Here is a 275290-nt window from a genome sequence, read left to right on the forward strand (position 1 = left end):
ATTTTTCCGGCTCGCAAACTGGGGTCCATGGTCCCCAGGTAGTCGTAGCTTCCTCGGGCTCTGCAAAATAATTTCTCGTTAAATATTATGCCGCATCGCTTTCAAAAAGCGCATGCTGATTTAAGCGGTGAAAATACATCTTTGTCAAGATTATGTCTTGAGAAATTCTGACATGACGACATATTATAATTGTATATTTTCTTACAAAAAAGCTGCATTCTTCTCATAAGATGAAATATTTTATTTTCATTTTGACCAAATACACATTCATCATTGAAAGGACAACTTTTATCTTGAAAAAAAATAAGACTGTAAACTCAGAATTTAGCGATGTTTTTTTTTTATATTTAAAAAAAACTGACATTTTTTATAATCGGGTGATTTTTATGTTGTTTAGGGTTACACACGTTTGTTATGTTCAAACGGCATCACGTCGATGTGTGGGTCCCCATGAGGGAGGGAGTTTGCCAAAAAAAAAAAAAATGCTCTCGATCCAGATCTGGCGAGTTGTTTGGAGGATTTTCTTTTCATCAAGGGGGAGGGGGGGGCTTGTTCTTGTGAAAAGAAGCAGTTGTGCCTGGAGCGCAAACATGCGCACCTGCAGTGAGGACACGAGCGTACGCGTATACGGCGACTCTCGGTTTGAACATCAAAAAGTCCTCAACAACCCCGCCCCTCTGCCAAGGTCGCACAGCAGACACAACACCACAGACAAAATAAATAAAAATAAATACTTCCTCTTCCTTGCCACCTGTTCCAATGCCCCCTCTCATGCCAACAGAAAAAAACCCAAACAAATATATGCTTCAGACCCTAAACCTGACTTAAAACCAAGATCAAGCTCCAAATGCTACACAGGATACTTTCACGTCAGGAACACTCCGCCGTTCTGCACAATCTTTTCTTCCATTCTAACATTTTAAAGTTCAAGAGAAGCTAAAAATCGAAATCCAGACCTGCAGCATGGCGCAAATTAATCTCATAGAAGCAAGAAAGACCGAGAGAGAGACGAGGACGTAAAAGAAGAAGAAACCGAGGAAAGTTTTTTCCCCGACGGCGGCGAGTGCAGCTCTTCCTGTGGGCGTTTAGCCGAGCATAACTCTGCACAATTAGGCGAGCGAGCGGCGGTCTTGCGATCAGAGCGTTGTTATGGACGTTAGTTACGGCGAGGACTTTATGGCGTTATTCCAAGCTGGCAAGCGCGGCCAGTACGCTTTGTCCATAAGGAAGCCGCAAGGAAGGCAATTAATGGACTCGCCGACAACACGGGAGCATGTAGAAATGTACTGCGGTATATCCAACTTTTACTTGAAACCCTAACCCTGCCTTGAAAGCGTTATGTTAGCTTGAAAGGCTTACCTGAAACGTCAAAATTGTCTCGATACCCTCCATTGAAAACCTAATTTCTTTCTTAAAAGCTTAATTTCTAATCAGAAACCTGACTAGGGAACCCTGAACTCTGCTCGAAGCCCCAATCCACCCGTTTGACACCTGAACCCGCTCCTGAAACCATCGTACGGTCTTCAAGCATTAATTGAAATTCTTTACATGGCTTGAAACCTTCATCTTTGCTTGAAACCCCTTAAATGGAAACCCTAATTCAGACTTGAAACCCCAATTTGAAACCTTAATCCTGACTTGAAACACTCATATTTGCTGGAAACCTCAATTGGGAACCCTACCTTGAATTTTTTTTTGTCAGACTAAATTGAACAGTAAACCCCCAAAACCTTAGATTATTTAAAAAAAGCTACCTTTTATTATAATAACATTGAAGTTGGGCCACGGTGGACTTTTATGATGTCAAGGCGCCTTTGTGTTAGCATACGCTTGCAAAAAACCGCAGCATTACTTTGCCGCTAACGTCATTCTGGCCCCGCTAACATTTTATACCTTTTAGCTCAGCAAAAAAAAAAAAAAAAAAAATATCTGGAACGCCAAAGCTGTGCAGATGGAAGCTGTGCAACTGCGTGGGCAAAAACATTTGATCGCGCGTGGCTCTCAGCCAAACGTTTTGTGTGTTTATTTTGTCGCCGACGAGGATGCAGACAACTTTCACGAGGCTTCGGGTGCTGACGTTATAAAGCAGCTGTTGTGTGTGTGGGGGGGGGAGAAAAAAAAAAAGTTTTACGGTCATCTGTCAAGGTTAGCGCGAATGTCTGGTTTAGCTATAAAGCCGCTTTAGTTAAGATCAAGGTTTAAGAAGTGGAGGTCTGACAGGCGCAGTAAATTCGCCATTATTGTCCGACGCTGTTTGGCAAGTTAGTAAGGAAAGTCGAGTAAAAGTTTGCATTTGTTGAAGCCCTACCCAATATTGCAAATAAGTACTCTGTGATATGTACCCGAGAATGGCACACAAAAAAATGTCAATTTGAAAAAAGTTAGGAAGAGGGCACATTCAGGAGGAAAAATAACAATGGCTTAATAATAGCGTAATAACAACGTAAAATATTTGATACAAACAGGAGAAACCAGATATATATTCCAAACTGATTCAATTTCCGAGGCAGTAAGATGAGCCATCTTGACTTTGCGGCTGACCGGCACATGTCTTGGCCCGCCTGGAAAGAGGCGGCGCCAATTGGACAGATTCGTGTCCAAAAGGTGGCACGTTGATGTCAAGGTTAGCCGTTTTCAATATCTATGAGAGTCCCGGTCCATTTAAGGGATATTGGGTTTTGAGCGGCGAGGCCCATTTGCGTTGCTCATTTGGTGTGATTTAGTGGCAGGCCATGTGTGCTCTGGCATCTATTCATCTGTGTTTAACATCTCCAGGGCCACGGGTTCACCCGCTTGCCCGCGTTTCCCCACCGGAGCTTATTAACCGCCAGCGCAACCGGTAGCACTTCTTGTTAATTACATAAATGGATATGAACGCGGCGAAATAGAGCACATCCCCAGTTTTATCCCATGAATCAACCCGTGCATATCCGGCGTGCGAAGGGGGTGGGGGTGGATTTGGCTGGCAGCTATGATCGCATCGTTCTTGCCACGTTCTTCAATCTTCACATTTTTCCGAAGAGTGGACTTTTGTGAGCCGGCCACCGTTAATACTCAAAGGCGAACGTCTGGCCGGGCTATAAACGGATACATCAAATAGATAATCTCATTAGGCAAGTAAATAAAGTGTGAAATGAAATGTGGCTTTGTACTTTCACCCCCAGCGGAGGTTAAAAAGTCCTTATCGCTAATTAGCTCCTTTTAACGCACTTGTTTACTTACCGCCTTATCGAGCGGCACAATCACTTTTTATTTTTTAATTATTTTATTAATAAAATACATGAAAGGGGGCTTAGATGGAGAGAGGGAGCTCGCGTCGTGCCATTTTAACACACCAAAGGGTTTATATTGCCATTTACACAGCGTGCTAACATTAGCGAGCTATGTGTGCTAATGCTATCGCAAATACTTTTTACGTACTACATTTCTGAGAGGGCACGGGGGGGGGATCGTCACAATCAGACCAGCGAGCAAGCTCAGCATGGGAGCGCTACCGCCAATCAAGTTGGAAAGCGAGGGGCTGGAGCGATTCTGAATCCGACAAAGACGTTGTGATCGCAGGGCATGTATTTTTGTCCTTTGTTTACGTCTGCGTGTCGAGCGCTTGGTGGCTGAACAAAGCAGAAAAGCATCCGCCTCCGCCGAGAGCCAAGGCAGAGAAATATTCACAATAATTTGTTTGTTCAATATCAAATCAATGTAACTTCTACGCAGCCAGGCAACACGAAATGATTCAGCATCGAGCTAGCCATGTGTGCTTTTGTCCCTTAATCCAAAGAGTTGAATTCATCCATTCATCATAACCCCATTATCTGATCCGCTTATCTTCACAAGAATCGTGGTCGAAGTTCAATTCACAGAAGAAAATATACATTCATGAAAATGTCTCAGTGTTTAATATTTTTCATGCCACTAAAAGGCCACAATCATTTTTTAATTACTTAATCCAATAAAATGAATAAAAAGCCCACACCAAAATGGTAGCTTCGCATCCACAAGGATTCAAATTTGCATCCAAAATTGCCATCATCGTCAAATTAAAACAAGTCATTTCAATGTTCGCAATGCAACTCTACACCGCTCACTAGCTGACTAGCAAGCCATCGTCACAAGATCGCTATTAGCTTATTTGCTATCTCCGAATGTCGTACGGCACATTTCCTCTGAAATCCAGCGGCCCAGATGTGAAATTTTTCGCCGTAAAAGTGCAGAGAAGGTACTTAATGCATCCCTTAATTTTAATAATGCCATAAACTGCTTTGCGTGTGGCTCGCGAGGGACTTAGCGGAGCGCTAAGTGATCAATAGTGAGCAGGTTATTAATATTTTCTTTTATGTCGGAGACTTGAGACGTTCCCCCACCCCGCACCGCCACCAAAACAACAGGATTATGAAAAGGACGCAAAAAAAAAAAGGGCTTTGATGCTTAATAATATATGTTGCTGAGACATAAAAATAGAAGTCGCAGGAGATGCCGACCGGCAAAAGTCATACTTGCTTTTGAGGTAGCACACTAAAAATACCTCTTTTCATACCAACAATAACAAGCAAGACGTGTGTTTATGCGCGAGCGTCACAAGAGGAGGCAACTTGGGTAAAGAATGATTAGGGGATATTTTCTTCGGTATTTCCACTTTTGTCGGGGAAATGCTCAACTAAATAAATAAAGAAATGCTTCCCACTTCTTCCAAATCAACAGCGTTAATTGGCCCACTGCTGGGCCCTGTGTAGCTTTCCCTGCGGCTCTCCCCCCACCCCCCCTCACCCCTCCCTCGCTAACTTTGAAGGGAAAAATCAATTATTTCCTTTCAGCCCCGAGGTGCTCCGACAACTCCCTCGCCGCAATCAGAAGCCACATCACAAAACATAATCAAAATACACGCATGGATATATCTATATATACGTACACACACACACACTATATATATATACAGTGAATTCCTTCTTGTGTTAATGAAGAAATGACTCCAATCCATCATTATTTTCTTCGTCGGATGTCTGTCAAAGCCTGGGGTCATTCCCACTGCCCAATTTCTCTCTCACATGAACTAATTAGCAATGCATTGGAAAACCTTAGCTTCATTTAGCTACTTTGTCTCAGTCGCCAGCTGAAAGACGAGCGAATCAATCGGCGACAGTCCCGACGGTCATCTCTTGCACTCTTCGAATACCCAATCTTGAATCATTCACCGGGCCACTTAAATAAAACAAAACGAGAAAATCGGCGCAAAAGTCCACCCTCACAGATGTCAAACTAAAAATTATCTTCCAAAACGAAGACATTTGAAAATATCAAGAGTAACAAAAACATGCCTTAACTGTGCATCGAAAGAAAAATAATAACAAAAAAAGTGAGAAAATGTACCAATTCACATTTATCACAAATACCTGAAGGTCATATCAGTCCATCAGAGAAAACGAAAAAGAAAAAATGAAAAAAATGTTTCAACTACAGTAAAACAACCAAAAGGACTTTTCCCATTCCTCCCAACATCACCAAATTAAACAAAAATCCATAAAGCAATGAAGTCTTAAAAAAAAAAATGTGCCAGGTACAGCAACAAGTCAAAGCAAGCGGGCAAGGACACAACCACGCACTGAACACAAACACCTCAGCGCCTTGAGGGAGGTGATAATCGAAGAAGTCAAGGTTCTGAGAAGCGAGGCCTGACATTAAGAAACGTGACAATTGCGTCCAAGGCTGCGAGCCACAAATTTCAATTTGGAAGGAATTAACTGGCCAGTGATGGTGGAGTCGACTACAAGGCAAAACCGACGCTTTGGAATATTTGAATGTTAATGGCACACGGTTAGTCCTCGCAGGAATCCACAATTCCGCCATCTCGGAATTTGCTGCGGATTTCAAAGATCTCTGTGGAATTGAAAGCAGTCCGCAGAAATAAAGGCGAGGGCATAAGATATTACATTTACATGTGCCGGTAATCTTCATCCCGACACTGAGCTATTGCGGTCAGACAGGCTAAGTTCACACTCCAAGGCGTGTTGCCCAATTCGGATTATGAATATTTTTTTTAATCCGCTCCTTTTTCTGTTCTCATTCACGTTGCAAAAACAAATGCGTCCTCTAATGTGAACTGAATGCGTATCCGTGACGTGACACGCATGCGTACCAATCACAATGTCGAGTGACACGAGCAAAAGACGACGATGATGCCCGGCGGAGGGGTTTATGGAAATCCATACGATCCGACGGCAAGGGGTTCATTTTTTCCTCATCTGATGGACAGAAGAATGATGCGGGAGGTGATGGAATTATTTGGAGAAAATGAGGAGACGTCCAATCAAGAGGACGTCACGTAAGAGCCGAAATTGTAGCGCCACCTGTTGCTTTTGCGTGCCTTTGGCAACCTGCCTGTTGGTTTTCCACACATCTTTAAAAAAAAGAGGGATTGTATGATATCGTAGAGCCACCCTGGGGGGGGGGCGGGGGGGGGGGGCCTCATTATGAAGTGTCGATCCCTCATGTCAGTCTGAGCGAGTCAAATCAAATGAAAACATCTCCCGTATTGTCTCGAACGCAGAGCGGATCGATGGCTTTCATATGAAGGTGACTTCTCGCCGACTCCCGCTCCCAAACGGCAGCCGGAAAGGAAGCGCCTCAAATCCTTATCTGATGGAGGCTTTGCGGGCCCAATAGACAGAGGAAATGTGGGCGCTGTCGTCAGCGACTACTTTGAAAATTCAGCCGAGTGACCGACACTTTTTTGGGAGGGAGATTCGTTATTTTGCCGTTGAGCACCTGAAGGAAGCTAATTAGCATTACCCCGGCGTGTTTAATCACATCGCGCCGGTTCACCGTGGCCGCCTCTACTTCATTTATTAAAACTATTATGACTTTAAATGAAGCCATCATTCACTGTCATGGCTCAGGCATTTTGTGGAGGACTAATCTTTTTACGGGCCTCGTGTGTGTGCGCGTGAGTGTGTGTGTGTGTGTCCAACTGTTTTAAATTAGCCGTGGTGAAATATGCAAGTCCAAACTGGCCATACGACATTGCACGCATTTTAAATTTCTCATTGAGGCAGGAAGTACATTTCCCTATGTGACACATTTTCAGGGGGTCTCATCTTTAAAAGTGATTTTTTTTAAGATCCCTTTTTGTAATGTTTGTTAAAAATGTCAGTATGAGCTGAAAGTCTTACATAATTAAAATTAAAATTAAAATTAAAACTAAAACTAAAACTAAAACTAAAACTAAAATTAAAAATCGCATTACGCCAATGAAAAAATATGTTTGAGCACAAATGCGATTGGGTGCACTCCTTTTGGTGAGCTCACGCGTACGCCGCCGCTTCGTCGCTCCTTTCCTCCCCTTATTTCAAGCGCAACACTTTCACTTGTGCAGCTTGTGCGAAAAACTCATTTGCAGCCATCGCAGGTTCACCGGCGCGTGACTCCTACATACGAGCCGTATAACGGCGGTCCTTTGCGATCGCGAGCAGATTGCAGTCGATATATATGTTCCACGCTGCGCCTGTTAATTACATCCGGCAGAATGCCGCTGTGATTACGTTTGATTAGTCAAAGAGGCCGCTGATTTATTCCCCCACTGCGCCAGCGGCCAGATGTTGAACAATAACACCTGACGTCCAAACTGCAAGCAGCATGCGCAACGCCGACGCGGCTAACGTTTGCGCTGCGTAAACTGGCTCTTTTAAATCCTGCGAAAAAGGGGAACATCGACGTGCACAAAATCACAACCCCACCTGAATGAGAAAGCGCATTTGCATCTTAAGAGGAAACGGACGAGCATATGGTCGTTTATGTATGGATGGCGACGCAGGAGCGGCGTGCTGATGAAACATTGATCAACAATAGAATACGCTAACATACGCTTATTATCATTTCGACGCACGGACGTGCTCACGAAAGCCGAGTGAAGTCTGTGCGGCAGTTTCTCAACAAAGACACAAAGTATTCAACAGAAATGCCCGATGCTTTAGTGACATGTGGCCAGACGGGCCTTGGCGGGCGTGACGGATGTTTCGTCCCAGTGAGCCCTTTTGTTAAAATTAAAATTACAGGACCGGGAAGAACAGCGGATTTCAGCTGTCCAAGATGGAAACCACCCTGCGAGACCTATCAGGACCGAGTCCAAGACAAAGCACCATTTCTAAAGTATGGCTTTCAACTTTGTAAAATGGAACTTTGGAATAAGGCGCACTGGAGGATATGATCCCCAATTAGGACTTTTTTATTAAATCATTTGCGTTATTTTTTTTTTTAAATCCATAAAAATCTCAACTACTTCTAATGCGAAGTGACATACAAAACACGACTTGAGCTCCCATTGCTCGGTTCGCATTTTGTACTGTTTTTTTTTATTTTACTGTACTGTTGTGTTTACTGTTTTTTTTTTCAATGTTCTTGGATAAGCACTCTTAATTTCATTGTGACCTTTTTACAAAAAACTCATTCAGATTCTCTTTCTTAAGTTTCACATTACACCAGCATTTTAGCGAAACGGTTGTCTCTTAAGTGCCACAAAATATCACAACCACAAAAAAATTGCATCATCAGCTAAAAAAAACAAAAAACAGCGCAGTAGCAGATGGTACATATCATCTTGCTAGAAGACCAAAGGCACTGGAGGCAAAATAACATATTAGAGCAACATTTGCGAGAATAATTGGCCTGTCAAAACCTTGGACCCACAAAATAAATTGGACCAAAAAAAATTGTTTTGCAAGCTAAAACACACCCAAAAAAAATGGTACAACACGAGGTTCAAAATGTTCCTAAAAAGGCATCTTGCTGGACATCTGACAGCACCTTAGTCCTAAAATGTAAATTTTTGGGGGGATTAAATTTTTTGACTCTCCTGTCCCACAAAACCTCCAAGAATCAAGCAAGCCTCATCAAGCGCATCATTCCTGCGAGACAACGGCGTTCCGCCAAAGTGACACTTGTACGGCGGGCGCACAAAAAGCTTTCCAAAGTGCACTTTTGAGGGATGCCGCAATGGCTTCAGTTCAACTCCATATGATTTTTTTTTTAAGAGAGTGAGCAATTTCTTCTTCTTCTTGCTTTAATCAGGCGGAAATTGATGGTGATTAGCGGCGTCGGCGGGAGGCCCTTGGCGGCGCGCTGCCTATTCTTTGATGTTGCTGTTGTGGATGTTGCGCCGCCCCGTCATTTGAATATCACAGAGCGGGAGCGCCGAGTCGGCCACTGGCGGCGCCTTTGTTTGCCGTGATTAAAGCAGGTGTCGCGCAGGGTTGTGTGCCTTAATGACACTTTGAATTTAAATAGCTGTCACTTGCCTGTCAAAGGGGAGGGGCACCGGCGGGGGCGGAAATGTTTGTTTTCCGGGTGCCTCCGACGTACTTGAAATGCATCTCGTTTACATAAGCTTAACCTAGCTTTGCAAATGAGCCAGTTTAAAAGTTTGCAAACCTGGAAAGACGCGCAACAAACTTTCGAGCTAACCCAGTTGGGAGAGTGGACGGAAAAAGTCACAGAAAAAAAAAAGGCGCAGCAATTAATCGATGTGATAAGTCACAACTAATCGATTATTGAAATAATCGACAGGTACTTTGGTAAGAGAGCCACTGTTTAAATTAAAATGTCCTACATCCTCTGATTACAGCCTCTCGACTAAACAAAAGCAGACTAATTATTGGGCTTTTTTTCTGCAAAAGAGATGTGTTAACACCGCTTTTACTTTAGAAAACAACCATGGGCATTTTTGACGATTTTCTGACAGCTGTTGAAGAGGCCCAAGCCAGTCACTGAATTATCAGCAATATTTGAAAGGGAAAAAAAATTGTTTGTTTGATCTATAAGGAAAATTACACAAGAAAACAAGTAGCTTTTCATTTCAAACAGGTCGCTAGATCAGTCATACACAGAGGGAAAAAAAGATTTTGCAATAAACAATAGAAGCAATAAGAAAAATATTTTAAGTATATACGGCTAATAAATTGGAAAAAATCGATTCTAAAACTATCAGATAGTTCAGCTTCAATGAATGTGTCTACTTGTGGATTTTGGGGGTCGGGGGGGGCGATAATACTTTATTGACTGTTTTGGACTCAGGACAAAGCCATGTCTAATATGGAAATATTGCTTTGGCACCACCTGGTGGCAACTCGGCGCCAAGGAACCCCCCCCCCCCCCCCCATCTACAATCACGCTGGCGCCTCTGTTTGTTTCCAAACCAGCCAAAGAGTTTTCTGATCCCTTCATTATAGGCAGCAACACACTTGCTCCATTTTCTGTCATTTATCACCTTGTGCGCCTTTCATTTTGAACCAGTCAGAAAAGCACATTATTAGCAAGCATGAGTTGGGTTGGTGGCACCGGGGTGTACAAGGTATGTCTGCTGAAGAAAAATAACAACAACAAAAAAAAGCCAGCCAGGCCAAGACAGACGGCAAGCCGCCAGCTGGAAAAAAAATAAAATAAAAAGTTCTCCGGAGACAGAATGTTTGGAGCTTGTTCATGAATTATGTTTTACAAGACAAGACTGCCGTGCACATGCAGTCATGCCAAGAAATCAAAAGACAAAAATAAAAAAAAATCATTCTATTTCAGCTTCTCCCCCACGTAACTCCAGAACTAAACATAATAACGGCGCCTTTTAAAATATGTATCCAGTCCGAATCTCATTCGCCTCATTCAGGTTGCTCATTACGCTCACCTATCGATCGCCTCATCCTGCGAAAAGGGAGATTAGCGTCACGCCGATCAATAGTCATCTCCCTAATTGGCTACCGGCGGCCAAAAAAAGCCGACTGGCTTGTCACGCAAACAAAGAACAGGCAAAAATATTACATGGCAGACGACTAATACTACACTCCAATATGAGTGCTTGCTAAAAAGCAATAACAAAATGAGTACAAATTCAAACGTCGCAGTCAATAAGCAATCCAACTTGCACGATCATTGTCTGTTAGCCTTCAATGAGCGCAAGTGAATTCTGGGAGGCAACAAGTCACTCGTCGCCAGTCTGGAGTGCGAAGCAAAGCGACAGATGAGCGTTTTCGCGCCTCCTCCACTTTCTGTCAACTCCGATGAGAATATTTCACTCTTAAAACTGCACGTTCAAGTGCACGTCGTGCTCGGAGATCCAGCCGCCCCCCACAAACAAAAAAGGGAGACCGTGAGCTTGATGCTTGCTGCAAGTTAAAAGTTTCAAGTGGTGCCCCCAAAACGCTAGAGAGCAAAATAATCATGCAGGCAAGTGAAGAGTTCCGGCGTCAGCCGAGCAAGCATGTCGAACGAGAAACAGGAAGAAGAAGCGGAAGCGCTCACTTGAGAATAATTGTGAAAGTACACAAAGGCAAGTTGGAACTCAAGCCAAAGAGGTTCCTCGTGTGACATCATCAGCGGAAGGATCACATGCTTCACTGTTTGTTTGCAACAGCTAAAAAAATGTTTTCTTTTTTTTTTTGTATTTTTTACTTAATTTGTTCTAAATTTTGTTTGGAGTTGTGTATATCACAAATGTACTGGTTAGGACTGAAACTGAAATTTCAGTCACATACGATTTGACTTGCTGGCCGTTTGCCACACGAGGTTAACACTTGAGACTGTCTTATAACTTGCATATCAACCATCATTTTTTTTTTTTGGTGTCCAAAGCCCGGGAAGCTAGCTCCTACTTCCTCCACGTCACAGCGGGGTTGCCTGTAAATACAGCGCATGGGGGGGGGGGGGGGGGGGGGGGGCCCCGAGGCCAATTAGCCCTGAGAGCTGAGCTTCAATCCCACGGGCGCCATTGCGGCTTTCAGAAAGTATGAAAGAAGGCGCCTTGTTTGGGAAGAATGGCCAAAGTGTACTCCACGCTGATGCTCAAATAACGAGCAGGCGAGTCAGAGCCGTATCGCTTTGCCAGCGCCAAAAAAAAAACGGCGCCACGTGTGAGACGACCGCCGGCTGAGCTTCCATCAACAATGCTCGTCGCATTCTTTGTTGAAGTTCGGACAACACTTGAGAACGCCTCATCGGCCTTAATGAAAATGAAGGTTAACGGAGGAAACCGCCGGCCTTAATTAAATCGGCAGAGTATCCAAGCAACAGTCGGGAAGGGTTGGGGGGGGCATCCATTGGCTGCAGGTGACCTCGCCACCTCAGACAAAAGCCTTCTACCCATCATGCTTTGTGGGCCGGATAACAACGTGAGCATTGTAGCGCGTGGGCAGCAACGTACAAGATGATTTAGTTCCATTTAGTTAATTGACTCACCAGAACTGGAAAGGGATGAAAAGTGCAGGTCGACGGAAGACCTCCACCAAGGACAAAACGTCCTTAATTGGAGCACCTCGGTCGTCAATACACGCCTACGACTTCAGCGAACCGTCTTAATTGAGGGAAATAAAAGAGCGTTGGTACCTTTTACGTACAAGAAAAATAAAAAGTAGCTATCGCTTAACACACTTACGTGTTTTTATGACTTCGCACACAGTCAGGCCACCGACATTTTTTTTAAATATTCTTGAAGTATTCAATGAAAAACGTGAACAAATATATTCAGCCACTTTATCATAAAAATACTTTCTGGCATATAAATAACAGAAAACGTCCTTTAAGGGGAGGCCCCAAACAACACGAAACTATTAAGATTCATGAAAAGAAAAAAAATGACAATGAGTGATCTGACATCATGATGACCCACCTAAACCACAAGAGGATGACGAAATGTTTTCACCCAAAAATCGACGTAAAAGAAAAACATAGCTACTGTTTAATGTACGGGTCTGTTTCGAAACTAGAAGATTCATGAATTCGTCATGGGGAAACAGGCAAATATACATTGTATGCCGACATAAAGACTGAGCCAGCGCTCTTGGTTACACACTTACCGGTTTGCACGGGCCTAACTTCTTGGTCCCTGTCGGAGTGTCAGACGACGGCCAGAATTTGTAAATTCATCTCTGAAAAACATGAGAAAAATGTCATTAGGTCAGAAACATTTATCCTACTACATAAACAAACTCCCGAACCGTCTGTATATTTCCGGGCCGGTCCGCTGTTTTAGCTACTAGCTAACTGGCACATGTTCGATTCGCCTTCCTCTAATCGGGATTTAGAGCGTTGTCAGGTGCCATATTGACGTCTGCGAGGTCATTCGGCAGCTTGCTTTTCACTTTTTAAGCGTGCGGCTGCCGTCAAGATTCATGAGCAAGTCAAACAGGCTTAATATCCATCCTGTGTCATGCAAGCAGCAACGTCGGGAGAGGGGGAATGGTTATCTAAGATGGAAGGGTTGTTGGAGTGAATCACGGCGCCCCAGTGGCTTGGAAATACCCGCATATGCTAATGTTTGTTGTGGTGCGCTACATTATTCAAATGCGTGGTGCCTTTGGGGTTAGCCTCCGCCGCTAGCTATCGCGCTCACGCGCAGGGATGTGGTCAGTCTGCGTGCCTAATCGTGCCCTCGTGTGCGCCCGATTTATGAATTTCTTTCATTACGAGAGCAGGCTTCTAACTCAAAACAGTTGCATTACAAATTCCTTTCGCCGTTGAAAGGAAAGGAAATGCCAGTAATCTGTTGCATCCAAGTGAAACACCAACAACAACAACAACAAAAAATCATCTCACTTGTTTTGAGTAGGACAAATATCACTCTTCAGAGTATTGTAGTTTATTAAAAAAAACTAAATCAAATTGCAATAATAATAAAACAAACAATAATAATAATAATAATAATAGTTTATTCAATACAGTGCATCCCCTGACCACCAGAGGGCAGTATAATATAGCCAGTATAGCCAGGTACATTCACAAACATATTCACAATTGTTTATCAAGCTGCAGTAATATTCATGGTTTCATGCAGAAATGTGCATCCTAGAATATCGAGCAGCCTTGCAGCCTTTTTGCTTCAAAGCAAAGTTGTGACAAATCGAAAATAAGGGCGACAGTTTTGCAGTTTTCAAGATTGAAATGTAAACATCCACTTTTTGCATTTTTTTTTTTTTTGTCAAGGACAAAAAGAAAGAGAAGGGAAACATGTATCTGGCTTGTTATTCCTCCACCGACGCCTGAGTTGAAGATGAGCGGCTTTCAGTTGCTTGGTCAAGCTGACAGACAGTTTGATGTCTTGACCGCTAGTTAAAGCCCCGAACGGCTAATTGCTAACTCATTGTATTGATCGCATCTCAAACACGCAGACGGACGGCCGAGGAGGCATGGCCGTCGTGTCACAAAAGTACAGCGTGGTCAGGTGTAATTAAGGCTGAAGTGCGTGTTTAATGGATCAATAATGACAGACAGATGGGTCGGCCATGAATGTGGTGCTCAGGAAAGAACTGGGGGAAAAAAATAAGAGCACTTAGGCCGGCAATTAATATGTCGAAGGAAGCGAGAGGAAAAACGGATAACATAAATGTAAGATCGGCTCGGAGGACTGTTCCTATGGATTATCGTCATCGATTGGCTCCTGATGCCAGCGAATGACTTTTATGGGAATAACGCGATTGATTCCCCCACCGTGACGGCCTAAACAACAGCGGGGAGGGGAATGTTCGGGGTCAATATGGCTGTCAGCCAGGACGAGTTGGTTGCCCTGACAGCTTTTACAGGTCACTTACATAACACATGTGAAGCTGGAAAAAAACGATGCACTGGAACCGTCCCAGACCTTCACCCACGATCAACATTTGACAAAAGTGCTTCAAAAATTATATATTTTTTTTGTTCTGTTGGCAAGCTGACCACTTCCTGGTACTCAGAGGATCGTAGCATTTTTGAGTCTAGTATAGGTTGGAGGCCTCCATCAAAATGTCAAAAAGTGAAAACATCGTGAGGCATTTGTCCTCAGTTTGTCAGCAGGTTTCTTCTTGGCCTAAGGAGGATGACGTTAAATCACAGGATTCTCACATTTTGGGGAACTCTGAGACTCAGTAAATGGTTTGAATTTCAGTACATTTCTCCAAGTGACGAAAGCCATTATTGTCCAACCCTGTATCAGCCGACTTCCTGGTCCAACCAAGGATAATGTCAACAAAACCCATGGTTACTTCCCAGTTTGTGAGGACATAAAAAGACAGAGTAAATAGTTCCATTGGGCTACAAACATAAGCTATGAAAAAGAGAAAAATAAATGGTGTGTTTGTTCATCAGACTTCAGTTCGTTAGCTGGCTATTTCCTGGTTCATTAACGATGACTTAAGATCATGAGACTGTAAGATATTTGACTTTCAGCCAGGGTGAAAGGTTCCATTGGTCCTCAAAAGAAAAACAAAAAGGAATCAAATCTCTCAAACACAAGTGAACAAAAGGGCCTTTGTCCATATATTATAGTTCAATGATAAATTGAACAAAATGGAAAAATCCCAGACTAAGTTTCCACTTTGGGGGGGTGGGGGGGTGTAAGATAACAAGACCGCAAGATTTGTTTCTTCTTGGACAGGATGAATGGGTCAGTCAGACCTCAAACACCCCAAAATGGAAAACTAATTTATTTTTACAAAAGCACAACAATCAAGAGTCCTCATTCATTTGTAAGTCAAATTTTCATGCTTTACTGAGGTTGGCATGAAAACGAAAAACTGTTTTAAAAGCTGTTTCCAGAAGTGAAATTATTGGACCGTACCATTTATGGTACAGGGTGGAAAGTAACATTGGACCTCAAATGTCAAAAAGTGAAGAATTTGTGGGGCATTTGTTGGTCTGTCCTCAGTTACTGCAGTTAGCAAACTACTTCCTGGTTTGCAGGGGGTGGGGGCTTCAGACAAGCAACTATACTGTTTTCCAGCCTGGGTGGTAAAAAAAGTTCCATTGGGCCCCAAACACCAAAAATTAATCGACAGGGTTGTACCATTTTTCACCTAGGAGCTGGTGGAACAGTACCATTGGGCCTCAGCTATGATGCTAACATGCTAACAACATGGCTGCCTTGTAAAAGCACATTTGAAATATATTTTCTCCCCTGGGCCAAAGGTTAGCAAACATTTTGACAGCCAACCTCGGCAGATTTTCTTTCTCACGCTGTCGTGAGCCTCGTTTATTCAAAGCATATCAAGGTGTTACACAAATACTGGAGAAAAAGGCCAACTCATAGCACTCAGGTGGCGTTGACAGGCCGCGTCAATATTTTCTTCTCATCGCTGATTCAAAATGCATATTCATGCATATGACAAGTTTGACTGGAAAAAAAAAACTGGAAGGTGAAATTCAACAGATAGAGAGGAAGTAAATGGCTGCAGATGGGGGAGGTCAACAATCTGCTGCCCTCATCGCTTCCAATTAATTCTTCATCGCTGTTTTGTATGCACACTGACCACGTTCCCTTTCACAATCGGTGGCCTCACGCAGACGGCAAGCGCAACACGGGCAAAACGCTTATTAGAATTATGCTCCAGTCCGAAATGCTGAAGTCGTGCGTGCGTGCGTGCCGCTCTGACCTTTTGGTGGGCCTTTACCACACAAGCACCTTCCTCCTCCTGCAGGCAAAGTCAAAGCACATTTGAAATCTTTGCTTCTTGTGTGCCGAGGTCTACAGCCATGGGCTCACTACTCAGACATGAAAATGCAAATGGCGTTTGCACAGGCAGCAGACATGCGCCTCTGTCATTTGTTACAATTGGAACGTTTTTAGCCAATCGGGAGGCAGGTTAACTGAAGAGAGGCGCTCTTTACCCTGATTTTCTAAATGTCTCCTTCTCAGTGCCAAAAGGCAGCAACTGTACGAAAAAAACCCCTCAAAACATTGAAGAAAAGCTCGCAGGAATGAGCAAGCATATTCCTTGGATGCGGAGGTAACAAGCACAATGGTGATGGTCCCTGAATCATTAATTGCGACTTCTGATGAGCCTGAAATGACCGCGAGTCCTCATTGGTGGTTCATTACTGACCTCTGGTGGTTAACTACAACCTCGCCCCGTAATTTAGACATTGTTTTTCCTCAAAATATTCCAATTTTGGTAAGATTATGATTTTTCTGCTCAAACTGTAATGTACACTTAAATTGATTGTCATCGCTCTTTTTTTGCCGTGCTATTTTGATTTGTTTGGTTCTGATTTTTTCTTGCCTGTACTATGAGTTGATTCGTCTACATGTAAAAAAAAAAAAGGGTTGATGTTGCTCAAGGCGTGCAAAAAATTCCTTTTTTTTGTGTGAAAGAACAAAAAGCCACTAGTGGGTGCAGTTGCATAGTCGTTTTATTGTGGAAAATACAGAAGACAAGGCAGATGGTCTTGTGTTTGTGTGCGCATGTAGAAAAACAAGGTGCTCGAGGATCCTCTCACTTCTTGCTGACGTTGGTGTCGTCCCTCTCCACGGGGAATATTTCAATTTCACGAATGATCCGTTCAGCGATAACACTGTTGTTTGCCGACACCATCCTCCGAGACATCAAGTCGAACGGCCCCCCTAAATTTTGCCCAGCACAAAGCATCTCTATTTATTTAGTTCACTTTTTTTTTTTTTTTTTTAAAGAACACCTTTGTTGATCAGCAAAAACCCCGCCACCCCGCCGTCAGTGTACGCACCGTCCACATCCAGCAGTATTCCGCCAGCTTCAGTCACGATCACCGCCCCCGCCGCGATGTCCCAGCAGTGGATCCCGATCTCGAAGAAAGCCTCCACCGCCCCGCACGCCACCAGGCACATGTTGGTGGCGGCTGTGCCCGAGCCGCGCAGTCTGCGGGGTAAAGGGTCGACATTAGCGCCAAATGGACAATGTGTTAACTTTCAATGTTGAGTCACTTTCAATTGCACAACTTGGTTTTGTTTTGAAAGCAGAGTATCGACGGGACGTGTAGCGAGCGCGTACTCACCCGTGCACGGGGATGCGCAGGATCTTTTGCATGGTGGAGAAGATCTTGGTGACCTTTTCGGGGTTCCTGTCGGTACCGTGCTCCGAGATGATGATGGATTTGTGGATGTCTGGTGAGACAGCGGGCGGGACGGCTTAAAGCGGGCGGGACGGAGCGGGGAGGGGAGGGGAGGGGAACCCCCCTCGCATCCTCACGTTACCTTTCACGTCCGACACTTGAATGAGCTCGTCGTTGCAGAAAGCTCCTTTGCCTCTCCTGGCTTTATACATCTTGTCCTCCAAGCAGCTGTACACCACGCCAAACTCCAACTGCAACATTGTCGGGACGATAAATAAATGCAGGAAATACTTGACGGCGTCCAATGCGTGGGGGATAATTTTAGATGCTGACTCACCTCCTTTTTGACTGCAAAGGCAATCGACACGGCCACGAATGGGAACCTGCGAACATTGCCCGCAAATGTTGCCAACTTGCACTGACACGGTTGACCGAGATCATCAAGCATCATCGTGTCATAATAATCTCAAAATAAAAAGTCATCTCCGGTGCGTTCATTTGTTCAAAGCACCATGTCAGCAACTTGAAAACTTGTTTGCAGAGTTTGGTCACATGACGTTCACCACGCAGGCGCCAGAGTAGGTAACGTTAATTTTGCTCAACAGCAGGGGGCGATGTTACACAACACGGGGAGGGGCCTCAGATGGATGAAAATTGAATCATTGCATCCGTTTTTTATTCCACCAGATCAGATTTTTTTTTTAAATCGTGTTTATTCTGCTTTAATGACTTACTAAAATCAATAAATAAAAATTAAACAATGTAAAAAAAAAAGTACAGTTAAAAAATACATTGACACAAACATTTGCCATGTTTTTATTTCATGAGACAACTACTGAATTAATTATTACTTTGAAGATCAGGAATATCCGACGCCTCTTTTTGGACAGTAATGCCTGTATTGGTAGTCACTCTTGAGGATTCACCAATACCTACGCCACTCGTACTTTGGAGACATTCAATTTCCACCCCCACAAAGACGTTTTTGTGTCTTTCCGATGCAGGTTGATTTGCCCATGTGTCAAATCGCCAAATTGCCGTGCCGATTCCTGGCGAGGAGGAATACTGCCTTCAAAAGAGCCCGATACCTTCCGGCATTTTAATCTCGAAATTTGGAAACCTGATTTGAGGAAGTTTGAGGAATACCACGCTCAGCCGAAAAGCTCAGTTTTCCAGGTTTTGGGCTTGGGTGGGAAAAAAAAAAAAAATTGTGTCGTAACCCTTCAATAACAGTAACTATGATCCTCCAAAGGCCAGACCAGTTAGTAAAATCCGGCATCCAGTGCAAAAGTATCAGCACCAGACTTTGAAGGCTGAAAGCAGAGAGACATGGTCTTACCCATGGACAAAGTTGGTGGTTCCGTCCACCGGGTCGATGATCCACGTGGGTTTGTCAGTCAAGATGCACGGTTTGCCGTTTGCCACCGACTCCTCGCCGATGAAGCTGCGGCGCAAACACACAAGACACGCCCTCAGTCAGTCGCCGTGCAGACAGAGCAACTTGTAGCCGAGTCGGAACGCAGTAGAAGGGTCGCCAGAGTTCAGCGCCGGCAGAGATGCAGCACTTGGAGCATACTTGGAATCGTTTTGCTACTACCTGAATCCAGTCATAGTGTCTTTTTGATTTCAGATTTTGATATATCATATTTCATTGAGCACAATGACAAAAAAAAATGTCAACAAAGACTTTTCTTTCCGATGCAGCACTTTGCATGCGGCTGTGGTTGGGGGGAGGTGTGGCGTGTCAAACTACTGCACTGTTGCGCCAACAACTGCCGAGGAGCAATTAAAAAAAAAAATTTTGCATTCAGTATCGGCGGCAGATTTCATATGCGATACCGTCAAATAAGGCCGATATCGGCCCAATACTGACACCTCTTATTGACACTCGTCCCTCCCTATTTGTAGAGTAGCCGTAAAGAAGTTGTAGCAGGAGTGACAGCTGTCGCGTACAATACAATACATGCTGATTGATATAGCGCTTAAATGATGTGAAGGAAAATTGTAAATAGTACTGCGATTTATCCATTTTGTGTTCATATTGCATTTAATTGAAAGATGTTTGTTGTTTTTTTCCTCTTTCTTCTTTCTACATACATTCTTGCTGCTGGAGGCTGTAAATTTCCCCAGTGTGGGACGAATAAAGGATATCTTATCTTATCTTATCTTTCAAAACAGCGGCAGTAGGCCAGGTGGAGCACAATTATCGGCCAATCGGAGCTGAGAAGACGGGTCACCTGTAGGTGTTGTCTCCAAACTCTTGTTTGAGTGAATTGATGATGATTTTCTCCACCCTCTCATCTGTCTTGGTGACCAGGTCCACTGTGGAGCTCTTTGTCGACACCTTGATTTCGCTCTCGCCGGCTTTCCGAATTTCCTGCGTGCACACGCAGAAGAACATTGGCTTGGGCAACTGCGCCCGATGACATCACACCAGCTACCATGTCAACTCCTCCTGCCGCAATACCCCACCCACCCCCACCCTGCCCCTCCCACGCCCCAGAGTTCTTTTTCACAGGTGCAAGCATACCTCACCAGCTTTCCTCGCCACTTTGACGGCAAAATCGTACGCCCTCTGCCACGGATCCTCCATCGCCTTGTGCGTTGGCTTTACCTGCACATACACACACGCACATGCACAAAGCAACTTTTTTTTTTTTTTTTTTTTTTGGGGGGGGTGTGCAAAAGCAACCGCGAGGCACGGAAGCAAAAGCAGCAGCACGAGATTCGGGGAAGGCCCAGCGGGCGGGGGTTTTCGCTGTCTTTGGGCCAGCCCGAGCTGAGTGTCACAAAAGAATGACTTATGTAACTAACATCCTGAAGCAAACCGCCTTCCTTTTGGAGCGGCCGAGCAAATAAACGACAGGATAAGAGTCTGCACTAGGTATGTACTATTGACTCTGATGCCAGGCGATAGATAAAACAAGCAGCACCTTACCTTGATGAGATGGGATGAGAGAGCGGGGGCGAGACGTTGCCGACTTGTGGTGCGGCGTCTTATGCAAAAGCAATGTTAAAATGCCTAATAGGAGGGTGGGTTGTTCTGTAGCGCTGTCAAAGTAGGAAAAGTACTAGCACCGCCTCACTCGCTCGCAAAAGGAGAAAAAAAAAACCCCACGCTCTTCAGGACAACATGCTAGAACACGATGCCATATTTAAATGGAACCCAGTGGAAAATTTCCACTGAATCGTTGGGCCAAGTGCGCACATTTTGGCAGGTTTGGGACACAATCTGCACGTGGCTATTCAAATGAAATGAAAAGCAGATGAATTGGGAGGAAAATAAACCTGGTGGAGCCTTTCAATGTTTTCTTTATATTGCAACTAGAGTCTATCGGCATGATTCAAGAGTGTTTTCCTTCTTCACAGAGCCAGTTCAAAATGTGAAAATCTCGCACACCACGCCTTCAAATAACTCGAGTCTTTTTGCCAGGTGACCCGGCAGGCGCAAATGTTGCGGGCCGTCTAGTCAGGGGGGGCCGGGAGACTCAATTTACAGGAAAATGCCGCTGAGGTACAAAGTCGCATCAGATCGGAAGTGTGCAGGTTTCTGCTCATGTGGCCGCAAGTCAAAATGTGAAGATTTGATCACGCCAATGAATATGCCGGCTTGGAGCGCATCACGTTACACCCGACAAAAGAATGTTGCGGTTATCAAGTGTGATTCAACCCGGCAAAACAAGCACGATGAACACATACCACATATGTATACATATCAAGAGAGACAGAGGCAAAGACAGACAGACTGACGTAGAGAGAAGTGTGTGTGTGTGTGTGTATGCGCATATTTTCAATAAATACATGAAATTCTTGTCTGGATGAGCCCTACACTTTTAAAAGGGAGAGTATATTGATTTGACTTGAAAAGAAAAAAAAACCCAAAAACTTAATAATACACCTCACAATATTTACGTATACGTATCATTTGTTTGTATGTTTGTCGCTGAACAAACAAACTACTGCCAACCGTTGCAGATGTTCAGTGAACTTGTTAATCTATCTTTGACAAATACCGTACGTAGCATTTAGCTAGGTTAGCATGTCCAATTCTTATTTTGAAAGCTCAGCAAACTATGTTAAAAGTTAGCCGAGTTTAGTCAGCATTTATTGTTAGAATAGTTTGGCCAAAGATTGCCAATCGTCCGGTTCCACATGGTCCAGTCTCGGAAACATCCATCTTTCATGATTGCACGAATGAGCAATCGGGTGAAGGATTTCAGGAAAGTTCCACCGAGGTAATAGGAGGGACAAAACAAATGCATCGGTCTTGCTGTCCCGCCATGAATAATTGATCGGAAATGACAATCCCCCCCACACCCCCAGGGATTCACAGCTGTAATTGAGGTCTCGATGTCGGTTAAGGTCGGCTGTTGAGAGATGAGCGGGCCTCGGACCGTTTTTCTCCTGCGTCGGGTGACAAATTTGATGTATTACTTAACAGCAGGAGGCGGTTTGATGTGATGGCATCCACGCGGGGTTGAGCTAACATGCTCCTTCCACGTTCTAGAATGCACATCTGTGGAGTATTAGCAATGTTTAGCATGTGAAATTGTGAACATTAGCTTAGTCTGTGAAGCAAATTGAGTGTGTTTTGTTGATAATGGTAGCTTTACATAACTATGTCAAGTAGCATCCAAATCATTTTTGGGTGCGAAAACTATCTCGATTGTGTCGCGCAATCGGCTATTACGTATGTTTCGAGAACCTTTTTTTTTTTTAAATCTATCAAAGCAAATCAGGTTAACTGTTGGGCTCGCTCTTTTGTGATGACATTTAGGCCAACCGGCAACTTTTACACACATTTAGTCAAGATTTTTTTGTTGCGCCATCTTTGAAAACGATTTCTTACTGTTAGCCATGTTTAGTGAACAATTTAGCAAACGACAGCAAAGCCAACTCTCAACTACTGTTGATGATTCATGAGAACTTTGTTTTGATTATTTTGAATTTGAAAGCTGAACCAACTATATTAGCTCGTAGGCGAATTTAGTATTGAACACATCTTGCTACGATAGCTTGGCAAAATAGTGCTATGAATGTTTGTTCAACATTTTTTTGTCGTGACAGCTTTGCGCTAAAACATTTTTTGGAAGATCTCTTTGCAAACCATATAAACTACTGGCACAAGGGTTGGCTACTTTAGTGGAAAAAAATGTCATGGCTGATTAGCCAACACTGTTAATAGCTCTGGATGTTGAGAGACCTTTTTTTTTTTTAGTTACGATAGTTTCGCAATCTATGTTGACTGCAAGGATAGCTCCGCATGCGTGTCAAATCCTAATTACAATAACTTCATACATGCTAAGAGGCTAGTCTTGCACAATGATGTTAAAACCTAGCGCAGTTTAGCTAACTGCTGTCACTGATCCTGAATAAATGGGTGGGTGGTGTCAGCAAGGACGTCCGGTGTGCATACTGTGGCCAACAAACCCCGAGAGAAACTCGTTCTGGTAAACCCCCTGATAGGAGGAGCCCAAAGTCACAAACAAACAGCCCATTGTTTACCCAATTTAATTCACAATCAGCATAGCGTGGTTAAACGTCATTGTATAAGAAAAAAAAAAAAAACTAGAATGTGGAGAGAGAGGTGGCAAAAAAGGCATTCCATTGGGCTCTGGAACATAACCAGCGGTTTTACAAGGCAGTGGGGAACACTGACGAGAAGCTACAATTTGAAACAATAGAACAAGGTTGGCTCACTCATCACCGACGAGTCACGCCCGGGTTGCTCATACTTAAAGAACATGATTGATCTTACAAGAGCCATTTTGCGTGAAGCTTGACAATGGCCCCTGCAGTGCGGTCCCTGCAGGAAGCAGCAAACTTTTGCTTTCGCAGAATATTTCTTCGTGTACATCGCCATTCACTTGAAAAGGGCGTGTGGTGACATTAAAGGGGGGGGGGGGGGGGGGTGTCAAGGCTTTCTTGTCAGTGAAATTTCCCACGGGAGATGTAAAATTCCAAAAGGGTCAAGCACTGACGGGCGGAAGGAAGCATTCGATCGATTTGGCAAAGACGGCCTACTGCTTCGTCACGGAGGTTTTTGGGGACAAAAGAAAAAAAAGAAGTCAGGCAATTTGCAGTTTCGCCAACCAAAGGTCCAGTCGTAGCCCCCTTTCAAACTGCCGTCTTTTTCCTGTGTCACTATTTGAGCACGCGGGAGTCCTGCATTTCATTACACATTAAAACCCCTCAAGGGAAATTCAACCGACCAGTCTGCAGAACATTTCAGTTGTTGCACACCACACGGATATACCCGATCACGCACAGCTTAGCATGGAGAGCCAAATGTGTGTTCGACGTCAGGATAGCGGAGCAACTGCAATTCAAAATGGGTTTTGTTTGATTGTCGTTTGATTATCTGATCCACGCTTAGCAAACAGCTGCTAACTTTGAGGCTTTTTTTTTTTTTTTTACCTCAGCAAATTTTGCCACAATATGTGCGAAAACTATTTGAAACATTTGCCTCGTCACCACAGCTCGGCTGGCTATAATCAAGCTGAAATGTCAACAGGCAACTTTAGGGTGCCAAGCAGTCAATAGAGTCCTTGCTATTTCACCACGTGCGGGGAACGTTCGAGAATCTGGCGTTGTAAGCTGGAAGCGCAACAATGGCGCGCGCTTCCTGACAGGCACCACAGGAACAGGCAATAAAAAGTTGCTTTTAAATCGGCAGCACTCCATGGCCGCCTTTCAAAATCGCACATGCTAGACAATAACAGTTCCGCAAGTGGCTGTGGCAAACCGTGACGAGCATTAAGAGAGTGCTGATGGTGCTTTGTTTGATGGCGAAGATACTTTCATCTTTTATCTAATTAACTGTGAGGCTAGTTTAGAAACTTTTTTAAGGGATATTTTAGCCAGATATCCAAACGATTAATCAATGACCCAAATAGTTGCCGATTAATCCATTAATTGTCGATTAAACAAATAATTGTTGCACGTCTGCTGACACGAGTGGTAAAGTGCCAGAGACTCGGGACAAGTTCCCCCCCCCCCCCCCCCCCCCCCCCCAAGCAAAACATTTGAAGGCTTGCATATTTGGAGCCGCTCTCGAGAGAAGCTACGAGAATGAGCGAGACACACCCTGCTCATCACACGCACGTGCTAGTTTCATGTTCCCACTGTTATGTAAGGCAATATATTGTTTCGCGAGCATTCACGCTTTGCGTGAGAGGATCCTGTTAACGACAGACCATCGTGTGGGATTCGATGGCATGACCGGTTGCTTTGTCACCGGGTAAGCCTTGACAAAAAAAAATAAAATGATATTAGTATAAGTATATTTATACAGCCAGAAAATTAAGCAATATTAGCAGTAAAGAAATATGCGTCTGTCATTTTTGGATTCAGCCGCCCAAAATGAGCCAGGAAGCATTCAATCTCTTCGGCACTCAAAAAACAAACAAATCATTTGTGTTAGCCGGCGTTATCGGCGACGGCAAATGTGATAAGGCTTTAAAATACCACCTTGCATGAATGACCGAAAGAAAGGATGGAAATGACGGACGGGCGCGGCGCGTCCGTCACACGCGTCACGAGGAGCCTGCCAACAGTGTGACGTTTGCGTCATCTGCCGCTCTTCATAACAGGCAGCTGACTAACTCGTGACTAACTGAATTGCACCATATGGACAAAAAGTATTCACTCACGCCGCCTCGATCGGCGCAAAGGGACGCTCGATGGAAAAAGGACTTTTGTCGGCTCTCGGGAGCGCCCGCCCGGCCCATCAATTGTGCATTTGAAGAACAAAGAGAATCTTTGATCTATTTCTGAAAAGGAATCTATGACAGATATGAGGAATTATGCTCTATTGTGACGTCACGATTCCACAGCTTGGTAATGAAATGATTCCTCCCTCCCTGGTTGAAAATCTTCACAGTTGCTCACTTTAGGGGCACAGGAGGAGATGGTTCATGCGAACCACCCCGGTTGTCCAACCGTCATTTGCATTTGCAGTTTACCAGAACTACACACAAAAGCGGAGCAATTTCCACCAAAGGGAATTTCAAGTGTTCTGCAATTTGATTTCCTTTGTGTGTTTTGACAGAAGACTGTTGAAGACCTTCGATTAGGACATCTGGGAACTGTTTGAAATTGTGACCAAAAAAAAAAAAAAAAATTGCTTAATACACTGCCTTTAAGCAATACGGATGTGGCCCAGACATCATAAAAGTCACTTCTTCCTCTTTGGGATCAACTCATACTGAAAGTGAAGAATATTTTTGTCCATGGAGAAAAATGTCAGAATGTATTCATGGTAAAAGCAAGTCATCATCCGAAATTTGGGATGCAAAGGGCGGCCTGCCCTGCAAGGACGCCGAAGGCCTGCTACACGCAGATGAAGTTTTGAAATCTTCAAAGACTCTTATCAAATCAACTAATCAAGCATTGAAGAGATTTGGTTCTATTGTGTGCTCCGATGACCTCAACATGGAAAAACACAGACGAAAAGATTTCGCTCCACCATCCAACCAGAAACAGCAACAAACGGAAAAACTGAGGCATCAAACAAGAGGAGGAAATGAGCGTGTTAAGGCCCCCCCCCAAACCGAAAAAAAAAGAAGAAAAAACATGTCACATTATCAAGTGAAGATAATGGGCAATGTCATAAGGGACGTTTGCTTTTATTTTCCGTCGCTCCCTTGTTCCTCAGTCAGGTGGAAGTCTAGATTGGCTACATTCCGTCTCAGAGTCACCGAGAATGCGGCTTTCCTCACACACAGGAAGCGCTCTGGTTCAATTATTTGGTGGAATTATCGGATTGGATAATCAATTCCAACGGCCGTCATTTCCTTCACTTTTCCATCATCCCCATTACTTCGGGATAGATCAATTATTGGCCTGGGACGATAACGGGGATTTTCTCACATAATGACATCAGACTTTTTTTTTTTTCCAAATCAGATGGCCCATAAGAAATCCATTTCAATCTATTTTATTTCAATGCAGCCACGTGCCTGCTGTCATGATTCACTCTCCAGCATTGTCCCGCCCACAGCACCATCTCATCTGATTGGTTACACACAGTGCCACGGCAGGGCTAACAGCCAATCAGCAGTGAAAGCTCAGCACCCAAAGTGGCCTCGCATACACACAGAGCAGAGGTAGGAAAAAAACAAGTTTGTCCAGGTGCAGAAGTGAGAATTTTAAACCAACAATAAAACATTGCAACACATGTTGCAAATCTGAAAACCTGTTCAACATATTTTTGAATTTGCATTTAAATTTAAAGTTCTGATTCAAAATTCAGATGCAAATATTACGACTCGTCAGGAGGGGGCGCCGCGTTTCACCTCTCAAGACAAACTTGCAGCTTGTTTAGGTGCCACTAAGCTCGCTCTCTCATTTATTGTTTTTTTAGTTTTTTTCTGAGCCCAACGCGTCGTCCCTACCGACGTGGAAATCTACGATGTGGCTGGCAAGGCGCTCAGCCACCGCTGCACTGCTGGCCGCGATCAGCCGGCGGGACATCAGATCAAAGGGACCCCCTGGGCGACACAAGACGAGAGGAAGCACAGTGTCAGCCGTTTGTTTCGACGCTTTATCTCCTCCCATGTTTGGCCTCGGTGTGGTCGAGTGGCACGCGCAGACGCCTCTTTGAAGTTCACTAACAATGCCTGACGTCAAATTTGAACAAGACTGGCTCGATGGGTTGCAAGGCATGTCGGTGACGGTGCCCTTGAAGCAAGCTATGTTCATTGAGGGCATACTGAAGGTTGGGAAGAAAAAAAAAAGAGATAGCATTGTCGTCTTCCTAATGGTAGCCACAGCTCATTAGATCCTGCGGGTGTGCCTAATTTTGTGGTTGGGATTAGTCAAGACACTTGGAAAAATAACTTTTGACCATAGTTCCCATGAAAGACAAATAATATGATTCGTGTGGAAAAAAACAAAACATTACATTTGGAAAACTACTTGGAATAAGGGTCATACTGACAAGGGGGGAAAACAAGTGTATATATATTTTTAAGCATGTCACACAAAACATTTTTTCCAGACAAATGTTCACTTTTTTTTTTAATTTAAGAAAAGGGGGAAAAGTATTAAGTCACGTTTTTTGGGAGAAAATAAAACGTGTGTGTTTCCCCAGTGGACAGAGTTATTTTTGGCAGGAATGTTATTTTTCTGAGAAATGCCCCCCCCCTAAAAAAAAATAAATCCTGTTTTATTGTACTTAAAAATAGTTTTTCCTTCAAAAGTAGGTATTTTTTTTCCTGAGCATTTTAAAGTCATATTTTCTATTTGTTGATTTTCATTTTTTAAATATTTTAGAATCATTGCAATAAGACTAATCTGAGTGGGGTGGGGGGGTTCTCAACAAAATGGCATTTTCATGTATATAAAATGCTTTCTAAATGTATTCTGTATTTTCTTCAACCAAAAATATATCTAATAAATAAACTGCCTTTCTAAAGGTGCAAGAGATTGCAGCGGTAGCTAAAACATCATGAGCCAACATTTCATGTTGGCAGTGTAAAATTTGAAATATGACTACACCGTGTTTAACCAACATCGACATTAGTAGTGCAAAAAGGTGCATATTTCTGCCGAGTTGTGCCGCCGACTTTGTTGAAGAATGTTGCGCAACAGCGCAGGATGCAAATGTTACCAACTCCTGAAGGCCGGATGGCTCAAACCTTTCACCACCTTCCAACTTCCTTGTTTCGAGAAATTCACTTTGCCAGCTCTTGCCCTAACTTGCACCTTGAATCAAGTGACGACACGCTCGACTCTGGATGCGGCGCGGGTGCGGTTGCTCGGCTCGGCGGCTCACCTGAAACATCCACGATGACGCCGCCAGCCTCGGTGAGCACGGCGGTGCCCCCGGCCATGTCCCAGCAGTGGATGCCCAGGTGGTAGTAAGCGTCCGCCGCGCCGCTGGCCACAAGACACATGTTGATGGCGGCGCTGCCCGGTGAGCGGATGCTGAGGGCGCAAACACAGTCAAGTCACGAGGTCTGAAATGCAACTTTGCAGATCTCCGCGAAGGACAAACAAAGAATCTAATGGGGATCCGCACTTGATTGCACATCTTCAACTTCTCTCACAGAGTTGCAGGTCTTCAGTTTGTGCCTGCGTGCAACGCACGATACATGTTTTATATTCAAATCATCCTTTGGTTTTTTTTTTTTTTAAATTTACTTCCTTGAGGCATTGCAAAGATTGCCAAATTCTCTGAGAGTACAAATGTTCCAACCTGCTGAGGGACTTCAGACACAAGCTAGCCAATGACTAAACTTTGGCTAGTTCCATGTAAATGTTCATTAATATACACTGTCCCCTTTCAATTCAACAAATAATTGTATGGAACAATTTTGAAATTGACAATACAGACACAAGTGATTTGAAAAGACTTATTGCTCCCTCTTGTGGCTGGTTCTTATTGTTTGTTTGTTTTTTTCGCTGATTGGTCCCCAAAAATCCTGATCGTGAAAACTCTAAAAGGGATGTTCGCTTCAAGTGAGTGAAGGAAGGCAAGCAAATGTGGATCTGATTGAAAACGTCACACATTCTTCCCTTGCCTCAGGCCTCCCCAAAGTTAAAAGTATGAACCGCTTCAATGTTTGTTTGTTTTTTCTGATTGCACAATGCCTATTACGAACACACAAGCGGCCATGAAATAAAACCTCCCTGGCAGAGGTAATTACCCGTGAACAGGAATGGTGAGGACGCTCCTGAGGTTGGCCATCATGGTGTCCAATTGCTGCTGATCCTTTTTGAAGGCCACCTCGGTCAGCACCAGGCAACGGCTGAGATCTGTCCAAAAGTGCACAAGAGAGCAGGGTGAGGCTGGCTGCTGAGATGGGGGCTCCACCTGCTGGCTACAAGCGGAAACGCTGGCCCTCCCTCACCTTCCTGTCCAGAAACCTTGATGGGAAGGCCGTTGCAAAAGGCCCCTTTGCCCTTGCGCGCCGTGTACATTTTGTCCTCAATGCAACTGTACACCACGCCGAACTCAATCTGACGACAACCAAATCACAAAGGAAAGCAACTGTTAGTGACATGAGCCAAGCAAAGCACATGGGGGGGTTATTCGAGGGAGTCACTGACAGAACACACACAAACTCTGCGGCCTACCTCTTTCTTGACTGTGAAGCCGATTGACACAGACACAAAAGGGAACCTAAAAAACAGAAAATCACCGGCCATAAGGGCCCCGTCCAATTAGCCTGAAGGTAAAACTAGAGCAAGCAAAACCAGAGGGATGTGCGGCGCACCCGTGCACAAAGTTGGTGGTGCCGTCGATTGGATCAATGATCCAAGTGGGGTCATCGGTGAGGATGCTGGGGGCGCCTGCTGCCACTGACTCCTCGGCAATGAAGCTTAAAACGGGAAGACAAACACGAACGACACCAAACAGTGACGTTTTGTGAGCCATTCCTCAGCAAGGGATTTTTTTTGGGGGGGGGGGGGATCTGGAATTTTGGTTGAGTGTCCCTGGTGACAAAATATTTTGTCCCTGGTGACAAAATATCGAAGTCGAGTACCTGTGTGTGGGAAACTTTGCCCTGATGGAAGATATGATGAGGCGCTCCACTCTCTGGTCCGTCTCGGTTACGAGATCCACTTGCGAGCTCTTGTGCATGACGGCGATGTCGTCCTGGAGGGCCTCGCGGATCACCTGGTGAGGGACCACCACAGCAGCACACAAAGTATCACAGAGATGTGCAGAAACCATCCCATCATACAATATAATACCTCTTTATTTATGTCGCGCTTTCACAAGCTGCGGTGGTAACAAAATGATTTACTGAATATTTAACATAAATCAATAATACGATCCACAAAGTTTTGCCAGTTTGGCTGCAATTTTCAATGCAAAACAAGGTGATTTCCATGCCATTTGTATGAAGCAAATTCCCGCAATGAATAAATTCACCTTGCCAGCCTGTTTGGCAATCTCCACACAGTGGTCCATGCACTCCTGCCAAGGGTCAGTCATTGCTGGCACAGTAAATGAATGACACAAATCCAGTGACAAATCTTCCTGAAAGACAAAAATGCCAACTGTGTAAACGTCGGTGTGATGAGAACAATGTAGCACAAGCAGGGCGGATAAGAAAGCATCCGATATCAGATATGAGCTGGCAAACCTGTTAGGTTACAATTTTACAAGATGCCTGCGGGGATGCGTACAATCAATTGTTGATCATGTCAAATGTGAGCAGGGAGGGAACGTCGGCGAAATGCATGTTGGAGTGTTGAGAAGGCCGTCTTTCATGAACTTCACGACACTTCATCTCGACCCCGGTTTCTCTAGTAAAAGACGTCGTTCAAAGTTCGGATGTGAACGTTTAATGTGAGATTTTTAAAAAAAAGTCGTTTGGCTAGGACACCTTGACAACTGTTTAGCTCCAAATGGCCAGCTTGCATCAAATGTTCATACAACACTTGCATTGGCTAGAAAACTGTCAACTGGACGGTTCGTAACGTGGTCATGAATCATTACGACAGCTAGCAGACAGATAAATTGTTAAATGGGGTCGAAACAGACACTTGAATACTTTAAACCCAGCGGAATAATTACAGTTGATGAATTAATGTCCACACGAAGCGTTTCTACAAGTCAGTCAGCGAAGCTAGGCTTGTTCGGTGTTTATCACGTGGTTGCCTTTCTGCGAATTCATTGGCTAGAGGCACACTGAGGACAAGGATGAATGTTTTATCATTCGTTACTTTTTCTGGCCGCAAGGTGGCAGCAAAGCTGGCTGTGACCATGTTAAATTATATTTGTGCAACATAATTGAGAAGAGGATCAAGCGGCTCGGAAGATGAATGAATGAATGAATGAATGAATTGAGAAGAGAAAACGCTGTACTGTATTTGAAAAATATCTCCATTTGGATTTATACAATTTATATAAAGCATTGCTAATGCACCTTACATGGATTGCACATAATAACTTTATTTTCTCTCTTTTGAATGTTCTGCATTATACAGTAGGAAAGCTCACCTTGCATAGTGACAGCAATTAAATATTAATTCTCTTGCTTGTCCTGTTGACATATCTCCTCTCAAACAAACAGCGCAGTTGTTGTGTTTGGAAATTGGTCATGCCACCATAATCGGAGTCACGCGGACGCCCAACCAGCGGCGCCTTGGAAGAATAATGTGTCCTGTTTACCAACGCGCGTCTCCTTGCCGTTCTTGGAAGTGTCTGCAATGGACGACCCTCTTTGGGACTGTGCACGCCTTTGAGCATCACCAAGAAACGGCATGATAATGGGGAGCATGTGCTTTTCGTCAGCAAACTCGCCTGCACCGAAAGTCTCAGGCAGTCTCGGCTGTTCTCGTGTCTTGACTTGTTGTGTGCTAGCTTCTTTCGGGAACGGATCATCGTTGATGGTTGGTGGTTAGAAAACGCCGTCTGAAGCGATCCCTCGACGGGCAAAGCGGAGGGTTACCATGGCGACCAACTTTAGAACCAGCGTGGCACCGTGTAAGTTTTTCTGATGTGTTTTTTTTAAATATAATTTCGACATCCGAACAAGTGTAGCGTACCGGCCAATTCTGGACCAAGTCTGAGAAGACGCGTCTTTGGGATTGAATGAGTTTTTCTGCGGAATATTATGCTAAATGACACATTTTCACCATGAATGAGCTTTGAAAAAAAAACATGACATCCCTTGAATCATAGCCTGAAATGATAAAAATTAAAAACGTATTTATGAACAAGTTACAACGTTAAGACAAGATAATGGCCTATAACCCCACCGCTCCGAAAAATCGTCGGATTTTGGCAGATTTATCTCTTTATTGGTAAACACATAGTGAAGGACGAAGTATAAAACAGTCAAATGTCGTGCCTGTCGTTCACGTCATTATTGTTGTAGCGTTAAGGGAGCAAAAGAGCAGTCATTTTAGCCCCGATAAATGTTTTGTGTGAATGTTACAATCCGTTTCCGAATTGTCAAGTTATTGATGTCAGCAGGTGTGCTGGTACTTTGCATGTGCGCCGTCCCACTGCGAGCCCGTTCGGGCACGACGCCCAACATCAAGCACATTGTGATGGGCAGGTGCTTCAATTACATCACACTCGTCAACCCCGACATCAGGTAACCGGCACTGAAACCTCCACCACCTGTTACAGTACATTTGCCAATCGTGTAGTCATTTTTCTCTAGACTCCCATTTGGTGGTTTTTATTTGTTATTATGTGTGTGGCAGTTTGCATTTGTGCGATTGTTTGCTTGTCCATCCCAAGGCGCTAATTTGTTTGCTCACGCAGGTCGGACTGCGAGGAGATCTGGCGAGCGTTCGAGGCGGCGGTGTTGCGGCAGGCCTCGTGCAACGTGGCCGCCGAGCACTACCGCCATATGTTCCGAGCCATGCCGCAAACGGGCGCCTGCAACCGGGTAACCCACAAAAAATCGTCATTCGCACAACCGGCACTGGCAACTCACAGAGTACAAACACTTTGGTACTATACTTTTTTTTTTCCAAGATGGCGCCCGAGTAGGCAGCCTTCGGCAAGTGCTCTTCAAGAGCCTTGCTTTTTTGTTCTTTTTTGCTGTTTTTGTCTTTTGTTTTGTCACATGTTGTTTGTTGTTTGATCGTGTGGACCTGATATGGACTGTTTTCAGCGCTTTTTGGCCACGACATTCGTCAAAGGAGCAGTATCTGTGCTTGGTGGTTGCGCCTTCTCGGCAGCACGCCTGTACCAGCACAGATTTTGATTGGGACGAATGTCGGCGCCATTGACTGTCGGTGCTGGACAGACCTGGGGCGCTTGTGTTTTTTGCGCCAGTAATGGGCAGCATTTTTCACAACCCCGATTTGTTCAGTGGCTATGTCAGCGCTGTTGGACAGTTGGCGTCGGTGCGGCTGGATGGATGGCCGCTGAAGTTGAGGATGAGGAGAGAGGAGCGTTGGCGAAGAGCACCGATGCGTATTTGGAACCGTGAGTCGCCGCTTGGAATTGAAGTGGATTTCCATGGGACAGGAGAAGTGAACCAATCTCTTTTTTCGTCAATGGATGCTACAGCTTCTTGTTGACTTTGAAACTTAGCTTGTAGCCGACGTGTGCTCATTTTGAGCATGACGTCTCTGATCCACTGGTTAAAGGACACTTTGATTGTCTCCTCTTTCATCTCAAACCGCTTCAAACAACAAAGCGTGTGACGGAAAAGTGGTTAGGACTGCACGACTGTTTGTGTTTTATGTTATGTGTTGTGTTTATTATTTTACTTTATGTTAACTGTTTTGTAAAGCGCTTTGTTACAGCTGCCGCTGTTGTGAAAGCGCTATATAAATCAGAATGTATTGTATTGTATTGTATTGTATACTCGAGTACATTTGTCAGGCATGTGTGCTTGATTTGAAAATTCATTTTCCAGATGTTTTCTTTACTTTTGACAAAATAGGCTTGGTTATTTCCCCCCCCCCCTTCCATGTTGCTGAAGAGGAACTATATTGAAGTCTGTTTGAGGAGTTTCACTGAGACAAAAGTAGTACTTTACCACCTTGTGGCCTCTTGGCATCAAGGAACTATGTGGAAGTGAATTGAGCACTTACATTTTGACAAAAGTAGTGCTTTGCTGCCATTTTGTGTCCTCTTGCTGCCAAGAAACTACAGTATGTGAAAGTGAGTTGAGGAGTTTCCTAGAGATATTTTGCCCCCTGTGAATATGATAAATATATTTGAATAATTTCAATTGTTTTGTGTGTGTGTGTGTGTGTGTGTTTTTTAAGTTCCTGTTGTGGAGCAAGACGAGGACGCTGGTTCAGGACTACGCTGCAGTGGCGCATCACTTGTGGACGCTGGAGGACACATTGGTGGGCTACATGTTTAATGACCTCATCTGGTGCGGGCAACAAGAACACTCCGGTACGCCACTTCCTGTCATGCTGTTGCGACGCCGCCAATCGCAGCGCCATGTCGACTCACTGCCAATCTTTTCAGATTTCAATTTCGGATCATGTCCCGAGTGGTCGGCGTGTGTACATCATCCAGTCCACTCCTTTTGGAGGCAAGCTTCCAAAAATGTGAGTTTTGCATCAGCAAGCATTCACAATTTTCAGAGCACGAATTTATTTTTTGTTTTACTTTCCCAAAAGTTCTATTTTTGTGAAAAGAACATTTTGTTTTTTCAAGGATTGGTAATTAAACGAGAACGAAGTCAGAATTTTACTACAAAAAGGTCTTATTTTTTGGTGAATTTCTTTTGTTGGAGGAAACATTAGGTAATTTCACAAAAACAACGTCATAAAAATGTCTGCGTCTCATGCAAATAGGTCATGTTTTTTTCAATAATTTTCCTTCCTTGAAAGGATTTGTAGGGCAAAATGCTGTGCATGTCAGAACATTGCAGGAAGCAGTCCCTGATTTTTCTCAGAGAATATTTTTAAATCAAGCCTTGTATTGTTTTTTTTTCTGAGAATCTTTGTTGATCTTTTCTTTTGGCGTTTGTTTGTCAGTTTGCGGAAATGGCGTGCGGCAATGTGACTGTGCTGCTCAACGGCTCCATTGAGAAGGCCTTCAACAGGAACAGGTGGCTCTTTGTTTTCGATTCTCTTCAAAGTTGAACGGGACTCACTCCTGATTTCCAAGTTGGATTTGTTGTTGTTTTTCTTTTGCCTGTCTTACAGCATGTTCGGAAGTGTGGAGCTGGACAGTTTGAATCCGCAGCGGGTCCACTACGTCAACATCAAAGTGGTGGCCAATCTGGATGGCCCCTTCATGTGAGCAAATTCAAATAATATTGATGATTTCATAAGTTCTGTTTTTCTGACTAGCAATGACAGGTGTACACTTCAAAACACAACTTGTGTATGAACCGGAATAGCGGAGCCTTGAGAAGATAGATGACAATACTCACAGGCATATATTATCTACGCTCTGCAAAGAATGGCTAATATTACTGCCGTACCAAGAAGCCAAGAGAGGAGCTGATTAATGACTCTCCTTGGGGCTTTCCATGCACAGAGAATCCTGTAACGGGGGCTCCATCGCAGACCTGATCCACATCCTGCAGACTAGAGGATTCCGCTGGACCTGCTCTGACCACGACCGGTAAGCCAGCAGCACGCTCGCCCGACTCCAATCTTCCCAGCCTAACTCAGGGAAATTCGTCCGCAGGATCCTGACCATGCTGCAGTGTGTCCACAAGCCGGAACACACGGCGTGCCATACCTGCACCGACAGCCATTCGGTGAACTGGCAAATTATGGACAAATTTTGGTGCGCCAAGACAAATCTCAGGTCAGCCAAATGACTGGTCCTATGCAAATGTGACAGTAAAGTTGCATTTTTTTAGCTTTGTGACAAATAATTGTGTTTTGACAATAATATAGTTGGATATTCTAGATGTTATTTAAAATATTTTCCAATAAAGCTGAATTTTTGCAAGAAATAAAACCTTGTGATTTTTTGGGGAAAGTTTGGGGTTTTTTTCTAGAGAGATCATAAGTTTGTGCTTTTTAGACATTATTTTTTGACAATAAACTTCAAGTCAGCAATGGACGAAAATCCACAAGGAAGCTAACAATTTTTAAAATACAAATTCATTTTTTAAAACATAAAGCATCATGCATATAATCCTCACATTCCCTCCAACAGTCTGTTCCTGTGTGAAAATGATCGCTGCCAAAACCAGTTGAAAGTACGGGCCATAAAAGTTTGATGCACCGAACCTGCAAAAAAATTCTGACTTTAAATAGCAGATTTCGTTTCTCACCTTTTAATCGCGTCAAAAATCATTTTTCAACAATGAATGAAAACGTATTTTTCTCATACTGAAGGAATTGCTTGTTTGGTACACAGTTGCATAGTGAAATATACATTCAGAAATATTCAGTTGCACATTAAAATGTAGATCAAACACTGGGTAGAATTGTAAATAATATGCAAGATTAAAAAAAAAAAAAAAGAAATAAAGATTGTCCTTCCTTTGGCTGCTCCTGCTGTATTGCACTCAAGCCGCTCGTATCCCAAACGCGTGTGTCCCTTTGTGTGTGGACCAGACCCTGCGCGATGTCCGGTCTAGCTGCCGCCCTAACTTGTCCCACCTTTGCTGCTACGAGATCCCTGCTGAAACACGGAGAGTCTATTTAATAACAAGAATCATTTTAATTTATTCAAAAACATTTTTCAAGAAGAATCGGTGCCCGTACGCGTGTTCGTCTGTGGCTTCAGGCAAATGTAGTTTATGAGATCTTCACAGAAGAAATCGTTCCAGAGGCCATCGTGGATGAGGCCGGCGCAGTTCTCGCCGCTCTCGTGGCCGTGACCCCAGTTGTCGGGCTGGCCGGGCTTCCACTTCCTGCCAGGGAGGGGAGGGGCATGTAGCACCCATAAATTAAAACATAAAACATTGGCGTTGTCACTTGGTTGCTAACCAAAACAGGAGCACATTGTGAGGCAGCATAAAGAGTCCCTTGGTGTCTTGTAAATGTGTTCCACATGTGGTATTAAAGATGCTATCTTAAGTCATGTGTGGGCAATAAAATAGGCAAATGACTTCCCTTGCGGTATTCAAGATGATTTTGCATCAAACGTCCTCCTGTATTGGAACGCTTGGTTGCTAAAACTAACTCAAAACAAAACTCAAGATTTTATTGCACAATGATGTGGGTGTCCGGGTTTATGTACTGTGGAGCAGACCGTGGACTGATTTTAAGCTCCACGTTCATGTGGACTGCTGACATTGTTTCTTCTTCTCCCAGCAAACAGAGGCCAGCCCTGTGAGTGGTTGAGCCAGTGTGAATTCAGCGAGTACTGACGTGAAAGCCGGTTGGCTGCCGTCCAGCCAGCGCCATACGTTCTCCTCTGCCTGGTCGGTCAGACCCATCCAGAAGTAGCCCTTGCCGCTCGTCTGCTTCTGCAGCCATTCCTTAACACAAAACAACAAAAATAACAACAATCAAGCATAAACTTTGACCAGAACAATGTTCTTTTTTTTTTTCCGTGAGTGAGTGGGACTCACCTGTTGGTCCATGTCGTGGATGATCAACAACGAAGACGAGTTTCGTTCACAAGCGGTCTTTGCTTCATCAAAGCTGCGCGAGTCTTTGGAGAACCAGTAGCACTTGTTCCTGTAATGAAGCCATTCGGGTGGACAACCTGCAGAACAACCAATCATATCGTTGCATCAATCCAATATGGTGAAATTCAGCTTGTCATTCACGCCTGTGCTACGGTGCAGATTTTTGAGGAATCATTTTGTTAGGATTTGTTACAGTACACAGGCGAGGCCGAATTGAGTTGCGCGCCTCCAGTGTAGTACCACGACTAGCCTGTGGTACGATAAATGATGGTTGTCTTGTGGCAGGTCGTACCTGGAGCCCCCAGTGTCAGAGGGACTGCCTTATCTTGGAGTGACACTGGGCTCAAGGGGATGGGCACCCCCGATGGTCCAGGTGGTCCTGCAGGCCCCGGAGCCCCCACTGGTCCCTGCAGTCCCCTCGGCCCCTGCTCTCCAGCCGGCCCTATTGGACCCCGGATGCCTGGGGGCCCCTGCGCCCCCTGAGGACCAGGCTGGCCATCTCTACCTGGCAGACCGGCAGTGCCCGGCTCGCCTTTACTTCCAGGAGGTCCAGCCCTTCCACCGGAACCCCTGGGACCCTTGGACCCTGGGTTGCCTGGGACACCTGGAAGGCCCCTTAAGCCTGGAAGACCCGGCGGACCCGGAATGCCCTGCTCTCCTCTTGGCCCTCTTATCCCTGAGGTACCTTTGTCTCCTTTCTCTCCCTTCTCACCTGTTTGACCAATTGGTCCTGGAGGTCCTTTGTCCCCTCGTGGCCCTCTGGGACCAGGAGGACCTGAAAAATAAATGCAGTCTTCGTAAAGCAGTACACGGGTACACACTCGACTGGTCACTAGACAATCTCAGGGCACATTTAGACAGATGAGTATTCGCGCCCGCATTCACATCTATGGACTTACAGTCTATAAATGAACGGAACGATCATGTTTGGCAATGTGTGAAGAAACTGGGAAAAACAAAACAAAGTACGTGGGGAACGTAATACAGTAAGCACAGAAAGACCATAACTGAAATTGTAACCAAACCCCCACAATTGTGCGATGGACGCCCCTGCTATGGAGCCCAAGATGCTGCTTGAGAGTAATCCAATGAACAAAACAAACAGGAACATCACGTCTTACCCTGTAGAATAGTGAAATTTTTGATCAGCTGGGAGTGCTTGGTGTCCACAAGCTTCATCTCCTCCATGATGATAGAGAGGCTGGTGACCTCTTCATCCAAGCGTGCCGCCAAGTACTCCTGCTGGGAACGCAGTCCGGACGCATCCGCCCTCACGTCGGCCACGCTGCCGTTGAGGCTCATAAGCAAGTCGGAGTGGCGACCGACCGTGTCGGAGCAACCGCGCAGGGCGTTGAGGTTGCGGTTGATGGAGCCCAGGAGCTGCGTGCTGAAGCTGACGTTGCCCGTCACGCGGTCCAGGCCCTGCTCCGATTCGTCAAGCCGCACCTCCAGGCGCTCAAATTTAGACAATGTGAGATTGCTGAAGTAACTCTGCTGGTCCAGGATCTCCTTTAGCGACTGGTCATGGGTGTCGGCCAAGTTGCTGGTGTTCTGCAATTGGCTGGAGACAAAGGCCAGCTGGGATCCGATCTCCTCCAGGCTGTCGTTGTTGGCTTTGGAGAGCACAGACGCATTAGTTGCTAGAACCTGCAGGTTGTACACTTTACTCCGAAGCCACTCCGTATCAGTGAGTGTCTGTCTGGTGGACTGCTCCAGACTTTGAAAGTCATTGCGAACTTTCTGGATGTTCTGACTGGTGTCATCCACCGAGCGGTGCAGAGCCTCGATAAGGTTGCGCTGCTGTGCCTGAGTGAGGTTCAGGCCGCCGATGCTCAGTAAGACCTGATTCTGGAGCTTCACTTGCTGCTGAAGCTCTCTCTGCAGCCGGGTCGTGTCGTCCTGCAGACCCCCGAGGACACCGCCGTAGGAGTGCAAGGTGCCGTTGACAAAACGCAAGGCGGCCGTGTTGCTGTCCAGAAGACCCCGAATGGAGGCCTGACCGCTCTGGATTTCCGATCCGAGGTTTTGCAGTTGGCTCAGCTTGGCTTGATCACCGTGGAGGTGCTCCTCCATGGCGGACAGCTGCCTCTGGAGGGCCAACACCTTACTCTTGAAGGCATGGATGGCTGTGGTGGCGTTCTCGGATTTATCCCCACTCTGGTCATCTGATGAGAGACGTTCCACTGATCATGCAGACTGTGGCAGTTTTGTATGGGAAACGATTTGGTGAAGTTTCAGGATAAACTAAATAAACCTAAAATGCACTGTGAGCTTTTCTTGTGAACTTAAATGGACCTTTTTAAAACTTATCCAACTGTTTTGGTGATTTGGTAACTTTTGTACAACTCTCTATTCTTTAGTGAGGAGCCGAATGGCAAAATTCACGACTAATACAGCAGAACCTCAAAAGTCCAATACCCCTGAGGTTTAACCAAATGTGACCAATTTTGGGTGAGCGAAAATGTGAGACAAAAAGGAGTTCAATCAGGCAAGACCCCAATACGCCACACTCAGCTTAGCAAGATTTCAAGGATATTTGGCATTGATTTATTGTATGACTCAAAACTAGATTTTAAAGAAGGGCTGCGCGGCCACACAGCAGGAAAAATGACAGAGAGCAGGCTGGAACATGTCAGATAAAGGCAAATACAATTTTTTTTTTTTAAAGCACTGTCAAACTACATCATTGCTTTGCAGTAATCACTAATCAGTTCCACACAGATTATTACACCGGGAATTTTCTTGAGACACTTACCGAGCTTTTTCAAGTCAGTCTCCACGGCGATAATCTTCCCCCCATAATTGGCAATGCCTTCAGAAACGCTGTCAACTCTTTGCACCACTGCACAAAAGACACAAGATGAAGGTTGGGTATGGCCGTTGCCTCGGTGCGCTTTACTCTGGAGCCAGAATGGCCTCCAACCACAGACATCGTTTATGAAAAAAGGATCAGCAGAGACCATTCAAACTTTTGGAACAAATCTCTGCACATTTCTCATAGCTATGCAATAACGGTGGAAAGTGATTAGGGTAACTCCCTGGATTGAGTCAAGCAACGTAAATAACACCGGCTTTAATTAGTTTTACTTTCAGAAAGAGATACAAAGGATCCTGCAAAGACGGCCTGGGGGGTCAGTGACAAAGACTCAGGATGGAGGACCTTCCCCTGGGACAGGAGGTGACCTGGCAGGAGGGGTCTTTTAGTAAACAGTGGATGGAGGATCAAAGACGACCCAGGGGAGGCAGCCGCATGTTGCAGGGGAGGCTCTTCACGCCCCCACAGGCGACACTGGCGTTCATTTCCTCTGGAATGTGTCTGGGATTTCAAGGAGTGGGCCTACCACCAGCACTGGTCCTGCCAGGAGAAGGCACCCGTCAAAGTGGGGACCACTTTGGGTTTCTCTGCTGGAAAACTGGTGTCATTTGGGGAGATTGACAAACAGGACGAGATGAGAGATTACTCACAATTTAGCCTGGGAAATGTGGCTAGTTAGCTTAGCTTCACGTTAGCTGATCATCCTGACCTTAGATTGACGGCATAAGAAAATTGGTGGGGATGATTTGTTACAAACCACAGGAAAAAAAACAACAAGCAATGCTGAGTTCTACCACCTTGTGAAGCTATTCGCTACCTCCACCCTTGTAGAGCCTCCTTTTCTTGTTTTTTTTTTTTTTTTGGTCCTTTTGGATCAACATGTGACCAAATCAGCTATAAACAGTCTCAACAATAGAAAACATTAACTTAGTCAACAAAGATTTTCTAGCAATGGTGAAAAACAGTATGCTGTTCTTTCCCAAGTTGTAATTATTGTTTGTGGGTTTTACAGTCCTTGCGGGACGCCTGGTAAAATAACATAAAACAAGAGGGGGAACAAAAGCCTGTGATGAAATGCAGCGTTTCACAACATAACCCCCAAAATGTTGAACTCTTTCCTGCACTTACATGTACAGTACTGCGAAAAGAGTGAGGGTTACATTTTTGGTTCTACCACAGCAGGTTTCCAACCAATGAGACATAATTACATTGTCAGTATCTCGCTGCTAAAACAATACCTCCAGTGGTGGCCTCAAAGCCCCCCCCCCCAAAAAAAAAGAACAGTTAACCAAATCCAAAAGTGAAACAAGGTGAAAACGTGACCCCCCTTTCGACACTTTCATTTCCATTTCTGACTGTTTTTAGGGAAAACCAATGGCGCTCCGAGACAGGTTGACCTCATTTAGCCTTTTGCTTGTGTCAATCCGGTCAGAGAAAGGTCACGTTGAGAAGATGGCGCAGAGACGGAGTACCGAGAGTAGTAACAAGAAGTGTCATCGATCACTCCAGGTCTGGCTACGCGACCATCTGGGCCTGCGTCAATGTACATCAAGGCGAGGATCCCTTGACAGAGTTTTGCGCCGGTGCCAGTAAAAACCCAATTTGGCTGGAGTTGCGCTATGTTCGCTCACGGCCCATCTGGGATCGATTAAGTCTGCATGAAAGCGTGTAGCAGAGAGTGCACAGGGGACATGGAGACGCAAAGATAACCCCCTGAACATATTAATGTAACTTCAACGTTTGAAAAAAAAAAAACACACAAGGGGAGGGGCGGAGGGTGCATATGGCAATGTTTATGACAATCACGGTCGGAGCAATGAGAGTCCAGTTCCCGGAAAGACCAAACCCTACCTAGAAAACATGAAACTAGAAAGTTGCGTTCTATAAAGCGCTTGAATTTTCGGACACAAGCCTCAAGACGTTTGGACAGATGTAACTTGAAGGGTCACTTCACCCAGATGTGCTTGACTGAAAAAAAAAGTCTGTCACATGTGGACAAAAGCCAGAAATGAAATGAATGCAAAATGTCCCCCGTGATCCTCATCTTACCTTTATATCCAAGTACAGCAACGGCGACGGTTAGGAGCGTACACAGTACATAGAGCAAGGCTATGGAGGTCTTCAGCGCCCATTCCTTCTTACACTTCGTGCACTGGGTGCCCTCCTGGATGGCTGTGGAGGGAGAGGGGGTGGGGGTGGGGTCCATATATATTATTGTTTTATTTATGGAGAGGTTAAGACAAAAAAAGTGTGCATTGCGGGTAAAGCTTTGTGTCATGACCAAGAGGGGTCAACATGAAAAAGCTCCCTTTGGGGCCCTGGGTGGTGAAGGGGCACCAAAACAACCTCCTCCCCTCCCGCTCGTTGCTTATTTTCGTCCATGTGCACCGCGAGAGGAAAAAAAAAACAACAACATTTCAACAAACCTGATGGAGTGAATGAAACAGAACGCTAAAAACAACCAAGTAGCCGAACAACATCATTCTTCTGCTAGAATTAGGAGTGGGATCAACATAAAGGTTTGGGACTTGCGGAACGCGCTTACGGGAACACAGCTGTGGTTCATTTAAGATTCAGGAAGTATGTGTGCGAAGGGGGTCCAGTTTTCATTCACCTGTAACGAAAACTCATTCCACACGCAAAACCTCACCCTACCTCTTGGCTAACCCTACCTCGCTTCAGATGGTTTGCTGAAGCGACGGCGGACTATCAACCTCCAGGGGGTGAAAAACATGTCCATCCTTGATTTGCCAACAACTGGAGAGTCTAGCAAGACCAGACTTTAGACTTCAACACTGCAAGCTCCGCCTTTAAAGTGAACCTAATCCTCACTCCGCATGCCAACCCTAACCTAAGATTCATCTCCTAACCCTTATCTAATCCTGCCTCCTAAACCCTGACCCTAGTGGAGTTAGCAGGACACGATTAGTGACTGCCAAAGCTTTATGCACCGATACAGTTTAACTCCTATCAAAACAATGATTTGATTAGCCAACACTGGCCCGTGTCTGCGTTTATAGACGTTGGAAGGAAGTCCATCTCACCGCATTGCCTACCTGCCAGCCCGGGGAGATTTACTGTAGAGACGGGAAAAAAAAACAGAGCGAGCGAGCGAAAAAGGAGGGGAGGGAGGTGAAATGTAATACGCTCATGGTTTTGATTCCTACCCAACTCAAATAACGCCCCCAATGCTATGCAGCCCAAGGTCGTGATTTTGTTGTCCCCTGCTCTTAATTTCTGCAAGCCATCAAATTGTGAGACTGATGGGAGATCAAAACGGCATGCCAGTTTTCATTCAAAACAGACGACGGTGAAATACCGAGCGGGCACGATTGCAGTCAACGGGGAGTACACAGCTGTCAATCTGGCGTGGCGGCGTGTTATCAGCAGCATCAATCGTCCGTGTGGCGAGTGAAAAAGTGTCAAAAACCAACTCAAATGCTTCATCCACGCTCGAGGATTACAGACCACACAATTTACACTGAACTCAGCTCTCAAAGCTCCAAAATGCTGGCTGGTATTCAATCCCACCATCACCTCTTTTAATTGTACGAACACATATTTATACGTGTGGCGCAGTGCGATGTTGGTGCACCACGATGGGGAAACCAGCGGCAATTTATTCATTTCGGTCAACAAAGAAACCCCAAGATTAAACTCTAAGATTGAACCGTGACGTTTATTTACTGTAAATAGCGGTCAGGGTTTCCGCGGCGACAAATGGGAACGCAAAGTGCTGAGGTCACACGTTCACGGCTTCCCCTTTCACGCCCTCGACAGACTTCCAGGAACCATAGATTGACTGGAAAAGGACACGTCAATGAATTAAGGCCGCCATCACAATGAAAAGTAATTGAATTAGCTCGTCAACGTCCAGTCCGTCTTTATGCAACCTCATTGCCCCAACTTGGAGGTGGGGAGACAATGGGCAATATTCAAGCTTCAATCTGCTGCCAAGTTTGTGAGGCGGTGGGGTGCCACAGAGGCTCCCGTGACTCATACACATCCCAGTTTTCTTGCCCACACGGCGGAGCTGCCCTGTGCCGCCTCACGATGGCATGTCCGCATTTGCTTGTGCGCTCATCGACTCGAATCGGTGACTTTCAGTGACCCTGAAGCGCAGCCACTCTTGGAAAAACCAACTCCAAATAAAGAGGATTTCCATGTGGACCTTGTAAGTGTTTAAAAAAAAAATAACCGGACGGCCTTCCAGGACGATGTGTTCAATCTAGATTTTAATCAGGAATTGTTTTAGTGTCTCTGCCTCGTGGTTTCTGAGGCTCTGGGTCTGAATCTCTGGTTAGAGCTTCTTTTGTGCGGTTGACGTCAATGAAGCAGAATCAACCGATTGTGATGCTATTGTGGGTTAATGATGATGATTTATAGGGCAGCGCGGTACATTAGTGGTTAGCGTGTCTGCCACACACTCAGGTTCGCCGTTTGAATCGCTTCCTGTCGTGATTTGTGTTTTGGTGGCCTCTGAATGGATTTGATTAAAAAAAAAAAAAACGGTTACCATGATATTGCAAAAACACAAGGTTCTCTACCCGGGATCCTCAGCTTCTCCCCTCCCGTTGTTGGCATGTGCAATTAACAAATTTCTTTCTACCTGCCAATGACACGAGAGGAAGTGCGGAATTAGGGCCAAAATTCCTCAAGCGTTCATGGGCCTTGGTGCGAAAAAAAAAAACAAAAACACACACACACAACTTCATGTGTGGGTTTTTTTTTATTAAGCGTGATGGAAACCAAACACCTCCATCATGCGGTCTTGCGGTTGCGAGTGAGCGTCACCCCAAAAGCCGCCTCCGCCAAAAAAAAAAAAAAAGAAGCCCTCCTTAAATCCCCCGCTGGATTTAAGGAGGGCTTCTTTTTTGTTGTTGTTGTTGTTTGTTTAATCGCTGGAAGATGAGAAATAAGAGCGCTGTGATGGATGAGCTGTTGAGGCCTGTTATATTTAGCCAAATGAGTCCATCCAAGATTGACATCATCCAGTTGAGAAATGAGAAAGACAAGAACGAGGCCTTTTTGACACGCCATGTCAAACATGAGGCTGAAAAACCTCAATGCAGTTACACATACAGAGTAGCAGAATGCCAAAGATGCTGAGACAAAAAAAAAAGCCAAAAATGAGACATCAATTGGGTGTATGCTCCTCGACGACCAACTAACTCCACTAATGTAAAGGAAATATCTACGAGGGTACACCGGAGGGGAACGTTTCTTCTCAATCGGCTCGTTCTACAGCCAGTATGACAAACTCGTCGATCGTCTAGGCTTCCCTCGGGCCAGGGGGCCTCGTTGGGCTCTGCAAAGATTCCGAAAGACAAACAGGCCGACTTTCCAAAGAACTACATCAACAGTGCAGTTGGGATAGGGAATGGACTTACTCAGCGGAGGGGATTTGGAGGTGAAGGGGGGGCTGCCAAGTGACTTGGGGTTCGGTTACAAAGCAAAACATGAGAGTTGAAACACTCCAAACGTTGCAGCTCTGTGTGTGTGTGTGCGTGTAGCCTGCTGGCTAATAACCGCCTCATTAGCATCTGGAAAAATGATAGTAACGGATGTCATGCGACACCGATGAAAAGAGGTCAGCATAAAAGCAGGAATCGGGAAGATTTAATCCTCTAAAAACAACACAATTCAAACGCCGCTGTTCTTCCGACAGCTTACACTCAAACTTTGATGAAAAAGAAGAAGTGTTTAACTTTCAGCTGCGGGCGCCTGGAAAAAAAAAAGAAAAAGTTGTTCCTCCAAAAGGCAACTAACACCATCTCAAAGGCAGCGTTCCCCGATCCAAAATGTGAAAAATCTCCCAACGCGGTCCAAGCCGAGGCAAGTGCTTCAAAGTAAAATAAACATCTCCGTGTCACTCGATGGAGTAATGCTGAAATAAAATAAATAACATCTTCCCTCTGATGAGCAGCTGGGATAATAAAACCCGACCTCCTCCCCACCAAAAAACGGAATTCACGGCATGTGTTTCTCTGCCTGGCTTGGCTGTCGGAAACATTTGGGCACGGACGAGAACATTTATTCTTCTGATGGTGTTCACATTCTAGAAGCATCTTGACTCTCAGACTGAACTGGACAGGATTTTACGTTGATCTAAAAAGGGAGCGTCGTACCCCCGCTTGGCACATAACAGTTTTTGGGCCCTGGAAAAACGACGAGCAAGTTCCCTCAGCGTCCAATAATTAGTCCTCGGGGGAGAAGAACAGAAACAGGCTCCTACTCTAATCTTATTTCTGACAGCATGGTATTTGGTATTTAAGATCTGGCGTTAAAATAGCCGCAGCTCATCTTCGTGCTTCATGTTCTATCACCGAAATGTAAACATGCCAAGTTACAGTTCCTTTCCTGCTGGCGAAAATCCAGGAAGTCATAATAAGGTCACGCAGAGTCAAATTGAATCGTATATAACGAACTGTAGACAACTGAGACACGGTTGTTGGAGTTCCGGACATATCAATAAGTTATTCCATGGCAGATAAGGCAAAAGCCCCCTCCCCCCAAAACGGTTTCTCCAAGGTGGAAGCCGAAACGCAGTATCAAGATGAAGTATGAAGTTCTATGGTTCGCGACGCTCTACACACCAATCACTGATTGACTTGATTAAAACTTTCAAATCTGTCAACTCATACTAAAGGGAAGGAACCGTGGGCCGGAGGATTTGTGAATGGAAACGCGATGATCACTGGTGTGGATGCCTCACGACAATAACTCAGACCGAAGAGTGACAGCAAACCGCATTCAGAACATCCAATTACACGGTGAAACTTCCAAAAACAAGCCAGGCGTCGACACGCAGACGAGCAGGAGCCCGATGACCAGCCAACGCTCTCCCGGGTGGGCAACAATGGAAAAGTTAAGCGGCGTCGTGGGTATTGAAGTTCCTTCTGGGTGGCCTGGCACGTCTGCAGTTAGAGAGTGAGCGAGGGGGGGCGTGTTCTTCACAATCAAAACGTCGGCAAGCCAGTGCGGCGCTACATCCGGATAATTTAGAGTGTTCCATTAACCTGCACACGCATGTTTTTGAAATGTGGGAGGAAACTAGAATACCCGGAGAAAACCCACGCAGGCACAGGGAGAACATGCAAACCCGACACAGGAAGGCCTGATTCAAATCCACGACCTCTGCGTTGTGAGACAGGCGTGCTAACCTGTCGACTACCAACGCGCCTCCCAAGATCCAAACGCATCTCAGTCAGATGTGGAAGGTTCTTACAGTTTATACTGAAATGGGGAAGGGGCGGGAGGGTAGCACGAATCCCCAAATACATTGTTAAAGTGTGTCTGGGTGTTCTGCTGCTGGGAAGTGTTTGGGATTTTATAGCTTTACGGACGCCGGAGACTTGCAAATGTCAACCCATTAGGTCGGGTGAGACACCGTTTTCGAAAGCGCTCTCACGCGCGAGCACAGAAGACACGCCAACAATGAGCAATTTTAGCGCGTTTTCATAGGAGACGCTAAAAGAACACAGGTGCCTCGGATTGCTTCCTGCTGTATGTCGAATTACCAAATCAATGAGTCAGACACTCATATCAGAGCCCATTAAAAAAAACGTGTTTTAAAAGAGGATTGGCAAACTCTAGCAACGGCCCCCCCCCCCCTGACATCTGCACGTGGGTCATGTCAAGGACACGGCGGGGTTATTAGGGTGTGAGTCGCAGAGATGGAGCGGTGGACGGTTTGGACAAGAGTGTCGGAAGTTCGGGTAGAGCGCTGCTTTTCATCACGCTGGAAAAAGGTGCGTCAGAAAAGCCTGTGATAGGTCCATACACACACATTGGGTCACGTTGGGTCTTGAATCCATCAAGGTAGTAGGAGCCTGTCCACAGTCCACTAATTAGCACTATGGAGAGAGGGATCAGAAATGGACTCTTACTCCCATTTTCTGACAGCGTGCACGTATTTGGGATTCAAGCTATGGCGACAGATCGGGTGTTGTCATTTTCGTTGCCTTTAGAAAGAAGTATTACTTTTCCACCCTCTGCTTCAGTTCAGTGGTCCGGTTCTGGTACAGTTCATACTTTTGCATCCTTCACGATTATTTGCAGTTGAACCTCAACCAATTAGCGTGCCATAACGCTTTCAGCGATTTGCATTTTTCTGTCAACGTAATCCATCTAAAATCTCTGGGACAGATTGAGTTTTGGTTCTACCTAAGGCAGGCGTGTCCAAAGTCTGGCCCGGGGGCCAAATCCGGCCCGCGGTCGAATTTCATCCGGCCCTCGGCGCCTGTCATAAAATCAGTGCCGTCTGGCCCGCAGGTTGGGCGCAATGGAACACGTGTTGCATTGACTCTGGTCTCGTAGACTGGTGAGTGATGTTTCATAGAGTACTGCTTCCCTCTAGTGGCTAAATGAGTAATAGCATTCACTAAATGAGTAATAGCATTTAGACACTAGAGGGCATCACTCACGAGTTAACAAGACATCACTCCGTGTTTATATTGACTGATATGTCATATTTCAAATGATCCTTGCAGTTGTGGATATGTGTATTGCTTGTTCATTTCCCTGTTGTTCGAGTCAAAGGTTTTGTGACTATTGAAAAGTCATGGTGATACATTTTATGTTTCAAATCAATCAATTTGCACTCAGGAGACTTCTGTTTAAGAAAAAGTCAAGTGAATAAGCAGTTGCATGTGATATACCTGTTTCAAATGAACCAAAAGAAATTCTTAAGATTGTTGAAATTAAAATAAAAATGGAAATGTGAAACAGACTGGCTCACTAAAATTTGTTGAACAATATTGTTGTTCAATGTAAATAATGTCAGCCAAGGTCGGCCCCGCGACATTTTACCACATAAAATCTGGCCCCCTTGGCAAAAAGTTTGGACACCCCTGACCTAAGGTGTTCTTTCTGTTTAAGAGTTTTTCCTTTCAAAGTGTTTGCACACATGAAGGCTCTCTTGGTATTTACCAATGCTTCTCGTTCACTCCAGCTGACTCTTTTAACGTCAAATGTCTTATCTCCTCACCCAGGAGCCCGTCAGCCATCTTCCTGTTCTTCCCTCCAGCGCCGGCTGCATCTCTTCCACCTTCTCCCACTTTCCCCCCTCACTCCCTTGCCGTCCGTCTCCCTAGGGTGAAATATCCCCTTGTCGGATTCCTATCTGGCCTCCCAACTGTCTGGCGGTACATCATCTCATTTTTTTTGTTTACACACTCCCCGTTACATTCGCACTGAACATTACATACAAGACGCATGGCTAACATCCAATTCAATTTGTTTCTGTTATGTCATTCTTCGTTATTTGCTTTACACTGAAAACAGGAGCGGGAAGGTCTGATGGTGATGTCGCGAACCTTTCTCTGAAAAATGTATAAACAGCTACGAGGCAGACCTAAAGAAGAGCAAAAAAAAACAAAACAGTGTATGTCATAAGAGAGGCCGCCAAACCGCTGCAAAGAGACTCCAAAATTCCTGGCACTCCATCAAACGCAGAGCACGGCATCACATGACCGTATGTGTTAAACTCATCATGCTGTTGAGTAATGGGAACAAGACGACAGTACGTTTGACTTTGTTACCCGGGATGGATGAGTTGTTGGTTCTCAGACAATGGCAAGAATGAATGGAGTTGCAAGCATGAGGCACCCCGCCACCCAATTGTGGTTTCGGGAGTGCGCTGAGCCCGAAGTGGTGAAACCATCACCGGTACAGAATATGGATGAGCACACTTTGAGTTTATTGATGTCCCCTTGCTTTTCTATCTAGGTGTTGATCTACCTACTTTTGGTCACATTACACCATCAATGCAACAATCCCAAAAAACACTCCCATCTCTTCTGCTCTTTCCAACATTTGTTTCATCATATCACAGTTTGTCGTTTCAAACTGACGACCGAGCGCACGAGCTGTAAGGGGCGTGTGACTTCGAGAAAAAGGCTCAGTCAGGTGGATTGCTTTTTAACTCCGTTGGCCATTTTATCCCGGCGCCCCCAACAGAGAATAACAAACGTGTTTCGACCGTGGCAGGCATCCAGGCCCGCCATATGAATTCACTCAGCGCACCGACAGTACATGTGCTTTTCATCTGGCATGCAAGTCATATAAATGTCTTTTTGTGCATTTGTGTAAATGTACGTCATACGGGCATGCCTACCGGATGATGTTTGCGTAAGATCGAGAATGAGAAACTAATGTGCTCACGTATGTTCTATCCAAGAAAGCTAAGTCATTAGTTTTTGGGAGAAAAAAAATAAAATACCAAGGCACTGCAAGAGTCGACTAAGTGTGGAGTTGGCGTCAGTCTTTGGTGAGAGTCATGCACGCTGGCATGCACCTCAGCGCGCTGATGTCATGAAGCTAATCGTAGATTAGGGAGGCTAAAGAGTGCGGAGGGGGAGGAACAGCAAAGCAATCTTGACTTTCTTCTCCTCAAACAAAGTCAAGAGTTCATCGAAATAAAAGACTTCCCCGCACTCCTCGGCGTTTTCTAATCTAAACCATGGGTCGGATTCTGGCTGGCAAAAACAAACAGGATGCTCCTCCTTGTGTGACTCGGATGACAGGGAATACGTTTGAACACAGTTTGAGGGCCCCTCTGCTTTGCCGACACGGGGCCGAACATCTCCCCCAAAATACGGAACGCCACTGAACCGTGAACCCAAATGTGTAAATGACAAGAATATTTTACGGTGTGCAAAATAATGCAATGAAGCTTTGCAGCGAGGGAGATTTTGGATCAGAAAATACACACTGCGTGCAGAATAACCTTACCGATAAAGAAAATACGGGCCAGAGGAGTTCTATTCATCCAAATTATACTGGGCATGGTCGATAAAAATAGATTATTTGCGTTGCAGATCATCTGGATAAAGATTAGTTAGCCATATAAATCCTCACATTCTCACTCGGTCATCATTCTGCAGTAAATCATTCAACTTGTCCCACCTCAATCAGCGCTAGCAAACGTGGCATCTGCAAATCTGACGGTTGGGTTTGCAAAAACTTGCAAAAGCTGTCAAATCTTTGCTTTACAGATTGTGAAAAAATAAAATAAAATACCGCATGATGTTAAATATTGTGAAGATGTGGACCAGAGGTTCAATAGTATTATATGGGTTATGGTTGGCCTGTTTTACTGCCGCTTCTCCTTTCTACCCGCCATCTCTCCCGTTTGACAAGGTGTTGATGGACTCTGCGGCAGTTGCTGTAACTGATGCTAACCTTATCTAAATACATTTGACTTGACCTGACCTGACCTACCGCTTCTCACCAGTAGCTTGTGCTCAAACCTTACGCTTGAAGTGGCCAAAGCATGTACAATTTTATCATCAAGTCAACACTTGACCTGCGAATGCAACAGTACCCATCTCTCCACTAGCGAAATAGTTCAATAAAGCCAAACCGACAGTCGAAGCCGCTTCATAACAGCAGGATTGCCTCGCGCATTTCATGTTGCGTAATGCTGCATAGTTGCGGTCTTGGCCATGTTTGCGTGTTTTTGGGTGGGGGTGAATTTATTTGGATAAAAGCAAGAAATTATTCTTGAAAGGTTTTAGCATGAACCCACATTTCGTTGCCAGGATTTAAACATGTTGATGATCTTAGCATGGCGAGGTAGGATGATTGGTTCTGACTTACTTAGCGTTTAAAAAAAAAACGTTTTGAAAAAAATGCATAAAAGGTGTTATTCATCACTCACCAAAGCGCTTGTATCCAAAAGACTGTACTTCCTCCTCGTCTGCAAAGTCGTCTGCGTGACAAAATCAGAAACATATGACATAAATAGCTTGCACACCCCACCCCCCAAAAAAGCCAAAAGTGACTTCTAATGTGTCATACTGTACCTATCAACAATGAACCCATTCATTGTGCATGTGCTAGAAGGTCGTGGCGCAGAGTGCGCAAAATAAAATCGCGCTACAATGAATGTCACATGACCAAACCTGGAAAACAGGTTAACGATCTGGCTGTGTATTGCGCAATAACTATATGATGACATATAGTATGATATTGAGGCAACGTATCAGGTCGTGCTTGTTCTTCTTGGATTTTGGTTTTCTGTCAAAAAAATGATCATGCACGATTCCCCGCGCTGAGAATTTTATCGGTTGCGGAACACAATCTTTATGTGGCTGCTGTTCTGTGGTGACATTATTGCAACACACCACACACAATACGGTCAAAAGTGTTAAATGCCTGATAATTATATATATTTTTTAATTATAATGTCTGGGCTGTGTAACAATCATTAAGATTGTAAAAATCCTTATGTGTCGTGCGCCTTGGGTTCCCCAAGACCAGGAGCATAACGTGCCACTACACTAAAGAACATCATGGTTTAATGGTAAACAGATGGTGCTAACTGGGGGAGGGGGGGTGGCCTCATGGGGAAGAGACTGATGAGATGTTTTGGTGAGGGAGGGGTCACTTTGCTATTAAACTAGTGGTGATGTCAACCATGCATAGCCTTGTAGCACTATTGCAGGAAGATACTATCAATACTAATCACCATCCAATTTTTTTCAATCAAGACAGAGTGAGTGGTTCTCAAACTTTTTAGTGCCAAGTACCACCTCTTAAAAGAACTCGCCAAGTACCACCATAGTCTTCAACATTTAAAAATAGTAATGTAGGCGGCTAGTTCACTGGAAACGGTGCAGACTTATTTTGTCACAGTAACATGACGCACGTTTTGAAGATTGACGCCCAGAAATATAGGGAAGTTCACTTAAGTGTACTGAAGTGACTGATTTCAAAATTATAACTTTTAGGTGAAGCGCAATTGTACCTAAGTAAACGTATAAAAACAATTCTTGTATTATTAAATGTATTGTAATGGTTTTAAAAGTTAAATACCATCCATAAAATGTAAAAAAAGAAAAAAAAGAAAAAAAAAGGATTGCACTGAATTTCTTTCAATACATACATGCTCGATTCTACTATGTTCTATTGTATTGCGTGTTTAAAATATGGTAGATTGTTTATTCTATATAATCGATTCCCCCTCCCCGATTAGCAACCGTCATTTTTACACCTACGGACAATGAAGCTGACGTGCAAGTTTTGGGAAGGAGAGAGCAAGCCCCAGAATCAAACCCAGAACATCTCAACTGTGAGGCAAATCTTCAAATCACGAGTACACCGCGCTTCAAATTTATATTTACATCCTGCACATCCTTTCATCCATCTTCTATAACTCAGGAGATTAGAACATGAAACCTCAGAACCCGTGAAGCAGACGTGCTTTCAAGTGTACGCTGCGCAGCCCTGCTACTTATCATGAAACTGCAAAAGCATGACAGTCGCTTAAAATGACTGATTAAGTATGATAACAATGAATAATACCTTTCATTGCGCTTTGATTGGTCGCTGGGGACAGAAGAAGACACAAGGATCGCTGTCTGTCACTTTGTGCGCATCTCAGCATCCGGCACAAAGTGGCTCAATAGTAAATGTTCCCCGAGTTTACGAACGACTATTGCTTGGGGGGAAAATACACATATAATAACATCAAAGCAAAAAGGAAATATCAAACTACACTTGTTGGAATCCCATCGCTCTGGTAGTTCCTCTTAGCGGGACTGATGTGCTGTTTCTGTTTCTGTCTCCTCTTCACGCCGTTTCTTCGACTGCGAGGAGAAGTCAAGCTGCATGTTGTGACGTCCGGATCTTACCTTCAAAAGTAAAGGAATAAAAGATCATCCACTCACAATCGGCATTTCGTTCAATTGTATCACTCCTCTGTTGTGACTTTATCGATTCGAATGTGCTAAACTAATTTTTATTGAATTGATATGAATATATTAGATAACTTTTATTGTGAAGTCCAAACTGAATCCGATGGCGAACACCGTTAACGATCGCTAACTTTACACGGCCATGACAGAAGCATTTGTTAATCTACAGATTAGAACAGGGGTGGCCAAATTTTTTGGATCGAATATCTACTTTTTGATCAACTAACCTCACGGGATCTACCCTTACCGGCGCGTGCACGCACACACACGCACAAATGTAAGATTTACCTGCTTTATTTTATTTTTTAAATATTTTTTCTAGTGAAAATGATACTGATTAGTGTGCACTGTATATTAACACAAAATATATATTACTAACATGTACAAAGACACACAAATGGGTTTTTTTTTTCTTCTCGACACTCCTCGGATCTACTTGGGACCTGTTTTAGATCTACCTGTAGATCAGGATCTACCTAATGGGCACCCCTGGATTAGAAAATTAAAAATCTCATTTCTGCAAAAGTGATGAATTAAAATTATTCGTTTTCATTTGTCAGTCACTCATCTCATTAACTACTTTCTCATAAACCCCCTCTTGAAAAGCTGCTGCCCATTACTGATAATTTCTTAAAAGGCCGCACTGAACACTGATCAAGTGACATTTTCTTGCTCACTTCCTGTGTTTTTACACATTTCATTTTCCCTTGGCTTTCTTTGACACGAGTGTTTGATGAGTTCCAAACTAAAAAAAAAATTTCATCTTACAAAAAAAGTGTGCAGTTAAATATTCTACAAAGCGCTTTGTTACTGCTGCACCTGTTGTGAAAGTGTAACTTTGAGCAATTGCACAATTGCATCAATATCAGACGTCAAATACCACAGCTTCACGTGCAAACATCTGTTGTTCCCTTTTGTCCCAATGGCCCCTCATCTATCAAGACGACACTGCAAAGAATGTCTGAATCTCTGAAGAACATCATTGTGACAACCACTTAACGTCACAGTGCTGCGGACGTGTGTCGGCGATCAAAGCGCAACAAGGAACTGGGCCTGGTGATGATTATAGCTCTTTAATACAAGAAAGTCTTATAAGATAAGAACAAAGATAAAGATGAGCATGCCAGCTGTTAAAGGCATAGAAATGCAGTACATACAATACAATACAATACATGCTGATTTATATAGCGCTTTCACAACAGCGGCAGCTGTAACAAAGCGCTAGAACCACAAAGTTCTCCTCTACACTACCACTGCACCAAATATGGATGACTTCCATGCAAAATCTATATCATAATGGTCTGAGGCTTTGCCTCATTTGTAAAAAAAAAAAGATGTTGGAAGTTGCAGAAAAGATGCGACGTGTTGAAAGTGAAAAAGAAAAAAAAATATATATATATATATATATACATATATATATATATATATATATATTGATTACTGCAACACGATTGATGGTCCTTAAGTAGTGAAACCCTCACCAATTTTTAAGGTGCCCCGGGGTTAAATTGAAGATTCGGGGTGTCAAATTCATTTTATGACTGTGAAATCGTATGAATGTATAATCACCTCCTCCTATTATTACATATGCAGGACACAATTAATGGATAGCTAGTTTTGAAATCAAAAGTCAAGGATAGTAATTTGTTCAACTGTTCAAGTTACTGTAGTAATGTAACAATAAAATGTTTGCAGTATATCAACATTATTATTTGTTACATATGACAATTTGACATTTTGATACAGATTTTAGCAAGCATGATGGAAGTTGACCTGCTTGATTTGCCACATAAAATGATCTGGTGGACCAGATCTGGACCCCGGGCCTTGAGTTTGAAACTATTGGAGATAAATATGAAAACCAGCGTCTTCACTCATGCAAAACTGTGGACAACATTGCTATCTACAGGCAAAAATGCACAATTGCAGTATTTTAAATTGGAACGCAAAACTAAATTAACGAGAGGCAAATTCAGCGTCGTCAGATAGGTTTCGTTTTGTATTGGCTTTGAATGAATGTAGTTTGCGGAAGGGTGACATATGGTATTAGCTTGGGTGAAAACGATGACGACGAACACGATTTACTTACCTAACATTTCAATCTAATGGCCATTGATTCCTGAAAGTGAAAATGCTGTCTTTGTATTGACCACATGGTGTCAGTAGAAGACGGCGGAACTTAGAGTGTCATGCAAGTTTTTGAAAAACTATTTTATGTGACACACGTAAAACGTTGCTTTTAAGAACCCAAAATCAGTGTTATTATCAAATAAAATAAGATTGTAATTATGTTTAACAAGTAAAGTCGTCACTTACCACTTGTTTTAACCTTCCATTGTCGCTGCTGGATTTGTATAAAGTTCTTTAAAAAAAAAAAAAAGCCCAGCCCCAATGTTAGTTCTCGCGATACTTCCCCAATAACAAGGAAGTGCTTCTCGTTCTATTATTGGCTGGTATTTGAGATTTGCATTCACGTCTGAAATTTTGGCGCACGAACACAAGTGACATTCGTGAAAATTTTTTTAAATTTCTAATATTCGTATACAATGGAACAGCAGACCGAGGAACACGGCCCTAAGACGCCGGAGGAGATAAAAAAGACCTCGCTGGGTTTGTTTTGCGATGAGCGCGGCTATCTGAACCAGGTGGCGTTCATCCTGGAGCACGGCCGCAGGAAGGGAGACCGCACCGGGACCGGCGTCATCTCTGTGTTCGGCACCCAGGCCCGATACAGCCTTCGCGGTAAGCCTCGCAAGAAGGCAAGCCATTCATTCAACTCTTGATTCGGCCTGGCGAAAAAATGCTACCACTTAGTGCTACTTTTTTGGAGTTAAGACACTCATTTTCCATTTCAAATATCTCATGGCGCACCACAAAGTAATTATGAGTAATGATGAAATATTTATGTCCTCGTCTGAGTGTGGGGCCGTCTAGCTTCGTTGTATGGCCACAGTGCCAAGGCCCCAACCACTGGTCCGCGGGCAACTCGCCCCCCGGCTGCACAGAGAGACAGACGAAAACCCCTCAATAATTTTAAGGGCAGAGCACATACATTCGTCCTCCACCTCCGCGTCGATTACCTTCCAAAGGGCAATATAAATTCAAAGCAATATGGAGTAAATGAAGCCCTTGTACAAGGTAGCTCGCGTGCATGTAACTAAGTCGTGTCCCTCTTTTGCTTTGTAGATCAATTTCCTCTGCTGACAACCAAGAAAGTATTTTGGAAAGGAATCCTTGAAGAATTGCTTTGGTTTATCAAGGTTCGTCAATTGAGGGCATGTACGGTATTTATTGTTTAAGGCTGGGTGGCCATGACAAGTCTAAAATGCTCAGAGTTGTATTTTTTTCCATGGAATGGTAACCTTGGGTGAGTAATTGCTGCCCCACGGCCAAAATGTTGAGAAATGTTGTCTATATTAATTGTTGAAATTCTACATTTACCACAAATTATGACCTCAAAACACTTCAATATCATTTCAAATTGATCTTACAAGTTTAGCCATTTCAAGATAAATTATTTCCACGTGATTTGTATTTTGGAACAAACTAAATGCAATGGCACAAGGACCATAGTGTGAATGTCGCCACGATACAACCTGTAAAAACACAAATTACCTGTGCTCTGTCCGAGGATGTTTTTGACTCCATGATACTTTGATGCAGTAGTTTAAATGCATATTTGGCAAAAGGCTCTTTGGGGACTTTGTGTACTGTACTGTTAATGACCTTTACTGCCAATCCGGACCTTTCTCTCCATCATCAAGCTTGCCACCCAGCAACTTTTTTGCTGTCTATCATGGCGCCTTACAAGGAGGCAAAAGAAGAAGAACCAAAATTAAATAATCAGATAAGTGCACATAGATGTTATTTTCATCCACTTATTTTAAGTGCGTTTTACAGAAAAAAAAATGTCAGTCCACAGAGCAGTGAGAGTTACACAAATCGTGTTTTCATCTGATTTCATAGTTCAATATCAACCGCGGGATAGTTGGTGTTTTGTGTCACCAGGGGTCGACGAATTCCAAGGAGCTGTCGGAGAAAGGCGTGAAGATTTGGGATGCTAACGGCTCGCGCAGCTTCCTGGACAAGTGCGGCTTCACCGAGCGTGAGGAAGGCGACCTGGGTCCCGTGTATGGCTTCCAGTGGCGCCACTTTGGCGCAGAGTACACCGACATGCACACCGGTACCACTGTCATAATTTCTTTGTAGGTTCCTACCCATTTTATGCATGAGTTGTTTGCACTTCTGCCTCGCAGTTCTCAGGTCTGGGGTTTGACTCTGGGCTCTTCCTGCATGGAGTTGGCATTTTCTCTGGTCATCCAGACGCTATTTAAATGACACCTGAAACGAAATAGAAAAATGAAATTTATTGTGACTTTTGAGATATCTTCTGCGACAATCATTTTGGATTATTTCGTCCCTCAGATTACACAGGGCAAGGCGTTGACCAGCTACAGCAAGTCATCAACACCATTAAGAGCAATCCAGATGACAGGCGCATCATCATGTGCGCGTGGAACCCTAAAGGTGCAGACAAATGCAACAAGTACACACAAGGGCAGGGGCGGGCAAACTTTTTGGCTCGGGGGGCCGCATTGACTTTTAAAATTTGACAGAAGGGCCAGGTCAGCACGAGCTATGGTACATAAAAAAAAAAAACACTGCATTTGTTGACAGTCCATATCAAACATCAACAGAATAAAAGCATCAAAGAATTGTATTAATATACGTTTTAAAATGACAACAGTGTTGTTGATGACCTATTTTAGCTTGTGCATTGCTACAGATGGGTTATGATCAGACCAGTAGAAGTAGAGCGATACAGAGGTCCTAGGTGGTCAAAAAGACCCCCCCCTCCTCCTCCCTGTTCTGCAACTTCAAGTCAATGCACCACCTAGCGGTGAAATTGCACGTCAGTACAAGTCCAATTGAAATGAATGCAATCATTCACATCGAACCTTAATTGTGGACCAACCTTCGGCGGGCCGGATTAAAAAGACCAACGGTCCGGATTCGGCCCGCGGGCCGTAGTTTACCCACCTCTGCACAAGGGCATCAATTTTTTCATGTTATAGGAGTTAACATTTATTATTAATTATTTTTAATTTGTAAAAACAAAAAAAAACCCGGGATGCTGTCTGTTCACATTCAACATGTGCGACTTTTAGTAGCTGGCTCTCATTTAATGCCTTTTCATTTTGTCATTTGCCAGACCTGCCTCTGATGGCATTGCCTCCCTGCCATGCCCTGTGCCAGTTCTACGTGTGCGACGGCGAGCTGTCCTGCCAGCTGTACCAGCGCTCTGGCGATATGGGCCTGGGCGTGCCTTTCAACATCGCCAGCTACGCTCTCCTCACGTACATGATCGCGCACATCACGGGACTCCAGCCGGGCGACTTTGTCCACACGTTGGGCGACGCGCACATCTACCTCAACCACGTGGAACCGTTGAAAGTGCAGGTTAGCAGACCTCAGCCAAGGCCAAACAATCTCACGTGTGCCTGAATTCTCCTAATTAATATTTGGGGACTATTTTGCTCTCGCTTGTTTGGCAGCTGCAGCGGGAGATCCGCCCCTTCCCCAAAATGAAGATCCTGCGAAAAGTGGAGCGCATTGACGATTTCCGCGCAGACGACTTCGAGATTTTGGACTACAACCCGCACCCAGCCATCAAGATGGAGATGGCCGTGTGAGGCCTGTTGCTATATATATTTTTTTGTTGTACTCATAAAATATCAAAAAGTGTTACAAAAAAATCTCAAACTACAAAGAGACGGACGGTATGTTCATGCTGACACAAACGAGGAAGACTTCTACTACAACTCAGTAAGTTGTTGTTGTGTTTTTATGCCCTGCAGTATTATGTGGGGAGGAAATTGGTGAGGTTGTTGTTATTCTGAAAATTATATTAAACACAGTTTGGGACTCGGGCCGCAAACAAAAAAACCCAAAACATTTAATTAGTGGATTAATTCCGAAGGGTCTCCAGAGACCCAATTGTCTGTGCACAAGCTATTAAAACGCCAATTTCCATAAAATGTCTTCTTGAAAGACACGTTTGGGGGCAGGGGGAAGCATTTAACGTTCCTTTGTACTCATGTTTAAAAATAGATTGCATCTTGAAAATGTTATTTTATTTAAATAAAGAATGTGCGGTGGACTTTAATTTTCATATGCGTCTTCTTCTTAACGCCTTTGAAAGCAAGTAGCGTCTATATATAGAAACCAGCCAATGGGACTCACCATACATGTAAGTCCATTTCCTTGTTTATGCGCTGAATTTTGACTTGAGAAATACCGGTACATTCCTGTTTGATGTTTTTCGGTTTTTCAAAGTATTTGAAACCGCTTTTGCCACCTTAATAGTAAACATTTTAAATCGTACTGCAGTCATCCATTTTTTTGTTCCATTACTTCTAGGTGGCAGTATTAAGCAGACCAGAACCAGGTCGTTGTCAAGTCATCCTTTTATTGTACAAATCCCCTAGGTGAGTTTTCCCCATTCATCACTATCAGTTAGTTTATATGTATAAAAAAAAAAGTGTCCCCGTCATATACAAAGCGTAATAATGTTATTCCTATGAGGGCAATGGGTACATAAACGCGTTATTGTATATTGCTGTGCTGCTTTGACGTACATACTGTAGATAGCTCAGTGCTTCAGTCACATTTCTACACAGGTTTAGTTCGCACTCCTGCCAGAATATACAGGATATATATGTAAGTCACACAAATCAATGCAAAAGATGCAATCGTGAGCATGTCTTGACATAAACGCATGGATTTGAAAGGCCTTCGAATGTAGGGCTGTTTTTTTTTTTTTTCTTTTCTTTGAAAGCAACCAACCTGATATGGATAACGCATTCGGACAGAAGGCCGTCGATCCGCGGCGGGACTCTCCGTTGCAGCTTTATTCATAATTAATGCTTTCAATGCATAATTTACACACCTCCCTTGTAAAACACGCCGGGGAATTGAGCGATAGCGTCTCTTTAGGCTGACATAACTTCCAACACCACACGGACACTTAAGTAGGTACACCCGCACAATGTCATCATTTTTGAATTGATTCGTCTTTAATTCAATGGTGAAAGTTAGAGAGAGGGTTTCCATGCCGCAACTATTATATACAGGCGCATCTCAATAAATAAAAATAGTGTGGCAAAGTATTTCATTAGTTTGATTCAAAGAGTGAAATCTTTTATTTTGATGAAAAGGGCAGCACGCTAGGCGACTGGTTAGCACGGCCGCCTCACAGTGCAGAGGTGCCGGGTTCAATTCCGGCTCTGGAATATTTCTACGTTGTTGTGTTTGTGAAAGGCAACATTTTGGTTATAACTCTTGTATTGAATCGTTTAAGATTGCCCGGGTGTACCTATTGATGTGACCAGAAGAGACGATTGCTGAGTGTATTATGCAACTTGACGCCCAGGTTAACAGCTGCCCCCGCCCCACCCCCCGCACACACGTGGTGAGCTATAGGTTCTCCCCAGGCTGGTACTGGGGCTCCGTGGCAGTGAAATAGTCCTCCAGAAAAGACTGGATATACTCGAAGGTGGGCCGCTCGTCGGCCTCCTTCTTCCAGCACAGCTTCATCATATCGTGCAGCGACTCGGGGCAGCCCTGCGGGCACGGCATGCGGTAGCCGCGCTCCACCTGCTCCAGAACTTCGCGGTTCACCATGCCTGCAAGAAAACGAGCCAGCCAGTCACTCGAGTGGTGAGTTGAGCAAAACATTATTCGTTTTGCTTCTCATTTAAATAATGACAATTAATTTGAAATTAAATTAAATAATTGGCCTTTGTGGTGCTCGTTCAGGTTGTGCCTGTCTGGACTATGTAAGGCAGACACTGATTATTGAACTGTCTCAGCTCCTCTCAGCTCATCGGTGCGGCACTAATATGAGTCGTTCTTCGCAGAAGACAAAGAAGATGTGACTGTGAGTACTGTTATATTGTCTTTCTTCATGTGTTGCTGGACTGTTTGTTCCATCTGTTGCTTAAAGAGTTATAGCATCGCAATACAGATGCTATTTAGCGTTAGCATTAATCGAGCAGACTGAAAACCTAAGCTATGTGGTTGTTTTTAATACATAGGATATCATATACATGAAGTATCTAAGGCTATATATGTAGTACATGCAAATACCTTTTGAATATCTGCGTCATAAAATGATTCATGGATGCTTCGGACACAAACACTGCAGTCTCGACACAACATACACACCCTTGGGGTAATATGAGTGTGACAGATGGTTAGAAGCAAGAGCAATGGTCAATCGTCCACCAGATGGGCTCATCTGTGTGCATGTGCATCCATCTTTGCGAGTGTGTAAAAGTGTATGTGTCCTTGTGCGTTTTGACAGAAAAAATTAGGCACCGCTGTATGTATGTCGTTGTTTTGGGGCGGGGGCGGTTCTCACCCGGGTAGGGTACTCGGCCTTTGGTGACAAGCTCGGTGATCAAGATGCCAAAGGACCACACGTCCGACTTGATGGTAAAGCGTCCATAAAGCGCCGCCTCCGGTGCCGTCCACTTGATGGGGAATTTGGCTCCTGGACGCAACATAACAGACATTAGCTCCACTGGAGAGCGGCCAAGCGTCCTCTTCTAGAGCCTCCTTTCTGTTCTGCCCTTTCACTTTCCTCTAAAGAGTAAACTGGAAGTTCATTCATATTAAAAGTAGCAAAAAAAGTGGGAAATGCCATCACAAAATGTTTATTATTCGTGGTACATTTCAGAGAGCAAATGCATCTATCTCCCCCTACCTTGCCTCGCAGTGTACTCGTTGTCCTCTATCAACCTGGCCAGACCGAAGTCTGCGATCTTGCACACCAGGTTGTCGCCCACCAGGATGTTGGCGGCGCGCAGGTCCCGGTGGATGTAGTTCATCCTCTCGATGAACGCCATGCCGTCGGCGATCTTAGAAAAACGAAATCAACAATGACTCTTGAAAAGAGAATTCTGGAAGGGGTCATGTCACGAGAGTAGCCCTCGCTTGCCTCAGTTGTCACGGCAACGGAAGCCTTCAGAGAACTGCCCCGAAAAGCCCAATTGTGACAACATGACTCCTTTCAATTAGAATCTTCATTTGAGTAATTATTTTAGCTCACCTGTGCAGCCATGTCCACCAGCAGGGGAAGCTTCAGGAACTTTCCGTCGCCTTCTTTGAGGAAGTCCAGCAAGCTGCCTGTTCAAGAAAAATAAAATACTAAAACGGCATGCATACAAATCTATTGGCATGTAATAAATGGTCAATGAAGCTCACTTAATTGTCACAACCTATGAGCAAAATTATTAATCAGAGCGGAATATCACCATGTCGTAAACCGCACATGAAACCATGCAAGCCCCGCCCCCAACCCTAAACAAAACCACAGCAGCTCTGTTTGCCTTTTCTGAGCAAATTGAATTAAAGCCTCCATGAATATGTTTTATGTCCTTGGCATTGCTGATATGCTTATAAAAAAAGAGAGAGAGAGAGAGAGAGAAATGAAAAGCAGAGTGGGTGGCTTGACTTCTTGGACATGGCAGGCCCGGCTTGCGTTTATAAATAGAGCAGGAGGGAAAATGCAATCATGTCCTCTCCACTCTCGCGGGATATCACTTGAGCTCCCCAGTCTCAACGGATGCAGAGCCCCCTCCCCAACAGGCGACATGAGATTACAAATTCGCACGCGTTTGCGTTACCTTTGGCCATGTACTCGGTGACGATGTAGATGGGCTCCTCGGAGACGACGGCGTAGAGCGGCACCAGTTTGTCGTGTCGCAGCTTCTTCATGATCTGAGCCTCCTGCAGGAAGGCCTCAGGCGACATGGTGCCCGGCTTCAGCGTCTTGATAGCCACTTTGGTGGTGCCGTTCCACGTGCCTGGTGAGGGGAAGACAACGGCGTTCAGTGTTGGCGCTCCTCGCAGTGACATTGTGCCTTCTTTGCAGAAACGTTCCTAGTAAAGTCCAAAAAAAAGGATGGTGTCCTGAGTAGGGCTGTACGATAAATCGACTTGTAATCGCAATTCCAATTTTGGGAGCCGTGATTTAATGAACCTGACAGACGGCCGTTTCTACATTTCAATTGCGCAACCAGTCGTCAGCCAACTGCCAGAGGGTGACGCATAATCAAGTCTTCATTAAGATAGGCGTGTGATGTTACAAAAAAAAAAAATAATAATTAAGAGTCGATTTATTTATTTATTCAGGCCTCGGTCAATTTTTCATTCGCAAGTATTCTTACTTGAGGATCCATAAATTTCGTGTCGCGTTAAACTCTTCTCCTACGTTGTTTAAAATTAGATGTTTTCACTAACTGGATGACTAACTGTGGTCAGAGTATTAAAGCAAAATAATAATAATGACGATGAACATTTTGGCCGTGCCCCTGAGTTGATTTCATCTCCAGAGATGAAAAGGCAACAAACAGAGGAAGCCACTGCAGGAAATGGACAGAAATAGATACAAGCATCTACTCCATTTAGCCACTAAAACATCGATATTTCCTCACACATTTTTTTTTTTACCTCTGTCAAGGACCTTTTTCATTGTATTGGACACTAGTATAGTGTACCGTTTCACGTAGGTGACACGGGTGTAGCGGACTCCAGTATTCACATCCGGTCCAAAATAATTCGACAAATACTCGTGTCGGTGTTCCCAATATTCTGGGATAATTGAATCAGCGATGTTCAAACACCACTCCGACGTTCGTGGAACTCCGGTGTAGTGGTTCTGATGGCCGACTCCCGTGGACGAGGGAACTTACTGATGGAGTAGAAACAATGCGCGCCGCTTCACTAGTTTGAACAACACTGGTGTAGTGGTTGACGCTGCTCATGTTGGTTTGGAGTTTCTGGTGGTCCATGTTCAAACGTACCCATCCAGACCTCTCCGAAGCAGCCCTGGCCCAGTTTGAGCTCCAGTCTGAGGGACTCTCGGGGGATCTCCCATGCGTCCTTGGCGAGACCTTGCGTCTGAGGTTTGACCGTGGGGCAAACGGTGGTGAGCTTGTGGCAGAGGCCGTCGGCATGCTCTGAAATATCGGATGAGGGAACCTCCGTCATTATTACGCACGCGTGCATTTAATACAGTCCACTGGGATTACCTCTGAGCTAAGGGGCTACGTGTCTCATTACATTTCTGACTTTCATGACTTACCCATGTAGTGTTTGACAAGTTTCTGCAAGGTGTCAAACTGCGCTCGCGTGGTGATGTAGTACCCTCCGCTGTCCAGCTTGCGGATCTTGTAGTGCTTCACGTTGTCGCCCCTGCTTTCGTCCCAGTCACGGATAGAGAGAGAGAAAGCACCTGGACAGCGAGACCAGCGGGTTACAATTCACTTGGAAAACATGTCGGCGGGTAGCAGAAAGTGGACCGTGAAGTCGTCGTCACCTTTGGTGGTTTCGCTTTCTCGCGCCAGGAAGGTCCCTCGATGATTCCCTGGATTCAGAAGTAACCTCTCTGCGTCCTTCCGGCCCATTTTACCAAAGTACCACCTGGGAAGACCGACAAGAAGTAACCAAATAATTTCAGCCAGGTGATTAAGGTGGAGAAATGAGCTTTTGAACTGAAACATTTTGCGGCCAACTGGTAGTTTCGGAGAAATGCTGGCGTAGTGATTTACATTGCCTATTCCGGAGTGGAGGCCCGTTGATGCAACATGAACCCATTGCACCAGCGTTTCTCAAACTTTTTTCCAGACTGGTCTTGTGATTTACACGGCTTAAATCTGGCATTGGGCTTACCCACAAACTTATTGACTCCATAGCGAATCGATGGATGGTGTCGTGTGTCACTCACGTGGCGTCTTACTTACTCTTCAGCCTGTATGGAGTCCGCAGGGGCGACGTAATTGCTGGGGATGTAACCTTTCTTCCCGCTGGTGATGGAACGAGCTTCCCACCAGTCTCCTTCCCTGCGGAGGGAATCGGCTGTCAATCAAGCGTTACACTTTCGCTCAGGTGGCCGCACGTCTGTTTGTAGTTGTTATGGGAGGGCGGGGGGGGGGGGGGGGGCACAAGCGTACGTATTGTTAATGATCTGGAAGCGATCGCCTTTCTTGAACGACAGGTCGTCTGACGTTCTGGCTTCGTAGTCGTACAGCGCCACGAAGAAGGTCACGCCACCTGGAACGCACGAACGGCAGATAGATGACAAAAGTATTGAGACGCGCGGCCTCAATCATTTCGTAACGATAGCGCCCCGTCGAAGAGCTCGCTGACAACGTTCGTCCGTCATCCTGTTATCTCCCGGAGACGAGCAAACATGTCCTTTGGGGATCATATCATCCGACGCGGAGGAGGATTACCGACTAAATTCCACCAAAACAAGAGGCTTGCGCGCTCTGATAGCCGAGTCGCACGTCATTCTCACAATAATTACGGCTTGACGATGGGAGCGTGAGCGCCACCGATGCTAGTGAATTTGTGGGAGCACAAAGTAATGTGTTAGCGCTGTGAGTGAGAACAAATGAAGCATCGGCTCCCTTTGAATACATTTCTACATTTTGGAGGGTTTCTACTCGAATAAAACTACATCTGGTTGTGTCAGTTGATGCGCTCACTTCACGGCAATGACACATCTAGGAAAATTCGTCTCACCCGTATCTCAAACCGCCAGTGTGCTTGATTTTTATTTATTTTTTAACCTACTTGGGACAGAACCAGAGAAGGAGTTGGACACGGGGCCTGTGAAGGACGACGCCCCTCCGAAAGGGGTCATCCCGGTTGAAGATCCGCCGAAGGGCGTGAAGGCAGAGTTGAAATTGCCGGCGCAGGAGGAGGCGGAGGGTGCTAGACTGGGCTGGAGCTGGGTGGGATCGGGCCCGTAGTGGCCCACGTGGGGTGGTGCCGCGGCAGCGTTGGGCTCGGACAGCGAAGGGTTCTCCGGGCCGTACTTGATGGCGGGGCCTTTGTCCTCTTTACTCTCGACGCAGCCCATCGCGGTGCCCTGCTGTGACAGACACAACAGCTCGTAACGGCAAAGGATTAAAGCACAGCCTTCGTGACACGCAGGGCCCCGAAGCTGTCGCAATATGTCCATAAAATCAAATGTCATGCGTGTCCTAACATTATCTCCCAAATCACTCTTGTTGTCGCTAAGACGATAAGCCGTGTAGCAACTGGGACATATGGGTAATAAATCCCTTTTGAACCAGTTCCGCCACCGACTGCTGAGAAAGGATGCATACTTCAAAAATGCTACAATGCTCTCAATCTTTCTCCCCAAGTCATTAGCAATTTACTAGACAATTTCAATCATTATTTGATAATCGAATTTTGGAGTGTCAACTGCATAGAAAAGCATGTCACCATGCCATGATTCTCTTTTTACTTTTTACACTTACTTTCTATATTGCACAGAGACTAGAAACGCTGCTTGACCATGAATAAAATAGTATTCCTAAAAGATGACATCACTTCAGACAATTTCAGCCGACGTTGCATAGTGGTCACTTGTTGCCAGGTAGAACTCATCAGCTAATGAAGAAGGTGGCATATCACACTGACAGCTGTTTCATGTCCTGAAAGGGACATAGCTCAATGAGAGGGAGGCCCTTTTGAAAATATCAAACTGCAGCAAGCGTTAAACATTGCAGTCTGTTTCTTGCTGTGGTCGCCTCCAAGAACCAGTGCCCGACCGCACTGTGAGCTTGAAAACATCAGACTGGCTTTCATTTCGCCTTCTGGCATTAGTGGCGTAAAGAAAGTCTAGAAGGGTAAGGGGAATGAGGCGGGGGGGCTGGGGTTTGCTCGGATTGATTCGCCGAGCATGGCCGCCGAGGGTTAATTGGCAGGCGGCACGCTGTTGATTCCGAGATCAATGTGACGTGCGAAGGGGGATATTTGCCAAGTGGTGGTTTCGGGGAGAGGCGCGAGGGGGAGTTCACGGGGTTCTCGCAGCTGTACTGCAAAGGAAACCATAAGAATCAAGATCCCCCCCCCCCCCCCCACAAAAAAAACCCCCAGTTGATTCTGCAGGTCGGGCCGATTATCGTTAAAATGTGCCAACATCACCAGATGGAACGAGAAGGAAGATCACCAGAATGGAGGATTTGCTTTAAGAGGATCATCATTTTAAAAAAAATGAAAAAAATAAAAAGAAGCTGAGCTCCTATTCTTCATGACACAATGAGTTTCAATCCGATGACCCATTTTTTGGGGGGGCAACCCAACAGTCAGACTACATAACTATCAAATTGAGAATTTCAAGTCCCAAAAGAAGACATTGAATAATCATGAATCCAAATTACATCGTGTGGCCATATGCAAGGAGGCGCGAGTGCATAAAGTGATGTTCGCAAAATTACCGCATAAGTCGTTTCACTCTGACGCTTCTACCTTTTGAGTTCCTTTGCGCTGAGCTTCAGGTTCAGTCATTCGGCAAATTTGTGATAATGACAAAAGCCATCTTTAAAAATCCAGCGGATTGCATCAAAGTGCATTAATAAGCCGGGGAACCACAAGGAAAACCCACCTCGCTCTAATTATTATTGGAACGCATTCCCATTACCGACAACATCACTTTAGCCCGAGGGAAGGCGACCTACTACCCTGCTTTGCATGCAAACGCCCAACAAAAGACACAATAGTAGCTGAGGAAGGTGAGGAGTTGATGAAAAAGGAAGTCTTTGTGTAATCAAACGCAATAAAATGGTACTGTACATGTTAGCTCCTTCCTTTATTTGGATGTTGTATTGTATTAGCGGTAATACGGATACGTGTCAGTTCAAAATGAGGTCACCTCCAATCTGTAGCATGAATGTCGCTTCTCTCAGAATGTTGAGAGGGCTACGCTACACCCTCTATACCCCGCTGAAATGCAGAAGCTAACTTTCCCAAAAGTAAATAGTAGCACCACTCAAGTAAAAGTACATCATTGGCCAAAAGCTAATTGACGCTGCTAATTTTGCCAGCCTGGGGAGCCGTTCCCTTCCAAGCAGTTTCGGTTGTGGCTGTTTGATTGCTCCCTTTTGTGTTTTAGTCCTCAAGATGAAACTTTGTTGAAGAGAAAGCGGGAAGACATCTGCAAAAAACAAAACAAAACAAAACAAAACAATGTCCCACCTGCCATGCTAGCATGCTACATTCATGCTCATACATGTGAATGATTGATGGCAAAGTACCAGCATTGAAGGCCGCTAACTTAGCGGTTGGTATTTGTTCCAGTAAGTGTTGCTCTCATAAGTTAGCAGTTTTTTCGTGTCTTTTTATCAGCTGACGCTCTCAGGGTAGCCTTTTGCTGGCCAACAGATAATGTGTCGTCGCAGCCCCTTACGCCGCATTATTTGTTGCATTTTTTTATTTTACACAAATGGTTGTGTGTGAAATAGTGACTTCCTGTCATGTTCCTTATTCGGCAGCAGGTGGCACGCGTACACTTCTGCCGCCTGCACACCTGCTGCCTTATTTGCCAGTGATTGCACCTACTAAATGTAGGCGCTCCGGCGGTCGACCCATTGCCGGAGTATTACGTGCCGTGCCACTGCTGTTGCCCGTATTACACAAATTATTGTTCGATACCATTCGCGGTTAGCTACATTTTCGTCGTCCCAAGGGAATCTTTATATTATCGTGCGTGAACTAGTATTTGTGTTAACATACGTTCCTTGCCATTTTTTGCAAGTGTTTTCTGTTGTTTATTAGGCGGGATTTTTGTTTGTGATAAATATTATTGTTTTTACAAAGTCCTTGTGGTGTCTGCTATTTCAGTGATCCGCTTGTTTTCGTTTTCTCCGTTACGTACGAAGCAGTCCCCTTTTCCAGGTCGAATCCGTGCACAACTTTCATTGTTCACCAAAGCATTGCTTGTAAAAATTCAGATTTGTTTTGTTTTGAATGACACGACCCCAGAGTGACCCTATATCAACAAATTCCGTTATATATATTTAGGGAGACAAGGTTGCGCCTTAGGTTTCTGCGTAATAAAGTATGAGACCAGTGTTACTCGTGTACAACTGATGTAAATGCTTACTTGCTGATGATTTAGGCCGATGACATGATTTAATCAGCAGGCCAATTAATCGATTGGGCCCTACTATGTCCGTCTGTCTGTCTGTCTGGATAAACGCTGCAGTTAGACTGGCATTTGTTTCGGGTCTATGCAAGAAACAGGGAAGCCCTGTCAGGATATTGGCTTCAAGTGTTTCTTGACTTGTACACTAAAGCACTCAGAAATTGGCAACCCCCCTCATAAATATATATTTTTGGGCCCCGAGCCACGTTTTGGGAATCCCATATTGAGTGTAGCATTGCATTGGATTGTCCCAAATGCTTTTAGATGAATGATGAATTCAAGATGTGTACATGTCCTAATACTTAAGTCACGTGCTGCATACTGATGACTTCTTTGTTGATGCCAGGCCCACCCTCACGTGACAAAGACCACTTTGCGTTTGTCCTTACCTTCCTTTTCGTGGCTCTTTGCGCCGCTTTTCTTCTTGTCCGTTAGTCACCCAAATGGAAAAAGGAGGGGGAAAAAAGAGCTATTCCAAGCGGAAGCGATCCGCCTTCATCGTGCGTGCGTGCACCACTGCTGTTAAGTAGAAAGCAATGTGCTGATGAGGTGCAAGCATGCTTCGGCAGCTCAAGTCAGCTCGTGCTGGCGTCCGCTTTGGACGCTGACGCCCTGACGCGGCTCGGCAGCAGCATGTCCCAACTTACGCAGGCCTCTTTAGGCGAGCAGAGGCGCCGACGTGATGGCTGAGATTTATAGCCGGGCCCGCTCTGCTGCTGCTGCTGCTGCTGCTGGAGGGAGGACAACATGCACAATGAAGGAGGAGGAGCACACGCACACTTGCGCGCGCACACACACACAAAAAAGACGCGGACAGAGGGAGGGAGGACACAAGACGCCCGTTGACATAAATGGGGCGTTGGCGACCTCCGATGGAGGTTCGCTGACAGCACAACTACGAGAAATGAGCCTCGTGCCAGTTTGAATGAGTAGGAAAAAATAGTTGATGAAGTGAAAAATGTGATTCCTCACTTTTCCTAAACAGCCACGGCGGAACTCGGACGCAGCTCTCTTTTGGAGCGATGATCAAACCGGCTGCTTTATTCCTGTGCAGAGTTGCACGAATATAATGTGCTTTATTGATGCCAGCAAGCAACAAGCGCAAAGAACGTCTTTTTGCGCATTGTATACGTTTGATCACCCCCTCCCTCCTACCGGTATTTCCAACCTGAGCCCGTTTTCAGAGACAATCTCAAATGGCATAACTGGCCTAATCATGAGCCGATTTGAACATTCCGAGGCACGAGGCTTCAATGAAGACTCCAAAGAGCGGCAGCTTTGGCGACTTCTATAAAAAGCGTCGCTGCTAAAATTAGAATTCTGAAATCATTACTTCCATACGACAGATTTATTTTCGCTCCCGTGAACCAAGTAAATAATCGTCATTTTACTGGACGACATTGCTCATTGATTGTGATTTGACTTGTGATTTCGTTAATAAAAGCGATCATGCTCGCTTTTGATTGACATTTTCATGTGAAAATATGTTTATTAATGCACACTGAGCGCTCTCAGTTCGTACAGTATCTTGGGAGACGATATGTGGATGTGAATAGACCTGCAGGTGTGCCTCAAGTTTTGGGCCGTGCAGTGCACCGTCCTCTTCAAGCCACTTGGGGGCAGTGCTTCTCCAGAATTAATTTTTCCACTTCACTGCGGTATTGCAAAAAGTCGCGGTTCGTTTATCGCGGCTTTGGTGCATCGCGGATTTTTTTCAAACATATTCATAATTTTTTTTGGGGGGGGGGTCCGCAAACGGCCCGCGAGAAGCAGTGAAAGTCAGCAAAACAACAGCGAGTCACATAGAGCAACATATACAGTACATGTACTGTATATGTTCTTTTTAAATTATGTATGTTAATTGGTCGCTACTTCACGGATTTTCGTTTATCGTGGGTGTTTTTGGTCCCCATTAATGGCGATAAACGTTTTAAATTACTGTATTCATTTAAATCTGGAATTTTACGTTTATTGTTTGCATCTAGTCATGTTCCAAAACGCCAACACTTGTGTGGGGGAGGTATTTATATATACCATTTTTTTTAATGATTAAGTGCCAATATAATTCTCACTTAGCTCCCACAGAGTAACTTATATATTGGTAGCATTATGTAACTTATGATCTAAGCCTTTGTAGTAAACTCCTCCCAACGAATGACGTAACCACTTTTGCGCAGATAAAATCATTTTAATAATTCATTCACGTATGAAGTGTGTTTGCTGGTGTAAGAAATGAAGCTTGCGTTTTGACATCTTAGGAAATCATTCTACCAATATTATTAATTTATTAACGTGTGGAACTCATGCGGTTGCTATGAAGCCTTTTGTCCTGAGCGTGACGCAAGAAGTGGGCCGACACCATTTGCCAAAGTCACTGGCTTCGAGCAATAAATTTGAACTCGTTATTATTGTCGATGATTTTCCTCATTCAAGTTCAGGGCATTGTGAAGGGGCTCAGAAGTAACTTGCATTGAATTGCCAGGAAATTGATGAATTTATCTTTAGATGGCCTCTAATTTTAAATTGGTCATTGTTGAGAAAGGGAAGGTGCTTTGCAGCATTATATTACATAAAATAAGGCGTCATGGAAAAAAAACAAAATCTCAAAATTAGAGAAAAGAAAAAACAACCCCAGAACATCCTTCTCAACTATTACATAAAAACACATCTCTCCAGCAAGGCCACACAAACTCTACAGCGTGTGAATGATTAATAACCATATTATTATTATCCTTCAAAGATTTGATGACTCACATCCTAACCTGGAAGTGTTTTGCATTTCAGCACTCTTCTTATTAGCCCCCATCCAAACAAATGGGGGGGCGCTGTACCGAAACGGGCCGGCTGGACGGAAGGATGGACGAACACCAGTGGGACCTGATGACGTGGGCACCTCCCTCCCATCCCGCCCTTCCACCTTCGCGACTAGTGAAGGCTGCATAAAAAAGCAGGCAGAAGCAAGAGCAGAGGAAGACACACGCACACTCCCAAAAAGTTCCCTGGAACGCAAATGTTGGGAGGAGGACACGGCGACGCTACGGAGGACACGAGACACCCACAACCAGAAGAAGAAAAGGAGGAGGACGAGGAAAGAGGAAGAGGCGCTTGCATCCCACTCCCTCGTGCACAGGGGCTCTTCCAACGGTAAGCAGAAAAAGAGACGCACTTTTTTTTTTTCTTTTTCTTCTTTTTTCCAAGCTGGGACAGCTGAGAAAAAGTCTGCTTGATCGTGTGTCACTGCTTTGCTCTTTGCAGCAAAATGTCCAGCAAAGCCACGCTTGCCTTGCTCATCTACGGCATCTTCATGCAGCACAGTGCCGGCAGCGGATCGCAACTGGGGCTCGCCTTTCCGCATGTCACGTACGTGGAAAACACTTTGACTCGTTGTTACTATTTATGATTCATCCTTACATGTATTTTGATTTTGTGTATGTGTTGATAAATAGGTGTTTTCATTTTCGTCTGTATGTTATTACTTTAATGTGTTCATGTATTTTTTTTTCCATTTTATTTTGACCAATGTTACTTCCAGCAGGCAATTACCGTAAACAATCCCCCAAGTTTCATTTATCTTCACTTTTAGATGTGCCCCTTTTTTGCCTTTCGAAATAGTTATTTTTAAATCCTATGTTTTTTTTGTTTGCTTGTTTCCACGAGTCATTTATATTTAAAATCCCCCCCCCTCAAAAAAAAACCCACCCAATTCCACCTGTTTTTGACATTTTAAATTATATTATTTTACTTTGTTGCTTGTCACACGTATCTTGTAATTTTCACTCTATTTCTAATTTAATTTTTGCAGCTTCCTTCGTTTTTTTTTTTTCATTCATCTTGAATTGAATGTCTTTTTCTATGCGTGATGTCATTGGGCAGCAAATCCATACTAAATGGCCACCAAACATCCACCAGGGACAGGCAGCGACAGTAATGGGATTTATATTCGCATGCATGCCCGACCACTGAATGGCTAGCCCACCGATCGGAAGGGCGGGGGAAACAAACATCCTTTTTCATACATAATCCCATTTTCATATTTGCATAGGCAGGTGTCCCTAATAGAGTGGGCACTCGTGTAACCAAGCGAAAAGATGGATTTGAGTTTTAATTGTGAATGTTTTTTTTTCTGTCCTGCTGCTGTTTGCAGGCTTGAGGGTGAATTGTACGACGAAGACGGGAACTCGCTGCCGCCATTGGATTACGATGGCCAGGAGGTGCGAAGTCCATCCATGGGGACGCAAGACCATGACGTCTACTCCCCGTTCTACCCGCCGCCTGACAAGAGGTATGCACCATTAGCACTTGCCAACAGATGCGTTGTTTGAGTCTGTAGCCGGGTGATTTATTTATCGTATAATTTTTTTGTTTGTTTTTCGGGATCGTAGTTTTATTTCATTATTCAGTTTTAAATTTGTATTCGACATTATGTTAAAGGACATTATCCCATTTTAGTTTTTCCATTTTTCTTTTATTTTTTTATTACAAATGGAGAAATATTACGAAATTCGATTGACAAGATATCAAATTTTGGCAATAAAAATATATGCATCATTTTTGAAGGTCAGGGGGTGTATTTCCAATCATAAGGGAAATATGAAAAAGAAAGTTACGTTCAAGGCCTGCCGTAATTGTCATTTTTCTTGTATTGTGTGTGCGTGGCATCCAGGACGGAACGGCACGCAGATGGCATGTTCAACAAAGCGTACAGGAAAGCGTTGGGTCAGTTGTCGGCCAGGAAATATCTCCATTCGCTCATGGCCAAGCGGATCGGGTACGACAGCCGCGTGCGTTTGTGTTACTTTGCACTTGTACTCTCCACTTGTAGCATGTGTGTGTGTGTGTGTGTGTGTGTGTGTGTGTCGTGTCACAATGTGCCATCATGCTGCTCAATCTGTCCTCTCATTAATATCCTCTCTCAACAGTGTCGTCTGTCTGTCAGATGTTTCTTAATTAATTCTTTTCTCTCTCTCTCTCTCTCTCTCTCTCTCTCCGCATGTGTTCCGACGTAGCGGCGGCAGGGTGATGGAGGACAACGGCGAGCCGCTGTCCAAGCGCCACTCGGACGGCATCTTCACGGACAGCTACAGCCGCTACCGCAAGCAGATGGCGGTCAAGAAGTACCTGGCCGCCGTGTTGGGCAAAAGGTACAGACAGAGAGTTCGGAACAACAAAGGACACCGGCTGGTTTACTTGTAGCATCGCCCCAGGCCCCCTTTCGCCCCACTCGCGACAACATAAACATGTCAAGCGCTTTTTGTGTTTCTTTTTGTCTGAAGGAAGCCATGAAAAGGAATATTTTGATAACAATAATGTTTTATTGATTACTTGAAAAGCACTTGGGCACGAGTGTGTGACTTACTTCCAGTGGTTTTGTTTTGGTTTGTCTGTTAAATGTTTGCAAGCGGGGGAATGAATGCTTTAAAAGACAATCACCGTAACCGCTGTCTATGACATTAAGCTGCTGTAGTTGTGTCGTCCACACAGACTTGAAGACATAGATTTGAGCGGCGTCGACTTTGACGCCCTCCTGGACGGGGAGGACTTTGAGGCTTTTTGGGGGGACTGGCTCAAACTGCTCCCCCCGAAATACCTGGTGAGTCATTTTTTTGGAGGGGAAGGTGGGGCTTTTGCTCTTGTGCCCCCCTCCCTTGTCACCTCGTACTCTGTCCTTTCCTGAAATGTCTTCATCCATCCTAAATCTAAGGATCTTTTGAGTACCTTTGTGGGTCTTTGGGTCCTTCTCTCCTTCCGCAAGTGAGCTTAAGCCTTCCACTGTTGTTAAGAGCCAATCTTGTTTGTCTGTGGAAACAAAACAAAACAAAAAAAAGTTCTTGTGGGTTTCAACATGTCTCTCTCTCTGACCATATAAGAAGTATCTGTCTGCTGATACTGACAGTTTTTAATTTGATTCTTTTTCAACTGTAACTGTAGTCGCACTCCTGTCTCATCTCTGACGTCACTATTTCAAAACTACTGATGTAGTTCCACTCCAGTTCTGTAGGAGGCTGTAAGGTAAATCACTAAGCATTTAACATTACTCCAAACAGAAAACTTGATTTACAGATGCATCTCCTGCATTTGGTGGGGCCCTCACTGCCCCGATGCAAGCAGACCTAAACGTGCAAAAGTGAAAATCTGCACCTTGAAGCAGATTTGCTTCAAATTCCATTTTTTTTTCTTTGCACCCCGTACCAGTTGTTCTTTAAAGCGTCTCAATGATCTTTTTCGTTCGACTGAACTAATTATTGACTTAGCCAAAACCAAAAGACGATACTTGTTACATGGTTGTTCCTCGAGAGAGACACATGACCTTCTGGTTCCGCTTCTGTGCTTCCTTTTCTCATCTTTTGTTCCCAACAACTGTGTTTAATAAAAGGAAAAAAGTCAAGAAATTGAAATGCATGATTAAAATGAGTTTAAAAAAATGCACTGACTCACTGCAACCAACAAATGCATACACACACACACACACACACACACACACACACACATCTGGCATGTCCTGTCTGCGTCGTCACATGAATGTTGAACGGCCGACTGAGAGGCTTTTAATGTCCAGCTTGACATTTTGACTTGACTTTTATGATCGTGTACAAAGACAAACTGTGAAGGAAAAGCAGCGAGATAAAGTGGAAATGTTCTGCTGGGATATTCTTTTTTTTCTGTTTTTGTTGACTGCTGTGCACTCTCCTCCAGGCTTTGTGACGCAGGAAGCAGTTTTAGCGGCTGCACGCTACCTTGCATCAATTTTTTTTAATTTTTATTAAATGGCCCTGAATGACAGATGGCCATTTAAGAGGCCCTACAATGCTGCACATCATCAGTTCACATTTCAAGCCCACACTCCATCCAGCCTCGTCAACCCATTTATTTTTTTTGCCTGATTGCCCTTCAGACATCATTTTTCTCCCTCTCTCCTTTTTTTTTTGGTGTTTGTTTTCAAGTGGAGGCAAGGAAAATGTCCCACGTGTACGATACGAGCCAATAGCCTTACGAAGATGACACTCAAAAGATATATTGACACTTACTTGCAAAACGTGATTATTCTGATCGTTATTATTCGACGAGCTGGTTAAGTGTTGTACAATTTTGTTGGAATAAATTTTTGTAAAGAACAAAACAATGCGCTGATCTTTGATCCTTTTATTTGATTGTGCAACGCTGTTGCGCTCAAGTGAAGGGGGTTAAGTCCTAATGTCTGTTTTCCACTGTTCTGTGAGTGACGTCCCCCTCAAATCTGCACACGCTTCCAGTTGGGGACCCCACAATTTAAACCTCCCATCAACAACGTTGGCACCACCCAAAAATGATTGCGAAAAAATTTTACACTTATGCAAGAAAACCATCACGGTCGCACACAATCTCGGTTCAACGGAGAGGCTGCAGTTGAAGGTTGATAATGTCATCACGGCATACGCAGACGACTCCAGTTCAAAATCTTCACATGAAAATGAACGTGGCCATGTCCCTTATATAAATTTCCAAATAATTTTGACAAACAAACCAACGGCATTTAAAATAGAACTTCTCGCCCTTGCTTTTGTTCCACAATTACTCAAATTTTGTGATCCACCGACGAGCCACACGCTGCGTCACCGTGAGCCTCGATTGCAAGCGGCAGCTCGTTCCGGTAGGTGATCAAATCAACAATGAGCTGATCGAAGATGTCATCTTAGTGGTGATGTGGGAGGTCCGAGGGGGGGGTCCCCGCACACCCGTGGAGACCCCGAGACACGACCCCTCCACCTGGGTGAGCCTTGCAATGCCATTTAAACAAACGACCGCCCACCTACGAGTGACATCTTGTTCCCCCTGAAGTGTCCGCCCCAATTACATATCCTGACAGTTTAAAAAAACAAAAAAAAAAACAAAAGCCCTGGCGACTCAGACAAGCTTTGATTGGGTGGGCTGTGCCCGACTCGATCCCACGCCCTCTCCTCCCTCGTAACCCAATCAGCCAACATTGCCTAGCAACCATTCTCCAGTATGATGCGACGACCAAAGATTACGTTGGATAGATTTCGGTCGGGTGGCTTCCTGTCTAGGCGGCCTTCAGTGAGATGTCGTCTTACGCACTATAAGGTGATTAAAGCAATTTGTTTTGTTTTGCCGCAGCTGCCTTCAATCTCCTCACAGATGAAAATCACCATAACCAGCATTGAAACACAAAGACTAAGTGGGCATTCACACGTTTGTGTTTGGGCCGCATGAACCAGACCAGGGTTCGTTTCCCACTCTGGTCCCGACCTTTTTAGTAAAGTAGGTGTGAAAACCCACAAATGAATCCTCAGCCCTTCTCCTGGATGAAAAATAGTCTCCTTGGATATATTCATTCATTCATCTTCCGAGCCGCTTGATCCTCACTAGGGTCGCGGGGGGTGCTGGAGCCTATCCCAGCTGTCTTCGGGCAGTAGGCGGGGGACACCCTGAATCGGTTGCCAGCCAATCGCAGGGCACACATAGACGAACAACCATCCACGCTCACACTCACACCTAGGGACAATTTAGAGTGTTCAATCAGCCTACCATGCATGGTTTTGGAATGTGGGAGGAAACCGGAGCACCCGGAGAAAACCCACGCAGACCCGGGGAGAACATGCATACTCCACACAGGGAGGCCGGAGCTGGAATCGAACCCGGTACCTCTGCACTGTGAAGCCGACGTGCTAACCACTGGACTACCGGGCCGCTCCTTGGATATAGCCACATGAAATAGTCCCTCACTCCAATTTTGTTGGTCGTTCCGAATGATTCCTTCAAATGCGGCGCGTTTTTTTTTTCAGTTTCATGCACGACTTCGCAGCGGAAATGAGCGATGGCATCGTCGCTAATGTATCTTTCATCCTTGCTCCGAAATAGAGTTGCTATGTTTAGCCACTCGCACTTCATCTTTGTCGACTGATCACGAAATAAAGACTCACCCCCCCCCATACCCAGCCCTCCCTGCAGATTTAACCTCATAGCTGTTGAGGAATGGGTACACAGCTGCCAAATCACACCGACATGACATACAGCAAAGTCAATATTTCATTCTGCAGCAGTGTCTGTCTCAACAGGGAGTCTCCAAACCGTACAGCAGGTTATTCACAGTCAAGCGTTTCCGATGCCTGCTTGTTCTAATCCCGCCATACTTGGCTAACCGATGATTCTCCGCTTTTCTTTTGTAGCTTCCGCACTCTGGCCAAGCTCAGCCCAGCTCCAGCGATATCTATTTCAGTCAATCAATTTCTCCACAAATCCATCAGCTCGGCGTGCTTTCTTTCCACTGCTCCCTACCAAATCTATCAGGTGAGTACGTCGACATGAGATGTTGTATTCCTGTGAAATATTCAATGGGAATATACTCCAGACTGTTCAGAATTTAAAAGCGGTTTTGTCATTTATACAATCACAAAGTATGAAGCAAATCCCAGCTAGAGTTGCCCAATTATGTGTACAGAAAACCTCACTCCTCTGAGCTATCATATGGCACCGGCCGTTTACTAGCTTATAGCGCTAACAGCGAAGTTGGTGGCACGGGTTTGAAGCCCGAGTTGGTGGATGGTGCATGAACACCATCGGCTGCCCCTCCAAAGGTCACCGGACGCCCCTGATGTGCAAGGTTGCCACACTTGGCGCTCACCGTGTTGTTTTCCTGGTGTCTGCTCGTGTCGTGTTGTTTTCAAACAACCTAGATTGTGATGGGAGATGTCAAGGTTGTGCTGGCACCCAAAAGGCTTCGTTTGTTGACTTTAATGTGGGGAAGAAACCCTGAGAAATGATCCAAATGTTGATGGACAACATGCCTTTTTTTTTGTTTTGTGTGAAATTTTGACAGGATGAAAACGTCAAAGACAACCCACAATGTCAACAAAAAAAGCAACGTTTGCAGGAATCAGCGTTGATGTTTTTGCTGACTTTTTTTTTTTTTTTGGTCTGAGGGACGGTGCTGCTTGCTCTGCTGGAGTGCGAGGGATGGATACGATTGAATGGGGTGGGTGGGGGGGGGGCACAGAGGTCTGAGCGGTACGCTTGTAATTGGATGATGTTCATTAATCAGCTTCATTAAAGTTGGAGTGGCGGGCGACACATGCTCGGCGCCTGATTCATTCCGTCGTTCCACCGCTTCCGTCCAGGCCATCGCCAACCCTTCATTTGCATTTGGAAATGTCGGTACATTTTTAAAAACATACATCCAAAAATACAAATGTCATGAAGTGACTAAATGTTGAATAAATAAATGGAAATAAAAACAGTCAATGATAAAGATAGTAAAGTATTACCTTACTGTAAATTTCCCCATTGTGGGACGAATAAAGGATATCTTAACTTATCTTAACTTAACTTATGTATAAAATTTGCAATAAAAAGCGTCCTTGCCTAAAAATGTTACATGCAGTACATATAATTAAATGAAAAGATATTACCGGTACATAAATCTATGAAGTAACCGTGCGGCACTGGCGCTTCGAAGAAAAGCCATTTTGTTGGCCTCTGATTGGAACGAAAGCGCAGCGGTTAGGTGAGCGTTTCAAGCAGCGATAGCCCACGGGAGGCTAATTGTGCTTTGGCATCGCACACGTTGACAACAGTGAGGCTTGCCAGCTCGCTGGCTTTCTCCCGCGGCTTCACCTGCAAGCGGCCTATCGTGTTTCCAAACAAAATGGCACGGACAAAGGTTGTTCTTCAAAATGTAATTTATTTGAATACATTTTTAAAAAATATACTGTGATATGTGATATGTGATGTGGGTGCGCGTGTGTGTCCGTAGCCGTAGCCTTGATGGGAATTCAACAGGAGAGAATCCAGTGAGGGAAACGCAATTGAAGGAGACGTGTCGCACACTCGCTCACCGTGGGACGGGACCGCGAGGGCGCGCTGACACACTTCCCGCACGGCGCTATCGCACAATGGCTGCCTTTGATCTGGCGCCGGTTGCCAGCATCCTGTCAGCTTCAAAGACCCACTCGGGCCTTGTCCCACCTTGTCCTTCCCAGTGGACCACATCCACACCTTTTGTTGTCTACTCGTACAGTATACCGCACTGCTCCCTCCAATTACGAGTCACCCCAACGTACGAGTTGCTCAGCAGATTTTCAAAACCAGCCCATAAGGAGGTACAATCCAGCCTATGGCCATAGTACACAATGTATTGTGCCAATGCCAATGTTCAATCAAAGTCAGTGTTGTTGCCAATTTTGTCCACTTGAGGCGCACTGTTAACCACTTAAATAATTCTCAGGATTGGACAAGATAAGCCTTTGTTGACCCGAGGTGATGTCCAAGCGCCCTCGGGCTCGCGTTGGGATTTCCGTTTCGGTCGTCAGCACAGAGAGGATGGAGCACTCACGGGAGCAATGACCAAAAATTGCAGTAGAAACTGCAATTTAAAAAAAATCATGTCAAAATGGTAAAACTTCTTCCCGAAAAGAGATGTCACCGCTTTTCTTCGATTTTACTCACCCTTCAATCCTCTAGTCATTTTTTTTCCTTTCAATTTAAATCGGGAAAAACAAAGAAAAAGTCCCTGAAAATGGAAAGAAAAAGTTCGGTGTCAACACTCAACTCGATGAGAAAGAAGTAACACAATGTCGCTTCCTTCCTCGCCTCTCTCAGAGTGTTAAGGGCCTCGTTTGCGTCCATTCTGGTATCGTCATGGCAACGGCGGCGGAGCTGACACGCATGCGAGGCTTTGTGCCACGCGCAAATTTTGGCCAGACTGGACAAGGACACCTTTGGAAAAAATAAAATAAAAAACACTAAATGTGTTTATAGTTGGGTTCTTAACGACATTGAATATGAAAGAAAACTTCAGACTGAGATTCTCGGTCTGGGCATGTTTCCATGGCAGCACCATTCTGCCATTCAGGTGAAAGTATTTCAATGCGCACACAACTATGAAGTAATAACAAAGGCTCGAGGCCGTAAAAGTGCGCGTGTGAATGCTGGAGTTATGCATGATGACTTACCTGGCGACTCAGCCGCCAAAATAAACTCTGAGCAATGTGCGCCCGCCATTCAAGCTACACATAAACATAAACTATACCCCGATGCATAGTTTCGAAATCACCACTTTATTGACGACGTCCTCCAAAAACCGTCAATTAACAGTCAAAACGGGGCCAACCCCGCTTGGGTAGATAACACAGCAAACAAAAAGTCATGTCATACCAAACAGCCCATTTTTTTGTTTTTGTTTTTGTTGTGGGTGACTAAAGACTAAATATATCTATCATACCTTTAACCCTTTCAGGGACAGCGGTTACTACAGCGGAGAGCTTATCATGTCATCAGGTTACAGGTTATCATTATGATATTTATTCTACGGGACCCGTGATTTTTTTGTTAGCGTCCTACATGGCTACACTTTTATGCGCTCAACTCTTAAACGTCTGCCGAATGAACTCGCTCATCTTGACGCACGCTTTCTTACGGCAACCGCGGTTTTGGCCACCCACGCTTCTGCTAATTGGCCTCAGAATAATTCCGATCTATTTCCTAGCAGACACGAGCAGGAGCGTGGAAATGACTTTTCACTGCGATCGTAATGAAGCCCAAAAAGGTTAAGGATTGGTGCGCCGGCCGCCGCTGATGACATCCAGCGCGTCCATCTGTGGCTTTTAGCAGCAGTCTCACATGACATAGGAAAATGTTAGCCATCCGTCTCCAGATAAATTAGCTTTTCTCCGCATACAAGACGGCTTTAGTGGACACGTTTTCCGAACTCTTGGTTTGTAAAATGAAGGCCAGCCCGAACTGCGCTAAAATAGGACGCACTTGCCTATGCAGAAATTCTGTCAAAAGAATATTCACATATACGCTCCGGATGTTGTTCAGATTATGTTAAAATTAAAATGAAATGTTTTGATTTGACTGGCCGGCCTAGCGACTTTAAATTCCCACGATGAGAGAAGACCAAGCCACAGCAAGACGGAAACTTGAAGGTTTTGTTTTCTTGCGTAAACTAACAAGACGTCTGCGTAGCCGCGGGTCGGCGAAAACTCTTTAATTAAACGTTTGCTCGCCGTGCCGCCGGGGTCGCTGCAGGCATTTTGGATGAGATGAAAGAAATGTCTTTTTTCATCTCTGACCACCGAGTAGCAGCAGGCAGCCAACACTCAAAGGGGAAACCGTGCCACCAAATTAGCAAGTTGATTTCCATATCAAAAGAGCCCATCGTTCCAAGGGGGGTCCGGAACGCCAGCGGCTAATATCATGGTTGTTACATAAGTGTCACCTCTCATTCAGCTGAAAAGCGCGGTTAGTTGCCGGTTGCTGTTGTCATCGGGAGTCATCGTCGTCGAGGAGAAATTGTATGAAAAGGACACACGGAATGAAGCGTTTTTGTTGTTTTTTTGGTGGGGGGTGGGATCACTAGCACAGCAGCAGCGCTAAACGTCGAAACAGCCTCGCCATCACAAATAGTTTGCTCGCAACACGATGTTTCCAATCAACCTATGAGCCACATGCTGCTTCACCAAAATGTCACATGACCTGATTTATGTTTACAATATCAAATTTTTTTAATGTTATGAATATTTCTATAGAATATTCCCCAATACATGTTAACTCCGTTTTTTTGGATTTCGTGCATGAGTGCCTAATGAAGTGTCCTGCGAGTGTGCGAGCGTCATTTCTTCCCAGCAGATAAAGAGACACGTAATCAATATTGACTCAATGTAGACTCAATACTGCCGATAAAGGATGTCAGTCGTTGGGAGCATAAATGATGTCGGTCGGCGGGAGGGAGGAACAGCGGCACATAAAGTGAGCTGACTGTGCGGTTCATTAAAGCCTTTTGAATAGTTAATACGTGCATCTTATCGAGACGCTTATTTACCGCATGTCGTAAAAGATCGCCGTCTCTTTAATTGTCTTGTTGCCGTGAGCACTGCAAAGAGAGATTTTTACTGTCTTTATATGCATGCGCACTCCGGTCAACATCATAACCAAATTATACACACAAGTGAGGCCGAAAGGACATCAAGGCTTTTTTTTTTTTTTTTTTTTTTTTAAATCAACAGATTAGATTTTTTTACAGCTATGTAAATAATGCTTAGCAACAGAACCAAGATGGAAAAAAAACTAAACATTTCATATTCATGACACATTGACCGACCATTTGTGAGATGCCATCTTCACTGTTTGGCAAAAGAAAACACAAAATTGGTTAATTGCACATTGAAATTGATGACGCTCACTTTTAATTTCCTTCTTGGAGGTGGCAGTGCCACGTCGAGAAAGCCGTCCCGTCACTCAGCTCTCTGGTGTAAAGGCGACATTATTTCATCCGTTTCCTCAGGTTCTGCCATCCAACGGTTTGCGTGACACGACCGAGTCGGCGCACCCCCGAGCGAGCGGCGAGGCCCATCAGCGTTTCTTTCTCCGAAATGTAAGAGAAGCTTTTCTTTTTCTTTTTTTTTCCCTACGGGGGAAAGGTGAACTATTTCCCAAAAGCAGCCTGTGTACCGTCACCTCTCAGAAAAGCTTTTTATTCTCCCCGTGATATGAGATCTTTTTTCCAATTCTGCAGCCTCTCCGATGATGGTTGATAACACTTTCCTACTTTTAGGCTCTGACGAGCGAAGATGGCAATCCCGCACGATTTATTCTCCTATCCAGCCACTTTTAAAAGTGTTGTCATGCAAACTTTTTTTTTTGCTGAAAAAGACTGGAAAAATGTCTCGAAAGAAGCAGGGGTGTGGTTCCACGAAAGGACTCATTAATTGTGACATTTGAGGTGGAAGACGGGGGAAATGGGGGCGCCTCACCAAAAGGAGCGGCGGGAGAAATGAAGGTCCAGCTTATTAAAATCCATACGCCGATTATTTGCCGGGCTAGGGCGAAGCTTCCCCCGGCAAGGAACGAGCCGTCGACGGTGAGCCGTAAAACAATTAACTAAAGGTCATACATCAGAAAGAAGCACATTGGGGAGGAGCAGAGGACAAAGTCGCCTGGAATAACAGCTTGAAAGCTAAAGACATAAAAGATGAAGGAAATGACCTCCCCCACCTCCCCAACAAAAAAGGGAAGGGTGACGTGAAATCGGGGAAAAAAGTTCAATTGGCAGCACACAATGCTATGAATTACACAAATCAATCTGTCAAGCGGGAAGGTGTAAGAAAATTGACACTTGGGATTGGTGTGCCACAGGGCTTCTGTCGGAGTCCACTACATTATGTATGCTAACAATGCAAAGTGACACAAACCAGGCACAGATTTTGTTGAATTCCCCCCCCCCCCCATCTCTTTAGGGTTAGTTGTACAACACAACTACATTATGGGTTTTTTTTTGGGGGGGGGGGGGGGGTTGTCTCTCCACATTGGCGCCATCTGAATCCAATCCAAATCCATCCAAAATGAATAAGTCAGCACATTTGATAGTTGCGATCATTTGAGGTTTTGCTGTTTTGACAATTGTGTCATGCACATTGAATTAAAACCCACACGTTTTGTGTGTGTGTGTGTTACACTGAAAACATGCCAAATCCACACTGTGATGTGGCTAATGCTAATTAGTGTCACATTTCCACCATGGTTTAATTGAGTCTTGAATTTATGGTGGCGCTAATGAGGAATGTCTCGGGGCTACAGGTGGTGAGGGAAGAGGAAGTACAGGTGGCGTCTCCTCTAATGATGTCCCCAGCGGATGACTACATTACCCAGCAACGCCTGGGCCAGTGATAGGTGGGTGCTTTGACAGCAGTGCCTTAATTACACACACACACACACACACACACACCCTCTTTTGTGATGATACCTGACTTGGCGTATTTGTTTTCACATCTGCCTCGCAGTTCTGAGGTTCTGGGTTTAAATCTGTGCTCAGGCCTGACTGTGTTTTCCCCGAGCTTGTGCGGGGTGTACTCCCGCTTCCCCCAAAATTCTAACGACACGCATGTTGTGGTCACTGAAGACTAAATTCTCCGTTGGTGTGAATGTCTGTGCCACCTGTTGTCGTCCCGTCTTGTTTCTCCAAGTACTCTGTCTTCCACCCTTCCGTTGTGACTCTAATGATGACAAGCTCTCTACAAATAGATGGATGGAAGTGGTCGGTCAAAAAGCATGGTTGGTGATGAGCCACATACTGCTTCACTATGCCTACAGGCATTATTATCCACTCGTAGACAGGAGCTTGTTCCGGTACATTTCCAAATGGAGATGGGAGGCTAAATTTGCTAATTCTTGTTGTCATTTTTGGATAATGATCTCTCCATCTCATCAATGCAGTGTAAACACTTGTTGTCATTTCGAAAGGCTCCAGTGAGCAAAATCAACTGTTTCCCTTTTTTGGCAGTGATTTGTGAGGAGGTAGTCAGCTCCCATCTGTTCCCGGACCACTGGGGGCTGTGAGCTCACCAGACAGCCTCCACCGCCAATACGAGACCTATCAAGTCCCGTTTCCGACAGATTGCTTCTTTGGGACTTGCTGTTATTTTCTAAAGTAGTTCATCCATCCACAATTGTGAAACAGTGCTCAACTTCTTTCGACGATTTCCAAATAAATGTTTTGTGTAGCATTACATCTCAAATGCTAAGCACTTTGAAGTGATGGAAAAATATAGTGTTACGCTCAGCAAGTTGGCCATATTTGTGGTGTGTTTGATGGTATGTTGTTTTGAAGACATTTGGAAAATAGCCCATTCAAACAATAACTCAAAAACTGGGATATTTTGGGGAACGTTTGGAAAAGCATTCTGTCATTTTAACCTCTGCAAGTTGGCTGTGTTTGTGGAGTGCTTAGTGGCAGGTTGTTTAGATGATGTTTGGGTAAGGGGACTTTGGGAGGAGCCTTGGGGCACACCACTCACAAGTTAAACGTTTTATTTATGTCACTTTGAGCCTGTTAAAAACAGGAACTTTGGTAGTGGACATCGTGCATTGTAGTTTCTGGCAGAGATGTGCTCCATTTGGTGAGGGAGTTGTTCATAGGAATGATGTTAAACCCACAAGGTAGTATTTTATCTGCACCGTATGAATCTTCTGGCCACAAATTAGCCTTTTGTTGCCATGTCCCATCGTAACCTATTACGGCCACAATTTGAGAAAACTATTTCTTGTGTAATGTCTGGGCCTCAGTCTGTACTTGACTGTACTCCCACCAACGTCTAGCTGCAATAGCAGTGCCACGTGAATATCCAGTTCATAATGCCGCTGCCACCACTGCTGCGTAGAAAATTGCAGTCATTCAAAAGTGTCCTCATCCTTCACATTCCCGGCGGTGTTCCTGCCACCTGCCTAATGTTCCACCTCTGCCGTACGGCCGTAACGACCTTTAGTTCTTGCTGGCGCTGTTTAAAGGAGTGACACAAAATGTCTTCCCGCCCAATAAATGGTGCTCTGGGAGAGAAAGTGTCAGGGAGTGAACTCTGCATTGTCTAAAGTTCCAATAAACCAACATGTACAAGCAGAATTTGTTTTGTATGCTAATAATAAAATGTAATCTAATGAATCAGTGTCTCCCGAATGCTCGCGTCGCTCCGTAATCAGCATTCCCGGCGGCTCCACGCGGAACGCCAACGTGAAAACAGCACATAATGTCCGAAGGGTGCGTTGACTTGTTTGCTTGAAGAATCATTTGGTCAAGATGCGTGTTGTTATAAAACGCAAACGTGCAGTGGAGTTGTTGCTGTTGTGCAAGCAACATAGCGTCAAGAAAAACATATTGTAATGTGCATGCCAGTCCACTAGTTGGCGATGGCACTTTTTAAAGAAAAGTCCATGGAAGCAGCATATTCAAAGAAATTAGATTTTCAAGTTAGGGTTAACATTTTCAGAGGAGGGATTCGAAATGGGGTTTACAGTTCGATCCAGGGTCATGGGTTGAAACAAGGCTTATCATTTAATGCCAGCTTTAGGGTTTCAAAGTAGGGTTTGAAGTGGACTGTGAGTGTGCCGTGACATGCTTGGTGTAGTGGGATGGATATGGGGGCTGGGGCCGTGTTTGTGGGTCTCGCTGAGTCACTCATAAAAAGAGCAGGATGACACGTCACCCCAATGCTCTTGTGACAGTGTCAAGGCCAGAAAACACCAGACTGCAAATGTGGCTGCACCCGGAAATACCCGAGTAATCGGTGAAACTTTTACCGCATAAAATACTTCTTATACCCATCCCTTAATTCTTTTTTTCAAGTTTCTCGGAAGGTTAGGATTTCTTTCCTCTACTACAACTAAATGTAATGTTAAAGTTGATGGAGAAAATAAGTGTGCTAATGAGTCTTAATAAAGACATCCCAGTTCATCCTTTCACATGAGTTTTTAGACCAAACTGCCCAAAAATTCAGATTATATCCTCATGAAATCCTCCATTTTCATCTCGGAAAAATTAAAATGTTTTTTTTTTTTTCTCATGTGATGGTCGGAGGCCAAATGACGCTCGAGCAGTCGCCGACGTCACAGGCGACCTTTGACCCAACTTTGCCTGGCCGCAGCCGCTCCAAGCACCAGCGGCATCTTGTTTTATTCAGCGGACGTCAAAACAAAACAAGAGCCTCACGCCTCAAGTAATTTGATGATAATCTGACAGGAAATGCCATTTGCACAAATCAGATAATGTGGCATTCAATGAGCAAACACGCCACGCTGCATTTGGAAGCAAAATCACAATTTACTACTCTCGTATTTTATTTTATTTTTTTACATTTTATTCTCATCAGGTTGTTGATTTTTTTTAATACAAATGACAAATGACAATGATAAACATTTTTATTCTGCCCCATATCAAAACGTTTTTTTTGCAGATAAATTTAAAAAAAAAGACCCCCACCACTCCCCAAAAAATACAAAGAAAAATGAAAATGCCAATTTCCCACTCATTACTTTTCTCACAATAGTTTACGAACTCGTCAAAGGCGGCATTTATATATTTACTTAAGCTAACATCATTATCTTATTTGGCACACTGGTTTTTAATCCACATTATTTTTTAATTGGATGAAAGCACAAAAAGAACAACAAGCGTTTTGCCTTATGTGTTTAATTTCATCATGAGCTCCGTGGCTTCTTGTTATCTCATGAAGACAAAGTCCCAAATCCAGACGATGATGTCATTGGGAATATTTATGAGGAGGCCACCAGAGGAACTTCAAAGTCAGCTCACACTCACTTCCTGTCAGTTTGAAAAGTGTGCATCAAATTGGCTTTAAAAAAAAAAAAGTAATTTAAGCCCGCTACTAAACATATCGCATGTGACCTTTTACTCCAGGGGGCGCCATATGCTTTGATGGATGAGAAATGTGTCATCACAGCGTTGTTGGGATATCACTGTCCTTTTCCTCTGGTGACCACTTCAAGTGTGTTTTTTTTTTGTTCTTTTTTATGATTATTATATTGCTCGCGACCCCGGCGGGAATGCCATGAGAACTCTCAACAGTGAGGACGGAAAAATAAAAATAAATCGAGGCGGGTTTATAGTGTCAATTAGCGCTGAGGCTTATCAAAGCCCTTCAACTTTATTAAAATGCGCCGCGCGTGGCGGGCCAATAACCTCTGACAGATTCATTGAATTTTGACAGACAGCTCCGAGCCGCGAAACAAACCTCGGCGGAGAAGAGCCACACACGCACGCGAGTCGGGAAAACTCATAGCTTTAGCCGGCCTGCCCACGCTTAGTGCGTCGTTCATTCAGTCGTCGAGCATTTCAAAATTTCTACTCGGTGCGGGTTGTCCTCTTTCAAGGAGGTATGACAAATTAAAAAAAAAATTATCCAGTTACAAGCTCTTGCTTGGTCAATGTTAAAGAGTGTTAGCTAACTGTGCTAATTGCGCTTCCATTGTAAATCGTGCACTCGTGAGTTGTTCGGCTTTTACAAAGTACACTTTGTCAAAAAGTTTAGTCCAAGTATTAAACAATGAAATATAACAATATGAATGAAAATGAACTCTTGTACTACATAACTTAATTGTCTTTGGCTGCAATTTCCTGAGAGGGCCCTACAAAGCTTTCCGTGTGTAATTGGGGCTGCTGACAAATGTTTAGTTTCCTTATGACCAACAACGCAGTATAATATACAATCCCAAATAAATGATATCTCATTAAATGTGTTACCACGTGCTGTGCTGTTGCATCCAAAAGCTGCGAGTCATAAACTTGTCTTTATATGGTGTTTGTTTAAAAACGTTCGTGCATATGTTTATGAGCAACTTTCTCATTAGCTGGCGTCCACATCTCGGAGGATTTATGACTTTGTAGCCGCATGTTCCAGGGAATAGTTCCTGTTTTTCCCACTCACTCGTTTGCGATTCAAATTGCTTCTTTCATCAGTGACCATTTGATTTTTTTTGTTTTTTTCTCCCTCCTACTCCTTCACGTTTTCCCATTTCGGCGTCTGACTTCCTTTTAGTACAAGTGCTTGAAAATGAGCATTCTCAAAGCAAGTGCAACACTTGAGTTATTAACTTTGATTATCGGGAACATGTTGCTTCGTATCCGAAGGGACAAAAGAAAGAAATTGTTTCCGTGCTTCAGCGAGAACCCTTTTTAACTTGTTGAATCAAATTTGCCCCGAAAGGACGCATAAGAATGTACTCGCGACAATATCCTGTTACGCGTTGCATTTTTCGTCATACACTTGCCGTTTTAGTGGGAAAACAGCACTTTGTATTACTTTCCTTGAAAGAATGAAACGATTCGTGCTCCTCTTCTATTGTGTTCACCTTGGCCATTGCTGTAACCTTTTCCAGCACAACGGTCAGTGGACAGCGATTCTCCTTCATGAACGAGCCCCTCAAAAAATCCGGATGTAGCTTTTGTTTGTTCATGACTGAAATTGCTGCTTACTGGTACCAATAAGAGTTTTTCCAACTTTTAATATACCTTTTCGACAATGCCTTGGCGCTCCGTACAAAAAGAGCCGCGCAGAAATGTACAGCGGCTTCGATTCGGTGGACTAAAATTTCTCACCGAGGAGATAAATAATGACGTCAAGGCATGAATTGCGGCAAGCAGATGGCGACCGCGCCTTCCTCGCAGCTCTCTTGACCTCCGCCAAGTGCACGGGCAGGTGAACGGTTCAGAGGTGAGACCGCTGCGCCTCGCACCTGTTCGGATTCACCCGAGTAATTCCATTTGGATGCATGTTGGGGCGATGCGAAGAAGAAGGATTAAAAAAAAAAAAGGTTGCAGGTGAATGCCTGGTAAAGAAAGCATCACCAAAAATGTGTGGAATAGTTAATGACGGCAACGTAAGGCATCAGTCGGCAAGCTAGCGAACTATTCAAAGCCACCGTTGAGTGCTCGTTAACGCAAAGCATGTCTGTTGAATCGTCCCCAGAAAAACACACAGCGTTGACCTTTGCGAGCCAACGGGAGGGTGGCGACCCCACGGTATTCCCCCTCCGACGGCAGATCAGAACGACGGGGCGCGGTGTTCCCGGCGCTGCTGTCAGTGCGTCAAACAGCTGGAGTGCGCCCACTCCTCAAACCGGCGACACGATGAAGCCACATCTGCCGCTGTTGAAACATGGAGGCGTCATAAAAAGTCAGGCGAGATCTCTTGCGCATAGAGAGGCCATAAAAGACGCCTTTACATCTTATCGGTGTCTGCTAAAAATGGACCATGACGAAAATTCAGCGGAGAAGCCTTGTCAGAAATATATTTACATATCTACGGTATATATTTAATAAAGTCCGAAAAGCTCAATTTCCTGCCTGCTTCCCGTCCACCTGTCAGCCTTGTCTGTAAAATGTCCCGCTTTTGTCTCCTTGTTGGGATTCTCGCCCGCTTGCTTCAACCGACTTCTTTTCAAGCTTCTCGCGGACTCGCCGATGACTGACAGGTGGGGGAGCCTCTCCTACATAAGCCGACAATGAGGTGGATGAATATGGATGCGGCCGTTCCGTCCCGGCTGTCTGCTAAAGTTCGGCTCGGCTGCCTGCGCATGCTGGTAAGAACCCGTCAAGTATAATTAACAAGTACACGAGACAAGTTGGGGTGTATTTATTTTGGGTGTAATGTCACTGTTGGACACTAGATGGGGATGTCATTTTGTTTACCGCTGTGTAAATTGGACTGTAGAAGTAGAAGTGTCAAAGTATTTCAAGCCGAGCTTACTTTTGGTGAAGCTCGAGTGTCATTGTGAGATGATCTGTTAAGTTTTGGCAGGGGGGGGGGGGGTCACTTTGTTGACCGAAGACTGTACAATATGTTGGTTGGTCAAAAAGCTACAGTCGCATAAATGCCTGATAAATAAAGCCAGTTTAACCCTTTCAGGGAAAGCGGTTACTACAGCGGACAGCTTGTCATGTTAGCAGGGTACAGGTTATCATTCTTGGTACGTGAAAGGGTGAAAGCATTTTCCAGAAATCTTTCTCAGAAAGACACAATTCCATTGGCTGGTGCTACATCGTTAACGTTAGCTTGCCTGCGTTTTCCTTCATGATGCGGTTGAGTTTTTCGCCTCCGATTCAGTGATTTGTAAGACTCGACTCGACTACCCTTGAAGATGCCAAACCACAATGTAGTGCACCGTACCACCTAAAACGCTGACACTCCGGATGAGTATCCCTCACACCAAAATGCAACTTTTTAGCGATTTTCATCCGTGACAAGTACTCATCATTCCGTCTCGTAGGGTCGTCACGTGTTCCTCAAACGACACCGTCGGATGCATCCAAGCCCCACTCCCAAAAAGCGTTCTTCAAAGTGTTGGCCGCTGTGTTGAATCAGATTACGTGAAGATGCTCGCTTAAAAAATACATTTAAAAAAAAAGAATTTGCTTTGATTGGGAAATGAATGAATCCTTAGAGACAGAGAGTGTGTGTGTGTGCGTGTGTTTGTGTGTGTGTGTATTTCTTTGAAGCCCTTGACGCAGAAACGAGCACGCCAAGCGGTCCGATGACGTCACTTGGCCGAGAATTGATCATTTTAATGTTTCATACCACTTTGGCCTCCCTCAAGGAGGAAGAAAAAAAAAAGGAATAAAAATGAAAACACGTTTATGGCGGTTGCAGACGCACCTGCACTAGGTGAAAAATCTGTGAGACACGATAAAACACGCCTTTATAGTTTCACCCCTCCCGTTTGGTCTACATGACTGTATTATACTGCCTCCCACTGGCCAAGACACGAACATCGGAAGGAGTAGCACGATGAATAAAATTTCAGCATTCAATTAGGCCGCACAAATTCTTTACATTGTTTATTTGGGTGATGACTGTTATTATTACAAAGTTCAATATTCTAGATTTTCCCTACGGTATTTTTCCATACGTTCCCTCGCAAAGTCACTGTACAGTCAACTATATGCAGGCAGAACAATCTTTCGAGAAGTTTCCTCTATGGACCCAGTTGCTAATTACCTGTGGTGTGCGTGTGTGTTTGGCAATTACATATTTAATGAGACAGTTGATTGAACACCGAGTCAATTAATGGCCCCGGGATGTGGGCTCAACTGTTGCTCTTTGCGCTTCCCATTCACATACTGCGGTAGGGCGGCCATTATATGGACTTAACTCGCTTGTGTCACAGATGCGTCTTCATGAAAAGTCTGCAGCAAAAATCAAACCTCATCTAAAAGGCGAGCTGGAGGGGAAGCGGTTGGGGGCTCGGTGCTTCATCTTCCTCTTGGCGCCGTGGAAATGACCACGGTGACATCATCCTGAAATGTAAAAAGGCTTTTAAGATGTGGAGAAGAAAAAAAAAAAGGAAGCAGGAGCAGAAAAAAAGAAATGTCAACTGTCTCAGAAATTGCGTGTGATTGCCCAGAGATGATGTCATTGAGACCAAAATGGCAAAGCAAAACATTGAATGGACTGCTTGAAGGCATTCGAGTACAGTCTGTCCCCTAGTGGCTTTTAAAAGGATAAGGCATGACGTTTGCTCATCTGATTGGATGCTGAGGAGGGGAAATAAAGCGAATCACGTAGTAGCGTAAATAGAATGAATCACATCAATGAGTTGACAATGAAAAAAAAAACCCGCTAACCCATAACCAATCCAATCAGACGATGGACCGATCTATGCAATCAATTTAAACAACCTTATTGAAATGCATTGGATAAAAATTTAAACCTTAAAAGTTCTCCTCAAAATACTGTTAAGCATTCAATACCATCCAAAGGCACAAATAGTTTTATTCCTTATATTTAATTATTCGTTTCAAGTTTCATCAATTGATATTCATCGTGATGCTTCATAATTCCACTTTTGACAGAAGCCAAGTTACGTAAATCAACACCTCCAACCCCAAAGCGCACTACTGGTGCCCCCCCCCCCCCCCCACAATCAAGTCCCCAAACTTTTTTAATCCCAAAGGGCCACCATAGTTCTCGCTCGTTTGCGTGCGCAAAAGCGAGCATAACAAGTCGTGAGTTAAATTAGGTTAGCTTTCCAAATGACTCAACCCGGCTGAAACATAAATAAATGAATAAAAATCCTGAATGTCCCTCCAGAATTGGAAATCAAAAGGAACAAGCGCAAAAATCATTTGGGAATGTTTATTAAAAAGTTTTCACATTAAAAGTTGGGTGGCAGGAAGCTGACGGAGGCGAGCGGGGCTGGCCGGCAGGCGTTAGCGTGAAGTAGCTGCTGTGCTGAAAGCGCAGCACCTCGTTGCCCCAGCTGGTCCAACCCGCTTGCAGGCTTCGGGCAAACAGCTCCAGGCACTTGCCGTCCACTTTCATGTACGGCTTCAACACCTCTGCGAGCAAACGTGCATTGTTAGGGGGATCCGAAAATGGCTTCAACCAATTCATTATTTGCGTCCTAATCCCTTTTTTTTTTTAAATACTTGACAAAGTCGCAGTCGTGGTTATTGCGTGGGATACATTCCACACCTAATAGATGAAAATCAGCGATGTATAGAGACTATGTTAGGGGGATGGAAAAATACAATTCAGATGCTAACTGTTAGCATTGATATTTGCGGGGGGTTTTAAAGTCTTTAACCCATGCATATTTGAATACAAATGGTGAAGCAACAATGTAGAAAGATAATAAAACCCGACAACACATATTCCTTATCCTCTGACAAATTACCGAGTAGTAGAACCCTATACTTCTTGGTTTGATCCTGCATGACTGTTCTGCATAGCACTGCCTCCCAGTGGCCAAATTGGGCACACCAGAAGGAACGACTCAAATCACTTAGACTGCAGCACTAACTCACTGAATAAAAAAAAAAAAAATCTTTCCACAGCCCGATTAAGCAGCAAGCTATTGCATTTAGGCCTTGTTCCTACCGCGTAGATGATATAATTATTCTTTTTTTGTTTAATCATCCCAATCTGTGGGGGAAGACTCGTGCTGGAAACTTCACACCTTTGGCGTGTAAATAAATGACGCCATGCCACAGTTGCCACCCTCCCCTCATATATCATTCACAGCACAGTGCCTGGCGCTGACCTTGAGCCACACCACCTGACATTCGCACCTCCTCCGCCAGCACCCGGTGAGCGAATAGGCACAAAAAGCCAGAGGATTGCAAGTTCTACTGGCTGTATGCTTTCATAGTAGTCTAGGGGTCTTCTTGGTTTCTGTGCAAGTGTTGACTATCTGGCACGAAGCTGCATCGTGCTTGTAACGGGGAGAGTTCCCAACCTCTATGTCCCCCGTGGCCAGCAAAGACGTCACTAACAGGAACCCCCATGCTAGAGGGGAGCACGTGGGGGCAGAGCTCGCTTCGGGCTAGCGGTCTCCTGACTGAAAAAGCGTGACACTCCTCCCCAGCCTGAGCATTGCTCTGGGTATGTTGTCACAAAGCAATATGGTCAGACTACGCCCCCTTGCGGCCAAGAGCGGTGCAGGGGGTGACGTCGAGACGACCGTGAAGGGATCCATCGATCGGTCTGCCGGCCGTGCTGTGACATCACGTATCATCATCGCTTTACCGACCCTTTTCCTTGGCCTTTGATCATAACTCACTGAGAGTTTACAAATCGATTCACGTTAGCTCATCCGGCCCGTTAAGGAAAGGCCGCGCTATCAAGTCGGCTGACAATTAAACACCAAATAAGAATGATAAAGTCTAAGGAAAATACAAAAATGAAATCAAACTAAATATTAAACGAACACAATCTGCATTTCAGTGCACATTCTTGTAAATACAAGCAAAGTCTCCCATTTTCTTTACCACCACAAATGTTTTTCTTTTCTTTTGCTTTAGCTGGACACGTCGCACAATGAATGGCGTTCCCTCGAGAGGGAGGGAAATGACGTCAAAGCGTCTCGTCGACGAGTGTCGCCGGCGAGGTCTTCGACATATTCTGCCGGCATTTGCGTCAGAAGGTGCACAGAGGTGGGCAGGTAGGACACAAATCCATGTGGGAATCTGTCCATTTGTCACCCAACTACAAAAAAAGTATATGAAGTCTTTGTTTCTGAGGAACAACTACACTATTCCTGGGTCAATCTGAACCAGTGTCCAAAAGTCAAACTAAATATATTTCTGACAACAACAATATTTGGGGCATTACCTTGCATAGATCATGCTGTCCTTTAAAATGCATCATGTCAAAAAAAATAAACTTGACAACAACTTGTTTCAACATACGTGAAATGAACCATTGTCATTGTATGTTGGCAAGTACAAATAACAAAAAATGGGTCAGTTTTATCCAAAACATAAAAGGAGGATTGCACAAATGTCAGAGTGGAGCATCACTCAAGAGAAAAAAAAACCCTGACGTTTTTCATGGGTATTTTGCAGCAAACAGCAGAGAAGAATGGAGAGCTCATTGATGCTGCTGCAGTGCCCTCTTGTGGCCGCCTTTTCAAACAACAAGCAGGCCTCCTGTTGTGCTGCGGATTCGACTGACCCTTATTAGGATCAACATTCCCTTGCTGGACTTATTTTCTATGTACTATGTGTTTGAGTTGTTATTTTGTTTAACTCAAAAGCTCAATTTTCAAATCAAAAGACCAAACTATAGATGAGTGTTTCATCTCCCTTCTATTACCTGCAAGGGACGGTTTGTGGGAGTGGAGAGCCGAGGGGATGCTGACAATCAGCCGTTGATCTTGCACGGTGGGAGTGCCAGCACCAGCGCACCGCTCTGAGGGGCTGAATTGAAATTATCAACTTGATGTTTTAGTTTCGTTCTCATTTCAGGGCTGCGAAAGAAAAAAAGGCACCTTATCAGGGAATGGCCGCGATATCGTCCTAGGATCAGCACCTCGTACGGCTTCTTGTGCGGCGAATCCAGCGGGAACACAAACTCGCCATCTGCGGTCACCTGCATGAGGGAAAAAAATAATCCTGAGGCTCCTGAAACGCAACGTCAGGCATCAAAATTATGAGCAAACAGCCAATTTCAGAATGTCATTCAAGTGGACGTTAGTGCGCCCTCCAGTGGACGCATTTTGCAACTGTTACTTTTCTTGAAGTTTACCAGTCAACACCACTTCAAGCACACTGACGTGACATTGTGCATGTTTCCCCGCCTACTTTAACCCAGAGCCACTGGGCCACGGGCTCCACCCCCCAGTGCGGGTACAGCTCATGACGGACGAAGCGCAGGTGGCTGGGCCGGTTGGTCACCCAGGTGACCACCAGACTGTCCGGGGATGCCAAGCGGGGAATGGGGAGTCTTTTCAGCTGAGAGGAAGGTAGACAAGTGTATCTTCCAGGACACAAAAGGGAAGAAACGGCCAATCAAGATCCAAGGCAAGTATTGGCTGTCTGTACAGACATGAATACAGTGGTATCTCGATTTATGAGCCACCCCAACTTTCCTTTTTTTTTCTCCACATCTAAAAATTACCTGCGACTCCTCTTTACCGATTTGTTTTCCCACGGCGGATCCACAACAATGACGTCAAACTTGTGTCCATCTGTGTGGTGGAAAACAACCACGATTGAACAACTTCATGTTTTGAGTTGTTTTTCTATTTTTGGTGAGGGGGACTCTCACATTGGAGGAGTGGCTCCATCCTGGAAAAATCAGAGAGCAAGAACGCCGTGCATGGAGGGATGACGTACTCCTCTCCCATCAGCATTGTCACGATCGCGTGTTCTGCCGGGTTCTCGGTCACGCGGGAGAACAAGTCCAGATGGGATGTGCCATCACTGGCGTTAAGCGACTGCACACATCTCTCCTGGTCCTCATCGTCCACCAGAGGAAGCTCTTTGGCCATGTCGCACAAGCTGGCCAGGTTGCACTGGTTGCAGCTTTGGGGGTCCTTCACACCAACACTTCCTCCATGCAGGTAGCCCAAAAGTGTAGCTGACTCCACTAAGGACTTGGTTCCCTCTAGAATGACACATCGGATCTGTGTGGACAAAAAGCCGTTTTAAAGGACTTTCTTCTTCTCACAATGAAGCCTCATTTTATACAGGATGAAAAACAGCTCTTCCAGGTGAGCTTAATTTGACCTGTAAACTTACAAATTCAAATGTGCAAGTGTTCAATGTTTTACTGCTAGTTTTTGCCGTTCATGGATCAGCAACTAACAGGCAAAATTCACAACAAGCGTTTGATCCACAAATCATCCAATACATTTCCCAAGACCCCCGTGTGTGCCTTTCTGTGATGCCTCCAGTATCTTTGCCTTGACTTACCTTCTCATGAAAGGCCTTGAAATCAATCTCTCCCTGGTTGAGCTCACTGCGCTTTCGCTTCTGAAACAAACGCTGAAACTCAATGAACATTGATCGCTGTTCTCTTTGTAATACTGTAGTAACGTCTCCACTTTTTTAAGCCAATGTTTTGATCAGGGAGTCATTTCTGCCACTTTACCTTTGCTAATGTGAATTTTGCGATGTTTAAACGTGCCCCTATATGTCAACATGAGCTAAACAGGTTTATTTAGTTACCTTTGGAGGTCTCTCTTGGCGCTGCAAGACGTCCTGCTTTACTGCATGCACATTGTGATTACTAATTTTATTATCCCCACCGCCATAACTCTTTAGAATCCGGAAGTACTGCCTTTTAAAGCGTGCCACGAATTCTGACTTGAGCTCGTCGTGCAGTCGAAAACAGCGCACATAATCTTGGTCAATGAGCAAGCAGGCGTCCAACAGCCACCCGTGTGTGTTCTCCACTACAACCGACATTATTCGCCTACTCCACTTTAATTGGGGGAAAAAGGCAAACGTGGTTTTACGATTGCGGATTCTTTACTGTGGTTAGCGTCGGATCATGCCGAATGCCGCCATTACCCCTAAACACAACATTGGGATGGTGCATTCTAGGACAACCGGAAATATGAATTTCACCGTGATTCGGAAACGTAAATGGTAATGGTAGTTGCCATCCTAAAATATATCTGCTTTTAGGGGTTCTATACTTCAATTGCTAAACAGCCTCCGTATAGTGATCGTGGATATTTTTTTTAATTACGCTCCACTAATGAAAAGTCATGACTTAAGGGTTTTCCAATTTTATAATGCAGCGTTGGCTTTTTCTTTCGTTCTGTGAAACCGGAAGTGCAGTACGCGGCGATGCATTCGAGTTTGATTTTCTACCAGAAGTTCAAAGCAGATTCAAGCAGTAGATCGCATTCCAAGGTTGCAGGAAAAAGTTCACGTTAAAATATCTCACACTACTTAATAAACTGTACAGGAATAGAAAATTGGACGTTTACGAGTTTCAAATGTTTTTTCTTAAATAAGAGGTCCTGCGAGCTATTTTTTTCATTGGAGCCTGTATCGAGCCGCTATCTACAGTATATAAGGATTTTTGCTCACTATTTGGTGAGTTTAAGTACAAGAAGTCACGGTAAAAGTTTGCTGACATTGGCGAGTAAGAACGACTTGGAGTTGGGCAATTCATTGACAAGACATATTAGGGATTTAATTCTTCTTCGTCTTTTTTTCCATACAGGTCCGGTTCAAGTCTACTTAATGATCTTATACACTGGACGACTGGAGAGTGACGTCATGAAAAAGGCGCACGGGGGGTGTCAGTCATTCATTGCTGATGTTGAAAGGAGTGGCGGTGTACACCCTAAACGTCACAATATTGAAGGAGTTTGGAGTGGAGTTGGGTCAGACCCTCTCTACATCGCCTTCGCAGCTCACCGGAGCGTCGGACACTTGCTCCAAATCGATTTGGTTTCCAAGCCACCATGAAGAAGTCTTCCATCCGCCTCCTGCCGCTCGCCGTCCTGTTAACAAGCGCCCAAGTCTCACAAGGAACCCCCTTCCTGCATGGAGGCGGGCACTCGGCCGCTGAAATGCGCCAAAGAAACAAGTAAGTATCCTTTTTCCTGCTTTTGCCATATGCTGCGTAAAAGGCGAGCGTCCATCGTGACTAATGGAGCGTTTGCCGCTGCAGAAACTGGTGCGCGCACGTCGTGCACAAGAACGTCAGCTGCGCCGTCCTGGCGGGCTCGGAAAGCTTTGCGCAACCGGAGCTTCTGGCTTGTCCCCCGGAGATGATCAACTGTGCACCGCAAGTCATGTGAGTGTGAAACGTGATGATTTATGTTCGATGGTGGTCACGTTGATGAGGGCCTGCATCAGGGCCCTAATGCAGGACGTGATGGACGTGGTGGGTGATGATAATACTCACGTTTTGTCCACAGGTGGAGTGGAGCCGTGTTTCCCAACTTTTACTGATTTATGGCACATATTTTGAGCATTTAATTGTTCTGCATGCTGAAATATGTGGCTCGCTTGCACAGATGGTTGACCCAAGACCAATTGAGCAATTTTTGGGTAGCACACCTGATCATCTCTGAAGTGACTAGGATATTTTTTAAAACTCGGAATGTCAATCAAAACTGGGTAATAATATTAATTTGAACAGAAGCATTGGGAAAAAAAGCTTCACAAGTTAGCTTTGCCTATGTATTAAGTACACATTCTTCCCCAGATACCGCACGCACTTCAGGCCCACATACAAGCTGGACTACAAGACGGTGACGGAGCTGCAGTGGAGGTGCTGCCCGGGCTACCAGGGCCACGACTGCATGGAGGTGAAAAGCGTCACCAAGCTACCAGAGCGAAACCGAGACAATCTGGCGCCGTTTGCTTCTGGACACGTTTTAGCCGAGCCTACGGACCACCAGGGGGGCCGCCGGGGCAAGCATCCGTGGCAAGGTCCTGCCGGTGCTCCCGGCCTGGAGGACGAAGTGCAACGACTTTCCCAGTTGGTGCTGGACATGCAGGCCAGGATAACTGACATGTCATCCAACCTGAGGTTGGACTTCCAGGAGGATGCGAGCAAGATGCTGTCCGTGCTGCTGGACCAGATGGGGGAGCCGGGCCGAGCTGCCAGTGCCAGAGGTGGCGAGAGCAGGACTATTGACTTGTTCTCTGTGGACAACCTCGTGAATAAGATCAGCTTCCTGGAGAGCAGGAGTGACACTTGGAAGCATCTGGAGGAACGTGTCAACCGACACGATGAGCAAATTCAACATCTAACGGAGGAACCCCTTGCACCCGCCTCCGTCGCCGACCTGCAGGCCTACGTGGACGAGAACATCCGCACTTTGAGGAAAGAGCTGATGGAGGGCATGGAGATCAAACTGGCCGATCTGAAGAACTCATGCGATTACAAGATCATGTCCATGCACCACGAGTGCGAGGACCAGGAGGAGCATTACCTCGCCCTGAGCGAGCGCATGGACTCCAAAGAAAATCAACTCCGCCAACAAATCCAGAAGCTGAAGAACGAGCTGGAGGAGTCACAAACCAGACCGGTTCCAGATTGGCTTCTTGACAAAATCGAAGGACTGCTGAACTCTTCTGTGGCGGATCGGAATGTGAAGAGAGAGCATGGAGAAGCTATCGCAGACCTGAAGGAGAAGCTCATTTCAATGGAGGAACGTCTCTCCAACATCAACCGCCAAAGTCCGGATGTTCCTCGAAATGAAGCGGATACTCTCCTCAGCGGCTCTTTCCAAACGTTGGAGGATAGCGCGAATGTCTTGGACCTTGAATTTTGCAAGGCAAACCTGATAGTCTTAGAGAAGAGTCGAAAGACAACTTGGGAAAAGCTTCAAGGCATGGAGGGCCGTCTTCAAAACCTGGAGAGCCTATGCGGCGAACTGACTGCCGTCAAAGATCGCGTGGGGGTCCTGGAGGGCCACGACTGCACCAAGGTCCTGCCCAGAGCCCGGGTGGTGACCGATATGACGCCGCTGGAAGTCAAGGTCTCCCGCAAGGTCCAGATGGATGTGGCGCGTATGGCAAAGGATCTCCAGATCCAGACAGGTACCCTTAAAATGCATTCGGTGAAATTCGTGATATGAAAATACCGTATGTAAATACTCCCTAGGCACTTAATTTTCAGAAAAGCAGCATGGCAAACGTGGAACACAATCCAAAACGTTGACTTTTTGTATTTAGCTCCCCTTCAAACTCAAATCAAATAGAGCGGCTACCATTTCCACTGCCTGATGTTTTGTACTAAATCGTACTTCAAGCCCCCAAAATTGCGCCTCCTTCAAGCCACTTCTGGCGTATTAGCGACGGTCATGTGCCGTGACCACATCTGCCGTCATGTGGCGGCCAGATGCACCCGCCCTTGAGTGTATCAACTCTACAACATAACATCAGACCCCCCCCCCCCCCTCCAGCTGCCTGCAGGGTGGGCATGCAGAAAAGGACAGCAGCAGCACATTAAAGGCATACCAGCATACCAAGGCCGGCACACGTGTTCCATCGGCGTACAACTTGTCCCCTCGCGACTCCCACCACTGACCCCCGGGGATGGGGGTGAGGGGTCCGGGGGGGGGGGGGTCACAGAAGTCAACGGAACACGTGCAACAGTTTTACGTGTCGGCCATTAGGAAGGGCATCCGCCGTGAAAACCGCGCTAAAGAAATAACGCGAAAAACTCGCCACGGCGACAGGATGAAAGGTCACGATGAAAGGTCACGACAACTTTAGTGAAAGTCCAAGTCAAGACTTTTCCTGTTGGTTTGGACCAATAAATCTGCGTTAAAAAAAAAAAAAAAAACGAGGGTTGTTCTGCTGGCGAAATCACCTTCTTGTGGAGATGGATAGTCGTGGGAGGTGCAAATGCACGTCACAGGTCTCATTTCAGGCCTTCGGGCGAGCTGCAGGCTGTCGTGTTGTCGTTCAGTCTTGTCAAGCGCTTCTCCGGGTTATCACGCTTGACCGCCTTATCTCCAGCGCGCGCACCGGTTTAGCCACCGAGGGAGCAAATGGCCGTCCTTCTTATCAAGTGGTCGCGACAAGCGAGCGCCCTGATGCTTTGGCCATGTAAGATTTCGTAACAAAACGGCAAGATATGAAAATTAAATGAAGAGTGACTTTCCCACTCAATGTCAGGACAATCCATTTGTTGCGCTTGTTTTGTCGCGATCTTTTCATTAAAGCGCTACAAACTCACCCGGAAATTTGGCTTTGCCTCATTTAGGTTTTTCTTTCCACCCCATTATGGGGGGGGGCTCCCCTCATTTCAGGGATAGCGACACAGCAAACACACGAAACCCCCTCTTGGGACCTTCTTGCCTCTTATGTGTCCAGAAGAGATTCGCTCAGCCGCGGAAGGTCAAATGCGTGACGGGGGGGGGGGGGGGGGGGGGGGTCGGGGCCAAACATGCCAAGATAAGCTGCGGTAAAGATTTAGAGCGGCCACTTTCCAGCGTCAGTCTGTCTGCGAGTGGAAATCTTGACAGGTCGCCAGCCCGGTGCAAATGTCCCGCAAGCCAACAGGGCGCAGGGGTCAGACTCGTTTGAAGTGCATTCCATATTTTTTTTTTTTTGCATGCTTGAAGCAAACAAACAAGTCTTGCGAAATACTTGTAGGGTTTTTTTTTTTTGTTTTTGTTTTTGAAAAAAATCGCACTTTCACTCCAATGCGTCGTCACTCGCAGTAAGCGACGCTGATTGAATACACATGCTTGCGCTTTTTTAACGGCGCCCACTCGGGTTGAGCAATGCCTTTTGGCTTCCACGCACACATCACGCCTCGCTGCGTAAACGGGCCTGTTGCTGTTTGTACATACAAAGTATCGTAGTGAGTCATCCACCTCTCGGCACCATCCCGAAGACCATCATCCTTATCCTTTGCGTTATTTCGTAGAATTGTTTTTACAAAAATAATTCATTCATTCATCTTCCTAACCGCTTGATCCTCACTAGGGTCACGGGGGGTGCTGGAGCCTATCCCAGCCGTCTCCGGGCAGTAGGCGGGGGACACCCTGAATCGGTTGCCAGCCAATCGCAGGGCACACATAGACGAACAACCATCCACGCTCACACTCACACCTAGGGACAATTTGGAGTGTTCAATCAGCCTGCCATGCATATTTTTGGAATGTGGGAGGAAACCGGAGCACCCGGAGAAAACCCACGCAAGCACCGGGGAGAACATGCAAACTCCACACAGGGAGGCCGGAGCTGGAATCGAACCCGGTACCTCTGCACTGTGAAGCCCACGTGCTAACCAGTGGACTACCGGGCCGCCTACAAAAATAATGATTGTAATAATTAGATGTCGCAAGGAAACAAACTGGATAAATCTATGGCTGAGTATCTAGTGTATGTACTCTCAATAGGCTTGACAGTGGATGCGGGACCTCCTCTGGTGGTTCCCCCCAGACCTGAGAACACGCCCCAGAAGACGGCATCGGCGGAACCCCCGGGTAAGATGACTCTGTCGTCAAAGCTTCCCAAAGGGACGCATGGTAGCTTTGCGCCTGTGCTCGGCTTCGCCGGAGCGCCGGGTGAGTTTACAAATCAAATGTCTTTGTGTTTTGCAACGTGATGAAGCAGCATGTGGCTGAGCATCTTGTTTTCATCTTTCTAAGCTGCACCAGTAAAACTCGCTGGGCCGCTACGATCCACTCTTCCTTCCATTGCTGGTAAGTCATGTCATTTTTTTCCCCCTCCTACACTTTTATTAACCTGCTCTGGAATTAGCCGCATTTTCCTGTTTGTGAAGCGGACGCGGTGGCACGGCACATCAGCCACAAGATCTCCTTCTCTGCTGGCCTCACCCTGCCGCCCGTTCACGGCGAGGCGGGCGTCATCCGATTCGACGCGGTGTTGGTCAACGATGGAGGCCACTATGACCCCAGGACAGGTGAGTACATAAAGTAGTATCACTAGTACGGTAAATTTGCATAAATGTTTTAGCAGAGGATAAAGAAAATATGTATATGTTGTGATATTCTATTTCGACATGTGTTGTTGAAGCATTTGTGTTTCAACATCTGTCGCGTAAAGGTTTGTATCGATGCTAATGTAAACAATTCAATGGCATTTTCCATTCATGATAGCACTAAGCAAGCGAGATGTTCTAATTTCATTCATTAGCTATCTCACGCTATGCTAGCTACATTGCTTAAAAAGTTGACTGAAGTCGTGTTCTGCAAATCCAATAACAAGAATCTCTGTGTTGCTAGGCGTCTTCACGGCACCCGTGGACGGCCGCTACCTACTGAGCGCCGTGCTCGGTGCCCAGCCCGGCACCAAGATCGAGGTGGTCCTGTCGGTGGACCAGCGCGTCGTCCACAGGTTGGACTCCACATCAGGGGCAGCCCCTAAGCCATGCCCTGGCCTCTGTGCCTCCGCCTCGCTCACCCTGGTGGTGCCCATGAGGCGTGGCGAGCAGGCGACCCTCACGCTGATTGCGGGGAAGCTCGCCAACACTGCCACAGACTCCACCCACTTCCTGTCATCCTTCAGCGGTGTGCTGCTCTACCCGTCTAGTCGGTAGCCATCGCCGCTTCGCATGTCAGAGTTGGAGAATGCAAAAAGGTAAAAGATTGACATACTATATTCTTTATGAAGGGGAACAAAATAAGTAACTCATGTCACGATTTGGCACCCTTCCTCCTTACCTCATGGCAATTGCGAGACTAATAAAGGTTTTCTTATCTTATCTTATCTTAAATGACTCTGGAGACCACGTGTGTCTAGTTTTATTGGACTTAACTGCAGCATTTGATACAGTGGATCGCAGTATTTTGCTGACTCGTTTGCAGCACTCGGTGGGCATTGGCGCCAATTTAACATGCACAATGTTAAATTGTATGAAAATACTCAACAAAATCATCAACCCTGATTGAAGGGAAGCAAAATGAGTGCTCCATACCACTTTTGGCACCATCCAACCACCTTCCAACCTTAGGAGGGGGTACCAAAATAAATGCTTCATACTATTTAGCAACTTTGGAATCTGGGAAGGTGTCAAAATTAGTGATTAATGACAATTCCTTGTATTTTATTTTTATTGTTGTATTTTTTTAATTAGGCTTTATGAAAATAAAAACTTCTGCCTAACGTTGACGGCTGCAATCATTGGTGTGATTTTATGGTATATATTTTGAAATGTGATTTTTTTTTTAATTTAATCAACCACTTTTTCAGGAACATACCGGCAGTTCATTCTCAGTCGAAGCCAAATGAAAGCTTCATTTAGTTTCTGCAGTGACAACAGCGCTTCCTACCGCTCACAAAAGGCATTACAAGAGACTTTCCCTCGGTCCGGACATGATCAGTTAATATTACGCTATGTACACTCCGATTCGTTCTTAATAATAATGATATTAAAATAAAATATAATTTTTTTAATGAACATTTAAAAATAGCCACGTGATTTCCTCACACAAAGAAAGACTGTCCCTTTCACAGAAAGTAGTAGTCACATCCAATGTGTACGTCTCCTTGTAACCTGATCAATTCAGCAACCCAAATGAGTAATGCTAACAGGTGCTAATGCTAACAAAGTGATTGACGCATCCGTCGTCAAAGCAGCTCCTCCAAGCAGGCGTGCGTGACGGGCTGCCTCCAGTATGAGAAAGCGCTGAATTCGGGGCAGCAGAAGGCGGCGGCGTCCTGGCGGCTGCGCAATGGGAACACATGCTCTACCAGCTCGCCAAGGCGCGTGTACCTTACCGCCAACAGAGGAGACGAACACAACACGGAGTGATTCTCAAAAGTATGCTTCGTGAAGAATCGATAAAATGTTTCAACTGTGCGTCATGTTACAGTGACTCAAACTTTTTGTCTTTGAATCCAGTTTAATTTATTTGCCGAGTACAGTTCTGTTGTATTTCACTTGAAAGTACTTTTAGTGATGTTTAGATCATTTTATTTGACCTTTATGTCTCCATTGCTATGCTCGTATATTTTAATGTTGGTCATCATGGTAGTAATTGGAGAGCTAGGGATTTTTTTGGGGGGCGTGAGAAGTTTGAGAAGCACTTTTTGAAATGTGTACTCACGAAGTTTTGTTGCCTTTGGCTTGCTCCAGGATCAGCTCCCCCCTGGGGTTCACCGTGAAGATGCGGCAAGCCGAAACGCCCACATGCCGGTAAGCCAACGCGTCCTGGAAGGCCGTAGCAACTTGAAAGAACGCGGCGGGGATTTCACAAATTTAAAAAAAGCATAGCGGATACTCACGCTCTCTCTGTTGCCAAACGCGGCATAAAAGGGATGCGCGCCGGCGGAGAAAAGCTTCCTGATGTCCGACAGGCATTCCACCTTGAACTTCTCGGGTTTCTTCTCGATCATCTCTCTTAACAAATCCGGTAACTCATCAGGTCGGCATCTGACATCATCAAGTTGCAAAAGATGCGACGCCTAGCGGGAGATGTGCCATCTGTGTACCTGTGGAAGGCGGAGAACAGGCTGCTAGGCGCTAGCATGAGCGGCCCCCTGGGCAGCAGCGTGCCCCCGTCGTTGACTCTCTGCAGGTACCCCCGCGTCATGTCCGCCATGCCGATGGCTCGCGCCGAACAGTACAGGAACTTGTAACCGTTCCTGACACAAAACGGGAGCGAGTAAATGATTCCGGAGCACTTTTTGGGGCACAGGGGAAAGGGGGAGTGAACGTACTGGTGCACGGAGTGGTATAGCTTGGCGATTCCTTCGTGTGTCCAGTCTTTGCCGAGCTGAGGCAGGATATGACCGAACACGTCCGACCTGGCAAAAAAAAACCAAAACGCTTAGAAAAAAAAAGAGCAATAAAATAAATTGAAGGGGTACGAAGTAGAGGAGGACTGCGGTACTTGGTGATGGTGCCGTCGATGTCGGAGATGACCACCTGGTCGTTCCAGTCCCACAAGTAGATGGTACCCTGGCAGCGACACGTTCCCTGGTACTGAGTGGTGATGCTGAACGTCACGTCGTTGGGACCTTCCTTCAGCTTCAGACCCTCCTGCGTTCCACGCGGAGAAATTTAGAGGCTTTTTCATTTCAAGCTTGACGCGATCGGGTCTTACGATCTGCTCCGACGAGAGTCGCAGGGACTTTTTGTAGGCGGGGCCGCAGGCTTCCGTCCGCGAGCGCTCGCTTGGCGCCCGGCCGCCGATCACGCCGATGAGCTCTTTGGTTTCGTCGTCAGTTGACCATTCGGATGTTTTCTGTCTGAAGGGGGAGGGCCAAGCATCACTTGAAGGTTATTTTTCTGAAATGTTATCGAATGGGTGGCGACTTTGCAACCGTTGAGGACTACTCAACTTTTTGTTTCGAGCGACTCACTTTGCTTTAGCGCCCGTCTTGAGAGCCGAATTCTCATTGGTTAGACTCTCCTGTCGCTCCAGCTTGCTCTCTGTGGACGACTGAACGCAAAGCAGGTGTGCTGCACTCGTTCATTTGCATGATTATATAATCGTCATATATTTGCAATGCATAAAACAAATTCTGAAGACGTGTGATGACCTGCTTGACGCTGCTCTTACGCCAGAACCACCATCGCCCGGATTTCTTAGGCATTCTGTCCTTCACCCAGGCTTCTTCTGTGGCCTGCACGTGTGGAAAATCATTCACGTTATGGACACTCCACGGTCATGATACTTGGAAGCCTTCCGAAAATCTCGTTCGATCTGACAAATCGCTTCTGCAAAATGGCGTCAGGCATAAACAAATCTTGTTGGACTTTGGCAAAGGTCTTGACACTCGGGACAATCTCATGAGACTCGCATAACTCAAAATGGGCCGATCGCACACCGCTCTGGTGAATCTTGGGAGATTTGGTTAAACCCGAGGGACGCGGAGCAAATTACCTTCGGGAGGTTCTTCTGGAATGCCTGCATACTGAGGATGAGCGGCGCCGCCAGAGTCCAGTTGTAATATCTGTGTGAGAGATATAAGGAAATGATTATGACAGAGAAAGTGGACATCTCCATTTCAAGGAAGATGTCGCCTTACCTGTGTCCAATCCGAACCACCAAATTAGGATTATCGATCATCGCAGGGTTTTCCGCAAACTCATGATAGCTGATAATGCACTCCAGGAATTTCTCTGCATGAAATTGAACATTAAAAAATAAAATAAAATGGTTGTATTCTGTTATCATCCCACAGATGGCGCCAGTGCTGCCACTTACCACTGTTAATCTCCGAGTCATCGCCGCCGGCGCCGCCGCCACAGAGCGACAGCGTGACATCGGGCAGGTCGGCGGCCGAGTCGGAAAGACACTCGGCCCCGCTGTCGCCGAGACTCCCGCCGCCGCCGCCGCTACTGCTACTGCTGCTGCTGCTGCCCACCGACTGCGGCGACTGCGAACCTGAGTGACCCCCTCCGTTCACGGTCGTCTCCGTCCAGGGCCTCGCAACCTGGCTTGACTCGCTGGGGACACAGGTGGGCAGTTTTTTTTTCCCCTCAGACAAACAGACGTGAATCATCCTGGCTTGACTCGTTGCTCTTTCCTCTTAACTCATTCAGTACCAGCCAATTCTGGACCAAGTCTGAAAAGACGTTTAAATACGTCTTTGGGAGTGAATGAGTTAAATGAGATGAAACATGTTAGCCTGTAAGAAGGTACTTTTACCTCTTGGGGAAATAGAGAGCGATGACATCGGGTTCAAGTGCATTCAGGTCATCCAGGTAGATGTCTTCTGGTCCCTGATGTTGACTCCTCTTTCTCACGCCTCAGTAAAGGGGAAGCGGCGGTGTTGTGAGAAAAGAATGACTTGGGACTTTTTCATTTCCTATTCTTATTCTCGTGTACGCCACATCCTTCCTGTGCTTGGTTTGTCTTTCTTACATCAATTTGTTATGAGAGATGTAAAGCAGATGGGTGTGTGTGAGAGTTGTGGTGATAAAAAAAAATCTTGTTCGACTTTGGCAAATGTCGTGAGACCTTATGATGAATCTTGCGAGAATCTCATGAAACTACAGATTCTGCGGATCTCATGAGATTTCTCGGAGAGATTACGATTTTTTTTTTCTGGTCAAATTTTCTTGTGAAAAATTTCAGATTCATTTTAAGAGTCTCTGGGAAATCTCACGAGAGTTCCACAAATCTACTGACATTCCGGAAAATCTGGTGAGATTTCGACAAATCTCACGAGCCTTTGGCGCAACTCACGGAACGCTGGCTAATTTTGTGCGACTGGAGTAAATCACGGGAAAGTTCATCTTAGCTCATGAGACACTTTGGCTGCTCCTGAGAGACGACGGCGAATCTCATGCGAACCTGGTAAATCCTGTGAGATTTCGGCAACGCTTAGGAGACGTCTGCTTACCTTGTCTCTTCACAGCAATCTCTGCTAATTTGCTATCGGACTCTCTGCGCTTGGGTGGTGAAGATGTCCACCTGGTCGTGTGAGCACCTTTCCCACCGAGCTCAGTTATTTTTGGGTCGGCGTTCTGGGCTTGAGGTTTAACAACGCTGCAGAGAGGATCTTCGTCTGGCTCCTCCAGGCCGGAGATGACCCGGAAATGTGTACTTTCTGAGGGGGTGATGTTCAGCATCTTTGGTCTGGATCGCTCCCTTTTTTTGGTCACCTGTTTGAAAAAAAAATTCTGTGGGATTCTGACAAATCTCTCTTGCTAGACTTTGGCAAATTTCAAAATAATCCCCCCTCTTCAGTAATCGGCATTGTTTGTGTTAGCAACAAACGTTTATTGGTCCCTACTCTGGTGGATTCCGGGAACTCGCCCCAGCTCCACTGCATGTGGGCGTCGGCCCGGAGTGCGCTCTCTGCCGTCTTCACCATGAGCTCTGAGTCGCTGTTAGGCGATGCCGGATCAACCTCAGACATCGTGCTACTGCAATGGCAGGAGAGCAAAGAGTGACCCAACCGGTTTCTCTTTGTGTCCGCCATCTTGGAAAGAACTCCGGAGGACTCACTTCATGGAGGGGGACCAGTCGCCATCAGAGAAAGGGTAGCTGTCCCACTCAAGGCTGGAGGCGGGGGAAGATCGGAAATGTCCCTCCGCATTGTCCCTTGTGGATACTCTGAAAAAGAATGCTATCGTAATTGTTGTCATTTGTGTTGCTGGTTTGGAGATGTGACTCACTCGATGCGATGCGAGGATATCTCCTCATCTGAGCTAAGCCCAGGCAGCTCTAGCTCGCCCACTACTGGTTGACTGTGCGCCTCCTTGCGGGGCTCGACCTTGTGCTTCCGTCTCCGTTTTTTCTTCTTCTTCCCCGCCGCGTTGGGTCCCTCTTCAGAGCCTTTGAGGGGACGACATTTCCCACCTTCGGGTTCTTGGTTCTTGATAAGGGCATCATCCATGGGGATGGGTGAGGTCACCAGGTGGGCTGGGACCATCTCCTGCTAGCAAGGAAATTTAGTCATTGTTGTTTTTTTGGGGGGGGGGGGCTGATGCGGCGGGTCTTAAATGTGTCACTTACATCGTATTGTTCTGTCTCCTGGACAAAAAAAGCCTCACCATTGTCTCCAAGCTTCATGTGCAATTCCACCGCTTCTCCATTTATTTCTATGTCTATCTGCAGGATCATAAATACAAATTAGTTGGACTCTCTGGAGACTTCTGCAAATCTATGTCGGCGAACCTCCTTGGGCTTCTGAAACTTTTTCAAGTTTTGTGAGATTCAAGGGAATCTTGTGAGACTTTTGAAAATCTTATGAGACTTTGGGCGTCTCTCGCTCGACTCTGACAAATCTCATCAGACTTCACCATCTCCCGGGCAACCGTTTAAAATCTCGTTCAACTTCATCAAAGCTACTGTAGCATATCTTGTGAGACTTTCCGAAAAATTTTATGAGAGACTTGCACTCACCACTTTCTCTCTGGAGCGCAGCACTCCCAATTTTCCAAAGCGTACGTGGAAGGGGGAACACTGAAAGGATCCGTCGGGCTGGCGCACCACCACCACGTCGATGCAGCCTGACAGCGTGGCCTGATTGATGCCTTTGTATAGCTCCTTGACTGTCACCAGAACCTGGCCCGCCAACTGGCCCATGTAGTTCATGTTGATGGCTGACTGCCACATACATACCAACACACGTCTGTCAGCTTTATGAACTCTGCCGTTGAGTTCCATTTGGACCAAACATGAGAACCGGATTTGGGGGGTTACTGTAGGTGCCCTCTGTCAGAGGTTTCAATAAACAACAACAAAAAACCTTGGTCAACAACACAAACCTGAACATGACACCCGGTGGGGCGAGCGAGACGCTAAGTAGTGTTAATCCTGTTTAGCAGATTATTTGGCAAATCTAGCTTTCCCTAGCCCACGTGCCGTCCATCCAAGCAGCCGCACACGTGGACCTCTGAGAGAAATTTCCCCAAATTGAAATGAAAAATGATGTATCATGCATCAGACAAAATACACACACACACGCGCACACACAGTGCAATACTAAACTCACACTAACTAAAAGGGAACATTATTTAATATACATACTGTAGACAGCTCTGGAAAAGCAAAATAATAAAGTGCCTGGTAAGTGTAAAATATGTGTACTGAATGGTTATTAAAATATATATATTAATAACAGGTTAAATAACATTGAAATGTGTCACAGTGTGAAAAAAAACAAAAAAAAAACATCTACTGGAGTGGTGAGGGCTCAAACTATGAGGCGTTCAGGGGCACAATTTTTCTCTCGGATTTGACATAACATTGTTCCGTTTTTCTTTCTTTTTCATTTTGATATCTTTTTGGGCGACATACTGAAAGAATACGGTCGGATGTTCATACTGACATTAAGCCAACACGAATGTCGCCCAACAGAACGTTTGCATAGGTAGAAAATTGTCAAACTTGACTCTCAGGAGCCACACAAAGCTTCCAAAATTACGTCAGGCATTTCGAGTCGCGTTGATGACTACGCGGACGAACATGTGCAATGTTTTTGTTTTTTGTTTTTGTATTTTTTAATGCGATATTCCATTTTCCCACCTGTGTCTGAGGACCACCTGCCGCCGCCTTCTCGTCCCCCTCGGGCTCTTTTCAAATTCTTCTCAATCCCCGACAGCATCGAACTCAGCACGTGACACAAGGGCTGTGGTGACGTCAACTCAGACCTGCAAACGATCTATTAAGCCTCAATCGATCTCTTACAGGTTTTCGGGTCTCGCTGTGGATTATGGGTAAAGGACTCACTCTAGCTAGAAACTTTCCCCTCAGAACTGTTCTGAAGCAGAGTAAAAAATGTTTTTTTGTTTTAAAATATATGCCCTTTCATAGTCCTTTTCACACACTGCCCTCTGCTGGGACACAACATTTAATATTTTGTATTTTTTTTACTGCCAGTTTCGAGGAAAAGTAAACAACAAATATCTCCCATGGACTTTGTTAAGTTCCCATTTCCCACTTCTTGGTTGAATCGCTCTATCTATTTATCTAATTTAAGTTGTAGGATTGGAATTTTATTCAAAATGCCGCATTGAAGGAAATACTATTGACCAATGCACAGTATTTTCTATTCTTTTTGATTTATTGTGTCTGTTAGGGCATCAGTGTAATGCTTTTGTTTGACGTATGTTAAATTGCCTGTTCAAAGACGTTATTGAAAAAGTTATTCAACGCTTAACAAGTTAAAGAAGATTTAACTTGCGATGTGAGGATTCGACACTTTAAATTGAATGCAATGCAAGGAGAAAGTTAGTCAAATGCAACTACTGGATGTGTATGGAGCACCTGGAATGAATTCTTTTTTTATTTTATTAGAGTGGTGAACAAACAATCCATCCAAACCATATACGAAAGTGAAATTGTATATTTGATATATAATATATCTTCAGATGAAGCACTTGATTTAGCGGTGCTTTGTGATATGAGTGCAATTTGCACCGTGGTCACACTTCTTACTCAAAACACTTTTGTGCTATTTTATCCTGAAATTCAGGCTGAATTTCTTTGTTCATCAACATCTCTTGAACAGTGACTTCTTCTTCTTCTGGCTTCTTTGTCAAGTTGTCCATCTTTTCTGCTGCCGCTGCGGATTCTGTAAAAGGGAGGAAGATGTTTTGATGGAAAATGTCATATGGCTCCCATGGTCACCTTCCTACCTTTCGTCATCCCCGTGATGGCCGTCTTCATTTTTTCCTCGAGAGTGTTGGCACCAAACACCACGTTACCCTCAACGTCGGTCAAGTACGAGGTCACGCCCAGATCGGGCGTTCCCTCAGTCACTTCCAGCTAAAGACAACATTACGTAGCACCAGCGGCCAAAACTCAATCAGTGGAAAGAAATCATCAGCCCGACACCAATTTTGTTCATCAACACCGTCGAAAGTGGACAGTCTCAAGGACCCTAAAGGCGTGATCAAACAGAAAGTTGTCCATTGTGGGTTGGAGCTGAAATCTCAGGAAAATTAAATGGAAAAGTGGCCTGAAAATTTAAAAAAAAATTGCCATCATAACTGGAATGCGTGAACAAGTTACAAGTCAGAAATTGAACAGGAAGTTGGCTGAGCTAGTATTTGGAGGAGGTTTTTTGTGTCCATGCGGGTGGTGGGTGCTGTTCTACAGGAATCGAGAGTGGGAGTGAAGGGCGTGGATGGTGAAAAGGTGGAGGCGAGTTCACGAAAGAGGCAGACAACACACACATGAGTTTGAAGAGGAAGTACATGCTTGTTTTTTTTTTTGTTTTTATTGTAAGTAGTGTTGTTGCGAAACAGTGACGGGGAAGGTGACAACCGTCGCCGTGGTAACCGGTGATCTTCACATTGGTACAGGCACAGTGGATGTTGACGATCACATTTAGAGTCGAGCACAACACAACAATCTGGTGGATGTGTGATCAATCCATATCTGTCTAGATATCAATGTAACATTTTTGTTGCCGTTTTTTTTTTTTTTTTTTTCCCTCTCGCCAGGTACCCACATACAGCAGGAGATTTACTTGGTTCATTTTTTGCAGGTGGCCACGTCTTCGGGGATAAAGACACTTACGGTGAATTCAGCTCTCTCGGTGCCGTACTTGTTCTTGACCAGGATGCTGTACTTGCCCGTGTCGACCGTACTGACCGCCGTGATGGTGAAGCTGGCGAACTTTCCCGACTCGAAGCGCAGGATGCAGTGCTCGTTCGAGGTCAGCTCCTTGTCGTTCTTCAACCACGTCACCTGCGGCAGCGGCTCGCCCGAGATGTTGCAGGTCAGATTGAGTGCCTGCCACGGAGGGTTGAAGGGGAGGAGGTGAATTTCGGGGGTGGGAGGTCGGGTCATTGGATTCGCACCATGTGAGGAATTGGTGATGCGCTTGACTCACTTTGCCCTCCTGGATGGTGACCACGTCCGGAAGGCCTCCTGCCACTCGGGCGCGATCTGAACAGTCAAACACGCAACTCTATGCAATGAAACTTGATGGATGCATGAGAGAATGAATGGATCATGGATGGATGAGTGACAGTTGAATGATTCCGCGACAGGTTGATAAATGATAGAATATATAAATGGTGGAGGAATGGACGAATGGCCTTATAAATGATGCGTGAGTACAAATTTGGATGAACAAGGCACGGGTGAATGAATAGATGAAATACAGGTGATCACATTCGCCACTTACTTTTTTCTGCAATAGCATCCGCTCTGAAGAAAAAAAATGAAACAAGTCAATCAAATGTTTTCCTCCTCTTAAGCAGTGTCCAAGTGGGGGGGATCACAACAATGATGACACCCTACTCACTTGAGTCTCTTGAATTCGGCCAAAGCGTCCTCATACGCTGCAAAAGAGGAAGCGGACACCGGTGAGAGGAGGAACAAGCTGAGTCAAAAAAAAAAATCAGGAAGCCAAAGCAACCTTGACCCGACAGCTCCACGGTTCTCCTCAGGCCGCCTTTGCCGTCGTTGATGTTGAACTCGATGGCGTACTTGCCCATATCCTTCTCGGTGGGCTCGCTGATTTGCAGCCACAACTGATCGCCCACCACGCCACTCTTCAGGCGCTCCGAGAAGGCGATGGCTGAGTCTCTGGTGGGGTTGCCAATATCAAGGGTTTGCATCCAGATTTGTCATCGTGAGCAAGAGAGCGAAATATGACAAAGCGAGCCATCGTGACACCCGCACGCTATTGTCGGCACACTTGGCTTTGAAGTGTTCTTGGGCCAACCCACTTGTAATGCCACGTGACCGGCAGCAGGTCATTGTAGTAGTTGACAAAAGTGTAGAGACGTATGCCTTGATCCGTGCTGGTGATCTTCAGCGGCGTGGACGAGTTAGCTGCAAAAAGCCAAATAACAATCGGAGCGGTTCATTTGAGTCACTGCAAATGGCCGGAATGGGGGGCGGGGGGGTGTTTCCATCTCACCGATATAGTTGAAGACTTCGTTCATCAGGTCTTTGAAAGCTGGGAGGGGAAAAAAAGTTGAATGATGAGTATCGAAATTAGATTACTAGTACGGGGAAAGAACAATATCATAATGAAAGTATTTCAGTAGTATAATGTAGTAGTATTAGCTTCTTATGGGTTATTAGTTTCCGCAAGATAATGTTTTTTTCTGTCTTCAGTAAGCTAATCGACTTACAAAGTTTAGCGGTTATAAACATATTCTATGTCAATTAGCTTACGGCTAACAAGTATTGACTTTTTGATAACAGAAAGCTAGCATGGAGTAGCTTATTAGCGTCAGTCGGGTAACATGTATTAGCTTCTTGCTAACTTGAGACAATAATGTTGTGTAGTAACTTATCAGTTAACTTGTTGCTTCAGCCAGGTCACATCTATTAGCTTATTAGCTAAGGGCTAACTTTAACCGTTGGGCGTGGTAATAATGCGTTGTTAGATTTTGGGAAAAGTATTTAAAATAACTATCTCTAATTGTTCTGATCTCCTGTTTCCATGCGAGCATTGAATTCCAGATTGATGATTGTGTAAGAAATGCTACTAAATTGTTACAACAACAAAAACGACTTCCATACATTGGTCGGTCAGGTTTAACTTGGACGTGTCTTTGCCTCGGTCATCCCTCAGGACTGTCTCATACACGCCGGCGTCCTTCTTTGAAATCTGGCAAGAAAATGCATCATGGGTATAACGCCGCAGAAAATCTGCAATATCATCACAAAGTCTTTTTTTTTTTTAAACAGTAGAAAACATTGCAATGAGTGTTGCGTGCAAAAAAATGAGTGTTATTTGCAGTAAACTAAAAAAAAAGTCAAAATAAGCAAGCAAACATGTTTCAACTGAAAAGAATGATGAACAAAAGCATAATAATTAGCAAGCAAGCGTGCAAAAAAACAAAACAAAACAAAAAAAAAACAGCAAGTGACCCCAACTTTAAGCATTCTCCCGATATGCTCGTCTGCAGATTCGGCGGGTAGGTCGGGCTGCAGTGGGAAAATAATGTGACAGCAGCTTTATTGGCACGGGCATTATTGTGGCGTGCGATGGGGCGAGCGAACATGAGGCATCAAATGGGAAAGGAGAGAGACAGAGAACACAGATCATGGCAATGATATTGACATTCAAAAAAGGACTTGCGACATGAACACACTCAAATGATGACGTAGTTTATGCATAAGCAATGGATGGTAATGATTCAGTTTATTAAATATTACATGAATAACTCAGATTTTTGACATGGCATTTAAAAAACATAAAATAAAATCTATATTTTTGGGCATATATAAGTGGTTGAGTGACTAAACTATATATTGTATCTACTCCTTATAGGCACTTTCGTCACGACTAAAAATCAATGTATGAGCTTTTTATTACAGCAATTGTAATGCTGCCGTTAGGCCGAAAGTTCCACTGTCAAAATTTGGTAATTTTTTTTTTATTATTATTGATTGTTGAGAATGGCTGCCGTTCTTTGACAATGCAAAGTTTATGGATAAACAAACGTGTCGTTTTTGGTGGTCTCCTGAAAAGTGAGGACTTTGGCGGGACTGGGATTCAGCCCACTGCCAGCGATAAAACAAAGTTCGTGAACAAAACATTTCTCAACATATTCGTGTTTGAGCCAGACGTCATTTCGAAATGGAATCAGGGAACGGTAACAATATTTATCAATTTTATATGAAGCCGATTTCATCGCCGTCTTACCTGAGCTATCTCCAGTTTGAGGACTCCCTCGGTGAAGCCCAGTTTTTCATCCGCCTTGATCTCCCGTCCGTCCTTGTACCACAGAGCCGACGTCTCTTTCTTAATGTTTCCCACCTTGAATGCAACACAACAGTGTCATATAAAAATACAGAGCTAATTATTCAAAGAAATCCAGCTAGATAAGCGTCACCTTGCACTTGAGTACCACACAGCATTCTGGAGTGACCTCGTAGCCCAAATACTCAATAAAGTGAGGACCTGGAACATATAAAATGGTGGAAATGAAAAAGCTGACAATTGAAACCAAAGATAGAATTTTATGTCGGCAAACCTTGCTTCCTGGACCATTCTTTCCTCTGGAACTCGGATTCCTTCTGCAGATCCTTGAACACTGAAAAAGCAAAAGCACAGGTTGCGTCTGCGCGCTTTTCTGCCCTCTAGTGGTTACGACGTAAAGTGGAAGGATCGCTTTCGATTTGATTTCACGCTGAGGGCCACCTACCGTCTCCGATGAGTACCAGGCTGGACTGATTGGTGGCTTTTCCGTCCTTCATCTGGAAGGTGAAGGTGCCTTCATCCTCGGGCATCAGCGATTCCATGGTCATCTCAACCACGCCCGTGTTCTTGTCAATATTCATCTTGTATTTCTGACAAGAAAGGTGTTACAGAGGCCTTTAAAAGAGACGTTACGGAGCAGGAGGAGGATTTGTCTACCGTCCAGCCCGCCGACCTCGCCCTGGGTCACAACGTTGTCGTTGAACACGTAGTCCACGTTGACGTTGGGCGAAATCTGCTCGGCCTGCAGCCAGAAGCGAACTTTGCCCTTCTCCAGCATCTCCACAGCCAAACCCGACTTGAGGGGAATCGCTAACGAGGACAGAAGACCAAGGCGGGGAAAGTAATTCACTTGAATGACTTCTACTCAGACATTGTGCTGCGGGGGGCTACTCACTGGGGAACTTGTGATCACGGCTCATCTCCAGCAGCCTCTTCATCTCTGTCATACACAAAAGAAAAGTCATGTTAGGAGAATTGTACATTACAAGGAAAACGAGAATGAAATGTCATGACAGGAAGAGTGAGTGCACTATAAGAGATTTTTTTTTTTTCGTAGAACACCACCTTCCTACCTTCGGGTGAGATGGTGTAGCTGGATGAATCTCCGTCTGTGTGCGTGACCAGGCACGAATAAATACCCGTGTCTTCCTCTCCGGGTGAGTTGAACGTGGCTTTGGACCTGAAAGAAAAAAAAAATCCTACTCATCATCCGCGCAAGGGGCCGTTCTTTGCTGAGTCCATTCGTGAAAGCCTGACTTGTTCCCTTTGGTCTCCACGGTCAAGCGTGACGCCGATTCGTCCATGTCCTCGTAATTCTTGGACCAGACAAATTTGGAGTCGGAGGTCATGTTGGCGCATTCAAAGTTGAGAGAGATGACGCCGTCGTCGTCCACGTCCACCGAGATCTCCTTGGTGCCTGCGACGCCACGCCAGATGATCCTGAACGTCACGCCGTCACCACTCGTCACGTCGGTTCCCTACCTGGTTTGGTCACTGCTTGGACCGGTTCGGAGATGTCCGAGCTCTTCCCCACGCCGGCCTGATTCTGAGCGTGAACGCGGAATATGTACGACTCTTGCTCCTTCAGATTCTTCACCTGCCGAACCGAGAAGAGCAATGTTTTTTTGTTTTTTTTTGTCTCCGGCAATGAGGAAGAGACGATTTGAAGTTTCACAAAGCTTCATGACTATCATCTCTCCAAACACCTTGATGAAGGTGTTCCCCGTGGCCTTGGTGTTGACTCCTCTCCAGGCTTCCTCCGGGGCTTCCGCCTCTTTCATGTCCACGTAGAAGCCGTTGACAGGATCGCGCCCTTGATACACCGGAGCTTTCCACAGCAACACCATGGAGTCGCCTCGCACCTCTCGCAGCTCGAGATCGTGAGGAGGCCCTAGGATCCAATGAAGGTAAAAAGAAAAAGAAACTAGCATTTTTTGGGTTGGAATGTTAACGTGAAAAAAGTTAGCGGAATGAAGAATTACGATCACAGCGTTATGCTTTTTCTTGCGCGGACGCTTGTTCGTGCGTGGATCTTCGCACCTGGAACAGCAATGGTCCATTCCTCACACAGGAACGTGTCGCTGGGAAGCGACGGGATCCCGACGCCAGCGATGTTGGCCGCCCGAACCTGGAACTGGTACTTCCTGTTCTCCTTCAGGTCAGTCACCTGCCCACACAAAAAGTCAGAAAATCAGAAAATTCACCGAGTCGATTTTGGGACTCACCCTGTAGGCACGTTCGCTGATCGCTTTGATATTGGCCTCGTGCCACTTTCCCTCCACGCCGTCCACGACCTCGCGGTAGTCCACGAAATATCCGGTAATGTCGGCCCCGCCGATGAAGGCCGGCTGCTTCCACGCCAGCACCATGGAGTCGCGTACGCACTCCAGCACGCTGATGCCGTAAGGTGGTGCAGGCGATGCTGATGTGAGACACACAAACTCAAGTCAGCCTAGCTAAGAAATCGTCCATTGTTTTTCAGTCTTTCGGTTATGCTAACGTTTTTCTGTCTTTGTGTAAAGATGTAACCTTTTGAACAGCTTTAAAAAGAAAATCATCTTCGTGCTGTGACAGGCTAACCTGGGCGAAGCTAAGGCAGCTCTATGGAGTAAATCACTTCTTTCCTGTGTTTTTGGGAAGACAAATTGACTGCGCAGCTAATAGTAGCAGCTAATGATAAAAGTCATAGGAGATAATTCTGTATTTGAGCAGCACAATAACTTCAGACAGAGACAGTCAAAACATTCCGCGCTGCTTTCGAATGCTTGGCTAAGCTAGGTGAGCTGTTATGTAAAATTCCAAACATCCTTTTGTTCAGACTAATAGTGGCTAATGGTGATTGCTAATTACTAGTTTCGCACCACATTTACTCCTACACATTGACATAGCCAAACATTTATTTGTGCTATCGTGCGCTAGGCCAAGATAAGTTGATACTACATTCATTTCTGAGCAGGTTATGCCTAAAAGAGGTTGCAGTTGGTTACTGGCAGCGTGTGATAATCTGACATCCATGTGGTGGTGGTGGGGGGGAAGCGGGGGTGCCTAAGGATCTTAGGGGCAACATGACAATGTGCCACCTCGAGTGGAAAGCCAGCATGGCATCTAAGCGTGGCTGCTTGGGAGTTAGTCCTTCGGTTGTGGTTTCACCGTACTTACCTGTCTGGGGAATGCCACAGGAGTGCGCCACCTACTGGGCATTTGCAGTGTTGTGAAATAGAAGGAAGGTTTCAGTGTGCATATTTTAATGGAGGATTTATTTTTCTGCCGACTTTTTACTTGAAATCCATTTTGCATTGCTGAAATGTGATTCAGAGAAGTTTTAAGATCTTCCCCATCCATTGCTTTATTTAAGAGATTTTTTTTTGTGGGGGCATTGTTTTTTGCGCTTCCCGTCCTTATCTAGTGCTCACCTTCAGCCCCTGCGTCTGGCCTCGCCGTCTCCCGGTTAGCAGAAGCATCTACTGACAAACCGCATGCCCGCTCAGCCCCAGGGGGCCGCTCGGCTGTCTTTTCAGCCGGCCCCTCGGCGCGAGGTGAGCCTAAGTGCACTGCTACGTCAGTACGTGCTTCACACAGCGAGCCCGGCGGTGGCTCAGAGGGCACCCCGTTAACCTCACTCGGCCCCAGGCCGCTTCTCTCTGACCCTTGGTTTTTGTTGTCCAAGGGGCCGGAGTTAGCTGCCACCGCCGCTGCCCCGGACTCCCGCTGGGGGAGCTCGGGGTTGGCCTGGGCTTTGTTTTTTGTGTCAGCGGGGAGCTGGACAGTGTCATGCGGGCCCGTCCAGTGTGGCCTGTGCGCGGTTAGTCGGCCCTGGTTACCCCCCGGCCCCGTCTCCGGCAACACACCATGAGCGATGCCGCCCCCTACAGGAGTTATCAGAGAGAATCAAGAAAGACTGTTTTTAAACTCAAGCAAAAAACAAATACAGTTGTAATTAAAAGCATGAAGAAAAAAACTAAACGATGTCTTCATCTGACTGGCAGGGACAATGAAGCCGAGACAAGTGACATCCATGTGAGGACATGATGAAAACATGCAGACAAATACACAACAGTAATCCCCCCACATTTCTGCGATTCACTCTTGACAAATTCACCTACTCGGATATTTTTCTTTGGACCTGATTATCGGCTGGTTGCTGAAAGAAAAAAAAAATCACCTATTTGTGTTTTTGCTACACTTTATTAAACGTCCTAGGATGCCACATGGTGGAATCCAAATCCTGAGTCGTAGAAAAGTAGTACATTGATCTCAAGGTAATATGTTAACATGTCAGCTAAGATTTGGAGCTAAATTTAATCTGGTTTTGTTAGCAGAAGAAGCTACAAAAGAGTCTTACAGTGCATATATTGTAAATCAAATCATCTGTCAGCCATTTTTTGGATTAAGTTTGAAATGATACTAAACCGTTTTGACATCATAATTTGTGGTATATTTCGGTTCAACTATTGTTAATTATATCAATTTTTTTTCTCTATTTGCGGCGGGGATTTACTGTACTCAAATGCCGATGTATTTCCCATTGACACCGGTTTTGTGTCCTTTCACTGAATTTGACCATTTCCCGTGTTGCCAGGGAGAAATGCATTGGCATTATTGCAATAAATATGCTTCACATATGGAAAAGACACATGCCAAGTTACAGTTAAAGGCTAAAAATGTTAGTTTTGAGGCTAAAGAGGCTTACAAGGGGTCTTGCCGGGCACGTACGACAGCATACGGGATACCAAAAGGATAACGAAAGTTATTTAGCGATTCACATGAAAGAATTTGGTTGATCTTATTTAATTAAAGAATGTATTTAATGACTGTCGGCAACGAAACAATAGCATAAAATGCAGGAATTAATGAGTTTGCTCGAAAGTCTTTTTGTCTCTAGTTTGGGCAAACTGCTGCACCGCACCCTTGAAAGCCCCTCATTGGTATGATTGAGACTTTTGCACGTCAATGAGAAAAACATTCAAACAAAGCGTGGTTAGTTGCCTGGTTTTTATGGGGGTCCGTGCGCTGGTACCTTGAACACTGGGGAGTGGTTTGCCGACACGTCGCGTGCCCAGAACGGAGGGAGGAAATGGGGGAGTAGGGAAGGGGAAGGATGTTTTGTGATTCATGGGCTGGTTTGTAACCACCGCTGAGTTGGATCACACTGACCCAAATTAGAGGAAGTCTACAAAGTCCTGACCCGCCTCAGGCTGTGCAGGTTGGTTTGGTTTGGTTGGGTGGATGTAGGTGGAGCGGAGCAGACAATAAACGGTGACATGGCGGCAGAGTGCAACCACGGTGGAGTGGAACAGTGTGGGAGTGCGAGATGGCTCAAGAGAACACTGGTGATCAGATGTCACATCTTGTATGTCACTTAAACTAGACCATAAACATCCATTCGGTTTCTTCCAAGATATCCGAGTGGTGGTTTTCCTCACCAATCGCAGCCTTCACCTCCACCGGCTCTGATTCCGGAGAGAACTCACTGAGTCCTGCGGCGTTCACAGCCCTCACCCTGAACACGTACTTCTCTCCCGTCGTCAGACCGTGGCAGATAAACCTAAAACATGTACCGGGTAGTTATTATTGTCCTCGTGTCCCAGGAAGATCGTTTTGTCTAATGTGTGTGTGCGCCACTTGAATAAAAGCATTTCCACTAGATGTTAAGGTTTACCTGGTCACGTTGACGGGTTTGTTGTTGCATGGCTCCCAGGTGTTGCTGCCCACAATGCTCGCTTCGATGTAGTAGCCCACCAACTCCTTGGCATCATGGGATGCTTCCCAGGATACCACCACGGATGTGTCTGTGTTCCTTGTGGGGACAACTTTGCTCGGAGCAGACGGAGTATCTACAGATTCCAACATTTTCCCGTGTCACGGCCAAGAATGGCCATCTAAGGATTTGTGTGTGTGTGTGACCGGGGCATTTTCTGACCAAGCTTGTCGCCAACCGTGGTGGCCTCAGTTGGGTCGGAAGGCTCGCCGACGCCGGCGGCGTTGCAGCAGCGGACGCGGAAGCAGTAGGACTTGCCCTCGGCCAGGTCAAACAGCGCGAAACGAGGCGACCTCACCGGGATTTCAGTGTTCACCCTCTGCCAGCTGTCTGTGCCCGAGACACACTGAGGGGACGGGGAAGGAGTCAATGACAACGTCGTCTTTTCATCTCCAAGGGGCAGTCTTCATAGAGGTTGACCCTGCCTTACCTAACCTATTTGTTCCCTGCCTCGTTCTGATGTCCTAACTTTGGGGTTGGTACCTCAGAGGGTAACCCTAGACACACTGCAGTCACTTGTGACGAACAGGGGATGTGGATGTCTTGAATCGCTTGAACTGACCCAAATCAGAGTCACTAAATCACTCATTTAACTCATTCAGTACCAGCCAATTCTAGACCGAGTCTGAAAAGACGTTTAAAAACGTCTTTGGGAGTGAATGAGTTTTAAGGATTTAAACTTAATTAAAAAAAGACCCAACTTGTCTGTGACTTGAACTACAGGACTTGACAAGACCTCTGCTTTGTTGTTGAACAAACACGGCAAATCAACATGCAAGGTTTGCAACTCAACGATAAAGAGACCCAACAACACAAAACTGACCACACTCACTGGATCATAACTGCGTCATTTTTTTCCGATTACCTTTTCCACATAGTACATGACACCTTCCAGGCCTTTCTCGCCAGGTGGCTTCCAGCTGAGTACTAAGTAGTTCTTGGTTGCTTCCGTCACTTGCAGTTCTCGTGGTCTGCCAGGAACAATACCCTCTGTCAAAACAATCATGAGTCATAAGGAATCAACATTGTCAAAAATCCCTTTTTTGGTTGATCTTACAAACCTGCAGGTTCCTCCTCTGTGACAATGATCTGGCCGGTCCAAGGAGCCGAGGTACCTGACGACAAGATTGTGAGGATTCTGTTGAGTCGTTGCCGTTTCAAAGAATCCTCGAAGCGCGGTACCTCTCATGCGGGCGCGATCAGCCGGGTCCATGGCGGCCACGGGTTCAGACACTCGTGACGGACGGCTCATGCCGCTCTTATTGACGGCACGCACACGGAAGATATAGGAGCGGCCTTCAACCAATCCGGTGACCGGGAATCGGGCAAACTTAATGGGAGTGTCATTGCACTGGATCCAGTGTGTTGTCCCGACCTCGCACCTGTACAAATTGCAAGGTAGAGATCAGGACTGATGTTGGCATCAGATTTTGTGAGATCACATAGGAAATCAGAGTTAAAATGACGCTCGGTGTCAGAATTAAGGCTAAGGTCAGAGTTCGGGTTCGGATCAGTATTTTATTGTGATCTAACCTGTCCACAAAATAACCCAGGATGGAGTTGCCGCCATCGACGGCCGGCTGCTTCCAGGAGACAATGATGTAGTCCTTGTTGGCATCCAGGCAGCACACATCCAGCGGAGCCCCCGGAGCTCCTTCCACTTCGGCATCAGCATCTTGGACAAAGCGCAAAGGTCAGTTACCCGGCTCGTAGCTTTGGAATCATCGACCAATAGTTAACGTCGGTTTCAAAGACTAAAATAGAGGAATGACGAATAAAATACTAGGCAGTCCTTTTTTCCCCTCCAGCCTGATATTCAAATTATTGTATTATCTGATCGGACCGTTCCATATCTGAGGCCGCTTAGAATAGCACGACCGAAGACAACGGTGACAGTGGCTGATGAGTGTTCTGGTGTTCCCACCAGGCGCCACCTGGGACAGATTGGAAATGTCAGATGGTTTCCAAGGGGCGGCCTGCCATGATAAGCTTCTGCAGCCTCTTTTTCCATGGTGTGGCGTCTCGACTGTTGAGTTTTAAAAGCAACAGCTCATACCGAAAGACATGGATTGTTGACCATGCCGCAGGTCATGTTGTGACTTGGATTCCGTGGGACAGAGTTGGCACAGCTACTTTTGATAAAGTTTGCCTGTAGTAAGACATTCTCGCTTGTCAAAGATGGCGTATGTTAACAATCGCTCTGTGTGCGCCTCACAGACAAAACACAATTCTTCCTCTTCATAACCCGATAATGCTAATGTTTCAAATTTGAGCTCACCTCTCACAAAAACGTAAGCCGAGTAGGTTTTGTATCCGGACTTGGTGGTGACGCGCAGAGTGTAGAGTCCTTCGTCCTCTTTGTTCAGGTGCGTGAGGGTCAACGTGGCTCTGTCGCCGCTCCAGTGCATGTGATTCCACTTGGATGGTGACAGCAGAACGCCTGTATCGAGGAGACATTGACGAAAGTAAATGGAAGTCACCAAAAAGAGTCGGGCTGAAATGTACTTACCGTCTCTGTACCACTGCACCTCGGGCTGGTAGCGATTTAAGACAGGGTAGATGATGACCGTGCACCCCAAGCTCATGGTTTCGCCCTCCCTGCCGAAGGACACCCCGAAGTTGTCGACGATGTGGGTCTGGAAGGTGATGCCGTACTCGGACACGGGACCATCTAAAGGAAAACCGGTCAAAAGTGACGTTTCTAAAAGCTACTTGGTGAATAGACTCGGTGTGGTCATGCGCAAAACTAGTGAGGCAACACAAACCAAGGATGATGACTGGTGATAAATCTCCACATCAAAACCACGAATGGCGTTGGTTAATCTTAATCCGAAAACCAGATGAATAATAGACGCTGCTTATGTCTAGTAAATCGAATGGAACTACTGATGGGTTAAAATAATCACGGTGACCGTGCACACGTAAAGGGTGGCTACATGATGTTAGCCACACCAGACCCATGTTGACCCAGTTACCTTTTACACCAGACCCTGCAGCAGCAGCAGTAGCAGGGAAACAATGAAATCAAGTAAATAACAACAAAACAAAACAAAAAAAAATACACTGCATTGTCATTTTATGTATACTTCATTTTCATGATTACATTTTGGATTTTTTGCAGTTAATAGAACACTGCTCCCATCTTTCCTCTCAGTTACAATTGGCTCTTTCTTCCACTTCTATGAAATACAGTCGAACAAATCAAAATCAAACAGCCACATATTGAGTTCATACGTACGTCTCGGAGCCGGCAGAAACGTGTCCACTTCCCCTTTGAACCCTGAGTGATGACAGCAGTTACTATGTTTATGTTGCATTTGAAACACAATCCTGTGCTTTGCCATATGTCGAGGGCCGCATGCCAGACAAAAAAGGCCCCTAATCACAACGGCATCCCAACACTGTGATGTCGAATTATCTTGTTTTAGGGGTTGGCCGTGACTTACTTTTTACGACAACCGAGGCGAAGGCCGACACCTCCCCCTTGACGTTCATGGCCGAGACGCGATACTGGGCCGTGTCCTCGAAATCGCAGCTGGAATGAAGAGAACGTCAGGTTGCCCGGCGCTGGTAATGCACACATTCTGTCGTACCCTGAACTCCCCCCGCCCCCCACCCACCTCCGCCATGTCAATAATACCAAGGATGTGAATACTGCTGCTATAAATAAACACAGGTGGTGATGTCATCCACACCAAATGCTGACCACGATAGCACCGGCCACTTCATTAGGCTACAAGTGTGTGTTGTTATCACGAAGCGACTCCTGTGTAGTGTACCTGAGTTCCAAGCGGCACCTACCTGTTGATCTCCAGTGAGTGCACACTGTATTTGCTCTCGATTTTGTACTTGCTAGCGTTGGCGAGAGGGTCGATGGCCACATTATTTTTGTACCTTGTACCGGAGGAAGAGGCAAGAACTTAGAAATTTCAGAGGGTTCAAACGAGTGGCGATGAAAGTCAGCGGGATGTTGAGCGTCTCCTACCAGACGACTCCGGGGTCGGGCCAGCCGCTGACGGTACAGTGCAGCCTCACGCATTGCTTCTCCCAGACGGTGTGTGAGCGAGGCTTGATGATGAATTCCGGGACGTGCATCAGGCTGTCTTCGTTCATGCGCTTGAAGTGTTCATTGTGCTCGTAGAGCTGCAAAAAAAAATAAAAGAACGAGCCATTGAATCCCACCAAAAAGAATGACCTGTCATGACGTGACGCGCCTTATCGGCCTTTACTCGACTTAGTGACCTGTTATTGGCGCCACGTTAGAATCAAAGTACCTCACCGATGTTGCACTTTCCAAAAAAGAAGGGATTTCCATATATATATATATATATATATATATATATATTTTTTTTTTTGAGAGGGCGGGGGGTAAACATTTGGTACGGCTCCCAAAGGGTACAATACGGGTTTAGGACACAAAGTGTCAACTCCATAAACAAACACAGTGGAGCTCAGCCTCTGCCTTGGAGACGTCATGGCTTGGCGAGATCATTTTAGCAGTATGTCAGAATCATGCTTCAAACCATTCAATCTGTTTCTGCATCATTTATGTCCGAAAAAGCAGACCAACTTCACTAGCCTGACACTCCAAACAAGCACATTGGAGCTCAGCCTTTGGCTAGCGGATGTTATGACGATAGCAATGTCCTTTTTGGCAGGATACGAGTGTCAAAATTGAAACTTTTCAAACTAATGTGCTTCCTGTCATGTAGAATTGATTTCATACCAAACTGTTATTTTATTTATTATTACTATTTTTTTTCATACCTTTTTTGCATACTGTTGAGCCCCAAACGTCCTACGAACAGCTAGGCCCTCCCTAAACTCAACACAAAAGCATCCGTGGGATAAACGTGGAGCTTACTTGGAGAACGCCTGAGGAATTTGTCGCCCTGTGGCATGTCTGGCCCGGACAAACAAATCCTGTCCAGCGGGGGTCCCGTTACCAAGCTTAATGAATGGCTGCATAACGCAGGGACACTAATGTTACCCTTGCGGGTCGGCTACATTATCACCAATACCGATTTAGCACGGTGTCATAGTGGTTAGCGCATCTGCCTCAGTTATGCTGTTCAGGGTTCGAATCTTGCCTTCCTCTATGGAGTTACATGTTCTTTGGGTACTCGGATTTCCTCCCGCATTGCAAGTCCACACACGCTAGCTTCACACCCAAAGTTCCCACTGACCGTTTTATTAAAGGAGATCCGTTGGGCCGACTCGCGCATGGCCTCCTTTCTGGCGATCTGCTCCGAGCGCTCCATCTCAAGGCCGCTGGTGAACCTATCGCAGCGCTCCATGTAGGCGGCAGTGTCCCGCAGTCTGGTCTGATCCGAATATCCCTCCGCAAACTCTTGACTTGAAGTGCGACAATTGGTGGTGAGCACCCGTGCTTACAACTTCTCCAGATTCAAAGCCGAACACGGTACCTGGTCCTGAACATGGGCACCACGTAGCCGATGATTTGGTTCTCACGGTCCACAGCCAAGTAGGAGGGCTTGGTTCTCTTGGGCAGCGGGTCCAGTCCGGGTTGCGACAACCAGTCAAGGCTGAAGCATAAGGGATGCGCTTTAGCAATGTACCTGGACAAGGTGCAATCTATAGTGTCGTTAAATTAGTAGATATTCTTCACCGGATATGGTGCAACCTTCGGTTTCGTAAGTCCTCATCTTCGTATTTGATTTCCGATTTTTCAGTTTTTGTCCAATTCTGCATGACTAGAATAAGTTTCCAGATTCCTGTTTCCGTATTGTCTATCCCTTTATTGTCTTTTCTATTAAATGCGTAACTGAAGGTTGAATCAGTCATGGGTGAGTTAACCTGTGAAGCTAACCTAGCTAGCTAGTAATCATCTTTTGGAGCTCCCTCTGTGGTACTAAAGCTACATTCAAAAGTAAAAGGCTCCAAATATTGAAAACCACAAATTCCCGACCACCAATTCATTTCTAGTGAGTGTTAGAAAGCTACAGCCATCACGTCCGAAACAGTCAGCATATCGCCATGACGTAGCACCTGGTCGCTGCATCGTTAGCTCCCCTTTCTTCACCCCGGGGACTTGGTGCGGCGCCCGGGCGAAAGATCAGGTGGCGCTAACAAACCTAAACCGCTTGAGCTGTTTACATGCTCCGAGAAAGTGTATTTAAAGATGTCCGACATGCTGCCGCGGCTTGGATTGCCATGTAGGCTGTCAGTAAGATACATCCTTCATGGGCCGAGACCTCAAAGTTTAACACGGAAAATGTTTGGAGCCACGGGGATTCCGCTTCACGACAGCGATGATGCGTTGTGATTTAAGGAGATGTTAGCAAAAATGATGCAAATGAACTCTGCATGCATGAAGTCAACAGGAAGCAATGCTCAGGTGTGGTCCAAATGGAATGGAATGGCGATGATCCCAAGTGAGGATGGAGCCCCATTGGCAAACAACGTTAAGAGGGGAGGAGACCACGGGGATGGGGCGGGGGCTCCTGTCTCTTACCCCCTGGTTCTGGTGCCGCCACTGGTCCCGGCCGAGTACCTGCCGGCCAACTGGTAGCGGTAGCCCCTGTCGTAGCTGCGCTGGTGCTTGCGGTAGAACGGTACCGAGGCAGACATGCTTGCGGGTGCCTGCGGATTTTGTTCTGCTGGGTTAGCGTTCGAGAGTTTCTCGCATGTTCCTCCATGCCGAACATGTCTTATTAATCGAGCAGTCCGCTCGTATTCAGGCAACTTGTCACATGCTGCACCTTTCCAACCAGAAACTCACCTTTTTTGTCCTTGGGACAGTTGCCACTTACCGCCCCCTGGAGGTCACTTGCTCAGGGCAATTCCAGAATCAAGCAGGTAGGAAGTCAGGAAGGTACAACAGGGACTGTAGGTGACCAAGACTGCGGTGCGCTCAGCCAAAATAATACTCGGCCGCCCCACAAACACGCCGGTCAGTCTGTCCCAGCGGCAGCTGCAGCCTTTTAAGGCCTGGGTAGGGGTAAATATAGCATGGGCAGGCGGGGGTGATGATTGGGAGGTTGCAGGTCGTCGACCAATAAGCAATAAATGGCTGCGAAGCAGGTGAATACCAGCGTTTGATTTAAAGCGCATCATTATCCGTCAACCTAGATTAACTACAACGGAAAACATCGTCCACATGTCTGGCTGTTGTTTTTACAAATTATTGCTCAATCAGCTGATCACAACTCAACTGATTGAGTTGTGAAAGCACTATATAAATAATGATGTATTGTATAATTTAAACTGTTGAAAATGCTTTGCGTTCGTTGATGGTGCAATGTTGAACAAACTATTTTTGGGGTCTCCTGAAAAAAAGAGATGGTTTGGCAGTTGTGAGTATTACGCCCGATGCCAGTGAGATGTTACCCCAGCTTTTAAAATTGCCATTATCACTGTAAGAAGCTGTAAAATGAGGGGATCATGACTGGTACACGGTAGCGTACCTGCTTATTTTTTGCCAGCTTGTTGTAACTTTGGTTTGTTGTTGTGTGCAGCTGTTGTAAACATGTGAAGCTACAATGTGCCTGCCTGACTGCCACCTCCCCCAGGGAGCATTTTCTATCTTTCGCTTGAGCTTAGAGCACATAAGCACAACAGCCGCCTCTAAGTTTAGCCGCTGCCAAGGCTATTGTTACTCATCATTGTCACTCTCTCTGAGTCTCTTTAGGTCAATGCTCTGGTTTCACTCTCATATGTGACTGCTGATGTCATCAGTAGATACTGTACAATAAAATAAAATGACACCAAATTCACTCACAGTTTAATAAAACGACATGAACGTAGTTTGAAGTAATAATTCATTTGAGAAAATGCAAACTCCACACAGGAAGGGCGTAGCCGGAATCGAACCCTGCACCGCTGCACTGTGAGGCAGACGTGCAAACCAGTCCCTCACCTTTCCGCCCAGTTTTGCCGCGTAATTTAAAAATAATCCAACCTGCACGATGATACAGTGCCATCTATTGTCCGCCAGAGGCCGACAAAGTAACGACTGAAAAACAACCATAAGACGTGAGGGAATGTGGAAAACAATATTAACTCCATGCAAATATTTGGATTGAAATAAAACGTTGGATGTCGAACGTTGAAGAGGAAATTGAACTTTATGGATTGCAAAACAATCGATATGTTTCAAATGTTAAATAATTAACCCCATGTAAATATTTGGACTGAAGCATTGAATGTACAATGTTATAGAGGAAATACAGCTTTAAGCATTACAAAATGCCTCCCATTTCCACCTCTTGACTCATGTTACTGTAGAATTCCTGGATTTGTAATCCTCCTCCCTACACAGTGCGCAGCGATGACTGTCGTGCCACCTGTTGTGTGTACTGTGCTCCATTCAAACATCTATAGCCCTTTTTCGATGTTAATACGAGTTAACAGATGTGGTAAAAACGGTGAGCTCTAGGGGAAAAATAGTAATGAACCGCCAACAAAAGGACAATTAAAAGTGAGCTTCATCTGTGTAGTTTTTTCTTTCGCAAAAAGACCCAGAGAGGTGATTTGATTGGCTATTGTTTTCGTGGTGCTTTATTGCATAATATGGTGGCGTTGACTTCTCTTGCCATATTTGGGCATGTCCAGGGACGTCAACGAACGTGGTGGCTTGGTTGGGAATGTTACACTTGGCGTGGGGGGGGGGAGTGAAATATAACAAAATTGATCGTTTTTTTGTCACAAAAACACGTACATTTTCCAAATAATGCATATTCCCCTCAGATTATGTGTATTTATGTGACCTTATAGGTGATGTGTTTATTTTATCACAAGTCGTAACATTTCCATGACGTCGCGAGACTCCCTTGCTTGGTTTGTAGTTGGTACGTCCCGAGCGGTTGGCCTACGCCAAGATGACAAGTCAGGAAGTGAAGGGCGGTGGTTGCGAGAAGACGAGTTAAGTTGCAATCGTTCTGCTTGTTGTCGTCAGGTAAATACGCCATTTGTTCCTCAGAACTCTGTTATTTACGGTACGAGTGCCGATTTCGAATTACTGAACATACAAAGTAGTAGAAAGTAGGTGTGCTTTAGTTTGGCGACTACGAAGGAAATGAAAAGCCAAACTGAGACGATTAGCCACCTAGCTGTCGTTAGCTTTCGCGGCGGCCGTCACTTTGTTTGATTCGACAACAAAAGCAAATTAACACGACACGTCAGACGAAGGAATTACCTTTAAAATGTAGATGTGTCATACGAGGAGATGTAGTTCTGTGTGTGAGTTACTCTTGTCGTATTGTTTATGTAGCTGCCAGGCCGGGCCGCATTCCATTCTGCTTTTAAATTGCGTCGTTTTGCCTTTGGCCGTTCCTATTTGCAACGAATGATGCTTTCAGGGCGAGGTAAAAGTTCCCTTTTCGTGCTGAACAGGTGTGTACGGTTGCATGAGTAGTTGTGCTTTTTCCACTAGACCAAAAGTTGACCCGAGTTCGAAGGCATTCATGCAAAATTTGATCGAGGATAATCGCGAAATGTTGGTCACTCACAGTAACTGTTCAGACAAAACGGAACCAAAGTGAGTAGTATTTGATGAAACCCCCCGCCCCCAAAAAAGGTTTGCCGCCCTAAAAATCGTTTCTGAGTTCATAACTGAAGGCATGTCAAAAAGGCATGTCTGCTGGAATATGATCTGTGTCCTGCACCATTTTGACATGGCATAATGGCATTAATGGAACAAGATCTAAGATGACCTGCTTCCTGCCATCACATGGCAGGAAGCCATTTTGTCGTACTGCCCCCTGCTGTTTACTGACATTGATGTCAGAGTGCCCTGGAACTTGCTTTTATCATGTCACATAAACAAACCCAGTGTTTAATCCAAAGACAACTTGCAAACTTTTACTCTGGAAAGCAGTGATAGACAATGTTGTTTTTTTCTGAAATTTGGGGGCTGGGCAAGAAAAATACAAATTAATCTAATTCATTTATTAGTAATGAAAAAATATTATTGCATTGCTAATATTGTTGCTGTTGCTCATATTTGCACCATCAAACTGTCTCACTCAAAGAACACTTTAAACAAAAGCAGGTCATGAGCACAATGTTCTTCCAACTGGTGCTGACATTCGTCACCCAAAATTTGTCACCCAGTTTTTTTTACATGACAAAAACGAACAAATAATTGAAATTGTTATATTTGACCCTGAACTAATGATTTGAAGTTGAATGAGAGCACTGTAAAAAGCCAATAGATCACATTAGTCAAGACTGAGCCTGTTGCAGCCCATTCCACATTTTTCCGCGAGCGTCTTGGAATGCTAAACGTCCACATTGGAGTCGTGGCCTCATAAGGGCATCCGTGCGCACATCGTTAACTTTGCTCCCGTCACTAGGCAGCGATCTAGAAAGACGGCCAACACTTCCATTTATAGCTCCGCCGGGGGACGCCGCTCGGGACGCGACGCGCCGTACCGGAGATGGAGATGGCGCTTGGCGATAGGCAGCAGATGATGTTTCTCAATGCGTCTCTCTTGAATTTGTGGCGCAGAGATCGAACTTGCCAAGATGTCGAGCAAACGGACAAAGTCGAAGACCACCAAGAAGCGCCCCCAGCGCGCCACCTCCAATGTCTTCGCCATGTTCGACCAGTCGCAGATCCAGGAGTTCAAAGAGGCATTCAACATGATCGATCAGAACCGCGACGGCTTCGTGGATAAGGAAGACCTCCACGACATGCTGGCCTCGCTCGGTGAGTTCTCGCGTATGTTTAGGAGGCCTCAATACGGCAAGTGAAAATTGAATACTTTTTTTTTTTATTGTATCTGCAGAACTTATTTTTATGTGAAACCTTCAGAGAGTTTTGAGGTCAAAAGCAATTTCCCGATGTTACAAGAAGACATTTTGGAGATATTTTTTTTTTTTTTTTTTGTACAAGAGCACACAAATATCATCTCGTTCAAGAAGGAACTTGCACGTTTTGTCTGCACTTGTTCTTAAGCCTCAGCTCTTAGAAAACCGGTTCGGCCAGCAGCTGTCTGTCTCCGTTGGCCGCTGGGTGTAAATGCTACCCAAAGGCCATCCTGTGATATGCATGCACATGCGCTTCACAGGGAAGAATCCCAATGACGACTACTTGGAGGCCATGATGAACGAAGCTCCCGGACCTATTAACTTCACCATGTTCCTCACCATGTTTGGAGAAAAGCTCAACGGCACCGACCCCGAGGACGTTATTAGGAACGCATTTGCCTGCTTTGACGAAGAGGGAACAGGTACCAAAAAAAAAAGAGTCAAGAAAACCTAAATGTGTCTCGGGGTGATAATGGACGACAAACTGAATCGCCGTCCGTGGTTCGTTCAGGTTTCATCCCAGAAGATTACCTCAGAGAGCTGCTCACGACGATGGGTGACCGCTTCACAGACGACGAGGTAGACGAGCTGTTCCGCGAGGCGCCCATCGACAAGAAGAGCAACTTCAACTACGTGGAGTTCACGCGCATCCTCAAGCACGGCGCCAAGGATAAGGACGATTAAAGCCAAAGCAAAACAAAGCCAGCAGATTCTTTTTCCACTTACTGTGTCAGCTATGACCACTGTTTTGCCAATCTCAGCGGTTCTGTAATAAACCGTTTTGTAAGAGACGCCCAAGCAATAATTCTCTGCAGTGTCGGATGCACATCGGTTTTAGCTGACTTGTTTTTTTTTTTTTTTTGCATTTTATAATATAAACGTGTCGGGTAAAGCCCTTTGGATGTTGGATTCCCCTCCTTCCCCCTCGTAATGCGCTTCCCTTAATGACAACTCCCAATAAATGGTGTACTCATGTTTGTGCATCCCACCATGTTTCGTTCTTGTCAAGTATGGGCAAGTCCATGGAAAATGGATGGAGCAAAGACGACAAAATCAAAGTGCATTTTGAGTCATAATTCACACCTAAAATGTTGACTAGACAAGTTATGTAAAACTTATTTCCACAGCACCTAATTGAGGCAGCTAAAATACAGTTATGGTATGGAACTGACAGTCCTCATTCTACGACGACGCTCGTGTACGTAAGTTGAAACGCGCCTAATACGCTAACGCCGAACTTCAAGTTTGTCGCCCTCTAGTGTTGAAATGTTTCTATACAAAGGTGCGTTCGGGTGTGGGGGGAAAACACCAACGTCACTGTTTCCAAACATTTAGTTGGAATGTTGTCTCAGTTCATTCGACTATCACCTTCACTTGATCCTAAAGTTTAGAAAATATTTTTGTGTGTTGCGTATCATAATCGTGTTACTGCCGAGATCTCGCCAAGTTGTCAGAAAAACGAACCTTCCGTGAACGCCTGAAGCACTGTTACGGAAGCACGTTACGACACGAATCTTCACCGACACCGGCCGCCCGACATCACTTCTCGTCGTCTTTATCCGAGGGTGAAGGTGTGTAATTAATTAATGCTGAGCACTTGTTGTTCCATTTAACCACTTGTAATTGTCACCTTTTGAAAGCGTTTGATATCCGCTTTTCTCGTGTCGCCGCGTAGCTAGCAGCTAGCTAGCTTGAAGGTTGCTCAGGACAGCGGCTCTCAAACTTTTAGGGTGCAAGGGATTTTTAAAAAAATTTAATTTAAACATGTATTCATGGTCGCCATCTGGCGTGCATTGCTTCCACTTAGAACGTGGCTGCGACACAATGGGCGTTTGTTTTTCCAAAGCACAGTCTGCGTTGCCGCGCGAGTTTATTTCCTAAAAGATCAATTCAAATGTCATACATCAGTTACGGCCATACAGTATTTTCTATCTATTTTACGTTTGAAATGTATGCTTGTCTGTATTCGAAATTGTTTTTAAAGTGTGTCCTCGTAAGTTTATTGTGCTGTAGTTTGTATACTAAAATTCCATCCCACTCATTTATCTTACTTTGGATCGTTCTTTATGTGTTGCAGTGTGACCACATCGGGACTGAGGTCATGGCATTGAAACTGGTCCAGAGACTCCCAGGAGGGATTCTCACCGGTTCCATCTTCCCGGCGGCCCGCCTGGTGTGTGCAGCCTGCATGTGCGCATCGGCAAGGCGCTGCATCCTCACAGGCGGCTGCCGCCGGCTGCGGCTGTCCCGGGGCACCAGTAGCCTGACCGCCATCGTCCGGGAGCCGTTCTTTGCGGGGTCGCACAGGGACATGGCACCCCAGTTCCGTCTCACCCAGCGGCATGGACCTGCTGACGCCGATCAAGAGGAGAGCGACTTCCGCAGGCGTTTGAACTCCTGCTCGTCTTCGGCCAAGGTGTTGAAACAATTAGTGTCGTTAAATTCACAAATTGTCACTCTTAAATAGAATCACATTTTAAGTACATTTATAGTACTTTCCATTGCGGTGCACCTAATTGCATTAAATTCTCATTTGAATTTTACGGTGACAAATTGAAATGAGCTTCTACTCAATGGCCGTTTGGTTGTTCTACAAAGGTTTTCAAGCTGCTGCGCTCCTCTGTGGTGCTATCGGAGGGCGGGGCCGCCGCCGCCCTCCACCGCGTGGCTGACCTGGAGCGGGAGGAGGGCGAGAGGCCCTGCCTGCGGGACCCCTCGGTGCTGGAGGACGACGCTGTCCGAGCCCTGTGCCTGCAGCTTGAGCGCGACTCGCGCCTTTTGTCCGATTCCGCTCTGTTGTCTGCGCTTTTGGCGTGCACGCGTCTCTACATCGACCCCTGGAGCAGCCTGATGGTGGGAATTTAAAACGGGAACGCTCAAAATTTAAGTTTGGCTACAATCCCAAATGAAGTGTTGCACCTGTAATTTGCATCCTTTTTGCATGTTTAGGTGCGTCTGTTGTCGGAGAGCCAAGAGAGGCTGGACGGCGGCGATCTGAGCGTGGCTCAGCTATGCGCCCTGGGCCGGGCCACGTTGGCCGTGGAGGGCCCCGGGGGCGCCATGCTGGCCGAAGTAATGGCGCAAATCCAGAAAGCGGGACCCTCGTGTTGGAGCTTAGATGAACTCGTGGCCGTTTACCAACTCCTGCGAGACGGTGCAGCCGTCGATGGGAAATACCGCGACCTCCTGAACGCCATGCATTCCCACGCCGTGACGGTGACCCCCTCCATGGACGAGGCGGCCGTCAGCGGGCTGCTGGGGACTCTGGTGGACCTGGACCAAAGCCAGGCCACGCCGCTTGTAATCCAGCTGTGCAAACAGGCCGCGCGCCACGTGCCCCGCTTCTCCGACGAGCAACTTGCCGCCGTCCTCGCCGCTCTCATGCACTTCGGCCACAGCGACCGCTACCTCGTGGAAGCGCTGGAGCGCCGAGTGTCCGCCACGGCCTTCACGTGCCACCCGGAGACGCTCACAAAGGCCGTGCAGTTCTTTGGGCGCAGAAACATCCTGTCGCCGGCCGTGCTGGACGTCGTGGCCGAGAGCTTCGTGTACCGAGCGGACGGCTACGGCACGGGGCAGGTGGCGCGGCAAATGGCGCCGTTCGGAAAGCTGGCCTACCTGCCGCCCAACGCCGGCGAGCTCTTCCGGAAAGTGGAGGGTGTCCTACGCACACGTTTCTCGCAGTTCCAGCCTCGAACACTGCTGGGCCTGCTGCACTCGTGCATCCTGGTGGAGAGGTTCCCCGTCAACTTTGTCTCCAAGGTGTTCAGCAGCTTCTTCCTCCAGCAGCTGCAAGGTGACTCCCATCGCAAACTACGGCAGCATTTGCCATACATTTCTACGCTTTCTCCCACGAGGAACATTTTTGAAATATTTTCGCAAACCTGGGAATGAGCGAATCCATCGGTGCCGACCCGTGAAACACATAGACGTTATACACATAGATTTTATTTTGATGATGCAACACAGAAGAAGACCGTCACCGCTAAGCTGAACTGCTAGTAGTTGTTTTTGCAGACAAGAAGAAGTTATGCCTGAGTGTTTCGCCCTTCCGTCGCCACTGTTTTTGCATCCCGTGTTAGCGCCACGCTAACGGATTTTGCGCACGAAAGCCAAGACAAAAAATTGGCAGTGAGAACATGAGCAACAGTAGTTCAGTCACTCACTTCTAGGTTCGAATTAAAGTTGACCCCAAGGGGCGGGGTAAAGGTGAGCTAAAGTTGTCCCATCGTCTAATGGCGTTTGTCGTGTTTCAGAGGAAGGGAACGGGATGGACCGTTTTGTCCTGGCGCAGCTAACTCAACTCTACATGACGGTCAAATTGGAGTGTCCCTTCTATGAGGTGGGGCTCTATAAACGCGTTTGAGTTTTCATTTCTTCTAATCGGAGATTTCACTTTGGATGATATTGTTGAACCACTGTGACGAAATAATGGATGTCTCCAATTTGTGCCATTAACCACTTTGCTGCCGTAGAATTGTACACAAGATGTCAACAGAAAAAAACAAAACAAAACCCCCCCCCCCTGGGAAATGGTGGATAAATGCTATCTTTTTACAAGTAGCGCAAAAGGGGGCTGCTGGTGCCCAATCATCGGGCCGCCATTGAAACCCTCACTGTGTGCCCGATCCTCAGGGTCCCCGGCTGCTCCCCAAGTACCGCGTCAAGTCCTTTCTGATGCCGGGACGCTCCCTGGAGACGGCGGTGGAGCCGCAACTGTACAACTCGGTCAAGTCGGGCCTGGTGGAGCTGCTTGGCGCTCGCTCCTACTTTGCCTCTAAAGTCTTGACTCCTTACTGCTACACGCTGGGTAAGGCACCGGAGCCTCCAAAAAGCACGACGTGGCTTTGATACGCGATTGTGCGTGCAGATGTGGAGATCAAGCTGGATGAGGAAGGATACGTGCTGCCTGCGAGCCATCAGGACGTCTTCAAAAGGTACGTCAATGCCCTGTTCCCATCTATTCGACCGAGAAATAACAGCCTCCTACAAATAAATGCGGACCTTTTTCCTCATAATTTTTCCATTTGAAAAATTGATTTAAAAAAAAAAAACATACAATTAAATTCACTGCAAAATTAATTTCAATTTAGGGAAGTGAGTGAAATGTTCTGAAAAATTAAATCAATAATTTTAATTCAAAGAAAATAATGGAGTGAAATATGCAAGAATGATCAAATTGTTTCAAATGTGAGAATATGAAATGTTACTAAATAATAAAAAATTTTATTTCACGTGAATGAGAAGTGAGTGCAAAAAAGTTTTAATTTTAATATTTAACTAAGCATTCATAATTTTACTTTTCTTTACTGGTTGTCAGTGTAATGATTGTTTTTAAAAATGCTTGCAAAGAATTCTATTCAAAATACATTTGGGGGAAAAAAATTCAAATTGAATTGTACATTAAATAAGTAATTTGTGTATTAAATTGACTTTTTTTTTTAATGAAGTCCAAATAAAGGTCTGACCCTGCGTGCTTTTCAGCGATCAAACACCCCAGGCCACTTTGAAAAATTGCGCTGAAAATGGTTTGACTGCCCACCCGTCCCAGTGGCTTGTGTACCTAACAGTGCGTTTCTTGCGTCATTCGCAATCGTGTCAAATCGCCACACGCACGCCGACAGGATCGCGCTATGCATCGACGGCCAGCGGAGGTTCAGCACCAACAGCCGACGGCTCCTCGGCAGCGAGAGCATCAAACAGCGTCACCTCAGGCTGCTGGGATACCAAGTGGTTCAGGTACGCTCACTCTTCCCCACACCTCTGAAGGCTATTTGACGTTCCATTTCTTGACGCCGTCCGTCCGTCCTGCATTCCAGATCCCCTTCTATGAATTTGAGCAACTGCGCAGCAAGGCCAGCGTCAGCAATTACCTCCATCAGAAAATCTTTCCCCATAGCTACAGACTCAGCTGGTGATGATGATGTGGTTGGGGGGGGGCTATGACCACAAATATTTCTAGTTTTGCTGTATAGGTAAAACTATGCGGTGGGGGGGAAAAAAACACAGATTAAATGTGACTACGCGTGGGATTGTTTGAAAAATACACTTTATTATGTTCTGCATGATTAGAATTCCATATCTGATGAACATCGCAATCATCAAGAAGAAAAACGGGAAAGCTATTGGATCTTTTTGGTTAGTCTGAGGCAGGGAGTGTCACTCGGATAAATAGAGGGGAGGGGTATGATCCAAGGAAAACAATCGTCTGCCTTTATGTAGCGGGAATTTGAGGAAGGCCAAACTCATCCACCAAGATGCCGTCCTGCAATCAAAAGAAGAAAAGAAGCATGAAATGGAGAAGCATTAAAAAAAAATGGTAGCGGTTTGAATCTTCGTGGCGGCAGGCTACCCCGGTAGACTTGGCGCCGGGCAAGCCTTCGGGAATGGACGGCGCCGTAGACGCCTCGTCCAAATAGGAGTTGTCTTCGTCCATCAGGAACTCGTCTCCGAGGGCGCTCAGCTCTGCCGAACACACAAACGCGGTTCATGGCCGACTCGCACCGCGGAACGGACTCGCGACATCATCAGGCGACAGCGTGGCTTACTTGTTAGTTGTGAAGAATCTATTTTAAAATGTCTTGTCGCATGACAATACTGCTAACGTTTTTAAATCACAGCGCGGACAAAAATACTTTAAAATCAAAAGAATTGAATAACAAAAAATGTCATTCGTTAAAAATGAGACTACAACATTTACATTGCAATAGAACTGTAAATGATCATTTGTTCAAGTAGCACAATTAAAACATGCCAAACAATATAGGTCATAATTTTTTTTTTTTTTTACAAATCCGAAGAGAAACTCTGAATAAGAGTGACGATGAAAAGAGTGTGTGGCATTTCTTGTGACTGACCCGCCTCCAGGTCGTCCTCGTCGATCTCGGGCGTGCCGTAGCTGCGGCCCAGCACCTCCTGGATTTCGTTGGCGTCCTCCATCATGTCCTCCAGCTGATCTTGAATGTTCTTCAACCGGGGTAAAAAAAACAAAAATTGAGCTCAATCGGTGTATTTGTGCTTATTATTAGAAGGGGGTGGGAGAGTTGTCTAAAAATACCTCGATTTGATCGATTTTGACATGCTTGTACGCTTTCTTCATGTCTTTCAGGCCGACCTTCATGGCGTCCACCTTAAGGAGAACCACAGGTTAGTAAACCACACGCACACATTCAAAGGGCTTTACCGCCCCCCCCCCTTCCTCACACACGCACACACATTTTTTAGCTCGCCATCTAGTGGCTAAGAATGGAATTAAACCCCAGAGCCTTAAACAACAATAAGGCAAGCATATATAGAAACCAATTGGAGCATCTATGTAAGAAAAAAAAAAAGAGTAAGACTTTTTAATTTATAGTTTTGAGGAATAAAGCTGTAACATAACAAAACGTGGACCAAGTCAAGCGTTATGAGTACTTTCCAGACGGTATCGCCATTTTTGCTCTTACCGTGGTTTTAGTGTCTTTGAGGGATTGAATGGTGTAGTTGCTTTGCTCCATGTTAAACGACTGCTGCATGAGGTTGTCTCGCTGGCCCTCGTACCTGCAACGGCAAGCTGAAGTTGAATAAAAGTCAAATAAATTCATATTGAATGCGACAAGGGCACTTACATCCTCTTCTGCTTCAGGATCCTCATGGCCTTCTGTTTGACCATGTTCTAAAGGAGGTTGCACAGAGAAGCATATGAAGTCAACAAAACGCACACCGAGCGGATCGTGTTTGCTGTGTCACCTTTGATGGTCCCTCTCGCATCTTCTTCAGTTGCTCCTTGTACTTGACCAGCTCAGCGTCCAGTCTGGCGATTTTCTTATCCACAGACTCTGAACGGGCATCCACCTTTTGGACAAGGTGTATTTTCCATTTTCCAATCATTCAAAAGCTTTCGTTTTAACAGAAAATAAAACGCAGAACGGGGATCAGTCTGTTTTTCAAGGGTAATTTGATGGGGGTTGGATGATGTCAATTACAAACATCGTTATGTCACAATCTGGTGTAACATTACTTTTTAATGGCTATTAATCCCCTCTTGAAATCTTATTACCATTTCTTTAGCATGTCTGAGTAACGGTGGTACTTTGGGGCACGAAATATGACAAACACCGTTTCATTTCTGAAAGTATGTAACACAAGCTAAAAATAACCTCTTCCTCTCAGGCCACCTCCAAACCTGGAGAACCGGTTTAATGCCAGTCTCACTCAAAACTAAATAGTTTCTATTGTGGCACTTTATCCATCTCTGTCCAAAAATTTCAAACGAGACAAAGACGCCGATTCACGGTTTCTGTGTGGCATTTTCAACCCATGACAACGACGCCGAATCGGGTTTCGTCCACGTCAGTCCTGCAAGTACGGTGAATCGTTCATTTCCAGGCAAGAAAACGCGTTCTCGTTTCCAAGTCGCACAAACTTGTCAAAAGTTAGTCCAAACATTTAACCACGACGGACTCGTCTTTGTTTACTTACTTGTGTGTCGAGGTGGGGGCGAATAAAATATGTACTTACGGTTCCGATGCAGTCCGTAAGGTTCGGCGGCGGAGCCTTGGGCTTCCCCTTGCCAAAAATGCGATTCATTTTGATTTGGAAAAACAAAAACTTTAGCTGTACGCTTAAGTTTTTTGCGCGTCTTCCCCACCACTTTAGAAACACCCGGAAGTATCTGAGATAACGTCATTGGCCACGTCAGCAAGCCACGCCCATGGAAGATTTCTCTCCGTACTTGCGTGGGTTTTCCCCGGATAATCTAGTTTCCTCCCACGTTTCAAATACATAGTCGATTGAAGTTCTTTGGTGCGATTGTGAGTGAGAATGGTTGGTTGTTCATGCGAGCCCCGCGATCGTCTTGCAACCAGTACGCCGCCTGCTGACCCAAGAGAGTTGGGAGAGGCCCTCTGAGGCACAACGGCTCGGACAAAGAATTGTGTGTGGGCGTGGCACATGTAATAGACGCTTTTGACCATTGGGGGGAGCTATTGGCCTACACTCTAACCTGACCTGTACCATTCATGAGTGGTTCTTCAACTTTGGGGCTTCTTAAAATTGAGAAATTCAGCGAGTCAATCAAATCTTTCGTGCCGTTGGTGAAGATACTCACTATGGAGCCGGGATTGTGTAGTGTAGACGCATTGTGAAGTCGCAGTGGGCCGGACATGCCGATGTACTTTCTGACAGGTTAATTTTTAGAAAAAGGCGGGCTTTTACACTTGAAGGTCGGAGACTGAACTATTTTTTAAAATGAAAAAAATATATATTTTAATTCAATACCGATCCACATATCTTTAAAATACATTTAATGTGTCATGCAAAGCCGATTCACAGTTGCAGGTGAACAGACATCAGAGCAATCGTCTTAAAATGACAGAAATATCCCAAAATAACCTTACTTTCTTGGAATTGTGTCAATTTTAAGTTATTCTAGTTGCCAGAAAGCCTAAAAATAACTGTGAAACGAGGACATGCGCTTATCATTCATTTGCAGTACATTGTATATCATTTACAACGGCCGTGTCTACCATGCATTTAGGACTAAGGTTGACATGCTTCACAGACAGTCACTATATGTCTAAACAAAATACAATCATGTTACTATGACACAATATGTACTCATTGATAATATGCAGCGCTTGCCATATCTGAGAATCTCCAAGAACAAAAGGCTCCTTTTTTTAATTATACATACTGTATGTATTTTGGAGAGAGTAAAGGTATTTTTAATTGAAGCCGTAATGTTGATTTTAGTCGAGGAGCCCTTGACATCTGCAGGCGCATGACACCCTCCAGTTGCCCTTTTTCCTGTCCCCAGATGCTTTCTCCTGCCTCAGCCTGGATGCTGAACTCTCTGAAGAAGCGTTTAAAAATTCTTCTCCAGGAAGGCATAGAGGACTGGACTGAGGCTCCTGTTGGTGTAACCCAGAGCATGAAGAAGTTGGCGGCCAAGAGTTCTTGACTCAGCAACTAAAACCCGTGAGTTCCTTCTTATCCGATGAGTCTCCTGGCTCGAACCTGCTTACCAAATCAGATGAGTCATTGCTAACCCGAATCAGATGATCAGATCATCTGAATCTGCAGTCTTTCCAGTGAGTCTGATGATTTGGATCCATGTAGCAGACTCATGGGAAACACCGCAAGTTCCGATTATTTGAACCACTGACTTAAGTTAGTAAGAACTCTAACGATGACTCGGGTCCATCTGAGTCCAGGGTGTTTCTTGTGTTTCAGGTGAGCCCGACAACTCGATTCAATCGACCGAATCATCGGAATCACGCACTCCTCCAAGCAATGACCACCAGGTCTACAGTGCACTGGTGATGTGGGTGAGACCCAAGTCTCGGGAGTCTTCTTTTTCAGCGTGAGAAATGGAGGACAGTTCCACCGCTAGTCATGAGGGCTTACTATTTTCATCCGGGTTCCTCAGGGGTAGGGCAGCCTCCCGCACCGCCTCCGGCGCCGCCTTCCTACTCCTGGACGCCTTCTCGCGCCTGAGCCTTGCTGAGGTGCAGAAGTCCTTGAAGCAACGCTTGAAGTTCTCATCCAGGAAGGCGTAGAGGATGGGGTTAAGGCTACTGTTGGTGTAGCCCAGAGCCACGCAAAAGAAATAGGCGGCCATGATGGCAGTGGTCTCGGGCACGCTGGCCAACGCCTTGATCAGAATGAAGATGTGGATGGGGGTCCAGCACACCACGAAGACGGCCACCACCACCACCACCAGCCGAGTGATGCGGCGCAGGTTTCGATCCTTCACCCGGGAGCCAGAGAGCATGCGGACCGTCTTGAGCCGCAGGAGCATCAGGGAGTAGCACACGGTGATAATCAGAACCGGAACCACAAAGGCGAACACGAACACGCACATCTTCATGAGAGTGTCCCAGTAGACGTACGGCTCGGGGAACTGTAAGGCGCACTCCGTGATGCCTAAAAGGGACAATGGCAGAAACGGACCACAAACAACCAAGCAACGAATCGTCCATCAACTGAAATAGGGAAGAATACAACATCACCCTGGAGTATGAACCTAACGGTCCGTCCCGCAGTAGTAACCGCTTGCGCTTTAGCATTAGCATTAGCATTATTTTGAGTTTGTTTGTGTATTGAACATAAAACTTATACAGTAATAATTTGACAGATAATAAGGCAGATAAAAAAGTACAAAGAAAGAAATCAGTCTTCATTCAACACAGTTATTATGTTCAAGGGAGTAGTAGTTCGGGCTAATTAGCATTAGCCCGAAGGTGGAAATGTGTCACAGCTCACCGAGGTTTGTCTGCGTGTCGCCCAGGACGAAGGCGGGAATGCCGGCGGCCGAGGACAGGATCCAGATGCAAACGTTGATCGCCTTGGCCTTGACGGGGGTACGGAAGTCCAGCGCCTTGACCGGATGGCACACGGCCACGTAGCGGTCCACGCTCATCATGGTGAGCGTGAAGATGCTGGTGAACATGTTGTAGTAGTCGATGGCTATGAAGACCTTGCACACCACCTGACCGAAGGGCCACGTGTTGAGTAGGTAGTCGGTGCTCTGGAAGGGCATGGTGGTGGTCACCAGGGCGTCGGCCAGGGCCAGGTTGAAGATGTAGATGTTGGTGGCTGTTTTCATCTTGGTGTACCTATGACGACACGGAGAGTCGCGCAGAGCCGATAACATCACCGCCGCATGTATTGAACATCAGCCGGCGTCCTGCAAATTTTCCGGATTGGCGGTTCATTGTTATGCATCGTACGCCGGGGAGACCAGTTCCTCCGCTTCGTTCATTGAGGGAAGCGTAATCGCACTAAGTAATTACTTTCTCCTCATTTTACCACGGTTACTGTTTTTTTTTTACAACTAATGAAGGGCACGCTCTAGTGTATGCAGCAAGCGCGGAGAACAAAACAATCTTGAAAATTTACTTTTTCATGACTACCTGAGGCCAAAGCGCTTTGCATATAATTCACCTTAATAGCAGAATGCAAGTAGTTAAATCGTTGATCTCAATCGCTTGCGGGCTCCAGGCAGCAAATGTTTAATTAGTGTGACCGAAAAAGCAGCCGAGTCATCAATAAAACAATTCACTCAATCGCATTTGTCTCGCGTTACCCGCTTTGCTGTTATTTACGCAAGCAGAACTTTTGGTACACTTGGGTAGTATTTTCTCTTTGGCTTATTTTAAATGTAAAGAGTCATTTGTGATCGGATTGACTTGAATCACTGTTACCAGGCTGACTGCAGTGAAGTCGGATAACCGAATCATTTGGAGTCAGTCGGTCCACAAATTCAAAGTCACTCAAATGATTTGAGTTCACAATTTATTTGGCCTCGACTCGAGTCAGTTCACCAAATCACGTGAAGTCCGCAGTGTTTTTGGTTTGTCCTCTAACTTGAGTCAGTCACCAGAGTCAACGGAATCATCCCAGTCCACTGTGATGTCATTGAGTGCTAACTCGTTCCAGAGATCCAAATCCGCTAACTTGAGTCAGTGAATCCCCCCCCCCCCCAGCCCCCCCCTAAAAAGTGCAGTCTCCAATGTTTTTAGTCAGTCACCACCAATGTTAAATCTCTGGAGTCTGCCAATTTGGAAAAGTTCACCCAAATTGTGTGTCTCTGGTGAGTGCGCAAGCTAACTTGAGTTAGCCTTCCGAGTCACCTGAATCATCTGTCGTTTGTCTTTCCAGGAGTCCGCTTCTTGGCCTTGTGTGCTTACCATCGATCGACCAGACCGTTGACACGATCCAGGTGAACAGATTTACAGCCGTTCACGTCTCTTTTCCACTCGTACGCCTCTTAGCAATGTTTAAGTGTTGACCGAAACCAGTGGGTGTACATTTATTAGCGCTTAATAGTCCAGCTTAATTGGTTCAGTTCAATATAGTAAACTAATGACACGCTTCGGAGCGGGACGTCAGCGATCGGGGTCTATGTGACACATTTCTAATACCGCGCCGCGTGTAATCAATGTTTAAAAAACAAAGGCATCGATTGGAAGGTCGACCGCAGCGCTTGTTATCGTCTTGCCGTTTGACTGAAATTGTCCTCTGGTCAGCGAATCACTTTTGATATGAAAAACGTCATGGCCAAATTAAAAAAAAAAAAAAAAAGCCCTACTACACACGGTCATCTTTAAAAAAAAAAAACACCTGACTATACTGTACATGGTCGTCTTTGACCAAAAACACCTTGATCACTTTTGATTCGATGCTCCTTGCTATCTGTAGCAATTTTTTGGACTCAACATCAAAGCGGATTCGCCGCCTCCCACGTGTCGTAAATAAAAAGCCAATATGCTCCATGGAGCAAAAAAAAAATATCATGTTAACCAGGCTGCTGGGTGGTTGTGATTTATGGAAGGTTTGTTATTGCTTCGGTGGGGGCACTTCTCTAGTCGGGCGAGCGGGTGGGACGGAGGGGGGGGGGGGGGGGGAGGTGGGTTCATGGGATTCATCAAACGGACTCGTCGGCGGTCGGGGGCACATATCAACTCGAGCAATCGATCGCAGCGTGTTGTTGTGTGTGCATTTAATGCTGAATTCATGACCTTGTCCAAGTGAAATTCCACAGCAGAGGGAACCGGTCACTTTATTAAGTACGCCCAGTCGTGGAAATCATGCTGCCATCAAAGCGGGACCGAATATTAGGGACACCTGCGAGGTGATGCATGGACGACCACGCGAAGAAACATCAGGTGAGGTCATGTGATTTCTATTCACAGTCACACGCAGGTGCCATAAGCATCACCATTTATGACACGGGGTTATCTATTTTTCACCCAGCGGTTTTAAGGACGCACAGTTTACGCTCCTGTTCACATGGAGAGTTTATTTAAATATATTCATTCATTCATCTTCAGTACCGCTTGATCCTCACTAGGGTCGCGGGGGGTGCTGGAGCCCATCCCAGCCGTCTCCGGGCAATAGGCGGGGGACACCCTGAATCGGTCGCCAGCCAATCGCAGGGCACACATAGACGAACAACCAACCACGCTCACACTCACACCTAGGGACAATTTAGAGCGTCCAATCAGCCTGCTACGCATGTTTTTGGAATGTGGGAGGAAACCGGAGCACCCGGAGAAAACCCACGCAGGCCCGGGGAGAACATGCAAACTCCACACAGGGAGGCCGGAGCTGGAATCGAACCCGGTACCTCTGCACTGTGAAGCCCACGTGCTAACCACTGGACTACCGGGCCGCCCTTATTTAAATATATTTCTCATGAAATTAAAAGGCACTGAAATCCCTCGAGGGACAAGCTCAGTTGTCTCTAATGTCATTTCGTCTGAATAACTGTCATCTCCATCGACCCTAACGCGTCTCCCTACCTGATGATGACATACATGACCAGGCAATTGCCCAGCAAGCCCACCACGAAGACGAGCGAGTAGACGGCGGTGATGATGGGGATGATGGGCGACAAGGCGTCTTGCTCCCAGCCCTCGTCGCCGGCGGCCGCGCTGGCGTTAGCGTCGTCGCGGCTCCACGCCGAAGCGTTGCCGGCTCGCTGCGGCCACGTCTCGAGCGGACCGGCGCTGTCCATCTTCCAAAACGCAAGTAAACTTCTCGTAGGAAAAAAAAAACGCGCCCCACGGGTACGCTCGGCCGGTTCGCGGCAAACTTTGGCGACGGAGAGCAAAAGAACGCGAGGCGCACACTCTGGTCACAGGCGCGCGCACCGCTTACACGATGAGACGCGTGAGCGAGCAGGCGGCACGCAACGACGTGCGCGCGCCCGCGCGCTTGGCTCCTTCGATTAGGTACACCTGCTCGTGACATCCATCGGGAGAAAAAACGACATATCCTCGCGAGATGAGACTTCAGATGAGCGCGCCTGGAAATGACCTGGAGGTATTTATCTTTTTCGACTCCAGGTCATTCCATTGAATACTGTTATCGCCAGTCATTGACACCTAAAGTGGTTTTGCAAGAGATATGCTCACTTATTTTTAATTTTTTTTGTTATAAGTGCACTAAAATGTTTTAGAACACGTAACTTTTGTTATAATGAATCACAATTTCATTCAGTATTTTCGATAGTTAAGCGCAATGGTCAATTTCAAACTGTGGCTTTTGGAATGAAGCCTCCGCGTTGTTTGTGAACACAGAGGCCTACTACATGACTGTATTTCTGTTCTATGGCAATTGTACTCAGTCTTTATTTTTCTTTTTTCTAGGTGTTAACATTTGCAAGCTGCTGTCCGAATGTATGTATGCTGCACATATGCGTGCATTTTTCTCCTTTATTTCCTCACACGTTGGCGAATTTGGTGGCAGGAAGTGCAATTTGACTTTCTCCTCGGGGGATTTCACATTTGCCGCACGGGCACTTAAAGGAGCGTCGGCTTTGAAAGCCCAAAAGCGGCATAAGTAGCGAGCGAGCGAGGCGGCGGTCTGAAATGAACACGCTAATGTACTCTAATGTCTCCATGTCGCCTGCTGTCACATTTCAAAACAGCAAAATGGATTTTGCAAATGCTCCATTTGTACAGAGAACAATGGTGCAGGGTTTTTTTTCCTTCTTCTTCTGGATTCTTGACTCTTGTCACCTGACTTGACTCTCACCAATTTGAGGCTAAAACTTCACTTGAATTGCGCTTCCTGAGACAGCGATTGTCGTGAATGAATTGATCAAATCAGATGTGTGGACAGTTGTTGGTGAAAGTTTATGTGAAAGGCCCCTGTGCAGCTATTTTGGGCTGCAAGTATGCATGCGATGATTTTGCTTGACCTCTGTGTAAAGTCCCTTTTTAAACAGGAAACAGGCTGATGCAAAAGAATGCAAGACCATCCCGGGAGTGATTTTATTATTATTTATTTTTTTGGACCTTTTGTTGTGACTTCAAAGCATAAGCCACGCGGGAATTTGTCTTTTCTTCCCTTGACATCAATGCGTGGTGCAGATTTTACCCCTCGTTTCTTCTTACGCATTATAAGCATGGCACAGCAAAAGAGGCATGGATCATAATGACCCAAGGGCTTACTCGTAGGATGAAAAAAAAAGGACACGAGTGTTTTCTCTCGTCAAGTTGAATGCAGAAGAAAATATTAAATGCTCGCTCATTCATTTTTCTTCTGTGAGTGTGTGTGTGTGTGTGTGCGCGCACGTTGTGAATAATTCAGTAACGCAAGGCGTCTCTCTTCGTCCTGCAGGTTCGGAGGAGCTCATAAGAGCCGATGCCTTCGACTCGATCGTTCATGTCAACTTCCTTCTCTTCACAAGCAGCACCTCGAGGACATATAATACGCATTAACGCTGTTTTTAATATCAATCAGACTGCTTTTAGAAACGGTTTGCTTTCACGTGTGCATGTTACATGGGCACCCACGCTCATACCAATCCCACCTATCGATATCGATCGCACCTCTTTCAGTCACGTGCATCCATCAGACTAACAAACACAATTCTTATCTGATCCGCAGTTGAGCGCTGGTGAAAGAGGACGGCCAACAAACAGCCACCCGCTCTTCCTCCTCACCCTCCTCTTCCTATTCTCCTGCTCCGAATGAGCTGCTTCACCAAAGCGTCATGGGGTGGTGGGGTGGGGACGGAGGGTGAAAAGTCAGAAGAAAGGGGAGAATGGGGGTTATTAAATGTGGGTTGATGATATGAAAGTGTATTGACGTCTGGAATTTTTAAAATTTCTTTTGGCACATTTGTCAATATGAATGGACAATGTTAAGTCACAGTTTGTTGTTATTAATTGAACATTTGTCTCATTTGTCCCGAGGTGTGATTGTGAGCGCCAATCTCTTTGTGTGCCCTGACTGTGAAGAAAATGGCGTTGAGCTTGTCACTTGTTTCACACTTCAGCCTTTGCCAGCTTTCAAATGAGAACCATGAAAAAAAAGGCCTTACTAGGCATGGCTGCTGTTTTTTGGCCCAAAAAGCCTTACTATACATGGTCTTTTTTTTCGGCCAAAAACGCCTTACTGGTCGTTTTTTTCGGCCAAAAAGGCCTTACTATACATGGTCTTTTTTTTCGTCCAAAAACGCCTTACTTTACATGGCCGTTTTTTTTGGTTAAAAACGCCTTACTATACATGGTCTTTTTTTTCGGCTAAAAACGCCTTACTATACATGGTCGTTTTTTTCGGCTAAAAACGCCTTACTATACATGATGGTTTTTTTCGGCTAAAAACGCCTTACTTTACATGGTCGTTTCTTCGGCTAAAAATGACTTACTATACATGGTCGTTTTTTCGGTCAAAAAGGCCTTACTATACATGGTCGTTTTTTTCGGCTAAAAACGCCTTACTATACATGGTGGTTTTTTTCTGTCATTTTTTTCCGACTAAAAATGCCTTACTATACGTGGTCGTTTTTTTCGGCAAAAAACGCCTTACTATACATGGTCGGGTTTTTTCGGCTAAAAATGCCTTACTATACATGGTTGTTTTTTTTCAGCTAAAAATGCCTTACTATACATGGTCGTTTTTTTCGGTCATTTTTTTCTGACTAAAAATGCCTTACTAAACATGGTCTTTTTTTTTTGGCTAAAAATGCCTTACTATACGCGGTCGTTTTTTTCGGCAAAAAACGCCATACTATACATGGTCGGGTTTTTTTCGGCTAAAAATGCCTTACTATACATGGTTGTTTTTTTCGGCTAAAAATGCCTTACTATACATGGTCGTTTTTTTCGGTCATTTTTTTCCGACTAAAAATGCCTTACTATATACATGGTCATTTTTTTCCGATTAAAATGCCTTACTATACATGGTCGTTTTTTTCGGCAAAAAATGCCTTACTATACATGGTCGTTTTTTTCGGCAAAAATCGCCTTACTATACATGGTTGTTTTGGGCTGTAAAAACGCCAAACTATACATGGTCATTTTTTTGTTGTTGTGAAATGTGCCTTCCTATACTTTACCAAAAAACAAAAAAAGCCTGACTAAGCGCTCACATTAAAAAAAAAACATTCTTAGAGGGACAATGTGAAGTGTTCGTGACCCTCCTGGTTGTCGAATGGTTCGTGCGTCCACATTGCATTGCAGAGGTGCAGGGTTTGAATCCATCTCCAGCCTTCCTGGTTTCTCAAAATATGCATGGCTATCCATTTTCTGATCCTGGTTTCATGAACTTCCTGGTAGTCGAATGGTAAGTGGTCGTTTTTTTCGGCTAAAAACGCCTTACTATACATGGTCGTTTTTTTTCGGCTAAAAACGCCTTACTATACATGGTCGGTTTTTTTCGGCTAAAAACGCCTTACTATACATGGTCGGTTTTTTCAGTCGTTTTTTTTTGGCTAAAAACGCCTTACTATACGTGGTCGTTTTTTTCAGTCGTTTTTTCGGCTAAAAACGCCTTACTATACATGGTCGTTTTTTTCAGTCGTTTTTTTTGGCTAAAAACGCCTTACTATACGTGGTCGTTTTTTTCAGTCGTTTTTTTGGGCTAAAAACGCCTTACTATACATGGTCGTTTTTTTGGGCTAAAAACGCCTTACTATACATGGTCGTTTTTTTCGGCTAAAAACGCCTTACTATACGTGGTCGTTTTTTTCGGCTAAAAACGCCTTACTTTACATGGTCGTTTTTTTTCGGGATAAAACGCCTTACTATACATGGTCGTTTTTTTCGGCTAAAAACACCTTACTATACATGGTCGTTTTTTTCGGCTAAAAACACCTTACTATACATGGTCGTTTTTTTCAGTCAATTTTTTCGGCTAAAAAAAGCTTACTATACATGGTCGTTTTTTTCGGCTAAAAACGCCTTACTATACATGGTCGTTTTTTTCGGCTAAAAACGCCTTACTGTACATGGTCGTTTTTTTCGGCTAAAAACGCCTTACTATACGTGGTCGTTTTTTTCGGCTAAAACGCCTTACTGTACATGGTCGTTTTTTTCGGCTAAAAACGCCTTACTATACGTGGTCGTTTTTTTCGGCTAAAAACGCCTTACTATACATGGTCGTTTTTTTCAGCTAAAAACGCCTTACTATACATGGTCGTTTTTTTCAGCTAAAAACGCCTTACTATACATAGTCATTTTTTTCAGCTAAAAACGCCTTACTATACATGGTCGTTTTTTTCAGCTAAAAACGCCTTACTATACATGTTCGGGTTTTTTTTCGGCTAAAAACGCCTTACTATACATGGTCGTTTTTTTTCGGCTAAAAACGGCTTCCTATACATGTTCGGGTTTTTTTTCGGCTAAAAACGCCTTACTATACATGGTCGTTTTTTTTCGGCTAAAAACGTCTTACTATACATGGTTGTTTTTTTCGGCTAAAAATGCCTTACTATACATGGTCGTTTTTTTCGGTCATTTTTTTCCGACTAAAAATGCCTTACTATATACATGGTCATTTTTTTCCGATTAAAATGCCTTACTATACATGGTCGTTTTTTTCGGCAAAAAATGCCTTACTATACATGGTCGTTTTTTTCGGCAAAAAATGCCTTACTATACATGGTCGGTTTTTTCGGCTAAAAACGCCTTACTATACATGGTCGTTTTTTTCGGCTAAAAACGCCTTACTATACATGGTGGTTTTTTTCGGCTAAAAACGCCTTACTTTACATGGTCGTTTCTTCGGCTAAAAATGACTTACTATACATGGTCGTTTTTTCGGTCAAAAAGGCCTTACTATACATGGTCGTTTTTTTCGGCTAAAAACGCCTTACTATACATGGTGGTTTTTTTCTGTCATTTTTTTCCGACTAAAAATGCCTTACTATACGTGGTCGTTTTTTTCGGCAAAAAACGCCTTACTATACATGGTCGGGTTTTTTCGGCTAAAAATGCCTTACTATACATGGTTGTTTTTTTTCAGCTAAAAATGCCTTACTATACATGGTCGTTTTTTTCGGTCATTTTTTTCTGACTAAAAATGCCTTACTAAACATGGTCTTTTTTTTTGGCTAAAAATGCCTTACTATACGCGGTCGTTTTTTTCGGCAAAAAACGCCATACTATACATGGTCGGGTTTTTTTCGGCTAAAAATGCCTTACTATACATGGTTGTTTTTTTCGGCTAAAAACGCCTTACTTTACATGGTCGTTTCTTCGGCTAAAAATGACTTACTATACATGGTCGTTTTTTCGGTCAAAAAGGCCTTACTATACATGGTCGTTTTTTTCGGCTAAAAACGCCTTACTATACATGGTGGTTTTTTTCTGTCATTTTTTTCCGACTAAAAATGCCTTACTATACGTGGTCGTTTTTTTCGGCAAAAAACGCCTTACTATACATGGTCGGGTTTTTTCGGCTAAAAATGCCTTACTATACATGGTTGTTTTTTTTCAGCTAAAAATGCCTTACTATACATGGTCGTTTTTTTCGGTCATTTTTTTCTGACTAAAAATGCCTTACTAAACATGGTCTTTTTTTTTGGCTAAAAATGCCTTACTATACGCGGTCGTTTTTTTCGGCAAAAAACGCCATACTATACATGGTCGGGTTTTTTTCGGCTAAAAATGCCTTACTATACATGGTTGTTTTTTTCGGCTAAAAATGCCTTACTATACATGGTCGTTTTTTTCGGTCATTTTTTTCCGACTAAAAATGCCTTACTATATACATGGTCATTTTTTTCCGATTAAAATGCCTTACTATACATGGTCGTTTTTTTCGGCAAAAAATGCCTTACTATACATGGTCGTTTTTTTCGGCAAAAAATGCCTTACTATACATGGTCGGTTTTTTCGGCTAAAAACGCCTTACTATACATGGTCGTTTTTTTCGGCTAAAAACGCCTTACTATACGTGGTCGTTTTTTTCGGCTAAAAACGCCTTACTTTACATGGTCGTTTTTTTTCGGGATAAAACGCCTTACTATACATGGTCGTTTTTTTCGGCTAAAAACACCTTACTATACATGGTCGTTTTTTTCAGTCAATTTTTTCGGCTAAAAAAAGCTTACTATACATGGTCGTTTTTTTCGGCTAAAACGCCTTACTATACATGGTCGTTTTTTTCGGCTAAAAACGCCTTACTGTACATGGTCGTTTTTTTCGGCTAAAAACGCCTTACTATACGTGGTCGTTTTTTTCGGCTAAAACGCCTTACTGTACATGGTCGTTTTTTTCAGCTAAAAACGCCTTACTATACATAGTCATTTTTTTCGGCTAAAAACGCCTTACGGTCAATTTTTTCGGCTAAAAACGGCTTCCTATACATGTTCGTTTTTTTTTCGGCTAAAAACGCCTTACTATACATGGTCGTTTTTTTCGGCTAAAAACACCTTACTATACATGGTTGTTTTTTTCGGCTAAAAATGCCTTACTATACATGGTCGTTTTTTTCGGTCATTTTTTTCCGACTAAAAATGCCTTACTATATACATGGTCATTTTTTTCCGATTAAAATGCCTTACTATACATGGTCGTTTTTTTCGGCAAAAAATGCCTTACTATACATGGTCGTTTTTTTCGGCTAAAAACGCCTTACTATACATGGTCGTTTTTTTCGGCTAAAAACGCCTTACGGTCAATTTTTTCGGCTAAAAACGGCTTCCTATACATGTTCGTTTTTTTTCGGCTAAAAACGCCTTACTATACATGGTCGTTTTTTTCAGTCAATTTTTTCGGCTAAAAAAAGCTTACTATACATGGTCGTTTTTTTCGGCTAAAAACTTCTTACTATACATGGTCGTTTTTTTCGGCTAAAAACGCCTTAGTATACATGGTTGTTTTTTTGGGACTAAAAATGCCTTACTATATATACCTGGTCCTTTTTTTGGGCCCCAAACGCCTTAATTTCTTCCATTTCTTAGTTAAAAAAAGGTGCACAACGCTCCACATGACATCTGTCTCGATCGTATGCCATTGAACCGTCGTGATTAAGTCGCAGCCAATTTTGGGCGAGGAGCTTTGCTCCTCTCTGCCGGCCATCTAAGTATTGCGGCTCAACAGCACAACAAGGAGCTCAAACGCCCCCCCATCCACACACACACACAAACACGTTCTATCTTTTGTTGTGCTGCACCGTCTATGAAAATGAAATGGTCATAGTCATCAGATTTTTTTATACGTCAGTTAAATTATATTGAGGTAACTGGAGAGCCTTAAAAAGAAAATATCCTGCTCCCGTTTGCGCATGCGCGTCTGCCCCTTCAAAACCACCTTCCTCCCCCGCTGCAAAAAACAGCACCTGCATTCTGGCATTCATGGTGAAACAGTGAGTATATGCGAGGAGGGCTATGTTTGCTACATTTAGTTTGTTTGTACATTGGGAGGGGGGCGCTTAATTAAAGGAGGATTGAATGCTTGTTTTTTCCTGTGTAGATCGGTGCGAATGCAACATCCAAAGCCAGGCTGCAGGGTTACTTGTATTTGCATGCAAGGCGAATGCGCAGAACGAGCGTTTAGAATGCAAATACTCCGAGCGTTTAAAATGCTAATGCTGGTGCTTTTACACGGCGACGTGCATGTCGTGCATGTCATGAGGAGGCGCAGATGGATGCTGCCTTGTCGCCAGATTGAGTGACGAAGAGGAGGCTGCATCCATTCATTGAAGGAAAGGGTTGGGGGGGGGGCGTGCAGATGTGACTAATATTGCACGGACGTCGGAGAGAGTTAATTGTGGCGTTGCCCGCACGCAGTTCACGGGCTCGGAGCGGCCGGAGATGCGCAAGAGGCAGCAGATGCAGGTGCACCAGGAAGCCGCCGCCGCCGCCGCCTGCCTGCACGCCCGACACGGCCGCCACGCCATGGCCGACGCCCCCGCCAACGCCCCCGGAAACGCCTCCAACGCTTGCTGCTTCTGCTGGTGCTGCTGTTGCAGTTGCTCCTGGTAACCTTAAAAAAATAATTTTAAAAAAACGGGGGTTGGCCATTCTGGAACGAGGACAAAAGTTAATGAAACGTTCATTTGGAATACTATTTGAACTAAAATTAGGCAATATTTTTTTATTCTTCAACCTTGACAAATTCAGGCGAAGTAACCTCGAACACATTTTCATTTGCAAACGTCATGGCTGAATAGGCACGTGGCAAAGACAAAGACAAAGATATATTTCATGAATGTGTTTGAAAAAAAACAAAAGGATATATTTCATGAATGTGTTTGAAATTTTGAGGCGTGATGTGTTTTTTTTAATCATGGAGCACTTACCTCCGTCCTTGAGGCACGTCTGCGTCATCGGTTTCGGTCCCACCTTAATTGGTGTGTCGTTCCCAAGCGGGGCGGCAAAACCAATTAGGGGCTGGTGTCAGGTGCTGTGAACACTTTAATGACATGCCTTCGAGCTATTTACTCAGCGCAGGCGTTCCCTCTGGAACGACGTACGACGACTGTTACCACCGACGAATTGGCCGATTGATGGAGACGGAGCGCGCCCTCGACCTTCTTCTGGGGTTCTGAATAGGCGTGAAATGCTCTCGGACTTCATAATCGGGAATCAACGGGTTGGCATCCGCGCACAATGTTGTGAGCCAAGGAATCCGTGGCCCCCTTTTCCCGTTTTTTTTTTTGGTGGGCATCTCCACAAGATTCACAGGCTTAGCCTTTCTAATGGCCCGTCCATCATCTACAAGGGCAACTAACCCCAAACAATGGAGTAGGGGCGCCCCCGAATGTTCCCACATTGAAGTCAAAAGTGAAATTCTGCCATCATTGGACAACCGGCAAGGGTGACAAACTTTTCCTTTCTTCCAGTTTAACTGTTCGGGGTGAAGACGAGACAATCCAGAGGTCGACTTGCGATCGCAGGATGGACGCTGCAAACAACTGTGAAGAGAGGTAAGAGCCACTTGGGGAGTAGACATGCGCCTCACGGGGTCATCTGAGGGCCATTTTGTCGTGCGGAAGACCCAAACCCACCCTGGAGGACGCTCGGTCCTGGACGACGTCCTTCGAGAAGGTGATGAAGAGCGCGGCGGGCCGCGGCTGCTTCCGCCAGTTCCTGCGCACCGAGTTCAGCGAGGAGAACATGATGTTCTGGCTAGCCTGCGAGGAACTCAAGAAAGAGACCAACAAGACGGTGGTGGAGGAGAAAGTGCGGCAAATATACGAGGACTTCATCTCCATCCTCTCCCCGAAGGAGGTAAAGAAACCCTAACTCGTAACGCTGCAGCGTTACGATGGTGATGTCACGGATCATGTTACATGTTTTCTGTAAATGGCTCCATCTAGTGTTGAAACTGAGAAGCGCCATCTGCAACTATATTTGCAGAATTTGCTGCGGGCCAATAAAAACAAACCCGTGGGCCGCAGTTGGCCCGCGGGCCGTAGTTTGGACTGTGCCGAAGCCATGGACGATGATGTACCAGGGTCCATTGTTGCAATAAGACCTCAGACGGGAGACGTTGCTGACAATTGACGAGACGGCTCTCGGTTTCCCCACAGGTGAGCCTGGACTCGCGCGTGCGCGAGATGATCAACCGCAACATGCTGGAGCCCACCTCGCACACCTTCGACGACGCCCAGCAGCAGATCTACACGCTGATGCAGAGAGACTCGTACCCGCGCTACATCAACTCGGCCGCCTACACCGATTTGCTCAAGAGTCTGGAGGAGCCTCTGCCGGCGCCGCCACTCCCAAAGCCATAGAAGACTCACCATTAGCTTAAATGAAGAAAAAAAAATGGCGGCACGTGTCCTGATGAAGTTCTAGTTGTACATCCCGCAAACCCCTGCTTGCCCACAAATGTCTATTTTTCTACACTCCTTTGCGCTTTACGTTGCACTTTTCTAACTCGTTTCCGGGAGAGGCCGCCATTCTTCGCTATCTTTTAGCAATTTAGAAGACGGAGTGTGCCTTTTGGGACAACACCTTCCACGCGGGGGACACTTTTCCAGGACATCCCGACAGGTGCCACATGACTTTGGTGCTGTTCAGCTTTTTTCTCCAGCTTACATTTCTCGAATATAATAATACAGATGATCCGTCTTATCTGGACAGAGAGATACCTATAAATAGCAATATATACTGTAGTTAGTTCGATCTATGTAGTTCCATCTGTTGATATACAGTATAGGCCGCGCATCTCGATACTGTGATCTGCGGAGAGGAAAGGCGACGTAAAGAAACGCGGCCGCCGCTATAGTTGTAGTGTATCGGGGTGAAATGTTTGTGTGAAAGCATTGAAATAAAAAGCACAATCGTGTCGTTTCGATTGACACATTTCATATCGGTAAAAAACTGCTTTCAGTCAATAAGGTATCAAAAATTGTTGTTTTGGGGATTTAAATGTAATTTCTTTTTCAGTCATTTTTTTAAGCATGTTAACACCGAGTCAAACTGAAGGGTTGCGGTTTCTAATATCAAAATAAAGAGAATCGGTCAACTTCAAATAAGCCTAAACAACGCATTGGCAAATATGGATTTAAATGATCTACTTAACAGATAGTGAGCTGCAACGCAATTTCTTTTAGCAATATAATAATTGTTTAAAAAAAAAAGAAAACGATAACAGGCCATTTATTGTGCATGAAAAGTGCAGCTCCACATACCATGGAAGACAAAATGGCTTTTTTTGCGTCACAATCAAGCAACTGATGCCACTCTACTGTAACTACCGCTCCGTGGCGGACGGGCGAGATGGGACCAACCTCACCCGGAGCACTACGTGAAGTGATCCCGCACACCTCTTTAAGCACTAGCGCAGCGGCGGAGGCGCGTTTGTTTTCATCAAGTGTCCTCAGGCCGAGTCACACTGGAGGAGGCGGCGGCGGCGGCGTTCATTCGTTGCTGACGGCGGGCAGCTGCTTCTCAATGAATCGCTTGATGTCCACCATTTCCTGCACACAAACACCATCGGCGCATAATATGGTGGCCAGCTTACGTTTTTTAACAATAATAGGAACTTTTTGAGTGAGCTGATTTTTGTGAACAAGTGGACAAAATGAGCACCCCCCCCCCCACCCCCCACAGCATTTCGGTTGCCCATCCCTGGACTACAGGATACATTTGGTGCGGACCTCTGGACAGGCGCTGTGGGGCAGGCCAGGATACGCCTTGAAGATGACCTTCTCGGGCCCCAAGAGGCTCCTCAGCTTTTCGGCAGTGCGAGTGCCAAAAGAGAACGGCACCAGCGGGTCGGCCTCGCCGTGGCACTGCAGCACCGTCACGTCCTTGTTGGTGTCAGCGCCGCCCGCCGCCGCCTACGGGAGAGCCGTTAGGAGAAGGACGCGTTCATTGAAAAAAACGCGCGTGTCCACCTGAGGGAAGGCGTTGCGCAGAGGAAGCCAGCAGCTGAGGGCAACCACCCCGGCCAGCTTCTGCTGGCTGGTCAGAGCCGTGTAGAGCGACAAGGCACCGCCCTGTGGTCGAAATTGGCAAATGCGTCAACTCCGGCGGTTTTCAAAACATCATTTTTGTTTCATACTGACCTGTGAGAATCCACCCAGGATGATTCTATGGGAGGGAATGCCATTCTTCACTTCCTGGTCAATCATGGTTTTAACTGAGGGTGAAGGTGAAGTACGTGATTCCTTGAATGCAACGCGATAACATCACTTTGAAGGAATGGACGCACGGTTGTCTGACGCTCTCTTGATGCCGGACTCGTCTTCTTCCGCATTTGGACTCAAGTTGTAAATGTCGAACCTGAACACAACCGTGGAAATGTGACTCTTTTTACATGCAAACGTGCATTTCATATACTCGTGTGCATCCACTTACCAGGAAGGCATGGACATTCGCATGTTTAAGGTGACAGGCATGGTTGGGCTGCAGATTAAAATAATAACAACATTAAAACTGAACAAAGTGTCACCATGACAAATATAGTGAGAAAAGAAAAAAAATGGTGTCAAGTTGCATGCTAATTTCGAAACAAACATACGCATGTGGACAAATGTACTTGACGTGTGGAATCCTGATGCCACCAAATGCTTCTGCCCAGCCATGACTGCGGGAGGGGGGGGGGGGGGACCATAAAATGCTTTAAATCTAATCAAACATGTACACAGTAATTACACAGTACACTTTTTAGAAAACACATTCACATAGCACAGTTTCAGACATTTATTTGAGTTGTGTTCTGCTGTTGTTTTTTTTTAGAAATGTTGTAGCGACATTCGAATCTTTGCTGCACATAGCAATAATCTATATGCATGATATTGTGCTGCTGAGAGTGCAACGAAGATGAAAACTGAAAAAAAGGTGACCTACCCCGTGTCACCGAGGCCATGCAGAAAGATCACCTGCAAAGGTTTGCAATGACAACAATTTAGTTGAAGGCTAAATGCCTGTTGGGTTGCTGCTTCTGCTGCAAATAGGCGAGTTTAAGATGATGAAAACAGCAGAAGGCTGCATGTGCTGCAAATCCCAAACTAGTGGGGATTATCGACTCACCGCCGCAGTGGCTTTGCGGGCAGCAGGCACGATGGCAGGTAGAGGCGCCGACATGTTATTACCGCACATACAACAACGCGACGTACCCGTGAAGAAGCCGATTATTAAACCAAATATGGAAGCGAAATGTCAAGGTGCTTGATGGGAAAAAAAGCACTACAGATTTCCTGCGTTTGTTGAAAACACCACACACAATGCAAAAACTATCACGCGAATCACACTACTTACGACGTCGGGGGAGGGCACAGAAAGTCCCGCCTTTTCCACTTTATGATTGGCTCTGCCGTAGAAAGACAAGACCCCGATTGGTTCTTTGAAACACCAGTCTTTTACCTCACCGTAAAGCCAGATGATGAGACGCTTTGAAAACTACTTTAAGAGTTAAACGTGATTAAAATGTATTTTTAGAGCTTTGAAATTGTTTTTCCGGACGTTGTTTTTGTTTTTCCTAACGTTGATTTATTGCGAGGTACAATCACTTCCTGAGTTACGCCCACCCTCGTCACGTGATCCGGGTTGTCCTTGGCTGCAGGAAGGAAGGGCCGCCAAGTTTGGACGGAACCATGTGAAATGAACTCCGGAGCATCGTAACAATGTCTTTCCCTCACAAAATCGGCGGCAAAGCTTTCGAAGCCTTGCGTAATATGCCGCGCATAAGCTTGGAAAACCTCAGACCCGAACCCGGCGCCACGCATCACGTACGGTTCCATTTGTTTTTGCACCGTAAATGCCAACTAACTGGCTAGCGCGGCTAATGCTAACAACAGTAATAATAATAATAATACATCACATTTGTAAGCGCCTTTCACAACACTCAAGGACACTGTACAGCCAAGACCAATAGTAAAACACAGATAAAATAATAAATAAAGAAAGAAAGATTTAAGGCGGGTAGGCAAGTCTGAATAGGAGTCTGACCGTCATCGTCGGCTAACTAGTTAGCTTAGCTAATGCTAACCGGTCTCTTGACTGCCAAAATCGGCTAGTAGGTTGGCTCGCGAGGCTCGCCCCGTTCCGCTCCCTGGAATTGTTTCGTCTTTGTTATATTTTTAGGAGAAACGTCGTGGCAGAGGGCAGCACGGCGGCAACCGTAGCGGACGGGGACACAAGGGAGAGCGGCAGCGAGGCAATCGCCCTCGGCTCGGATTCGAAGGCGGACAGACGCCCTTCTATCTGGTCATCCCTAAATATGGTTACAATGAAGGCCACAGGTACTGCATGCATGCATATAAAAAATACAGATTCGAGTATTTCCTCAGAAACTGGATGGATTAGATACTCACCTGCAGACTTCCATGCTTACAGTAAAAAAACACCGTGGTGTGATTGCTTCCGATTAAATTTAAGAGCACAACAATTATAAACATAGAAAATATTGATTTAATATTATAATAAATAATTCCTGTGGCTGCTACTGCAAAAAGGTCCCTCCAACAGTCTCCAATTGCAATGCAAAATCCTCGTTGGAGACATGAAATCACCCCAGCAAATCACATGGTGACCAACCTGTTGTGTTTTGGCTGTCCCATGTGCTTCTGTGCCCCTTCAGCCGTCGTCCTCAGTACCAGCCACTGTCCCTGAGGCGCCTTCAATACCTCATCGACTTGGGCCGCGTGGACCCGGAGCGGCCCATCGACCTGACGCAGCTGGTCAACGGGCGCGGCGTTACTGTGCAGCCGCTCAAGAGGGACTTTGGCGTGCAGCTGGTGGACGACGTAGGTTCCGCGCACGCTGCACTTCTATTACCTTGGCTGGGGAGGAGAGACCAGATGACAAATGTTCAGATTATTATTATTTTTTAATAATTTAATAAAATGACAGAATTGTTGTTTGTGTAGAAAGAGGGAGATGGATACGTATAAAGATTTGCTGAATTAATTGGTCAAGAAATCAAAGTGAATATTAATTTCAATGCAAGCATTTTTAAAAATTGTTTGAGACTTTGTAGCCCGCCAGCAGATGTCACCGTTCACAACGCCTCACATGCCCTTCTGTATTTACAGGGTGCCGACTTGTTCTCGGCCAAAGTGAATATCGAGGTCCAGCGCGCATCCGAGAAAGCCATCGCCGCCGTGGAGAGGAATGGCGGCGTGGTGACCAGCGCGTTCTACGACCCCATCAGCCTGGCTATCCTCATCAAACCCGTGCCCTTCTTCCAGCGCGGCCAACCCATCCCGAGACGCATGCTGCCCGGTGAGGAACTGCTCCCCTACTACGTGGACCCTAACAATCGCGGCTACCTGGCAAACCCTGACGATATCCAGCAGGCACGCCTCGCCCTGGCACTCAAGTACGGCTACGTACTGCCGGACATTTCCCGAGACCGACTGTATGATATGCTTGCTGCGCGCAAGGACGTGCGGCAACTCTTCTTTGGACTCGCACCAGGCTGGATAGTCAACATGGCCGAAAAGAAAATCCTCAAGCCTTCAGATGAGAAGCTACTGAAATACTATGCATCCTAGTGGACGTTTGTGAATTGCAAGCTCGAGTAGTCCAAATAATTTGCAATAAATTGTCATGTCATTTGTGAACATTCATCCAATGCATAATTTGAATAAATCAAATGTGTCATGGCAGTACAGTCGTTCACAAAGTGTGTTCATGGGCTCCATCTAGTGGTATGCAAGAGTATTACTGGTTAAGTGTTCAAACTGGCCGATGGCATTGTATACAACTTTAAAAGAATGCGAAAAAAAAGCCAACAGATTTCAATTTGGGGAACCTAAGGGAGCCTTGCTGCTCATGACAAAATGTCTTGGAATCAATTCATGCATTCCGGGAACGGAATGAAGGGGAAAACGGTCACGAGTGCAACAGGTGAGCAAGGAGGAAATCAAGACGAGTGGAAAGAATGAAAACAGGAAACAGATGCCAGTGACGTGTGCTACTTCCAACTTAAAAAATGAGTCACAAGACGGATGCCAGCTGTATCCCGCGTCACACGCTTCTTCGTGAACGTCTTTTTGGGAACACAATTGGACGTACGGCCTGATACATACTGCGTGTGTGTATATTTTCCATGATGAGAATCTCTTCAAAAATCCTACTGATGCACGGGAGACACTTTCAACTGATAAACAGCAGTAGTGTTAAGAGCCTCTATTAGAGCCTCTTTAAGCCTCTATTAGAGCCTTAAAAGTATAAATGTGGCCATTTTTTTCTGGCAGTGTACGTGAAAAGTCGGGAAAGAGACTTGGGTGTGATGTTTATTTGGTCGAAATGGCAGGCTGGCTAAAAATAAGTGGCCTATTTGATGCTTTTTTATCGAAGGAAGCATATGTTTGTGTGTTCGCATTGTGCTCCTTACACAAAGCCAAACCAGTCACAAGCCCAGGCCAGATTTAGGGGGAGGGGAATTCAAGAGAAAAGTTCTTTTTTTTTGTGTGTGTGTGTGTTCTCGTGGTTAAATGTGACACTTAAGTGGCGTTAGGGCCGAGGACAAATCTGGGCCGCATCCTTACCACATCAAATAAATCCGAGTGCAGGAAAGAAAACGCAGAGTCATTGTTTACAGGCGGGTGGGCGGGCGGGCGCGCTGGCTTATCTTCAAAGCAGCAGATCTTTTGCACTTCAACTATCGAAACGCTCGCTTTGCTTACTTTTTTTGGGGGGGGGGCGGGGGGTGACCTTTGACTCTCAGGCCTTTACATTTCCATTTTCTGCCCGGTTCATGGACGTCGTCAGAAAATCAGCAATTTTTTATTTTTTTTTTACAGATATTGGCAATTGTCTTATTTCGGAAGATGATCCGCCTCCTTTCACCAAGGACTACAGAAATCGGGAGAGTATTTGCAGAACTGATCAAGAGTCTGAAAATGCGAGGATTAATCTTGGGCAGTTAAATTGATGATCCTAATGGCCGTGGATTCATTTTGATAATTGATGAGTTTAGCGGTCGAGTCAATTGTTGCACCTCCACTTTGCGGTATGCGAAAGAAATAGCTGTCGATTTGATTTGACAATCCATTAATCGATAACTTGCTGTGCCTCCAATTGTGCGCAATATTACTTTAGAATTTTTTTTCTTGTGCTATATTCCGTCGCAGCGTTTGGAGGTGTTTCGGACAGGCGTTAGACGGCGCCGTGGCTCTCTCTGACTGCACATTAATCTAATGTCTGTGTCTAACCCGTTCACACTCAGCTAATTAGCCGGCAGACATTTTCTGCCACTAACGAACGCAAGTGAGCGGGAGGATTTGTTTGCAGGTCTGGCGGCTATCGAGGGCCACTTAATGGCGGCTCCGAGGTGGCGCGGGCCCCACCGCTTGCACACAAGCGGTGGCGATATCGGAGAGAAGGCATCCAGACGTGCTTCATTTGGGGCGAGAACGAGCAAACCCGCTGTGGGCTTTGCTCATTTGCATCGGAAGGATGGCGCCACGCCTCCACCAGGCAAATAACGACGACGACATGCAGCTGTTCATTCTTTTTTTTTTTTTTAATTCTCATTGAAATGAATTATTTTTTAAAAAATATTTTCCCGTACACTGTAAAAGCATTTGTAATTTTTGAAAAAAAAATCTAGATTTTTTTTTTCACTTTTCATTTTGCATTACACAAGCTTGCGTTTCAAAATTTTATTTATTCATTTTTAACCTACGATCCGTGGATAATTTTTATTTTTGGTGATCATATTTTTATTTTATGTTAAGTTAAAAAAAAACTCTGATAACATTTGTGCATTTACATGTTTAATTTTTTGAAATGTATTTCTAAGCGCAAGTACCCACCCACATCGGCACTGATAAATCATTCAATATTTTTGCCTTCTATTACAAAAAAAAAATGATGGTAATTTTGTATTCGATCCGATTTCTTTTTTAATCAATTAATAAAGAATTCCATGTTGCGGTTTTGTTATGTTCAATCAATCCATCATGCTTCTGCTAATGCGAGCAGTCAAGGGACCACATTTGGTTCCCTTCTAAACGCTGTTATTTGACACACCAACATTAACGCGCATGCCTTGTAACGTTTAATGAGAAGGGTGGGGGGCATTTGGGGTGGGGTGAGGTGGGGGCCTTTTTGGGTGTTTGAAGTCTGGCTCAGTCCACGTTGTTATCAGCGCCTCATCATTGTGGGGGACCTAATGAAGGGGCGGGGGGGCTTGTAATCCTCTCAGCGGGCTTGATGTAAGGCCGGGCTGGGCGCTGTTTACACTGGGGAATGGGGGGGGGGGCACCCCCACTTGGAGGGTTGTGGGAGGTGGTGGTGGGGGTCATAGTTGGCTGCATAGAATGCTGTCTGAGCTTTCGATGGATCTCCAGCCTGCTGAGCCCATACAATACCACCATGCAAGGAATACAGTGCTTCATTATGACACCTTCATGTCATGGGGGGCAATTCGTTGGTGGGGGGGAAGGTAGGAATGGAAGGGGTTGGGGGGTCCAAACATTCCAACATAAGCCAGCCACAAAAGTCAAAAGAACACGTCCCGCTTTTGAGTTAAAAATCCGTGAAATACAGTCTGAGGCCCGTGCTATCAAAAGTCGACACACCCCACCCGAAGAAATCCACTGCGAAAGAACGACGAACCCAAAACAACTACGATCACACGGTTGCACGAGTGTCCTCATCCTCTGAACGATTCACATTGAAACTCAAGAGTGAGCACCAAGGTCATGTCGGCGAGCATCAACACATTTCAAGTCATCCACAAAAGCAAGCGGAACAACTTGCGGTTCCAGAATTCCAAAATGTCCTCCAAGTCAGCCCATGCCGCTTGACATCGTGCAGCTGCTGGCTACAGCAATGACCGCAAACGTCCACACACCCCATCGATAAACGGAACTAGTCCAAAAAAAATGACAAAATTGACGGCGATGACTTATAATTCCCCCAATACGTGCACGACATGAAACGTTTAGAGTTAATATCGGACCAAATCTTCTTCCTCCACCTTGCAGCAAATATGAAAGTTGCTAAGATGAAGTCAAGGACTGAGCCAAATCGCAAAATGGACGCGAATGAGTCAGCCGGTCGACTTGTGTTCCTCATCCCCGTTGCCATCACTCAAACGATGAAGCAATATGAATTATTTGCAGTGTAGCTCATTCAAACTTGCTCGCATTAAAAAAAAAATTGTTGGACTCCGCATGTTTGGTCTTGTGCGACGTGTGTCGGTCAGCAGGGGGGCGTAGTGAGCCGAAACCAACCTCGGTGTGGTCCCGCTGTGCCTAATTGATTGAAGCCATTTCGTTCAGCAACTTCGTCGCATTTTGGAGTCTTTTTCACGGCACGTCAGAGCGCGCGCGGCCTTCAACACTACCGATGTGGATTCTCAACACGAACACCCCCCCCCCCACCACCCACCCACACCTCCCACACCACCCCCCGCAAACAATCAGACGTATTTTGTCTTGATGAGCCTTGAACACATCAAGCCTCTTCTGGCAAAAGTCCAAGCTTGAGCGTCTGTAGGACGGGTGACGTCACGAACTTGGCAGGTTTCTTTTGTGGCGCGTTGAAACCTTCGCCTCGTGACGTCACGTCACGTCAGTTCGAACGGACACCGGGGGAAAAAAAAAGAAGGGAGGCGCAGGTGCAAAATGCATGCGGAGGTTTTTGCACAGGCAGGTGTCATGCAGGCAAGCTTTTGTTCGCCCCTAATGGAAGTGGAGGAGGGAGGAAGGGGGGGGGGGGGGTTCTCCTGCAATCATCATTCGACGTTGACAGGACAGCATGCTGCAATATTACCACTTTAGAATATGCATTCCCCCTCTCCCCCTCCCAGTGATGGAATTTTATGAAAACATTACAATTGAAACGATGATGGAAAAACGTTTCAAAGGGCTAGCAGCAAATATTTCCGTTCTTTATTTCTATTTTATTATTATCGGGGGGGGGGCTGCGAATGTTCAAAAATGAGAAGGCCGAGCTAGTTTCTGCGAGGCTGCTGCGGCTTCAATACACTTTCGAGGCTCGTCGAGCACATTTTGGGGGGTTTGAATTTGCACGTGAGGAATAACCCTTCATCATCGTCGTCATCATCATCATCATCATCCCCTTTTGTGTGCATCTATCAGCTGAGCGCAAATATTTGACAGGCGCGTTTCATCATCTGCTCCAAATGGAACAAGACAGTGCACCGCGCCTGATAAGGGGGCGCAGGGGGCGGGGGGGGGGCGTCTTGAGAGCCACAATGTAATTAGTAACTACCCCCCCCCCCACACACACACACACGCACACTTTGATGTACAGCCATCAATACTGTCAGGACCTATTGATTGGATTCCAGCACACTTCAACGGCAAAAGAAAAAATTCGATTAATACAAAAAAAAGGTAGGAAAAGAAAGAGCCTTCAAAAACAGGCTTCATTCGTCCATAATGCAAAAATGAACACGCAGTAGGGGGTGAGAAGCAAATAAAGAGCATTACACGGTTACAAAAATAAAAATAAAAAAATAGAAAATGGAAAAAGGAAAGAACCGCACGTTGCTGTCAGTCAAATCACTGAACGTGTAAATTTGCATTTCGTTAATGAACATCATTTTGAAAAGAATGCAAATGAAAATAAGCTTTAAAAAAAAAGAGCAATACATGGATGCCAAAAATCCGACTAAGATTTAACCGCATATTGTAATGGGAAAATGAATTCAAATGTAATTTTTATTTTAAACTAGCAATAACTTTTGAACTTGAGTGATTTTAATTTGAGTGAATGGGAAACAAAACGGAAAATGTTGCACATGCACATTTTAACGGCGTATATTATTTTAAAAGAAAATCACACCCTTTATCTATTTTAAACGGTCTTTTTAATGTAATTTATCCGAAAAGAAATAAACATATGAACGAAAGCATGTTAGGCACGAAAAGAAATTAAAAAATTGAGGTAGAAATTCTAATCTTGGAAAAAAAAAACTAAACCCACCGTGAGTACAAATAATGAAGGACGTGTTTATTTTGAAAACGTTACGAACCCCAATAGCGCAAATTGCTGGTGGACTTGGAGAGGGAGGGGGGTAGGGGGCGGGGCGTGCCTAACGCGGCTTCACCTGGAGTTCGCACCTTCCACGCCATCGTCTCATTGGCGGAGCCCCCAAATAAATCCGGGGCTCCCGTGACGGTGACCCCCCCCCCCCCCCCCCCGCGACGCCCCTTAGCATGCGCCACTTGCACACAACCTGCGCCTCCGCCTGCTCGGCCTCGGACAGCCCGCGCCAGGTGCTCCGCGACGAGACGTTAGAAGGGGCCAGCCCGGCGGGGGCCAACAAGTGCGCGGGGCCCCAGTCGGGGCAGCGCGTGCGGCGGCCGCTCAACGCCTTCATCATCTGGACCAAGGAGGAGCGACGGCGGCTGGCCCAGTTGAATCCGGATTTGGAGAACACCGACCTCAGCAAGATTCTCGGTCAGCCACGCGCACGTACACGAGCACGCGCAGGCCTACGCGCAAATTAGCCTTTGATTATTATTATTATTATTATTACGTTGAAGTATTTGAATGACAATTGTATTCATTATGATGATCAAAATATTTAAAAAGACAGCAATTGTAACACGTGGTAATTGATGATGGGGTTTCATTTATTGATGTAGTATTTTTTGTTTGTTTGTTACAAATCCATCCATCAATTTTCTAATCCTCCCGAGGTTCGCGGGCCTACTGGAGCCTATCCCAGCTGTCTTCGGGGAGGAAGTGGTGTAAACCCTCACCTGGTTTTAAAACATACGTGTTTTTTTGGGAATGTGAGAAGAAACACGATTACCCGGAGAAAACCCACCCAGGCACGGGGGAGAACCGGGAATCAAACCCCGAACCTCTGCACTGCGCGGCCGACGTGCTACGCATGTCAATCACCGTGCCGCCCCATTTACCCGTTTTTCTAAAAAAAATAGTTCTAGATATTTTGGTATTAAGAAGGTATTAGGAATCAAGTGGGTGACGGTGGGTGCTTATGTTCTCCTCGCAGGCAAGACGTGGAAGTCAATGTCACTGTCGGAGAAGCGCCCCTACATGCAGGAGGCGGAACGTCTGCGCGTGCAGCACACCATCGACTACCCCGACTACAAGTACCGCCCCCGCCGCAGGAAGCAGCTGAAGAAGAGCCCCAAGACGCCCGTCGCCGAGGCCCCGCCGCCGCTGCGCCCCCCCGCCGCCTTGAACTTGACCTACGACCTGGCCCGCCTGCTCCACAACCAACAGCATCAACTCCACGCCTCCCTCCCGACCGTTCATCCCGCGCGGGGCTACCCGACGAGTCCTTTTTTTCAGGAGCCCTTGCAGGATTCCTACCCGAGTGACCCTCACCTGCATTTCGCGGGCCAGCAGCGGCACGGAGAGCAGGCCGAGTCCAGGTTCTTGGCGGGGCCCTCCCTGGACGTCTACCTGGAGCGGGTGCATCTGGACACGCTGTATGATCTGGACAGCAGCGAGTTCGAACAGTACCTGGGCCCGCAGGGTCCAGTCAGGCCCGACGCGGCCGATCCCGGCTGCTACCGTAGACAACAACGCTCGCTGTCCTGAACAAAAATACAACATGTCATGTTTGTTTGACAGAGGCAGCCATCGCCAAAATTTGTCACGGAATCACACCCTTGAAACTGCCTCGTTAAAAAGAACCCACCTTGGGTCTTTAGGACACACACACACACACACACACACACACACAAAACAGTATTAGCTATGATTGAATTTTCTGTTCAAGACCCATTTCGTTTGTGTCCACAGCAAGGGGAAGAATTCTCTGACACTCAAATAAATGCTCAGGGGAAATGATGATAGAAAGGCTAATTAAATATATGCATTTTTTTTAATGAGAGAAAAAAAAAAAAAGATAAACGTCCCTTGGCAAAGGTCACTATTGCGACTCACCACGCTCGCTCTCTCTGTGCACATGGCCGCCCGTCTATATTGTGTGTGTTTATGTGTGTTCTTTTGTATGTGATCCAATAAATAAGATTGAATTCAACTGTCAAACTCGTGTTTAAACTTGACACTGAGGGGGAAACGGGAGGGCGCCCGCGGGGGCATAAACTTCCCAACTTCCTGTTTCATTTCATTTCACAAAGGCGCTAAAAATATGAACCACCCCCCTCAAAAAATAAAAAATAAATAAAGAGTCCACATATCTCTAACTTGACACGTGTTTACGAGTTTTGGGGCGCCCTTATAAACACTTGCCACACTAAAATCAAGCATAAATCCTTGTCGTGGAAACTGTAAGATTATCGCCATGACTACCGTTTTTCCACTTGGGCACTTCCAGCGGAAGTTCTTCTTCTTCATGTTTGATTGAGAAAAAGAACGGTCGTCATGACAACTAACTTTGGCCGTCCGCAAGAAGGATCGACAGCAGGCGCGTGAACACAGCAGCATTGTAGCTTTGGCTCCAATGCCACACGGGATTTTGTTTGAGGGAAGCCATTTTAAACTAAGAAGACGCGTTCTCGCGCCAGGTTGCCTTCTCGCTTGTTTTGCGCCGACGTTTCCCCCTGGCAACAATTAAGCTTGCCTTGCGGAACCTTCCTGGAGCAAAAACGAGAGGATGACGTCAGTGGATAACAATAAACCCGCGGCAGCGGCTCAACTCAGCATAAACGGGTTTGTTTTTCCCCTCAACTTGAACGTTTCTCTCCGAAAACAGGCCAATGGAGCGCTTATCGACATTTCATCAGCGCGAACCAATGCGAGGAATCTCACCAAACATCCCGCGTATTTCCTCACTAAACATTGCCGCTCGGAGATTAGGAGGCGAAAAAATGCCACCTCCGCATGTCCAATATTGACAGGAGGCCAAAGGACAGTTTATGTTGAAGCTAAAAATAGATTTGCCACTCGGAACATTCTTGAGCTCTGCCATAATTAGCTAGGCGCCAAGGCCTGGGGTCACTTCCTGCACCGGCGGACCTGGAGGTGCAGCCGTGTGTTCTGCGGCCCCAAGATAATGCTCATCCCACTTTTATCCGGCACCAACGCGGAGGAAGCCGTGACAGGAAGACGCACGCTGCTCACCGCTTTCTTACTGGAAAAGAAACAAGCAGCCCAGCGGGCCCTTCGCTGCTTCATGGGAACTCTCCAAAGGGCAAACTTGCGTCATTCGGCGACATTATATCCTGAACTTCGTCTTAAAGGCTACCAAGTGATCTCATGTAACGGTACGCCTTTCGATGTCACGTCAAGTAACGTGTTGTGTTCACGTCATGCAGTCATCTACCATCAGGAAATGTCACATCAGTCATGACGTGTCAGAAACAATGTTTTGAAGTCTCAAGCAACAGTTGCACGCAAGGTCATATTAGGACATGTCACAAGTAACGTGACGTTATGCAACACAAAACTATGTAACGTCGTGTTGCATGCCATCTCATGTCGTTCGACGATGTAAAATAACGGTCAGGCGACACATGTCACGCCACGTAATATTATGTGACTTGCTGTCACGTGACGGGGCATCACACGTGACGTCAGGTAACATCATTTCATGTCGCGTAACGTGTCATTGGAAATCATCACGCTATGGGTAACACGGTGTAACGCAACGTAGCGCAGCCACGAGACGGAATGCGACGACGCGCCACTCGTAACGTCAGGTAACATCATTTCATGTCGCGTAACGCGCCGTCGGAAATCATCACACAACGGGTAACACGGTGTAACGTACGGAATGTCACACGCGTCATATCACATCCCGTCATGTCACGTGACGTAGCGCGTCACGTCATTCAAGGGTTTCAAGTAACATGTCATGCCATGGAGTGTAATGCAACGTCACGTAACATGTCATGTGACATCACGCCACGTCATGTAACGCCACGTAATAGGAGCCGATGAAGTGGCATGTCACAAAACGAAACTTTGTCATGTCATGGAACAGAAGGAACTGTAAGGAAAATGTTGACTTGCGGGTGTTGAGTGAGCGCGGATATGCGTCCCGCCTTGTTCCTTTAGGAGGGTCTGGAGACTTTCTTGTGTGTGTGTGTGCGTGTGTGTGCTCACCGTGAAAACATGCGATGTTTGTCTTGGACGAGGGCGAGCACAAGTTGTCCTGGAGGCAGACGAGAGCGGCGGCGCGCAGAGCCGACGTGGCCCACCTGGCCCAGACGAGAACATGAAAAATGAGACGCGAGGTGATTTCCATACAGGCGCGACGATCTGAATGAGCACCTGCCGGCTTTTGTGGCCACTTTGACACCTCCCGCTCACTGACTGAGCGGGACCTGACAGGGGTGGGGGGTGAGGGGGGGGCATCTCAAAATGGAAGCTTTTGGGTATTGTCATGTCAGATTCGTATATGATGATGGACTCTTGCAATGAGGCGCTCCAGTTCATGAGATTCGGTTTTGGATTTGGACGATTTATTTATTTGGGGGTGGGGGTGGGGGGGGGTGACATTACAACTTGATCCTTTTATAACTTTTTTTTTTTTTTTGGCGAGAACGTTTTTCCTCCGAACCTCGCAACTTCATCCATGTAAAGTGATGCCACCCGTCACATATTATTTCATCTCGCAACCCTTTTGGATTTTTCCTCCTTCCTTTGGAGATAATCTTGTCACATTCCCACTCGTGGCAACCACTTTTCTTTTCTCAGAGCAAATCTTGTATAAATTTCAGACTTTTTTTTTTTTTAATAGCGTAATGACTTTTTCCTCATTTTGGTTATTATTAGCCGGACGCGGGTGTCGCGAATGAATTGTCCATTGAGCGTAATTTACAATCAGGGTGCTGGGAGGGGCACGGTATGGGGGGGGGGGCTTTCCCTGATAATTAATCAACTTTTTGGCCGTGTCAGGCTTCAACTTCCGTCTGAGGTTGTTGCGTGGCATGGACACAATTCCTCCTGCACGACATAAGAAAGTGCAAGGAAGGGCCTTTGCAAAGACAGCGGGCAACCACAGCGAGCCCCCCCCCTCCCCCTCTCACCTCCCGCCTCCTCCCACTGTCCTGTAATCACCGACGACATACATACAAGTACTTTCCCAGATCTGGCTTCCTGTCCTTCCAGCTGCAAGTAGCACAGGAAGAATAACACAAGTAGCAGAATGTGGCCTTTTCCAAACACCAGGCAAATCATCATCATACAAAAAAGAAGTTAAAAGGCGAGCGAGTCGGGGAAGTCGGGCTATGACCGGCCTTCCTCAACACCCCCGCGCGCTCAACAATAAGCTGCCAATCAGGCCGCACACGTCTTGTTTTGTTATGCGCATGTTATGTTCACTTAACTTGTTGTTTTTTTGCTAATCGGACATCTCCAAAAACGTTATTTGCGCACGTGCAAAAGGGACCCCAAGTGCATTGCGACATGGCAACACAAAAATTTCTCCCAGTCAGGGAATGGTCAATTGTAAAATAATATAGTCACCGTGTTTTATTTGACAGTTGAAAAAAAAAATTCAAGATGGACCTTGAATGCTTCATGCTTCAATATACTAAAATTTGATTTGCCCATCTATGGCGTTTTGCCTTGTGAACTTGCTAACTCCAATTTTTGCTCACAACTCCCGACAAGAAAAATGAGTTCAGCAGTGGCTTTTGTCTTGGAAAAACTTGTCGGGGGGGGGGGGGGGGGGGTGCAAGCACAACACCTCAGTGACTGGGCGCCATGATTATGACGATGATGATGACAAACGACGCGCTGCATTGTATGTCATTAGCCGGAATGAACTTTACTTTCCTATGGGCGTGAATGACGGCCCAACGTCAGGCGTGCGTTTCATTGCTTCCTCCATCCTGCGTGTTCCTCACTTTCCCAGGCGGTCTCGGAGGAGCCGCAGGGACGACGGGGCGGATCGGCAATGACACGGGGGTCCGGCCTCCCATTGTATGTGTGCGTTTGCACAGCATGGGAGCGCAAGGACAGTGGGTCTACAAGAATACAATCGGCTCATATTTATTTACTGCTTAGCGGTGGCCAGGGGGACCCCCCCCCCCCCTCCAACCCTTAGTAGCTGATAGTGAGTTTACAATCATAGACCTCTCATAAAGTTGACCGAGGGCAAGCAGAGGCCACACCGTCAGTCTGGTGTTGATTAAAGATTTTGCATGCTTTGTATGCTAATGACACCATTTATTGGGCGCGTGGAAAAAGGTTGCCGACAAGTGCTGTACAACTGTATTGTTTTTATTTAAGCTCTTATAAATCTAAATATCCATATGTATGATTTAATTTTATTCTAAATAGTTTTATTTTTTCTTAACTATACTGGCTTTCTTTTTAATTGAACGCCCGCTTCATTTAATTTTAAACATTTTTTTTAATTCCCTTTTTTAAAGATAGAGATAAATCTGAACTGTTTCGTTCATTTTGGGGGAAAGTGAGACACTTTTCATTTTGCGTAGTGACATACACACACACACACCTACACACACGCACACACACACACACACACAGGCACACGCACACGCACACACAGACTCACAGGAAGTACTGTAGTACTGTACTTCCGCTACTACTTGCACTATTGTTTTTAATATAACAATTATTTTACCGACATGTTTTTCACCTTTAAGAATACATTCATGAAGCCTTTAAAGAGAAAAAAAGGAGTCTTCTCCAATCTTTGTCGTAATTGCGCTTGGAAGCGTAATGCGTGTGTGGGCCAGTGGGGGGCGCTCTTCTTCTCTGTGTTGACAGTGGCACCAAAGGGCACCAAATGTCCACACGTAAGCGTTTGTTGTACTCACATTGAAGGGAAGCATTTTCACCGAGTTGCTGCCTGCCGCGCGTCTCCCTCCCCCCTCATGACCTGCATCAACAACAAAGACAAATTAATTTTCCCACAGGCATTAATGACGCACGCTAAGGTTTGAGTGGCTTTTGCCCCCTCCACCTCCCCGGCGCCACAAAAAAAGATTAACGGTGGATTAAAATGTCAAAAATAGAGAAATCCGCAGATTGAGAGTTGATGAGAGTCGTCCATATGCTGTTGGTGGAAGTTTGCCGCTCGTTTGCTCACCTTCTCGACACACATGAGAGTGAATGGGCCTTTTTCATATGTGATGAAGACTCTTTTTTTTTCTTCTAATTTATCTTTTATATGTATAAAGTGGATCCCATGCTGAAATGGCCCAGCTGAAAGCGTTTTGTTTTGTTTCCTGCTATAGGTCTTTGTTTTCTCGTGGTTTGTTTCATGTCTGTCCCCGTTAGGGCTTTGGTGTCCACCTGTTGTCGTTAGCCCCGCCCCTCAACCAATCACCACCCTCTGTCCCTTCAAACTCGGTGCCCCTCAAGTGCATAAATGATCCGAACTAGTTATTAAAAACCGCCAAAGACGCGCAGTTGCTGCGGACGCTTTCACAAAGTCCTCCGTCGCTAGAAACGACACCATCGATGTCGCCGTGTGCTACTGCGTGAGTGTAAAACAGCCGAAATGGTACAAAAGAGGCATCGATTCAGACTGTCTGAGCACCAAATCTTTTGTTCTCATGGGAAAAATTGAGGGAAAGTCCCGCCTCTGTGATATCATGACAACTGTCCGCCACACAAAGACTTGACTGGAGCTTTGCTGGCGTACTGAAAAACAATGCACACCCCAAGAGGCCACTACAGCCGGCGGGGTTGGCTTGGCGCTTTCTTCTGGCAGGACAGCGCACACACACACACACACACACACACACACACACACACACACACACACACACACGCCTTATCAGAGGAGCTCACGCGGAAATGACCGACGGCATTGTCTACTTTTATTAGCCATAGCCGAAGACGTGGTCATGGCTGTTTCACGATGACCCCGTACATCAACAAGGAAAGGTAGTATCGGCCGTCGCGACAGCGCCGATACTAATTGGATCATTACCGATACATGACCAGGGGAAGCTGCTCACAATAAGACAAAAGCCTGAAAATGATAGCAAAACTGCTATCAATAAAATCCTATTGCTGGCCCAATAGCAAACCAAAGTGGGATCGGCAAAAACCAATCCATTTTCTGAAACGCCGATCCAAGTTTAAAACGGACAATTGACATGTCTGATGCAGGGCCGCTCAAACGAACACCGATAGCCAAAAGTCATACGGATAACTTAGTTCTGTCAGCAGTAGCGTGTGTTTGTATGAGCTTGAGACTGCGCTACAGGGCACAGATTTGCAAAGTAAATCAAAGTGGACAATTTCCTGCGCTGCAAGGAAAGCCCCCGGCAGGAGAATGAGTGGATAACGCCGCAGCGTTTGCCCGCGGTTTCCTGCCACACACTGAAAACCAACTCAAAAAAAAAAACCACACACACACACACACTTGAGATGTATTGTTCCTGCTCAGGCTGTCAAGAGGCGGACATTTTGATTTGAGACTGCGGGGGGATTATGGAGCCTGGAGGGCAGGAAGCAGGAAGGGATACGCAATGTGAATTGTGCCAAATGCAGCCTCCCGCATTCAGATAATGAGATGCACGCCGACGTCGGCGCGATGGCGACAGTCGCTTTCGACGCAAAAATCCGCACGTGGCAACTTCTGGTGATGACAACTCACATCTGCATATGTAGCATTTATGCTACCCATAACTATCCTAACACGTTTTTTTTTTTAATTGACGTCGCGGAGAGCACAAGTGACGGTTTGGAGCGGCTTTGCCGGCGGACTGAATGTGATGTGAATGTGATTTCCTTTCAGGGCAGGTGGGAGGACCCGCGAGCCCTGCTGGGAAGCGCAGAGGGAAGCTGGCGTCCGAGCAGGGGAAGTGACAGCATTGGCGCGAGACGCGGTCACACTAACACGCACATTCACCTTCTCCTATGGCAGGTGTGCAACATGTCACCGTTGTCATCATTTGTCATTAACGTGAAGGGAGACTTGATCATGTTTTTGTATGTTAGAGTGGATGATTAAATCTTGTAAACATGCTTCGGCGCACCATTTTATTTGAATTTGGGAGGAGGAGGAGGGGCTCGGGGGGGGGGGTGATTCAATTTTTTTTTAGCTCATCGATGTTTTTGTTTTTACATTTGAATACAATCTAACTTCTTTTAACACTTGCACGACAGTCAGGAACGTTAATAGGTTTGAACGTTGAATAAACGGTTAAATGCAAAATAAAAGTAACAGGGTTTTAAAAAATGTATTATTTGCAATGGGGAAGCCGACTGCAGTGGACTTGAGAGTTACCGCTGTTTGTTTTAGGTTCCTTTATCAAAGCGGTCATCCAGAGAGCCTATTTACTGAGGCCATTGTGTGGAAACGAAGACAGCGGCGCACCTCGGACGCTGGCCCCGAGGTGACATCAAACGGGTCCAAACGTAGTCCTCTGGAGAATGATGAATGAAACATCTCGAAAATAACATGAAAGGTGAAAGGGAAGCGCTCACAACTCAAGCTCGCCGGGCCTGGCTCATTCATCTGCTTCCATGAGAGAGTTCTTTTTTTTTTTTTTTTTTGTAATTAGCTTGAGTGACAACCAAAGCAGAAGTTGACAATCTAACGAGTTTTCCAACCTATCACGGCGAGTAAGGGGAACAACGCCGGGGAGGAAGCGCTCGCGCTCACGCTCACACTAACACTAACACTCACACAATGTGCATTTCCTCTGTAAAAGTACAGCTGTGGTAGGGACCAAAAAAAAAAAAGATTTTTTTTCCTCCACTTTTGTGAACGTAATTACATCTTCGTCGTCATCATCATCATCCACTACGAGTGGGAGTGTGTGTGCGCGTGTGTGTATTTAAGTAGGTGGCACAAAGCTCAAAATTGGCCCAGGAAATACAATTAAGTTATTAAATCAGAATTAGACAAAAATAGAATTAGGATGAAGCTCGCTAGATACCTGGCAAACCACAAACATAATTTTTATAATGCCTGATGCGTTTCAGCACTACTTTTAACACACTCCAGTCAATTCCTTGAAGGTACCCACATAACTACTCTTTTTGGACAAAACAAATTATAAGGAAAGAGGGGGTTGGGGGGGGGGGTCCCTTCCTCTAGTGGAAATGCATGTCATGGGCTTCACACCTCAACCTTTAACAACAGACAGACTGCGGTTTCTACTTAGTCTGTCTGCGTGTATTCTAATGAACAAAGTGTTGCGATTCACTGTTGAAGGTACACAATGTCAAATATGGAATTTTTCGCATGACCGACAAACCAGCTAAACCGACTAAATGACTTTAAGAATTACTTTTAAGCCTCTAGCTCACTAGCAAACAAACTACTCAGCTAACTTCCAAATTACTTGCAACTATAATTAACAAAGCTAATAATTAGCGCAATAACTAACAAGCCATTTACCTAGCTACCAACCAACCGACCGACCAAATAAACAACAAACTAGCCAAATAGCACACAAACTAACTGACTTAGGCACTTCTACAACAGCTTATGAATTTTTTTAATTAGCTTTTTACCCGAATCAAGCAAACCAGCTAAAATACTAGCTATCTACTGACCCATCAAACTAGCCAAACGGTACACTAACTACTTACCTAAAGAATCATAGAAAACTCAACAAATGCAGAATGATGTTAACGATATACACTAGGTTTTAGCACGTCACATCTAAGATACCGCGGATGCTAGCAAATTAGTTCGACGGCCAGATAAAACAAAATCCAAATGTGTGGACATGGCCTCCAAGGCCGTCAGTGGCCTTTACCTCATGTAGCATATTGATCCAGATTCTTTCCAATCAAACACACACTATTGACGGTTAGCACGCTATTGATGGTTAGCACGTTTGTGGGCTATCTACATGTTTGGTCACCTTAGTGTGGCACACACAAAAGGGCGACAAATCAATGGACACGCAGATTGCGGCTCACAAAGACCGCACTGTCTCTCTCCTGACTAAATCAATTGATTAGCACTGATTGGTCGCTGGCTAATTGACCCAGTGTCCAAGTCCAAGTCAAAGAGGCTTGTGGACTTGAAGATGACGTGAGGGGTTGAACGCGGGTCAGGGTATTTGTTAGGAAACACAATTACAGCACTTGTTAGCAGCATCATTCTCACTTGACTTTGTCAACACAAAGGCCAACGTGACACCGCACAAATCTGTCGCTGCTGAATGACTTTTTTTTTCTTGGCACCGCTTATTGTTTTCTGCCTTTGATGCTGGAAAAGATGATTCATTGATGACTTTGGCTAACAAATGATCGTTATACTCGTCAAGGCCTGTTTTTTTTCCAAAAAGAGATCAAACAATATACTGTGTGTGTGTGTGTGTATATATATATATATATATATATATATATATATATATATATATATATATATATATATATATATATATATATATATATATATATATATATATATATATATATATATATTTTTTTTTAAGGTTGAGCCAGTGTTACTTTCAACTAGCTAGGCAGCTAGTTAGCGAAACCAACCAAGTGAATAATTAACTATCCACTTATCAACCTAACTATCTTGTAAACTAGCTGGTAAAGACACCGACCAATCAATTAACAGCTAACCACATAATTTAATAACACAGTTTAATTATTTAAGTATCTTGTGAATAAATACCAAGGTATATATCAAATTAACAAAAAATAAAAAAATTAACCAAGCAAACTAGCTAAGCCACTAAAATAAAATGAGCCAGCAAGCCACACAATGACTTAACAAACTAATGAACAAACTAACTAAAAATTTCCTACCAGAGAGCTTGCAGATATTTTAGTCTGAAAGTGTCAAGGCCAGATGTGTTTTTTTTCTTTCTTTTTTTTTTTAACTAAGAAAGGATTCGTCCTAAAATAGACGACAGGTCTTATCAGTTTGTGACCGGTCGCAGTGTAGTTGAAAACAATGCATGGCAAGGCGTGATGGCAGACGGAGTTGGCCCGGCCAGCCTCATAATGCCAGCGACCTGTCAAGGAGCCCCGAGAACAGGAAAAACTGGCGAGCTCTGTCCTTATGGATAAAGTCATAAAATGATAAACAGACTCTTCAATTAGCCTCAACTAGGCCAGGACAATGAGTGGTTGCTGGTAGGCAGAGGGGGATGCGGTGAAATGCTAATTCCACATACTTAGTAATCACTCAACAAGGTGTTTTCATGTACAATAAACAATATTTTGCGGGGGGGGGGGGGGGGGGGGGGGGGGGGGGGGGTCGTTTTTTTTTTTTCCAGCTTGTTCCTTGCCTTGAATTGGGAGATTGGGAAAAGTTGGTACATGCTCTGGGAAACATCCGCGTAACATATCTGATACCGCGTGTTCATTTTTTTGGTCCTAAAAGGATGCAAAGAGTGGGTAAAGGCTACCTTTCACCGTTGCCATAACAACACAGACTCTGTGTGTAGCATCCGGCCTGCTCGCTACGCAACCTCACAGTGATTGGCAGCCGACAGCTAAAGGGAATAAAACTTTTCCGGTGAAGGTGGCAAATACATTCCGAGACGCCATTTTCGGTCCTCTTTTTCGTCACCTGTTGGGTTGAATAAACCCAGCCCCCCCCCCCCCCTCGCCCCCTCCAGCACTAATCCACCTACAACAAGACCCCCCCCGCCCCACACACAATCCCAACCCCCGCTTCCCAAGAGCAGGTGTTGAAGAGAGAGGACGCATGGTCTAATCAGACAATCACAACACTTCCTATCTGAGGGGCTGATCATGACACACGTCTGCTGGCTGCAAACAATGCACGCAAAATACTTCAATGGCACTCTGAGCAACGGAGCAAACCTCCGCCGAGGAGTTCACAGAAGTCAACGTGGATAAAGGCGGCAATAATAATCAGCACGACTGTCTGCAGGTAGCGGTAACTGCTAATTGGCTGCTGATGGGTTAGCATAGTTAGCATTCAGAATGAAAAAGGGGCACGCGGTGTTTATCATTTGCATCTTTTGTGAGCACATGTGGGATCAGGCCAGCGTGCCGCCATAAATACGCCATCCGCCTGCGCGACGCAAAAACTAAGACTGACGCGCGTTATGCAACCCCCCGAAGGCCACCACAGCCATTAGCGAGATCGACGGCCCGCCCGGCGCTAAGCGTGCGTCGTCCCCCCCCTCACACACACACACACCCTCCATCCACACCCCCCCCCCCCGCCCCGCCGCCTGCTTTGTGCGAGGCGGACAACTTGTGCTGCCGCGCCAAGGACAGGAAGCGCTCGCTGAGGGGACAGGAAGTGCTCACCGCCGCCGTTAGTCGAGGCCTGGAACTGAGATAATACTATTGTGTAAGCAAGCCCGCTTGACCTCTCCCTGGAGCGCTCTCCCGTCCAGAGGCTGGCGTCGAGAGGACCCGGCCCACGCCCAGCTCCGGACTCCCCAGGCACGGGGCGTAGGGATGGGAGGACCAACGAGGCGAGGGGGGGTGGGGGGTGGTTAGGCTGCGCTCCCAGTGCAGGTTTGACTGCGAGCTTCACCTTAGCGGAGGAAATGTGGCGAGGTCGCCAGACTTTATGACTTCTCCAATCAAACGAAGGCATGTCCCACACCCAGACATTCCCACAGACACCCACACGCCATGTCTCGCTGGTAAAATGGACAATGACAGCATTACGCTGCAGGTCGACTCCCGTACCGACCTCTAGTCCGCATGCCCCCGGGGGGATCGCTCTGGCAGCGTCCCTCGTATTTCTGTCAACCCTTTTTGAGTGGCACCATGACCAGACGGGAGAAAAGGGGCTGCCGGCGGTGATAAGAAGGACACAAACGTGCTTTTGCTGAACCAACAAACGGCGGCAAAGAAATTGCCGGCGTGGATGATGATGTGGAGCTTGAACGACTCGCTTTCGGAGGAAGGACGCCGGGGTTCAAGTGTAAAGAATATGTGTGTACACACACACACACGCACGCACGCACGCACACACACACACACACACACACGTCCACTTGAACAGCAGCTATAATAGTCAGCAGCTTTGTAATAATTTCTCTCTCTCTCTCTCTATATATATATATACATTATATATACACAGCATATTATATATATAAAATATATATAATACAGCATATTATATATAATATATATATAATATATAATACAGCATATTATATATATCTATATATATATAATGATATATATATACACACATCCACCTATTGTATTGTATTGTATATATGTATAGATAGATATACATACACACAAATATATAGTGAATGTGCATATATACAGTATATAATATATATATATATATATATATATATATATATATATATATATATATATATACACACACACATATATATACACATATATATACACATACACACACACACACACATATATATATATATTATATATATATATATATATATATATATATATATATATATATATATATATATATATATATATATATATATACACACACACTGTATACACACAAATATACATACATGCACACAGACAATTGGGTGCACACGACGAAACAGTTCCTTTTGATAGAGGAAAAAAAAAAGATTGTCAACAAAAAGCAACTTAAATAGGAATATTGTGGTCCCTTCAATGAAATCCGAAATATATCTCAAAGACTTTTTTTATGACTGCATTCCAAGCAGAGTTCAGCCTACTGGACGTGTTTATTTCAGATTTCATTCCCGATTTTTTTGTTGAACTATTTGAACCTGCGTTGTTGTTGTTGTTTTTTTCTCGCAACTGTCTGGGTGGTACACGTCAGGTTTTCAGATCAATGCGAGGCATTTACGCGCAGCCTTCCAAACAAGGTCAACAGGAGGCAAGTTTTCAACACCTTGCCGAGTTGGAACCACGCCCGACTGCGCGCCGATTGGCTGTCCGCGTTTATAAATAACCCCAACGTGCACGGGGAGTCGGTGCGCTTCCCAGTAGCTTCTCGTGGATGGGCCGAAACTTTAGAAAGCTTGGCGACTCTTGATTTCGCGACTTGATTTGGCGGGAGAGGGGTTGGGGTCGGGTGGTGGTTGTTCGGATTTCAACAGTTTCGCTTAAAAAAAAAAGCCGCTGGAAAAAGAGATGAGCAGTCCGGATGCGGGCTACGCCAGCGACGATCAGAACCAGGCAAGGTGCGCGATGTCAGTCATGATGCCTGGGATGGGACACTGCCAGTGGGGCCGCCGACCCCCTCAGCCCCCTCGGGGAGCCCAAGGCCAAGAGCGAGGCGGCGGGCACCGGCGGGCGCCTCGGAGGCGCGACCGGGGGGAACCAAGCGAGTCGCGGCAAGAGTGAGCCCAGGATCCGGCGCCCCATGAACGCTTTCATGGTGTGGGCGAAAGACGAGCGCAAGCGGCTGGCGCAGCAGAACCCGGACCTGCACAACGCCGAACTCAGCAAAATGCTCGGTCAGTCACGCGTGCTCGATTTTTTTTTTCACCGTCACTCCACAAGTTGATTGGAATTAATTCCACGAGAGTTTCTGCTATTTTGCTTCCATGTGATTTGGTTTTGGGGGTTGACGGGTTGATTCCATTCAAACAGCGGGGCACTTTTCTTATCGAATGCGTTACTTTATAAATAGCTTGGAATGCAAATATTACGTCTATTGAAACATAAATCCGCCATGTATTCCTTTCTCATCGATTGTACTTAGCACTTCTTAATACAAACATTATGAATATATTTTTAATTCAAACATCAAAGGAGATTTGATGACATTTTTTTCGTGACTGGGTCAAGAACACTAACATGTCCGATTTTTTTTTTTACCAATTGATGCAACATGATAGGAGCTGACGCACGCTCGCACTTTTCAAGTGCCGTAAATTCTATCAAGATCACAAGTTCAGTCAATCGGACGTGCGTGAGTAGTGCGTTGAGATCACATAGCTCCGGACTTCTTTTTGTTACATCTTTTGCTTTGATATCGTCGTTCGACGGCACGACCAAAACAACGCAAATGTCATTTATATGCTGAGCGCGCTCATATATTCCACATTTCACATGAGCCTTTCTTTCATATTTGCCAGTTGGCAACTCACGGGTGCTTTGATTTGAAGATTTTCAATTGGGTTGCAAGGCTCAAAAATGTATCCCCCCACCCCCTGCCCAATAAAAAAAACTGTAATACTTTCATTCTATTAAAAAAATGTACAAAAAATGCATCAACATCCGAAGCAAATTGAGGACCTGGTAGCAGGTGTGCATATTATTATTATTATTTTTTTTAACCCATATAATACATTTTTATCAACATACGTTTGGAAGCCATCAAGCTACATATTTCAATTTATGTGACACAAAAAGAGTACAAATATTGTCTGAAAGTAAATTTTCAGGTACGTGTACTTGACTCGAGTGTTTTTGGGGACGATTATTTTACTGTCACTCCCTACATTTGAAGATATATGCAGATTTTGTACTCCTGGTCAAAATAGGATGGTTAAATTGTACAATCTTTGATTTTTTTTTTTGGGACTAGCTATACAAAAAAAAAGTCTGCTTCTTGTCTTCAAAGATGATCTGTCTATAATGTATTAGGAAAAAAAAATCTGAACAAGCTGGAATTTCTTTTCCCCCCTTAGTTGTTGCCAAAAACGAATTGTGTGTTTTTTGTTGGTCAGCTCACAACGTATGCAAAACAACTCGACATACACGCCGAAGGTTTGATGGCATAAAAGTTGAGCCAAGTCAAACGAGCTTCCACTTAAACCTCAACGTGACACCGTTTTTTTTTTCTTCTTATCCTTTGCAGTTACAACATTAGCGGAGTTGATAAATAAGGGATGACCCCAGTTTTACTTTTGTACAGAAATACATTTCAATCTGTAGTTTGGGACTTTTACTTTAAGATAGGAGCTGAAGCAGCACTTCTATGTTTATCTTTTTTCTTTTCTTTTCACTGAAGTCTACTCAGGTAGACAGTGTGGTACTTTTTGTAACATCTGGAGGAATATGCTTGGACATTTTTTTGAGGCGGACATTAATTTGATTCACTTCAACTTAGTTCCTTGACACCAAAATGCCAAAATATGGTGACAAAGCAATGGTTGGATTGAAACTCTTCAACTTCCTCTGTGCTGATGAGAATGTCATGGCAACAGAGACGGGTTGAAATCTCATTAGACGTTTGCATTGTGGAAGAGAAACGCGAGGGAGGAAATGAAGAAAATCGACTAGTGGGAAGAGTTTGAAACCATTTCATGGCTCAAGCACTACAAAGAGAGAAGGCCTCGCAGGCTCCGCAGATTCCGACGTCACAATAAGTGCGAGTGAGAGTGCATCAAAAGTTTCGGCTCATTTCACCCAAAACAAGTTCCGAGTGGCTTAAGTGACACAACTGTATGTCGACGTTAGCATCAACATGGTTAGTTCATTAAATACAACCTATTGCCGCGATTGTAAACCAGGTAATTCGGACAAAGGGAAGTCTGGTGCACTTCCACTGGCTTTTTTTTTTTTTTTGGAACACGCGGTAACAAAATGGAGTAAAGATGGTCTCGATTGACGCCGTCACGCCCCTCACACACGTGGCTCAACGCCGAGCCAGGTAACTGCCCGCCAACTCTGCATTCTCATTTGCTGACATTCGCGTCACTCAACAGGTCAGGCCCGCCTTTTAAAGGCAGACACATTCAACCTCCGGCGTAGGCAGCGAGGTTGTGTTCCCAAGTGGATAAGAATACGATCTGCACCTCACATGCATATATTGGAGTATTACTGTATAGCCACATATATATACTTTTTTTTTTTTTACTAAACGTACAGCAATTCAAATTTCATTTGAAAATAATACGAATGAAAGAGTGTCAATTGGCGCTTGCCCTTGTGACGTGTTTGGCCGTGTCGTTGGTGCAGGCAAGTCGTGGAAGTCGTTACCGGCGGCAGAAAAGCAGCCGTTCGTGGAGGAGGCCGAGCGCCTGCGAGTTCAACACATGCAGGACCACCCCAACTACAAGTACCGGCCCCGCAGGCGCAAGCAGGTTAAGCGGATTAAGCGGCTCGACTCGGGCTTCCTGCTGCACGGGGCGCCCGGGGACGGGGCGGGGCCGGGGGGGCCGGCCTACCACGAGCATCCCGGCTTCCCGCAGATCCCTCATCATCATCATCAGCAGCAACAACAGCAGCAGCAGCAACAGCAGCAGCCCCTCGCTCACTACCGCTCGGACCCGCTCGGCGGACCCTCCTACGAGAGCTACAGCCTCCCCACCCCTGACAACTCGCCCTTGGACGCCGTGGACGCCGACTCCATGTTCTTCCCCGCCCAGGAGGACTGCCACATGATGTACGCTTACCACCCGCAGGGCGGCGGCGACTACCAGCACCAGGAGCCCCTCCACCCCCAGCACCAGCACGCTCCTTACGCGGGGTGCCCCAACCCCTTGACCGTGTACTACGGTCACCCCAAGCGACACCCCGGGGCGGGCCAGCTGTCGCCGCCGCCCGACTGCCAGCCGCACGCGGCGGCCGAGAGCGCCGAGCTGCTCTCCGAGGTGGACCGAAGCGAGTTCGAGCAGTACCTGGGCTCCTCGGCGTACGGCGCCCTGCACGAGGCCGGCGCGCAAGGACCCGAGGGCCTGATATCATCCGTGTTGTCCGACGCGAGTACGGCCGTCTATTACTGCAGCTATAACAACTCTTAAAACCTCGGCGCCGTATTTGACCTTTCACCTCCATCCTGAACTCCAAGGCCAGACAAGTCAAGGACTTTTTTTTTTTTTCGAGCAAAGTTGGTTTTTGATATCAAGTCCATTTGTACAGTCACTATTTCAAAGTCTTTATATGTCATTAAAAAAAAAAAACTTTTGCACTTTTGACTAATAAATTTTGCAAACAAATCAATGCTTGTCTCCTCTTCATTGCTTGTGCCGCGAAATGTGGTGAAAACTGCTGACTAAGAAATGTTTCAATGGCTGATTGTCAGTCTGGCGTGGGTGAAGGAACAAAAACGGTTTTTCCTCTTTTGCTAAATAAACACGAAATGAACACATCCCAAAGGTCACAACGGCTAAATACTGCCCGTGACCTTTTGATTGCCGTTTGTGGCTCGGGTTAGCGGCTTTAGGGAAAGACAATGGAAGATGTTTTTGTAACACACACTTTGTAGGGGGAGTTTTTCAGTTAATGAGATGTGGTTTGAGAATTATGCCGTTTGTCCACTTGCCAAAAGCGGCAACAGATGTAGCCTTGGCGGAGGTCAACGTCGTATTTTTTTTTTTTTTTTTTACACCTTGCATTTGAACGCTCCCTCACTTCTGGGATGTTTTTGTATATTTTACACACAATTGTTTTTTTCAATCCGCCTCTCACCTGGAAGCCCGGCGCGGCGCGGCTATTCTCACAGTGCGGACAGAATACGGACAGCAGAATCAAAGCAAGGACGACACAAAGAGTTCCATTGTCAACAACCAAAATAATTTTGCGTTGGAAAGGGCTTATTATTATTATTTTATTTTTTTTGTATTAGATGTCAGCCGGTGGGTAATTTGGTGTATTTACAGGCAACGCTGTCCCATTTTAAAAATCTATACTTTGTCTGGTTAGAAAGGAAGAGGGTCTTCGCTCTGCCCCCTCTCTTTTGAGCTCTTCGGGAGGGGGAAACACGTTGGAAGCGTTGCGCACGCACGCGCATGTGTGTGTGTGTGTGTGTGTGTGTGTGTGGCCCGAGGCCGCGCAGGAGAATCCAGTCTAATTGTAGTGAATGCGTTTTCAGTTGAGTCTGCGGCTTGATCCCGCCTGTTGTTGCAACTAACGGCTGCATAACAAGAGGCTCAGGGCCCTGACCCCCGCCCCTAGTCCCCCGAGCCACAGCAACGTGGGTGGGGCTCACCTGCGTAAGCAAGCGGAGACGTGAGCTCGTCAGGGTCTGATAATTACTGCTGACACTGCAAGGAAAACTGATTTGAACAGGTGATCCATTTTCTGCTTTCCTAATTCTGTTATATATAAAATACATGCTCTTTTCTCTCTTTTTTTTTTTTTTTTATAAATTGACCTCAATAGAATTTCTTTTTTGCCTGCGGATTCAAATTGAGTTGTTTTCATTTGATTCTTTTTTTTTGGAAATTATTTTTAAAATAATGTAGATTTTATTGTTTTTTATTTCTTCTTATCTTATTTGATGTTGTTTTTAACATTGTACTCGTGATTTTAACTGCTTGTTGTAAGGTGTCCTTGAGTTTCTAGAAAGGCGCCCACAAATAAAATGTATTATTATTATTATTATACTTTATTATATATATTTATATATCTATATTTAGGGAACCCTGGCATTTTGACAAAAAAATTCCCGATATTGCTTGTCTGTTTATTTATATACATATATGGGGGTGTGTATAGAAAAAGGGGGTGCGCCAACTCTATAGGGATGGTGAAGGGGTGTGCGATGAGTAAGAAATGAGACCTCACGGGAGTGACATAAGGAGACATTTTTACTTGTTTTAGGGTGCACGTAGGGCAATGGGAAAATATGTTGAAGGGGGTGTGTCATTTCGAAATGAGGAGATCGAGATGGAAGGAGGTACGCGACACTTGAAATGTCAACTACAAGAAGTGAAAATGGTTAAAATGTAGTTATCTGGCGTGTGTGTATGTGGGGGTGAGGGGGGTCTAGAAAGGGGTGCGCTTATGATGCAGACTTGTGCGTGGCATGTTTCACTTCCAGTATACAGCTGCAAAGATGACAAAACGAAGACAGTGCCTGCCTACCTGTTTGATTGACCATTGTGCGCGTATTTCGGAAGATATTTTTGCACTCGCCCACGTGGGTGCGCGTGTGATGGAATCGGGAGGAAAATAAACGATGGAGTCAGCGTGTGACTAAATTTAGCGTGCATAACAAGTGGACACGGGTGCGCGGCTCGCACCATAAAAGCGATGCTTGGGGCGGCATGCGTGTGGATTAGCGAGCCCCTTTGGACGCACCCCTCCCTCAGCTGCAGCTGTCCCAAAAGGCTACTTGTGCAATCTACCATCAATAACTTAATCAGCTAACACCTGCCTGCGCACCCCCCCCCCCCCCCCGCCCCCAAAACTCAGTGACCTTTAAAACATCTTTCCAGAACCCAATAGCTTTTTGCTATGGGGATCAATAACCAGAAGGAAGATAGGTACACGATATGTACAAAAGGATTGGCGCACGCGATTTGATCCATAATATATCACAAAGAGGTTGGGCGCACTCGCTCTGGCACGCACCTTAAGAAAAAAAAAAGTCATAAAGTGTCCTGCCACTTTCACTTCCTGTTGTTCCTTCTTTTTTTTTTAAAAAATCCATGCATGCCATTCAACATCCCAACCAGGTGACTCAGCGCACCGCCCTCCGCCTTTTCCTTTTTTTGGGGGGTGGGTGCTGTAACTGGAGGAGCTTTGGTAGCTTGCCCGGAGGCGGCGCAGGCCTCCAGTGATCTGCCGCTCACCCCCCTGTGGAATTCGGGCGGTGCAAGCAAACAAGCGAGTGAGTCAGATGACGACACCGGTTTCCTGCACGGCCGACGTGCTCCACCTTCTCCCAGCTGCTCGCTCGTCGGACCCCCGGCCGGCGCACCACCTTCTCGTTTGAAGGTAGACGCCAGCCGGGACCAAACAATGGGTGTGACTCAGCCGCGGGAAAAGGAAAACAATCTCTCACGCGAGTGAATCAGGCATCAAGGATGCTGCGAGGGCGACGCGTCACACTGACTGTTAGTCAACCCAAAAACAAGATGCGACGCCGCTTGTGGGGCAAAAGTTCATACATTAAAAAAAATGCTACAAGGACATTGACTGACAGCAAAAGTTGGGATTTCATGGATGAATGCATGGAACATTTTCATTGATGTGGAGCTACCCCGAGCCACGACGTGTGTGTGTGTGTGTCTGTGTGTGTGTGTGCGCCACCTGTCTCCACTTCCGCTGGACGCGCATGAAAGACGGTCTGAGAACATCCTGTCAACGGGCATGTCCAACAGGAACCGTTGCTCTGTGAAATTCGCACCCCTTGTTGCTTATTTTGGGGGGGGAGGTTGATAGCCAGTCAGTTGCGCTTCCCCTAAAAAACAACAATTAAAATGTAAAAATCTGGGGAAAATGTATGGGAGGTGACACTGTTTGTGGTGCCCTTGGTCATATGGCTCAGTAATGTTCTTTGCATCGTAGTCACATATCAGGACATATCATGAATCATTTTTTAAGTTACCGAAGTGTTTTGACTTTTGTGTTGACCTTGTGTGTGTTTTTTTTTTGCCTTGCTTGAGTCGGAGGTTTTGGTTTTTTCAGCGCCTGCAGCTGATGGACTTGCAGTGCCCGATGGCGCCGCTGGGGGGCGTCAGCTGAGCACACTTGTTTGGCCGCTTAGGACAAGACGTTTCCAACTTACACTCCCCTCTCAAAGGTAAAGTGTCCTCTTTTTTCCCCTCGACAACAACTGGTACTCATTCTCTCAAATTTATTTGAGAGTCTTTTTTTTTCTTTTTCTGACGAGCCTGAAATGACTAAGCCGCATTGGAATTTGATTGAGAAACGGGAAATGTACATACATTTCTTCCATAAGGCAGTCGCAGGAGGACTGTCTGAAGATGGAGGGCGTTCACGAGGCATGATCGTCTCATGGCCGCTGTATGCACCTTTGCCACCAGGCGGCACTAGAGCACAGACACACAAACTCAGTTCTGAAGAAGAATTTTTCCCTGGTTTGCACTATTTCTTGGTTTCATCCTTTTGAAATTAGGCTCCCCCTTCACAAGCCCCAATTTTGCAAAGCCATGCGCCCCCTCTGTGGCCCGAGATTACGACGACGTGCCCGTCATAAGATTGCTGACTTTGGGGAAATCAGCGCTCGTGTCACAAGCTTTTGTTGTGGGCTTGCAGAAAGGTCAAAGCTTCGTACGAAAGTGCATGTCAGAAAGCCAGCCAACCTTGTACTATCGGTATTGTATTCCATTGCGTGTGTGTGCGTAGGGTCGGCGGCAGCAAGGTGGAGCGCCAGTTTCGGGCCCCGTGTCGCCGCAATCAAGGCGACACGGCCGGCTCGGGCGGATAAATCACTCCTCGCCAGGCCGCCGTCGGAGGGAGGACGCGTGCATTCTGCGCATGCTGCCCATCAGATTGATTTCACGGTGAGGCACTTTGATGGGGTGCACAAAAGCATTCTTGAAAAAGACATTCATTAGCTATTAGCGACTTACAACATGCTACATAAGCAGCTCATACAATAAAAAGTCATGTGCTGTTAGCATGTCAGGAATATGCAAGCAATCGGGTGCTGGTTAGCTGCGTCACTCGTTCTCTTTGTTCATCTGTTGCTTTTAGCATCATAAATCCTACAAGAGGCTGCAAATCACTCAAAGGGAGGAAATAAAACAGGAGGCGAGGACAAGTTGAAAGCATGTGAAGGGAACGGTTGCCTAATTGAACAACGGTGCTCTCGGCAGAGGGGTGCTGAGCGATTTACGGCATGCTTATCTCCTCTGGAGAAAAAAATAAATAAAAATTCGTTTTTAAAAACGAACGGTCGCCACGCAGCTGCAAGGCTTTCTAATTGAATTCTGGGGAAATCCCTGGAGGAATGTGAACTCTGGAGAGGCTGCTGCTGCGGCGGCGACAACGCGACAGATGCCGGCCGGCCGTCCGCCGCGTTACGCTCGCGGCAGCCACGCGCAACAAAATGCCGGGCCGGGCGACGTGGCGGCAGCTGCACGCCACCGCGACCGATTTAGCCCCAGCGTACATTTTTCCCCATTAACAGGCGAGGTTGGAAGCTCGCGTGGCGCCAATTAGCCGTCGCTCGCCCTAAAAATAGGCGCCAGGCGGCCTTGGGGATTGATGCACGGGCGAGCGGCTCGTTCACGTGCGATGACGACAGAGGGAAAAATTGGAAAAAGGACAGCGCCGGCGTCACCCGCCGCCTCACGGCATGCTACGCGCGCTGACCTCCAACGGGGAAACTTGGAGGCCCTTTCAAAAAAAAAAGAAATACAGAAATTTGGTGGAAATTTCGCAACATTTACATCTGGCAGAAAATCGGAAAAGCAGTGTTCACGGGCTATCATGAAACTTTCCAGGCTGCTCTCTCCACCCCCCCCCCCCCCCCCCCCAAAATTCAATGTGGCAATTGGTTTATGATGGCTTGCAGTCGGGGTTCCGATATATGTGTTGCCCCAGTGTCTTATCTTTGTGCTTGTGGAATGGGGAATGGCATGCAGACGACCTGTTTACTCTGGGGGTGGGGGTGGGGGGCTTCCTCTATATACCCCCCCCCCCCCCCCCACCCTCTCCCTCCTACGATTTCCCGTCTTGGAACTTTTGGCATTTGTGTGCTCGGTGTTGTTTTGGGAAGGGGGTCACGAGCTCGGCATTCCTCGCTTCTTTTCCACTTGCACGTGGGAGTCGCGGCCTTATCTTTTACGCGCCTTTTCCTGCGCTGACGGGCGTGTTGCAAAAAAAAAAATAAAAACTTCTGTGCTCAGGGGGCTACGTTGTGGTTAGGCTCGCGTCATCTGGACGGGAGCTCATTTTAAGGACGGTACTTGAAAAAATACGTCATTTATTTTGCAGTTCAGTCTAATGTGCTCATCGTTCAGGCTGAGTTGGCAACATATTCATCCGCTGATCATTTAGTCAATTTGACGGATTATTTGATCAAATTATGTCGTCGCTCCGTTGCATTCACGGTTTGTGGGAGGGACAAAAAGTCACGGCTGCCATCACACAAATAGCACGGTTCCTTTTTGGCCGGCCATTACGCAACATGCGCTAAGCTAACGGAGGCGTGCGCGTGGTAGCGAACCGATTTGTATTGCCAGGGGTGGGGGCCACGCCGGCCCTTCATCACACTAACAAACGAGCCAGGCTGGCCTCTCGACGCTTGCCGTAATTGATGCCAGCTCACCGCAACATTATAAATACAAAGCCTCCCTTCATGCTATTCTTGATTCCTTCCATCATCCATCCTTTTTCGCCCATATAACAAAACCCGTGTGGCGCTGCCCCTCAATAAAAACTGGCAAATTTTGCGGTTGGCCTGACGGCGAGGCTTCATTGTCATTTAGTGGACGTCTTCCCGCAGGGTCTTGCGAGTGAACAATCCCTTAATCCTCATTATGGGAGAGCTTCTCAATGAGATTAGACCCACCCCGCACAAATGCCACCGCGCACTCTTGTTTGCCACATTAGCATCCGTCCGTGTGTGCGGACATTTTTTTTTTTTTTGAAGGTGCCACTACAATCGCAGGAGCGCAAAGACTTGTGAATCCAAGTTGACTACGTGTACAGGTTTAGGGGTGAGGCATGACGATGATGACCCAGCATGCTTTGCACTAGCTTCGGGGGATTAGCGCCGAGCAAAGATTAAGCAAATTAGCTGCGCCGGTGTGGCCCGAAATAAGCAGTTGCCACGGAAGCCAACCGGGCAGAAGTTGGGATGTAGAGCGCGCCATGGTCTTTTGAGCCTCCAAAACAAGGAAATAACCAGTCTGCATTTTCACCATGACAACCTAGGTGAGTTTTGAATTCTTGTTATGGATGTTGGGGGATAATTTAGGATATAAATCCACCACCAATGATCGGACAAGTGAATTTGAAAAATGACAGTTGTTTTGATGAAGACGTTAAATTCTGAATTCTGAACCTAACATTTGTCTTAGTGGTTTGGAATGCCTTGTTCCTCTTGGAAATGTGAACGAAAAACATTGAAGCCGTGGAAGATGCCAGGTGGCCTAATATGTTTGTTGAGGACCGTGGGTATTTTTAGCTGCCGTTCTCAAGTCAATTAGAGCTGCGAGCAGTGATGAGTGGGGGCCCCCCCTTGCGCTCTTCTGATTGAAACATCCACCCAATTTCAAGTTCTGTGGTGAATCTAGTCCAGACGGCTTTTTAAAAAAAATGCATTTCAAGGCATCTATTCATGGAATTTAGCTCAAACTATCACATTGACAAGTGAAACTGGTGTCGGGAGGCGGCGGGGGGGGGGGGGGGGTGGGGGGGGCGTTTTTTTTCTTCTAACTTTAGAGGTGGTGCCAAAATTTTTAAGGCAGGGTCAGCCAGCCAGTAGAAAATAAAAGTAACAATGGCACCCTATAGTTAAAAACTCGGTCGTGAGACTGATATTGCTAGTCAGTATCCGGACGAGAAATCTCCAAGTGCTTTGCGCGTGTTTTGTTGAGGGTTCTGCTGGTTTGCTACCAGTAAGCGGGAAAATCACATTTCCTTTGTTCCCAGAAATCCGTTCAATCCTTTCAAGTAAACACCATATGTTGGCCTAACGCAAGGCAGGTGCTTGCGCATCATTGAGTTGTTTCTGACACCTTTGTATCGTCAAACCCATGCCAAGTTCAACTGACTCTCTCCCACAGTGAATCACAGTGATGAACGAGTCAGGCCCTCGCAAGATCCTCCCTGACCAGTCATCAGGGAGTCTGCGCACCATTTGCACCTCCCGCCATGCGAGCGTCACCAACCCCATTCTGTCCAAGCGGGTGTGCTTCTACAAGAGCGGCGATCCCCAGTTCAGTGGCCTGCGCATGGTGGTCAACAACCGCTCCTTTAAAACCTTTGACGCCCTCCTGGACAGCCTGTCTAAGAAGGTGCCGCTGCCGTTTGGCGTGAGGAATATCACCACCCCGCGGGGGGTCCACGCCATCAACACGCTGGACGAGCTGGAGGATGGCAAGTCCTACATCTGCTCTGACAACCGCAAGGTAAAGCCCATCAATCTGGCACTGGCCAGGAGGAAGCTGGCGCCCTGGTACCACGCCAGGCCAGTGAGCTCCCGCCGCCGGAACTTGCAGTGGGCCAGGTCTTTCCCAGGACGGCAGGAACCCATGCTTTTGCACACGCCAAAGAGACTGGTGGTCTTTCGGAACGGAGACCCCTCAGTCAAGCACACGGTGGTGTTGCAAAAGAGGAGTGCGACGACGTTTGAGTGGATTCTGGAATATATTTCAGAGATGGTACAGTTCCGTGTGGTGAAGCTACATACGACTGATGGCAGACGCGTAAGTGCCTCCAAAAATGTTACCCTGTGGTGAGTGCGCAGCATGACCGACCCATATAGGACTTTCTTAGCACTCCGCTGTAAATGGCTGGCCCATAAATGGAAAGTCTTAAGCTTCTTTAGCAGCCACCCTAATCCCCATCCTGCATTTACGTATACTGCGATGTAAGGCAACTGGTCAGGGATCTGCTTTCCACTGACAAGATCCTCGTGACATGCACAACAACAATGCTTGTGGCGCCATAAGATTTTTTTCAACGAAATCAGTCCCGCTGTTTTCCACTTCTTGAAAGTGAGACTTTTTTTTTCATTCGCCGAAGGTGGAAGGGCTCGCAAGCTTGATCCTGTGCTCCGGCGTGGTGGTGGCGGCGGGCAAAGAGCAATTCAGACCGGCAAACTACAACACCCAAAAGTCGCCGGGATCCATTAGGCCACCCGGCAACCGGATGAGCGTCAGGAGACTGAAGGCTATGCACCGTAAGTTCAATTCGCTTCGACTTGGTAGGGCCTTCAGTCATGTGACCTGTGTAATCTACCTAGTATCACAGGATAAAGCCTGAGAAAGTGCTGATGTGATTTTATCATGCGTAGACGACCTACATACGGTACCTGTGAGGCTGACTACTCAGAGACAGACCATCTTTTTAATTAGTGTCCTCTCTTCTTCTTTCATGACTCATCTCCATTGCTGCATGAAATCTTTTGACAAATTCTTTTCCCCGCCGCTTCATGGGCGAGAAGGCAAAAAGAAGTCGCCGTCATATGGGTCCAAGTCAAGAAACTTCTCCACGTCCTCTGAGCGCTACATCGTGAACAAGATTCACAATTCCCTCATGGAAAGCTCATGCGACCTTCCCAGCCACCCCGCCAACTCCGTCGGATACGAGTCTGGACATGTAGCTGCCGAAACCCAGGGCGGGGAGCTGGAATATGCGCAGCCTGGTGAGGACGACATTGAAAAGTCCTTCCGGGTGAACCAAGATGGGAGTATGACAGTGGAGATGAGGGTGCGCTTGACCGTCAAGGAAGAGGAGACCCTACACTGGACGACCACCTTAATGCGCTCCAGCGTGGCCAATCATCTTAACATTGACTGTTTGCACGAACCGCAGTTGGAGCAGGACGTCTCTCCCGCCACGCCAGATCTACAAGACCTTATCTCCTCCAATGACACCATCAACAAGGATGAATCCAAAGACGACCACGACGAGAATCCGCCATCACTGGGCAACAGGGTTTTAAGTCAAAGCAGCCACGAAGAGGACACTGTCGAAATCCAGGCAACGTCTCCCAGGAGAGCGCCAACCCCGGGACATACACAAATCAGAAAGAAGCACGCTTCATTGGAGAGCGTTGGATCTTACTCTTACAGAGAAGAGACAGAAAACGGAGCCTTGACAGAGCAATACTGCGTTGTCAGGCAGAGCAGCACCAGGCCAATACCCAAACCAAGAAGGCTCGGCTCGATGGACGCTAACAGCATGAACACAAACATGTCATCGTATAAATCGGCTGAAGTCATGCATATGGAATCCAGCGGGGAGGAGATCACTGAAACGGTCTTGCATATTTATGAACAGCAAACTTGCCAGGATAATTACAATGCAAACGTGGTTTCATTTTATCGACCCTCTACTTCAGAAACAAGACACCTTCACAGAAATGACGACTTTGATCACGAGTCCTGGGAACCCTCAACAACGTCTGACTCTGTTAACATCTGGAATGCTGGGAACAAGCTAGCAACAGCAGTTTTCCCTTCTGCTAAGCATGGCAGTGTAAAAGCGACACAGGCAGCCAAGTCCGCCAATGTCAAAGAAAAACAACCTCGGCCTAAGACCAGAAGGAGCCCCAAAGTAAGAAACAAAAGTATGAGACGTCTTCTATCGCCTGGTAAAAGGCAGAGAGAAAACGGATCAGGAGATATGAAGAAACGCAAGAAAGTTACACCATTCTCGAACACCGGGTTCATCAGGAAGATTTACGGGAATAAATTAATACCAGCAAAAAGCCCAGTGAAGCTCAAAAGGAGAACGACAAAAAATGTGGAGCGAAATGCTGGGGCAAAGCGCTCAAAGCAATCAGATAAAACACACCCAAAAACACTCCAGAACCAAAACTTAAACGAGGCACGCAGAGTGCTGACCCGACAGACGTCGGTACATCGAGATGAGCATCGTGATGTCAGCGAGCTAATATCCCCGCCTGCTTTTGACTTCCGCAGCCCAGTTGCGAATGAATATGTTCAGAAGTGGCTGGAGAAAGTGCCTATTAAACAACATACTGACTGCCCAAGAAAGACCAATGGGACAGAAAATCGGGGACTTGTTCCTGCTGGTGTGGTGGAGAATGTCAGAGAATTAACAACACACACATTGCCTGAGGATTTACGGGCAACTTCTGTCAGAGATCGAATCCAGTCCTTGGAGAGCAACGTGGCTCCATCAAATCATCAGACTAATGGCGAAGGAATAAAAGCTCAACCTAAAACCGACAAGAAAATGCCACCTGTCAGCGCACCCAAAACTCATGACGGACTTGAAGAGAATTCTGATGTTCTTTCATCAGATTTCTTTGTACCGCTTTCGCCCAAAGAGAAAATGCCGGAAGCATCAGATCGAGAATATCACGTGGCCAGCAGCCCAAAGTGCGTGCGGCCAGAACTGGGAAGTCAAACGTCAGATAATCGCCCGCCATCTGCCCAGGCTTTACTGCATGCCCAGCACGTCATGAAAATCACTCAACTGCTGGAGGCTGAGGTTTCAAAGGAGCTGGAAACATTATCAAGATCTACGTCTATCAAAAGGGCACCTTTGGTCAGTAACGTGTCTCTGGAAAGGAAAATGTCCCTCAGAAAGTCGAGTATGGAAAAATTTACCATATGTAACAATGAAGAACAACGGCAATCACTCTCGGATATGAAGAGCAACTCTTCTGTGTCTTCAAATAGTCTTCACTCAGAAGAGAGGCTATCCTCATTCAGTATGCCATCGGGTGAGGTTCCAAATAATCTCCCACTGTCCAGCCCCAAAATTATGGACAGTCCAAAATCACAATCCAAAAATGCCAATCCTGAGCTTTCCAAAAGTTCCCAATCATTACAGTGCCATGCAAACGTCAGCCCCTTGCCAAACAAAAGGCAGACGCAGTCAAGATCCGAGCAATGCAAACAGACCGCACCTTCCAAATCGTTGGACCTGGCATCGCCTCCACTCAGACCCAAGTCTAAAAGAAAGGTGCTGTCCAGAAATTTGTCGTCAGATTCAGGTGTAAGAAAAACACCATCCTTGAGAAAGGAGCTAAACTCTCTCCAGGCCATAAAACCGCCAGCCTGTACTTTTGTAAGTGCAAAAGAGACCGATGAGCTCCAAAAGCAAGACCAAGTGAAATCCACAACTGACACAAAAGTAAAAGCACAGCTGCCAAACAGTGTCGACCAGCCAAACATGGGACCCGTCCTTGAGAGCGTTTGCTTCTCTATCAGGTCTATACGGCATATCGCCCAAAGCCAATCGTGCTTGGAAAAGTCCAACAGTGGGCGCGACTTCTCCTCTCACATGGCCACCACGTTTGGCTCCTCATCCAAAGTTTTCCTGACGTTCTTGTCCATCATGGCCCTGAAAGACAGTATTGCCAACCTCTATTTGGACCAGGTGAAGGTGAATGATGTGACCTCTGCTGAGGCATTGAGAATGATCGACTCCCTGAGGGAAATCACTAGCGTGGAGCACGGCCACCGGTTAGAAGAAAGTCTGTCGGCTTTCTGGAAGTCGGCCTCGAGACACATCCTGGACAGCTGGTGGGACTTCCAGTTGCTCGTTGACACATATCCAGAGGAACAGGCCATTGATGACCTAATTGAAGGGCTTGACATACCCCAGATCCTTAAAGAAGAACTTGTGTCTCTCTCAGCTGGTTCCGTCAGCGCGAGTCAGGAGAAGCTGAAGGCTAATTCTGAGAGCTGCCGTTCTGGGACTGAGGAACGCAATGATGAGTTGGCATATAATGATGAAGAACAGCAGAAATTGAACCCGGACCATGCATCACATAGTGCTGTGGAACGATGCCCGGAAGAGGAATATGAAGACAAGCCGCACGGCGATGACTGTTATGTGGAACTGAATCCCAGCGGGAAGGCGAGTTCAGAAAAAGAGCTCCCAGAAACCGAAGGCGTAATGCAGAATCTGGACGAAGCTCAATCAGAGGTTGAGGACAAAGGATTGAAGGTTATTGTAGAGGAAAGGCAATTTGGACGGGACAAAGAGAATGAGAAAGAACTCAGAAATGAGACATGGAATATACCGGACCACAAAAGACAAATTTGTGACCCCGATCCGGAGAGATACCATCCACAGGATCCGGCCGATCATGAGCGCGGCAACAACCTGAGTGGTTGTGACAATCAAGCAGAGTCGTCGGCGCTCGAATATCAGCAAATCCAAAGCTCGGATGAGGATGAGTTGAGCTTCTCGGAGAAAACGTCAGGCTCAGAGGAGGAATGTGGCTCTTTCGCGGAATACCAAGCCCCTGTGACGGACACAAAATGTGACAAAGTGGAAGTTGCCAAAGACCTGTCTGACGAAGAGACTTCCAAGCCTGTCGCGGTCAGGGTGAGTCTTCTGGAGAAGCAGGTTGCTGATGCGCAGAAGACACGGAACAACAAAGAACACAACCAAAAGGTCTCGCTTTTCTCCGAAGAGTCCATTGAAAGATTTCAGCAGTGCAGCCGATTTGCCCCGCAGTCATCGCTATCCTTCAGCTACGACTCCAGTGGCGTGGCAACCATGGAGCCTGAAGGCAACAGGGTCAAGTTCATAAGGGAAATGTTCCTGGCGAAAAGTTTCACAGATAATAGAAAACGGAGCCTGCCCTCTGAGATGTCAGAAAGTGGCGGCTATGAGACACGAACGTCGAGTGAGCAGTCAAGCAGCGAAGAAGATCCGGCACGGAAGTCCATCACCAAAGGCTTTGTGAGGAGAACCATCGAAAGGCTTTACGGGAAGAGCACTGCCGTCGAGAGACCCCCGTCGGCCCACAGAACCAAAAAGAAGCACTCCAACATTTTCTTGCCTTTTCACACAGCAAGATGCAAAGCGGCATCTGAGTTGTCTTACTTCAACTCTACCGATGCTTTGGACACCTTGACCGAGGCCACCCGCTGCATCGCATTCAACGCACAAGTCGGACCTGGTGACAGCGTTCCCATCGACGACGGACGATGGCTCTTCAGAGAGAACACGCTCATCCGCAAATCTGTTTCCGACCCGACCGGAATCAACACGAACCTGGTCAACACCGCCCATGATGAAGACGGCTGCGGGGACACGCAAGAGGACACTCCCTACTCCCATTTTAGCATCACGTCCGAGCCAGAAGACCACAAAAAATCCAAAAGGTGCACCTATTTCTCTTTGCCGCATACCAGCGACTCGGAGGTGTGTCATGATGAACCGATCGCCGCAGAGTCAAAACCGGACAGCGTTGCTAAAATGAGGCCCGAGAGAAATGGCTCTGCTGTCAGGCTGCAGGACAACAAAGTGCACCCGTTGGTGGAGCCCCCTGCAGACGGCGAGGGAGTCGTCGTGGAACAGCCCAAGAAAGGACACGGAGTGGTCACCCGAAGCCTCCAGGAGCCAGATGTGTTGGATCTGTTATACAACTTCTGCGGTGAAAACTGTCCCATCTTGTGAAGGACTGACTCCTGAATATCATCTTTGGTGCCTATGTTTTTTTTAATGTTCCCATAGCCTTTGGCATATATTGTTGACTGCTAGCAGACTGCATTATTTTATTTTCCATTTTAAATGTCTTCCTGTTGACACAAAGGCATTTAGTTCCCCTACTGTACCAAATCTTTATCGCCTCAAAACCAAGGCGTCCAACTGACATTTTTTTCCTCGTGCTGTTACACCACCAATGTCAACATTCAGCGCTTCCAGTGCATCGAGTGTAAATATAGGCGGTCGTGTTTGTTTTGTTTTTGTTCACGGTTTTTACCCGTCATCAGGACAGAAGCTCTGGGATTAATTAGTGTAATCTGCTTTTAACAATCTTAAGAGAGACCAAGTCCCAGCAGCTGTCAGATGTCAGGGCTTGAGGTGCAGCTATAATGTGACCTATGTACACAATGTACAGTATGTTTTTCCTACGTCGTAGTTTGTAAAGCGGGGGTATACGCACACACGCCGATTTTGAACATCTTCACAGATTTGTCTTTTTTTTTTTAAATATGAGAGACCACAAAACATGACAAACAAAATCACCAAGTGTATACTTACTGATTTTAGCATGTGTGGTATCTTCAGATGACCGAGACGGCATACACGCACATAACTTTATCTCGCGCAGTACCAGGATTGTCTTGTGAGAGGCAGCATGGTGCCACACGGAATCCAGATCACTGCAAAACACAAAGTAGATAAAGTAGCTGTAGAAGAAATACCTTGATGAACGACTATCACCTTTTATCGCAAGCGAGCAGAAATGCCCAATTATTGGCATGTGTGAAACCCTCATAAGTGTTACTGAACAGATTGTGGTTAGCTAAAATTATGTTCTCAAAAAAAAGCAGTTTTACTGGTTGAAAATGTGGCAGCTGTGATGACTTTGTGTCTTTTAACTCTTGTGGAGACATTAAAAATAAGTGTATTTCCAAATGTATGCCCTCAAGTCATTTACCATGTGTCAACACCACGGTCACCCCCACAGAAAAACAATCAAGATGCTCAGCCAGTGAGGGTTTGTCCTAAAAGTTTACCTTGGTTGTTTTTTGACCTGCAATGATCACTATCACCTCTCCCAGCTTGAGGAAGTGTTTTTTTTGTTGCTGCAAGCTTGTTTTCGCGAGTGTTGAGGCGGCCCATGTTGTGACAGGACCGTGAAGGAATGTACTAAGAGAAGAAAAACAAAACATGTCACTTACTGTCACACTCAGTAAATGCTTGGAATACTTAAGAGGAAAATGTACATCACCGGCCACGAGGTGTCACTGCTCATCCCGGTCTTCTGTGTCTCTGGACAAGAAAATGGGCAGGCATAGGCTGCAATGCTTTTACAGTTTATTATTTAAATATATGTTTACAACTTTTGGTATAAATCTCATCTATGCACAAAGTCATACGAGGGAGGGCGGGTAGCCTTGAGGAATTTCCACAATTGTTTATTATAAATGTTAGACTACGCATTTATCTACATGACCATTTAGTACAGTGTAAGTTAAGGAAAAAGAGGTGCCGTGTGCTATGAAAAAAAAAAATAAAAAGAAAGAAAGCCACTGTTAATTAAAATCAGGCACAACATCAAAGCAAAATGGACAGCCTGTTGGAAATTAAAACAGGGGGAAAAAAGAACCGTATAATTCAGGTTCCAATGCCCCGTCACCTTAATGGCGAACAGTATATGGCTCACTTTTGAATGACAACAAGCAAAAATGTCGTCTTAAAAAAGTAATTAAAAAACAAAGGCCCAAGTTACAGTTATAAACATTTCTTCAGATATTTGGATACAAAATACTGTACTCACATTGTTAGTTTGAAATGTAGTGACACACTTTGATGGAAGGAGTAAAAGGGTCTAAAAGTGAGCAGGCATTGATGGGGAATCACCATGTACTTGATCACATATTAATGGTGGGAATAAAACAAACAAACAAACTAACGATGACACGATTCATTTTTACCGAAGTAGTTTTAGGGCCTCACTGAAGAAAAAAAAAAAAAGACTACAAGATTAAAGTTGGATTCAAAAAATTAATGTTTGAGAGAAATCCAGCATCATATTTTCAAAATAAAATTGGTTACATTATGAGAATAAACTAGTAATGTTTTCAAGACAAAGTCTTTTTTGAGCTAGTCTCATTTTCAAGAGAGAAAGTTGTACATTTTCCACATTGAAATCATAATATCACAAGAAATAGGTTGTACATTTACAAGATGGAAAAAAAATATCGTTTTCAAGATCAAAGTCATATTTCGAGAAGAAGGTGGTCAGTTTTCAAGCTAGGCATAGTTGAGCTGGTCAAATTCATTCATTGTCCCAACTGCTTTTCAAACTAAAAAGTTAAACAGTCAATATTTTTGAACAAAAATGGATGCATATGTTTGAGATAAAGGTCATATTTTTCACATTAGTTACAGTATAGTATATCATAACAAAGTCAAGTTTGATAAAACAAGTAGTACATTTGAGTTGTATATCTTTGAAATTAAAGCAGTCATATAACGGGGTGGGGGGAGGGTGATTGGGGGTTAAAATTTTTCCTGAAATAACTTGTATATTTTCAACAGAAAACTTATAGTATAGTTTGGAGTTTTACCTCCAAAATCCTTGAATCTTGTAGTGTGATTATTTTTTTCTTTTCAGCGGCATTGCCCCAATACTCCTTTGGTCGTTTCCACTTGAGGTTGCTTCAAATTAAATTCAATTTTTGCAAGTCAATTGTCAATATGTTCATCCTGAGGTTGGAACCAAGGCGTGTCCATTTTGCGGGGAGGCAAACAGAGGTCCATCAGACGTTTTTTGGTGAGGGCGAGTCCTCGCCACCAGGCTCGACCGTCATACAGAGTCAGCCTTGGGCTGTTGAGAGTGTGTGCTGCTAACAAAGTTGTATACCAAAAACTGTGAGGTGCCAAAGTAGTGCGTGGCGAAGAGCTTGCCGTCGGGCGTCGGGTCCGAGAAGGCGATCTCATCTTTGCTCAGGTACGAACCGTAGATGAAGTTGTTCCTGTGCAATGAAAGAAAAGAAGCGGCTTTTAAGGTCCAAATACATTTTGAAGAGTGATTCACGAACTGTTGACAGAATACGGATCAATTTGACTGGCAAGTAGATGCGGGTGAGGGGGCACCGACCTGAGGCACTCCACCAAGCGCGAGGCGATGGCTTGGCGTCTCATCATGCTCACCACCCAAATGCGGCTGATTCCGCAGAGCGCCGGTTCGGCCGTGGTGGAACAGCACCACGCACGCTGACGCTCAAACATCACCTTCTCCCCCTCCGAGCCCTCGGGTTCGGGTTCTTCGATCACCCGGTAGCCCTGCGCAGAGCGTCCAAGCGTGCCGTGACGTAGGCGTGCCGAGTGTACAACTTTCTACCGTCACGTTGGACTCACCTCATTGATGTGCTCGGCTATTAGGCATCCCGCCACTTTCTTGTCATTGGTGATGAAGAGAAAAGTTTTGGTCAGGGCGGGAGACTTTGTCCCCACCTGCTGGAAGCCGAGGTCATTATCCACCATCTCCCGTATCTCTTCAACCTGAGCGGCGATAAACGAAGTCAATCGGCGCTTTTATGTACAATTAAGGGACAACAACTTTACTTTAGTGCAGAATTTAACATGGCCATAAAAGCATCATTTTTAGGATACTTCTATAACACTTACGATTGATGACAATATAGTTTGAGACTTCTGTTTTAGTGCGTCCCTTACAATGATGTCGCTAAGGCTCGTTTTTTTTGTACCTTCTTGAGAGCGTATTTGGGATCATCAGGCAGGACCAGGATGATTTTGCCATCAGGAAATTCTCCCAGGATCCTCTCCTTTTTCCAACCCTGGCGATCACAACATTATAAACATGATAAAACAGGAATGCCCAACCAGTCGACAGTAGAACTGTTGAGATATATCTATTTTATTTTCTCGTTCAAAGTTAGTTTGATCTGCAATTCATCGACGGCGGTGTCAAAGAATCGGGAATCTGGAGCACCAGGAGCAGCATCTACGATAGAGATGTTTCTGCACTTAATACAGCCCTGCCTCCTTGTGGCAAGCGATTTCCTTCTTACAAAGTCAAGTCTTGCCTTGTATCTAGTTCGGATTTGCGTGTGTGTGTACGCGCGCACGGACGGTAAGGTTGGGCATCCCTGTGGTAAAACATTCCGTGCTGTAAGGTTGGGCATCCCTGTGATAAAACATACAAGTGTCTCACTGTAATACGAGATGAGCCAATTGATGACAAACTCTCCCTCCTCTCACCACGTATTTGACGGCACTAATGAATTGGTTGTGGAAGAGCAAATGCTGCGATTCGTCCTCAGGGTTGGCGGCGGAGTACAGCATCCCACACACACTGCAGGCCGCAGCGCCAAAGTGCTTCTGTCCAGCATCCTGTGGTATGACGACAACAGAAATGCATGCTCGTATCCCGGTACATGGACTTGACTCCTCACATTTTCCTGTAATTGACTTACATCACTAGTTTTGATGTCGTCTTTGTCGGCCTCCTCAACTTTCTTCACTTCTTTTTGCAGAGTTTTTACATCTTGCTGTTTCAACGCAACACTGCAAAAAATAAAAATAATGACTGCATATCACGGTTCTTTTGAGAAAAACAGTGGGACTTACTCTTGATCGGAAGTTTCTGATGCATGGTCAACTGGGGCTGTCTTAGAGGTGTCATCAGTCTTTTGGCATTCATCAGTGACTGTTGGAAAAACAATTATTGTACACCACAAAAGATTAAAAAAATAAAATGAAAAGTAGACAAAGCAGACCAGCAGGTTTTCCTTCACATTGCTGCATATCAGGCGGATCAGAGCTCCCTTCCGAGGGAGGGGGACTTTTAGTTGGACTTGATGAAGCAGGAGTAACCTACAAAAAATATATAGAGATTTTTATCTATCTTTATTTTAAGTATAGTACCATCTTGAATATTATCTAAATTTTTTACCTTGCATTCCTTGTCTGTTGATGCCTCAACCTGGCGGGTTTTCTCAAGACCTGGCACGCCATCAGACGGAGGACCACAAGGCTTCATCTGGGACATGTTTGAAGCCACTGGCAAGTTGCTCTGAGCTGAAGCAGGGCCAGCTGTTTTTGGTTGGGGCAAAACAGACAGCGCCTGATGCGACTCTGTCACGGCCGAGTCGGCTTTTGATTGTAGAACTGCATCAGAAGGCGACGATTTGGCAGGAGCAGATGTAGCAGAGGTGTTTGACTGGCCGGTAGGGGCGATGTGACGTTGTGGAGCAGGAGAGCAGGTGGGTTTGGACTGAACTGAGGTTGAAATGGTGGGCTTTGACTGACCTGGGATCTGTCCAGCAGGGGTGGTTGAGGTTTGAAGTTTTGCTCGGTTGGCAAGCTGAGGTGTGGCGTTCGACTGGGCCAGGGGATTTGACTGACTGCGAGGCTGGCCAGGCCTAGGCAGAGGACCAGACCTCTTTGGAGGAACTGGTAATGGGTCATCGTCCAGTTCAAAATCATCAGGTGAATACCTGGGGCGCGGTTTGTATGGCTTGTACTCAACCGGCTGCGGTTTTGACGCTTTAAGTCCATTGGGCATGGGCGGGGGGACAGCCGGCAGAGACCTCCTGGTAGATGACCTGGTGACTTTAGGGCTGGGAGTTGGAGGAGGGGTGACCTTAGCAGTCTGAGCCTTACTACTTTGCCTTGTTACTCTTGTGACTTCAACTTTCGTCGGTTCAATCGGAGGAGTTTCTATTTTTTCAGGTTGAGATTTGCCTTCTGGTTCTGTCTTGGAGGCATCCACTTTGGGTGCTTCTGTTTTAGCAGCTTCACTTCTTTGAGACTCAGACGCTTCTGGGTTGGGTGATGCAGGTTTGCTACTTAATGGAGGACTTGGAAGGGAGGATGAACTGGCTTTGGGTGCAGGGTCAGTAGTCGTGGCATTAATGGTAAACTGAACTGGCGAAAACATTGATGCTTGCCAGTCCATGTCAGAGAACATTTGATTTGCTTGGTCAGACTTCATTTTCTTCATGCGCGCCCATGACATCTTCTCCCTTTGCAGTTCGACCTGTCTTAGCCTTTGATATCGAGTTAGCTTCTTCTTCTCATGGGCCTTCAGAGGCACAGAAACTTGTGAGACAAAGAAACGCCTCTTTGGAGGGTCCACTGCCATCTTGGATTCAAAGCTGGGAGGCTGCACCGCAGGGGGCTCCTCTACAGGACGCACCTGCACTGAGAAGCTTTCAGGTTCAGCCTGGGGCTTGAGGTCAAGAGGGGTCACTTCGTGCGCGCTCACAGATGGATTTTCCTTCTTGGCGGCCTCGCCTTTGGCTACCGCTTGTTTTTCCTCCTCAATCCTCTTTAACAGCATGCTGTCCGTGGCTATATCCTCTGCAATTTCCTGACACAAGGCTAAAAGGTTGAGCTGCTGTCTGTTGGGCGTCCTCTTCATGGCAGCAGCTTTCTGTTCTGCCAGTGCGGCCAGACGCGCTTTGGTTCTTGCCTGGGTGTTCATTTCTTGCTTCTTGGGCTTCTCAAGAAGAATCTTGCTGTCAACATCTGGCTCTAAAGATGAGTTGTTGGTCTTTGAAACATCTTCATTTTCAGTCCTTTCCAAGGCCTTTTGAGGAGAAGGCGCCTGAGTGGCAACTTTGTCAATAATCGTAATGTCACTGTTTTCTACATTTTCGACCTCGACCACTACGATCTCATGTCCGATCTCCATGTCTTCCAGAATTTGCAACTCCTGAAGGGCAACGTCACCCCCGCTGTCCTCTGTCGCCACAATATCCTTACCTTGAGCTTGAGAATTGTCCGTTTCTATCATGACAGATGAAGGTTGAAGCAAGTTGTCTGATGGTAACTCAGTAAATTCTTTTGAAGGTGGTGCACAGAGACCTTTTGCCTCTTCACCTGAAGGTGTCCCTGCAGCAACTTTGACCTCAGGGGTCGGCTCTTCAGCTTTCAAAATGCAGGTCTGTTGAAGTCCATTTGGAGCCGTGATCGTAGATTTTGGATCCACTTGGGCCACCAAAGAGGGGTCGGACAAACCTGATGCGACTGCAGCTTGAGAGACAATATCTAAGTCAATTTTGCATTCTGGGACTGGCTCGAGAATGACATATTCCTCAGATGCATCATCTGGTGTGTCCGCTGCAGGGAAGTCCAAAGGTGTCTTCACTGGGAGGTCATCTTGCAGGTGCTCAGAAACCTCTGCAACAACGGCACATTCTGTAGAAACACTTTTGTCTTCGTGGGCAAAGTCATCTGGTGAATTGATCGTTGGAGCTGATGGTGTGGAACTCTCTGGAACTGTAGAAGTCTGTTGTAGCTCCATTACTTCATCTGCTGCTTTTGTCAGTCTTTCACTGGGAGTTTCTTCTTTTTCCAATTGCAAGTCATCTTTCATGTCTTGAGTACTTGATAGATCCCCTATGGGCACGAAATCTTGCTTATCCAAAGCTGCACCACCACCTTCATCCCGGTTTCTCTGTGGACTAGTCTCTGGAACTGTGGCAGTCTCTTGCACACTTATTTGAACCGCTGCTTGGAAATTTGTCTGTTCCACTTCAGCTGTTTCCTCAGTTTGCAGTTGCAAATCGCCCTTCATGTCTGATGACACCAAATCTTGCTTCTCTACACCTGCAAAAACTTCTCCAACTTGCTTACTCTTTGGAATAGTCTCTGAAATTATGGTGGTCCGTTCTTCCTCGATTTCAACAATTGCTTTTATGACAGTCAATTCTTTTTCAGCAGCTTTCTTATTTTCTAGTTGCAAATGACTAGCATCTATGCTTTCATTTGGAGAAAAGACGTCCATTTCTTGGTGACTGGATACATCCTCTGAAGACACCAAATCTTGGTTCATCAAAACCATAGCACCACCTCGATCTTGGTTTCTATGTGGGCTTATCTCTGGAACTGTAGCAGTGTCTTGCACACCTATTTCAAATGCTGCTTGGCAATTTGTCTGAACCTCTTCAGCAGTTTCCTCATTTTCCAGTTGCAAGTCACCCTTCATGTCTGACGACACCGAATCTTGCTTCTCGACATCCTCAACAACTCTAGCTTCGTTACTCTCTGGACGAGTCTCTGAAATTGGTGTGGCCTGTTCTTCCTCCATTTCGACTACTGCATGGGTGTCGGTCCATTCCTTTTCAGGAGCTTTCTCATTTTCTAATTGCAAACAACTAGTCTCTATGCTTTCATTAGGAGACAAGTCCTCCTTCATTTCTTGGTTACTGGATACATCCTCTGAAGACACCAAATCTTGGTTCATCAAAACCATAGCACCACCTCCATCTTGGTTTCTATGTGGGCTTGTCTCTGGAACTGTAGCAGTGTCTTGCACACCTATTTCAAATGCTGCTTGGCAATTTGTCTGAACCTCTTCAGCAGTTTCCTCATTTTCCAGTTGCAAGTCACCCTTCATGTCTGACGACACCGAATCTTGCTTCTCGACATCCTCAACAACTCTAGCTTCGTTACTCTCTGGACGAGTCTCTGAAATTGGTGTGGCCTGTTCTTCCTCCATTTCGACTACTGCATGGGTGTCGGTCCATTCCTTTTCAGGAGCTTTCTCATTTTCTAATTGCAAACAACTAGTCTCTATGCTTTCATTAGGAGACAAGTCCTCCTTCATTTCTTGGTTACTGGATACATCCTCTGAAGACACCAAATCTTGGTTCATCAAAACCATAGCACCACCTCCATCTTGGTTTCTATGTGGGCTTGTCTCTGGAACTGTAGCAGTGTCTTGCACACCTATTTCAAATGCTGCTTGGCAATTTGTCTGAACCTCTTCAGCAGTTTCCTCATTTTCCAGTTGCAAGTCACCCTTCATGTCTGACGACACCAAATCTTGCTTCTCGACATCTGCAACATCTCTAGCTTCGTTACTCTCTTGACAAGTCTCTGAAATTGGTGTGGCCTGTTCTTCCTCCATTTCGACTACTGCATGGGTGTCTGTCCATTCCTTTTCAGCAGCTTTCTCATTTTCTAGTTGCAAACAACTAGTCTCTATGCTTTCATTAGGAGACAAGTCCTCCTTCATTTCTTGGTTACTTGATACATCCTCTGAACACAACAAATCTTGTTTCATCAAAACCATAGCACCACCTCCATCTTGGTTTCTATGTGGGCTTGTCTCTGGAACTGTAGCAGTGTCTTGCACACCTATTTCAAATGCTGCTTGGCAATTTGTCTGAACCTCTTCAGCAGTTTCCTCATTTTCCAGTTGCAAGTCACCCTTCATGTCTGACAACACCAAATCTTGCTTCTCGACATCTGCAACATCTCTAGCTTTGTTACTCTCTGGACGAGCCCCTGAAATTGGTGTGGTTTGTTCTTCCTCCATTTCGACTACTGCATGGGTGTCGGTCCATTCCTTTTCAGAACCTTTCTCATTTTCTAGTTGCAAAGGACTAGTCCCTATGCTTTCATTAGGAGGTAAGTCTTGCTCCATTTCTTGGTTACTTGGTACATCATCTGGAGAGAGCAGTTCTTGGTTCTCCAAAGCCATAGCAACTTTGTCATCTTTGTTACTATCTGAACTGTTCTCTTGAACAGTGGTATTCAGATGCATCTCCATTTCAACTGCTGCATTGTCTACTGTCTGCTCTTCTTTAAGACTTTCATCACTTTCTAGTTGATAATAACTAGTCTGCGTACCTTCATTTGGGAGTATGACTGCTGTGACTTGACTGCTTGCTACTTCCTCTAAAGACAACAAATCGCGCTTCTCCAAATTAATGGTGGTATCGCCATTACTCTCTGGAACTGTGGTGGTCTGTTGTGCCTCCATTTCAACTGTCACATTGCTATCTGTGTGTTCTTCTTTCGCACGTTTGTCATTTCCCAGTCCCAAGTGACTTGCCTCCGTACTTTCATGAGCAAGCATGTCGTCCTTTCTGTCTTGAGTGCTTGGTCCGCTCTCTAAAGACACAAAATCTTGCTTGACCAAATCACTGGCGGCATCGGCATCACGTCCTGGAACAGTTGTGGCCAGTTGTACATCCTCCATTTCAAGTGCAGTTTGGGTGTCTGTCAGTTGTTCTTTAGTGGCACTGGTATTATCCAGATGATAATGACTATCCTTGATGCTTTCATGAGGAGACAAGTGCTCCTTCATGTCTTGAGTAATTGGTACGTCTTCTGAAGACACCAAATATTGCTTCTCCGAAGCCACAGCAGCTTCTCCATCTTTGTTACCAACTAGACTGCTCTCTGGAACTATGGTGGTCTGTTGTTCCTCCATTTCAACAGCTGCTCTGCCATCTGTCTGGTCCTCTTTTGCACTTTCATCACGTTCCAGTCGCAAATGACTATCATCCACACTTTCATTACCAGTTACGTCCTGTTTGTCTTGAGTACTTGGTGCTTCCTGCAAGGACTCCAATGCTTCCTTCTTCAAAGCAGTGGCGTCATCTTCATCACACTCTGAAAATGTGGCGGCCCGCTGAACGTCCTCCATTTCAGCTGCTGCTTGGTCATCTCTTGGTTTTTCTGTAGCAGTTTTATTTTGCAGCTGCAAAGGACATGACTTCATCCTTGCAGTCAACTCTTCCATGTTTTGAGTAATTGGCATGTCCCCCGAAGACACCAAAATTTGCATCTGTAAAGGTGTTGCAGCTTCACCGTCTGCATCAGTCTGTGGAAAAATTGTGGAGGGTGGGAGCTTCACCATTTCAACTGCTCTTTGGCCACCTGCTCGTTCTTCTGTAGCCATTGCCTCATTTTCCAGTTGCAAATGACTAACCTCCATGCATTCATGAGTAGACAAGGGCTCCTCCATTTCTTGCATACCTGATATGTCCTCGAAAGACATAAAACATTGCTTCTCCAAGGCCATACCAGTATCTGCATCTCCATTACTCTCTGGACTACTAATAGGCTCGTACACGATCTGGTTTTCCGCTTGTGACTGAGTGACTGCCTTGCTCTGCTCTTCTGAAGTTGTGGGTATAGTAGCAGTGTCAGCTGCTGGTGCAAAAACAACAACTTGGACCTCAGCGCTTTCAGACTCATGATTACTGACCGTCTTTGCAGGAGTGTCTTCATCTTGCCATCTTTTCTTCTCTTCAAATGATGAATGGTCAGATTCACACAAGACAAAGTGATCCAGACCAGGATTTCCAGAATCAACAGCAGCCAATTTAGCCAGCCCGTCACCTTGAACGACACTTTCTGCATTGGAAGTATGTGCTGTCTCTGGTATCACATGCTTGAGCTGAACCTCAGAAATAACACGCAAACTGTCTGCATTCTGCACTTGTGTTCCCTCAGTAGAAGCTGGAATCAAGACAGAACCAGGTGCTACTGGTACGTCCATCTCTTCTTGGTTTACATCAGCATTTGAACTGCTCGTGATGATTTCTGAGAATTCATTACTCTGCAAGATTGAGACGATAATCGTAGACTCGCTGTCCTTCATGTGTTCATCCTCTTCTTCAACCATTTCTACTTCTGTGACACACTGTACAGAATCCTTTTTATCATTTGCAGTGAAATCTGGACCTGTTTGAACTTCACATACGTCTAGAGCAAGTTCAGCAACTTCTTGCTTCTCGTCGGTTCCTGCTGGGTCACAACCTAGCAAAGAGCCATCTTTACGGTTCTTTGTGGCATCTTCATTTGAATGATTTATCGTAGCATCTTTACAAAGCTCATGTGGCAGCTCAGTTTCATGTCTTTCCAAGTGCGAAGTCTCCACCATTTGACTTGCCAGGTTTTGTGTCTCGGAAGAAGTCTCCGATGGTAATGTAGTCTGATGCTCCTGAACAAGTGACTCCTCGTGCTCCATGTTTTCAGATACTTCTGCCCGATTCTCAAGGGCATTTAGTATTTTTGCCTCTTCCTGGTTTTCTTCCAAGACGGCTTTAGAAGAAATTGTGTCGACTGTTGGATGTACGTTAATTTCTGCTTGGACCACTTGATTTTCTGATTTATCCAGAGGGTTCACCAGGTCTTCAGTGCTTTGTATTTGGAGGTCAGGTGGACTCACAGTTGTAGCGGCAGAGTCAAAATTGATCTTGCTTACACAGTCATACATGTGGTAATTTGGATTTACGTCTCCCTTGTGTGCTTCTTCTGGTTTCTCTGTAACAGTGATATGTTCTTCAATTCCGCTGGTCTTGAAATTTTCAGGTAAAAAATGTGTAACAGTAACATCAGTGGTGTGATCACTCACTTCTGGGCTCTCTTGGACGTTTGCATCTCGCACCATTTCTGCATTGGAAATGTTTGGGTCCTCTGTGATATTTTCATTCATTTCGTGTTCATTTTGTAGTCCTCCACCAATTCCAAGAGTCATGTCACTGCGATTGTTTTGTTCATTGTTATTAGAAGGGTCTATTTCTGATGAATAGGCAGGATGCTGCACATTCTCAGAAACAGCTGAAGCCATGGTGTTCATTTTGTTAATTGCTGGTGCAGAATATTCAAAGCACATATTTTCTTTTTCCAAACTGGAGGAGTTTCCGCTCACCACATCCTTATTTGCAGCATCATCAACACTTTGGCTAAGTTGCTTATTGATTTCCTCCTGAAGTGATGCAGCATTAAATCTTCCCTCCGATGAGTTTTCCACATCTGTCTGCTGCTGAGAGACAATGACATAGTCACGGGGCATCTCCATTGTCCTGTTTTGCTCACAGGCCGCTTCACAGTGGGGTGCCAACACCTCAGTTATTTTGTTGATGCCATCATATGAATTTGGCAATTGCTCCTGCTTTTCTTCTGAGGAATTCGGGAGGATTTGACTCTCAGATTCCATTAGCTCCTCCTGGATACAACGTTTTGCATTAAAACTGTCTCTGAAGACCTCTTCAGTTTCTTGAGAAAGCGAAGGACTTGCTAACATATTGTCTTCAACTGGGCTTACTGGCTTTATATCAGACACCATTGATATTGCATTTATTTCTTCAGTTCGATTCTTTAGGGTTTCACCAAACTCCTCAACTTGACTCACAGCAGTTAATTGGTCAACCAGGACTTTTGTTTCTTTTTCCGTTGAAAAAGACTGATTTTCAGATACACATTTTTCAGTTTCTGGTTGACTACAGCACCCAACTGTTATATTTTCTTGAACGGGGCTCGTTTCTTTAATTTGTGCATTGAGATTTTTGACGAGGACCTCTTGTGATGTGGGAACTTTTTCTTTCAAAATTAACAAATCTATGAACGTTATTTCACTTTGACCTCTTTCGGTCCGTTTTTTATCAGCTGCACTTCTACTGGCCTTTAGTTGATCATCTGCATCAAGTCTTTCAATTAATACCCCTTGCGATGTGGGAACAGTTTCATTCAAAATTGAAATATCTTCGGTCGGACTGTCTGGGTTTCTCTCGGACTCTGCACCACTTGGGTTTGCTTTCACATGACTTGTTGGGTTCAATGCAGATTCCATTGCATTGACGGTTTCGTTAGATGGATCCATTAGAATTTCTTGGACTGAACTCTCCGCAATGTAATTTGCTTGCAGGACCTCTTCTGGCACAACTTCGGCCTCCTTTGAAAGCGACTCAGCCAGATTTGTTGGAGTTCCTCTACACTCAAGTTCAATTTGGCCCACTGGCTTTTTGTCCGGCTCCGCTGATGCCACATTTTCATCAGCAAGACTACCTTGATTTTCTCGGGTCCATCTGTCTGAGTTGCTCTCTACTGCTCTTGTAAAACCATCTTCAATATCACTCAACGGATTACAAGAATACTGTGTTACTTTCTCAATATGACTATCCAAGTTGCGATCAGGGTCTTTAACAGTCGGGTTTTCTTTAGTCTGGCTCTCCGATGTGGATGTTAGAAGTTCTTTAAATTGACTCGCTGGGTTTTGGTCACTATCACTTTCTGGTAAAAGAGTATCTGGGCTTTTATTTGACTTGGATGTTCGATTTTCTTCACTGCTAGTCTGAGGATTACAACTTTCTAACACAATTTCTTCAGCGATGGTGGTAGGAGGCAATGGATCCTCACCACATTCATAATTAAGTCTCATTAAGACATCACTTGCCGTAATTTCGTGCTTCTCCAGGTCTGTATTTTGTGGGAAATCCTGCTTTAGCACACTCAAAATAGTCTCTCTACATTCACAGCTGGAATCGGTCTGACAATTTGGTCCATGAACAAACGTTTCAAGATGTACATCTCCATTGCTGGAACAAAATGTTCTCAGTGACTGGCTTCTGATGGCAGCAGGAGTTGCTGAATTAGATTTCGTCAAGGACGATGCTTGGGGATGGTTAGCAGTTGGCCTTTGGCTCTCTGCTTCTTTTATGTCTTCTTTTTCAGGTGTGAATTTGATGTCAACTGCTGCTCCTTCAAAATGTAACATTTCCTTTGTGTTTGTTTCTGTAGCGTCCAAAATGCTGTTTGGAATGGAGTCTGATGCTCTACCGTAACTGTGGTCAGTCTGTACAAATTCTGTTGGATCAGACGCGAACTCATCACTCACCTGCGTTGAGTCAGAGCCGAATTTGTTTTGTACTCGGCTTGAGTATTTCTTGATGCAACTCGGCTCATCACTCTCTGTGAAAAGTCCAGCCTTGCTGCCATTGCCGGGCATGTTGTCAACATTAAACTCTACGTTTACATTGTCCGATGGAGCTTCCCAACAGGAGGCACTTGTGTGTTTGGCGATGGGCGTACCTAAGATACTGCTGATTGGGGTACTCTGTCGAGAGGACTTGGCCGGGTTCCCTTCCGTTGCTGCTGCTGCTTCTTCTGACAGTTTCCTCTTGGTTCGAGGAGCGACAGCGTCCATCGTTTCATGCATATGGATTTCTTTGAGAGATATGTTGTTGATCGCTGGTGCGGTTTCGGATTGGAGTGCTTCGCCATCGTCATCCAACCTCCTCGATTTCGTTTGAGGATCGAGGGGCTCTTCTGTTCCTCGCTTTGAGGCTGGCATTCTGTCAAAAACAATGAAACATTTTAGAGAAAGATAATTCAACTACATTTATGAGGCACTATAATAACAGGCATTGCTGCATACCAAGTGCTGTATGTCCATGGGGGTAAAAATTCGACATATAAAGACAGTTAAAAAATAGATAACAAAAACATTATCCTGTGGCGTGGGATGTGTTGAGTACAATTTATTTCTTCTCTCCCCGATTTGTTTAGAAAACAGTTGGGGCTGACAATCGTAGTTGTTCAACATTTAAAGTTGGGTACATACACACACGCACACACGCACGCAACAATTTTTTGGGGCCATAAATGAAGGCATGTGTGTATTCACAACTGACTGGTTGTCAGAAGGGGTCACCCAATGAGCCACAATCTTGGTTACCAATTCTATGAACCTTTTGAAAAAAGCAAAGAGATGAAACAAACTATTAAAGCTCTGTTTCACCAAAATCTCAGCCATCTTTAACTTTGAATTCAAGAGTCATAACCTTCTTATATTTGTCGAAGCAAAATGATACTCGTTAATCACTACAATTGTCTTTGAACGATAGATCTGATAATGTTGGTCTGATGTGAGGTCAACTATACTTTGATGAAAGTGAACACACATTCCTACATAAGGTTTCTCTCACACGTTTTATATATGTTACAAATCCCCAAGCGTGCACGCATCTCAAGTCATTTAACGTTTGATGCACTCATAAATACACCGAACAACTAAAATCCCCAAGCGTGCATGCATATCAAGTCATTTAACATTTGATCCACTCAAATACACCGAACAACTACAGACGTGGTTGCTCCCTCCCAATGTTTAATGATCACATCCCACCGATGTTTGGTGAGTGACGAACATCAACACTTGCCAGAAATGATACACAACTACGCGAACGACAAACGCGTCAGGACACGCACTAATTATGAGGATGGCATGTATATTTGTGCCCTAATAAAACATTTAGTGGGCAAACAAGGCGAGATCGCAGGGGTAGTGATACTAGAGAAGGCAGCGAGTTCGCAAATAGTGGCTAAAGTGTTAGCTACAAGTGCCGTGCTGGTCATAGAGGCTAAAGCTAAGTTAGCAAATCGGCAACAAAATGCCGCTCGCGTGTCAAATAACAAAGCAGCAGCCCCACACACACTAACGGGTGTATTAACATGACGTCCAACGTGATAATAACGTCAGCAAAAGGACAGAAATAGACGAGTAAACTCACTTTGATGCGCTCTTTATGTCGTATACAGCAGCTGTTTTTCCCCCTTTCGTGAATAAAAATTAACTGTACTTCCGGAGACTGACGGCGGATGTGATGTCACGTTATTCAGCTACCTACGTTTTTGTTTTGAAACAATATGTGGATGTCGCACAAACAATCAGCAAATAAAATAAATACAAGTAGAAACAAGAACAACATTAAAACAATGCAAAAAGGTCCCCACATTTTAGTGGGTTCTAAAAAATGTCATGCCCATTCAAGTTGGTGCAAGGGTGTGCAAGAAATCCGTCCATTTTTCATTGCATTTTATCATTTTATTTGATTATTTAAGGTCTGGCAAATCATATCAGCAGCAAGTTTTACATCGCTGTTGTTTATGTCATTTTTTCATCTCCAGGATGCCGCTTCCTGGCCCACGCCTCTTTGCGCTGCAGATGTTGCAAAACTGCACTCCAGGAGTCTAGCCCAAAACAAAACAAAATTAAGAAAAATCTCTCTCTCTCTCTTTCATGCAGGATAATTATGATTTTAATATTTCTAACCGTTCCCATGGAGGGTAAACATTCCTTATGAAACATGTGTCTGCAGTGGAACACCACCACGCTGAAAGCTTTGGCCATGTCTGAAACAGAGTACACAGTGGATATAGAAATTATATACACCCCTGTTCAAATATCAGATTTTTGTGACAGAAAAACATGTGATTAAGATGAACTTCTGAACTTTATTTGGATTAATCAGAGGTGTAAGATAATAATAAATGGTGGCAAGTGTGTGCTGACTTTAACAGGAGTGTACTGGGGCTGGGGGCTATGGCTGTGTTCAGAATCAGCCAATCAGATTCAAACTCATGTGGAAAGCCAACTAGAACATCTGAGCTTCATTTGTGGTTAATAAGAGGCACTTTAAATGGTAGCATGTGTGTACTGACTCACATTTACGACTTCATTAGGCAGATTTCCCCTTTGTTTCTGTTAAATTCTGTAAACTGTGGAGTTCGCATGTTCTCCCCATGATGGAAAATGGTTTGAAAATCTTTGAACACAGATATGTAGACTTTTTCTATCCACTGTATTTGTAAGCTAGAAATAAGAAAAAGCATTCCTGTGCAACATACCTGAGGGTAAAATCGTCACATGGCACGATTCACAAATGTTCTCCTCTGCAAAGAAAAGCCCACAAAAGTATAAATGAGTTTCAATATGATAATACTAGGAGCTGACGTAGGCCAATGCCAATTCCGATATTCGGCAGAAAAAATTCTCATAACTGATTAATTCGCTGATTAATTAAAGAATATACAATGAATATACAGTATACTGCGATTGGCTGGCAACTGGTTCAGGGTGTCCCCCGCCTACTGCCCACGACCCTTGTGAGGTTAAAGCGGATCACAAAATGGATGGATGGATGAATGAATATATATTCTGGTCATTATTGTTATACAGTGAATTTAAGAATGTATGTTGTACCCTGTTCTCTATCTACACTCGCTGATGGTGAGGAGCAAAAGATTTTGCTGTCAAAGCAATATCATGCTCAGAAGCTTCGGCAGCTCCAACGCAACACAATAATCCAACATTGTTGTGGTAAATGTTGGACTGTTGGTGAGTTGATGTCAAGGGACAACTGAGTAAGAGCATAGCAGCTTTTAATTGGCAAAACTAGAGCTGACTATACCTTTTTTTTTTCCAAGGGCTCAAATCGGATGGTAAACAGACGAATGGGTCAGGCTGTAGAAAACATCACCCCCCCCAAAAAGTGCACCAACCGTCCACCACGATGCCTCTGCTTTGCGTGCGATGCATCTTCTGAAGCAGCGACAGCGAGTCGGCCACCAGAATCTTCTTACATCCCTCGCGTAGCATAATCTGTTGATGAAGATTCAACTTTTTTTTCCCGCCATCTAATATAAATAAGGGATACTATATTTAATATTATTTGGAGAATATTTGAAAATAATATTGCCGTTATCACTTGTCTGTAAATATTTTTGAGCAGATAGATTGATTCCACAATATTCTTAAAAATATAATTAAATGTAAATACAATGTTAAATAATTGTTTGCAATTGAGTTGCGATTATATTTAGATTAATTTAGTCATTTTACACTAGCCAAAACATAATTGTTCTGTAAGAAATAGGACGTGAATTCCAAAATCAAATGGGAGCACGAACCTGCAAGTTGTAGTCATGGAGAATCTTGACGAGGGAATCCCTAAGGTCAGGGATCTCCATGCCCTCCTTGATACGATGGATCAACAAAATGGGGTCCACGTGCGTGCCGATGTTGTTCAGCAGGCCTGTGATGAACGCTGGCGACGCAAACCAAAAGAAAACTGGGCAAAACTCATCAGGCAAAACGAAAGCATACTGCGTGACATTTGTCAGGGTGGCCGTGTCAAAGACGGTGGTCGGGATACTCACGTGGCTTGTCGATGGAGTAGGTGATGAGATCCTCCCACAGCTCTGCGTCATCCTGCTCCTTGGCAAACTCGATGGCCTTGTCCACATTCCCCAGCTCCATCATGATCATCTGCAGGGCCCGTCTGCAGTTTCCCATTCGGCCTGCGGAACCACTTGCGTTCAGTCGATTCCGCCACGGATGCGGCAAAGTGAATGTCAAGATTTATTCTTACTTAGCAGAAAGACGGTCTCCTCCACAAAGTGTCTCTGCTGGCAAACCTCCAGAGCCTGCAAGAGGAACTTGCTGGATCAGTGGTGGGCACTCCCAAAATTATTACTAAATATAGAAGTATGTATATGTATATTTCTGCTTGGCTCTCGACGAAGGCGGACGCTTTTTTTGCACAGCTCCTGCCCCCACCCCGCAACCTCTCCCTGCTCGCCACTTAGTCTTTGTGCTGTCTTTGTCTAACTTTTTCCTAGCCTCCTACCGTATTTTCATCCGAAGAACTAACCATGGAATTTGGTGTTGGCAGCTTTCTGTTCTATCACAAAATTCAACCGACGGGAGCGGCTTTATTGGAAGTGAAGAGGCTCCCGATCATTCTGGATGGTTTGGTTTCCCATTCATCCTCCCCCTTATTACATGTTATGTCTTGTGACTTGTTGTAACTGTCATATACTTATTTATGTGCTAGGGTCTTTTTTTTTTTATCCTGGACTTAAATTATCCTCAGAAGAGGATAGTTCGAGCGTGGGGTTTTTTCCCCTCTCCCTACCCAGCGTTTTCCTTTCTGAAGTCTGGTTGTAATTGCGGGACATTGCGGGACAAATAAAGGATATCTTAATACAAAACATTTTTGAGAAAAAAAAACAAAACCAACCCCCCCCCCCCACACAATTTTTTTTAGAATAAACTAACTTTAAATATGAAACATTTATTGAGGAGAGAAGTTAACTGAAAATATACATTTAAACCTAATTTTGGAAAAAAAAAATGTGTGCAAATATTGCAGGCCTTGACTTGTATATGATCGAGATGGTTTCCAGGTGTGCGTCCCTTGACGCGTGAATTGACACCACGGTTTGCGACAATAGCCGTTCGGGGGGTTAAGAGGATGTGTACCTTCTCCAGCGGGCAGTGTGTGCTGTCTCTCAGGAAGGGCAGCAGATTGGGCCGGTCAAATTCGGCATACAAGCCGATCTGCTTCTCGTGATACTTTTGGCCTTTGTGGTGGTCCCGCTTGAACAGTTTGTGAAGGTACTGCCCGGGGACAAGCGAAAGTACTTTCAGCGCTAACTCAACAACAACAAAAGGAGGAGGAGGAGAATAAAGGTTGCCCACTCACCACATGAAGAAGCTCAGGCCTGTCTGCTAATTCCTGCACCACTCTGTCCATCTAAAGTAACAGGAAAAAAAACAATCAGTGAACATCATAGTCCTACTTACAAATGACGAACATGATGTCGTGCTCACTGATATTTTGTCTTCATTGTCCAGAAGCATGTCCACAGCTTTCTGCACACACAAAAACGTCCATCAGGTGACGGTCGCCGTGGTGACGCAGGATGCAAGACCAACCTCTGTGTCAAAATCCATGAGGAGCACGATCTTGTCCTCGATGGAGGAGAAGAGGTTGTGCTTGTGGATGAGCTGGTAAACGTCTTTGTGGCGGAGACGCAAGTAGATCTCCAGCGCGCGGTCATAACGCTGGTCGTACGTGTAGCTGGTGGCAAGAAAAAAAAAAAAGGACAAATTATTTCATTTCATTTGCTGTGCAATAAATACTGTGCATTCAAATTGTATCTGGCTAATATATAATTTTCACGTTGATATTTAATTCGTATAAAGTCCTATAAATTCTCCTTGGTCCTGTATTTCCCAGTTGAGGTTCCACTTTTTGCATCCAGAATTAGGCTTATGGTAATGGCATTTTGACTTGATTAAATGTGATTGTCTTCACAATGAAAGATGTTATTCAATTAGTTTATTAAAATGAAAAAAATTTCCATTTAATTCCTTTTAACTTCTATTTTACTATCCACCCAACCATTATCCGTACAGCTTATCCACAATAAGGTCAGACAAGCTAATGATGCCCTTGATTTAATAACGAATATGGCGACTCACAGCTCGGCCAGTGTGGTGAGCAGGGTCGCGTTCATAGGGTGCTTGCTCAAGTGGTCGGTGACAGCCTGCACAATGGCCAAGTTGTTGTAAAGCTCTCCCGGCCACTCCCGGATCAACGTAGCGAAACCCTAAGCGGGCACGCGGGCGGAGAAAACGCACTTTGAGGACTTGAGAGGCTTAAATGCGCAACACTTGCCCATTCAACTTGGAAGTACCGTACCTCGTAGTCCGTTTGGAGGAATTCATGCAAGATCATTTCGTAGATGGCCGGCCGAAGACGCAGGTCGCCTCTGGGTAAATACTGACTGATGGCCTACAATTGAAGACAAGCAAAATTGTTGTTTCGAAAACTGAAATTTGGTGTTGCTTGACTGTGACTTACCTTCAGTTGTCCGATGGTCTTGAATCTGTACACCTCATTTTCCCACAGTTCCATGTTTTTCCCGAGAATCTTTTGGCACTTCCTGCATGAGACAGTATTACGCAAACACAAGACACACATTTCGTCAATATATACAAAGAAGAAAAGTATGCAGATATCACGAATGGTAAGACAGTGGCTGTGTCTAAATTCATAGGCTGCGTCGTCCAACGGCCCCATTTTCGGCGGCATGAGGTCCGCGAAAGAGTTCCATCGGATCCTCCAAAGCACTCTTAGACTTGAGAGGGCAGGTGTACCTAATGCCAATAGCTATTATTAAAAAGAAACCTGGCGGCGCCGTCGTAGTCGCCCTTCTCCACCAGGTGGTTGATATAGGCCATGCCGATCTTTTGCACGTCGTGTCTCTTGATGTTTTTGAAGCTGATCTCGGCGGCCATCAGCGCCTCCTCGTACTTCTTCTTGTCCAGCAGCCAGTCGATGTGGTCGTCCTGGTCGCGCTCCTTGGCCACCACCACGTCTTTGGGGCTGACAATGTAGAACAGCGACTCGCCCTCCGAATGCTCTGCACACCACAACACATTGGTGGACCTTATAACTTAAGATATAACTTATCATGAAGCCAAGCTTAAATGAAGAAATATAATAAAATCTTTCGGGAGGTGGTGGTGGTGGTGGTGGGGGGGGGGGGGGGGGTGGGGGGGGGGGTTACGATACGGTCCGTCTCCAATAGCAGCACATAATGTTGCTGGATTTGCTGCAACGGTAATCTCACCGAGACGGTAGTCGCGACACTCGTTCTCCTGGTAGTTGCGCACGGTCAGGGCGTCCGACGAGATCTCCTCGCACGACTCTGGCAGAGGCTGGATGATGTCGAGACGAGGCCGCGCAAGGAACTCCACATCCTGGCACCCCCCGCCCCCCAAAACAAACATTAGAAATATGGTCCCAAATCCTTTTGGGTTTTGCTTACCATGTGCTCAGGGTTCTCCTTCACAAAGAACAAGGTGACCAGCTGATCAGCCAGGGGGGCCAGCCCGCTGATGAAGAATTCCGTCTCGAAGGCGGAAACTGTAAAAAAAAGTATTGAACATCTTATGTTGTTTATCTGAGCATCCACAGAGCAAACCGTGATAATGACATTTTCTGTTCCCCTCCTACTTATAGTTTATTTTGATCGGACTGATGTTGCACTTTCCTACAAAGAAAAAGTCTATTCCCTTACACATTATGACATTGCAGAAGTTTTCCATACCTATTTCCACGTAACGACTGGGCAGGTCCCTCATTTCCGTGGGACGTCGTTCCTTTACGACACAAATCTACACAGGAGGAGGTGAAATTACAAAAAAGTGGCTTGATAAGGTCAAGTTAAAATGGCAAACCTTGATGGAGGTGCCCCAGCCCACGATAAGGGTGGTGTTGTCCTTCCAACACAGACTGCACGGGTACATGTCAGGCCTCAGGCTGACATCGTCGCGCAGCACGTTGGTGATACGTTGCTTTGCACTGATGTCGTAGATTTTGACGCCCTAACCCGAACATACGGCATCAAGTCTCAATCCTGCCTGATCACAAAGGGTCTGCCACAGGAGGGGTTGCGTACCACGTTGTTGGCCCAAGCGATGAGGTTGGTTCTCCACTGGACGTTGGTAATTGTCCCCTCGCCTTCGTGCAGGAGGGACGTCTTCCAGCGGTTCATCCAGTTGCGCTCGTACAAGAGAAGCTCCAAGGACAAGAGACAAGTCAGTGGAGAATGCGGAGCAGTAGTGTCATGCAACCAATAGAGGGCAGTGCATGCACAGAAGATTGGTGAGGGGGGGGGGCTGTGGACAGAGAGGCGTTCCTTCCTGCAAGGAACCTCTGTTGGGTGACTATTTGATTAAGTGCACCGAGAACGATAGCAGGACTGTTTTAGCATGGGAGACATTTACAAAGAGAAAATCAAAGCACCATGAAAAAAATGCAAAATTAGTATGACAAAAACTGTATACATTTCATTTTTTTCAATTTGAAAATGACCCATCTGTAAAATTTATTATCCCAGTACTTTCTGTAGTCAAGTCATAGGCTACATTTTAGCATACCAGTCGTTAGCATGTTCGAAAGTGAACATCTGTGCGAGTTTCTGATTGGCCCGAGTTAATGTGTCCTTTAATTCACATATACTGTAGCGATACAAAAGCAGCACATCAGTAAGAAGGCCCAGAGCCAGCCACCAATAAACGCTTTGGCCCACCAAGAGATGGCGTGACAAAAGAACGGAAGTGAACATTGAATTTTTCTTTGGAATGGGACGCGCCTCCCGTCGAGGCGCATTGATTTCCGAGGCAGGCACCTTGCAGGGGCCTTCAGCAAGAGGAATCGGCGCCGATTCAAAGAAAATGGCAAAGCTTGCCGCTAACAATGACGGGAAAGAAATGTTGCTCGATGTATAAATGTCAATGTGCTTGATCTAAAAATAATCCACGGCATTATTACAAATACTCAGCAGCCACGACATTGGGTCCACCTGGTCGAAAGATCTTCAAACTACAGCGGTACCCTCACTTACTGTCCGTGGTTCATTTCCTTCTGTGACCATTTGCCCATCATATCAATTTTGCCCATTGAAATGCCATTATTCTGTTCTAGCCACAAAAGATAACACTACATTTATTCTTTCAGGTTTTAAAAGGTACAGTGTGTCAAATTAGTGTGGCGAACTGATACAATGTAATAACCTAAATTCAAAGCGCATGCGCACGACAGTTCCTCGGAGAGGCAAACAATGAAAGAGCCAAGAGAGAAAGAAAGGTTGTGCTTAGTCTGTGTGTGCGTGTTCGAATGTGAGCTGTGGCCTACAATCACTTTTTTTTGAGTGTTCCTATGTCCTATTTTTGTGCTTGCCTGTTTGTTTTGTTCAAGATGAAGTGGTTCGGCTTGCACACACGCAAGGGCATCACATTATCCTAACTTACATTTATTCCTCACTTGAATCAAGCGGCAAGCTTGCTCATAACTCTAATTTTGGCTCCCGACACAAAGAAAAACTCAGAAGTCAAGGCAGCACGGTGTGGCATCTCGATAATGATCCACTCTTGTACGGAAATTTCTGGCATTACTGGATAGCACTTTGTGAAAATGGGCCGCTCTCCCGAGAGCACTCCAGAAAGACAGAAAAGCTTTCTTTTCTTCTTTTCGCCCCCCCCCCCCACAGCAGACAGACAAAGAAAGATTGTCTTCTTTAGCCATAGCCAGCATGTACCACGAACAATGGATTTGAGAATGGAACGTCCCAAAAATAAAAAAGTGAAATGGGAAATGGGGCTGGGGTGGGTGGGGGGGGTGTTTAAAGTTACCTTGTTGCCGCCGGTGACAAACTGCTTGTAGTTGGATCTGGAGAAGTGGGGGTGTAATGCCACCACCTAGCATGAGAGATGATACCATTAGCATTGGGGAAAGTGAAATGGGATTGATGTCTTTCAATATTCCACCACACATGGAAAAAAAATGGATTGACACATGTGGATGAGAGGAAATACAGAAAGAAAACTTTGCTTAAAATTGGGGAGTGGGAATTTGTGTCCCATTTTCCATAAGATCAGCAATTCACACAGAACTCAATGAAGGTGACATCCATATGCTTTTTTCAGAATGCATACAGAACAACTGTAGGTAAGTCACGTTTGTTAGTTTGGAAAAAAAAACTGGATTTGTTTATGGTAAATACAAAAACATAACACTGTACAGTATTTTGGTAATATCGCAAATGCTATCAAAATATGGCTCGACGGTGTAGATTTCACTTCTTGATTGTTGATACAATTGATTTAAGGTATCGGAGTGCTCTGGAACATTACCCTCACAGTAGATGATGATTACTGAAGCAGGATGATAATGACATCACAATTTTCGTGGCTTCAGAGTCATGACGTCTAACAGCTGTTTTGACAGCCCGTCACATTGCCTGTCATGCTGCCTTTTTCCTGTGTCATTGTTCTGTGTGACAGGTACCGACAAAGAAAGGAGCTGGCAATTTACCAGCTGGAGAGTTGGTGTGAGAGATGTATCTGAGGCCAGGTAGCATTTAGATGAAAGTGAATTTTGAGGGCAATGCAATTTTCCTCTGCACAGGGCATCCGTTACTTACTTTTATGGGACAATCAAAGTTCTCGTGGAAGCCTTCTCTTGTGTAGAGGCCAAACACTTGCACCTGCAACAAGCAACAACAAAAGGTGAATAACTCAACACCCCCGCTTTAATTGCCGCCTCTGCAACTAGCCCGGACTTTCGGGAAAAAACTGCGGAATACCCTTCTTTGATTTGTTCCACCAGGTCGCCAATTAGTGCACAACTTGATTCCGGGGGGGAACCCTGCGGGCTTTGAAAGTTTGCTAATCTTTGACTCTACCGCCTATTCTTGTGTACTGTAAGAGGACCACCAAGTTGACATTAGTGCATCACAGCCATCTGGGGGTAAAATCACGCCAGATCCTGATGCCATCTCAGCGGCAATTAAGGATTAAGTTAGATTCGTAGGGATTAAAGGGCCCCCTGAACTCAAGTGTGACTGGCAAACTTTTGATGACGATAACCATCAGTAACAAAGATAATTTCCTGCGCTGAAACGGCAGGTTAACACTGGTGCCGTTAAACTTGCTCAATATTTCATTCCGACGGTATTAGCACAGAGTTTGGTGGCGGATAAGGGGTGCCAATAGAATATGGTGCTGTGCCACTTGTGTGCTCAAAGCTCAAGAAGGTGAAAGCTGTCTGACCTTGCCATCCTCGGAGCAGATGCCCACGTGCTCGCCGCTCTCGTCCAGGCTGATCTGGTTGATCTTCACCGAGCTCTACAGGAACAGAAAAAAACATGGCTGTATCTCAAATCACTGTTGCCCATTGAAATGAATGGAAATACCATCAATCCGTTCCAGCCTCCTAAAAAAAACCCATCAAATCTTTGTCATGTGTGTTTTTATTAATAAGAAAAATAGCACTATTAACAACAATAATAATCAATCAAAGAAAACAATATGGGAAAAAGAACAATCAGATTTCTATGTGCAGCATTATTCTTATTATTTTGGCTTCTATTCAGTAAACTCACAATTTCAAACTTCTGGGTGACATTTCCCTGGATGTCCAGCAGGAAAACCTTTCCAAAATGCGTCCCCAAAGCAAGAAACTGGAAACACAAAAATAAGTATAAATTCAACAAGCGGAATGAAAGATTTGTGAATTATAAAACCAAATTGTGTTTGTGTGTAGGTGAAGGGGATTAAAAATAAATAAGTAAAAAGGAGTATGGGTGCGGATTGGGTGAGCTTGTGAGCAAAAGTGTGAAATTGCCATTGCTCTTTATTAAGTCAGGCAGTGTGAAATGGCATTTCTTCTTAAATTAAAATGCTTCAGCATAATAAATGCACTGTACGTCTGACTTCTCTTCACCCTCTTGCTGCTTAACTAAGCTAAGCACAGAGCTATTATTTTCATGGAATTATTTTTTTTGTTTCATGTGTGTGTGTGTGCAGTGTGTGTGTGTGTGTGTGTGTGTGTGTGTGTGTGTATGAGCGTGTCCACTAGGGAAAAAGAAAGTAGGTATGGAGGGGGGAAAAAAGAAAAATGTGGCTTTAAGTGTGTGTTCGTGCACCCCAGCCTAATCCCCCCTTACCCCCTCCAATACACACACACAGCTCTCTGGCAGCATGTGGCCCAGCAGCATGCTTGAGTGCAGCCTATAATGAAATGCTTATATTTACAGGCACAGCTGAGCGTGTCACACAGACCCCACCACAATCTTCCCAAATAAAATAAAATAAAATAACACAGAAATAAATAAATAGAAGTGTTGGAGGGCCGTGAGGCGCAGCAACTTTTAAAAGGGATTTATCGAGACGGGGGATTGTTCAAACGGAAATCCCCATTCAGACGCTTAAAATATGAGACCTCATGCTCACGTTCACGGTGGGGAAGCGAGAAATTTTGGTGGGGCGATGCTGGCGGCTGTGACCATGCAGGGCTCTGACCAAGTGCGCAATGGGACTCATTCGACTGTGGGAAGCTGTCAACGAAGTTAAGGTAAAGAAAATCTTATCAAATCAAAGTAGTATGATTTAACAAAATACATCAGTAAATAAATATAATAAAATAATAAAAAGAAAAAAAAAAAACGTTTTTAAAATTCAAATAAAAATGTACTTGATAAAATACCCAAAAATTTGAAATGGTAAACAATAGTCAAAATGGTCAAGATTTATATCATGCAATTAATGTTCAAATATATACATGTTACTACTGTAATTAAAAACTGAAATCAAAGTTAGTACCATGCCTAACAAAAATGTAACAAAATAATAAACAATAATAAAACAATGTAAAAGACAGAAAAACAATACAATAAATTTACTTTTATTGGGGTTTTTTCGTTTGTTTTTTTAAATAGAGATACAGTGAAGTGCTGGTCATGACAGTTCCCAGGTCATCGTAGCTCGCCACTGTACCTCCACGCACACTCCTGAAAACGGAAAAATAACTAACAAACCAACAAAGAAACAAACTCCTTATTGGAGGCAACAAATGCTTCCATGTGGAGCTGATTCGTCCGCACCCCTGATGGCAGGCCTGCGATGACAACCACCGGCGAGAGAGCGGGAATGAAAAGTGGAACCGACAATGGCGTCTGGCGCGTCTCCTTGTGAGGAGTGGCTATGCATGCAGGTGAGAAAGCCACGTCCCCCCACGAGACGGAGTGTGAAGCGCACGTCTCGACAATGTGCCGGGCAAAGGCCCCTGTGAGGTGCGGCCCACTGGCTACCTTGTCGTGGACGGTCATACAGCTGGCTGCGTCGCTCTGGAGGATTTCCGTCACACCATTGGAGAGGCGTTCATATTTCAACTTGGGCTCCTCCTCGCTGTCCTCCTCCTGGGTAACAAAGAAGATGCGCCGCATGACTGATCACTTTTGACACGCCTTCAAACTGTTATCACGACCAAAAATGTCCTGACCATGACACACACATCTGGTTTATTAGATTAGTAGTTGATTATTCTATTATTTGTTTCACCTCTATTCATTATTCTAAGTTTGGGAGCAATGTGGGATTATGTGGCTTTTGCAAATTGTCCCCAAATTGCAGCAGCTGTCTCCTTGAAGTTAAAATGACGACCACGACGTGAACGGTCGAGCGATGTCATCCTCGGTTTGAACTGTAAAACTGTGACTTCCAACAAAAAGAAGGAAAATTGTCCCGACTCTCTGGCGCAGGCAGCGATAGATGGTAAAAGTTTGAAAGTGCGTAGTTTCTCTGCAGCGGGATACAGTTTGGCTTTTTCTCGTTTGATACGGTGGCGCAGTCCGTGACAAATGCCCTCGCATCAAAGCTCTCGCCACCGTAATACACAGGAAATAGCCTAGGTATGGCATTGTTGAGTGGGAAAAGGATTGTTTGTGAAAATAACACTTTCTCCACGCTCTTGTCCCACATTCAGCCCCCCACCAGCCGCACCCCCTCCAAACTCAGCGGGACATCAGAGCGCACCCAGGCAGTGTTTGGACTTCATACATCCGGCAGACTGTGCAGCATCATTTAGAAAGCTGATTGTAAGTAATCAGCCCATGACGCACCGGCCCACAAGTGTTGCTTTGTGCCGGCGGAAGACTTTTAAGTTTGTCTTATGAAAAGAGCAAATGCACGGGGATGAAGCTTTCTTATGACAAAATGAAAATGCAGTCAGCGCATTTCACGCAAGATCATGGAAGGCCCTTGTGCTGCTGTCTTGCGCAGTATGCACGAGGAAGAGGAGCCATAAATGGCACGAGTTAGTCAATTTAGTTGAAAAAATTTGCATATTGTGGCTTGAATGTTTGTTAAAATACCTCCTTTATGCTCATATTTTCGCTTTTGTCTTCTTTAAATGGGAATTAATGTATATATGATTTTTTAAAAAAGGAATGTTTCCAACTCACTGTGCTGATGTTCTGCTTCTGGCTTTGTTTTCCCGCCAGGTCGGCGGATGAATCTATAATTTATTTAGTGTACTCACGACTCTCAGGTGCAGCGCATAAGAGCTGAAAATCACTCATAATATTGACAGATGTGGTATGCACCGCATAAATAAGTGTTTTGACACCTCTGAAAACAATCCTATTGAGACTGGTTATATACATTGTGAGGTCTTATTAGACTTGAAACATCAGCGGGGCTTGATGGAGCTGTGCACACACTGGACACTGATGTTGACGGTAAAGAAATAACAGCACAGAGGAAAACTACTCATTCCAGACAGTGGGATCAGTGGTCCTATTTATTGATCTTACCTCTGATTCATCTGTAAATTCCTCACTGGGTTGTCTGCTCTGTTTTGGGAATCACAGATTAGATTAGCTCAAATTTGATTCTAATTACACATCACAAGAAGTGTAAAGCACTGAAATCCAGATTGTATCTAAACAGAGTACTGGTCTAAAAATCAATAAACATTACATTATTCATCTCTCTCTCTCTCTCTCTCTCTCTCTCTCTCTCTCTCTCTCCATGTATTTCTACACATCAATGGGCATGATGACGTATGAGTAAAAACACAGAGTACACAGTAGAGCTTTGATGCACTTAAAGGCATTTCGGGAGCGAGAGTAGCCTCGATATAAAAATAATAAATAAAACAACCGAGCTCTACAATTGAGGTTGAACGAGTTGATTTGGTCGTGACAACATTAGCAGGCTAACGTCAGCGGGCTAACCTTACCGCTTCAATCACTTCCGCCATCGTTACGCCAGGTCTTATCCAACAATAAACTTCACCCGGCCTGGAAACCTACTAAAAAATCTCGAACGGTACCGTTATGTACCCGACATGACGAAGACCCCTAATAAATAAATATTCACAACATAAGAAGAGTGGTAGTTGCTCGCCACAGACTGCGGGTGCTGTCTTTAATTTGAATCACATGACAAAAATATTGACGCCGGGAATTGTGGGTACTGTAGTTGTCTTGCTGGAATGTGTTGCACTGGCTCACCGAGAAGGCCGCGGTCATGGTGGGAAGCACTCAATTCCGGAGAATTACATTTCTTCAGGTATGAATTTCGGCAATAGTTTTCAGCAAATGTGTGTGCAAATGTTTACATGGTTAGGTATTTTACACTTCAGTATTCAGCCAGTAAATGAATGTTAAACGATGCATTAAATTAAACAGCGTCAAAACAGGTAACGGTGGACTTTTCTTCCCACCACTAAGAATTCAATACTGTAATGCCCTTCAATGTGGTCAAGGATGCACGCAGTTGCGGATGCAATTTGTTCGCTTTTTAATAAACAAAAAAAAAGAGGCAGCAATTAAAACACATTCACAGGAGCAGCTGCTGGCCACAACTTACGCCCATGCGCTCCACAGTACACTCAGACTCCTCAACTTGGCTCGTCCCCTCTCTATGACGTCACCCCTACTCAACTAACCCAGTCCTCAAATACAAAAATAACAAAAAACATATATTACAATACGTTCAGATGGAAAAAGAAATGCGTGCACTGGCTTCATTACTTTGTGTATATTTATTTTCTAACAGGGACCATTTTGTTTTTATGGAACTATTCTACAACACTATCTATTTTCTTTTTGTGATGCTCTCCAAAACAATTGTCCCCAATCTTTTTTTGTGTAACGGACCGGTTGAGACAAATAAATGCTGTTTGCGGACCGGCAACCAAGCTTGTTTTTCATTGCTTTTAATTTGCAAGTTTTAAAGTACGGGTACTGACAACAAGGATAATTACAGAGTAAATCCACATTTTATTAACGTCCATTCCTTTCAAACAGTGTTATTCTACTGCACATAAAATGTCGAATATAATAAAATAACCTAGTGAACTATTAAGAAATTGACCAATTAGTAATAATAAATTACCCTTTTAATGGAACCATAATCATTTTCATACGCCGTTAGCATCTATACTACTTGCAAATAAGTTTTGGATGCCTAATTTATAGAATCGTGAATTTACTGAACAGTAATCATGAGTTTTTTGAGTAGTGATACAAATTATCCTCTAAAATCTTTTTTTAATGAGGGTTGTACTGTAACCAGCTGGAAATTCTTTATGTGTAATTCTTGAATAAACACTCCAATGAATAATGATGTTCATTTTCTTGTTGTTGGTTCCTGTTGGTTGACTGGCAGAGCCCTTCACACACTCTCACGGGCGTATTTGGACCCCCCGCCCCCATTCGTATGGTCAGCTGCCAAAACTGGAAAGTGGCCCCCAATCCACTCTACCGCCTTTCATCGTCTCCCGACGAGCTCCTTCTGGCGTGAACGGTTGCTCGCCAACTTCTGACCGAGTTTATGAACGGTATGATATGCCTTGTCTTTATTGAAATTGTCTCACGCTGCTATTTCCCCCACTTCGTCCATCCTCAGGAGAATCCTAATGCACTGATACCAAGAGGGAGATTTTACAATCTACTTAACAATGATTTATTGATCGAGGCTTCCACCCTCAGAGAGAATTACCTATTCCTTTTTGGGAAATCAGATTTTCACACCTTTTCATTCACATGGTGATGGTCCCGGGGGATGGCGCCACTAGCTTTTGAGTGGCAGCGAGTCCTCTGTAGTGTCCCTCCGCTGCAGTGCCCTCTGTACAGGATGCCACCGTGTAGACGTTTACATAATTTATGGCTTGATAAATGCATTGTCCAAAGTTCCACTTCATAGGGTATTTTTTCATAGGGGAAAATAAAAGCAGAAAAACAACCCTTGACCCTCATAGGACGAGTCAGATTAGGGCACTAAAAGCTTTGATGCTTCAGAATGTCAGTCCAGTCGATCGATCTAGTGAAAAAAAAAAAACAAGAAGAAGAAATTGTTTTAAAAATAATATAATCATAGAGTTATACCTGACCAATCGAAGGCTGCTCCCTGTTCCGGACCTGCTGGTGCCGATTGAGCTTCAAAGAGCTTTTTTTTAATACACTCCTTTGATAACACTCAGCCTGCACTCGCCCTCCAATCATCCACAAGGGAGGGTTTGCCGGAGAGAGAAAGAGTGGGGATTGCAGGGAGGGGGGTGCTAACTGTTGATCCTTTTAATGAGTGTGATGGAAGGAAAATTATCATATTCGTTCTTCACTACATCAACTGCTGCTTGTGTTGAAAAGAAGAGTAAGCTTTAGTTGCAATTGGAGATGGTAGATAACACCTTTAAATGAAATCACATTTCTGATTTTCATCCATTTTTTTCCCCCTGAGGTGGGTAAAAATATCGATTCCGTTCTCCATGCAAACTTGCGAGCGTTGGATTATTTTTTTTTTTTACAGATGATGTGAAAATGGCCCTTTTGTCAAAACATGTACTTGTGTGGAAACATGATCCCTACTAAATGCACATTTTATGTCCGTGCAGTCCTGTATCATTTGAGAGAAAGATCATATTTTTGGCAATGTTGATCTTTTATATCCATGTATCAAACTACGATACATTGCTAGAGATATGGAACATTGGAAAAGTTGTTTTTTGACTTTATCCTAAAAGTTCATCGATCATAATATGTTGCAATATCAATATTGGAAGCTAGTGCACCAAAACGGTATCATAAAATGCAATATCAATATGGGAGGCTGCTGTATCGCTACCTTATCTTTCAAGATAATATGTGATACAATGCGTTTGAAATTTGATGCCGATGTATCAATGTTTTGAGACATTAATACACCACGTCGCCATATTGATAGTTTGTTCCCCCGTCAATCAACACCGTGCCACTCGTGCGTCAGGGTGGCGAGCGCCCCCCCTCCCCCAGGGAGACCCCCCGTTTGACGTGACACATGATCATCTCTGAAAATGCTAATCAATAGAATGAGTTGAAGCTGTCGCGGCTGCTCAATGCCAGCGTGTCTGGTAACGACGTCACTAGTCATCACACATTGTGTTGCATTTGATTTTTGGAGTGCACACAAATCAGATGTGGGCCATCGAAGCACATTTTCTCCTTTTCGCGCACCCCCACCGCCAAGTCACCTCGTTCCCCCACCCCCCTCCTCCACCTCGCCTTGATAGGTCCACTGGAGGGCAAAATGAATACCTAATTGAATCTTGCAGTCATCAAAATAATCAATAGCTTTTTATTATTTATTCTTCACAGTCTGTTGCCTGCTTGAAGGCTGCAAGGGGCAGCGGGAAGCAGCTCAGAAATTTCACCGGGGCATGAGAGTTTGCAACACCTTTAAAATGAGAGCAGTGTTTCTTTTTTCTCAGTGAAAGATATATGTGTGTGTGTGGTGGGGGTTGGTGGGGGGGGGGGGGTAGAATAAAAGAAAATGGGAATCTTTGCCCCGGCAGCGATGATGAAAAATAGAATAAACAAGCCAGTGACACTTTGGAGAAGAGCGGCATTCTCTCCGTCCATCCCTCTGTCTTTTTCCTCCTTTTTTTTTTCCTTTCCCCTTTCCTCCTTATTTCATCATATCACAAACGTGTGGCGCTACCTTCCTAATGCCGGCATTCCTCTTCCTGACAGACTCCAAACAAGTGCCGGGAATGAGATCAGGTCTCTAATCTTCCTCCGGCTTGCCAGGCTGCAAGATGATGGTGGGGATGATGATGATGATGATGATGATGATGGTGGTGGTGGTGGTGATGGGGGGTGCTGCTGCTGGTGCCGGTGGAGGCCCACAGATCTCAGCACCTAATTGAACGAATGAAATTAGGCGTTTATTCATTTACCCCCCCCCCCCCCCCACATCCCCCCATTGGAAAAATGCTTTTAATGATGAGCTGGTCGTCGGACTCTATACATTTATTTATAAGCCGATTTATTCATGATGGCATCATTTGCAAAATATTCAAATTTGTTTGGCAGCCAATTACTTTGTTCTAATAAGCAAAGCGTTTGTACTTGGGTGGGGGTCGGGGCGCGAGTGTCTCCCAGCATCCTATCACTGCGTTAATTGAATCAATGAATGAGCTGTTTATTAATTGACCCGCTTGAAGTAGGGTAATGCCATTAAGGACCATGGGATAATCCCATCATATAAATCGATCCTTAACGGGATATTAACAGAATTACCGAGGGAGACTCCGTCAAGCCTGTTCAATATTAACTTCGCAATAAGCTTCATTTTGATGCGCATGACCGCGTGAGAGCTCGGAGGAAGAGGGAAAAGCACTCGGCGCCGAATGGCGAGAGATGTGACAGTTCTCTGCATCAGATACGCCGACGCTCATAGCGTGTGGGCCAACACTGGATGAGGGAGGGTGGTGGGGGAGGGGGGTGCCAATTGATCCTTGAATGGGGAAAGTGGGATTAGATAATGGGTGGTGTATTTGAACATTCATTCATTCATTCATTCATCTTCCGAGCCGCTTGATCCTCAGTAGGGTCGCGGGGGGTGCTGGAGCCTATCCCAGCTGTCTTCGGGAAGTAGGTGGGGGACACCCTGAATCGGTGTCCAGCCAATCGCAGGGCACACAGAAACGAACAACCATCCGCACTCACACTCACACCTAGGGACAATTTAGTGTTCAATCAGCCTGCCACGCATGTTTTTGGAATGTGGGAGGAAACCGGAGCACCCGGAGAAAACCCACGCAGGCCCGGGGAGAACATGCAAACTCCACACAGGGAGGCCGGAGCTGGAATCGAACCCGGGACCTCTACACTGTGAAGTCGACGTGCTAACCACTGGACTACCGGGCATGACCTACTAATTGTAAAAGAAACATGTTGTGATTGTCATGAATGGGTCCTTAGTAGGGTTTTCCAAAAAAAAAAATCTTTTCAATCGCAATTTTTTATTCAAGAGATGTGAATGCATTGGCACTCGAACAAATGGAGTTGTTCCACTTTATTTAGCCATCGACGGGCTTATCAGGAGCATCAAAGTGGCAGCGATGCAACAATGTACACAGACAACTTTTCAACACTCGCCGGTGCATATTGACTTGACTTGAGTGCGTTTACAAAAAATTTGAAGAATTTTAAATTTTCTGTATGCGGCCCAGTTCGGACACCCCCGTCTTATGTACCAGCATGACCAACATGTCATGTTTTCTTCCTAGAATTTTTTTTCTTCATCCACACTGAACATCAACTCTTCCATCAAAGGGAAAATAAACAGTACTTCATTTAAAATGCACGACACATTCTGTAGGTTCAAATGAAATTTCTTTCTCTCTCTTTTTGTTTCTCTCTCCCTTCCTTTATCTCTTCCTTTCTTTGTGCGCATGTACACATGCTGGTCACCTGCCCTTTGCTAAGACATATTTAGGTTGATCCCCTAAATAAGGAAGCATAGCGCGGGCCCCGCTGCCCCTCGTCTGCGTCTCGGAGCCCGAGGTGGGATGAACACTGTCCGAGGAGTTCTTCGGTGGCCGAACACAAGGCGGAAGAGACAGATAGAGTGAGGGTGGGCAGTGTGCGATGGTGGGAGGGAGGGACGCTAGGAAGGAAAGGAGGAGGTGGCGACGGCAACATCCCCGCCGCTCGTCTTTGGGAAGCCACCTCAGCGTGAAAGCCGCGCCGGCCGTTTATGCGCTCGCGGCTTTTAGGTGGCACTTTTTGAAAGCGCTATATAAATCAGCATGTATTGTATTGTATTGTATTGTACTTTTCTGAGGGAGCTCCTAGCGCGTCGTCATGTTTGATGCCCCCTCACGTTTTGACTGATTTCAACATTGGGAATCTCGTAAAAAGCTTCCTTTTCGTACTTACTGATTTCTGCGGAGCTTCGTTTAGGTAAGAGTGCGCTTCATTGAACTCGGCCTCGGAGCTCGATACTGTTGTGTGACATTTTTGAGGACCGAACATCACACGCCGTCTCATCCTTTGCTGCTGACAGTATGGCCGGCTCGCATACCATCAATCACGTATGGCTATTGTTACAACCTGTGCAGCCTGACCAAATTTGGGTCATGCACTTAGCAAGCATGAAACATCGGAACCGTTTTGGTCATTACTTTTTGTTTTCCTCGCGCGAGCGTTGCAGATTATCGTTGTTTCATAATACCCTCGTGAGCAAAATATTGGTATTGTATCGTATCATCAAGTCGGCACAGCACCGACTTCTTGCATGTGATGAGCAGCCCGAATGTTGACTATCCCCATACCAAGCCCAAACTATGCCAAGAACGTCCAAGCCATTCGCTGTCATTTTCTTTTTATTGAATCTCAAAAAATGGTATTAAAATATATGACGGGTTCTCTGAAATTCCCAGTGACAAAATCTAAAATGAAGTCACATCAGAGCGAGAAAGAGAGATGATATAAACATGTATCGTGGATTTTTGAGATTGCAATAACATTCCGTCAGTTCTTAGAAACTGTACTTTGCGGCCCCAGCATGAAATGTTGCCGATGGGTTTCTACTTGGTCTGCAACTAACGATTATTTTAATCATCCGTCAATCACGTGTGATGGATTGCATTCTGTTTTCAATCGTTTGTTTTCCCGTTGGAAGTCTTGCGCAAGGAGTCGGGTTTGTATGCACCCGCTGTTGTGTATGTCTGCCCACAAAGGGGGAAGTTATGGAAGCTTTTTTTTAATGGCTAAAATGAAGCATGTGTCAGGTTGTAACGCTACTTTGCAGCATCACTTTGTGTCGAAAGGCAGCCGGAGAGGGAGGGAGCAAGGTGGGGGGGGGGGGGGGGGGGGGAGGGTGAGAGAGGGAGTGAAAGCGCTTGTGTGTGCGTGGGTCTATGTGTGTGTGTTGTTTAGAAAGGAAGAATGCGGGTTGCGAGAGGAGAGTGAGTGCGAGGTAGCCAAGGAGAGCGCCCGAGCACGTTCTAACCACGGCTGTGTTTTTCTTTTCCCCCCCCCGGCCCCCCAACCCCGTCTCCTCCTTTGCTTCTGGCCGCCTCGTCCGCATCCCACCTTGGCCTCCTTCCAGCTCTTCCCGGGGATCTGATGCTTACGGGGGGGCAGCTGAGCAAGCCGCTGCTCTCGCTCATGCGCGGCGGCAGCGACATGAGCGCGCTGGAACTCGGCGGCCGGCCGGACGACAAAGCGGCCGGCAGCCCCGACAGCGAGCTCAACGACGAGACGACCGTCCTGCCGGCCGACGGCCTCGAGCGGGATGGCGCCCCGGCAAAACTGTACGGTGAGTGGGGCCGCGCGTCGGCGTCTGGCTCTCGAGTGAGGCGCCGTGTTGTGTTGTGAAACTTTCAAGTAGTCGTTGCAACTTAGTCCCATTTGGCTCTCCTCGTGCTTCTATATTTTGCCGGTTCTTTCTAGGAAGCAATAAAATGACATTTGCTCGAGATGCTGTACGAGATCCAGGCCCGGAGCTGCATTTAAATTTAATATTTCCATTTTTTTTTAAATATGTTTCTCGAATTTTGCATTACTTATCCCAAAAAGTGTGAAAAAAAGTGCGTTCTTTGTCATTTTGCGACAGCTGATGGTTTCCTGTTTAGCTTTTATTTCTGAACTGACAAAATGCTGAAATGATCCATGAATTAAGTCACGAGTCTGCTCAAATGAAAAAAAACTCTTCGTTCAAGAGTCAATGACAACAATTAATGTCAGGTTGAATGTCTTTTTGGAAGAAGGCCCGTATGAACGGGGCCATATCAGCAGTGATGCTAATTGTTGTGGTTTTCCCGCCAGCTTCTTTCAACTCAGGCCTTGTTTTGTGTGATGCAAGAATTATAATTACAACAAGACAGAAACGTAGCATTGCTTTTAGGAGATTTATGGCACTTTCAACTCTTGCTTAATGTGTGTGTGTGTATTATTTTTATTCCTACGTTTTATTATTATTTTGACATCAAACTGTCCCTATTCCCCCCCCCCACCCCCACATATTATAACATGGTACTTTAGTTTTCAAAATGCACTGCATTTGCCAAACATGACATGTGACATCACGACTTAGAAGAAATATCGCTTCCAAACGTGCTCGGTTTTTAATTATTTCAATTTATTGCTTGGTCAAGACTCCAAATGGTTGGATTCATTTTCAGCAAGTTGCCACATTATTTTATTTTATTTTTTCAAATGATTCATCGTCCAGGATTTTTGGTTCTTTGCAATTGCGTGGCTGCTTGCGTGTGACGGATGACGCCACCTTTGATCGTCACCGGACATGTTGTTGCAGATGTTGTTTCGCATGCGCTCGAGTGTGAATTTGAGGAGTTGTCGGTGGTAGCGGCGGCGGTTGTGCTTCCTCTGTTCTTCTTTGCCCGGTGGCAGCGCTCTTGGCTGTCTTGCACTTTCCTCAGCGACCTGTCAGCTGGAAAGACAAAAGATGGACGAACACTCACAATATTTGTATTTTCCTCTCAACATCCAAGTTAGACATCACCGCTTTCTCTCAATTTTCACCACTTGATTTGCTATTCATTTTGGATATTATTTTTTCTTAACACCCCCGCCCACCCTCCAACTCGCTGCCACAACTATAAATGGTAATAATTGTTTTAAGATGATTTCACTAGACCTCTGCGTAACCTTGTGTCCTTAACGTTAAACAAAATGAGGAATTATAGATCAACTAAAACAAAACTAAACAAAAAAAAAAAAGATACTTTATGAACATTATTTTGAAGTCTCTTTACGTTTCCTGTCATCATTGTTAAATACCTTTCCCTGACATGTCTCTTGAGGGTTTGTTCACTGCAGGTCATAAGTCCTGTATTGGGAATCTGTGTGCCTGGTGCAAAAAAAAAAAAGAACATTGAGTATGTACCCCCCCCTCCCCCCCACACGCACACATGCCACTGCCACCTATTGTTCTGCGCAATTACATTCGATTCTAGTAAAAATGTGTTCCCTGGAGTGAACCCCCACCCCCACCCCACCATCCCCCACAGCATTGCAGTGCCACCCTCTGGGGGGTGGGCGGGGGGCCCACCCCACGATTTGAGGACTGAGTTACAAGAAAATGCACATGACGTATGACACGCTCACAAACATTGATTGACATGCCACCTGCATAAATAAAATAAAATCATGCCGTAAATCGTTGCGCTATTTTAAAGCAATTCGGGTTCAGGGGTTGAAGTTACGGCCATTAACGACATGTTTCAACGTTCTCAAAATGTCAGAGTGACACTTATTCCATCCCTTACACAAATTTTTGCCAAATTTTGCCACCAAAAAAAAAAAAAAAAACACTACTGCGCTCCTGTAATTTAATGCCTTTTTTTTTAGTGGTACAAAGAGAGCCTTCAAGCCTTTTTTTTTTTCTTTTAAACTACCTGGTGTAAAAAGTGAGAACGGCCTTGTTTTAGGTTCTTCTGATGGAGCAAAGCAGACCTCAGCGATGACAGCAGAGGCCGTGTTTGTCCAACAACAAATTGTGAACCTGTCGAAAGAGCGCGCTCCACCTCCTCCTCCTCCTCCTAAAAGCCGGCCTGTGCAAATAGTCTTCCACTTGAGCTAACAGGCGCTATGAAGCACCGCAAACACGCCGCCGCCGCTGCTGCCGCCTTACATTTTATTCCCGAGCAGAAGTCCTGGACATTAGGTGTGGAAAGCTGTTGTTAGTACGAAGGTAGACATTTGCGCTGTTTTTTTTTTGGGGGGGGGGGGGGTTGTGATGTGTGTTGCAGCTTCTGTCTTCACTCCTCAAGTCAAATCTCCCTCTTGCAGACATCAGCCGACAAGATAATAAGACACTCACGATTCCACATTGTGTTGGGCGAGTGGAGGCTCATCTCTTGTCAGTTTGCATTTAGTCGTGCGAGGATGTCATGATGAACATCACGTTGTCAAAAGCAAACCAGCCCGGGAAGGACAGCAGGGCTCATCTCGCGCACTTAGTGTCGGCGCCAAATGGGCCACACTTATGCCCATTGCTACAAAATGGTGAGGCGCTTTTGCGCAAGGTCACCCACAAACGCTACCCGCGGCTTTTTATTTGAATTATTGGGCAGGGCGAGTCATACGGATGAAAATACACATCCGTGGGTATTATTAGAGCGAGCTCTTTAAGCTTTGTTTGCAGTCCCGATTGTTCAGTTTCCCAAGCTTTCAGTGTTGCGATGTGGCTGACACCAGTTTAACGGAAAGCGTAGAGTCGATTTGTTAAGGTAGAATGTCAGCAAACCCCCGTAAGCAGGAAATAGATGATGAATTCTGCCACTTTGATTTGAAATCAGACGTTTTTGGAAACAACCGAAAGTCGTGGCAGCCGCGCCGCACTGCCCACAAAAACCGATATTACACGATTATTTGGAAGCATTTATTTTAAGTTTCATTCATTTATGAATATGGTTTCGCCATCATTTCAAGAAACAAACCCAAAAGAGACTCCCTCAAGCCCCCTTGTTCAGACACAAGCTGATATTTTCAAGTCACTCAAAAAATGTCTGTTTACGATTAATTCCTACTAAAAAGTCCATAGTTCGCCCCCCCCTAAATGCTCTATTTCTGCATATTTTAAGCCAGTTTCAGTTTCGGGGTGGAACCTAAGGCACGTGAAGTCCATTTTTCAAGAAACTCGGCGTGAGTTTTTATTACTTGTGTATAATCAGTTTCCTAATGTGAAGTAATAAAGTGGCGCAAAGCAGTTGTAAATGGATACAAGTCGAGAAAGCAGGTGGCACACACAAACTAATACACTCACAAATGCGTATTGCACTGGCTACTGGTGTAGCAAGCTCGCTCATCGTGTAGCGTGGAGCTCACTGACGTGTGTAGCACGCTTGCTAATGCGCCCCGTCTTGGCATGAAGACGAGCGCTACATGTTCTTGAGTGAAGGTCGTTTGGTTTCATGTCGACTTTGTGCACAAACTTGTTTTTGTCTTGTCAGGAAAGTAGGAAGCAAATCTAATTTCAATGTTAATTCCGTCTGCGTGTGTGTGGTTGCGTGTGTGATACGCCAGTGTAGCGTGCTCTCGCTAATCCAATACCGGCGAGCCTTTAATGTGCTGCTAACAAAGCGGCACAGTCGGTGGCAGCGAACCGCAATTCAAGCAGCACAAGTCGTGTTTTTTTTAAATCTTTTATTTTTTTTTTTAGGGGTGCGCACGAGGGAGGTGGGCTGGGGGTTAGAGAAATGACACGTCTGGTATTTGACTGGTGTGGCGTGAAACCGGAGACGCATCCCGGCAGCCCGTGTCCTTCACCGGCCTTTTATTATTTATAACGTTGGCTCTTTGAGCAATGACCAGTACTAATGCGTAACCTTCTGTCCCGCCGGCTGATTCTCTTCCTTTGAAAGCAAAAGATCGAGGCGGGAGAAGTGGGTGGATGGTGGATGAGGCGGGCGGGCGGGGCGCAAATAGCGCGGAGAGGGAGTATGCGCGTGTGTATGTGATCCAGGGAAGTTATTATGTTTCTCCTCTTTTATATCTCAAGATGTGGAATAACACCCTGATGCTGCTTTTCGATTGAATAGCATTATGGGCTTCAAAGCAACACTGTTTACACACACGCGCGCACACACACACACGCACACACAATCGTTTCCGCCAGCAGAATAATGTGCTGGCATGATGGGCAAAAATATTTGTTTGTTGGGAGAAATAGGCTTCAAAAGTCAAACAAGACTTGGCCAGTCTGTGGTTTTCCCCACCATGTTGTAATTTGAAAGCTGTTCAGTTTTGGATTTGTGGCATTTGAGTAAAAGTGATTAAAAAAAAACAAAAAAAACTGTAATTTCCCCAAGTAATTGTTTACTCCACAAACATGCCCGACTAACAACAAAAGCAGCTGCTTTTTTTTTTTTCTTGGCAAATGCGCTTTAATTTTATCATCAGAATTTGCAAGCAGGGTGGATTCAGGGCTTGGAGTTGCAGCGTTTCATAAAAATGCTGCCAAAAAGACTCGCTAACTAGTCACTGCACAAAAGTGGACCACAAACACCGAAAGCAGTCAATTTTTCACCACCGATCAATCGGCTATTTTTCATGGTAATTTTAAAGCCGTTAGCTTTCAAGACTCGGTTGTTATGGCATGTCACTTTGACAAAAAACATTTTTTTTCAAATATACACCCACAAATATGGCCACCAAAAAAAAATGGTACATTTTCACAACTATGTTTTTTTGGGGTGGGGGACATAATTTAAACACAGTCCAAGTTCTGGTTTCAGAATTCTAAGCACGAACCCCCAACGAATTTCCTTCTCTTTTACGCCAAATTCGTAAGCAGTCATCATTCAGGGCTTGCAGCTGTGACATCCTGCATTTGAATTTAAAATGATTTTCTTTTCTTTTTTTTTTTAATGTGTCTCTGTGCCACTCATGAGACACTTTTAACATGCTTCAAATCTTCTGTGTGTCGCTTTTCCGGAACAACAATTTGAATTTGCCGCTTCTACCGATCCAGATTACACAGTGGGGCCGTTTGTATCCGTTGACATTATGGCGCCGCGCCGCAGTGATCCATTGTCATTACAGGCTAGCGATGGGAGAATGGATGCGGGGGAGGGAGGTGGTGCGGGGTCGCTTCGACCGAGAAGGAGGGCGGCCTTTGAGGGACAAGGGCTTGAAAGTGGGACATAGGCAGCATTAGGGCTGCATCGCCTGGAGGGGGCCCGGGCTGATGTGTCAGCTATGACATGTGAGTGTCTAGCCCACCACCACACACACACACACACACACACACACACTTGACGGCAGACTATCTCTCACACCCCGCCGGCTACTTCTAAATGTCCTGCTGAATGGACAAAGAAGCCCCCAAAATGTGCTGTTTTATGGCCACGACACAATGAAGCTCATACCCACTGATGCCCAGTCACCTCATTAGGGACCACACATCCTACTTTCTTTTGCTTTGTATTTTTATTTTATTTTATTTTTTTGTTTCTTTGGAATTGAAGGCATAAGAGATTTCATTTATGTATGATTTTTTTTTAAAGCATGTCAATGTTGGAGCCTTTCCTAGCATGTAGCATTACAATCATGCCTCATAGAAAGGAAGTAAAGTTCAGTCCATTTGAATATTTTGCCTCTTTAAATCACTTTTGTCGTGCGTGTGTCCCTTTTTAGGGACGACTGTTACCGTTTGGGACAAAATCCGCACACACACACACACACACACACACACATAGAGACATATTTATCTATATAATACACAACAAGTAGTGTGGTCCTGGGCTATCGCTGCCATCTTTTTGGCTGGAGGGCTGCGCAGGGCTACGGGCAGCAGAATCCTATTTACAGCAAATAGCATTTAAGTAATGCCGAGAGAGGGAAGACGAGGGGGAGGGCGAGTGCCGCCGGAGCAGGCGCCTCCTAAAAGGCTTACGGCGCTCCAAAGCCGCTCTTCATCTCACCCTAAAAGGATGAAGCACCATTTGGATTGTTATTCGCCTCATTCAACCCTCAGCTAATCAGCTTGACATTGCTTGGGGAACCAGGAGGACGCTCTGTAACAGATGCGCTCGTCTTCAAAATGTCCCGACGTACGCCTCGGAAAACCCTCTTCCACTCGCCATCACGCCGTCTCTCCTTCTTGACCTTTGAGATGGGCTCCGGTGCCTCTTGTTCCTGTCCCCACTCCAGGGACAGGTAAGAGCGCGGGGCCCGGAGCTCTTGCGCGCCCGAGAGCTTTTCGACCGGAGCCGGGCCGGGCCGGCCGGCGAGCGAGAGCGTCAAGTGGCTCTCCTGCCACCGCCGGCGCCGTTTACACGCAGATCGCTCCTCAACAGGCGGCTTTCCGTCTGCCGCGCTGCAATTGTCTCTTGTTTACATTTCAACGAGAAAGCCATTACCCCGTCCAATCAGTCTCACCTCTGCTTGCCCTTGCCTTTGTCCTTGTTCTCCAAAGGGGGCATTTAAATGACAAGCACGACATGTGCTATACATGGCAGGCCAGGTCTCGGCTTTGGGAGATGGGTCATTTTCTACAGGAGCAAACTTTTGAAACCATGCACTCCTCCTTCTCAAAAAAAAAAAAAATTGCATCAGTGTACACTACTAGCCAAGAAGTCACTTTCACTTTCAAAAAGGTTGCTGAGCACGACTTTCTGTCTCTCTCTTTCTAATATGTGACATTGCAATTGTTGAGGGGGAGCAGGGCGGGGGGGGGGGGGGGGATGAATTTAAATACACTTGATTAATTGGTGGATTGCATAATGGACTCTAAAAATATTCACTAGTATCATCTAATAGCTCGAAAGTCATCAAGAAACGTTTTTAGTTCAGGTGGCATCGTCTGCGTTTCTTTCCAAATGACCTCGCAATAAGATGCCACCCGCCTGCTGCTGCTGTTCAAAACCCTCCCTCACCCCCTTCTCCATTTCTAAATTCCATTAATTCCACCCTTTGGTGGGTATAATGAATCAGTTAGTCCCCCCCCCCTCACCCCCCTCCCCGCTGACCCACTGGCTGGCACGGTGAGTAACGCTCAAACGCCTCTCGTGGCTGCTCACCCCTGCCGCGGCTCTTCATTAAGGTAATGACAGCTCCTCCGGCAGCACCGGGGACCATAATGTGGCTAATAGTGTTACGCGATGCTCCCCGGTGGCCCTGACTTCTCCCGGCCTGGCCTCAAAACTATATTAGTCCCCTATGTGGTCCGGTGGGAACCGTCCAGTGGAGCGCGCCGGCGCTTATTGGCAGCACGTGAAGCTGTTTGTTATTGTTGGGGGCTTTGGTGGGGAGTTCATTCGTATTCTCCGCCCACTTGGGTGAATAGTTGTTGTTGTGTGTAGTACTATTGTGTCGTGGTGCCTTGACATACAAGTGATCCAGACCAGAGTTTTTTTTGAGACGTGAGCGATCATTCAGCCGATTTTATAGATTTATATATATATTTTAATTTCATTCATTCATTCATCTTCCGAGCCGCTTGATCTTCACTAGGGTCGCGGGGGGTGCTGGAGCCCATCCCAGCCGTCTCCGGGCAGTAGGCGGGGGACACCCTGAATCGGTTGCCAGCCAATCGCAGGGCACACAGAAACGAACAACCATTCGCGCTCACACTCACACCTAGGGACAATTTAGAGTGTTCAATCAGCCTGCCATGCATGTTTTTTGGAATGTGGGAGGAAACCGGAGCACCCGGAGAAAACCCACGCAGGCCCGGGGAGAACATGCAAACTCCACACAGGGAGGCTGAAGCTGGAATTGAACCCGGTACCTCTGCACTGTGAAGCCGACGTGCTAATTTAATTAATTTAATTTAATTTATAAATGACCGGGAGCGCTCGCGCACGGTCACGCGAGAACTGAGAGAACCGCGTCATTGTCTCAGGAAAGAATGCCCCCCGGCTCGTCTTTCACAGTTAATTGAGCACATCTGTCCAATGAGCCCAAGCAACAGAAAAGTCAATTCATTAGCTAGTTTAGTTAATGGCCATCTTAACTATGTGTCAATTTCCACCACGTCCATTTCCGAATGGGCCTGCCTCTTAAAATGTAAATTCCGCCCGCCGTTTCAGCTCCGTTGGGAGCACTTTACCTGACGTCACATCTTCTCAGCTGACACTTTCAATCACGTTCAAACGGTGGCAGTAGAGAGAAAAAAAAAAGACTGTCCGCGACTGTATGGGTTTGTTTACAAGTGGTGCCATCAAGTCGGAACTACCCGTGACACCTTGGTGAAAAGATCCGGGGGCCGCACACACCGCCATGCTGCATTCCTGCCGTTTGCGTTCAATGTTCTGCTGTATCCACACTACCCCCCCCCCCCCAAACGCTGCATCAACTTTTCAAGTGCTGTCGACCAAAATCGATGGCCAAACAATCTGGGGCATTTGGCTGCGGTATTGATGGAATGTTTATCCTTTATGCGTCAACGGGGCAACACAAAGTGGTCGCAATCAACGGCAAAGGACACGTTTGTTCGCATTAATAGATTGTTTTTCTGATTCTTTATTCAGCTGCCAGCGGCACCGTACGCAAACCAGAAGGGGAAGTTTCGAGCGTTGACTTTCACACGACGGATTTTTACAAAGCTAAGACCCGAAGATCATTTATTCGTATGAATTTGCTTAGTAATTACGGCGACTGCTGTAAATCAGTTAATTTTCGCATTTAGGCACGTCATTAGCATGTCGTTGCGTGCATGTAAATTCCACTGGCGCGGTTTGTGCATTGCCAAACGGTGACAGTGATTGACAAGTTGTTAATAGCAAACAGCCGGGCACTTTGAAAGGGGCCATTATCAAAATAGGGCTCGGCGGCCCGCCGTGAATAGCCCGCCAATCGTTAGCAGGGCCCCTCTCGCTCGCTCGCTCACTCCGCTACATTTGACAACTTACATAATGCATTTCCACTAAAATAGCTTAAGTGTTACGGCTTCTTTTATGGGCAGAAATTGATTCATAAATGCAGCGAGGCGAAAGCTAACCCGGACACAAAGCTTTCAATAACGCCCATTTTATTCCCAACGTCAATGTACGAAGCGGCTGCATTAGACAAGGTGGCATGCTGATTGCTTTATGAAATCCAGGCTAATTGTTTTGCGCCCGATTCCTTGGGGCACCCTGCATTAAGACACGCGCGCAGGCACAGGCACGCACACACATACATGCCCAGGGTTGGAAGTACCTCTCCAGTGGCCACTTTGTTGATCAATGAGAGGGAATTTAGACGCCGGCGGTTGCAAAAGCAACCGGCGCAGTAAATGTCAGCCTTTGCGCTTTGTCACACGTCGCAAAGTGAAATCACGTTGCATTTAAATACATTTCCTCCCAAAGTGTCTCCTCCGTGTTACTGTCACAGCCGGAAAATGATCTGCAGATGGAGTCGCAGCAGCGGGAGTGACAGTGTGATTAAGGGTCGCTTGTACTGTCGCCGCAGACATGAGAGCGCAAACGCCGTCTTCCCTAGATTAAATCTTTTATCTTTTCATCCAACAGATCCATTTATTCCATTTCCCCCCCGCCCCGCCCATCGCAGATGAAGGCGTTCTTTAGAGTTTGCGTTCTCGTATTTATTTCCATCTAGAATCTCTTTCTTGATCTTTATTTTTTATTTTTTTTTACCTCTTAAGATCCGAAACCTGCATCCAAGTTTTGAGCATAAAAAGATCATTGCAGATGGACTCGCTGCCTATTTTGCGCAAGGAATTCCGCCCACCCTGTCAGGTGCGCGGGTATTCATTTCTTATTGATCTCTGCCCAAGCGATAAACATGTTAACCATACTGAAATTGTGAAAAGGCGACGAGGAATCCTTGGATCAGACACGATGGATTTTTCACCGCTGCAGTCATGTGTGCCGGCCTATTGATGTCTTCATTATTAGCAAATGAATGTCTTGATTCAGATCATTGGCTTTTGTGGCCGTGCTTTAATTGACGCCGGTGAGATAATCGAATGGCATGAAATGTCACCGTCAAGGCGGCGGGCTTCGTTTGATGTTCTCACAGTTTTATCTCGGTTATTTGTGAAAAAAAAAATAATGTTTGGAGAAACCAGCGTATGCTGTTCAGCCTTTCATTTGTTTTCACGCACCATAAAATGAATCCGCTTATTGTTTGTTCTTTCCATTTTCAGTTTACGAGTTAAAAAAAAAAATTGAAAAGATCAGAGATTTATTTTTTTAATGAAGTGCAATAATTTTTTTAAAATTTAATTCCCAATTTAAAATAAAATAAATCTTTGGTTCAGGTCAAAAATAGAAAATGAAAAAATGGGCTCCAGGGCTCAAGTAAATTTCTTGAGTCATATTGAAGTGATGGAAGTTTGGTCACGAGCATTCGTAAAGTTTTGCCTTTCGCGTCTGTGTGTTCGGATCCAACAACTCATTGTCATATTTGATGGTTTTCAGAAAACAAGAAAAAACAAATTTTTAGCAAATAAATTGCTATTATGTATTGATTTTGATGTTTAGATGTCTTTTTTGATTCTACACGCCACAATCCCAGTTACGTATTTTGATTTTTTTTTTCCAGAGTTAGGGTTAAAAAAAAAAAACAAGGCTGGCACGGAATTTAAGCACAAACGGCGAGTGCGCCGGGCGGGGCTGCCGTAATGGCGGACGGAAATAATTGGTGAAAGGAGACGCGCTTGTCAAAAAGCGTCCACGGTCCACCGAGAGCCGGCGGTAGAAAACCAGCAAGAGGAAACAAGCAAGCAAGCAAGCGTCTCCCCGTGGGCTTGCGCATCCAACGCTTGAGGTTCATGTGATGGGTCACGCCATTCACCAATTATTTGGATTTTATGGGGGAAGATGAAGTGATTTTACATGGCGTAGGTTGAGTTTAAAATGCCTTGCATAAATACACTTGACAGGCAACGAGATCTCGCCGGTGAAAGTTATTCAATGGAACATTTGATCGTTGCCCTGCCTGTTCAAAACGAAGACCCGTTCGTCTGTGAATAAATAAATAAATCGAAAGCTGCGGTCTTCTTTTAAAAGCTGCGCTGGTCCATTTAGGAAAATCAATCTTTATGCTGAAAGGTGATTGTATTTTGGTTGAAATTCATTGCCGCTGCGTTGCTCTTTAACAAGGGTGTGTGGCTTTCAGTCACATTTGTGCACGCTTGACTTGACCCCCCCCCCCCACCCACCACCACCACCACCACCACCCACCCACCGCTGAATCCACTTTATCCCCGGGGAAGAAAAAAAAAAAAAAAAAAAGAGCTGCTGTGTGAAATGAGAAGACGCGTAGCTCTTGTCAGGCGTTTTGCCATCGGACGTTGAAAGCTCTTCTCGTCGTCTTTGGAAGGATAAGATCACAGCGCACGTTGGGTGTAAACAAGTCCATTTGATTGCGCACGTGAACTGACTCAATCAGCGTGTAACAGTCCATTGATTATTAAACAAAAGAAGTCACCATTTTATTTGTTTTTTTTTGGCACATCAAAGCCAAATGTCCTTTCATGACTGCCCGTCATTATCAGGAAGAAAGAAAAAGTTGCACCAAACGGTGACAATTGCTCACCAAGCAAGACAAAAAAAAAAAAAAGAAGAAAATGTGATGGATAAAAACAACAAAAGGTCTCCTTGAATTACACTCTTGATCATCATCACAACCGCATTCCTCTCCGACAAACGATTCATCAACAAAACAGCAAGTGGAACACGTCGGTTGATTCAGCAGCACCATTTCTTTGTGGGACGTCGTCGCGCGTTAAGTTTTTGACACTTTCATAAAAAACATGGAAACGTCTGGAGGAATCAGCATTTTCTGCCAAAAGCGTGTTTAAGGGGAAATAACCGACAATACTGCTTTCGGGTTTTTGTGAATCTCACCTTCTGATGGTCAAATGGAATGGTGTCCTTCTGTGGGGCTTCCGTGTCTCACAAAGTAATGAGTCCGATTCCCCCCCCCCCCCTTTTTATTGAAAGTAACCATTTTCTGAATTCAAATGCTTAAAAGCAGCATGCTTTCTCAATGTCTTAAATATCAGGTTAAAAAACAGCAACTTATTTAAGTATCAAACTGGAAACGATCCTTTCGGGAATGGTTTCATGTGGAAAGAATGAGGTCAGAGGTCGTCAAGTGGCGCGTCGGCTTTCTTGATGCTGGACTCTTGGATACGATAGGGCGTATTATCCAAATGGAAATCTTGCGTTTTGAAATTTGCCCCAATATTTGTCTCTAACCTGTTTTGTGGAGAAGGACATGAATTCTGTTTTTTTTTTTGGTCCAAGTTTTACTGTCAAGCCCGAGTGTCCACGCACTCGGTGGAAGGGATTCAAAATAATAAAAACAATGACGCATTGGGTCAGCGGGGCCTGCTGAGGCCACCGCTCGCCAGCATGGGCCGTCCTATAACCACGCCCCCCCTTGTGGTGGCGAACAGGTCTGATCGTGCGCCTGGCCACGGGTGCAGCGAGCGCAGGCGAGGGGAAGCGGGATCACAAGGGGTGATGCTCTCCCATGTAAATGGCTGAATAATACGCTCCCCATCTCTCAGCGCTAATCTAGGCCAGCGAGAAGCCGCCGGCGCGCGCGCGGCGCCGTCAATCCGCTCATTTATTCAGCAGGGCAGCAAGTTATTGATGAAACGCTTAAATAGAAATTACGCCCCACCCCACAGCTCGACACCCTTGCCCAAGCCCCCCCCCCTGTCTTTGTGTCTGCACACCACAATACGCACACACTCGCATGACCTCTTTTTGTTTCCTCTTTTTTTTTTACATGTGACATGGAACACGGCAGGAGCCCGCGAAAGTTCACTCCAGTCAGACATCAACAGCAGTCCCACGGAGCAGAGCCAAGTGGGCCAGTCGCACCCGGGGTACGCCGCCATGGGGCCGCAGGTCAGTCAAGCACTTCATTCTGCTCGCCGTTTGCACATACAGCATTTCGGAATGTGTGTTTTTTTTTTTTCCTCTCAATGTACCTGATTTTTAAGTAGCCCCAACATATTGTCGGTCACCAATAAAGCCTGCGTGAATCTCGAGGGGAGGGGGATGCGAAATTTGGATTTTTTTTTTTTTCAAATAGTCTTGATCTATTTTCTTCCCTTCATTCCACAAAGGAAGTCGATATTTTCTCTGCTGAACATTAAAAAAAAAATTATGACTTAGCTTTGTTTTTCAAAGAACCCCAACGACAGATTTGCCCTGCACGCCGTGCGTCAAAGTAGCCGGCTGAATAATTGATGGCGCCGATGTGCAGGAATGAAGCATTTTGTCATTGCAAGGCCATGAGGCTAACAAGGAGACAACGCGAGGTGCCTGCGACCCCCCCCCCCCCGACCCCACCCCCCGGCCTGCGCTAAACACTTCACGCTAAATCAGCCACTGTCTGATCTGATTTGGATTTATTGGGCTGGTGGCTCCACGCTGTTAATTAACATCCGTCTCATTAGTGTCCACATATCAATGCAATTTCCCTTCGGGGAGGAAACATTTGGGCTGGAGAAAAGTCACACCTTACCGATTGTCAAATGGCCTCCTAAAATGGGAACCGCGCGTTGTAAATTCATCCGGAATGTTGACGGAACAAACGAGGTCAATTCCACGTGCTCCTCTGGACCCGCCGCCTCACCGAGTTGGGAAATGAAGAGGAGAAAAGCGAGAAGCTCTCAACAGCCGCCCACCGTCTAACATATGAACGCTGTCAGGCGGGCCGACCCGCATCCCGCAAACACTTTGGAAGAACAAAGGCGCCCCTTAGCGCCCTAACCAATTCTCCTCTCGCCAGATCAATACCTTTGATAGATTTCCCACTCCCGAGCCGGATATTTTCGGAAGGCCCATTATCCGCCGCTAGTTTACCCAACGTGAATCCACCACGCCGTGTGTTGGCGCCGCCGCCTCCGCTCGCTCGCAGTTAGGGTGACAAAAGTCTGCTATTCGGACCACTGTTGGCGATTTCTCAGTGCCCGAACTGCCAGGCGGACACAAGAGCCTCCTCAAACGCCGTCCCGCGGCGTGGGTGCGTGCGCGCTTCCTCGCGACCCCCCGCCTAGGAGACCACTTGTCATCACTCAACTGTCAGGCCTGCCGAGTGCGATTGCCAGGCTGCTCTGTGGAGCGCCGGGCTGAGGAAATCAATTGCCAAGCACACGCACTACTTGTATTTGCCGCTTTACCTTTTGTGGACGTTTAAGGTCAAGAGGTCATTTGAAGTCACGGTGGAAGCAAGCTGGATGTAGAGTACAGGGCGACTTTAGTTCCATTGTTTTTGGATTTCCAGTGGTTCCGACTGAATCCCTGCTCAGGTGTTGACATTGGGCAGACATTCATTCATTCATTCATTCATTCATTCATCTTCCTAACCGCTTGATCCTCACTAGGGTCGCGGGGGGTGCTGGAGCCTATCCCAGCTCTCTCCGGGCAATAGGCGGGGGACACCCTGAATCGGTTGCCAGCCAATCGCAGGGCACACAGAGACGAACAACCATTCGCACTTACACTCACACCTAGGGACAATTTAGAGTGTTCAATCAGCCTGCCATGCATATTTTTGGAATGTGGGAGGAAACCGGAGCACCCGGAGAAAACCCACGAAGGCCCGGGGAGAACATGCAAACTCCACACAGGGAGGCCGGAGCTGGAATTGAACCTGGTACCTCTGCACTGTGAAGCCGACGTGCTAACCACTGGACTACCGGGCCGCCCTGGGCAGACATTATGCACGGAAATTGGGGAAACTCATTTGAGGTGATGTACCTTGCGTCAAATTGGGGCTATTAAATGTACACAATTCAGGTACATTTGCGAGCACAATGATCCAAATGAGGATATTTTGTCCTTGGCGGAGAGTTCTGCTGAGTAAATCAGCCCAGCGTGTGATAATTGGCGCATTGCTTTGAATGTTGTTTCTCGCCGTTTGCTGTTAAAGCCCCGGCAATCTCTTTTTATTTGAAAAGGTCAAAAGGGCACCTTTGATGACACGAGCGCGCCGGATTACATTTACCCACTTGAAAAAAAATAAATCATCGGATGAAAGCGTGTCATGCGGCGGCTAACAAACAGCTTGTCTTTTTTTTTTTGTTGCAATCATCATTCGCTTTTTGTCTTGTGAGTGCTACCGGCAGCCATCGTTTGGAAATGTTGTCAAAGGAAAAAGCCAGTTTCAGGCCTCTTTAGTTCATCGCGTGCAACTCTAGCGGGAAACTATCCATGCCCTTACGTTGAAGATTCCATCACTCCGTTTCTTATTGCGCACACGCAGTAATAATTTGAACAGTATGTTTTGACTTGCCGGCAAGTGTGATGTCGTCTTGTTTTCACATTTGGGGGTTTTAGTTCCCCCGTAAAGTAAGAGAGTTCAAAGTGGCCCCAAACTTTTGCCGACAACCCACTTTCGGCATCTCATCTCCGTTTTGTGCCGCTTCTTTAATTGCTTCATCGAAATAAAGGCGACGCGACATCCCAAATTCTGCAGTCGTCGCGCCTCAGAGGCCGCCGTCGTTAAAGGGAAATATATTTGAAGATGCCCCCCCCCCCCAACATGGCGCTGGCCTCCTTATCGCATCCTTTTTCCTCTATGGCTCCCACTCTTGACTTCACAATGTGAGTGATGCTTGCTATCAGCCGTCGCAAGATTCAAGTCATCAAACTTGTTTTTTTTCCACGCCCCACACTGCACCCCGCCACCTCCACGAAGCGCTGCGTGTTCGAGGCGCAGTTGGCGCCGCTCCAAGAGGATTTGTGCAATCGCAGGCAGACTAAGACATTTTTTTTTGTGCGTGTTCGTTGGTCACATTTGCAACTTTGTCAAAATAACGACATTTTAACGAATAACGAATAACGAAATTTTGTGCGTCCTCGCAGTCGCTGTTGGTGGCCCAGCAGCTAGCCAACGCGGTGGGTGGCGCCATGTCCGGGGCGGCGGCGGCGATGAACCAGCCCATCCTCATCCCCTTCAGCGCCGGCGGGCACCTGAGTGGCCAGCAGGGCCTGGTCCTTTCGCTGCCCGCCACTAACCTGCAGAGCCTGGTGGCGGCCGCTGCTGCCGGGGGCATTATGACGCTGCCCCTACACAACCTGCAAGGTAAGCCTCAAGCAACATTTGAATCCCCCCCATCCCCCCTGCTTTTTTCAAGGGCCTGTTTAATCACATGTAAAACGATTAATCGGCAATTAATCAATTCCCAAATTCAGATTATTTTGACGCTGCCCCTACACAACCTGCAAGGTAAGCCTCAGAAGGCCTGCTGAAGCAACATTTGAATCCCCCCCAGCCCCCCTGCTTTTTTCAAGGACCTGTTTAATCACATGTAAAACGATTAATCGGCAATTAATCAATTCCCAAATTCAGATTATTTTGACGCTGCCCCTACACAACCTGCAAGGTAAGCCTCAAGCAACATTTGAATCCCCCCCCCCAGCCCCCCTGCTTTTTTCAAGGGCCTGTTTAATCACATGTAAAACGATTAATCGGCAATTAATCAATTCCCAAATTCAGATTATTTTGACGCTGCCCCTACACAACCTGCAAGGTAAGCCTCAGAAGGCCTGCTGAAGCAACATTTGAATCCCCCCCAGCCCCCCTGCTTTTTTCAAGGGCCTGTTTAATCACATGTAAAACGATTAATCGGCAATTAATCAATTCCCAAATTCAGATTATTTTGACGCTGCCCCTACACAACCTGCAAGGTAAGCCTCAGAAGGCCTGCTGAAGCAACATTTGAATCCCCCCCAGCCCCCCTGCTTTTTTCAAGGACCTGTTTAATCACATGTAAAACGATTAATCGGCAATTAATCAATTCCCAAATTCAGATTATTTTGACGCTGCCCCTACACAACCTGCGAGGTAAGCCTCAGAAGGCCTGCTGAAGCAACATTTGAATCCCCCCCCAGCCCCCCTGCTTTTTTCAAGGACCTTTTTAATCACATGTAAAACGATTAATCGGCAATTAATTCCCAAATTCAGATTATTTTTGATAATCGAGTACTTTTTTTTTTCATTTAAAGTTGTCCAACTATTCAGAATTTGAGCTTCTCAGCAGTAAATGTTCTCCAGTTTCTGTTATGAAATGAGCACCCAAAAAAAAAAATGGCAGCTGAACCATAATACCATAAATAGTAGAATAATTTGGGTCCAAAAATATCATTCAAATATATGCAGATTGAAGTACTGATTGTTCTTCTCTCCATCTTATGATGGACACGTTACAATGTTTTTTTTTCTCTCCGCTCCAAATTTGTGACAAGGCTTCAACTCCTCAAGCAGCCTTAAGCAACAAAGCGTATTAATTACAGGTCACCGTTTTGCAGCGCAGTTCCAAAAGCACTCTGTTCCTCTTTTTTTTTATTTTTTTAATCTCAATTCTCCTTTTTTCTACCGTGCTCCTCATCCTTCCATCCAGCGGCTGTACTTCTGTGTGCCTTTGAAACTTTAATGTCCAAATGTTCCCTTTTGATCATACTTGTAAATGGTTTTCATTTTAATGTTTAAAACATTGTCTCTTTTATACCATTAGATTGAGGGATGGATGGGATGGCGGGGGTGGGGGCGCGGGGCGGAGGGGGGGGCACGCACATCTGTCATGAATCTTAGATGAATGTAGCACACTAATGTCAAAAGACGTCCTGGCTGAATGTAAAGAGGTGTGTGTGTGTTTTATTTTAGGGAGGGAATATTACAATAATGCCTGTGCAGCACAAAGTGCAGGGGAGGGGAACGTGGACGGACGCGTGCCTCGAGTGTGGAAAGGCGAGCGGCGGCCTAATGGACACAAACATGCATAAATAACAACAAGCGCGGCTGGCGGGCAGAGCTTTTAATAAATCCCTTCAACGTGGATGAGAATGGCTCACGTTGCCATTGGCCGGGACCGCCCTCCAGGGGCCTGCCGCCGATTGACAAAACGCATCCGTAGGGCCGCAGGAACGCCGGGACCGATGCCTCTCGTGCTTAGCGCCCCGCAAATGTTCGAGAATTCAAGGCCTGGTTATTTTGAAGTCACTTTATGGGGACGCTGAACCCAAAGTCGACTCACTTTGGCAAATGGTGAACATTTCATCCAAAAAGGAGCCTCAAACTGTTTCCTGCCACTCCCGGCGATAGTTGACGCTCAAACAAAATGCAAAACAAAGAGAATGAGACATCGTGTATTTTGGACGGCCACATGCAGGAAGAAGTCGGCAGAAAATGTAACGGTACGAAGCCAGGTGTTGTTTATCTTCTGTGAGAAACAACTGCTATTAGTGCTGCACTGATGAGCTGAGAGGAGTTGAGGTCACACAGCAGCATTTACTTTCACGAGCTTCCATTCCAAGCTTGTATTGGGACAAAATGTAGCAAATTCCAGAAAGGTTGGAGCGAAGCAAACTTTATTTGAATGCCATCAAGTGCAAAAATCGATCCACAAGGCATTTTTTGTGAACATTAATCAGCTATCAGATGCACAACGTGTCTCCATAAAAGGGCAGGGAAGATTTTTTTTCTAATTTAAGGCCGCTTGGCACGTCCTCACTTCTGAAGGCGATGCGTTGAAGGGACCTCCGCCGAGAGAAAGTGACACGAGTCACGAGTGAAGCTAAATGTCTTGACTATGTCGGGCCCCCCGCGGCCCCGCGGCGCTCCTCCGCTCGCCGCTGTCCGAGCGCATCACGGCCGGCCTTGACTGAGGCCTGCTGGCGCAGCACCTCCGTCGGCCACGCGGCGCTCTTCCCCTCCGCTGCTTTCCATACGCTCACGCTGCGTCCTAATTAGTGTCACGAAAGACAACCGGCAGACTCCATCATGAGGGGCGGAGCCAATGCGAGCATTCAGGCCCAATGAGGCGGCTAACGAGCCGCTAATAAGGCCGCTTGTCTTGAACATTGACAATTATCCGGTAACTGACGCTTGCGCAATGAATTAGGGATGCTAATTTGCGATTAATATGGAAATCCGCCGCTCATGAAGCGCTGCGACCATTATGTTTTGTACATATTTTGTTGTTATGTTTGTCAGAATGGAAAAAAAAAAACTTCCAGTGAAACGAAACAAGGGAGAAAGTTATCTTTTGTGACAAGAGCTCACAAAAAAATCCGGCTGACTTCACAGAGCCTCCAAAAGAAGGTTGCGTCACACCGCAGCTCTGTAAACATTGACAACTATTACCAGTTTAAAACATACATGATTATCTGACTTTTAAGATTGAGGGCCTTTTTTTTTTTTTTTTCGGGGTGACGGCAACTTTCCTCCTGATTTTTCTAACAAGGAAATGGTGATTAACGTGCTTGTAAAACCAGCCGCATCAAAGCGAGCCTCAACAAAGCCTCGATCCACCGACTCCTCTTCTCCGCACTCGCAGTTAATGCGAAGGCGCCGCTTGACTCGGAAGCGCGTAATAAGCGCACGCCGCCTTATTTGCCGCGCCATCACATCAGAGGGCTGCCGAAGTTCTAATGGCGCGGAGGTGAGAGGAGCACCCGCTGTTGTTCGTCTGTACCGCGGCTCGTCGGTTTGGAAGGTCGGCATCCCACTCACCTGCCGTAATGAGAAGACGGCGGGGCTGCCAATCAAAGGCCCCGCCGCCTCGTCTGCCGTTTTGATTCCGCCGTTCGCCGGTGTCGCTCGGAGGTTGCGCGCTCGTCGGCGCGCTACAAATTAGGGAAATCGCTACGCTCATTACGCCACCTAAGGGCGAGCCCCCCGGGGGGCGAGAAGAGTCGGATGTTTTTGCAATTGTTACACGTGTCGGCTTGCAGACGCCTCCGATTCGACTGACTGTTCCTTTCGCAACCAGGGCCTCTCATTCCCGGTAAGCTTTCGACCTGCGGCCCGAGCTTGTGTTCCAGCGGTCCCGAGTTTTTGCCCTCGTCCGCGGCTTGTCAAGTAAAAATGGGGCGCGGGACCTCGACAGAGAATAGAAACTCGGGTGTTGCTATGGAGATTTCTCCATTGTCCATCTGGGCCGGGTTTCACCCAAGATGTCTTCCTGCAGTGCTTCATCTGAGTGAATGCCATCCATCCATTCATCATCTACCGCTTATCCGGGGCCGGGTCGCGGGGGCAACAGCTTTAGCAGGGAAGCCCAGACGTCCCTCTCCCTAGCTACTTCTTCCAGCTCTCCCCGGGGGATCCCGAGACGTTCCCAGGCAAGCTGGGTGACATAGTCTCTCCAGCGTGTCCTGGGTCTTCCTCGGGGTCTCCTCCCGGTGGGACATGCCCGGAACACCTCACCAGGGAGGCGCTCAGGAGGCATCCGAATCAGATGCCCAAGCCACCTCATCTGGCTCCTCTCGATGTGGAGGAGAAGCGGCTCGACTCTGAACCCCTCCCGGATGACCGAGCTTCTCACCTTATCTCTAAGGGAGAGCCCGGACACCCTGCGGAGAAAACTCATTTCGGCCGCTTGTATCCGGGATCTCGTTCTTTCGGTCACGACCCATAGCTCGTGACCATAGATGAGGGTTGGGACGTAGATCGACCGGTAAATTGAGAGCTTCGTCTGATTGAATGGACTTTTATCAAGTATCAAGTACAACTTTATTGTCAAATGTGCTGTAACAGCACAGATGAAATTTCTTCCCTCTCACAACGAGAGGAGCCGCTGCGGGTGCCCGAGCCGCCATCGACACTATTTCCACTAACATTGTATAGCATCACATTGTGTTAAATTTTGCCCACTCGGCATCCATCCCCTTCTCGACTTTTGTCATTACCACCCCTCCCCCCCAAAATGTTTTTTTCCCCTTGCCCTTGTGGTGATTAAGATCCAGGAATGCCGTTAATATTTTTTCAAATGTGGGCATGTGAATCCCTTTGAGATGATTCTGCGAGTAACCCAGTCCTGAGTTTTGCAGCACCAGCTGGAACCAAATGTCGCAAACAGCGGTTCTCCAAAAATCTCCCCGCAATTTGCCACTTGCCGACTTTATAACAACCGAAACGGCAACCGAAATCTTCTCGGAGGGCGTCGTCATTCTTCCATTGATTTTTCGCATCTGGAAAAAAAAAAAATCAAATGTCGCAGTCAAGACAATGGCGGGCCGAGGCATCCCTTAACCGCACGGGATTGTTTCCTTCGCAGCCTTCTCCAGCGCATCGTCCCTTTTAATGATTTAACTCGGCGGCGCTCGAGCCCGCGACTCGCTACCGAGCGAGACGCGGGAGAGAGAGAGAGAGGGAGCGCTTGGCATTAAATAAATAATGGTGATAAAATGTACAGCTCATACATTTCAAAGTTAATGCGACTAGCGGCGCGATCGGAGCAGCTGCACACAGTCCTCCGAGCGCTAATTTGATTGATTTGTTGTGACAGGAGCCAAATAATTGAGAGTGAGAGCTGCCGCGAGCCAGCCAGCCACCGAGCGCCGCGTACACCCGCCTTCCCTTTCTTTCTCTCTCTCTCTCTCTCTCTCTCTCGTCACCCGATATGCGCCGCTAGTTTATTGTTTGCCTTGGACGAAACGCCGCCTTTGCCGCGACTCCCAATCAAAGTGTACAGACGAGACGTGAGGGGGTTGGAATCAAACAAGTGCATTTGCGCTGAGGTTCCTGCACGGCATCATGCAAAAACACACACACGCACGCCCCCCTGAGACGGAGAATTTACTATGCCTTCGTGACTTTGAAGCTCGCTCTTAGCGCCTCCAAAGCCGCCTGACTTGTTGCAGGCGCGCTAATGATTTGTCTTCCTTATGCGACATAATTGCGCGCTTGATTGTAGCGCATTATCTTTAACAGCATGCATCCCCAGATACTTGTGCAGCACGTCATCACTTTTCGCTTTCCTTGGCTTACCGGGGACGCGCTGCACTACTGCCCGGGTGTCTACCGTCCAGACAGGATTTGTGCTTTGTCGATCGTAACGTGGGCAATATTGTGGTCAAATGTTCTTGAAATGCAGTAGCAAGTTTGGTTGCCACTGCGACTCGGGTGTCCGAGTGCTGAATCGAAAGAGAGGGACTTGTTGGGAGATGTTGATCAGGACAATATTGTTAATTAAATATAGATTTGGGGCGGCCCGGTAGTCCAGTGGTTAGCACGTCGGCTTCACAGTGCAGAGGTACCGGGTTCGATTCCAGCTCCGGCCTCCCTGTGTGGAGTTTGCATGTTCTCCCCGGGCCTGCGTGGGTTTTCTCCGGGTGCTACGGTTTCCTCCCACATTCCAAAAACATGCGTGGCAGGCTGATTGAACACTCTAAATTGTCCCTAGGTGTGAGTGTGAGTACGAATGGTTGTTCGTCTCTGTGTGCCCTGCGATTGGCTGGCAACTGATCCAGGGTGTCCCCCGCCTACTGCCCGAAGACGGCTGGGATAGGCTCCAGCACCCCCCGCGACCCTAGTAAGGATTAAGCGGTTCAGAAAATGGATGGATGGATGGAATATAGATTTGACAGTGTATGATTGCAAAGTCCTATTCACTCCCAAAGACGTTTTTAAACGTCTTTTCAAACGTGGTCTACAATTGGCCGGTACCGAATGAGTTAAAGCCCCTCACAGTTAACAAATTTGCAGCAGCACAGAATTGGGTTGGATTTATCCAATGGCACTAATTTAAAAGTGAAACAATGTCTGCAATCGATTACATAGTCGATTTTCCAAAAGGTTGTCGATTAATGTGCTAATTGCTTCTCGGTTGCACTTGTAACACTAATTCTTTAAAATTGTGCCCTGATATTTCCACATGGCCTCGGAGATGTTTTTGTGGAAATTCCGTCTCCCTCTCCCGTGTTTGAAGGTCGCCGGGCGCCAACTTGTAGTCGAGCGTTGCAAATGAGAATTGATTCGTCATTTACATGCTCAGCCGGGGCAAAATGAACTTGTGAAAAAGGAGACGAGGTGCGGTGATGGGGAGCGGACGCTGGAGACGCCGACCTCGCCCGAGCGGAATTCTCGTCCGGCGGAACATTTTCGGCTGACATTTGCCAGTCGGTTGTGTTGTGCTTGACTTGGGATGTTCGTGCTAATGCTAATGCTAATGCTAATCCGTCACAAAAGTGGTTCCGGATAGCTCCGGTATCCGAATAGCTTTAATTCCACTGTTGGTACTTAGATACTTTCACTAATTGAATGTTCTGGAACGCAAGCTCGGCAATGGCAGGGCGGCGGGGCAGGGGGGGGGTTCTGTACTTTACCTTCTGTTTTAATCAAACAAGCCAATCAATGTTGTATTATGCGCCGCTCAATACTGCTTAGACTCAACACAGGTGTTTGTGCTTTTGATCAATAGGCCGTGGCAATGAACACTTCCTATACGGCGACTGCCTCTGGATCTACGCCCCTCCAACCCCCAAAAAACTTGAACGAGCCACGTTTGCCACAGAGGTCATTTTGGATCCCGCTTCTCCAGTTTCGTGGCGAGTCTGCGGCCACCCGCGTCTGTCGGCAAATGGCATCGGAAAACCGACCCCGTCGCTAAAAGCCGTCTGCGGTTTCTAATTGCCGACCGGGGCGTCATTACTTTCAATGAACGGGGTGGGATTGGTTGGATGGCGATGGTGAGGTGGGGGGGGGGGCCTTTTTATCACGGCTTAAAAGTTCCCGGGAGATTCGCTCGGGTCCCATGGGCGCTATTTCTAGACAGGCTGCATTGGAGATGGCGTTCAGACAAGACTGCTTAGTAATGAGTTTTCCTTGGCTTTTATTTTGGAGGCTTTTTTTCTCACGTTAATTCACGTCGGGTGGCAATGTCGACTCTAGGGGCTTGCCTACAATCCAGCGCTCTATGGTGGCAGTGAACTCTATTCGATAAGCGTCTCTGGAGGTGAAAGAATTATTTATTAATCGTCAACTCATGAATTCTCAAATTAATCGAAAGCGATTTTGAGTTAATTGCTTAAAGACCTTGTTTAACTTCAAATCAGTGTTGCTAAAAAAAAGGGGGGGGGGCGTTTACGAAATAATCATCATTGACAAAAAAACAACGCTGCTTCAAATGACCCAAATGCAGGCGATCTTTTTTGTAGTCCTCCAAGATGGCAGACTGACAAATCCTCCCACTGTCAAATTAGCCCTCGCACTCGCACGGCTGGTTAAAAGACGCAAATCATCCAGCGTGGAAATCAAATAAGGTTGGATTCATACATCCCGCAGCTCGGCTCTCGGATGATGTATCGTTCCGGGCGCGGAATTTCATTTACCGCCGCTGCCCTTTGCTGAACCTGTTGCTAGTCAGCGAGCACGATGAAGCGCATAAGTAGCACGCAGCTTCATTCATCATACTTGGCTGCGGGGCTCATACGGCTTACAGCCGCGGGAGGGGGGGGGGGGGGGGGGGACGAAAGGATCCTCATCAGGATCCGCGGCGAATCCATCAGAGGGGCCGGCGTACACGTTGAGCTGCCTTGGCGTCAACAGAACATTAGCCAGTCACCTTTTGGCAGAAGCGTCGTCTATGAGGCCTCTTTGAAACGGGTTTCATTTGCCGTCTAATGGCACCCGTCGATGATGTTGCCTTTGGACGTGCGTTCTCTGCGTGCGCGCGAGTTGCCGTATTAAAGAGCATGGATAATCACAAGAGGCTGCTTGTGCGTGTCACTCACGCGGCTTCTTCCACATCAGTGTAGCGCCGGCGGGCACGCGGCGCTGGCGTGAAAGTGCTTACACGCGCCCTCAGACGCCCAGCAAAGGGAGTCATTAAGGAGGCAGAAGAATGGAAAGCAAATCCCCATTGTTGGGGCTCATTTCATCCTTTTCTCCGCTTCTTTCCCCAAAATGCGGCGTGTGGCTATGCGCTGGCATGTTGCTCTCAAAAGCGCTTGCGGCACAACAAAGGCCTTAAGATGTCCTCCTCGTCCGCCTTTGGATTATTGTCCTCGTGCGTGTCTGCAAGAATCCACTGCTTGGCATCCGTTGACCAACAAACAGTGTTGTTTCCGTTTGCATGTTTCTTAAATTTCCCCAGTGTGGGACAAATAAAGGATATCTTATCTTATCTTATCTTATAATCAAGGGGACCCCCGCCCCCTTAACCCTCCTTGAGTTTTTCTGTATGTGGGGAAAGTTTGGACATCCTTGCTTTCAATAGTCCACACCAGAATTGCAATTTAAGGTGAAGTGCATTGTCGGGGGGGGGGGGGGGGGGGGGGGGGCAGCGGGGAGGGGGGAGGGGGGCTCCTCCTTTTTCGTGAGCGCTAAACGCAGCCCCTCAATCTCTCCCGGCTTTTACTGTCAGTCCAGAGAGCACTCAGTCATCTCTTGTGCATCACAACCCCCACCGACACCCCCACCCAATATTGATTTTTTTTTTTTTTTTTTTACCTCCACTGAAACAGCCGCATGAACATACATTTTGCATGAGGCTTTTTACTCAGGGGCTGCGCGTTTTTACTTTGACGACACATGATGGGCACGTGAGCAGGCACTAATAACCCAGCCTTGCCCTGCCAGGCCCGCCCCGGCCAGGCGGCGTTCAAAGTTGTATTGGGGACCCCTCGCTGGGCCCCGCTGGATTACATTTTGTCAACATCTTCCTTGAAATAACCCTGGAGGAGGAGGAGGAGGAGGAGGAGGAGGTGCTACTTTAATCTTTGTCATTCAAGGATAGCAGATCACATGCACCGTGACAGTAGAGTATAGCTTGGCCATTCTTTATCTGGCCCACCGAGCATTCGCAGTCACGAGCTTCAGTCTTGTGTTAGTTGTTGCATTCATTTCGCAGCTTTCTGCCTTTAAAATGCTTCTATGAAAAATAAAGAAAAAAATATATACGTCCATTTTCTGCATGTTTTCTTCAGCGCTTTCATATCTAAAGTTGAGAGTTAGTAAATGAAAAATCGATAATTAAAAAAAAACTGTTCACGCCAAAACAAAGCTAGCTCAAAGAAGAAAACACGTCAATCCCCGTTTGCACACGAGTCAAAAATAAAGCGTGCTTTTTCAAAAGAAGCCTCACTCGTCGCCTGACTATTATTATTGACGCAAAATTTTTGAAATGTGAAAATCCAGCTCCATTTTGAAAAATCATAAATAGTAATATTTTCAATCCTCAGTGTTTTCAAGGGCCTCGAGCTCCTTTCGCATGAAATTTCACGTCATTGCTGGTTAATACGATTTTTAGCTTTTAACCCTCTAACCCTTCTCCTGTCACCTTTGCTATCTTCTCTCCAAAGAAGAAAAATCAGAGCGGAATGAAAGTCGATCTTATTTTCACGCAAACACGCTGGCGCATCCCTCCTCCGGAGATTCTTTGACTGCCACCGCCTTGCCAATAATGAGGCGATTATGACGACAAGCCACCTCATTTGCGCTCCAAACATCCTGAATGACCTAGCCGTGATATTTCTCTAGCACTTCTCCTTAGGAAGTACTTGCTACTCTACTTTTGCATCCTTAGTAATTTTGGAAAGTTGTGGCAAGGTACAAAGGAAGAATGAAGAATTCCGACAAACGTGGCAGCTGCGCTCCAATTCATAGTACAAATGGCGCTGCCTTAAAACCGTGTCTTAAGACTGATCTGGTCCCACGAAGCAGCGCGGTGGCTAATGCTAACGGAGTGCTTTCTAAGACATCAGCGCGCAAGAAGTGCCACGTTATCCACTTGAGCGACCCGCTCCTCGCTAATCCTCCCGGTAAAAATGACCTTCCCCTTGACCAGCGCCGTAATGATCTCGATCCGGCACGCTCTAAATCGCCTTATCTCCGCCGCAGTCATTAGCGGCAAGGTGGCACTTGGAAGGTTTTACCGTGAGCGATGGACTCTTCATTTGCGGAAACCTTAATTGAACGGCGTTATTGACGTCCTGTCGCTATAGACACCGCACCGGTAGAAGACACTGAACTATTTCTGCGCTTCTTTAAGTAAAGTGCATGAGGTTTTTATTGATCTCGCACAAGACAGGAACGCTCCTTTTCAGTCACGAGTTCCAAGGTTTAGCGAGCCGATGACGTTTTTCCGGGGATGCTATTTAATCATAGTCTCATGAAAGGCTTCTAATTATCAATGTCGTCATCAGGTTGGCCTTGGCTTGTGACAAAGTTCATCAGTCAGTGGGTTGGTTTTTTTTTGGACGCATCGTGGTCCATTGTGTGCGAATGTAGCGCTTGAAATTGCGCGGTGTCCAGAATGTGTGGGTACATGGTGAAAAAAAAACCAACATAAATAAACAATTTCACTCTTAGCACACATGCTGGTTGAATCCAGTTAAGGCCGTGGAGTCGCACGTCATGCGAGGCAAAGTCGGACTGCCCACGTGGGCGTGGCTAAGATCACGCAAAAAACAAGCTACCATTTTGGATGGATTCATCGACAGAAAAAAGGCTCCACTGCTTGATCTTTTTATCATCCATTGACTCATTCACTCCCAAAGACGGTTTTAAACGTCTTTTCAGACTTGGTCTAGAATTGGCTGGTACTGAATGAGTTTAATAGTTTAACCGACAATTTGTAGTCCTCAGCAAGTTACTGTTAGTGGAGCAATCATTAGGACCGGCGAAAGGTCCTCAGAGAACTTTTCACTCCTTGCCGTCAACAACGCCCGGACTTTGATGGCTTTTGTTAACAACCGTACGCAACAATGGATTGTTCCTCGAGTTGTGAAACTGTTAATAATTGCCTTCAAAAGTCACTCGTTTGGGTAGAATCATCACACTGGAATCAGGCCCAAAGGTCAAAATGCTTTCATGGAGCTTTTTCCTTGGCAGAGGCCATCCTGAGCCGTTGATGGTAATTAGGAAAAGGGAAGCATCTCTCTTTGCCCTTGGACCACTGTCAGAAAGGTGCACTTTGTCCTTGGGCAACAGAGGATTTTGAGAAGAGCTTCACTAGCTGCCGAGGCGCAATCCGCACTAAAATTGTGACGTTGCTCAAGTCGTTTGTGCTGCGATCGTTTTTTTGCATCAATTCTTGGTCCCGGTAGTGGAGCTTCGAGGTACCATGTATTTGCTACTTGGTGTCAAAAGTTTGAGAACCACTGGATGATGCTACAGTGTTCATTTCGGCTTGTCCGATTTTTACGACTTGACTATCGGGAGTCAAATTTTCTTCCCCGATGCGGCGGTTCACTTTATTTCATTGGAAAACACCTTAGCGGGATTTTTGGGGTTGGGCATAATCACATGTCGGCGGCTCGCAGCCTTGAAAAAGTTGCAGACATTCGCCAGGCCTCATTGCGAACATTAGCATAGCGGATAGCTGGATTGTGTCAACGGCGAAACGGGAACCCCTCAGTCAGAAAAAAAAGAGCCATGGAGTACCAAAGAAATAACGAGCTCGCCGGCGTCTCTTCGGCTCTCACTCCATCATCCCTCCAACTCCGCACAAACAATTACTCCAGACAGACAAGCAAGCGGGTTGGTGGATTACGCACCACGGCCACGCAATCCAAAAAAAAAAAAAAAAGGGAGGGGCGGGGGGGACGCCAACGTGGCCGTCGCCCACTTAGAGAGCAACGGCGGCGGGTCAGTGGTCCTGACAGTCTTAACAAGACGACAGTGTTTATAAAGCACTGCCGTTAAAGAATCTACTGTAGTTACCTGCAGTGCAGCTCTGATAATAAGGCCACATGGGGCTTCTTCCATATTCCCTCTGTATTTGTTTTGCTTTTTTGCCTCATCTTGTGTTGTTGCGCCTTTTTGTTTCTCGCCGTAATGGCCTCCGCCGCAGGACATTCTGCCATCGCCTTTGATCTCGCCTGCGCTTTCGATAATTTTCTGACAGACGTGACGTCGGGCTTCGCTTTTGGAGTTCTTGCTTTTGTATTCCGCCCTTGGAAGTCGAGCTCAACATTTTGTCACTGCGGCGGGAAAGAGGCGGCCCCGCGCGTGTGCGACTTGGGGTTGGAGGGGAGGGGGGGTTCAAGTTTCAAGTCGCAGACACGGATTATAGAAGTGCCGCTTGAAGACCCTTCCATTTTTGAAGGCTTTCCCTTTATTTTGCAGGATTTACATTTCGCAAAGGAAAATGGCCTCCTCGCCCGGACTTTTGCAAAAAAAATAAAAAATCAACCAAAACCTTTCTAGCTTTTTTTTTTTTTTTTTTTTTTTTGGGGTGGCTCGACTCGATAAAGACAAAAACATTTGAAACCGATTTGTGACCAATATGAGTTTTGGACATTGCTTGTGCATGCAACAAAAACAAAACTATTCTCGTCAGCGCCGCAAGGTGAGAAGTCGTTGAGCAAATTATTGCGTGTGATCAACGTCCGGCCCTGAAGCGATTCATAGCCCCCATCGGGCGCCACCGTTTATACCGAACAACTCTTGTCCCAGATGTGGATTCATCCTTTCCCGCATGCCTTTTTTTTTTTAAACAGCATTTCAATGGTGTCTCAGCAGGGTGCCATTATCGAATCCAATTAGTTAATGTTCCTGAAGTCTGCTGGATGAGATTGATGTCTCTCTCTCTTTTTTTTTTTTCTCTGTGTAATTTGAGCCATTAAACAGTAAAATCGTGCCCATCCTGCGATTGACAATGAAGACTTTTGACTCGGCAGTATTTGTATCGTCCTTTTCCTTCCAACAGTCTCTCAACTAAATTGAAGGACTCAAAACCTCCCAGGACCTTCTTGTGACTCCATGCAATTTACATGTGCCCCCCCTACCCCCCACCCCCGGGTCACGTTCATCCCGCACCTCCTCGTGTTCCTGCATGTCAATAACAGGTGCGGGCTTGTTGAGCGAATCCCGAGTTACCGCGTGTTGATTGGACGTCATGTTTTCTCACCAGCTACCTCAACCCTCAACTCGCAACTCCAACACCTGCAGCAGCTCCAGCAGATGCACCAGCACCACCAGCAGCAGCAGCATCACCACCAACATACCCAGAACCAAGTGTCGTCTCAGCATCATCACATGACCTCGCCGGGTCAGCAGCAGACATCCGTGCCGTCGCCGGGTTCCGCCTGCTCCTCGGCATCGGGGCAGCCGCCGCAATCGCCGCCGTCGCACCGGCCCAACCAGTCGCCCGCCCGAAGCTTACCCTCGCCTGTCACCCCGCCTGTCCCTCTGCCGGTGAGTCAACAAGACTCGTCAGTCTTTTTGAACAGAAGTTGAAATACAATCTGCGTAGACGGAAGTTCTGCCGATTCTTGGGTTACGGGCACGCTGGAGCCTGTGCCGGTACTTTTGCGCCAGGGGCAGGGCGCACTCTGAACACACTCCATCCAGTTTGCTCATCCTCTTAATCTTCGCTTCCTACTTGCACTCACTGTCTGTCCATCCATCTGGGCCACGCCGTCCGTCTGGCTGTCAGCGTGGTCATGATAATGGCCTATTTTAGATCCCCGCGGTTTCATTTCCAGCGTGCGCCGGCCGGGGTCGCCCGGTCGTCCCCGCTCGCATTCATCAGCGTCAGGCCCCTTATTGGCTTGTGGCGGGGGCTTCTTTATGGGCAAAGATTGCTAGTCGGGCTATTTGTTGCCTCATCTTCAACACCCTCACTTAGCTGCCTTTTTCAACCCCCGTCACGGCCTGCTGAGACTCAGTAGGGAGAAAGAGGAAAAAAAAACGGTCTCGAGATTTAATGGGCCTCCAATGGCGAAATGTCGGAACCAAACGCACTGTCCAGTCTCGGTGCGGAATGACTTGCCAAAGACCGGAGACAATACTTTTGATCACATGCCGTGCTCGTGGAAATAAATACTTCGATCGCAAGGAGACCCACAAAAAAGTTGCAACCAACCAAGCAACCCAAGACACAGGAAGTCGGACATTTTAGTTTGAAGCGGGCATTTTGGTTGCCCTGATGAGAAAGTGAAGCCTCCAAAGCCGGTGTGTTTTTGTATCATGAGTACACCCACCAAAAAGTCTCAAGAACTCATGCCTGGGGAAAAAAAAAGCCCCACAAGTCTTCTCTTTTGGCCATTTTAGAAGAAAGAATGGGAAATATTGGGAGAAAAAGCAACATCTTAATAAATCATACCAAATGTTGAATACAAAAAATATTTGAAATCAATACAAAAATATTAGACCACAAAATGCAAACGTATTTGGATGAATGAATATGTGATGAAAAAAGACAACAAAATGTTGAAAACAAGATGTTAAACACGGCTGTCACGATGATGATAATAATGATCATAATAATGATAATGTACAACGGAATTTTATTTATTTTTTTTTTAATCTCAAGCGACTTGCAACTGAAATGCGCTTGATGGCCACAGCTGGTCAGAGAAGCAGAAGACCCACAAAAAAGTTGCAACCAACCAAGCAACCCAAGACACAGGAAGTCGGCTATTTTAATTTGAAGCGGGCATTTTGGTTGCCCTAATGAGAAAGTGAAGCCGCCAAAGCCGGTGTGTTTTTGCATCATGAGTACACCCACCAAAAAGTTTCAAGAACTCATGCCTGGGGGGAAAAAAACCCCACAAGTCTTCTCTTTTGGCCATTTTAGAAACAAGACAATCAAAGTGGAATAGCCCGCCGACTTGGAAGGAAAAGAAAGGAGCTAGCATGATCCTGATGACCGAGGACAGACCTCCCTTGAGAGGAGGCCGCATCCGCTCTCATTAAGATATTGCCTCAATCAAATTGGCTTAGCGTGCGTGCGACCGTAAAAGGGTTTACTTCTTCTTTTTTTGGGGGTCAGCGCCGGTCCGGCCAGGATTTGAAGGCCCGTGGCGTCCGATTGGATGGCGTTAAGCTCATTGGTTCATTCGTGGAAAACTTCAGGTAGAATTGTCACCCAAATTTGGTGAGTGACTCTGACATTATGACCGGTCACAAGAATTGCGAAATTTCAGGAGATTGTTTGTCATGGCTCATGAATTTCATATTGGTGGAGGTCTGCACTCTCCAATATTCCCCCCTTTTGTTTCTTCATTGTCATCCAATTGATTGTAAATCCCTCGTTAATCCGGAGTACTCATGACATCCTCTCTTGTGTTTTTTTTTTTTTTGCGCTAATTAGGGAGACAAAACACAAAAACGATCGGGTTGTTAACCCCCGTTTGCCACCCCTGCCCTCCTGTCTGCCTTTGACTCAGCGGATGGCGACGTGCGGCAATCTTGAACCCAGCCGCAAAGGTGACAAATAGACAACAGGAGATTAGCAACAAAAAAAAAAGCGTGTTAATGTGCCGATTGCGAGCGGCGGTGGCGGTTGCGGGATTTTCCCGGCCGCGGGTTGGTTGGTTGATTGATTGAAGCCGCCGGGGTTTTCTCCACGCCCGGAGAGCTCGGGGATTTGTCGGCGGGCAGAAGTGCGGCTACGTGGTGGAATTGATCTTAATTAGATCTGAAAGAGCCGCCACAGCAGAACGGGCGTGCCGATTAAAATGAAAAACAGCAGAAATTACTGATCAAATTAATCATAATGTCGGGGCTACAGCTGTAAGGCCTGCTCTAATTTGCCACTCCACTGGCTTACATCGGACCGGCGCGGGCGGAGGCGGAGGCGGAGGGAGCGGCGCGACATGCTGATCCGTGGAAGCGGGAAGCTTAGGTCAGCCAATCCACGCTGCCATTACGCTCGTCGCCTTTCCGATGAGCCTCGTACTCCTCCCGCGTCTTTTCTCCGTCCTTCCCCACACACTTCGAACGCCTTTGCCAAAGCGCATTTCCATTCTATTTAAGATGCTTTTGATCCCAATTGGAATAATAAATCATGAACAATGAGCACCAATAAAGTGTGAATTGTTTCAAAACGATTAGGACAACAACTAACAATAATTGATTTATCTGCTCATTTTCTTTTGAATTATCACATTTTTTTTCAAAAGTACTAAATGAAAAAAAACAACTAAAAGAAATTAAGAAAGAATGGGAAATATTGGGAGAAAAAGCAATATCATAATAAATAATACCAAATTTAATTAAAAAAAAATTGAAATCAATATAAAAATATTAGACCACAAAATGCAAACGTATTTGGATGAATGAATACATGATGAAAAATGACAACGAAATGTTGAAAACAAGATGTTAAACACGGCTGTCATTATGATGATAATAATAATGATCATAATCATGATAATGCACAAGGGAAATCTCATGATCATTTCTTTTTTTTTTTTTTTTTTTAATCTCAAGCGACTTGCAACTGAAATGCGCTTGATGGCCGCAGCTGGTCAGAGAAGCAGAAGGAACATTCGGCTAATATTCTGGAGGGAGCGCAAATGGGCCTTTTGACTTGCCTTGCAAGGAGGCCAAAATGCAATGAGGCCGCATTAAAAGCTTGTTGCCTATTTTTTATTTATTTTATTTTATTTTTTTCTGCTCCAACGCCGGCGTTGCTCCTTGCGAACCCGGCCGGTGCTTGCTCTGCGGTCACTAATGGGCACCGGAAATTACCAGGGGGGTGGAAGGGTACCCCGCGAGGGGACTGAGGCTTTTCGCCGGAGTCGAGCTCTTAGCACATCTGCGAGAGGTGGGGCAGGGGGGGAGGGGGGGGTTGCAGGAGGGGTGCCGCGGGGACGCCAAAGTCATAACCCGGACTGATAATTAAAGAAAGCGCTGTTAGCTGAGCCTCCCTCTCGTCTCACCTTGACCACCGCCGCAGAGTGAAGGAACAACCCTCCAACCTGAGTGTAATATCAGTGTAACAACACGGCAAAAAAAATTTGACTTTCAACACAGGAAGTCCAACATCCGCACACTCAAGCGTGTCCTTCCATTTGGAACGTCTTTGCCCGTGCAAAGTTAGTAAAAGTCAGCCTCCGCCAACCAGATTGAACCAAAAGGTCGTCTTAAAGGGCAATGAAATGAAAGGGAAGAGTTTTTAAGGACCTGATGACATCACAACGTGGTGGGGGTGATGAGTACGATCTAAATTGAATGGGGCGGGGGAAAATAATCAATCCGCTGTTTGAAAAGAAACACAACAACTTTGACTGGAATTTGCACAGGAAAATGACGGCTGTAGGTGGTAATAAGATGAAGCGATGAAGTTTGTAAATTGCAGGCTCACCTCGTCATCCCTCCCTGACTAATCCCTCATTGGAAGTAAATAAAAGTAGTGGAGCTGTCATGGTCAGCTTGCTTTTGGGCCCCTCATCTTTATAATTATTCATATGAAATGTGACGACTGTTGATGGGCCACAAAGTCTTATTTTCTGCTTCAGTCAACAGTGCACATTTGGGAGGCTAAATTGCACGCTGCCGCTTGTTACGTAAGGTAATTTTCTGCCTTCTTAAGGCCGGCCTCCTCTGCATTGACAGCAGGCGGCCCGCTCATGCTCCAAAAGTAGCTTCAGGTGAGCTGTGTGTGTTGGGGGTGGGGGTGGGGGTCATGCAGCGTGAGCCATGGACTCTCAGATGGGAACGTGTCATCTTCCATTTGATTTAACGCTCTGCAAAGACGCCGATACGATCCGGAAAAATCAATGAAATCGATTGGTCAGGCTAGCTTAATACATGTGTTAGCATAATCGGCGAACGGCGTCTTGATAGCGCTGGACGGTGTGAGTGCAAGCGCCGCATAATGCCGCGGAAATGGAAGTCGTTTATTTAGCTGCGGAGGCGTTTTCTTGCTGTAAAAAAAAATGAGGTTGGGTTTTTTTTTTTCAGAATGACCTGATTTTGCCATCGTAGCAACGATATTTTCTCACTTCAAAATGATCTTTTGACCAACTTGGATGGTTTTTAATATCACGTCATACCCGCATCTTTCAATCATTCTCAACTCCAAAGACCAAGTTCTAGCCAAAAATATGGGCTTCAGTTTTAGTACTTTTATTTGTCATCAATGTATTTATTGATGTATCATTTTGTTGCTTTTTCATCAAACATGTTCAAAATGAAGTTTTAATGCGTCGGAGCGTTTTTTTCAAGCAGCAAAAGCTTCCTCAAAGGCAGTACGAGCGTCCGGAGGGAGCTCAGCTGGAGACAAAGGGAGCCCAGATGGATTGGAAAGGGGGGAGTTTGGGGAGGGAGATGGAGGGGGGGGGGGTATGTTGAGGACAGCAAGATGAGTAGCGTCAGACAGCGAGGCCTCTGACAGGGCGTCGTATTTGGCAGCCACTGACCTTGGCCGCGACCGCACTCCTCACCAGAGGCTACGAATGAAGGCTGATTGCCGGCCGACGCTCGCGCCGAATCGGGGGGAGAGAAGAGAGGCTCAGGTAATTGCGGCACTTGCCGGTGCGGGGCGGGGGCGGGGTTGGGGGGGCCTCAGGGCGGTCCTGTGATCTCGGCGAAGAGAGATGTCGGCTGACGCTCTGCTGGTAAATTGTGGCCAACGATGCTAGCGGGTCCACCCCGAGGCTGTAATTAGCTCTGTTGAGTGAGCCGGTGGAGAGTGGACAGGCCCGGCCGGCCCGACCGCTCGCTGACAGCCCTCACGAGCGACTTTCAGCCGGGCGCAGGATTGCGAGGCACTCAAAGGAGTATTTGTTGTCACAAACAGTACAGTACCTCGCCATTAGTATGTTTATTGAACAATCATCCAGTCAAATGAGTTTTAAACTACAAACTAGTCGGAAGAAAAGGCCTGAAATGGGAGTACAGGCTGCAATTGTTTGGCAACCAATTCAGGATGTAAGCCGTCTAGCGCCCAAAGACACCTGGGATCGGCGCCTGTAGGCCCGACCCCCTTGTCAGGATATGCGGATTTAAAAAAAAAATAAATACATGGATTAAAAAA

General features: G+C 45.7%; 24 protein-coding genes and 3 long non-coding RNA genes across 51 annotated transcripts in view; 15 read left to right on the forward strand and 12 right to left on the reverse strand.

Moving 5' to 3' along the window:
• Nucleotides 1-17112: 17112 nt before the first annotated feature.
• Nucleotides 17113-28606, reverse strand: LOC127593139 (inositol monophosphatase 1-like). 2 transcript variants are annotated; one of them, XM_052054384.1, is made up of 9 exons: nucleotides 28583-28606; nucleotides 20336-20419; nucleotides 20043-20182; nucleotides 19145-19249; nucleotides 18143-18188; nucleotides 17948-18056; nucleotides 17749-17857; nucleotides 17461-17612; nucleotides 17113-17341 (listed from the first exon to the last, which is right to left on the reverse strand). In XM_052054384.1, the coding sequence occupies exons 1-9, from the start codon at nucleotides 28589-28591 to the stop codon at nucleotides 17214-17216; spliced, it is 882 nt and encodes a 293-aa protein (XP_051910344.1). In that variant the 5' UTR covers nucleotides 28592-28606; the 3' UTR covers nucleotides 17113-17213. The 2 variants fall into 2 exon arrangements, with proteins under 2 accessions (XP_051910344.1, XP_051910346.1); XM_052054386.1 differs by lacking the exon at nucleotides 28583-28606 and adding an exon at nucleotides 20744-20915.
• On the forward strand, nucleotides 19635-20185 carry LOC127593144 (uncharacterized). The gene is made up of 2 exons (XR_007960336.1): nucleotides 19635-19749; nucleotides 19984-20185. It is a non-coding gene; the product is annotated as an uncharacterized LOC127593144 (long non-coding RNA).
• LOC127593140 (inositol monophosphatase 1-like) lies at nucleotides 26058-31446 on the reverse strand. 3 transcript variants are annotated; one of them, XM_052054388.1, is made up of 9 exons: nucleotides 31337-31446; nucleotides 30689-30796; nucleotides 30297-30430; nucleotides 30027-30131; nucleotides 29887-29932; nucleotides 29661-29769; nucleotides 29457-29565; nucleotides 28583-28734; nucleotides 26058-27296 (listed from the first exon to the last, which is right to left on the reverse strand). In XM_052054388.1, the coding sequence occupies exons 2-9, from the start codon at nucleotides 30749-30751 to the stop codon at nucleotides 27166-27168; spliced, it is 849 nt and encodes a 282-aa protein (XP_051910348.1). In that variant the 5' UTR covers nucleotides 30752-30796; nucleotides 31337-31446; the 3' UTR covers nucleotides 26058-27165. The 3 variants fall into 3 exon arrangements, with proteins under 3 accessions (XP_051910348.1, XP_051910349.1, XP_051910347.1); XM_052054389.1 differs by lacking the exon at nucleotides 31337-31446 and adding an exon at nucleotides 30946-31065; XM_052054387.1 differs by lacking the exon at nucleotides 31337-31446 and adding an exon at nucleotides 30903-31060.
• On the forward strand, nucleotides 26764-27826 carry LOC127593142 (uncharacterized). The gene is made up of 2 exons (XR_007960334.1): nucleotides 26764-26912; nucleotides 27170-27826. It is a non-coding gene; the product is annotated as an uncharacterized LOC127593142 (long non-coding RNA).
• LOC127593138 (ADP-ribosyl cyclase/cyclic ADP-ribose hydrolase 1) lies at nucleotides 30970-36219 on the forward strand. Its single transcript, XM_052054383.1, has 10 exons — nucleotides 30970-31108; nucleotides 31836-32248; nucleotides 32741-32864; nucleotides 33038-33164; nucleotides 34501-34636; nucleotides 34712-34794; nucleotides 35227-35300; nucleotides 35398-35490; nucleotides 35735-35821; nucleotides 35888-36219. Exons 2-10 carry the CDS (start codon nucleotides 32215-32217, stop codon nucleotides 36021-36023), a joined length of 894 nt encoding a protein of 297 aa, XP_051910343.1. The 5' UTR covers nucleotides 30970-31108; nucleotides 31836-32214; the 3' UTR covers nucleotides 36024-36219.
• Nucleotides 36220-36472: 253 nt separating this feature from the next.
• On the reverse strand, nucleotides 36473-54234 carry LOC127593135 (collectin-12-like). Of its 3 annotated transcripts, none has more exons than XM_052054378.1 (10): nucleotides 53917-54234; nucleotides 52271-52321; nucleotides 42658-42780; nucleotides 40549-40635; nucleotides 38915-39958; nucleotides 38086-38568; nucleotides 37734-37870; nucleotides 37531-37640; nucleotides 36922-37070; nucleotides 36473-36838 (listed from the first exon to the last, which is right to left on the reverse strand). In XM_052054378.1, exons 1-10 carry the CDS (start codon nucleotides 53996-53998, stop codon nucleotides 36825-36827), a joined length of 2280 nt encoding a protein of 759 aa, XP_051910338.1. In that variant the 5' UTR covers nucleotides 53999-54234; the 3' UTR covers nucleotides 36473-36824. The 3 variants fall into 3 exon arrangements, with proteins under 3 accessions (XP_051910338.1, XP_051910339.1, XP_051910340.1); XM_052054379.1 differs by having other exon boundaries at nucleotides 36473-36835; nucleotides 53917-54233; XM_052054380.1 differs by lacking the exons at nucleotides 52271-52321; nucleotides 53917-54234 and adding an exon at nucleotides 46380-46520.
• A 2494-nt stretch (nucleotides 54235-56728) lies between these two features.
• On the forward strand, nucleotides 56729-60478 carry tyms (thymidylate synthetase). The gene is made up of 6 exons (XM_052054980.1): nucleotides 56729-57050; nucleotides 57495-57568; nucleotides 58317-58491; nucleotides 58734-58835; nucleotides 59521-59768; nucleotides 59864-60478. Exons 1-6 carry the CDS (start codon nucleotides 56855-56857, stop codon nucleotides 59999-60001), a joined length of 933 nt encoding a protein of 310 aa, XP_051910940.1. The 5' UTR covers nucleotides 56729-56854; the 3' UTR covers nucleotides 60002-60478.
• A 284-nt stretch (nucleotides 60479-60762) lies between these two features.
• LOC127593482 (tyrosine-protein kinase Yes) lies at nucleotides 60763-71067 on the reverse strand. 2 transcript variants are annotated; one of them, XM_052054978.1, is made up of 12 exons: nucleotides 70704-71067; nucleotides 66951-67248; nucleotides 66326-66425; nucleotides 66116-66214; nucleotides 65692-65795; nucleotides 65458-65607; nucleotides 65177-65332; nucleotides 63998-64177; nucleotides 63421-63497; nucleotides 63076-63229; nucleotides 62731-62862; nucleotides 60763-61993 (listed from the first exon to the last, which is right to left on the reverse strand). In XM_052054978.1, exons 2-12 carry the CDS (start codon nucleotides 67237-67239, stop codon nucleotides 61785-61787), a joined length of 1650 nt encoding a protein of 549 aa, XP_051910938.1. In that variant the 5' UTR covers nucleotides 67240-67248; nucleotides 70704-71067; the 3' UTR covers nucleotides 60763-61784. The 2 variants fall into 2 exon arrangements, with proteins under 2 accessions (XP_051910938.1, XP_051910939.1); XM_052054979.1 differs by having other exon boundaries at nucleotides 66951-67251.
• On the forward strand, nucleotides 61883-77434 carry LOC127593484 (glucagon family neuropeptides-like). Of its 4 annotated transcripts, XM_052054982.1 has the most exons (9): nucleotides 61883-62027; nucleotides 62127-62247; nucleotides 73099-73458; nucleotides 73570-73674; nucleotides 74459-74596; nucleotides 74978-75082; nucleotides 75321-75455; nucleotides 75796-75904; nucleotides 77008-77434. In XM_052054982.1, the coding sequence occupies exons 3-9, from the start codon at nucleotides 73325-73327 to the stop codon at nucleotides 77014-77016; spliced, it is 735 nt and encodes a 244-aa protein (XP_051910942.1). In that variant the 5' UTR covers nucleotides 61883-62027; nucleotides 62127-62247; nucleotides 73099-73324; the 3' UTR covers nucleotides 77017-77434. The 4 variants fall into 4 exon arrangements, 3 of the variants coding, with proteins under 3 accessions (XP_051910942.1, XP_051910941.1, XP_051910943.1); XR_007960413.1 differs by having other exon boundaries at nucleotides 75321-75904; XM_052054981.1 differs by having other exon boundaries at nucleotides 75796-77434.
• A 2115-nt stretch (nucleotides 77435-79549) lies between these two features.
• On the forward strand, nucleotides 79550-85982 carry LOC127593486 (uncharacterized). The gene is made up of 3 exons (XR_007960414.1): nucleotides 79550-79599; nucleotides 84593-84682; nucleotides 85885-85982. It is a non-coding gene; the product is annotated as an uncharacterized LOC127593486 (long non-coding RNA).
• Nucleotides 85983-91841: 5859 nt separating this feature from the next.
• Nucleotides 91842-106432, forward strand: emilin2b (elastin microfibril interfacer 2b). 4 transcript variants are annotated; one of them, XM_052053692.1, is made up of 9 exons: nucleotides 91842-92175; nucleotides 96395-96534; nucleotides 100053-100421; nucleotides 100506-100631; nucleotides 101046-102388; nucleotides 104704-104871; nucleotides 104956-105009; nucleotides 105090-105230; nucleotides 105553-106432. In XM_052053692.1, the coding sequence occupies exons 3-9, from the start codon at nucleotides 100297-100299 to the stop codon at nucleotides 105864-105866; spliced, it is 2271 nt and encodes a 756-aa protein (XP_051909652.1). In that variant the 5' UTR covers nucleotides 91842-92175; nucleotides 96395-96534; nucleotides 100053-100296; the 3' UTR covers nucleotides 105867-106432. The 4 variants fall into 4 exon arrangements, with proteins under 4 accessions (XP_051909652.1, XP_051909651.1, XP_051909650.1 ...); XM_052053691.1 differs by lacking the exons at nucleotides 91842-92175; nucleotides 96395-96534 and adding an exon at nucleotides 98437-98586; XM_052053690.1 differs by lacking the exons at nucleotides 91842-92175; nucleotides 96395-96534 and adding an exon at nucleotides 99557-99736.
• Nucleotides 93301-99283, reverse strand: mettl4 (methyltransferase 4, N6-adenosine). 3 transcript variants are annotated; one of them, XM_052053696.1, is made up of 9 exons: nucleotides 99044-99283; nucleotides 98789-98860; nucleotides 98142-98499; nucleotides 97992-98061; nucleotides 97769-97850; nucleotides 97363-97463; nucleotides 97188-97291; nucleotides 94746-94930; nucleotides 93301-93889 (listed from the first exon to the last, which is right to left on the reverse strand). In XM_052053696.1, the coding sequence occupies exons 1-9, from the start codon at nucleotides 99281-99283 to the stop codon at nucleotides 93845-93847; spliced, it is 1257 nt and encodes a 418-aa protein (XP_051909656.1). In that variant the 3' UTR covers nucleotides 93301-93844. The 3 variants fall into 3 exon arrangements, with proteins under 3 accessions (XP_051909656.1, XP_051909654.1, XP_051909655.1); XM_052053694.1 differs by having other exon boundaries at nucleotides 93324-93889; nucleotides 97676-97850; XM_052053695.1 differs by having other exon boundaries at nucleotides 93344-93889; nucleotides 97676-97850; nucleotides 98789-98848.
• Nucleotides 106433-106713: 281 nt separating the features above from the next.
• On the reverse strand, nucleotides 106714-113495 carry LOC127592777 (phosphatidate phosphatase LPIN2-like). 3 transcript variants are annotated; one of them, XM_052053686.1, is made up of 20 exons: nucleotides 113257-113495; nucleotides 112132-112331; nucleotides 111742-111837; nucleotides 111402-111664; nucleotides 111232-111339; nucleotides 111017-111149; nucleotides 110624-110885; nucleotides 109927-110026; nucleotides 109483-109724; nucleotides 109304-109397; nucleotides 109159-109228; nucleotides 108815-108898; nucleotides 108635-108714; nucleotides 108376-108520; nucleotides 108163-108311; nucleotides 107990-108076; nucleotides 107762-107914; nucleotides 107555-107669; nucleotides 107377-107480; nucleotides 106714-107042 (listed from the first exon to the last, which is right to left on the reverse strand). In XM_052053686.1, exons 1-20 carry the CDS (start codon nucleotides 113333-113335, stop codon nucleotides 106898-106900), a joined length of 2709 nt encoding a protein of 902 aa, XP_051909646.1. In that variant the 5' UTR covers nucleotides 113336-113495; the 3' UTR covers nucleotides 106714-106897. The 3 variants fall into 3 exon arrangements, with proteins under 3 accessions (XP_051909646.1, XP_051909647.1, XP_051909649.1); XM_052053687.1 differs by having other exon boundaries at nucleotides 111402-111661; nucleotides 113257-113494; XM_052053689.1 differs by having other exon boundaries at nucleotides 112132-112335; nucleotides 113257-113493.
• A 1414-nt stretch (nucleotides 113496-114909) lies between these two features.
• myom1b (myomesin 1b) lies at nucleotides 114910-131026 on the reverse strand. Its single transcript, XM_052053751.1, has 40 exons — nucleotides 130907-131026; nucleotides 130639-130768; nucleotides 129590-129709; nucleotides 129350-129518; nucleotides 128149-128306; nucleotides 127965-128057; nucleotides 127610-127698; nucleotides 127402-127443; nucleotides 127139-127153; nucleotides 126673-126834; nucleotides 126442-126603; nucleotides 125697-125838; nucleotides 125346-125545; nucleotides 125225-125278; nucleotides 125029-125153; nucleotides 124326-124509; nucleotides 124065-124239; nucleotides 123829-123950; nucleotides 121819-122271; nucleotides 120631-120827; nucleotides 120446-120572; nucleotides 120112-120296; nucleotides 119888-120002; nucleotides 119663-119822; nucleotides 119479-119585; nucleotides 119301-119345; nucleotides 119079-119215; nucleotides 118851-118995; nucleotides 118680-118739; nucleotides 118539-118606; nucleotides 118349-118462; nucleotides 117577-117627; nucleotides 117220-117307; nucleotides 116609-116647; nucleotides 116415-116520; nucleotides 116102-116271; nucleotides 115988-116024; nucleotides 115868-115890; nucleotides 115571-115626; nucleotides 114910-115470 (listed from the first exon to the last, which is right to left on the reverse strand). The coding sequence occupies exons 2-40, from the start codon at nucleotides 130752-130754 to the stop codon at nucleotides 115210-115212; spliced, it is 4872 nt and encodes a 1623-aa protein (XP_051909711.1). The 5' UTR covers nucleotides 130755-130768; nucleotides 130907-131026; the 3' UTR covers nucleotides 114910-115209.
• Nucleotides 131027-132924: 1898 nt separating this feature from the next.
• Nucleotides 132925-135924, forward strand: myl12.1 (myosin, light chain 12, genome duplicate 1). The gene is made up of 4 exons (XM_052054891.1): nucleotides 132925-133080; nucleotides 134635-134835; nucleotides 135197-135358; nucleotides 135448-135924. The coding sequence occupies exons 2-4, from the start codon at nucleotides 134652-134654 to the stop codon at nucleotides 135618-135620; spliced, it is 519 nt and encodes a 172-aa protein (XP_051910851.1). The 5' UTR covers nucleotides 132925-133080; nucleotides 134635-134651; the 3' UTR covers nucleotides 135621-135924.
• A 290-nt stretch (nucleotides 135925-136214) lies between these two features.
• On the forward strand, nucleotides 136215-140872 carry fastkd3 (FAST kinase domains 3). Its single transcript, XM_052054882.1, has 9 exons — nucleotides 136215-136507; nucleotides 137014-137352; nucleotides 137535-137789; nucleotides 137886-138732; nucleotides 139193-139278; nucleotides 139572-139746; nucleotides 139807-139873; nucleotides 140561-140675; nucleotides 140756-140872. Exons 2-9 carry the CDS (start codon nucleotides 137038-137040, stop codon nucleotides 140852-140854), a joined length of 1959 nt encoding a protein of 652 aa, XP_051910842.1. The 5' UTR covers nucleotides 136215-136507; nucleotides 137014-137037; the 3' UTR covers nucleotides 140855-140872.
• Nucleotides 140873-140968: 96 nt separating this feature from the next.
• On the reverse strand, nucleotides 140969-143620 carry chmp5b (charged multivesicular body protein 5b). Its single transcript, XM_052054890.1, has 8 exons — nucleotides 143436-143620; nucleotides 142665-142769; nucleotides 142544-142590; nucleotides 142382-142475; nucleotides 141994-142065; nucleotides 141794-141902; nucleotides 141289-141401; nucleotides 140969-141201 (listed from the first exon to the last, which is right to left on the reverse strand). Exons 1-8 carry the CDS (start codon nucleotides 143502-143504, stop codon nucleotides 141151-141153), a joined length of 660 nt encoding a protein of 219 aa, XP_051910850.1. The 5' UTR covers nucleotides 143505-143620; the 3' UTR covers nucleotides 140969-141150.
• Nucleotides 143621-145238: 1618 nt separating this feature from the next.
• Nucleotides 145239-149349, reverse strand: LOC127593433 (kappa-type opioid receptor-like). Of its 2 annotated transcripts, XM_052054884.1 has the most exons (3): nucleotides 149222-149349; nucleotides 146181-146533; nucleotides 145239-145841 (listed from the first exon to the last, which is right to left on the reverse strand). In XM_052054884.1, the coding sequence occupies exons 1-3, from the start codon at nucleotides 149236-149238 to the stop codon at nucleotides 145309-145311; spliced, it is 903 nt and encodes a 300-aa protein (XP_051910844.1). In that variant the 5' UTR covers nucleotides 149239-149349; the 3' UTR covers nucleotides 145239-145308. The 2 variants fall into 2 exon arrangements, with proteins under 2 accessions (XP_051910844.1, XP_051910843.1); XM_052054883.1 differs by lacking the exon at nucleotides 149222-149349 and having other exon boundaries at nucleotides 146181-146571.
• Nucleotides 149350-156865: 7516 nt separating this feature from the next.
• Nucleotides 156866-159954, forward strand: LOC127593436 (regulator of G-protein signaling 20). Its single transcript, XM_052054887.1, has 5 exons — nucleotides 156866-157022; nucleotides 157447-157637; nucleotides 158502-158585; nucleotides 158655-158889; nucleotides 159192-159954. Exons 1-5 carry the CDS (start codon nucleotides 156942-156944, stop codon nucleotides 159393-159395), a joined length of 795 nt encoding a protein of 264 aa, XP_051910847.1. The 5' UTR covers nucleotides 156866-156941; the 3' UTR covers nucleotides 159396-159954.
• A 295-nt stretch (nucleotides 159955-160249) lies between these two features.
• Nucleotides 160250-163757, reverse strand: lypla1 (lysophospholipase 1). The gene is made up of 10 exons (XM_052054889.1): nucleotides 163651-163757; nucleotides 162145-162424; nucleotides 161962-161993; nucleotides 161633-161698; nucleotides 161470-161517; nucleotides 161324-161394; nucleotides 161178-161251; nucleotides 161007-161108; nucleotides 160767-160949; nucleotides 160250-160586 (listed from the first exon to the last, which is right to left on the reverse strand). The coding sequence occupies exons 2-10, from the start codon at nucleotides 162211-162213 to the stop codon at nucleotides 160527-160529; spliced, it is 705 nt and encodes a 234-aa protein (XP_051910849.1). The 5' UTR covers nucleotides 162214-162424; nucleotides 163651-163757; the 3' UTR covers nucleotides 160250-160526.
• Nucleotides 162637-164740, forward strand: mrpl15 (mitochondrial ribosomal protein L15). Its single transcript, XM_052054885.1, has 4 exons — nucleotides 162637-162842; nucleotides 163198-163355; nucleotides 163694-163859; nucleotides 164148-164740. The coding sequence occupies exons 1-4, from the start codon at nucleotides 162738-162740 to the stop codon at nucleotides 164607-164609; spliced, it is 891 nt and encodes a 296-aa protein (XP_051910845.1). The 5' UTR covers nucleotides 162637-162737; the 3' UTR covers nucleotides 164610-164740.
• Nucleotides 164741-170219: 5479 nt separating this feature from the next.
• On the forward strand, nucleotides 170220-171633 carry sox32 (SRY-box transcription factor 32). Its single transcript, XM_052054886.1, has 2 exons — nucleotides 170220-170499; nucleotides 171062-171633. The coding sequence occupies exons 1-2, from the start codon at nucleotides 170256-170258 to the stop codon at nucleotides 171613-171615; spliced, it is 798 nt and encodes a 265-aa protein (XP_051910846.1). The 5' UTR covers nucleotides 170220-170255; the 3' UTR covers nucleotides 171616-171633.
• Nucleotides 171634-184811: 13178 nt separating this feature from the next.
• sox17 (SRY-box transcription factor 17) lies at nucleotides 184812-188742 on the forward strand. The gene is given in 3 exon segments (XM_052053770.1): nucleotides 184812-185076; nucleotides 185078-185306; nucleotides 187759-188742. Coding segments are annotated over 3 exon segments (1110 nt in total). The 5' UTR covers nucleotides 184812-184980; the 3' UTR covers nucleotides 188544-188742.
• Nucleotides 188743-195069: 6327 nt separating this feature from the next.
• LOC127593417 (uncharacterized) lies at nucleotides 195070-204071 on the forward strand. The gene is made up of 4 exons (XM_052054860.1): nucleotides 195070-195375; nucleotides 196230-196871; nucleotides 197191-197347; nucleotides 197612-204071. The coding sequence occupies exons 2-4, from the start codon at nucleotides 196242-196244 to the stop codon at nucleotides 202558-202560; spliced, it is 5736 nt and encodes a 1911-aa protein (XP_051910820.1). The 5' UTR covers nucleotides 195070-195375; nucleotides 196230-196241; the 3' UTR covers nucleotides 202561-204071.
• On the reverse strand, nucleotides 204014-218760 carry LOC127593416 (mucin-17-like). Of its 5 annotated transcripts, XM_052054857.1 has the most exons (13): nucleotides 218679-218760; nucleotides 211951-217460; nucleotides 211427-211539; nucleotides 210850-211018; nucleotides 207536-210438; nucleotides 207360-207456; nucleotides 207211-207289; nucleotides 207057-207147; nucleotides 206842-206973; nucleotides 206328-206417; nucleotides 205978-206121; nucleotides 205718-205902; nucleotides 204014-205592 (listed from the first exon to the last, which is right to left on the reverse strand). In XM_052054857.1, exons 2-13 carry the CDS (start codon nucleotides 217457-217459, stop codon nucleotides 205424-205426), a joined length of 9681 nt encoding a protein of 3226 aa, XP_051910817.1. In that variant the 5' UTR covers nucleotide 217460; nucleotides 218679-218760; the 3' UTR covers nucleotides 204014-205423. The 5 variants fall into 5 exon arrangements, with proteins under 5 accessions (XP_051910817.1, XP_051910818.1, XP_051910814.1 ...); XM_052054858.1 differs by lacking the exon at nucleotides 210850-211018 and having other exon boundaries at nucleotides 211261-211539; XM_052054854.1 differs by having other exon boundaries at nucleotides 211427-217460.
• Nucleotides 218761-218990: 230 nt separating this feature from the next.
• vps41 (VPS41 subunit of HOPS complex) lies at nucleotides 218991-232549 on the reverse strand. Its single transcript, XM_052054861.1, has 27 exons — nucleotides 232326-232549; nucleotides 231898-231936; nucleotides 230395-230502; nucleotides 228688-228765; nucleotides 228356-228430; nucleotides 227728-227790; nucleotides 226937-227002; nucleotides 225202-225321; nucleotides 224981-225127; nucleotides 224851-224917; nucleotides 224569-224666; nucleotides 224371-224500; nucleotides 223926-224160; nucleotides 223599-223680; nucleotides 223437-223529; nucleotides 223217-223344; nucleotides 222668-222812; nucleotides 222563-222604; nucleotides 222435-222485; nucleotides 222212-222349; nucleotides 221319-221373; nucleotides 221107-221247; nucleotides 220858-220994; nucleotides 220450-220549; nucleotides 219796-219840; nucleotides 219221-219300; nucleotides 218991-219138 (listed from the first exon to the last, which is right to left on the reverse strand). Exons 1-27 carry the CDS (start codon nucleotides 232344-232346, stop codon nucleotides 219058-219060), a joined length of 2565 nt encoding a protein of 854 aa, XP_051910821.1. The 5' UTR covers nucleotides 232347-232549; the 3' UTR covers nucleotides 218991-219057.
• Nucleotides 232550-238192: 5643 nt separating this feature from the next.
• The window catches only part of pou6f2 (POU class 6 homeobox 2), a 51452-nt gene continuing 14354 nt past the window's right edge, over nucleotides 238193-275290 (forward strand). For 3 of the 4 annotated variants that reach the window (XM_052054343.1, XM_052054346.1, XM_052054345.1), the window contains exons 1-4: nucleotides 239412-239674; nucleotides 252592-252692; nucleotides 255660-255879; nucleotides 269435-269718. In XM_052054343.1, the coding sequence (XP_051910303.1) occupies nucleotides 239482-239674; nucleotides 252592-252692; nucleotides 255660-255879; nucleotides 269435-269718 (798 nt within the window). In that variant the 5' untranslated portion in view covers nucleotides 239412-239481. Of the gene's footprint in view, nucleotides 238315-239411; nucleotides 239675-252591; nucleotides 252693-255659; nucleotides 255880-269434; nucleotides 269719-275290 lie in introns of those variants that run through there. The other variant, XM_052054344.1, reaches the window with a different exon arrangement.

Source organism: Hippocampus zosterae, chromosome 20, assembly GCF_025434085.1.
Source record: "Hippocampus zosterae strain Florida chromosome 20, ASM2543408v3, whole genome shotgun sequence".
NCBI classification, from domain to species: domain Eukaryota; kingdom Metazoa; phylum Chordata; class Actinopteri; order Syngnathiformes; family Syngnathidae; genus Hippocampus; species Hippocampus zosterae.

What these genes read in the sequence shown, in the direction of transcription:
- LOC127593140 (XM_052054388.1), bottom strand. Translation starts at nt 30,751, where the DNA reads ATGACTGACCCTTGGCAGGAGTGCATGGACCACTGTGTGGAGATTGCC. An exon ending in TTGCCAAACAGGCTGGCAAG is followed by an intron (nt 30,431 to 30,688) that starts GTGAATTTATTC and finishes GTCCCTCACCAG; the next exon opens with GTGATCCGCGAGGCCCTCCA. An exon ending in CAAGGTTTCTGGACAGGAAG is followed by an intron (nt 29,566 to 29,660) that starts GTGAGGGAGGGC and finishes ACTTTTGGACAG; the next exon opens with ATCTCAGCCGTTGCCTGGTG.
- LOC127593417 (XM_052054860.1), top strand. Translation starts at nt 196,242, where the DNA reads ATGAACGAGTCAGGCCCTCGCAAGATCCTCCCTGACCAGTCATCAGGG. An exon ending in ATACGACTGATGGCAGACGC is followed by an intron (nt 196,872 to 197,190) that starts GTAAGTGCCTCC and finishes CATTCGCCGAAG; the next exon opens with GTGGAAGGGCTCGCAAGCTT. An exon ending in GAGACTGAAGGCTATGCACC is followed by an intron (nt 197,348 to 197,611) that starts GTAAGTTCAATT and finishes ATGGGCGAGAAG; the next exon opens with GCAAAAAGAAGTCGCCGTCA.
- LOC127592777 (XM_052053686.1), bottom strand. Translation starts at nt 113,335, where the DNA reads ATGCTGTCGGGGATTGAGAAGAATTTGAAAAGAGCCCGAGGGGGACGA. An exon ending in TGCGCTCCAGAGAGAAAGTG is followed by an intron (nt 111,838 to 112,131) that starts GTGAGTGCAAGT and finishes ATGATCCTGCAG; the next exon opens with ATAGACATAGAAATAAATGG. An exon ending in CTATACCACTCCGTGCACCA is followed by an intron (nt 107,915 to 107,989) that starts GTACGTTCACTC and finishes GTTTTGTGTCAG; the next exon opens with GAACGGTTACAAGTTCCTGT.
- LOC127593139 (XM_052054384.1), bottom strand. An exon ending in TTTGGAGACAACACCTACAG is followed by an intron (nt 19,250 to 20,042) that starts GTGACCCGTCTT and finishes TTTGCGCCGCAG; the next exon opens with CTTCATCGGCGAGGAGTCGG. An exon ending in AATACTGCTGGATGTGGACG is followed by an intron (nt 17,342 to 17,460) that starts GTGCGTACACTG and finishes GGCAAAATTTAG; the next exon opens with GGGGGCCGTTCGACTTGATG.
- LOC127593484 (XM_052054981.1), top strand. Translation starts at nt 73,325, where the DNA reads ATGTTGGGAGGAGGACACGGCGACGCTACGGAGGACACGAGACACCCA. An exon ending in GCACAGGGGCTCTTCCAACG is followed by an intron (nt 73,459 to 73,569) that starts GTAAGCAGAAAA and finishes TGCTCTTTGCAG; the next exon opens with CAAAATGTCCAGCAAAGCCA. An exon ending in GCCGCCGTGTTGGGCAAAAG is followed by an intron (nt 75,456 to 75,795) that starts GTACAGACAGAG and finishes TCGTCCACACAG; the next exon opens with ACTTGAAGACATAGATTTGA.
- sox32 (XM_052054886.1), top strand. Translation starts at nt 170,256, where the DNA reads ATGCGCCACTTGCACACAACCTGCGCCTCCGCCTGCTCGGCCTCGGAC. An exon ending in CGACCTCAGCAAGATTCTCG is followed by an intron (nt 170,500 to 171,061) that starts GTCAGCCACGCG and finishes TTCTCCTCGCAG; the next exon opens with GCAAGACGTGGAAGTCAATG.
- mrpl15 (XM_052054885.1), top strand. Translation starts at nt 162,738, where the DNA reads ATGTCTTTCCCTCACAAAATCGGCGGCAAAGCTTTCGAAGCCTTGCGT. An exon ending in AACCCGGCGCCACGCATCAC is followed by an intron (nt 162,843 to 163,197) that starts GTACGGTTCCAT and finishes TTATATTTTTAG; the next exon opens with GAGAAACGTCGTGGCAGAGG. An exon ending in GCGTGCAGCTGGTGGACGAC is followed by an intron (nt 163,860 to 164,147) that starts GTAGGTTCCGCG and finishes CTGTATTTACAG; the next exon opens with GGTGCCGACTTGTTCTCGGC.
- fastkd3 (XM_052054882.1), top strand. Translation starts at nt 137,038, where the DNA reads ATGGCATTGAAACTGGTCCAGAGACTCCCAGGAGGGATTCTCACCGGT. An exon ending in CCTGCTCGTCTTCGGCCAAG is followed by an intron (nt 137,353 to 137,534) that starts GTGTTGAAACAA and finishes TGTTCTACAAAG; the next exon opens with GTTTTCAAGCTGCTGCGCTC. An exon ending in CATCAGGACGTCTTCAAAAG is followed by an intron (nt 139,874 to 140,560) that starts GTACGTCAATGC and finishes GCACGCCGACAG; the next exon opens with GATCGCGCTATGCATCGACG.
- chmp5b (XM_052054890.1), bottom strand. Translation starts at nt 143,504, where the DNA reads ATGAATCGCATTTTTGGCAAGGGGAAGCCCAAGGCTCCGCCGCCGAAC. An exon ending in TGCGAGAGGGACCATCAAAG is followed by an intron (nt 142,591 to 142,664) that starts GTGACACAGCAA and finishes AACCTCCTTTAG; the next exon opens with AACATGGTCAAACAGAAGGC. An exon ending in TCAAAATCGATCAAATCGAG is followed by an intron (nt 141,903 to 141,993) that starts GTATTTTTAGAC and finishes CCCCGGTTGAAG; the next exon opens with AACATTCAAGATCAGCTGGA.
- myl12.1 (XM_052054891.1), top strand. Translation starts at nt 134,652, where the DNA reads ATGTCGAGCAAACGGACAAAGTCGAAGACCACCAAGAAGCGCCCCCAG. An exon ending in CGACATGCTGGCCTCGCTCG is followed by an intron (nt 134,836 to 135,196) that starts GTGAGTTCTCGC and finishes TGCGCTTCACAG; the next exon opens with GGAAGAATCCCAATGACGAC. An exon ending in CTTTGACGAAGAGGGAACAG is followed by an intron (nt 135,359 to 135,447) that starts GTACCAAAAAAA and finishes TGGTTCGTTCAG; the next exon opens with GTTTCATCCCAGAAGATTAC.
- LOC127593433 (XM_052054883.1), bottom strand. Translation starts at nt 146,571, where the DNA reads ATGTTATCGGCTCTGCGCGACTCTCCGTGTCGTCATAGGTACACCAAG. An exon ending in CGACACGCAGACAAACCTCG is followed by an intron (nt 145,842 to 146,180) that starts GTGAGCTGTGAC and finishes TGTCCCTTTTAG; the next exon opens with GCATCACGGAGTGCGCCTTA.
- LOC127593135 (XM_052054378.1), bottom strand. Translation starts at nt 53,998, where the DNA reads ATGCTGAGATGCGCACAAAGTGACAGACAGCGATCCTTGTGTCTTCTT. An exon ending in AAATTTCACTATTCTACAGG is followed by an intron (nt 38,569 to 38,914) that starts GTAAGACGTGAT and finishes TTTATTTTTCAG; the next exon opens with GTCCTCCTGGTCCCAGAGGG. An exon ending in GGCAGCCAACCGGCTTTCAC is followed by an intron (nt 37,071 to 37,530) that starts GTCAGTACTCGC and finishes CCTCCCTGGCAG; the next exon opens with GAAGTGGAAGCCCGGCCAGC.
- lypla1 (XM_052054889.1), bottom strand. Translation starts at nt 162,213, where the DNA reads ATGTGCGGTAATAACATGTCGGCGCCTCTACCTGCCATCGTGCCTGCT. An exon ending in CCCGCAAAGCCACTGCGGCG is followed by an intron (nt 161,994 to 162,144) that starts GTGAGTCGATAA and finishes AAACCTTTGCAG; the next exon opens with GTGATCTTTCTGCATGGCCT. An exon ending in CAAGAGAGCGTCAGACAACC is followed by an intron (nt 161,252 to 161,323) that starts GTGCGTCCATTC and finishes CTTCACCCTCAG; the next exon opens with TTAAAACCATGATTGACCAG.
- LOC127593482 (XM_052054978.1), bottom strand. Translation starts at nt 67,239, where the DNA reads ATGGGCTGCGTCGAGAGTAAAGAGGACAAAGGCCCCGCCATCAAGTAC. An exon ending in CTTCTCTGGTTCTGTCCCAA is followed by an intron (nt 66,426 to 66,950) that starts GTAGGTTAAAAA and finishes CGTGCGTTCCAG; the next exon opens with GTGGCGTGACCTTCTTCGTG. An exon ending in ACTTGTCAAACACTACATGG is followed by an intron (nt 65,333 to 65,457) that starts GTAAGTCATGAA and finishes CCGATATTTCAG; the next exon opens with AGCATGCCGACGGCCTCTGC.
- vps41 (XM_052054861.1), bottom strand. Translation starts at nt 232,346, where the DNA reads ATGGCGGAAGTGATTGAAGCG. An exon ending in GCTGGGGCACCTCCATCAAG is followed by an intron (nt 224,918 to 224,980) that starts GTTTGCCATTTT and finishes CCTCCTGTGTAG; the next exon opens with ATTTGTGTCGTAAAGGAACG. An exon ending in CAGAGGCATCGTGGTGGACG is followed by an intron (nt 219,841 to 220,449) that starts GTTGGTGCACTT and finishes TTTTCTTTGCAG; the next exon opens with AGGAGAACATTTGTGAATCG.
- LOC127593436 (XM_052054887.1), top strand. Translation starts at nt 156,942, where the DNA reads ATGCGCGTCTGCCCCTTCAAAACCACCTTCCTCCCCCGCTGCAAAAAA. An exon ending in TGCTGTTGCAGTTGCTCCTG is followed by an intron (nt 157,638 to 158,501) that starts GTAACCTTAAAA and finishes CCTTTCTTCCAG; the next exon opens with TTTAACTGTTCGGGGTGAAG. An exon ending in CCATCCTCTCCCCGAAGGAG is followed by an intron (nt 158,890 to 159,191) that starts GTAAAGAAACCC and finishes GTTTCCCCACAG; the next exon opens with GTGAGCCTGGACTCGCGCGT.
- LOC127593416 (XM_052054854.1), bottom strand. Translation starts at nt 217,459, where the DNA reads ATGCCAGCCTCAAAGCGAGGAACAGAAGAGCCCCTCGATCCTCAAACG. An exon ending in CAACAGACAAGGAATGCAAG is followed by an intron (nt 207,457 to 207,535) that starts GTAAAAAATTTA and finishes TATTTTTTGTAG; the next exon opens with GTTACTCCTGCTTCATCAAG. An exon ending in ATGTGAAGGAAAACCTGCTG is followed by an intron (nt 207,290 to 207,359) that starts GTCTGCTTTGTC and finishes TTTTTCCAACAG; the next exon opens with TCACTGATGAATGCCAAAAG.
- tyms (XM_052054980.1), top strand. Translation starts at nt 56,855, where the DNA reads ATGGAACAGCAGACCGAGGAACACGGCCCTAAGACGCCGGAGGAGATA. An exon ending in GGCCCGATACAGCCTTCGCG is followed by an intron (nt 57,051 to 57,494) that starts GTAAGCCTCGCA and finishes TTTGCTTTGTAG; the next exon opens with ATCAATTTCCTCTGCTGACA. An exon ending in TGGAACCGTTGAAAGTGCAG is followed by an intron (nt 59,769 to 59,863) that starts GTTAGCAGACCT and finishes CTTGTTTGGCAG; the next exon opens with CTGCAGCGGGAGATCCGCCC.
- LOC127593138 (XM_052054383.1), top strand. Translation starts at nt 32,215, where the DNA reads ATGGCGACCAACTTTAGAACCAGCGTGGCACCGT. An exon ending in CGGGCAACAAGAACACTCCG is followed by an intron (nt 34,637 to 34,711) that starts GTACGCCACTTC and finishes CAATCTTTTCAG; the next exon opens with ATTTCAATTTCGGATCATGT. An exon ending in AAGGCCTTCAACAGGAACAG is followed by an intron (nt 35,301 to 35,397) that starts GTGGCTCTTTGT and finishes CCTGTCTTACAG; the next exon opens with CATGTTCGGAAGTGTGGAGC.
- emilin2b (XM_052053692.1), top strand. Translation starts at nt 100,297, where the DNA reads ATGAAGAAGTCTTCCATCCGCCTCCTGCCGCTCGCCGTCCTGTTAACA. An exon ending in CGGCTTCGCCGGAGCGCCGG is followed by an intron (nt 104,872 to 104,955) that starts GTGAGTTTACAA and finishes CATCTTTCTAAG; the next exon opens with CTGCACCAGTAAAACTCGCT. An exon ending in CCACTATGACCCCAGGACAG is followed by an intron (nt 105,231 to 105,552) that starts GTGAGTACATAA and finishes CTGTGTTGCTAG; the next exon opens with GCGTCTTCACGGCACCCGTG.
- myom1b (XM_052053751.1), bottom strand. Translation starts at nt 130,754, where the DNA reads ATGTCTGCCTCGGTACCGTTCTACCGCAAGCACCAGCGCAGCTACGAC. An exon ending in GTGGAGACCAAAGGGAACAA is followed by an intron (nt 119,586 to 119,662) that starts GTCAGGCTTTCA and finishes TTTTTCTTTCAG; the next exon opens with GTCCAAAGCCACGTTCAACT. An exon ending in CTACACCATCTCACCCGAAG is followed by an intron (nt 119,346 to 119,478) that starts GTAGGAAGGTGG and finishes TGTGTATGACAG; the next exon opens with AGATGAAGAGGCTGCTGGAG.
- mettl4 (XM_052053694.1), bottom strand. Translation starts at nt 99,283, where the DNA reads ATGTCGGTTGTAGTGGAGAACACACACGGGTGGCTGTTGGACGCCTGC. An exon ending in GATGGAGCCACTCCTCCAAT is followed by an intron (nt 98,062 to 98,141) that starts GTGAGAGTCCCC and finishes TCCACCACACAG; the next exon opens with ATGGACACAAGTTTGACGTC. An exon ending in CCCAGTGGCTCTGGGTTAAA is followed by an intron (nt 97,464 to 97,675) that starts GTAGGCGGGGAA and finishes TCCCTCATGCAG; the next exon opens with GTGACCGCAGATGGCGAGTT.